This window comes from Strix uralensis, chromosome 1, assembly GCF_047716275.1.
Source record: "Strix uralensis isolate ZFMK-TIS-50842 chromosome 1, bStrUra1, whole genome shotgun sequence".
NCBI classification, from domain to species: Eukaryota; Metazoa; Chordata; class Aves; order Strigiformes; family Strigidae; genus Strix; species Strix uralensis.
Window position 1 is genome coordinate 10,876,728 of NC_133972.1, and position 244,935 is coordinate 11,121,662.

The following is a 244,935-nucleotide window of genomic DNA, read 5'->3' on the forward strand; positions in this document are numbered from 1 at the left end:
ATATAAATCCTTGCAGAAAAAATACACGAAGCTGAATAATTTGACTTTCATCCAAATTCATACAGTCTGAAACAGAACTTAAGTTATAGGGGTTTACACTCATCACAGAGCAGTATCACCACTACGCGGGGGTTTATTGGATGTTGATAGAGCAATACTGTTGAAATATAAATAATTCCCACTGCTATTATTTTATTTCCATGGTTTTACAATATTGTAGTCAAATTAGTTATACTCTTAGTCTTCAAATCTTGATTTTATAGAAGTCACGAAACTACAATAAAATATGTCCATTATCCACATGCTGATAAATACATGCACATACCATTTAATTCAAACATACATGAGAAAATGTCTCACCCAATAAATGGAAAAATACTCCAGCTGGACAAGGGCAATAAGTGACAAAAGGATAGTATTAGGATAATTTTGCAGCCACTTTTTATTCCAAAAAGTTGTATTTTTGTAAACCTGACATTTCCAAAACAGTGCAAGTGAATTAGAATACAGGTGAACACGAGCTTCTAAATACAGGTGACATCATAAGTGTGAACACATTCTTCCAACCACAAGTTCACAAAAAGAAACATACAATTTTACAATACATAAGGAGTGACATTCTAAGAAAAAGGAGTGACAATGGTGCGAGTACCCTACTGCATATGCAAACCACGCTTCAAAAGCAATTATAGTCTTCATGCCAGTTTAATCAACATACACTGAATGAACCAAATCCTACTTTCATTTATATCCAAGAAACCCTAGCAAGTGGATGAACTTGCACAAAGGTAGAAATTAGTTGCATGACTCCCTTAATCCTTCAGTGAAAGCAATATTATACATTCCCACGCCACATGGATACTGTGCTTGAAACTCCAAATGTGCCCATAAACAGAAGACGTTCAAGAAAGTTAACACTAAATATTGCCAAACACAATCTTGGTGCAACTGTTGCTCTCAGCAAGCCGAGTTACCTGCACATCACTGACTTGTATGTAGGGTCCTTCCCATCTGCGCATCAAGGCAGAGGGGTTTGTCCTCACTGGCTCGACACTGCAAAAGCCTGTGCCACTTGGAGATGAAAGGATTGCTTAAGTGGTTCGCAGGCTTGGGGTTCACATCAAGCACAATTTCTCTCTCAGATATTCCAAGTGATTTGTGAGGTGACTTCAATTCAGAGGCTGCTCCAGTATTTTCTAGTTTGTTGACTTCCTCATTGTAACTGAGCAAATTAAAAACTAGCTTTATTTAGAAAAACATAGCTAGAATTTTTGTTAGCTACAATGGCCAAGTAGCAGAGCATACCAGTGACAGCCTCAGAGTACACTAGCCCTGCTGTTGCTTGGGGTGAACTGATGGAAATTCACCTCCAAAAGCAAAACATGCTTCTTATGGTCATAAAACATGCTGTGAAAGATGGCAAATGCTTTCAGCTCTTAGGAGGTGAAACTCATCCCTGTGCTGTGGGCCACCAAAACTCTGAAATGACTGTGATGCTCTTGATGTCAAGATGGAAATTAAATGGGATTTCAATGGCATGGGCTCTGCATTAAGTGACCTTTCTCTAATTTTTCTTCCCCTTTCTTCCTGATTGTATTTTTCTGAGATTGCTTTCTTCCTACCCTAGAAGCAACTTCAAGGGTACTATCTGTAAGAAGACACCCTGCACAGCACAAGCCTCAGGGCTTGAACAAAAGATCTCTCAGGCACCAGATGATGCATTTGAAAATGTTACTGCCCCACTTCTAAGCCTTCACCTGCACACCTCAGAGCCAGTGCAAAATGAGCCCGCTGCAAAAAAAATGTAATGCCAATGCAGCAAACCCTTCAATGAAGTTGTCATGAAGTTGTCCAAGATAACTGATGACTTTGTCCTGAAATGCATTAACCGGAGAGAACTAGTACAATGACTTCCCCCAGCTCTGCTGCACAAGTGGTACAACACAATGGAACTAAGAAGCAGAAGACAGATGGGAACTTCCACAGCCCTAGAAGCAATTTCCAAAGTAACCATGTCTCTAGATTTTGATAGAATTACATTTATTAGGATTTCTTTTTTTTTTTTTTAAAAAAAGCACCCAACAAAACCAAACAGCAGATCTATAGCACAGCTATTTTCTACACATTCTTGAAGTATACTAAGTTTTCACAAGATTTTTGGGTTAGAAACTGATTGCAGCCAACTGATATTAGTGGGGTTTTTTTTTTGTTTGGCTTGTTTGGTTGTTTTTTAAGGAGTGGAAAGGTGCATCTCCAGGATTTTAATACTAAGTACTGGTATGTTTCATTGTCAAATATGACTATTTTAACTGGAACCAAGCAAGAAGCCACAATGGAATTTGACAAAAAAAAATTATGAAGAGAATACATATAAAAACAAATAATCTGTGACAACAGAACTACTGAGTACCTAACAGTGATGATACTAAGAATTTATAGATTATTTCAAGAATATGTCACTAATCTGGCCAACAACTAGATTTTCACTGAGTGACGACTTGTGCTGGATCAACAGTAGAAAATTCAAGTCAGAGATCAAAAAAGTCCAGTGTGGGCTCAATTAAATGGGATTTACTTTTAATTGTTTTTTCACTTTAATCAAATAAGAAAAACATTTTTTCCTTGAGCAAAGAAAAAATAAATAATTGTCCAACACAATCTGAAATGCTAAATGGGTATTTTACCTTAACTCTTTTTTTCATATACTTTAAAAAGATATTTCAAAGGAATAACTAATCTTGATTTAAAAATTCTGTAAAGAAGCATTTTTGGCAGATCTGAAAGTAAATTTTTCTTTAAAAAGTGGAAATGAGGCATTTCTACTTTTCAAAGGGAATTTCCTCCTTTTTTTTGGATGGAAACTTTCAAATTCAGTTAAATTCACAAATAGTTTCACTTCTCCGCTGAAATACTTTTTCAGCAAATTTACTTTTTAATAACTTTTTGAAGGCTCAGTTTTAGAGAGGGGAGATACTGAAAATTCTTCCAGCTAAATAGATGGATTTTTTTTTTCAGCAAGAATTTTAAGCAATTTCTTATTCAATTCATAGTCGTGAATCAACCTCATGTCCAACTTCTGTCAGTCTTAGGTATTTTTCAACAACAGTAAAAATAGATATATCAGGTTTAAATACTAGCAGAACTAACTGACGTCAGAAATATAGTGTGAGGAATTCAACAGCCTCCACACAACAGTGCAGTCAAAGGCCACGAGCCTTTGTTATTACACTCTGATGAAAATTCTGCAGTCCACTACATATGGTTATAACAGGATTTTTGCCTCAGCAGTTTTTGTCAGATACTGGCTTAAATGATCATTTGTTATACGAAATCTGCCAAATCACCAATGATTGTTTTAAGAAAGATAACTTAATAGACTAATAGTTTTTCTTGTCAAACGTTGAATCAATACTCTTCATTCACTTAAAAACCATCTTCTGCCTAATGGGTGCAGATAGTTAAGTTAATAAATATTGATCCCTACTGCAGTAATAGCAGGCACTTAATGCCAGTGGGGGGAAAAAGCAAACAGCAACATGGACGTGGTTAATTTTTAAAAATTGGAAGCTATAATGAATTTGGCAAGGAAGAGCAAGAATAAGACCTGTTCTCAAGCAGATTTCTTGCGTGTTCTCTGCATTCAAGTTTCCAAACTTCCAGCAGTTCTTTTACCTTACCCTTATGGAAGGAGACACCCTGCAACCATTCATTCCTGTTTCTCCTTCACCTTCTACCACAGAGCTCAACCCATCTTTCCCTTACCTGGATTTTATACCAACATGACATTTACTTCTTATTTACACAAGGTGCAAAGTACAAGTAGATTCTAAACCCAAGTCTTACAGAGTTCCACTATATCAATCCAGAAATCCAAGAGCTTTTCAAAGAAACATGGTTGAATTAATTACAACTAAGTTTCTTCTAACCCAACAAATGATACCAGCGAACAAAGTGGCAATCTGAGATCCAGTAACATTTGCACCTTGACTAAACTTCCTTCTTAATGCTTGAGGAAGGATGACATTCAGTACTTGGAACACCCACATAGGGAGTCTCAAGATCCAAAGATCCAAACATTTTAACCGTTGCATCTACTAATCTCTCTTAAAATTATCATATAAACAAACTCATGTATAAAACTCACAAGGCAGGCATAATGCTCATACCTTGTAGCAATTTTCCACTTGCTCTGATAGCAACAGATCACCATCATTAACAGTAGCTTAAAACCCATCCTTCTTAACATAATCATTAATATGGATCTATTTATTTTAACTCCAAGGAATTTGTCAGTGCCATAGTGGTTGGCCTAATTATATCCTTCTGGTATCTCAGTTGTACAGTCCTAGACCATTACCAAAGTACTAGAGACTGCAAAGGAAAACACTCTGTGATGCTTTCTTCAGTGAGCCAAAGCAAGCTACAAGTCTTGCTACACATTACCGAGGAAGCATTTTCATCCTTTCCCATTCAGGCCAGTAGAGGATAGACCCAGATACAGAACATCACATCTGTGTAATACTTTAGGTTCTTTAGTTTATAAATCAAACACCAGATTCAACTCAGAAAAAGAGAGAGTGAAAAGACTTTGGCTTATTGCCATTAAATGCTCTATATACAACATTACCAAGCCTTGTGAATTAAGCATATGAGGATTTCAGCTACTTTTATCTGCAAATCTCTCTTTTTCTCTCTTGCATTGAAGTTTAAAAGTACAATAGGATTTATATATACATATATGTATTTCCAAGGATTTAGCCAGATATCAGTGCTTGAGTGAACTATATAGCTATTCAATAGAAACTATAAAACATTGATACAAATATAAAGACATAATCAATATAAAAAGCTTATATTTATAAAAAATATTTTTAGGTAACAGTCTTCCCCTGAGGGTATACCACATAGTTGGATTCATAAATATTGCTCTGCACTGCAGCTTGGTTACCAAAGTTCAAAGTTCAGCTCTTAAATGAAGTGGAAATTGCTCCAGTCACCTGACATGGCTGCAGTGGTTGCCTCAGGATATGTTCCCTAGCTTGTTGGAGTGATAAAGACACAGCATCAATGGGGTCTCCGAAAAATCTGGAGAAGATTCCTTCTTCCACATATGGAAGATACGAGAGCAGGACCTATAGGCTAGCAAGCGCGTGTCACATGACTGGGCTTTAGTTTTCACAGGCAGTTCACTGATTTTTCTGGACCCAGTCCCAACTATCTTCATTCTCCTTTCTGCTCTTTTCGGCCTCAATAATTTCTTTGTACCTCCGGCGGAAGAAGCCCATCTGCAAATCAAGAAGAGATGACAGTGGTGAGTAACAGTGTCATTAAATTGAAACTTACTTTGTCAGAAAACGGTGTGCAGAAAAAAAAAAATAGCACAGGTGTTAATATCTAATTTCTCCTAGTGCCAATCTGGAATCATAGCTCCCTGTTTACATCAATATAAATGAGATCAAACCAGGTCCCAAATCTTCACAAGTGCTCTGCTCCTTACTGATGAACTACTCTGAGGGAAGAGTCTTCTTATACAAAACATGATTTAAAAAAAAAAAAATGCACATAAAGTATTTCTAATAGACACAGACCAGAAGAGGCAGATACAGGTTTATTGGTTTCAAATAAAGACTAATGCAAAATTTGGATCTGTCCCTAAAGCCAGGCTAACAATTGGGTCCTGAGTAGATGCTGCCAGTTTTATGAACTATGCTCTCAGTGTCCACAACTGCACAAAGCAACAGAGATCAGAGGAATAAAGTACACCCACCTCCCAGCATTCCAATTCCAACTATCAGCCTTTTCTGTAAGAAACCCTCTTCCAGAAAAGCCAGCACGCCCTATGGTCTATCACAGGTGTTCCATCACCGTTCTGAAGAGCTCTGCTGCCATTTTGGCGTAGCTGTCTCCAAGAACTATCAGCCCACTGCTGCGCAGCCACAGGTACTCCTCTTCTGCCACTAATCACTCTAAGTTCAGGTCTCAAATTTTCTATTTACAGATCGTTTACGTTAAGATGCTTTGGAGGAAACCAATACCTACAGACTCTTCTTTTTGCTAAATGACTTCCCTTGTCCCATTGCTATCAGTTGTGTAATCTGCAGCCCAGGAAGGCAAAATACAAGCCTAATCCTACAAAACACAGAGCATCAACAATAACTTCTCCACAAGCTTTCAAGATGCTGCAGGGTTGATAATCACTTTTGCATATTTTCTTGTTTCCTAAACCCTTGTACTTAGTTAAAGAAATGCAAGTGGGTTTCATTTCAGTTTAGATAAAAACCTCTCATATCTCTGTTTTTTTAAGTCTTTCAAATAAACAAAAATGATTTTAATAACAGACTTTGGTAAGCATTCAAGAATAACTCCTCAAACTTAGTAGGGCACTATTGAGACCATTGAATCAATATTTTGTTCATCATAATTAAACATTTATGTAACTCCTACCACTCTAAACCTGTTTTCTTACTCCTGCTGGGTAAAACATGATGCTTTAGTCTTCCTTTATCAACCAGTTATTGCCATCCTTTATTCCCAAATTGGCTATACATAGGAATATTTTGTGCTGTTTTGTCACTGCTAAGTTTCTGTTAAATCGGGCTTTTTAGTTTCAGTTCTTTAGCAACTTTAATTTTCTTCAAGTATATTTTAACTCGCGGGGGTCTGAAAGGCAGCTTGTTCAAACTGCCAACAGTGCTTCTCCAGCAGAGCTTCCTAAAGCCCAGGTCCTCGCCAGTGCCCCCACCAACATCCTGAATTCACAGCAACATTAGACCAGACACACACCGTCCTCTCAACCACCTCTTCCCCGCGCCACTTGGATTTTGTGCAAAGAACACAGAAGCTGCAGCGTGGTCCGTCTCTCTTTTGCCTAACTGTGGACCACAGCGCCAGGGCGTGCTATTTATCTAGAGATAGGTGTCCCCTGCTGAGTGCATAGATATACATTACATACACACCTGCAACCCCTTTATAAATACATAATAGGTAGGCATACACAAAAATGCCCATGATCTCTATTTTGCAGAGGTCCCATGACCTTCTGGACGTCCCCATGAATAACTGGCATTAGACCTTAAATGTCATTTGTTCATAGTCTTGTGCACAGACCATGGACATAGTCTTTTTCCCATCTAAAATAAGTAAAGCTTTATCTGCTGCTCAATACATGCAAACGCAGAACAGTGGTTCTGTTCTGAAAAAACACCTCGCAAAAGGGACACTGTTGAATCTTGGAGGGCCATGTCTCTCTCACCTCCTGCCATCTTTCAGAATTGTGTACGCAAGGATTCAGAAAAAGAGAATCTAAGAAGAGTTTCTCTAGTTCACTATTCTTCAAACTTGCTCTAGTAGTCAGAACAAGTTTTTTCTTTAGAAGAATATCATTACTAGTAATTTTCATACTTGTACCTATGAGCTATACCAGTGCAAAGGATGCATTTTGAGAAGACATCCTCAAGATAGCACCACCATAAAATCCCAGTGAAATTTCACCATTGATGTCGACATACTTCAGCTCAATGAAGACTTGAAGCCAATAGCAAAAGTTTCCCTAGACTTTCATGGTCTAAAATAGAGGTGAATTATTTTATTGATAATGAAAAAAAAAAAAAAAGTGTAAGGACCTACTACTCTTCCGTTGTTCTGCCCCAGTGGGATTAATCACAGGTACTTGTAGTCACAGGAATCTGCAGATACTCCTTATATATGGCCAGAGAGCAGATGTGTTGAAGAAGTGGGTGCCATTTTTGTATTATCAATTTTTATAACAGACCTACATATTCTGCACATTAGTAAAGAAAATAGCCACAGGACTTTGTTTCCTAAGATTAACAAGAGAAATTCAATTTGTAGCTTTTAAAAACAGGTTTTAAACCCTTAAGGTTTCCATCTTTCATGCAACCACATCCTTGGTACAATAAAATCCTCTCTTGAAGTTATAATCAAAATTATAGAAAGGCTTTTTATTTCCTCGAGGGCCAAACAAACAAAAGCAAACTCCTTCCCACTGTTATTTTAATAAAAATTGTCTCTTTGTGAACATCTGCTTCAAGAATTATCTTAAAAAGTTGGTTATGATAGTTCTGGTATTTTACTATTTTGTTACTGGATAGAGAATGTTTTTGTGTAACTTTCCGGTACAGCAAAAAGTGAGCTGAAGACTGTAATAAATATTAATGAAGCATGAAATCCTACATCTAGAGGTGATTCCACTACAAAGCTATATACGTTTACTTGCTGTAAATGATGTGGATAATCTAAAATTACATAGAGGACTTAATTTAAGTGCAAGCAAAGAGAGAAACTGGACCTTAAGGCTTTTTTTCTTTTTACATTTTTTAAAATAGTGGTCAGGAATTAGATGTATTTCCCATCCTTGAAAGGCAAGGATGTACTTTAGAGTACTGTTCCGTAGTGTTAACACCACATATTTCCACTTAACGTCATAGAGTCCCTATCATCACCAGAAAGGGATTTTTTTTGGTAATGTCCATGAAGAAATCACAACATAGTAGTTGTCTCACAAGAGACCATACAACCCACATATCCATTTCCTTACAATAAACTGATTTCATTGAAAATGACAGCAATACTAACCCATATGGTGAGGGCTGATAAGTGCCTGTGGCAAGCTGGAGAGAACAAGTGAATTTAACATACAATGAGGAGATGCAGGGCTAATAAGGAGAAGGACACTTGGACCAAAGCAGGAGAATTGATGCAACATGGGGCTGAGCACATACTGGCTGTCTTGTCACCAGGGTGACACCAGAAGATCTCTTTTCTGTGGCTATTGCAAAGTCCTTAAGGGAACTCAGAAAACTGGTCCTGGATTTCAAGCAGGGAGAGAAGGAATGGATCCTCAGCTTTAATAGGAATATTGCTGCATTCTCATTTGTGGAATAGGTGTTTACAGCGGGTCAATGGTGTCCAACCCATGTTTCATGGGCAATGAGTCTCTGACACTGCTGAATTCTCCCAAACTTTGCTTTCCATATATACAGACATATATGTGTGTGTGTGTACACATACAGATGTATGTATATGGGAAAGGAATATCCAAGTCCAGAGCTGTGACCCCATCATGCAACCTGTGAGTTCCCACCACCACATCCAAGGAAAGGAGTGATGACAGTATTTTGATCAGTAAACCTCTGCCTAGGGAAGTCACTCATGACAGGAAGAGCAACATCAGAACATATTTACAGGAGACAAGGAGAAAGTACCATGGGAAGCTGAAGGGTTATAATGGAAAAAGAGGCATCAGCCACCAAAGACAATGCAGGAAATGAGAAAAGCAAACTACAGTCAGCATTTCAGAGTTGGGTGAAAATTATTTAGGAAGGCTGAAGAGCCCCTCTTGAGTTACGGGCCTTTTGGGTCTGTGTGGCTGAAAGAAAGGTCTCAGGATGCTTTACTCTTAACCCTGTCAGACATCACCAGAGACGAACTGCTACGCCAAGGGCACCATGTCCTACCTTGCTGCTTCTGTGTGCAAACATGGAGGAGAAAGAGGGCCACTGAAGACTTCAGGAATACAGGGAGAGTCCCAAAATCCTGGGGCTATCAGTGTCCGTCACAATGGATTCATGCCCCACACCACAGAAAGAAGAGAGCGTCTGAATTGTCTGTGATTCCACAAACTGTCATGTTTCACATCTGCCATGATAAACTGATGTCTGCTTGCTTTTAAACAAATCCAAACAAATTCAGGCAGAACCAAACAAAATGGAAAGAAAAAGCTGGCCTGGTCTTTACCAGAAGTGACAAACAATAACCAGTCCTTTCTGGAGGTGCTTCAAGTAAGTATTAAAGCTGCTACAAATAGGTAGCTTAGATTCAAAACCTGAAACCATCTATAGGTTGTACACACATCCTTTAATTCAGTTATTCCAGCCCACGTACCCTTTTCTAGCATAACCTTACTGCCATCTACAGTATACGTGGAGCAGAAAGCATGTTCCGGGCAAAACCGAACAACAAAGGAATAGAAACTCTGTGTTACTTGTAGGCTGGGGAATTACACCTGCTACTGTGAAGTTATTTCTTGCCATGTGACAGCACTGTTAAGTCCTCTATTCAATCCTGAGTTTTTAAAGCCTTTCACTAGCACACACAACTCCCTCTAGCTGTCGCGACAGGTTTAAATCCCTTAAAAATCATAGATAAGTCATGTCTAACAACACTCACATAAAATGGTACTCTTCAAGCACTCACAAAAATGGAAAACTTCAGTCAAAGTGATTTCAAAGTGTTGGATTAACATCACAATAAACTATTGTCTTTTTCAGCTGCTGTTTTCTGCACATCCAAGGCTGACCGCTGAATTACTGGACTTTATATTTTTCTGAACTCCAAAAGTATAAACATTTAGTCAGCACTTCCTGCATTACCGTCCTGTGGCTATCTCTCTAGGGTGCCAATTATAAGTAGGTTTGAAGAGTGACAATATTACAAAATAAAATTTAATCAGCAGTTGGGAACAAAACAAAGTTGATCAGAGGAAAAGCAGTATCACTGCCTTTGTTATATTCGTTGTTGGGTAAATGTCTAAAGCATTTTTGTCATGCCCAGTGAGGCTTATTCTCTCAATCAAATAAAAATAGTTTGAAATGTGGATTGTAGAAGAATGGTTACATTATGTATCTTTTTAAAAGTCTTTTTCCCATTAACATCACCTATTAAGAAATAAGAAACAATTGATAAGAACAGGTAGACACTGCTGTTAAAAAAAAAAATTGTCTCGATTTACAGTTTCGAGACTATAACTGAGCTATGAATACAGGTTTGTGAACGACAATGTTCAAACAGAATCCAAAACTATATCAGAGACTTTTGCCACTTTTTGTTCATTTTTTAAATTAAGTTTCTCTAGTGTATACTGAGGTACTAAGCTGCACACAAAAAGTATTGATTTCTATCACTATGGCTCTGCTGACAAATGTCTTCTAAAGGAGGTTACTGACCACAGTACAAACCACCAAGTAAAAAGAAAAGAGAGCGAAGTAAATACTGACATGGTGCAACTAGAAATAAAACAAAATTTAAGAACCACTAAAGAAATCTTCCATTAAACAAGGCTTTGACAAGATACTTTGGGTTCAGTGCCTTAATCACAAGCTTATGTCTTACCTCTATTATACAGTTTCTTCATCTACTGTAAGCACTATCCAGCTATACCTGATGAACAGTCTGGACTTACATCATGAATCTTTTACTGCCACATCTCTTTAATGTAGGTAGAGGTCCCAAACCATCGACCTCATGGCCCTTCAGAAAGAATTCACTTACTCCTCTCCTCACCTCTTTTGGGTGCGTGCCCCTTGGCCAATTCTGCCTTCTCATAAACAGCACCACAGCTAGAAAATACGCAGCTAATCATGGTTCAAAGTGGGGCCAGGAACGTCACCCCAACAAAGATGACACCAGTCGGCAAAGCAGCAACACCCCCAATCTCTGCAAAGCAGGGCTGCTGAGATTGGAAGCGTGTTTCCCCATGCAGAGATCAATCACTGGTTATTAGGTGCATCTCACTTTACTACTGCCAAGAAGGCAAGAAAAAATTCTTTGCTCTTGGCTTCACAGGGCCCTGGATAATTCTGGCAAGCCACCAGCTCCAAGAGGATGCACCACTTCCTTTGTCCCAATTAAAGGACCCTTGCCATAGTACAGAGGGGTCATGAACAGATACTGCATATCAGCTTTTCCATAAAGGACTGACGAACTGCCACTGCCTGGCTCCCCATGAGGAAAAGGCATGTCTGGAAAGCAGCTATGTGTCTTGCCTGTAGTTAAAAGAGAACTGTATATTTAGGAGGAATCATAGAATGGTTTGGGTTGGAAGGGACCTTAAAGACCATCTAGTCCCAACCCCCTGCCATGGGCAGGGACACCTTCCACTAGCCCAGGTTGCCCAAAGCCCCGTCCAACCTGGCCTTGAACACTTCTAGGGAGGGGGCAGCCACAGCTTCTCTGGGCAACCTGTGACAGTGTCTCACACCCTCACAGGGAAAAACTTCTTCCTTAGATCTAATGTAAACCTACCCTCTTTCAGTTTAAAGCCATTACTCCTTGGCCTATCACTACATGCCCTTGTAAAAAGTCCCTCCCCATCTGTAGTCCCTTTCAGTCCTGGAAGGCTGCTCTAAGGTCTCCCCAGAGCCTTCTCTTCTCCAGCTGAACACCCCCAACTCTCTCAGCCTGCCCTCACAGAGGAGGTGCTCCAGCCCCCCGAGCATCTTTGTGGATCTCCTCTGGACTAGATCCAACAGATCCATGTCCTTCTTACGTTGGGGGCCCCAGATCTGGACACAGTACTCCAGGTAGGGGTCTAAAGAGCAGAGCAGAAGCAGAGAATCACCTCTCTAAACCTGCTGGTCATGTTCCTTTTGATGCAGCCCAGGGTATGGTTGGCTTTCTGGGCTGTGAGCGCAAATTGCTGGGTCACGTTGAGCTTCTCATCAACCAACACCCCCAAGTCCTTTTCCTCAGGGATGCTCTCAATCCACTCTTTGCCCAAGTCTGTATTTGTGCTTGGCATTGCGCTGACCCACGTGCAGGACCTTGCACTTGGCCTTGTTGAACTCCATGAGGTTTGCACAGGCCCACCTCTCCAGTCTGCTCTCCTGAAGTCCAGGGTAGTGAGTTTGCTGTGCGCCCTCCTCGCTGCCCTAAGGATCTTGAACTCCACCATTTCACGGCTACTGCAGCCAAGGCTGTCCTTGAGCTTCACATTCCTCACGAGCCCCTCCTTGTTGGTGACAACAAGGTCCAGCATAGCACCTCTCCTCGTTGGCTCCTCTATCACTTGGAGAAGGAAGTTATCATCACCGCATTCCAGGAACCTCCTGGATTGCTTATGTCCTGCTCTGTTGTCCCTCCAACAGGTATTGGGGTGTTAAAGTCCCCCACATGAGGACCAGTGCTTGTGAATGTGAGACTGCTCCCATCTGTCTATGGAGGGCCTCATCCACTCGGTCTTCCTGGTCAGGTGGCCTGTAGCAGACCCCCACTATAGACCCCCACTATAACGTCACCTGTCCCTACCCTCCCTTTAATCCTGACCCATAAACTCTCGGTTGGCTCCTCACCCATCCCCAGGTGGAGCTCCATGCACCCCAGCTGGTCAGTGACATAGAGGGTGACCCTCTCCTCATCTCCCCTGCCTGTCCTTCCTAAAGAGCCTGTATCCTTCCATTCCAACACTGCAGTCATAGGAGCCATTCCACCATGTCTCTGTGATGCCAATAAGATGGTAGCCCTGCAGGCATGTGCACGTCTCTAGCTCCTCTTGTTTATTCCCCATGCTATGTGCATTTGCACAGAGGCATTTAAGTTGGGCCCCTGATGAAGCTGACTAGGACGATAGTGTGACTAAGGTAAGCTAATGAGGACTTGAGTGGTCTGGCTATGATTATTCAGTGTCTTTGACTTTTTGAGCATCAAATCCCTTAATCTTCCTGTGATGTAGGTCCTCATTTGCTTAATATACACAATGCTATATATACTTATACAGCTGGGAAATTGAGGCAAAGAGAAGTTCAGCAGCTTGTTCAGAGGTAAGTTCTCCTGTCCAAACACCTGGTCTACTACTATGGAAGAATTTGATACCTAGCATCTGTATCTGATCTCAACATATTGCAACAGATAGACATTGCTATGGCAGAAAAGAACTAGCAATGTACACAGTATTGCACTTAACTTTTAAGCTGTTTTCACATAGCCTGGCTAACTGACTTAAGATAGTATTGTTCGTACCTAGGGTGAAGATCTGTAATCCTCCACAGATTTTAGAAGGAAGTTCATTTTACATGCTGTAGTAGTAAAACAAGCATAGTTTTTAAACACGTATTTTCTTAGGCAGTTACTTTGTAATGTTGAAATAATAAGAAAAACTTTAAGTGCTCTTTTTGTTTTGCTAAGAACAGTCAGTCAATTCATAAACTTAGCTCAAACAGTCATTAAATAAACTATTAATTTAATGAAAGGCTTTATGTCTATCTCAAAGGCCAGATTTTCAAAAAACACTCACTAATGCTGAGTACCTCAAAGTAGATATACACAATTCAGAGTAGCAGCATGCATGGAAAAGATGCATTTATGTGTGTGAAAGAGATAACTGCACACAGAGATGGACACCACGGCAGGCAATCTAATTTAGAACTCTGTTTTTTTTAATGTAACATGCCTTGCTGTTGTCACTGATGCTACAGTGTCACCCCACTCTAAACACGAGGCCCAGTCATCAATAATTTGTTCCTCTAACCACTTCTCATGCAACTTTTCTTCCAGGAGTTGTTCAGTGGGCTTCAACGGACCTACTTGCTAATGTAGTGAATAAAGCTGGTAGTTCTGGTGTCTACCCTTGGAATATCTTTCCCATGTAGGTAAGATCTACTCTGCCTCAGACAAGACTCATCCATCTAGCATTTGAATCATTTGTGCATACATAATACATTTTGTTAAGGACTTAGTACTTACAGTAATTTAGAAATGAAGAGAACTCCAGTGACTGGACTTTTAAAGATCTTTCAGTAATGAGTTCTGGTAAGTTTTGTTTAATGAAAGCATGAACTTCTTGCTGGATGGTAACTGTGCACAGTAACTTGCATGACAGATGTTACCAGTATATTTACAAGTGTAATCAAAAAGCGAATTAGCCAACAGTAAAACTTATAAACACTTCCAAACAGTGTAAAGATTTCTTCCTATTGCAAAATTTTACTAAGTAGTTTGTTTTTTTAAAAGTCATAGAATGAACACAGCCATCATCCAAAGCTCATCACTGATTATCAGTCTCAAAAATTAGAAAGAACACAATGTCTACTGCAGACATGTCTGGACAAATTACTATATACTGATTTCTTAAATCTCAGCAGGGAATAGGACAGTAATTAAATATATCATTCCTGTAAGTGCTATTAATTTAAGATGTATCTCAATCCTTATTTCCTATTTCCTCTCCAAAGAAAAAAAGAAAAACTACTGAAATATTTCTGGCTTTGTTTGAAAACCAGAGACTAAACATTAAAGACTATTTCTGGAATCAATAAAAAGTAGCTTTACAATCATATTTTGATACATTCCACTTGCCAAAAATATTTGAATGAAAGTTGTACTATGTCCATAATTATCAGAATAACTTATTACATGGGTTTAGCTGAACCAGGAGGAAACGGCAACGGCTGTTTTAAGTCACAATACAGCATTTCCCACTGTGACACCAAGCCTAAAGAGAGAATTCAGACTATGCAAGTCACATTTTCTCTGTTATTGGCATTTGGGTCCGAGGGATGCTAACGACTTCCAATACATACACATGTTGTGTTCCGGCCGTGGGGAACCTTGGAACCTTAGGTACTTATTTGCAATTTTTCAGTCTACACACGTATTCTTTTTCTGGTTTGGGCTCCTGAAAATGATGGCTATCTTTCTTCTTTTCAGAAAGATGTTCTGAACCACAATTCTATCTCTCTCTTGCCAGCAGATTCAATTTGTTCACACAGTGCCAGGATGAGAGCGACGCAGTTGCAATGGCTGTGATGTTCTGAAAGTGCCCTGGCATGCACAGCTCCCATTTGGAGGACACCGAGACCAGAGAGAACGCTCAGCCACAACATTATTGTTGTACATTTACATAGCTCATTTTATCCGGAAAGATAACAAAGGCATTTCACAAGTACTGGACACACACCACCACTGAAATGTTGCCAACCTTGTTCTTGAGGGTGGTGAACAAATATTACATGGCAGCCAGCAAACTCACTGGGGAAGACAGTGTTTTGGCTACAACAGCAGCATTAACCACTTACTTGTGTAAAAACAAATAAAAGATGCCAAGCTCAATCTTCCTGTAACATTCAGGCTGAATTCAAAAAGTACAGCAAAGACCCCAAATAATCTACTGTAGAAAAGCCAACATTTGAGTCACTGTTGCAGGAACACAAACCTTTTTGGTCTCGGGAAGTCGAGGGTCTACAAACATTTTGTGATGCTCACTTTGGTCCAGGAAAAGGAAACATAATAAAACACAGTTTTGACTGTTCTTTAAGAAAATAAGCAGATTTCAAATGATCCACCTAACTTCTGCCTGGTGAAAATGTCATTATTTATACAGACAATCAACAACTTCCACCGCCCCATTCCCTTCTCAAGTTTTCCCAGCTGATACACATAATGAAGATGTATCCATGTTTGGGAGTTAATATGGGTTTGGTTTTCAATCACTGAAGTTAATTATCGTCTGACTGGAAAATATTGAAAAAGCCTCATTCTAGGACTACTGAACCTAGAATTTGTGTCAAAAAAGTAGTACTCCTTAGAAGCCTACATACGGGATAGCAAGTAACTTACTTGAAACAACTAGATCAATGGGTAACAAAAGCCACAAAATTAAAAGTTTATCAGAAAAACTCTACAGAATGCAATGATTTGAGGACTACAGAAAGAGGACGTTCAGGGAACACAAATGAAATCACAGTTTTTGCAGGTCTGATGGACAGACAGGACAGATAAAGGCTATGTAGTTCCTACAGGTAGGGATCATACTTTTGTAAGTGAGAAAAGCTGAAAAATGAGCAAAGCTGGGCAGGAACTTGTAAGAAAGTGTGAGAAACTAGCATCGCCATGGTTTTACACTGAGGAGAGACAGTGGAGAAGAAAAAAAAAAAGGAAGAAAAAGGAGAATTATAGACTTAATGAGTTCTGAGGCAGCTGGTGCATCCATCTACATCTCTACAGGGAAGACCTTTGTGAGCTGTGAATTCCACCCCATCACTAGCCCCTAGCAAAGAGTCGGCTCCCTTGTTTATCTGAACATCAATTATGATTCTTAATTTTAAAGCATCACCTTAGTAAATAATGGCTTATTCTTGGAATTGTATGTACAGAAAGGAAGAAGCATGTGAACTCTGAATAGGCACCACTTTCATCAAAGGTACAAAATGCCACTCAGTTTCAACAGGTTTCTCTGTCCCCACCTCTAAAACCAACATTTGAGGTTACAGATCTGTGACTGGGTGGGTTACAACCATCTGGGAGATTTTTTTAATTGAAAAGTATTCTTCCTGCAAAGAGTATATAAATAGATTATAGACAGATATATACAGACTATAGATATACAGATAGGAAATATATAGAGAGAGAGAGACAGAGAAGCCAGACTTCTCCCCTGCACTGAAATCCAAAGAGGTTTTGTGCCATAACTGTATTTGCATGTGCACCTCTGGGGAAGTAAAAGAAAAAGTTTTATTTCATTGCAGATCTACTGCTCCAAAACCTGGCCACCAGGAAAGGGGGTCAGTACAAGGACTGGCCAGGAAATGGTAGCTAGCCTCTGCCACCTGAGCTATAGATAAAAGGGAGAGAAAATACTTTTGGGCTTGTAACGCAGGATACAGAGCAACCACTGGCAAAGAATAAGTGCAGAGGGTTGGGTTGGTTTTTTTTTCCTCTGCTGGAAAATGGTGAGCTGTATGTTTTGGCCCATTGTAAAAAGACTTAATGTTTGAGGCCCTAAGTAAGGGAAAGTGTCTCCTTCCAAAAAGGGGGAAACAGTGGTTTTTGCTACATAGGTGAATTTCAAGTTCGCTTTAGCCTTGGTTAGCTTCAGATATTTTCTGAACACTGAAACGATATGAGAGGCAATGGCAACTATTGCATGTAGGGCAATACAAGTGTTCTTTCAAAGACACTTGTGCAGGCACAGGAAAAAGTCATAAGGCTTCTCCAAGCGAGAAGCCCAAAAGCACCTCTGAAAAGCCTGCTAGGGTTTGTCTGGCTTTTTTTAAAGGACTTCATATTTCATAAAGAAAGATTCGGATTTCAAAGTTTGTCCCTTAAAGCAGTGCAAGCAAACAGCTGCATCCACGCATACAGCCTCTGTTTAAACGAGGATTTTGCAAGTCCAGCACTTGGTAGGACTCACGCTCCCCACTGGAAAAAGCCAGTTCAAAGAGTGCAGTAACTCAGCTCAGTATACAGAAGTGTCTTCACAATATTTCTCCTAAAAACTAAAAAAAAAAAAAAAAAAGTCTTAAAACTTTCAATTTAAGACAAAGGGAAAAAAAGTTCTGCCTAGCACGTACGGAAGAGCAGCAACCCTCTGGCTAATCAAAAAACAACACATGTGGGTGCTATCCTGCTTGTCCTTCTCTCTGCAACCCTGTCAAAAATCCACGGTTTGAAGCAGAGGAGTGTCATATTACATAAGGGACACCCACAGATCAATTATTTGCCCCAGGAATCCAAAAGCTATGAAACACTGTTAGAAACCTCATTTTAGACAAGTCAGAGCATGGCTACCACAGGGATAGGCTCAGTTTAGAAAGAAGATTAATGTCTAGATAAATAAGTTTAGATAAAAGTCCAGCTCCTGCGTTATACATGCCACAAATACTACTATGAATATAAAATCTTTGTTTTGCAGGTCACTTCCACAACTGGCTCCACAGATCACTCAGCTGCCCAAATGTCCAGTCTGGTACTCACTTACATAACCCCTCTTTGATATCCTCTGGGCACAAAATATTGTTTTCTTTCTGTGCACTTTATCTAAAATGATATGGATTGAATAATTCACTCCCACAACTCAAGCCAGTTCAAATGTAGAAACTTCAATCCAAAGCATTGTAAAGCACTACTACTATTAATAGAATATTGTGTTATAATATATCATGCTTCAGTTTTGCATTTGCATGGCGTATGCTATTTCTCCACTGGTTTATGTGTGGATAAATCCACAATGCCTGAAGGGGACCTTGTCCCCGCGCATGGCTGCAGTCCTGACAGCTGAGGGAAGCATGTGTGGGACAGCACTCTCCAAAACAATCCAGCCATGACTGCCTTTCCTTCCTGAACTGTTGCCAGGGCTTGTGAAACCACCAGCTCGTCTAGCACGTGGGTAGTTGGCCTGAAGCAAAGCGACCTCCTCCCCTGCTCCACTCTCCACAAGCATCTGGAGGCCACCGAAGAGGTACAGGCCAATCTCCGCAGTAAAAAGCAAGAATCTCTGCAGTAAAAAGCAAGATGTATTGCTGTGGGCAACAGCATGAGAGCCCCTCCCGCTCCACTTCCACATGGGAGACCACAGGCGAGGCACAAGTAGGGAGAGCAAGCCACGCTGCAGAGGAACTGGCAAGTGGGAGCACGTCCCCACGGATGCCTGCACAAAGGCATCCAGAGGGGATGAACAAGATACAAATAGCCAAAAGTGTCAGTGTAAAACTGGGCTATCCAACGAAATAGGCAAAAAAGGGGCAACTCTTGCCTCTCTGCCTTATGCACAGCATCTCATGGAAGTCAGAGAAATGCTGCTCACCCCCTCTGATTCTGCATGCACTTAAACCAGAGGAAACACTGTGTCTACACCAAATACTAATATAAACAGAGAAGCAAAGCCAGTCAAAAACTGATCAAGCTCACGCCCTCATAACAAGATTTTGAGCATAAACATGGCTGTGGTCTTGCATGTAAACAAATAAGCTTTTATTTGAAGTGAAACAACCCAGCATTTAACATCACTTCCATTGACATGGACCCCCTCAACTGTGCAGTTTTAGATTTACAAATAATGAAATAATTACCGTCTTCATCTTACTGTATGCACAGTAACCTTATTCTGATTCAAAATAGGATTTGGGGCTGGAATGTCCCTGAGATCTCACTCCTGCTAATGCCATTAATTCTAGCAGTGCGTTATGTGAAATATTTACAAGTATTCTAATATTTTTCTGCGACTTTAAGGAGCTGCTTACTCCATCTGCAAAACACTGGCATGCTCGAGGATTTGTCCATTGTGTTGCACCACTCCCGGCGCAGTTGTGCGCACAGTAAGTGTGTACCTTCCACACCGGGCTGAGACACAGTCGCTGCCAGCAAGTCCTGCACGGCTGCCAGCGCTCAGTTCCCTTATAATGAGTTTGCTCCAGCTCCTGCTCTGTTTTGTGTAAACAGCTGCGTTCCAGGACCACAGTTTAGCTCTAATTTCTTAATAAAAATATAATTTAGTTTATACTCTAGTCCTAAAATTTGAGTCATTTCTAGTTCTCACTAGTGGTTCTAAGATGCCCAAACTCTAATTCAAATCTGTTCTTTCGTTCCACAGTTAAAGACTATAACATTTCTAATACAAGGATTTTTTTGATGACTTCACACACAAAATTTAGGAATGACTGTAGGATATACTTGGCCAATTTTAGTATCAGACAATTAAGATTCCTCTGTAGGACTGCAACTTTCCCATGTCAGTTTTATCTCAGACAACTTTAATATTGCCAGTAACTAATAAATATAGCAACTAGTGAGTGCAAAGTATTACTTAGGTATATTTATGTTCCAAACTAAGACTTAAATGAAAATACTGGCTGATTCTAGCAGCTACACACTTTTAATCACTTTTCTCTAAAACAAAACCTGAAGTTATTGGTTCCTTTAGTAATCATGCGACGCTGTGGATAAGCACTGGACTGCAGCTGACAAAGCCTGGCTGTTACTGCCATCTCTGCCACAGGGCCTCGGGCAAGGCATCTCACCTTGCCTTGCCTCAGCACATCTGCATGTAGAAAGGGCTATATAAGCCTCGTGTTCGTTATAATTATTTATTACTGTCACTTGGATTTTCCCTCAAGGCTTTCATGCAACAAAATGGCAGCTTCTTCATGTGTACCTGAACGATCCCTATAAAATTTAAAAGAGCTCAAGTCTCAAGCTTAAGCCAGGAAGCAAAGGACTGTAATTAATTCTAGTAGAGACCAAGAATTGAACTTGTGTCAGATTCTGATGGAGACTCACAGTGAAAGGTGCTGTTCCTCTTATCTTGTACATTTTCAAACAGCTCATCTAGTTCGTTTTTACCTTCAGGAAACGAGCCATATAAAATCAGTCATATAGGTATCAGCAGCAGTAACTCCTTTTTCAAAACTGTGTGTCATTGAGACATAAACCCTGGGCCTCTTCCAATCTCACATTTTTCCATTCTCATGGTTATTTTGCCATCTAAATTGCCCCCCCCTTTTTTTTTTTTTTTTTTTTTTTTTTTTTAAATTTTCACTCTTTCTGCCATGGAAAGCAAAAGCATTTCCTGCATGCCAAAAAAAACAGAAGTTACAAGATATTCTAGACTATGGTCAAATCTTGTTTTCCAAATTGAAAACACACTCAATTTTGACCTGGCCAGTATGTGTTTAAAAATCTTCAAAAGTGACTATAAAAATACGTTAAGTCTATAACCCATATAAAATGCATATAATCTATGAAGTAGTTGTATAATCTACAACACAGCTACATCTGTATAATCTACAATAAGAACTGCACGGCCAGGTTTTGGCCCAGGTTTGTAAATCCATTTTACAGCCTCGCGACCTGCAGCAATATGTCCTTTAGCAGCACACTGGGGCTGTGACCTCCAGTCCCGGCACAGTCAGCGAGCAGAGCCTGCAGCACACATGCTGCTAAACAGTGCGAATCAGGCTGCTGGACCTCCGCCACGGGAAGCAAAATAAGGTTGGACTTGTTCCCATGTGTGTATTTGAGATTTACTTCTCTCAAAGACAGTCCCTGACCTTGACCATGGCCTTTTAAATTTATGGATTGGTAACAGGGAACTGAGGAATGAAAACACTTGAAGCTCCTTACCCTTCATATTTACCACACCAGATGGTTGCTGCTAAGTGTCAGCATCAGCCCAGTTTTACCATGTAACAGTGCCTGGGTACAAGAATTCTGTCTTGTCAGAGATGGTGTGAAGGCTGGCTTTTAACAGGTCCCAGTGCTTCTTGCTCTGATAATACATTTTACTCATCCAGAACTCTCTCTTTGAGGGATCTGAAGAATTTATTGCTGGATACTCCTCTCCCCCAGGTGCTTAACTCTTGAAAACAGTAGTTAGACTGGTTTTTGCTAGGCATATATACAATCTTTTGGCTGGTCAAGCAAAGTTGACCTGATTTTCAGGAAACCCTGTTGAAATCAGCGAGCCTCAGTCATCAGAAAAACATAGAGATGAACCAAATATCTAAGTGTGAGATAACAGCAGGTTTTTAAGAGGGATCCTCCTTTGTCCTGAAATGGCATCAGAGGTTTCAACTTTTAATAACCAGACCCTAAAAAAAATAAAATAAAATCCACTTTTCCACTTCTGCTCTACATCACGAGTCTCTCCCTGTTCCTCACAAAAGCCTGGATATGAAAATATTTTCACTGGCTGATGGCTTTTGTAATGGAGTGGACAATCATTCAGTTCCTAAAGCAAATGGATGTTAAATGCAAGGATAAATTTAAGCTTTTTTTCCTGGGAATAGCCTTGGTGTTTTTGTTGCATCTGTTACCTTACCTTCCATAAGAGCACAGCCAGCAACAGGAAGATGAGAATTCCCACCAGCAAACTGATGGCAATGATCCATCCGACAACATACCCACGAGGCTCCAGATTGTGCAAAGCCTCGAAGACCACCTACAAAGCAATTAGAAAAAGATCTTTTTATGATTGGAAGTTGTATTGTTTTCTCTTGTACTCATCTTATTAAACACATTGCATGGTGGCCTCGCTGATCGTATTTCAACTGTCAAACAAATACGGAATGCGTCCTTCATTTCGTGCTTTCCATCTATTTTTCGCAAGGGATTTAAAGCTTTCAAGTGGAATTTGAGTAGCCACGCATTGGATCCAAAGGATATCAGCTTCCACCCTGAAATAATTCCTACCCTGCCAACCCCCACTCCAGACAGTGAGCTTGTTCTGTACTGGGCCACCAAAGGTGCACAAAGGTTTGCACAGAGTCCATCCCTTGGATTGGCAGGGATTGCCGTGACATCTCACGTGGTTTGTCTCACTCATCATGTTCCTGGCACTGCCAAACGCCCCAACGCTTCACATGAAACACTCACGTATGCTGAGCTTGTTAACGTTTTTCCACAAAAAATGGGACAACTCGCATACATCCCTATCGAATACATTGTCCCTGCTGCTTCACAAGGCACATTGTGTGAAAGAGGGAAGGGCGTGTGCAGTCATGGGTTCTTCTGGGAATGCAGAAAGCAGACCCCTGCTGTTATTGTCTCTCTTTTTGTACAGCATGTATGGCAGGGAAATACATCCTACAAAGTGCTTTCCTTAACCGTCTGTCTTAAGACGAAAATGGGAGCAAATTATACTGCTTGTATACACCATGTGAATTTTCAGTCTCTTATTTCAATCAAAACCAGTTCCTCAGTGGAAAACTCAAAAACAGTTCACCTCAGTGAGGGCTATTTCATGTTAAATTTTGCAATTTAATATCCAGCAAATGCAGAGAGGCAGCAGGGATTTTTTTTAAATGTAATACGTTTGCTTTGTCTGGCTTTGCTTTGATAGGCAAAGTACTGAGTCTTCCTCCCTCCTTCACAAACCACTTTCATCATCTTTGCTTAAAAATGTCAAAACCCTTTAGTACATATGAACTGTTAAATCAACTTTTTAAACAAAACAAAAAAAATTGGTAGTTAAAAGTGGGTGAAAATCTGGGAGTTAAGAGTCAGATACAATTACGCAACCCCCAAGATACTCATCTTTAAGAGGCCCATGGAGGATCCACCTTCACTCACCGGTGACAGCGTGCAAACAGTGTCATTCATGAGACAGCAAAGGGAACACGATAGCATTCAACCCATGCGGATGTTGAAGGTGGGCATTCAGGAAAAGGCTGCAACAGGGAAGTGATGGCAGCACTGGAACAAGGGCCAAAGAGGATCTGGCTTCTCCATCCTTGCAGGCTTCCAGGCCTCAGACAAAGCCATGGAGATCCCGAGTCAGTGTGGGCAACAGCCCTACTCTGAGTGGGAAACGGGACAGGACAGCCTCCCAAGATACCACTAAAGAACATTCTTCTGTTTCAGTTAAGCATACACAGCCTCAGCAAACACCCACAAAAATTACAGGCACAGATGAGAGAAAGCAGGTGAGTAGGGCTATATTTTGTCATGGTGTTCCCATAAAGAAGTACTCAAAGATCCTTTGCTCAGTTTAACAGGCTAATGCTGACTAAGACCACAGCTCTTCTGGAGGAGGAATTTGAACACAGTTGATTTACACACACTGTTTTTTTCTATTGATGAGATATTATCAGGCATTTGATGATGATGAGACATGAAAACATAACCAATGGACAGGAATGAAACTATACATAGAGAGCATTACCCAAACATATTCCCATAACTACTATCATAATGCTCAAAATAGCTCTCAAACATGGATCAGTTCTTCACCTGAGAAAAAGAATAATTTTAATGTTTCAGACATTAGTGCAAAGTCTTTGCAAGACCTTTTAAGACATCTTGCTGAAGAGAGAAAGTTTCCTAAGTAGCAGAGTTTCCCTCATAGCCAAGATGAGTGTAAGGGAAATACCAGAGAGATCAAACACAAATTTTGTGCCTTACTCGTATTTCTGAGCCAGCTTGGAAAGATGATCTGGTGTGGCAGTCCATTTCTCATGGAGGCTATGGCTAGTATCCATCTTGTGGACACAAGTTAGATAACTATTTCTTAGATGATAAGTCATTAGTGTTATTTTCCTTTCTGACTCTAAAAGAAAAAAACTCTGAACATTTTAAGTACTGCCAACTTCAGTGAAGAGACCTTTCAAGCAGTCCCTGAATGCTAAATGACACGGTGCCTTCTCTCCACTACTCAGAGAGTAAATGTTAACATAACACAACCTCTAGCACAATAGACCTGTATGTCCTTCATGCTGCCAAAAGACAGAGCCAGGAATAGCTGCAGAGATCAAATCATACATCATCTGTAGAGCAAGAGCCCCACATTTCAGGTTTGAAGTACAGTGGCTGTAGCTTTTGCAGTCACAGCTCAAGCTGTAAGGGTAAAGAGCAACAACAGCTTCTTATCTATCCTGTTTCTTCTATCTGTCTGCAATCAACATACAAGCATAAAACCCACCGTGTTTATGGCTTTGTGGTTTGGAGAGGAGCAGGGATGTTGCATATGTTAATGTCCTTATCCCTCTCAAGCCCTCAAAATCTGCCTGCACTAATACACAGCTACTGCAGGGAGTTTTGGTGAAGAAGCAACCAACAACAAAAAACCCAAGCCAAACCCCAACCAAACCAGACTGAGCAGACCGTGTCGATCACACGTTAGGAGTATCAGCAAGAAGCCAGTACAGTAAGTGGTGGGAGGACAGGGAAGCAAGTCATCCCGGGGAGGGAGGTTGGAGGCAGAGGGTGACATTACCAAAGAGAAGCATGCCATCCACCACCTGCCGCTTGACCCCCTGGCCATCAGGCTGTCTCTGAAAACCAATCTCAAGTGAACCTTGAGCTCCTTGTCCTGTCCACCCCAGCAGCACAGCCCCTACAGGGCAGCCAGCACGTTGGGGAACATAGGGCAGTCCCCAGCCCGGCGCACTTCCCACAGCCCCGACCGATAGAGAAGACAGGATTGATAAGAGTGACTGATGCAGAAGATAAGGGGTGGTGACGTTGGGAAAGCATCCCAGAGCGGGCAGCAGCCGTCTGGTTCAGAGAAAGCACATGCAGCAGTCATAAAATATGGAGCAGATTATAGGCTTGTTTTCAGAGTCTGACGAAACACCAGGGAAAGGCCGTGAAAAACACAGTTGTCTTGATAATGTATACGGAGTTTTAGTTTCATATTTATCTTTTGCACTTCACACTGTACTTGCAGGATCTGAAAGCCCAGGAGGCAGCGTGGTTTGCTGTTTAGCTGTACCTAGCTCACATGTCAACCAGGTTTTACCCAATGTAACTGACCTTCTGTAAAATAACAGAGATTTGCACCCTACTACTGATTTCTTAAATGTTGAACCCTCATGGACAAGGGCATCTACCAGGGCATCTTCTACCTGTGCCAAACATTTGCTATATTCTGATAGTCTTAGTGAACAAATTGAAATAAATCAGATTTTTTTTTTTTTTTTTTTTTAGTGCTTTTAAAATACCCTATTTCAGAAAAGTGTGTAGGCAAGAAGTTAACTGAGTAGGAACTTTGCAAATACCTCAAGTTCATACTGTGTTGAAGCCCTTTGCAGAATACGCACACACTGCTGCACTGGAACGCAGACAAGAAACATACTTCAGCAAAATCTGGTTAGAAATACATAATTGCAAAGTTTTCATTTCTTTTTGCTTATGCACACTAAATGAGTTTTATGCACTTGTATCATGACCCACTGCCCATGGAAGACAAAGGCTGATAAAACAATGCTATTTGATTTCTGTATTATCACCCAGAAGATTTCTGGTGTTTCAAACCACGCTGCACTGCTGGCTGACTTGTCCATCCAAGTGCTGTTATACTCGTGGGGACTTGCAGTAAAGACACCATTCTCCTATACATCTGCACACCTATGCATACGCATCCCTTTTTATATATTTATTTATTTACATATACTAAGAAAAACCTTAGAAGTTCTTGAAAAATACAAACCTGAGGTATCCTTGCTATCTGCTTGTCTCTATCCCTGGGAAATGAACTGCATTTTATTGCTATTGTGTAGTGTTCTGTTCCTTTACCCAAGTTTGTGTTTCTACCTGCCAGACTGCACTGTAAAGGCAAGAAAATCTATAAAGGGATTGTTACAGTAACAGATGCAAAGGTAAAACGATGAAATGAGAAACAAAACATGGGGAAAACAATAAGGCAGCAAATAACCCACTGGAAAGGAAGCTGCAAAGCTGCATGTATCTGGCTCCAGCCAGGCTAGGATGTTCCGCCCATCTCAAAGGTAAGCTGGAGAGAACAGGCAGGAGGGGGTGGTGGTCCGGAGTCTGGAGCATGTGTCGTACGAGGAGCGGCTGAGGGAGCTGGGGGGGTTTAGTCTGGAGAAGAGGAGGCTGAGGGGAGACCTCATCGCCCTCTACAACTCCCTGAAAGGAGGGTGCAGAGAGCTGGGGATGAGTCTCTTTAACCAAGTAATAAGTGATAGGACAAGAGATAATGGCCTCAAGTTGCGCCAGGGAAGGTTTAGACTAGATATTAGGAAGTATTTCTTTACAGAACGGGTAGTTGGGCGTTGGAATGGGCTGCCCAGGGCAGGGGGGGGAGTCCCCATCCCTGGAGGTGTTCAAGAGTCGGGTTGACATAGCACTTAGGGATATGGTGTAGTTGGGATCTGTCAGTGCTGGGTTAACGGTTGGACTAGATGATCTTCAAGGTCCTTTCCAACCTAGATGATTCTGTGCTTCTATGGGTTGCTGAGTGGAAGAGCTATTCCCATGTGCATTAAAAAAAGGCTGGGACACCATGAGCACTGTCTAGTACCACAGGCTGCTCCTTCCAATGCAGACATGGAGAACAGGCCGAAGTCAGGAGTCCTCTGCACCACAGGCAGACAGCTAAAGCTTAGGCACCTGAACAGGCATTTAAATGTCTCTGCATATAAACATGCATATAAAGACCCCTCAAAAACACCTTGTAGGTCTTCACAACCATAAACTTTATTTTTTAAGTTTTCTTTTTTTTGTTGTTCTTTTCCCTGAAATACATTTGTTTATGACTGCAAACAAACATACCTAAATCTTGGGAAAAAAAAAAAAAAAATCCATGTAGGGCAGCCACTTGCCTGTGTTGAATTAAACCTGGGGCGACTGGGCTGAAAATGGAAGAGTGAACTCTATCCAGGAGGAGGGAAAGGTTCAAAGGCTTGATGAAGCGTACCAGTGCTGAGCTGACAGCACCAGAGAGCTATACAGTAGCCTTCAGCTCTACAGGGCACTTTGTTGCAGGAGCTGCGTGCATTTTATCTGGGGTTCCCCTTTCATCTATTCAGCTTTGCATTCTCTCAAGACAGGGAAGACTCTGAGACATTTGGCTGGTTTTGACATAGTGAAATCTAGCCTATTTTTCCCTCCACACTGGCACCCACAGAGGGAAGTCCTTTTGCTCCATAAGAGCACTCCTCCTCCAGCACATGAGCAGAGAGCACGGGATGCGAATCCTTGGATCTGGTATTTGACCACTGTGGTCTCAAGGAGCTTATTGTTGGTTTTGCCTCACATGCAGAGAAGGGAGCCAAACCTGCATGGAAACTCATATGCTCAAGAAAATAAATTATGCCTCCTGAAAATACCACGTCATCATTCTAGCCAATATATACTCATGTTAATACAACTGTCATCACAGAGCCAAATCCAAACTCTGCTCACCTTCTTCATGTGATTTGTCTAAGAGTTCAAACAGCCTATTATAACCAGAGACAGAAAATATATCATTCCAAATCACATAAAACCATATCCAAATCCAGAGAAATGGTTTCTGAAAATTGCATAAATGCATCTTTTTAAAAAATGGGTTAATTTCAAAGACAGCCTGCTACCCATCTTACAGATATTTACGTAAGCTTTTGCTTCTCCCTTACAAATCGTCTGCTACAGTTTCTGACAAAGCTGATATTTATATGTGTGGTCCTGCCCCTACGGGTACTTCTTACACTAGCATCACAAATATCAGTCTTCTTTTTACTTCTGCCTTCTTTACAGGTAGTTTGCACTGTGATATTGTAACATTGTCTTGTAAAAGTGCCCAGTGAAGTAAGAGCACATGGTTCTAAAGAACCATTTAAATGTGGTAATAAGTCTACATCAAGCTGCAGAAAGCAAAAAGGCCTTTTCAAATTTACCACAAAAAAGTGTTTAAGAAAATGTTTTTCATTGTTAGGGAATATTTTCCTAAACAGAGGAAGTCCACGCACAACTGTTCAGAAGGAGCTGCTATCCAAACGGATATGGTAAAGCTGTCCACGGTCAATGAAAATAATACAGGATGAGCTTTAAAAAGGAAGGGAGGAGTATGAACAAAGATATTTTTTCTCTCCTGCCTCTACTTCTAGATGAATAGCTGTGGCTTGCAACAAGTACTATTCCCTTCTGCATTCCACAAGAAAAGAGTAGGGGAAAAAATGAATACCTTGAGCCAAACCACATGTCTTAAATTTTTCCCTGAACATGACCCTGTGCAAAACATACAGCAATGGTGAAGCCAACAGACATATGGAAATAGCATAAAAGAGAGAGCAAATGGCACTCACATTAGAAAAGACTTGAAATTACAAATTGATGTTACACGGCTACAATGTGTCAAGCATGCTCCTCTACAGCTAGGGCTTCCCAGGAACTAGGACCAAGCTCTTGTTTGAAGATTAATAGAGCTTCCCAGCACACACAGTGCACTTTATAATCATTGCAACTCAAGGCTTGATGAAAGGCTTTCCGGGAACAGGAAAAGGGCAATGGGGTTTTTTTGTTGTTTTCTTTTTTCTCCAAGCATTAGATAATAATGAAATACAGCAGAGCTTGCATTCCTAGATAAAAGCATTTCTAAATTTTGAACATTAAATAGTAATCCCACACATTTTACATTATGCCTATCACTCTGAGGGATTCTAAAACCCTTTACAGAACAAAATATTTAGTAGAGATCCAGGCTTCTTCCATTTCACTTGGGGCATGCGTATCGCAGTCAGGTGTTACTTCAGTCATTAATGAAATTTTGCCATAAAAATTGCAAGATTTGCTCTGTGCAAGCACCAGAACCAAAAAAAGATAAAGCAATGTATTAAAATCAGGGCTGCAGGTCACTTATAAGGCACATTCCCAGGGAAGGCTAGCTATGTTTTTCATTTCTGCTGCCAAGACTATTTTTTAATGCTCCTCAATGGTCCAGAAACCTGACAAAGAAAATAAAACAGAAGGGAAAAAATGGGGTCTTGTCATATAAAAGAATTTCTTTTTCTGACAGGTCTAATAAAATAGAAAGTTAAGTCTAGGGTTGCAGACATGATGATGGAGAAATGGTCACCATAGCGGTGTCCTCTACTTTCAAACTGAAGGTAGTAAGTAGATGCCAGTTCAATTCTTCCTTTGCCTGTAGGGTTTTAAATCCAGTATCTCTGAGATAAGGGCTTTAACTCGGGACATCAGTGTCTTTGAAAAGCGTGTTGAACTCAATGCTCTCATGCTCAAACCTCAATGGTACTCACTGAAATGGAGCCAATGACAGAATGGTTGCATGGGCTGGTGGTGATGACAATCATTGGGGATAAAAGGATAACTGAGAGATGGGATCTAGATCATGTTTTAAAATACACAGCAATAGGAAAAATTGAAAGTAGTCCACATTCCCTCTGATCCTCACGTGAGAGAGAAATAAGAAACGAAACTTTAAAATTTCACCAAGCAAAAAGAAAGCTGAATTTGGGTGTGGCCCCCTATTCAATTTTCATGTGTAAGTATAAGGCGACTTGGTAGTAGGAAACCAAAGCCATTACCTCCTCCAGTAGATTGTAAACATGGCCCTATATAGTTTTACTTACAGCCAAAACTATACAGTGAATTCACCTTAAGCTTAATAGTTCCCCTTCAATTTTCAATCCAGACTCACGCAGATCAACACAAAATGCAGTATCAGGTCACACATGAATTCCACCATCTCAGCACAATAGAACAGTTAAATGAATCTCTGAAAGTTTAGACTTCCTTGCCCATTTTCACAGCTCCCAAAATATCATTAAGACTTCTAAATATTTCATACTGGCACTTCTGAAAAGACTTTGCTGGGGTTTCAAGTCTCTGCTAGGTTTTCAAGGAAAATCTGCCTTAGATTAAAGCAGATGCTAACCCTAGAACAGGAAGCTAAACGTAACTTTGGCATGAATACCTCAAGGGTATTACAATTTTGGCTAGTACAACACAGATCCTACTGCTCCACATAACATCATTCACTGTGATGGCATGGTTATCACAGAGAGCAAAACCACAGAAGCACAGTTCACAGCACTGCTAGTCTAGCCAGACAAAGTCTGGGCACTCTTATGGGCTAGCCCAGCCCAAGCCCAGTCACAAATTCCATTTTGTGTCGAGCTCTCAATGATCTCCAGCCCACTGGGATCAGGAAACCTTTCTCTTCAGGTTTATTTACTCACTGGTTTTTCTTCTGGGCTTCCATTGGGCACCTCCACAACTCTGAGGTCAGGGTCCACCCTCATCCTCGCCCTTGTGACAAACTGGATGACTGATGAACTGTCCTGAAAAGTACAAAGACGAAGAATTAGATTTGAGGGTACAATAAAAAAAGGACCAAAAACCCCCCAAACAAAACATCAAACATTTGCCAGTGTAATAAACACATCTAGACAATGCTTAGTGGGGGTTGGGTTGTGAGCTAACCTTGTGAGGTTAAAACCCTGCTTTGAAAAAAAATATATCTTACGCTCATAATAGACAGACAAAACTGAGCACATTATCCTAGATTAAAACAAAATCAGGTATGCTGGACTTTAAACACATCATTTGTATTTGGCCTGTTAATGTTACCCACATTTACCGCAAAAGCAAAAGACAGAACATTGCCAATCAACACAGGCAGGCTCAATACTAACCATCAAAGAAAAGTTCCTATTTGTTTGTCAAGTGAACAGAAGATATACAAAACCTGGGATAAACTCAAGTATATCCCATTAATCACTCAAACCTGGCACTGCAGATATCTTAAAAATTCAGTGTACACCTCTCCCCTTATTAATATATATTTCTTCTGTATTTTACACAGTGCCTTTTAACAGGCATATTCCAATAAGCTGCCATTTCAACTCACAGGTTAGTCATTTGTGTGCTGTTCACCTTGGGGAGGGTAGGTGATAAGTAGAAAATGGCATGTATTGGTGATACTGACCCAAAGACGCGTGTAAGCACTATATGTCTTTTAAAGGAGCGTTGCCAATGGTTATCTTGGAAAGGAGCTGGAAGATGGGATGAATCCTAGTTATTCCCAGCACTGAATTTCCCAGAAGCACATTTTGTGTGCACTCAGTTACTTGCTTACATATTTCAGCATTTCTTCTAAGTATGTAACAAATACCTGAAACTTCTGGCCTTGACTATGTTTTCCGTTTCCAAATAGGAACAAACATTAGCAGACTGGTTGGTTTCAGCTGGAAAGGCTGAGAGCTATCAACTGCTTTAGGAACTGCTTTGTCATAAGGGCTCTCTCCAATGCTTTTAATCTAGCAGCCATCAAAGACAGGTTTATTTTAGTAGGCTCACGTTATCAGCTTTCTCCTCAGATTATCTTATACCTTCATAATCTTACAGCATCATGCCACAATTACACAGTCAGCATTTTTGTAAGTAAAGGAAAAAGGCCAAAATGCAGTAAATCACTAGAAATTTAAAAGATTTGCTGTCTCATTCAGTGGCTTCAGAGAAGACAAGAATTAACTTGCAACCATTTGTTTCTTGTCAAAAATGTCAAGTTCAGCATTAATATGGTCATGATGTATCTTCTTTGAATAATAATCATTTGAAGTAAAAAATTACAAAAAACTGCCACGTCTCTGTTTACATGGAAGGAATGATAGATAGTTGGTCACAGTTTACATGCACTTACTCTACTTCTAATTTTTCAGAATGAAAACTTTCAGAAATCAATTCAACTTTCAGAAGTCTCTAGCCTTAACACCATGCATACAATTAGGGGCCTCATTTGTTGTTTCTCAATGTATAAATTTCTGAACTTAATTTATTTCTATCTTAATGAGAAATGGGTAAGAACTAGGATTAACACCTCCATATATGCTGTTGATAAATAGATCTGTTTTCTTTGACACCATAATTTTTTTTAACACGCTAGTAAAGAGAGGAAAGAATGCAAGTTTTGAGTCCACTGGTATGCATAAGCATTCTGAAATTGGTATTTAAGACAAACTACAAAGGAAGCACATACCTTCTTCAGTATCTCAGTATTCAGCAGCGTATAGATACTTATATCACAGGACTCTGCTTTGGCTAGTGAGCTTAAGTTGCAGCGTATAATTAAGCAGGACCTGCCTGGTCTTTCACAGTCCTACAGGAAATATGGAAAAAGCTGTTAGGCAAAGGAGGAAAAAATTCACACAAATTGTGTGACAGCAAACACACCAGCTGACTAAGCTACATAGCAAACTGCTAAAATACAGCACTCCTGAATTGAAATAAGAGCAACTTGCAAGACTTGAAGACAGCTAGATACAGACCCCTGCATGAAAGCAAGCCAGGTAAAATTCAGCCCTCTACAGAGCTGCTGAGCCAGGCAAGTGCCCGGGGCTGGGAGGAGAGGAGCCACTGCTGCACATCAGCCCTCCGTGTGGGTCAGGCACCAAGCACGTGCCTTTGACAAAACACGGGAGCGAGGGCTCTGGTCACCCAGTGCACACTGCCATGCCAGGTAACTCCCCACTGCACTTCCTGAAACTTCCTATTTCTGTTTAAAAATCAGATAATCAAAATCACTAAATATTCCCACAGCACAACATCAGTATTAGGACACATGCACCGAACAGCTGCTCTGTAATGAACTATCTGCTTGAGTTCTTCATGCTAAGCCTTGCAAAATCTTTTGTAAGATACACTGTATGTTCAAGTTTGCCATAAGCAGACTTTCTTACCAATACTTTTCTGCCAGACTTTGTGAAAAAAGCAAATATTGTGTGGAAAATATTTTCATTCTCTTGAGGAACAACGCATGGGCTGGGGTTTCTGTGAAAAGAACAGCTTCCTTTGTCGTGACCAACCTGCAAGCACAGTTATAAATCACAATTATTATTCTGAATTAAACACAAGAAGCTGGGATTACCCTCTCTATAAAAATACACCTATATCTGAGCTGGATGTCTGGACTCCCATTAATAGTCAAAAGAGAAATAAGCGCTTCAGGAGTTAAATAAACCCAAAGAAAATATCTGCAGTAAGCCAGACGAACTACACTTTGGAAATGCTTGTCTCTCTTGACTGGATAGGATATGAATGGATCCGACCTAGCTCACGTGTAGGTGTCTGTGTTCTACATGTCTGGAGATAGAGACAGAAGAGAAAAATCTCAGCAAAAGTTATATATCACCACATAGCATTTTGAGTTAATGGTGTTACCCTGTGTATTACCTTTTTCGTAACCGTATTATTTGGTGCTTTGGCCATCTTGGCTGTTTCACAGTTTATACCAGAACTAATGAGAAAAATGAAATCTCTGTGTAAGTGCACAAGCCCAGACACTAAACCTGTTCTTTTACCTTCAGCACAAATAGTATAAAAATAAACTTTTAGTATCATTAGTTATTCACTTGTCCAGGAAAGAAGATGCTTGAAGCAAGTGAAATGTACCAAGCTTTGATAAAATGATCTTCAGTCAAGATAACCTTGCACTAGAAAACCCTTCTCACTTTTTGCAGCTTATGAATATTCCAAATCTATTGGAATTTAATACAAACTATGACAACAAAGTATCAGCAAATTCCTCCTGCTGCCATCCTTAAAACCTGTAAGAGTGAGAGGGAGATTTTCCCACAAACCACCAAGTGACATTATTACACATCCCGCTGTTGACCTCCCCACATCCTCTATATTCTGAGAGGATGAAAACTTGTACCTTATTCAAATCACAAATCCTTGAAAGAGGGAGAAAAAAAGTTATAGATATGAAATTACTGCGTGCTCTGAGTCTGATTCTGCATTAAAGAGTTTATAGCTGAGTTAGATGAAGTATTGCCAAAAAAGAAGCAAAACCCAAAGGTCTAGATAAATCTGAAATGGTATTTCCCAGACAAGTGATATCTATGTCTCTTGGTAAGATATACCTTTTGTGCTTCACTGGCCCACAAGCTCTTCATAATCTGTTCTTTGAAGTATGTATTCATAACCTGTCTTTACATAATCTGTCCTTACTTCCCCAACAGATACAGGCACAGGTAGCTACCCACATTTTACAGTCTCCCTGGGATCAGCTGAAAATTAAGACTATGATGTTCTCCATTTGTCCAGATCACCTGGAATGAGTTTTCTTATTTATTGTAGGTAAGAGATTCACAAAGCCCACTGACATCTATTTTCTTTGAACTTTTACATGGGAATTAGATCCAGATCAACCAGAAGGTTTTTGTTAAATCAAGAACAGCAAAGAGTCAAGACCTACTCAGTACTTGCTTTTTCTTCCTGAAAGTTTGAATTACCAAACACTTGGACAGATGTCATTAGATTCATGCAAGAGATACAGAAAGGACAGGATGAGCTTCTGCACTATCCCAGCTTTTGGCGTATTCTCCAAACAGTCCTGCTTTACATCCTGTACAAATACGGTGTAAGAACAAACCAAAGCAGAAATATCTCACAAGACTAAAAGGAATTACCTGGCATGAAGCAACATAAATCTGGTCCTTCCTTCTCTAAATGATTATCTTTTCTTAAACTGAAGTTTGGCTACATCTCGTCCTTCTTAAAACACTTCAGCTGAAACAGAGAAAGGCACCTCCAGAGGACTAAGTCTGAACTTGGAAATACCCTTCCTCTCGGCCAACCATGCAGCAATCTTACATGAGGTAGCTACTAAATCCAGTCTCAGCCCATGTTAGGAGGGACACGTGCAAGCACTGAGCACGTCCTGTCACCTGTGCTGCTCTGGAACAGACCAGCAGGTCACCTATAGCCTGTTTTAGTAGCCAAGGTAGATGCCAGTTCCTGTGAGGGGGCAGACACTACTGCTTGGCCTGCGGAACTGGGGGGAATTCAACCAGGCAGAAATTAGGTCATATTCATCTGTGTATCTCTGAACAATCAGCATATGCTGACAGCAGGTAGGCAGGAAAGGATGCAAGGCAGCTGAGAATCACTCAGCTTCTTTTAGCACTCTTAGAAACAGCAGAGACACAGAACTAGGAAAAAAAGTAACAAAAAACTTTGAAATGGGTGGATCATGCTGAGGTAGAAGGAAATCCAGCCTTTCCAAAGGACTGGCCACAGTTAGGGTTTTTGTTTTGTGGTGGTGGTTTGGTTTTTTTTTCGGGGGGGGGGGGGGGGGGGGGGGGGCTGTGGGTTTATTTGTTTGTTTGTTTTGTTAGGGTCACTGTCAAACACTTATATTTCACACCATCTCTTATTTTCCTCAGTTTTTACATGCATAAAGGGAAGGTTCAGTCAACCGGTCAGACAATACTATGGTAACTTTTCATCAAACTTCGTTTTCCATGAAAAATTCAGCTCTAGGAAATCAACCTGGTAAATAAAATTTTAGCACAAAGCTCTTGCCTGCATTATGCTGACACTGAACTGCATCTCTGACATACAAATCAGGATTTGGCCTCACGTGTGTGAACAAGCCTCTCCTCGTTCCTACATGGTGCTATCCCAGTCACCTGTTTTTCTCATTGTGACCAACCTCAATCTGGTACACAGAGAAGAAAATTTCTGGCAAAGTTTAAGGGCTTTGCATGAGCAAACGCTTACAATTTATAGATGCAAGAACTGTGCAAGGCTTTGAAATGGAGTAGGTAGACAGGCTCTTTGACAACATCTTGGGAGTTTCAGGGTACATGACCTACTAGAGCTTTTCGGAAATTTCCACGTGGTCTCAGCAGCCTATAAACAGCAAAGGACTACCCCCAAAGTGATCTTCCCAGGACCTGGGATCTAACATCTCACAGAAATAGCATCGGGGGTTTTCAGAGCAGCACAGAGGATGTGGAAAGAGATGTGCGTTGCCTTTGTACTCAGTACGAGGACTACACAGAAGCCACAGAGAAAGATCAACATCCAACTCCTAACTTAAACAACAACAAAACTGGGGCAGGGGGAATGGGGACAGAAGGGAGGCTCTCTTAAATCCTACATTAAGACTGCAGCTTGGGAAATAAAAACCCTGTCCCGAGTGAGGTACCAAGCAGAAGCAGCCCTACAGCCTCCCAAGGCAGGACTTCCAAGAAGCTGTGTTGGAGCTGTCTCTGCAAGAGGTTTTTCATTCTGTTTTCCAGAAGGTACTTAACCACTTTAAGTCCTGCATGAAATGATTTGTGGTCTGGTGCAATGGCAACATAGTTAAATCTCCTGTACTGGAAGCGTACCTACAACCTGTACCCAGACGGGTGTAGGGAAAGTCTACATCAGCACATAATGTAGGCCAAACAAAAAGGTGAACCAGGCTAACTGCATGGCATCCTCAACACCTGATGTCCATATTACATACTCTTCTAACACGCTCCGAGTCCGATTCTGTAGCCTGAATGTGCCGCAGCCACAAATGTGTGTTAAGCTCACTCTCCAAGTGCTCCTTTGCGTTTCTTCTGACCCAAAAGGAATCCAGTCTGTGCACTCTGCAATGTGAACCACAGGTTCCTGCGTGGGGAGGGCTGGCAATTTTGCGGTAAAAGCTCACTTCTGGGCTGAACTAAGATGCTAGTAAAGAAGCACTTTAAGGAACACTTTGGTCTTCAGTTCAGCAGAGCTTCTGCAGAGGGTGATGACTCTGAAAGTGCACGAAATATACATTATGCATGCTTGCTAAGAAGTTTTCAGTTCTTTCACCCATGAGTGTGGATATTACATTAACTTCTATAAGCAGGACTCCTTGAATTCATATTGTTTCTTATGTACTAGCATGGTTACACTTCTATATAAGCAAACCCTTCTGGAATAAAAAAGCTACAATCAGTCTTGACCATACAAAATTCCTCCATAACTAGAAGCAAGATAGATATATATATATATATATATATATATATATATATATATATATATATATATATATCTTTTTAATCTGATCTAGCAGATTTTATTGAACCAGCTTTACATTGCAGAAAAAAAAGGCATAAAAATAATTTCAAAGGTCTTAAGTTATTTTCTACTTTTTCTCTACATATAGTCTCGACTACCACATATATAATGAGTTTTTTCAGGGTAACTGTGTAAAATTTTTGTAACACAGAACTAAATATTACCAACTACTGATCCTAGCCTTCAACTCCTGGAAAACCTAACCAATTAAAAAAAATAGAGTATTTTTTCAAAGAAATCAGATTTTCAGATTTTTGATTCTAAACTGAAAAAGTTCATAAGGGGGTGGGACTTTCTGATGGAAAACGAAACATTTTTGAAAAAGTTTTCCACGAAGAATTTATAACTTGATATATTTATTATGATTTGTCATTGCTCTAATCAGAATGAGGCACGTTTTGGCCATCTTTAATAATGTCTTCAACTTTCACGTGAGGTAAACCAACATCAAGAACGAAAGTAAAATTTTCCCACACATTTTTACTGACAATGGTTTCTTTTTACCAGGCTCTTTGTGTGCAGGGATGTTCCCATTCTCTAGGAACACCTTGTCATAGACTGCAAAACACCTAACATCAGCAGAACGTGTATTATTTTTTTCTAGTTTTTATCTCAAGTTCAAAAGCACTTTTGTTGAACTTCTCAGCCCCAAGGTGAAGGAAGGTAAAAAAAAAACCAACAAAAAAAACATCACTCTGATATTCCCACTGTGGAAACACTTCTCACATTCCCACTAATGAAACACTTCTCACATTTCCAATTCAGGTCAGCCATGGGTTTAGGGGGCTTGGAGTTTCTAGGTGAAATAATGCACCTGCTGCCTCAGCACAGTCCCCTACTATCAGCTCTGTCCCCCACCTTCATGGTACTCGTAACATCATTTTTGCTCATCCGTAGCTACTCTCAGAACATGGCAATGTCTAGCAAGCCTTTGGGGCCTTTAAGAATATCCACTGTGGAATATCAGAGCGATTAAAGCCAGCACAGCCTGCATTCAGATCTCACCTGCATTCTTGAACATGGTTGGATGCCAGAATAGCCATCGACAATTTTCAATAGCAAGACATTATTGTTGGGCGCCTCACTTAAGACACCTAACAGGCCTGCTTCCAGAAGATGGACACGTGACACTTAAAAATCACCATCTTCCAGAGACTTTTAGATGTACATCCAAAATCTAAGGGACTGAAAATCACTACTCACTCATGAACACATATGTGTGTATTCTTCTACTGTATTCAACACTCGTGCATACACATGCAACATGCATAAACACAAAGAGATATAAGCCAGAACATTTGTACTACACAGACCGTAAATGGCACCTTGCGTAACAGCCCTCTAAAGGTCACCATAAGTCTGCAAAAGCTAATAGTATTACTAATCTATCATCATGCAGAAAACCAGAACATCCCTTATGCTGCCTACCCTACCCATAAATGGCCACATGTTCAGAGACAAGTTAGTCTCTAGCTTTGTTAATTTACTGGAAGTTGTTGTCTCCTTAAAGAGCCCATAACCACACTTGAGAGACAATGTTTAAATAGGACAGCCTATACAGTGGAATACCTTGCCAACTTTTTGTTGTCAGCACTAACCACTAACCTTCTTAGAGACAAGACGTAATCACTGGAGAAAGCATGTGCATTACTTCATGCTTTAGAAATGCTGTATCTGCAACAAGAAATTCCCACAGGATGACTTTAATGGACTCTGAATATTTGAAAAGTCTTACGGAGCAGGGGCAAACCCATGAAGTAGCAATGATTTTTAATCATATCAGATTATACCACCCTTAAGAAAAAGTGGCAGGAGGACATTTCAGAGTGAAATAGTTGTATGTAAAACATACAATAGGCACACCACATCCTAAAAAAAATGCAGGATATTTAATAGGGCTGTATGGGAATAGCATTTTGGATTTATTATGTACACAGGGATCATCCTCTCTGACTTTCTCTGCACGTGTAGGTATTTACAAGAATACTTGGGCTGGGCTTGTCACTCCAGCAAGGTGGTACCAGTGCAAGGGGGACAATCACCACACGTTCCCCTGGGAACCCAGGGCTACTAATGAAACACTTCTCACATTTCCAATTCAGGTCAGCCATGGGTCTAGGGGGCTTGGAGTTTCTAGGTGAAATAATGCACCTGCTGCCTCAGCACAGTCCCCTACTATCAGCTCTGTCCCCCACCTTCATGGTACTCGTAACATAATTTTTGCTCATCCGTAGCTACTCTCAGAACATGGCAATGTCTAGCAAGCCTTTGGGGCCTTTAAGAAATTATTGGGGTTTGTTAACAAACATTTTAAGGGTTCAGGCCATGCTGCCTGTAACATAAACTTCACAGGTGGACTGAACCTCAACTTGTTTAACATGCATCAAAGGCAAGACCCTCCACTTTTTCAGAGCTCTGTATCCTGCATAAGATGTCAACCTGGGAGATGGAAATGAAATTCAATTTCCAAACAGTGGGCTAGGAAGGTCAGCTGAGGACCAAGCACAGAGAAGTGGAAATTAACATTTGGCATGGGGTTAAGTATGTGCATGTGATAGGAGTATCTTAGCAGAATGAGACTGAAACTAGCTGTTGCTTCCAATGAAGCATTAAGCACAACCTCCCTGCTACACTGCTGCACATTAGAAGCCGAGGGCTAATCCCATATTTAATGACTGGCATTTTACAAGATAAACAGGCGAGCAAATGCATGTCTCCAGCTCATTCCATATAGACAACACTAGACACCCATTAATGCAAAAGAATTCATTATGGTATCAAAACTTAAACGTTTCCAGGCTCTTCCAGTAAGCCTGATTCCTCTCTTGAGCTAAATCATCACCAGTTATTAGTGGGCGCCTGGAAGCCAGAAGAATTAAGCTAACACAAAGCAAGCATGAAGAAAGTGGAATCCAACCGTGAGTGCATGTGACAGAACTAAATGCATGTCTGATCGTGGCAAAAGGACAGGGGCAAGCTCAGGGAAAACATCATAAGACACAAGATGTTTGGAACAGCAATTTTAGCTGCAGGAAACATGCTCAAGGTCTGAACACAGGTCGGTCATCTCACAGATTTGTTAACATTGTCCAACTCCAAAATGGATGCCTTTCTCATCAGCCCTGGGGTATGCTGGCTCCAAAGGACAGTTTGGCCATAGTCTTCTTGAAATTGCTGCCAGATAGTTTTTAGATATTTCTCCTTTCTTATTAGTTTTTTTTTACTGTTTTATTTATGTACGCATGCCTCATCAGTGGTTCAAGTTTGCAAGCTGGATAATAAATAACAGATCCACTTTTGTTTGTCTTTGTTGTTAACCATAGCACATTCATCCTAATATGAGGGAAAAAATGTATACATGTGTCCTGATTCAAAGATACTGATTCACCCTTTAGTAGGGGAACAGAGATGAATTGATAGGCATGGTTAATCTGACATGTCACACTGAGAAAAAAAGGGTACTGACAAGAAATTCCAGACAAGGTCAGACTTTCAACAGTAGACAAATAAGTTATGTAAATATGTTATCTGAGTACTTGCTCCATATGCCAAAAATGTTTAATATTCACAGATAATGAAACATGCTTGAATCAGTGCAGTTTTGTTGATTCTGGCAATAAATTTAAGAGCCACTGAAACAACAGAAAAGAATTTAAAAAATTAACCCATTTTACACAACCCTTGAAAGATTTCGACTAAAAATAGCAATGCTGGTAAGGAAAACTAGTACTCCGCAGATCCAATAGGTAAACTTACATGGTCATAAGGAGCAACAAGATTTAAACAGCAAAGTGGAGATGCTAAAGCATTAAATCAGCATAGAGGAGTTCTGGCTTCTGCTTCTCCAGCCAAAAAGCAGAACACCAGATGCACGTTTGGCATAAATCTGTGCTAACCCAATTGCAACGCCTATAGATGTTTTTCTGATGCACTTAACCCTGCAGCTTAATTAAATAACCTGTTAACCTTGCTTGATCAGCATAATCCTGCAACATTTGCCTGGTTTTGGCCCTGCAACCACTTTGCACATACCTAGCAGCAATGCCCAGAAGTACTGCTCTCAAGAACTAGTGCTGCCCAGCCAGCTTAGTAAGAAAAGCAAAGATGTCCTGATTTAGAGTTCCTGACTTACAAGAAGGTGGCTTCTTTCCTAGACAGAGGGTACTGCCATATGTACACAGAGAGAAGAAAGACCAACCACTCGTATGATTTAACCGCGAGGTCCATAGAAGGTTGGTGAGGTCGCCCCTCAATGAGTGGGTTCAGTTTTGGGCCCCTCACTCCAAAAAGGCCACTGAATGACTCGAGCGTGTCCAGAGAAGGGCAACGGAGCTGGTGCAGGGTCTGGAGCACAGGTCTGATGGGGAGCAGCTGAGGGAACTGGGGGGGTTTAGTCTGGAGAAGAGGAGGCTGAGGGGAGACCTCATGGCCCTCTCCAACTCCCTGAAAGGAGGGTGCAGAGAGCTGGGGATGAGTGCTCCTTCAGCTAGGTTCTACCTGTCTCCAGCACATCCCTTTCTACAGCATTTCCTATGGTGCATAAAACACATATAAACCCATGGTTTTTCTTTATCTAATTGTTCAACTTTCCTCATGGGCTGTGTTGATGTTCGGATGAAAAGTTCTGAAGACCATGCAGGTAAATATATTCCCTGCAGGGCTCAAACAGCTCCGGTGGGATGTTTCACTAAAGCAGATATTTGAATGTATTGAAAAGGTATCTAAGATCAGCTCTAAGATCTAAGCTCTCTTTAGAGGCAGTGGAGAGAAGGTAGGACCTCCAGGAGGATGATTATGATGATCTGTTGTAGACATTGAAGACTAAATGAGTCATGCTCATTAAAATAACCCTCCTGGGGGGTGAAGTGGGGGTGAGGTATTTTAAGTTAGGCAGATATCCTTTTTTTCCAGAACATCTCAGAGTTCTCTTTCCCCCAGGGAATGGCTTACTGATACTTTTGATACTATCTGGTACCTTGCACAAGACTGGAATGATGTACTTTCAAAGACAGGAAAAAAATCCAACAAAAGACACTTATTTCCACTCTGATACATGAACATGGCAGTACACCCTTCTTCCATCAAATGAGCTAAAGTTTATACACACAGATACCATTGTTCTTAACTCTTCCTTTCTGGTTTCCAAATTTACATTTAAAACACAATCTTGTATATTATTTACAGAAGGAAAAGGCTAGTTTATGAATCAGAATTTAAAAGAGGCAGGTATGTTAAAAGCTCTTTTCTGAATTTCCTCCTTCATTGTTTTTTGGCAGGAACAGCTTCACCAATGGGAAAGTTGTGAAAGGATGCAATTCCCACACTCCTTCAAAAAGAAATAAAATAAAAAATAATTTTAAAAAATAATTTGTGAACTCCTCTTTTCTCATTCAGCAGTTCCTTCACCAGGAGGAGCTTCCTTCTCTGGCTGGGAAGCTTACAAAAAGTCTACTGTATATTTTTTTCCATACCTCAGCAAAACTTCTGATTACTGTGGTATCTACCAAACCTCCTGCTTCCTTCATGAAGCTGGTAAGAGCTAAGGTATATATCCAATTCACTTCGTAAGACTTCTTTCTTTATCTGAAATTCACTTTTATAAAAAGGCAAATCAGCCATCTTTTTCAAAATTTGGATTTCACATATTCAGTCAAGAAAATAGGAGCTATGGGAAGTTCACAAAGTAGCAACACTTTCAGTTAACCCCATACATTAATCAGACTGCCACATCATATTGACAGGTCATGAGTTTTGAGGGGAGAGAGTGTTGGAAAACTTCAATAACTAAGAAATTTGACAAGCTTCTGTAGTTTAGAAGTTAATTGTGAGCAGGCCACAAGTGCACACATCGTGTTGCCATGGTTTGATTTAATACATAGATCACTGCATTTTTTCCACATTTTGATGGCCTTGATTTTTATAGTACTAGTCTTTCTTGAAAGTTAAAATTGTTTTTCTACGTTCAAAATGTGTTTTACATGAACATTCTCTTTAGCATTTTCAAAAAAAATTCATTACTTATGCAAATACTATAGCACTCTCGTTGCTAGAAGATTTGGTCAAAACAAATAGAAAACATCAGAAAATTTGTTGAAATCAGGTTTCACCTAAAAATCCAAACTAGGAAGTCACAGAAAACTTTCTGCCATGTTAAGTAGCTCTGCTGTATCCTCAAGGCAATATCCAGCAATGCATGAAGAGATTATTTTGAAACACTGAAAATGCAGTGAACTCTAACCAAGGCACAGCTCTTGTATAGTGATTCAGATGGCTCCTGTAAAGCAAAAATGTCACGATTTTTTTTACACTTTGGATTTATTTTAAGGTTCCAACTCAGGAAAGAACTTAATTTTACGGCCAGGCACCCTTTCCTGAATAACAATGAAAACTTAAATGAGAGCTAAGTTCCTCTTCACTGAAAGAGCTTCAGTTTATCACGTTGACATTAGGAAGATGTTTATGAGAGCTCTTTCTGAGCTGCTTTGGGTCCTGCTTCCCATGTCTAGAGGTGACTGTGCCATGCTGCACCATGGCGTATGCTCCTGCCTCCCCTCGTGGCCATCCCAGGATGGGGTAGATACACCAGTTTCTCCTGCAAGTGACGGAGCTCCCAGGCAAAGCCAGATTCCATTGCTATCACAGAGATGCTCTAGACTGGGGGTGGGGGAACACCTCCAACTGCCTAAGCAAAACATTTTGGAAAAGTCATTTAAAGAAGCAATTAAAGTGAAGGAGGCAGGAAGGTCAGCAAGTTTCTGTACAATACACTCCCTGGAATGAATAATTTCCTCCAGCAATCTAGTTATGCCTTTAAATATAGTGCCAAAGTACGTGTATGTCAGTGTGCATATAACAATCACTGCAAAGAAGAGACTACGGGGGGGGATGACTAATACAAAGAGCTAAAACAAATCTTGCTCTAAGTCCAAAATGTTCCTATACATTCTTGTATCAATGGTGGCAACCAGCGGCAGCTTAAATCGCTGCTGGAAAAAAATTTTGCTACATCAAGTACTATTAGCAAATATTTATATCTTCCATGCTGGGACTGTTTATATGTTTTCAGAGCCGAGACCTGAAACTTCAAAAGACAAAAACTAAACAATTTTAAATTGGCTGCCAACAAACAAGGGGTTTTCTACATAATGATAACAATATACAGGTTTGCCTCTATAGATGGAGCATGCAATAGTAAGTCTGACGATCTCAACATATGCCTCAAGTAGTATTCATGCACTATCAACACAGTGAGCTTTGGCAGTCCTCCTTTGCTTATGGTTTTAAACATCAGCAGTGCAGTAGCCAACACATCTTATTCTTATGTTGGAGGATAACAACCTACAGATAATAAGCAGAAATTACATTTAAAGTTTTAAAATTGCAAACATTTCTTTTTCATTATACAAGTGAAGAAAAACCTCAAGCAGCCCGGGACCTTTCATGGATTGAGACAGCAAGCTTTAACTCTTCCTCTTAACATCTTCCCACTTCTTACAGACATTACTGTGCAAATGTCATGAAGAAAAATGATATGAGTGCTACACAAAACTAGCCTTAAAAATGTCACCTGTCATCAGCCAGGAAAGACTTGTGGCTCTGGAACTGACTCCATTTTACTTTTTCTATTTCAGCATTCAAAGGAAGAGAATAATGTTTATTTCAACAGCTTTCCTTACTGAACATGACAAGCTTTTCTACAGTCTCATGCTCAGGCAGCCATTAACTTAAAAGGCAGCTTGGAAAAGGAATTCTCTTCAAGTCCTCCATGCTGCTAATCCATTTCCAATTCAGGTTTTCTTTATTTTTTAAATCTTACTGATACCCAGCTTTCATAAAGGCACAATCCAGGTCTCACCCACCCAGACAGAACAAAGGAAAAGTGTAAAGTGAATATGCCAAGCATAGTAAGGACAACTGGAGGTCTTCTGTTTGTCCTTCCAACAGAAGGACTTTTTATTTTGCTCCCTAACCAAAAAGTGAATGGGAATGCTGGACCAGGAACTAGGGGCTTGAGCTAACTGGCACATTCAAGGTTAATGGGAGCAGGATTCAGAAGACTGAGGTTTAACCCATTTTTCACGCTCTGGAGATAATTCTCAAAGTCTAAGCTTAGATGCCTAGGGAAACTCAGGGAGACTAGATGGCTTTTGCACTGTCAGTGGAGACTGGCAAGTGCTTCTCCAGAGTTGCTTCTGTGACCCTCTCTCTCCATTAATTACTAGAGTGAAAGAATATAGTAATTTCAAAATATTCTATTACCAGCAATTACTAAAACAGTAATTACCATACTTAGATATCAAAGGTTAGATGCAGGGAGGGAGTTTCTCATCAGAAAATTGAGGACAGTGTTTCTTTCCTTCTCCCTCCCTCCGAATTCCCTTTTATTTCATTGCCTAGACTGCAAACTCTCTGAAGAGGTTGTCTTTCAACACATACATCTCACTTTCCAACCAGACTCTTATCTCAGCAACGATAACAACACGGTTCTTTACACTGATTCACGTAAACAGGCTCTTAAAAAACCAAAAAATATATATATATCAGTGCTTGCTGGCCTGCATGATGCACGCAATAGAAGCAGCAATACCTCCTTCCAAAAACCCACAAGCACACACAGCACTTGCTCTGGGTTAACACTGTGCATCTTTGGTTCTGGTGACAATTGTATGACTGGAGTCTAAACAACCTGGCAGCCTTGCAGAGCCTGGTCCCTCCAGAGGAAGGGTGAGGATCATCTGCTTGCGCTGCAGTTGGCTTCCAGTTCAAACAGACAAACTCGGTTTCCAACTGCTACTCCCTCGTTCCTCATAATTGTGTTTACCTTCACTGGAAATAAAATAAATAGGAAGGCAACAATCTGATCCAATTCCATAAAGCCAGCATCAGAGTAATCCCGGACACATTGCTAATTTATCAACAGCTTCAGGAAATACCCTGGTTAATTGGTAGGAACTCCCATTGTGAAAATCTTTTTGGATGCCCCTGAAAGCAGCTCCTTGGCTGGCAAGTCAAGTAGCGCTTCCCTTGCCCTCCAAATTAGCTGGATACCCAAAGGAAATTACTAATCTTTCAGTTCAAAACCAACACACGCACAAGTATAATGAGCACTGTTTTCCTTTGTGGAAGAATAGATCATCAATGGCTTGAAGAGTGGAGAACATACATTTCTGTTAACACTACCTCTACTGTACTGTTTGGGCGAAGCTCTTCCGTGTCATCACCTGTACTGTTCTTATCACACCACTTTTACCAACAAGATGAGCTATTTCATTTATTATGTTTTTAACCTGGCTTGAAGCCTCTGCCAGAAAGCAAATACAAAAATGCATAAAGCCAAACAAGTACTAATTTGTCTTATCTGCTTCCAAAATATCATTTACCACTGCAGAATTTGAACATCTACTAGGTAAAACCAATGCCAATAGTGAAATTCCCTAGTTAAAATGACTTGTAAAATTTTTTGAATTTCCTTTTGGTTTAAAATTTCTGATAGGGAGGATGTTCACTTAGGGTTTTTTCTAGTTTTCTTTCAATTATCCATTTTCTTTTACTTCTGGCTTTTACTGTTGGCTTGTTTCCTTTACATATTAGGGGCTTTGTTGGGGGAAGTGCTGCAGAAACTCCCAAGACCCCTTGAAGAGCATCTGAACATCTCTAAGGCAGAACTCCAAATGTCAAAATACCTTTGTGACCTGAATTTCTCTGAAAGAAAATCTTAAAGCAGTTTCTGCAATAAAGCCAAAAGCTTAGAGCAACAGGAACAGAGGAAGCATGAGGACTGTCATTTCCTCTAAGAGCAGCAAGATAATAATTCCTATTAACACCTCCCAGAGATACAGACCGTTCCAGTGGGCCACATGTGACTCTATTTTATTGTTTTTTGTACCTGTAAGACTAGATCAGTCCACACAATATGAAGGAATTAACTCCTGGCACTATCTTGTGTGGTATATGTGCATCTGAGACACAAACTCTAGTGCTTTTACTATGCATTTTCAGCCATAAATTTCATTGCTGTACTGTATATCAGAGAAGTGGCAAAAGTATTACTAGCTTTAAAAAACCCAAACCATGATGTAATCAAATCTGAAATGCTGTATCAACAGTTTCAGTTACAGATAATTGACAGTTCCTAGTCCTCTGTATTAATGACAGCTATTCTGAAAGGTCCGGCAATGCTGACACCTAGAACGGCTGGATTATAGGTATAAAGGTATAATTACAGAAACACCTGCACTGCCTGAAAGGATACTATCACCTTTACTGCAGGCTAGATTCTGGGAAGTTCAAAATAAGCAAAAGCTTGAAATATTTAATGACTATGCTTACAAAAATGCTCTTGAAAAACAGCTGTTCTAACCCATTTTCCAAAGGTCATTCCAATCTGCTTTTAGGGTTTTTTTGTTTGTTTGTTTAAGTATATTTGGTCTGTGAAAAGATGAAAAACTCCATGATTTTGGTTCCCTTTTCTGTCAATAAAAACTCAGTGGGAGAGAAGCAGGAGGAAAGGCAGTAGGATGCTTTTCCTGTTACAACAGTAAGACTTGGGAGACATGGGTTCAGTGCCTGGCTCTGACACAAATTTCCTGTGTGACCTCAGGCAAACCATTTGGTGTTTCAATTATTTATCTGTAAAGCAGGGATAACCACTATCCCAGACAGGATTTGCTTGGATAACATTTATTAACATGTCAGAGGTGCTCAAAAAGTCATGTATTAGACTCCTACTGACCATATACCCAAAATCAGTGGTTGAAATGACCCAGGGTATGCCAGTGTATCATGCAGACATCTCTCATAAAACCATACTGGCCTACTACCACTCTTCAGCCTTCAATGAAAATAAGTCTCACAACAGCAGTTTGAAATTTCTATAAAGACAAGAAGAAAGAAGTCAAATAATGTGGGGGGAAATGCAACTTGTTCTTGGAGAAAAGGGATACAAACCCTGCAAGTATTTATTAGCACAGTGCCCAGGACCACAGCACCCAGCTGGATATCCTTTAAATAAGCCACCAGAGGTACAACAGCAATGAAAAACAAGTTAAGAGCAAGATTTTGCCTTGTTTTTCTAACAGCTATTCAAAACCACATAGTCCATTCCATTCTTGCCAGTTTAACTTAGGGTCTTATGTAGAAATGATGGCAAACTATGCCTGGAAATTAGCCCTTGCCCACTTGGTGGGTAGTGTACACCTCAGCTAATTCAAATGTGCAAAATAGGTGTCTTGTCTAAGACAATTTCCCCAGACTTCTGGAAGAGTCAAGACAGAGAAACAAGCAATGCCCAGAATGAATTCTTCACACCCTAAGTTGGATGGGGCTGAGTTCCTTTCTCTTGCTATATAGGAACATGTAGAATGACTGACTTTAGAGGAGACACCAACATTTGAGCAGGCAAAAATCTGTTAAGGACACCACCTCTCTGCTGCTGCTGCGAATGCTCTCTCCCACAGCACACAGAGACCAGGGAAGGGACAAGGAAATGGGTCACGATCCTTTGAGAGACAACGTGTTGAAGGGAAGGTGATCTTCCGCCTATAAGGCTGGACTAAATAAAACATTAAAATGCAGTGCCATGGAAAATGAGACATAGGCTGGAGAATTAATTCAGTCTACTTGGAGAATTGACTCAAGTATATACAATACTGGTGCCTCATACAATACCCCAAATCTGTTTCTCAGTGATTCTGTCTTTCGTGCCCATCTGTAGGCCATATATATAGATTTATCTCATACCTTTCAACAGCACAAATCTTGTAAATCTGCTTAGAAAGGTCTTATTGGAGCTATATTTACACAGATCCAGCAACACAGTTACCTGCATATGAGGGATGATAATACTTTTCAGCCAGAAGGCTAGAGAAGTAGCTAGCAACAAAGAAACTATAATACTTCTTTTCAAGTAGCCCAAAGAGCTGGTTCCATCTCACAAAGACAGATTACTCTGAATTTCAACAATAAATTTATCTCAGTAGTGAGGTTTCCCTCTCTTGGCCACCACAGTATAAATGATGGTATTTTAGTGATTTAACAAAAGCTTTGAAATTAATAAATAAATATTAGAAATTAAATCTACAAATGTGTCTAATTTACCACAATTTATTTTGATTTTCTTTGTAGTTGACACAAAATCGTATTTTGAAAAACATTGTGTTGAAAGAATTAATTTCTCTGTTCCTTACATTTGTTAACACTCAAAAAGAGCAAATTATAACATGGACTATAGAAAAAATAGATATTGAGAATGTATTCAGACCTCGCTGGTGTTTTTGCAGAAAACCACAGAAAAAAAACAGGGAAGGTGAGTCAGCTTGGTAACACATCCTGCTGATATTACATACACCATTTAATCAGGGAGGACTGATTAAGACTCAATCCTCTCTGGAGGTGCGACTCAGGGAGTGTCTACACATTTCCTTCAGGATTATTAGCCTGACCTAGTTTTACACTGCATTGTAGGAAACCAGGAACACGCAACTGGCTGCTTGCCCTAGGTGAGGGGCAGCAGTCAACAGCTGGAGGGGCTCAGCTGCTTATGATGATCTGGATGCAGATACAAGGAACCTCTTATTGTCTTAAAAAGCCACTGACCCATCTAGTTCTGCTGGAACTTTTCTTGTTTCAGTCATCAATAGCTCTCAGTGCTTCTCTGGGCTCAGAACACATCATAACATACTCACCATCATCTGCTGAACATGAAATATTTCGGCTCCAGTGGCAGAGAGGCGGTTTGGAAATGAAATGTCGAGAAAAGCTCCAGGGAGAGTGCTTGGTCCAGCATTGTAAACCTGTAAGACAAAGATGCATATAAATGTATAAAAAAAATAAATAAAGTTACATACATGATTGCTCATTAATGGGGAGCTACTGTAGAACCACAGCTGGCAATATAGATAAATTTGAAAAAAATTCAAATACTATGCAAGTTTTAAAATGCCTTCAGACTAAGACTTCTTTTTTAAGTGTCAGGATTTAGCTTACCTAACAGTCTTTAGGCACAGTTCACATATCAAGAAGCAGTTTTGCAAGATAATGACCAGTCCTCAATACAAATAGCATGAGACTCCCACCTTACATACAGAGACACTGCTAGTACTCTTTGAGTGTTTTGGTAATACCATCCGGAAGACTAAGAAATATTGCTGTCTCAGTTAACATTCTCATTTCCATCTGGTAACCACTGCATTATATTCTGCATGTGTTTTCCTTACGGAGCAGAAGCCAAAGTAATGATGATTGTGACTACCGGACTGCGGGTTTGCTGAGTGAGTTGCCAGGAAATGCATGTGAACAACTTCCATTCAAGTTCTGGGGTTTCCAATTAAATGAAACTCTTAGTGGAAAACATTGGCTTTCTATCAAACCTCCCATAAATTTTCAACAAAAGCTCAAGGAATTTCCAGTCCACCACTGAAACGTATTCAGTGAAAATTCTAAAATCTGTGGGTTTTTTCTGAAAAGAAACAATCCATGGAAAAATTTCAATGAAAATAAGTTTTCATGTCTATCTACATTTTTTCATTAGGAAAAATATTTCCTGGTTGTTTCTAACAACACATATAAGTGCATACAGTAAAAACATTAAGCCCAGTAGAATATTTATCTGCACTGAGGCAGTACTGTCAAAAGATGTATCAATCAGTCGTTAATTGTGTAAAGTACAAATATTAAAACCAACAGGTTTTCATTCTTCAAACACTGTTTATATCTGAAGAAATGTCTGACTGATAAAAAGAATCATTTCACAATGCCAAATCGTTTCAAAAACCCTGAGGCTTCAGGCAGGGAGAGAAATCCCACTACAATGGAGCATGATAAATGCTGCATGAAATACAAACATAATGTTTCATGTTAGACATTTAAAAAAACTTGATTATCTCACTGAGATCAGATATAAGAGTTAATGCAGAAAAGACATTTTCATTGCACGTGTTGTTACACCCCCCCCCCCCCCCCCCCCAAAAAAAAAGCTGCACAGATCTGTTTCCGTACCAACACTGGACATAGTATAGATTCCCACATATAAAAACTGCTATAAAGTCCTGTATTTTTGTAAATCATCTCCTTTTCTTGGTTAAGAAACTATTCTCTCCATCTGGAGAAGTTTAATAAATTGCAGGCAAACCATTAAAAACAATTAAGCAAACAGTGATACAAACCATGCTTTGCCCATTATGAAACTCTACCCTTTCTCTCTGACACACACAGTTATGAGGTTTACCATGTTACTGGGCAGCAGATCTGTGACTTGTTACAGGATAATTTTCTACTTCTATATGGGAAAAAAATTATTAATATTGCACTTGTAAGCACGTGCATGAGAGACAAGATGGGGCAGGACAAATGGTGGCTCTGCCAATACATAGATTGTCTCTCCCTTACCTGTTATCACTTTGTTTTATTGAAAATATTCATCTAGTTAAAGCATCAGGACATCTGTTCTTTATCTGTTTTTAACCAATAACTGGCTTGGGGGGGGGGGGGGAGGGAGGGGGGAAGACCTATAAACCCTCAAGAATGAAATCAGAATCACAAGAATTAATAGCCTGGTTCACAAAAGCTTTAATGTCCTGAAATCCTGTTTTCACTCCTTTTCAGTAAATAGCTAAGGGCACTGCATGACAGTGGGGGCTTAATTGCTCTGGACCACAGTCTGTCCACGGAGGCAGACATGTGTTATTCATTATGAGCTGAGTGGCAGTCATGCCTAGGAGAACAGAAAGGGGAAAAAAGGCGAAAGACTATTTTTCACAATAAATGATTCCCCCACCTCCATATGATTTATCATTCCTTAGTTCCATCTAGTGGTCAAAAAGGATGTGAAGTGCTTGTAATAGATACAGTCATGGCAGCCAAACAAGTTCATTTTGGCCGCATCGCAAGAGTTTGTTGTAATAAATCATCCAAATATTTTACCCATCTAACTGCCATGTGAAGCGTAATCTATAAATAATTCTTGAATAACACTGAGATGCAGGAGATGTTTAATGAAACCTTCTCACACCTGTCCTTTTAGTGGCACAGTCTCTTCCCTGTACAGTATTCCTGTCAGGAGTGCTATAAACATTTTCATACCGGGGTCATTTAGAAAGTCTGAATCCCTTGCACAGGTATGTGTTTGTTCTCATGGACAAAGGCTGCCCACTCCTCTGCTCGATGACCATGCCACTAAAAAGAATTACTCCTCCCTTTTGAACCTGTGACTGCATCCAAGATGTGGCACTTGAGTAACCAGAGCTCTTTACTCAGCACGTGATGAAAAGTAAAAGAGAAACAAATGGTAGCAGCTTCATTCCCGTGGAAGTGAGATGCCCTATTTGCAATTCTTGTTATAATATATTCAGATGAGGAAATATACCATCCCTGCACGTTGTAAATATGGCATCCAGTCAAGAATGCATTCCACAGCATACTGTGATTTAGAAACATGCACCAAAGCCCACACCACACTCAGAATAAGAGAGATACAAACCCAGAATGTGCTGTCAAGCACGAAAGCAGTCAAAATAAGGATCAGTTTTACCTGCAGTGTGAAGTTGAGAGACTGGAAAAGGCATTCGTGGTTTTCCAACCGAACAAAGTTGGATACTTCCACAGAATCACCGTAGAAAAATGAAGTAGGGAAGACTTCTCTGAAAGATCAAGACACAGATTTAGTAAGCTGTGCTTGTCACCAAAACTAAATATATTTGTGGCAAGCTGAACTGCACCCCCTTGCTTTCTAGTAATTTGAAATTCTATGGGACCATTTTACATTAATCTATTATTTGTGATTCGATTTCCTCTTGACAACACTAGACTACACAAGCAGCATCTCAACCGACCTGGGTTAACATCCCATCATGTTAATCCCATCCCATCAAGCAGACTTCATTTGATTACTTCTCTTTTTTTTTTTTTTCTCCTTTCCTATCACAAAACCTCTTCTCCAGGGCCCCCTTGCCACAGATGATTTGTGCAAGTCCTATAGTTTGTGTAACACAGGAAATCACTGCACTACCAAGTTAATCTGAAGAAACAGTTACTAATAGGAATACTTTCAGTTACATCTTCACCAAAGTAACATTTCAGTTTTATCTACCATTTACATAGCATTGCAGGAATAAACACTTCATTAATTATCTGAGCTTCACTACCTTTATGATTACCAGATGGTTAAAGGGAGGAATAGAGGAGGATATGATTTGCTTTCAACTACAGTGGCACAGGCCAAGTCTCCTCAATTATTCTTAGCATCTTATCACAAAGTAAAACGCAGAAGGGTTTTATCAGAAAAGGCTTGGAAGCACAACACAGTACCTGGAAATCCTGTAGAAGAGGACTAGGAGTGCTTTAAGCATCCTTTGTGCCCCCTTCTAATCTCAGGCTGCTCCACTGGCTGGAAAGGGTCCTGGTGTAATTTCAGACAAACCTTGGTGAGGGATTGCCTAAAACTCAGCTTCCTTCTCAGGCTGTCCTTTTGGGTCAGAGTTTTTTGAGACAGGATTTTAAGCCTGTTTAGGTACATTTCTTTTTTTCCTGCCTGCCTCCTATGCCAGAGATTGCTAGGGGAAACAGTAAGAGACAGACGTATTCCTCCCATTTACAGCGTTGTGCCAAAAGGCTACTCCCAAACATGGTACAAGCCCTTCCGGGCTATTTATGACTAGGGATAAAGTTTGCTCTCGTAGACTCAAATGCAGGCTAGCTAGTAAAAATAAGCTTTAAAAAAGCACTGTCCAAAAAAGAGTATTACTAATATTACCATGCCTGGGAATGTTGTGCCCTCCAATAAACCCAACCTTTCTGTAGTAGTTGGACACTTCTGTGAGCTTGAATTAACTAAGCCTTGTCTATGAAAAATAAAAAAATAATCCACACAGCTGGGTGGGGCTTATAAATTCAGAAACCTTGTTCTTTAAAAAGTACATTCTGAAAAAAGCCACATTTTTATCAGTTGCTTTGGCATGCATTATTCTGTAGGTGACAAACAGAGATCTAAAGACACAGATGAAAGCATTTGTATCTGTACAGCTGTATAAAATCCATCTGTATCAAAGAATTAAGAAGCTACGGATACAGAGTTAAATTTCTACACAATCTGTAACAATGAAAGCATTCAAAAACTTCCAGAACATGCTGCTGAGACTGTACTCTCAATATAGAGGGATTTTTGTCCTTGCTAGTCATCTTGTGAGGTCTGACAGCGCTCCTCACTTCCCTGAGCAGGCTCAAGCATATCTTCTATCCATTCTGACTATTGTGGCAGTAATTAAGGGATTTTATTTCTATGCAACAAGAGGGGAAATCAACTTTATGTGGCAAAATCCAGACTAGGCAATGACTCTGAGTTTACCCAGATTTTTAGCCAAATCACATGTCAGTGCAGGTAACTTTGCTCCTACCCATGTAGCATGCTGGTCACGGGAATCTTTGACTTCTGCTGATGCCAACCTGCACTGGTCATTTAGACAACACACATTCCCTGGGGTTGCCATAAACAGTGGCTAAGAGACACTGACCTCTTGGGGACACTACTGACGAGCTTTTGCTTCCCCAGTTTAGGAACGAACATCAGCTTCCTCAGTCTACGTGGATGCTAATTCACCTCCAGTGAGCAGGTCCCCCAGTTCCAGCTCAAGAACTGTCTACGCTAGAGGACAGTCTGTATGTTGGGACTGACCACAAATCTTTCATTTTAGACTTAAGATTGTAATGCAGAAGTGGAAAGGAAGACCCCTGAGTCCAAAGGCAGGAGCTCACACATGTTCAGCCCCGGGGAGAGGACGATGGCTATGTGCTATACAAGTATTTCAGTCAGAGGGTGAGTGATGTTCCTCAGCTGGTATTCAGATGCCTCGCAGACTAGGAAGCAGAAGCGAATACTGATTGTGAAATTAAACAGAAACGCAAACAGCTAGGCTCCACCAAGCTCCTTAAAATCCCAGAACATTTGACCCTAACCTTTGGCCTGGTGATTCTCAACCATATCCTTAAAGATGGGCCCTAAGGAACAAGATGTGATTTACTTGTTCTCTTTTGATTTTATTTTAAGGTCCATCATATCTACAGAATCACATGAATTCAAATATGATCACTACAATACCTACTATAAATGTGATGGTAACTAATTAGCATTAGCTAAAAAGGAGTGAGAAAGAGGTACACGTTGGAATGAAAGGCATGACAAATAAAATTTCCAGATAATGAATGAGGTTGTCTGTATTTCCAGGGTCTGGGAAACAAGAAAAAAAACAACAGTCTGGCTACATGTAAACAAAGAGAAGAATTCAGTTTTTCACTGGAAGAGACTCAGATGTTATTGTTAGGATTATTATTATTTTTGTTGTTTTCATTTGGTGACTGGTACTTACCCATTGATAGATGAGTCCACTTCATGCATCAGTGGCACCGACAGGGTTAGAGTATTATCATGCAAAGATTCAGTGCGTTCTAGGTTTCCACTGTGCCAGAAAGGAAAAATAAACATGCTGTAAATCGACAGCCTTTGCAATATCTCACACAGTTTCACAGCTACCGTCTCTCTGCCTTGTACTTCGAGCCTCTCTATTTGAGTGATGTCAGCTCTCCTTAAGAAGCCTCTTAAAGATTAAGAGTTACATTTGTTCACTCACCTTGGAGAGGGCGCACACATAAAGCATGTGTTTTGCAGCTGCTCCTCTGTGTCTGTGATGTGATCAGGCTCACACCAAGAAAACCTATCTTGGAGCAAGGTGTGAACTCAAACGGCAGTGCAAAACTACAGCAGCCATCACACACACTGGAGAGAAACAAGGACATTTACACTCCAAAGAAAGAGTTCATCTTCTCCCAGCCTGACTGTACATCAGTTTAAGGGGGATACACACACCCCACAGAGGGTCTCGACTCAGTAAATGAAACGGTGCTTTCACTGTATCTGCGCTGTACCACAGAACCAACGTGGTGCCACTACAAGCAGCTTTTTGGGCGAGACCCTCGTGCTGAACTGGCTGTAACCTCTCAGCAGTTCCACCTCCTCTTCTTGTACTTAGTTGCCAAAATGAAAGCACTACTGTTTTACATTTTCAAAGGCATTTGCCTCAACTGGTCAAAAGCAGGAGGAGGAAAGAGAAAAGTGAGCAATCATCTCTCATTTGAGTCAGTTTATTTCAGTGTGAACACTTATGTATGAAGTCTGGGATAGGTTCCTAAAATGCATGTCCAACACGTAGACTTGTGATTACTCTAATTCTGATGGTGAGTCTGCTTGGCAGGTGACAGCTCAGAAGAACAATCTTGAAAGACATGTTACATATGTTTCCAACACAGCAGTGACTCTGAAATCACTTTGCCTTGCAGTTCATTGGATTTACTCAAAAATCAAGCTGGCAAAACAAAAGATATGATCCTATTTATTTGAAGACAGTGTCACTGAGGCAACAGCAGGCAGTAACACCCGAAGTGATACCATGTAGATGATGAGTTGCTCAGATTACAAAAACAGAACCTGCTGGCTACATACATGCACAGATACAGCTCAGCTTTCTGCAGCTGACACACTGGCCATGTCTGCTAATAAAACTATGGCCCAGATGGAAAAACCCACAAACTTTCAGTCCCAGGAAAAAAACACTTAATAAAAGCTTTTCCTCTGAATAGGCTCAAAGAAGAGTCCAAAATGGAGACATTTCGCATCCAACACAAATACCGAGATACCATGGTGGCAAGCAGAATAAGCAAGTAGAATTCCATACAGGGTTCATGGGTATGTGCTTATCTGTTTCAAATGGAGCAAAGGTACTGTCACAAAAGGACAATATAGCTCAGTGAATCTAGCTCTAGAAAATAGTTCATGCCAGGAAGCACAGAAGAAGATTTGGAGGTTTTTTAAACAAAAAGAATAACTGTAATGTAATGTTTAGTTCTTTCTCCAATTGATCTCTCCCACTACTGAACCAGTCTCTTGTTACAGATGCTACTGCCAAATTTGCAGCTTCAAGGGACAGGCTTAAGTGGCCACTTGAAGGGCAATAGTTACTTTCCCATGACAGTGTGGCATAGCTTCTCTGCATCGAGCCATTTCTGCCAGGCTAGCTCCAGTTTTGTGTGGAAACAATGTCCCCACTCATTGAAGTCTGGCCACAACACAGACACTTCCTCTCCATTTCCTTATCACTGACTTTACCCCAGGGCTCCCTGCAACTCTTGTGGTAGAAAGATTTTATTACACTTATTTGACAGCGAGGGAATTGAGCAATTGTCCAAAGACACAGAGAAAATGAGCGTAATCAGCAGTGGGGCTTGCACTGTTGTCTTTGGAGGTTCAGCTGAATCCTTCAGAACACAACTGTCCTCCCACCCATCCTTTTGAAATGAGAAACTTTCTCTTAACCCCTCTTAGCATTTCTGCTATGTGTACAAACTACTATTTATTTCGTTGGTCCATCTAAAGGCACTGACTAACCCTTCTCACTGGTAGCGCTCAGAAATCTGAGGAGTGAGGTTACAGAGGAAAGTCCTGTGCTATCCAAGGCAGGGAAATGGGCGGTACCATCTGGAAAACACTGGCTGGGCAAATTTAAAGCAGGGCTGACCCATCTTTGCACCAGCTGGCATTCACCTAGCAGATATGGATGCATCTCCCTGACCTAGAAGCATCATGGGGTCATCTGAACACACAATGAACTTCTCCTCACAGAGAATAAAACTTCTCTAATGTGTAAAACATGGCCTTGTCTCTCTGATGCGAGGTCTCACTTTCAGCGTTTCATACCAGCCCTGTATGCTGCAGGATCTTGTTCCCACCTACAGCTGTTACTGCTGGGGAGGACTATGCCTTATGAGAGCAGTCACTCAGCAACTGCTACATCTCATCTCTCATCTCCAGCCCATCAGTGAGGTGTCATCAAATTGGTGAGAAGAATTAAGGCTGGAGATCCTGATTTTGACATGGGAGGGTATGAAGTTGGCTCACTTACACAGTAAGTGGCAGCAGGAACCAGTCACACACCCGGCACATCAGAGCAGCAGTTCGTGGCCCATACACACGCCAACAGTGCCTGTGACTGAATCAGCCATGGAGTCTCCTTCTTTGTGGCATATCATCTTAGAAGGCACAGAGTATGTGTCACACCTTTATTCTGCTCCAGATAAAATCCCTATGCACACATACTTGGCATCACCCTACTTCAATGCCTGCTTTAAGCACCCTTGGGGAAATACCCTATTCAGCTGTTTCATGCGGTCTGTCATAGCTCACTGAAGATCCAGAGGAAAAAATAGACATGCAACTTTGGAAACTGTCAGTGAGATCCCTGACCATCTGATGAAAGCATTTATCTTTTTTGGTTTGCATCCAAGCATGCTTATTTCATTCAAATGCTGGAACAAATGGGTCTGCCTGGTGCTGATCGTCAACCACAGCTGAGCTGAGCTTGATACAGGGCCCAAAGGGATGGGCACAGAAACACAAGGGCCTTCCAGCTGAGAGAACACGAAATGCTCATTCAGAATTGAAACTGCCTGGCAAAGAAAGCCTAAGTATGGTCCTACCTCATTTTTCAGGAAGCTGCATCACGTGGTTCCTCTATATTATCAAAATACATGCATTTAGCCCCAGTAATTTAACCTAATTTATTACACATACACATGTCTACAACTAATATCACACAGCTGTCAAGCATATGCAACGCACACTTCATGCAACAAAGAATATCCAAGTCATCAAGATGTACAAAGGTTCCCTTACCTTTGGGCAGTGACAAGGAATGTAAGCGTTTCTTCCTGCCCAGACAAGTGGCTTGTGTCAAAGATCACGCTGAACTCATACTGCACAAAGAAAAAGTGGTATTTAGAGACACTGTATATTGTTTCAAAATACATTTATTCTGAAACTGCATATACATTTTACTAGCCTAGCTGTACAAAAGTAGTGTATTTTGATACATGTAAGAAAGCTTTCTCTACTGCAGCTTTTATACCGCAGCAACCGTGTCTCTGTTCAAATACGAGAGTTCAATTTTTCCCTCATTGTGAAAAGGCCTTTACTAGAATTACCATTCAAAGATATTTCTTGAGGACAACATCTGCCAGGGAAAGAGTCTTCCAGTATAAGGGGATCACTACCTGAAACTACCTCAACACCAATCTATGTTTTACTTGCTGGTGAAGAGATCTTTTGGATGAATAAAGATCACACCATAGCCCTGCACAGAGACTTGACAAGCTAAAGCAGCATCCAGGCCACCCGTCGTAAAGGATAAAATGAAGTGCCAGTTTTGAAAAGAGGATCTACTTTGATGACCACTGCAGCACTGTATTAGTTTCTCCGTGCAGTAACTTTTCTACCTAACTCCAAAACAGTTTTTGGCCAAGTGAAACAGTTTCCAAATTCATACTAATTTCAATGGCCTGTTGAAAAAAACACAAAGATAACCAAACTATGTCATTTTGAAGCAAAACACTGAAATTCTTACATTCCAGATAATATTCTGCATTTATTTTTTTCCATTCCATTTAAAATCTTTTTAAATGTTTCAAAAGAGCATGTTACGGTCAATAAAACACATAAAAGAAAACATTTAATGATGGGCCAAAGGATACATCGGTTCAAATGGAAAAGATCAGTTTTTGAAATTGAAATTTTCTGAAAAATTTCACTCATTTTGTTCAGGTCATCCTAAAGTTATTCCTCATCATCTCACCTTTCTGGGTTGGTCATTTGTACAGTTCGGTTTAGTGACAGAAAGAACCCAGCTGGATTTCTAAATATTATGAGAGAGTTCATCTTCTGTTACTGAACAAAATCCTCTTTAAAAGCTATGAGGAGACCATAATATGAAAAAGTGATTAAGACATTTTCATTGTAATTCGTACAAATTCAGTCGCACTTTAATGTGAGAGGAGACAAAAATAAAAATGGAATAAGGCAACATAAATAAGTCAGACAGTCCTTCTCTAATTTTCTGCAGAGGAAATATATAAGTTTTTCATAGCTGCAACTCTTGCCTCATTTTACAAGAGCATTGTATTGCGGGGCACAGGGTACTGTCATTGGCTCTATCTGGTGGGAAAGAGGACAGCTACCCTCCATAACTGTGAAAGGCTTGGATAAGGGGGTTAGAAAGCTACAGAAAGTATCAGTCACAGACGTTTAACAGAGCAGTTGCCTTTCCACCCACTTCTTGGAGACAAAGAAGTGAAGGGACCATCACTCTGCAAATATCACAACATTACCCTAGATTTTGATCTCATGAAAGGAAATCCCACGCTGCACTTGAGGAAGTCTGACTCCAGCAACTCACAAGCAATGCCCAGCTCCTCCTGTAAGAAAATAAAAAAAGACCATGAGATGATAGATTTGGGGAGAAAAAGAGGATTACTAAGAAATACCATTGTGATGAAGTATTGTAGAAAACTAAACATTTCCCACCATAGCAGTGTTATTCCCAGAAAACTAATACTCATTGAATAAGTGAAGTGTTGCACTTCCTCACTCTGCCTCACTCAGACCAGCACTGGGACGAAGTCAACCATCAGAACATTGCTCTGAGAGGCAGACCACATGGAAATACTGCAGGACTAAACACATTAGAGTCAGGGCATCAGTCCAAGTTCTTGGATAACTCAGACCATCAGTTGTTCCCTCCGTTTATTAAAAGATAGCTTTCAAATGGCCCAGAATACAGGTTCCCTGAGGTAGTGTTTGCAGGTAACAGTATCATAAAGAAAGAAGTGCGTTGGGCAACAGTGACCAAACCATGCCACGCAGAGATGCTGGAGAAAACGTTAATCTGGTCCTAGTGTCATTCACTGCCTTGGTCTCTTTCTCTGGTCTTCAGGATGAGCCACATTTGTATGGATACCAACTTTCTTTAGTGATACAATGGTGGTATAGATGAAGTAGAGAGATGAGCCTCTCCTCACGCTGAACATTGACAGACTATGGCCACTGTCAATCATACAAATGATAAAGGTTAGAGCAGCCCTATCCAGCTTGACTAGTGACTCCTCTACAACAACAGAAATACTTCTCTTGAATGGAGGGTGTTTCATTGCTCCATAAAATAAGTGTCTGGCTCCAGGTCAGCATGTTCTCATCTCCAGATTATCAGGGAATATTTTTTTATTCAACCTATGAATTCTCCTTTTTTTTTTTGTCCCTCCCCTATTTCACCGGGAAGGGGGGAAGAAAGTAAGTGACTGGCTGCATGGTGACTGGCTACTGGCTGAGTTCAAACCACGACAGTGTCACTTCTCCCATCGTAGTCAATGGATGTAGAAAATGGTTCAGCAGACCAAATGCAAGATGTTTGCTGAATACCTCTCCAGGGCCTAGTATTGACTGGATCATCACTGGAGCTATGGCATTGATGTTATGCAGCTACAATATGAATGCCTAAATTTAGGTATCTGAATCCAGAAATTAACTCTATTCTAGACATGCAGCTAAGAATCTCTTAGCTACAGGACTTATGATTTATTTGACCTATTTTTGGTATCTACAGCAGTTTGTGAAGCCCAGGCTCTGTCTCCTTATGCACATTTCCCAAATAACTTCAAATATGAGTTCTACTTTAAATATGCACTTAAAATTTATATGAGTACCATTCTCTGATGGAACAAGCACATGTGGAAGTAGCTTCCTCTACCATGGACTCTGGCCATAAGCAGCTCCAGGAAATGCCTCTCTGCCTTTCACGTTCTGACCCAAGCACAACATTAGCACTCTACAAATGTTACTATTATCCTAATTAGGAGTCTGACAGCATTCGGATTCTTGATCTTTTAACTGGTTCCTGTGATATCTGAAAGACAAGGTCTCCTTTGTCTTCAAAATCATCGTTCAAATCAGAGCACACATTTATAGAAAATTATAGACCTAACGCTACCTTTCTTATCTGACTCGGTATTTCACTGGTTTCATATGAAAAGAAAATAATGTAAGCAGAAAATCAATGCAGGCTTGGAGATACCTGATGGCATGATACTACTCCAGTACTACTCAAGCAGTGGCCTCCACATTCAGCTTCTTTATGGATTTGTTTCCTTGCAATCTTCAGTAGGCTTTTGTTTCCAGAAATACAGAAGATGGCACTGCCCAGCAAATCAAATATCTAGTTTCAGTTGTACAAAGCTGCCGTCCTCATACGCTGTGTTAGATTTAACACAAAACAGCAGAGCAAGTGCTTCATGCGAGAAGCATCCCCTTCACTTGCCTTTTCCTCTCAGCAATCTGGGAGATTCTCTAGTTTTATGCCAGTGATCAAGTGAACACAAACTCTGAGCAGCTGCGTAGCCAAATGAAAAATTTCACAGCTGTTTCCTCTGGGAACATTCTTGGTTCTGTGTTGTTCAAATGTCCCTTGCTGTCTAACTGTGGCAACCTATGAACTCTCTTTCATGAACTCCCCGCCTCTGTTCATTCAAGAGGGGTTTCTATTTACATAGCTGTCTGGTGGTGACAGTGACCAGACAGACCCAAGAGGCTCCCTCCTCTCCTCAAGACCATATCCCTTCAGAGATGTCAAAAACCAGGACAACAGAAAGAACTCTCATCTTGATAATGGAAGTAGTGCAGTACTTCATTTTGCATGTTGGTGGCTGCCTGCCTTTGCAGCCCTGACAGCAGGCAGGCAGATGCCAGTTGTTGGCCTGTTAAGGAAATGACAGATAACATTGCACTGGCTGGTTTTGCTGTTGTTGCTTGCAACATCTTATTGAACAACCTTCTGGCTTCATTAACATACCATTCAATTGAATGATTAATATTAATACAATATTACTGAAGTTCAGATTAGCCATTAGGAAAAGGCTCTCAAGGTGGTCGGTCACTGGAAGAGGCTGCCCAGGGAAGTGGTCATGGCACCAAACCTGTCAGAGTTCAAGGAGTGTCTGGATGATGCTCTTAGTCATATGATTTAGTTTTAGGTAGTTCTGCAAAGAGCAGCGAGTTGGATTTGATGGTCCTTATGGGTCCCTTCCAACTGGAGATATTCTAGGATTCCATTAATGCTGCAAAGGCAAATTGTTCAATGCTAGGAAATAGCAGAAATAAGTTTGCCTGTACCACACTGGTTCAGCCTTCCACACATTTCTAAATTACACAGGCTACCCAGAAAACTTCTTCCATGGACCCCTTGCCTAGCTCTGTGATTAGAATGAAGAAGTTCAGCTAACAAGTAAATATTTTGTTTTTCCTTCACTGCTCACTGTCTGACTTCAGGCTTTATTTGCAGTGCACTGTTTTGGAGAGAGAGAAAATTATTTCTTCATGTGGTTTCCTATGGTGTTCAGCTCTGTAACAGGTGAGCACTCTGTAAGCACTACATAAATTCAATTTTCACACTATTCCAGCAGGCTGAAGGGTTGCTGCTGTCTTATCTAACAAATAGGGAACAGAAACAGCCCGACTCACGGCTTACAGAAGTTTTGGATGCCGCTCCTTGCTGATGTTAGGTAACACTTTCAGTGCGCAATGCTTTTCTCTATGACAATATAACCCAGCTGAGAAGTCAGCTTATTGCATGAGTTTCCATAGCAGTTTCTAGTTTGCTTAGAAAACATAGCCAAAGGGCTTGGAAGTTTCCCTTCCAACGAGACAGTGTGAAGCTTTATCTGGAAAACTGTTTTCTTTCTGAAACATTTCACTGCCTTTCATATTCTTATGAGAGTCAATCAGATAAATAGACAGCTAGCCAGCCAAATGAATAGCTGTACCATTACTGCATAACAAATGCAGACCTGGCTATGAGAAACATGAAGCTCAGGCTGGCTCACAGTCTGTTTCTCAAAGTCCTTTATCACAGAAAGAAAAGTTCCTGGTAATTATAACATGAGCAATGAAACAATCCAGTTCTAACCCCATTATAAGGGGCACATGGGGAAAAAACAAGGCAACCTAAATTCTGCAGCATAATGCTGTCAAACAATCCCTGCAGTATGTGATTGGGGGTATATGCAGAGATCTAACAAAATGGCCTTACTTCTGGACATAAGTGTTTTGAAGCATAAATATTATGTGTGATTTCAACTAAGTGCAGGAAGTTGGTAACGATCATATTAATATAGTGCTTAGAAGCAGCGACCTGGAATGTTGCTATTTGCTAAATTTAAGACTTGAGAGAGGAGAAATTTCAGCAGTGCTCATGTTCTCCCCCAGTTCTTCCTCCCCTTCTGCTGTTTCAGATATTCACCTGGTGCACCACACAGTCTGCACTGGGGTACACCCGCTGTCTCCTCCACGGGCATCTTTGGCCAGTACCTGTCTCAGCAGAAGTGGGCAGTTGCTGAACATGGGAGCTCTAAGTTCATCTGACTACAGGCTGACAACATGGGATGTGCCTAGGCGCAATGTCTCCTCATATTCTTGTCCCCAAAACACACACTACATGTGCTCAAATCCTCACTGCCCAAACCAACTCAGATACCTGCCAGAGGAAAGTAAGGTGCTCATGGAGTAATTTTTTTTTAAGACAGGTGAACAAGTTAGATCAAGCTGAATGCTTAAAACAATGCATTTAGCTTGGTCTAGAAAATATTTCAACGTGAGTAAAGCATTTTAACCACATAGATGGGATGCTAGATTATGGGATCATTATCTTACCCTGGAATAACTCACAGGCAGTATCCTTTTGCTGGCTTCACCTAGCTGATTATCTGTGGATATAAAACATTGCACTAGTCCAGATTTTGCTCTTTTCCTAACACAGAGATCATGACTGGGCTGCAAGAGAACCACTCCTTTTCCAGGCCACATTAAGGTAGGTTATCACTAAGAAAATAGCTTGTCAACACAAGAACAGGTCATATCAAATAAGCCTTTCACTGCATGTATTTTGGCATTTTAAAAGCCTGTCTTCCCTTAATAGTACCTTATGGGCCCAATGTTCTCATGGTACAAAAGGTGGGACTGGTGCCAGCTGGAGAGCAAGACCAGATTACTTTAGGTATGATCCTGCAAAAGGCCCCTTATTAGAACCAAATCCTGCTCGAAGACAGCTGCCATTTGTCCCCCCTCCTCCCGAAACAAATATTTTTAGAAGATTTCTCAAATATTGTTTACTTTGACCTTGAAGGGTCCTTTTCAATTTGGTTAACTGCCAAATCTAAGGCTTGAGAAAGCAAAACAGAATGCCTTAAGAGAACAGTAAGAGAGAACTGCCGGTGGAGGAAAGGTTGCTTGGCCCTGGATAAAACACAGCCACAGGTCAGAGACTCTGCTTCTGGGAAGAGTCCATGCTGACATACCAACACAACACGTTGCTCCTAATCGAGCTCCCTCTTCCTGAATGCAGATGACCAAAACCAGCCACCATACGTGAAATGGCACAGCCCAACGGATATTGAAACTTCCTCAGCTTCACCTTGACTAACCGTTTTCAGATCAGATCACATTTTTTCTTCCCAGGGGAGTCTCACATAGCTTGGATGTGATGACTTACTGATCAGTCGATACACCCTGATCTTTCTCTGCCTCACTTATGTCCAATCAAAACCCTCCAACCTTTCTGAGTCTGATCTGGCAGCTCATATAATCATATTCTGGTTTAATTTTTCCCATCCTTGGGGTCATTAATTTCTTCACAAAGGTAAAACAATTTCTCTGAACTGATGTTGGTCCCAACTCAGAATCATCAGCACCCTTTTTCAACTTGCTCCCAACCCCTCATCCCTGCCCATGACTGGTTGCAAGCTCCTTGCCTCAAACATCTTCTTCTCCCCTAGCCTGTTAATTCCCCTTCAACAATCTCCAGTACCAGCCTTTTATCTATCTGCCAACTCTTCTACCAAATTATGACTAGCAGCAAAAGCAAGCAAATATAAAAGTATAGGTCCCGTGTATTATTTCACACTCACCAGTGCTCTCACAGAGAAGGTGTGACTTCAACTATCCTAACACTCATTTATGGCCTGCTAGCTCTCTGCTTTTCTAAGCACACAAGCTACTAGTAGATACTACATCTGAAATGTCAACAGGGACATGCAACAGAGCAATACTAAATTTGCAAAAGGATGTGCCAGATATGGCTCTAACCAATTTTTTTAATAAAATCATACCAAGATAGCCAGAAAGTTATATTAATTTATTAACTTAGGATAAGTTCAGTACGGCTCTGAATACTGTTGATCATCTGTGCCAGAGTTGACTTCACCCTTTTAAATACTCTTCTGATTAGCTGTTCTTTATAAATGGATTAAAACCACTAATGAAAGGCACTGAAAATATCTTCATTGCAGAATTAAGATAATCTGTGTATTTTTTTAGAAGGAAGAAGACCCCAACTTGTTAGAAAATATATTTACCAACCGCTTATATTTCTCTTTCCTTAGCTATACTCTAATTAAAGTTTTTTTGTCGTTGTTTAGATGGAAGTTTCCCCTGCAAATCCTGGCTACTAGCACATATACTCTGGAACAGAGGAGAAAATGTCCTGGAAGCCTTGATAATATATTGGCAGAACACTCCTGTTTTGAAGATGCTGAGAATTTATTTAGCTTGTTAGTTTTTTTTATGCTGCTGCATGTTTTCCAAAGGGTACAAAAGAAGAATGACAAGAGTGAATACTGAGGAACCTGCACTTGTTGCCAGAGCACACACTCCTGTTATTGCTTTTCTTGTTCTATAATGCCTGTCTGTGAACCATCACACTTGACACCACGGGGGACCATGAACAGTATCTTCATTCGAGAAGTCCTAAAACAAATACGCTAAGAAAATATCACAAAGGAGGGCTACTTGCATTGTCCACTTCATGCTATGCTAAGTCTCAAAAGTTAGATACTATCCATTTACCTACTATATACTCTCCAGTATACAGACTTTACAACTAACTCTCCCCACTAGTTATCTGGAAATGTGGGTTCTCTGACAGCACCAAAGGTAGAGGCTTACATCAGGCACTAGGAAAAATACAGTTTTGCTAAATTTGTACAGTTTTTTATTCTCCTCATGGACCCGGACTTAAAGCATATACTTATACCTCAGTAATTCCAATTTGTACTTTTGGTGAAGAGGGACACTTTCCCAAATGAGAGTTTAGATGAACATCTGGATGTTTTGTTCAACCCAACAGGACAATTATATAGACCTGACCTGCATTTTAAGAGCTTCTTACTTTTGGGAGATATCACTGAACATATGTCTGTTCACAGCTGGTAATCTGCTTCCTGTGCACTTAGCTAGCAAAGTCGGGTAGCACAAACACCCCCCAAGTCAGGAACATAAAATAAAGGCTCACCTCTCTGATGATGTTTGAGGTGGCTTCTTCAAATCACTCTTCTTAATCCTGGTCTAAGCCCAACAACTTGTGGGTTTCCCTAGGGTTTTGAGAGTGTATTTTTTATTTTGCTCCCACCCTTATCTCTCTCTGCCTCACAATCCTCTTAATGCCTTCACTGAGGCTTCAAGGATATGAAGATTTGTCAACTCATTTAACAGCCAGCCCCTAAGCATACTGATGTACTTACTTTCCACAGCAACTGAAGTCACCAAAGAATGTGGGTCACAGTTACCCACATGTACAGAACAATTAGGGATGCCTGAGCTCATGAAAGCTTGGGGATTTTTTCCAAATAAAAAGACTGGCTCAGGCTGAGTTTCCCTATGGCTGAGAGCAAGTGCAGCTCAGTAATTTAATCTTGGAGACCCCTTCTTGTGCATACAACAGCTTATTTTTTCCAACACAAAATTCCACAGATACCATGCTTTCCTCCAACACTGGGCTTCACTGGGCATTTTAAAACTGCAAGAACACAAAGGAAATCAGTGGCATTACTGACTGGGAACTCTTCCTGGCGCTGTACAATAATTCAAGTAAAAATCATCTGAAATGACTGAAATGGTGGGTCTGATCTATCTCAGATAAAAGTTGCTTTGATCATCATTCCTGAAAGCCCTTTGGGCCTCTGTTTTCATCATATAACTAGCTGTCTGATGTCTGCTTTGCCTCTTTGTTAGCAGTACTCTGTTAGCTGCACAGACATTTCCTCTGTGTTTGCCACAGACCTTCCCCAACTCCTTCAGCCCACAGCTAATGTCAAAGGCATCAGCAACTCACTCATGTTTGGAAATCTCAGTATCTCACAAACTGAGCCAGCAGGTTTGGTTTTCCTTTTTTTATTCGTCTGTTTCAGGAGTTACAAATGCACAAAGCATTCAAACACCCATTGCCATCAACACCCTGCTCCCAACACTGCACAAACCAGGGGTTAGACAGAGAAAGGAAGGCACAGGAAAAGCTGCGTGTGGTGATGAGATGCACTGTTTCCCTGAGGCCAGCCTCCCAGGTGGTGGCACTGGCACGTGGTGGTGGCACCGGGCCACCTGGTAAGGCCACGAGGCCTCTCGTGAGCTGCAAGTGTGCAACAGAACCTGGGGGAAAATAAAATCCTAATACTGATAGTAGCTTTGAAGATGGACTGCAGTGGTCCAAGCAGAGGTGGCCATGACTTTAAAAGCAATCAAAGGTCCAGAAAAAATTCTCACGTGCATTTCAGGGAGTTTTTGCTCTCAGACTGCAAGTCTCATGAGTTTTATTCCAGTTTTTTGAAACTGAGTTTTTACTTGGCAACTTCAAGTAAACACCTTGTGTTCAGAAACTCTTCTGCATGCACTTCTCCACTTGCCAAAGCAAAGTGTGTGACAGAATCACACATAGGGAAGAAAAAGATGTTCATGATGAAAAAAATTAAGATGGTTTTACTCTTTTAACATAACAACTCTTGTTATCCGAGCTTCACAGGTTTCTTCTGTTGTAAATAATTTCCAAACACAGGTGGAATGTGAGTAACATGAAGGACAAGTCAAAGATAAATCATCAGCAATAGCAACTATAGCGTGAAAAATTATTGTTAATCATTACCTGCTAGGATAAATATTACGGAGAGGGAGATATAGCCTTAGTACGGACTTGCTCAGCTAGAGACTGTCATGAAACCTCTTGAATGCAATGATTAAAGAATATTGGATATCCAATCAAATTATACAATGAAGTAAAAAGATTTTTGTGTGCGCATTGCAAAAGTCTGTTTTAAAGGTGTGACAGGGACTGAAAGTCATCCTTTACTTTTCAACACACAGATATTCCCCTAACAAACCAAATCAGCTAATGCAAATGCCACACATCACAAATTCTGCAGCTCCACAAACTGCTGTTTCATCAGCAAAGACCCTCACCATCCCAGCACTTACACGAGCAAGCAAAACAGCATACCTGAGTACGCTGACATGCATGCAGCCAACTGTGCATATAAAGATCTGGTGGAGCAGGGCATCTGGACCTGTATTCTGATAATTAATCCTTTGATTCATTATCAGAAAATAAGCTTGAAAGGGGGTTAGGGAACCTCAACAGTTGTTTCATAAAAAGAACTGGGGGGGGGGGGGGGGGGAGTTTTCTTTGGCATTATGGAGAGATTTCCTGTCCTATTCCATGATCTCACTAGTAAATGCTGTAGGCACACCCCACCCCCAAGCCCAGTGAGCCTGGCTTCAAACATCTTGGATTTGCTGCTTATTTTGTGAAAACAACTATTTCTATATAATTAATTAGAGCCTCCTGCCTCTCCCCTCTCCTCCCTGGATGGAACCTATTTATAGATCATGAGCTCACTGATCCCAGCCAACACTGCAAATCTCTGAGTAAAAAGGGAGAGAAAGACAAAAACTTTTCTATTTACTGGTATTCCAACATTCTTTTTTTTTTGCTCTTTTTCTCATAAATGTTTATCTTAATTGGTGAAAAGCTAGTGCAGCAGATTTTTAAAGCACACCATCTCAGAAACTGAAGAAGCAGCAGAAATTGTTTGCTCAGGTCATGTCAGTGATTAAAACCCAAGACAAGTTTCAGAACCAGACAACAAAATCGATTGTGTTTTTGCTTCTCCCATCTTTTAAGGGACCTGCAGGGAAAGCTGTAAGGAGAAAGGGGGATTTGGTGCCACCCTGAGAAGTTTAATCTTCTTTGCTGCCACACTAACTCCCATTTTTAACAGACCAATTAGACTTGCATCAGCTTTTACTGTATTATACAAGCTAAATCTTTCTTTTCCCCAGTTGCTGAGATCTGCTGAACTTAATTTCTTCAAGATATAGGAAATAATCCAGGGAACATCACCAAGATCCACCGTCCCCATAGAGCTGTTAGGTCAGCTGTCCCTCGTTCACTGTGTGGTTGGCCACATTTCAGCTACGCTGTTTGGTTGGGCCTGACTATATGATCCTTTTCCATGTCTTAATGTACTCTGCCAGCAGAGCATCTTAAAGGTCAGACTTCCACCTGCCCACACAACAATGCTCATCCACTGGAGCACCTTCAGGCATGACCAGGGTGTTATTAATAACATAAGGAATGCTCTTTAATTTGGGCAGAGTGGGCCATATGACTAAGTCGCATAGAGCTTGTTATTTAGGTAGAATGTCCCCCAGGTACAGGACAGTAGCCTATTTTACGGTGGTGGATGACCAGTGTCCCCAGTGGAGTTGTCCAGGCGAGTAACAGCTGGAGACACCAGACTTGCCCTGTGATGTCTTTACTATGTCTCATAAAAGTTTGGAACAGAGATGAGAGCCTTATTCTTCCTTTTATATCCTTTCCACAGACAGTGGTACAAAAGCAGTCACAGAGGAAAATAGTTCTCAGCAGAGCAAATATGTATTTTTTTGGAATCCGGCTCTTAACGACAAGTCACATTTCTGAGGCCACCCCTCCCCCCCGCAGCAGCAATTAACATCTGAGAAGTGACATCATTGCTGACACCATCGGTCTGGGAACTCACGCTGGGGCTCTGGCGCCTGCAGCTACCTCCATGCCCCAGGGAAGATGTGTTAGCTCAGACTTGGCACTTGCACCTCTCTTCTCAGCACAGGGGGCTGCTGGTCCAGTCAGGATAACTTCAGGCTCCTGAAGGCCTCTCTTACTCCCAAAGACAACCCAAACCAAACGTTTTCTCAGGGCCAGAAGTCTCAAGCTGCCTTTTCCCTCCTATCCCCACGAGTCTCTAATGCTTCCCAGATCCCATCGGGGAGGAACCACCTGAGCTGAAAGGCTGCAAGGAGGCCAGCAGCTACCTTGACTGCAGGCACTGGAAACTTCCCAAGGAAGCCTCTTGTCATGCCATTTTCTGGGTGGTTTGCTGTCTGAGGCTTTGGAGGAGCACACAGGGCCTTGAGAGCTTCCCCCAAACACTTTCTGCCAATGCTCCTCTTTGTTTTTAAACACTTGTCTCAGGCTGGGGGCGGCTTTGGGACGAGATTTGCCTGCTTCCACGGAAGAATGATCCAGGAAATGTTGGAGGAAGATCAGTACAAGCCCCAAAGTCAGTTCATTCGTTTTCTACCAAAAAAGGAAGAGCGTTCTTTTCGCGGGAAGGATTCACATGGAACCCTCTGTCCCTTGCAGTATTTAAGGAAAACCAGTCTTGAGCAGGTCGTGGCAGGGAGCCCCACTTGCACTTGGATCCCTTTCTGGTTTCTCCTACTTGCAAATTGACCTTCTCTATCCTTCTTTCCTCTAAATGATGCTAAGCAATGGCAAGGTACTTCTAACAAGACAACTTCATTTAAGACTGTATTACGATCAGCTGTCTCTTGCAAGTGGCCCTTCTTGTCTCCCCTCTTTAGAGAACAAAGAAAAGAGAGGACAAAAGGGCTGCCTGCTTGTAGGATGGGGCAGTTACCGTCACTCCACAATTAAAAAACTACTAAAAATGCAACATAGTGAAGTATCAAGCATGGAATACAAGACAGTTTTGCAAGATTTATTTACCTACTGAGTAGTTTAATGTACTTCATGTCTATCATTAACCAAGAAATTACTACCTTTCTAAGCCTGTATGAATGCATGTTTAATAAAAGCAAACAAAAATCATTCCAGTGATCCAGTTTTTGTTGGTCCTTTGTAATCCTCACTAAAGAATCAGGCCCATAACTTCTATTAAGATACAAGCGCCTTTCACATAACAAGTACTTTCTATAGTGGAAAAATGTAATTATTGCTTGGAATAGAAAGAGAAAGAATTCTTTGCTTGGAACTCTCTGGCTAAAACAATAAACAGGCCCCTTTGCTCCTGCTCTTCTTTGCATGCAGCATTTCAAAACTATGTACAGTCACTGGGGAAAAAAGAGAAACAAGGAGAAAAAAGCCAACATCAAACTTCATTTGAGGTCCACTGCTCATACTATTTTCCAGTTGAGGCAGACAGATAAAAGTATATTGGTTTCAAACTAGGATTAACCCATTGGCTCCACTCATGACCATAACCTAATCATTTTTATTTTCTCCTCCATAGGCAGTTCAGATGAGAAATGGGAGAAAGGACGTCATGACTGTACCAGAGCTGGTAAGATATCATGCTATGTCAGGTACCTTCACAGATAGCTGACCTTGCAGGTGTTTCCAAAATATATGTTGCTCCTACTGCTATGCTCCTTGCCCTATAAATACACATGGATAGATTCATGACTGCTGCATTAAAAACAAAACCAAACCACACTCACAAAATAACCCCCAAAAAAAGACAAAAATTAAAGGGGGTAGGTAATAATAAAGCTAAGACATTTTTTTCCTCTTGGATCAAAGAGCCAACACAACTGGAAATGCCAATCATTCAACTTTCAGAAGTTCTGACTATTCCATCAATTCCACCAAAAGTTTATTTTTGATTAAAGAGAAAATAAAACAGACTGCTCTGTTTTAGTTGGAGAAGGATTAGGGACATACAGGATCCCTGAGTTGACTCAATGGCATCATAAATATTTATAGTTTTGGTCTATTCGTATTGTACCATTTTTTGAACAAATTCAGCTGCTTTCTTCCATACACACACACCACCCCATTTATTAGTAAGTCACAAGGCAAAAATAAAAAGGTAACTCTGTACTTGCAGCCAAGCAAAAGAAAATATTTCCTAGATTCAAAATCAGTAACACACACACACTGCAAATGACCCAAACACAGCCACTTTACAGCAGGTCTTTTGTACCCCACAGGTTATTACCATCAGTAGATATTATAGTTGAGGAGCCAAGCACATGCAGGTTACACTTACATTTGCAGGGTCTTTTCAGTAGATTTTTATACACACCATTTACTTTTGTGTGAGTTTCCCAGCTTGATATTGGAAAGGATGGCAACCATCACTTCTAACGGGAATTCTAACCACACAGATCATTTCATATTCTTATTTTTCAGGACCAGTGTCACAGGTTGCACAGGCCAGACACGGTGTGAAGCATCCCTTTCTTTTGTTTGCTTCCTACCACAGACAGCAGGATAGCAGAAAAAATTAATTGCCCCTCTTAAGTCTACTCAGCTGATTTACTAACTACCTTCTGCAGCTACTGTCTTAGGTAGCCTCCTTGGAAAACAGATCTCTTGTTGCCATCACTTGAAAAACTTTTTTTCATTTATTCCAAGAGATGTAGAGCTCTCCCTTCTAAAAGCACACAGCATCACTTCCTGACACGATGTGGGCAACAGTCTTTTGCATCCACAACAGGACAAGTAAACAGGAACAAAATCACTGGGAAGTGAGCTGGCCAGCTGAACTCCCACCATCCACAAGGCAAATGGAAAATGGACTCAGAAGGCTCCTCTCCATTTGGAACACTGGTCTGGACACTCCTCTCCAGTGGGATCACAGTGCTGGCTGCAAGTGCCACAGCATCAGGAACAGTCCCTGAGATCTTAACACAGCCAAACACAAAGCTGGAAACTTGGACTACATCTACTCCAAACTCCATCTTCCCCATATACTTGCACCTTATTTTAGAATTTGTACCTTTACTGGTCTGGTCCAACGATTCTGCCAAGCAGCCAGAGGCCCATGTGTAGATGACCACTGGACAGCGAGCCAACTGAGAGAGGAAATTCAACACAGACTACCCCTTGCAAAAGGGATGCTTAAAAACAGTTGAACACAACATGCATTTGTTCCCTCTCTGCATGCCTTGAACACAAGTTTCATCTTAAAAAAAGAAACCTGCAAAAGGTAACCCCGTGCACAACTGCCAGTCCTACAAATCATTCATTGCCACAATATTTTTCAAGTTAGACTGAAGATTTCATGAGAAATCAAGACTTAGGTGCAGAATGGGAAAAATCCACGATGCACAAGTACCAAAGCATTACAAAATGGTGCCTGCTTAGTAACGCACTATTAGCTTGCCAACCAAGCTAAAACCTTTGCTCATAAAAGTGTGGACACACCTTTTGAAAGCACTACACTGGCTAGTACATACACTAATATACTACTACACCTAAGGCAACTTCTACATACTCGCCATGTCCTTAAGTTCCACACACAAAAACATACTAAAACCCTGAGGAAAATAAAAAACAAGGGAAAATCAGGTTTCTGACTCCACAGTGATATATTTAAAAAGCAACCATGAGAACTATTACACAAAGTATCTGGTACACATTCAGCTAAGTTAAGCAGTAATTTAGATTGTGCTCTTCCCCAAAAAAAGCTTTTCTCTATAAAACTGCAGAAACTTTGTTGGATTAAATGCCTGTCCAGACATAATGGAAGTATCCAGAAGAGAAAACTCAGTCTTGAGAGTAAAAAAAAAAAATGTCCAGAATTATACACTTCCTATACTCTTCATACCACTACGTGTAGATCCAAACTACATATGCTGTTGTAATCTGTCAGCAGTGCATTGCATTTACACCTTTATTTCAAAAATATTGTGCATGAACACGTATTTTTATCTTTATTATTCCCTCATGATATGTGCATAGGAATATTATGATAAGCTTCATAATAGCAGTGCATTCTTGTGTGTATGAGTCCATGCTCTCCAATAACCCAAGGAAAACTCACAGAGAGGGAAGCCGTTGGGAGGAGAAAGGGCTCTGGGATAAGCCTTCCTTCATCTCCCTTCACATGTAGATGTATGTATATATGTGCTCACACACATGTGTCTCACTAGTAAATCATGGTTGCATGGCAACATTAACAGGGGAACTGGTTTTTAATTATTACAGATAACCCATGGGTTATACACATTCTACAATAAACAAAAACATATCTTCAAAACATGCTCCTCTTAAATTAAAAGCAGAAAAAAAAGCAGCAGAAATCAAAAAAATTAACTAACATTTATTTCCTAGTGGTATTTCTGAAAGCATGGATAATATATCCCTACATACACTGTAAGACAACCTTCTGTAAGGCGTCGATGATACTGAATATTGGTGTACTCAACTGCAACACAGCTATTCGCTCTTAGTCTTATAATGAAATACTTAAATTCATAACAAGGCCAGCAAATAAATTCAAATGTCATAAACTACATATAGTTCAATGAAAAAGCAAACGGAAAACCTCACAATTAAAGAAAAATATTAAAACCAAACTGGGTGAGGAAATAAAAATCAATAAAGTCAATCCTTACACCCCCACCCCCCCCTTCTTTGCTGGTAGTAATTTTCAAGTGGAAAGAATAATATTAACGTAATAACAATAATGAGTTTGGCACTGGGTGTTTTCCTGGAATTAATAAACTTTAGCTCAACCTATAATCCCCAACAACCAAAGCCAAATCTGAAACCCCAGGAAATGCTTTTTACGAACACACACAGGTCTGGGGCTTTTGTCTTTCAGAAACTCAAATCCAAGACGCATCAGGACTTCCTCACAGAAAAGCCTGATGACAGGATAACTACAATATAACCTAGGGAACTGCTGAAATGCAGAGGTATAATCCATTACCTACTGCACCAGGATAGCGAAACAGGGTTTTTTTATATATGTATTTTCTTTTTTTAAAACAAAAGCTTAGCAGTTCACTTGTAAGGCTTTACTTTAAGAGGTGCCGCTCTACTTTATAGAGCGGCTTTTTAGTGCGTTCCTCCTTTTTTCCCTTGCTAAGTGGAAATCACTGCGTTACTCTTGCGCAGCTGGTTACAGCCAAAAGTCAGTCGCAGGTTTTCTGGCTTCCTCCCAACGGCAGGCTGCGAAAGCACTGCCGGCGGGAACACGCCTGGCTCGGTGTCCCCTGCAGCCTGCCTGGGCGGGGGGTCCGCTGAGACAGCCCAGAGAGGGGTCCCCCGCTCACCCCCCGAGCCTGCAACGGAGCCAGCTGAAACGCTTCTCGCTCTTCTTTCCTGCCTCGCTCAATGCCTCTGGGTTTTTGACTCTCCCTCTGCGAAATAAAACAGATTTGGGGCCCAAAGGACTCCTCTGCAGTGGCGGGGGTTAACATGCCTGCTCCTGCTAGTAGGAATGTAGACTGATGCCAGCTGAACCCAGGGTTGAGTCTCTGACTGTCAGCTGCTCCAAGCCTGCCTCACCTAGTCCCCTAGAAGAAACCAAGGCTCTCCTGAGAGCTTTTCCACCATGTATTTGGAGGAAGGGAAAGAGCAAAGGATGAGCAAAAAGGAGGGAGAGGTAACAGAAAGGGGAAAAAAAAGGCAGGGACTTTCCTTTCACACCAGAAACCAGGGAGTTCGCAACAGTCAGAAAATCCGAGGGTCCTGGTGTCAAACCCAAAGAAAGGAAAGCTTGTGATTTCTTAAAGAGTGCTGGCCCCTCCTTGGATTTTCAGCTAAGAACTCTTCACATCCTTACTCATCTTTTTGACTGTGAAGCTGGGTTTTTTTTAATTCTTTCTACAGACAAATCTGTTGACTTCAGAGAGGCTACACCTGAAGTATGACTGCAGGATCATGCCTTGTGGTTAATAAGATTAATTAAAGAGGGGTTTGTTTTTATTTATAGATCCTATCAGCATCACAGGAGAAATCTGAACTATTAGGTGAAAGAGCAATTGCCACCACTTCCCACCACACAGCACCGTGACTACAACATCCCACAGGACAAAGCAACATAAACACATATATAGGTATACATGTGTATTATACATACAGTGTAATATATATAATTTGTTTATATATAGTGTAAGCATATATCTGTATTTGTTTACAATTCCATTGGATTTTCCACTTGGGGGTATCATTTATCTTCTGGCACCTTCTTGAGTCACCTGTCTTAAAAGTGACCAAAAGAAACTCCTGCAAGAACAGAATTGACCTTTCATACCAGAAACTTGATCAACTTTATGCTTCAAGTTACAACAAAAACAACCCCCCATTTCTTGCTGTAATGAAAGCTACTGAAAGCCACGCAAATCAATTCTTAAGTCTTTTGCAGAGGATGTCAAAGTTCAGACAATTTTAAGCCTCATCCTAAGTACACAGTAGACAAACCCTGCCCAAAGATTTCTCACCTCAAGCGTTCGTAAGTCTCTCTCCACTGAGTTTAAAAGCAAAATATGATAATGAAGAGAGACGCTGGCACACAGGAAAGTCACTGGTGATCTTTCTGTAGGGACAGCATAGCCCTTAAATAAGGACATCCAAGACCAAGTGTGTTGAGCTCGCTGTATACTGGGCTCTACCCGCTGTGAAGGGTTTTCCCCTTCCTCCTAGCAATGCAGTTTATCAAGATAATGGTCTAGATTGGGGTGGCTGGATCTCAGCAACCAAGGCAGCCAAACCCCTTTTCCAAAGCCCTTTCCCATGGCCAGCACCGATGAACTGATTTGCTGTACGCAGGCTTTGCTATAGCACCGGCTGCCTTCTAGCCTCTACAAAAAGTAGATCTCACATGACTGTATTCATCCACACAGCTGTTCTTCCTTTAGAAAACCATTCCCCTCTCAGACCCAAGGGAAGAGCAGAGCTAGGCAGTCAAACAAAACCTCCCTTAATAATCTGAGCCACAAAAAGCATCCCAGGCTACTCCTCAAAACCACTATGCATATATACGTAAACAGTCAGACAGAGTCATGACGAGCTACTTCCAGGACAAACACTTTCCACATCACGTAACCCAGAGCACAGCCCCACCTGATCAGGATACAACTTCTCAATGTATCTGGTCACATATGTTATTCCAGGACCATCATGTACTTAAAAACAGAGGTGTTTAGTAATAGCTTACTAATTGCAACCTGTTTAAAAACAACCAACCAACTTGCCCCTTCCCAAATCCACACAAAAATTGATACCACCTTTTTGTACCGCAAAATAAATTTTTAGTCTGCCTAACTTCACTCAAAAGAAACAGGCATATCATCAAAAGTCCTGTCTTTTTGAATCTGAAGTTTCTGTTGCTTTCTGTGGAAATGCTTGGGGTGATTCCCCCCTGCATCTCATTGTTTCCCTGCAAGTAGCGTAAGATTGCAAAAACTTGGATTTTTAAAGCTAGTTGGAGTTAGCTGCATTTGGTTTTGCAAGGCCAGAGTCATTTAGGCTTTTGGAATCTTACATGCCATCAACATTCAGTGAGATTTCTAAGTGTTAAGCTGCTCCTGAAAATGTGATTTCACAAACTTACAAAGGCTCCTCCAACACTAAGCAGAACAAGACCTATAGTCCTGCAAAACCATGGCTTCTGAATCATTTATTCCAGTCAGGATTTTGCCAAAAGACTTTAGGGATTTTTCATTCTATTCATTAAGTTAATTTGTTGGGAAAAATAACAAAGATTTCTTTCAGATATACATGATAAATCAGAGTATAGGAGAAAAATTTACAAGACTCTGATCAGCAATAATTACACAGCTAAACCCAGTCTCCAATGCCTATTGCCTGAACGTGGGAGTGATACATGAATCCCAAGTGGAAAGTTTGGATCAGAAGTCCAGCCTTCAATTCCCACCTGCTAAGAGCAGGGGGATATTAGATGGCTCTAACAGCCCCTGGCCTGAAAAAGGTGCTGCTCTTTACTTATCCCTAGGGAAGCATAAAAGTTGAGGTTTTCATTGAGCATTCACAGAAAAAGAAAATTAAAATAAACAATGAAGTCAGATAGCTTGAACTGCACGTATTTCTTCTTCCCAATTAAGAAATTGGACAATTTTGCTCCAGGCATGCAAAACATTTTGGTGCACTCTGAAGCAAAAGTTAAGCATTAGATTTCCAAAAACAGCGAGGCAGCATGTGGTGTGGTTACCTCCATGCTACTGATATACCCAAGCCCTGGCTATAAAAGCTCTCCCGGCAAAAGGGTTCAAATCCCCTCATGCAAGTGATATATGGCTTGGGCAATCTTGCAGATGCACTTGTATCAGTGCAAGGGGTCACAGCTTCCACACTGCTTGGCATCACTCCCCTCTGACCTTCTGGCAGAGTGGTTTACAGGAGCAAGTCCAACTCACTCCATGCAAAATCAGCTGCATTAAATCAAACCACTAATTTAAAAGGTTTCTGCTAACCAGCTGGATGTGAATTGAGACTGATCACATTAGCCTGTCTGCCAGTGGATCCAAAGGGGCAGTAAATGCTGGAAACAGAGACATAATGAATACCCAGGACCTAAATTGTCTTCCAGTGGCACAGCTGGATGCAAAAGAGGGCACGTGTCTTCTGCTTTGGTGCCCTATCAGTATCCTGTCCCTGTCAGCCTTAAGACTCTTAGAAAGTATGAGCAGCATGGGAAACTAGTGTAAGAGAATTTCCAGTTTGGAAAAAATTAAACTCTGCCTGCGTCTGCAGCTCTTCTGGGCAATCCTAGTCAAGAGATGTCAGCAAGCACTCTAGGAGCAAGGAAGAAAGAGTTCATATCCAAATTGCATGAACTCCCTGCTAACCCGGAAAGAGACATATCGCAATACTCATCAGAAGAAAAACCCCAGAGCCCGTGAGCAGCATGACTCTGGTTGTCGGCAATATTCATACTCAACACCGGTTTCAGGTACATGCTCACGACAGAATCATGAGATATTACTACATCTGAAGAAATTGTATCCTCACTATTCACCCTGCCCTGGCCTGGCCCCACTAACTCCACTCAGCTGTTGCTTGCAAAAGCTGCAGGAATGTTACACACAGCTGGCTTTGGATGCTGGGAGCCTGTCTGAAATTTAGGAACAATCCATGGCTGGAAATGACAGTCAGCAATGGGATTTCCTGACCTACTCTCTCCGTAACCAGCCCTGAAATGGGGTTAGCTGATAGATTCCTGACAGCCCTTGCAGAGCAGCGAGAGATTAATGCTATACATATTGGGTTACTGCTGTTGTTTTTACTATTATTATGTTATATATGCTATTTTTATACTATTGTATAAAATCCCATGCCATAGCTGAGCTGATTTAATAAAGGTATGGGTCTGCCCTACACCACATTAACTGCCACTGCCAGTAAGGTGGCAGTGCTTTTTCTGCAACCGTACTGAAAATACCCCTCTGCGCTGAACAGCCCCTAACAAACAGTTAGCAAAGTGCCTATTGCTGACAAGCATTTTCCACAAAACATCACAAGCCAGGAGGCAATTCCAATAGATGTGAAATGGTGTCGAAATTAGTAGCAATGGCTTTTTATTCTTTTTCCAGACTCAGCACACAGCAGCACTCTGCATTCTTGTATAGGAAAGTGGTATCACCTGTGTTAAGTGGGTTTTTCAGACTCTGAAATAGGATGCTTTCCTGAAACTGAATTAGGATTATGGGACAATAAACTTTAAGATTAAATAAATAAATAAATAAATCTACTCTACACAGAGGAAGGGACCAAGATTTCTTTGTCAACATATTAAAAAAAAAAAATCAAAGCGGACAGGTGAAGTGTCTTTCTCCCTCTCTCTTTTTTCTTTTTTAAAGAGAAAATGATTAGATCTTTCTGTATTTCAAAAGCAACATTTTTCTTAGTGTACACATTTTGAAATTCAGTGCAGTACAGTAATGCCATGCATCTGTAAAACAATCCGCTCTCACAGAGTGAGAGCTGGAAACTTTGCACAGGAGTTGTATCAGTGTCCAATCTTCACCAGTCAAAAACATACCCAAGCCTCAGTCCAGCCCTGAAAGGACTTTGTCATTTTAGCTGAATGTTTCTTTTTTAAATATGCAACGTGAGTTGCAATTGGCTTCTAAAAATCTCATCTCAGTTTAACTCCACCAAATTTAGGAGTTGAAAAATAAGGCTCATAACAAAAGTGTTGTCATGCCCAGTAAGAGGTGCAATAACTGTAGGGCAGTAAATGTAAATGTAAAGTAAAAGCACAGGCACACTAAGTTACTGGAGATGAAACCCATGGCTATATCCTAAGTCTTCGGGAACTCCACCAGTTAACAAATTTGGTATTTTACAGTTACTGCTCACTTCCCCAGAAAAGCCCCCCTGTATTTAAAAAAGGTGAAGGGATGTGCTGAGTGAAGAAGGACAGTGACACCTCGGTGAAGACAGCCCCTTCAAAGGGCAGTAGTGGTGAGAGAGTTAAAATGCTACAGAGAGCACGGCAGGAATGAGAAGTCAGCCCCTGCCACATACTCTGCCTCTCAAGAGAAGGACTGACTGTATGTTAGGAGCTACGGAAAGAAAATGCTGGGCGTTGTCCATGGAGACAGGGAGGACTGGCTGCAGCACAACAGGAAAATTAGACAGTGGAATAGGCGGAGTCTCCTAAGTACCAGTCAGTGAATGAATGCTTTTTCACCTCGCAGAGATGCGGCAAAGGCTTGCCACATATCACAGAATCACAGAACACCAAGTGGGAAGGTACCTCAAGGATCATTTGGTCCAATCTTCCTTGAAAAAAGCACGGTCTAGATAAGATGGCCCAGCACCCTGTCCAGACGAATCTTAAAAGTGTCCAGTGTTGGGGAATCCACCACTTCCCTGGGGAGATTATTCCAAAGGCTGATTGTTGTCTAAGTAGTGTATCTATCCACCACATCTCACGAAATCTCAGTCTCCAGGAAGGAAAGAGGAGCTAGCTCCACTCAGAGCCTTCAGGGAATGCTACTGTCATCATCCCTGAGCTAGGCCACCCCATTTCTTTTCAAACGCAAGATGTGGCATTTTGTCTCGATAAATCCATTGGAAAAAAACAGCATTAAACTTCTGCACTGTCAGGTCTCCTTGTAACCACTCCATAGAAAGGAACAAACTGCACTGAATGTGCTAGAAACGTTCCCAGTGGGGATACAGGGAAAACACACAGGGAACTCACAGCATCTTGAAAGGACTCCAGAGGCAGGTTACGAAACCCAACCTCAAGATCATCATTCTGAGTCTCCTTGCAGAAAAAGGATCAGGCAACCACACAGAAGAGACCACTCTCTTCCACTTCAACATTATTCATTAAAAGGCAATTGCTGCTGAAAGTTTCCCACAACAAGAAGCTCTTCTGATTCCAAAATTGCTCCACTAAGGGAAATCTTAGCAGTTGTCATTTTTATTCTGGCTTTACCTTCTGGATATTTGCCTGGGCAATGCTCAACCAGGAACAAAACCTATTTAAAGTGCATGCACAGTACATATTATACATAGATGTCAAGGGATGGGAGTAGGTTATGAAACATGGAGGCTGTAATGGTTTTTTTTAAAAAAAAATCATTGTTCAAAGATCTTAGGGAAAATGTAAGACTGTAATTGAGGCTATGAGGTCATAATCCAGTTTCCCAACTGGACAAATGGTGAGGCCAAAGCAGAAGCTTGCTAAAGCAGAAGCTGACTGAGAGGAAGTAAGACAGCCCAACACAACCCTGTGACTTGGTTTTTCAAAACTGTTACTAAAATAACCGAAACCCTATAAAATCAATCACAAGAACAGTGGAGCAGAAGGAATAATAGCAGACTATACCCTGATCCTGTTTGTAAGACCCGAGGAAGAAGGAAGCCTACATGCTTCCTTGATGTATGCTGTGGTGTTGGGGTTTTAAGAAATGCTAGCTTCTATTAGCAGAAGACCCACTAAGTAGTGAGATAACAGCACAACAATGTTATCTGCTTCCAGAAACTACTTCTTCTAGGCAACATTGAGCACAGATGTTTCAAGTCTGCTATAGACCCGGGCTCAAGGTAAAATACCAAGGAAAACAGTACATCATCTTCAGCTTGTTCCCTCACAGCATTGGCCAAGAAGAACGAAGGCAACTGGTGTTAGTCCATGTGTGTAAAATATCCAGCATGTAAGCACAGAAGAAAAAAAAGCCACCACCACCACCAACCTTTTAAAAGAACATGCATCAAGCTTTGTTTCTTTTCCAGTGCAGAGGATTGGAAAACCTCCCATTGACTTCAGCGGGATCTGGGCCAGACCCTGAAAATCTTCACATAAAACTGCCATTAAGGCTAAGCTGCATATTGGTGTAAGGCATTTCTGTTTTATCCCCTGTTTTTTTCCCCTCTCGATAAACTGCACACTTGCAGCACACACTGTCCGAAAAGAAAGCTTATAAATACAAAGACAACTTTCTGAGGCTTGCAACTGTATTAAACATAATAGTCAAAATTGAACACTAAAAGAATTAACATGTATAAGGAATTACCGTATTTTGTTTTATTATGTAATGAGTTAATTTGAGAGGTTTATAATAACGAAAATCTTGTCATAAACCATGACAAACAATGGCAAAACGTCACTGGTTCAATGGACCGAGTTAATCCCATACTTCACAACAGTTGTACTACTGTTTTTAACACTGCTCTTACGGCTTGCAAAGCAAAGCAAAGCTCCAGCAGACAGAAACAACTGTGAAAGGCAGGAATAAACAGAGAGAATGTTGTTACAACGGTACAGCTCTCATTTTGCACAATCATTTTCACATTACTCACACTCAAGACAGCTTTCACAGCCATCAGTTTGCAAAAAGCTCAGTTACGTGTTTGCATTTCAACAGCTTTATCTCTAAATGAACTCATACTAACCAAAACATCCGAGTATTTCAACCTAAATGTAAAGAGATTAAAACTTAAAATATTCACTTGACTCCGTACGGGTGAAATTAAAAGCACTTTTGAGCTCTTTGATCTAGTGACGTGCCCTGGCCACAACCCAACCTTGCACCAGGGCGTGAGCAAAGAACAGCCTTGTATCTTTGTTTCAATGAGGAAAAAACCTAGGAGCCCAGGTCAGGAGATGAGCAGGACTGCTGAGTGCAGTGTGGCACCACTCAAACTAGAGGCATCCTTCATATTTCAGCACCATTTGGTACCCTACTGGTTTCCAAACCAGTCTCCCTCTACCTTTCTTTTCAGTCTTTTTCGTTAGTGCGCCCCAAGTAACAGTGCTGTGTCTTCTACAGTAACACAAAGAGTGCAATTTACACAGAAAGAAAAGAACTCACTAAAGAGCCTGGAAGAAATTCAAGTCCAGCATAAACAGAAATAACTTCCAAAGGTCTCAACAGTGTGGACCAAACCACCCCCTGTCCCTACATCTTGCAATTACATTGGTTTAAAGTTAAGAGACTTGCTCACAGAGAGATTGGCCTTTCTTACCTTTTGCCACATTTTGATGAAGAACAGCTCCCCAGAAAAATTGAAGAAAACATTGGTGTCGTAGGCATCATCCCCAATGTTAGAGATGGAAATGTTAAGTGAGATGTTCCTCACCGCTCCCAGGGCCAGGTAGGCAGTTCTGTCATCAACACTGTAGGCAGAAACAGTTACACTGGTTTAACTCCGAACAACTTTCATACTCTGGTCCTTCCTTCTTCCTGCTACGGAAGTGTCACAACTCAAATGCTTAAAAGCTCAGCAGTCAGCAGTTCAGGAATGTGCTGTATGACCAATGCATGGTGTGGGTACAGGGAATGAGAAGCTCCCGAATCCTGGTTCTGCCACTGCCTTTTGTGACTGTGAGGAAACCCCATGATCCTCATGTAGAACTACTTCATGTGACTTATTGTTAATACAATTTTAGTGAGAATAAAATAGTTGAAGACTGTAAAGTATCTGGAAAGGGGAAGTGCAACAAGTGCAAAATATTATGCTCACATTCAAATACACAAGCTACTTCAGTTTGTCTCTCAGCAATTCAAACTTTTTCTAACATTCTAGTAATTTCTGAAAAATCTTCTTAGAGTTATGCTACAGATAGAAAAAATGGAAAAGAGGGTCAAATAAAATCCAGGAACTGGTGTAAGTAGAAAAGCATATGGATATTACAATAAATATCCACTGAATGTGACTAATCTTTCTTCAGGTGTTTATGCTGGACCTAACATGATGAAGTCATCTTCTGTAAGTGGAATACCGAGGGAATAGCTTTATTAAAATAACAGCTATATATCATGAATCAACACACTATTGTAATATGGCATCACAGATTATGAACACAGACAGGCATGCACACATAGGGGCAAATATACATATTCATACACACACATTTATTATTTGATATTTAATCATAGTAGTCTGTCCAGAAGATGAGATAACAAGTAGGAATAAAGGCTAAGGATAAATCACAAGAAAATACAGTATCAGCACACAGATCTTCAGGTCTAGGAGCTAAAAGTACAGTAAAAGATAATATGAAATATGCAAGGTGCAAATGTAATCATAAGTAAAAATAGGCAAAATATCAGGTTGGCTACAGTTATCATAACTGGAATCTAAGACCATTCATACATCCTGGAGAAACAGTGTCACAGAGAAAACACGAAGTAGCTGGTCAGAAAAGGACAGAGACCTCCAGCCTCACAGCAGGGAGATATTCTCATTTTCCCTAGGGGACAGCCACACCAAAAGAAAAAAGGAACCACCTCTGAAAAAAAGTACCCTTGCACCACCCACCCTGCCAGATGCTGTCGCACAACACACATGCACACAGTGGCACAGAGAAATCCTTAACTGACCAAGCCACCAATTTCCATGAAGGAATGGCTGTGCCAGGGACGTACACGTTGGCACATGCTGCTCCTCTGCATACCCGCAACTCTCTGAAAACGGCTGGGGTGCAGGATGTGAGCTGTCCCTCCATTGCCACGAGCCCTCCTCTGCCAGCCTTGCTCTTGGCACTGCAGTCAGAGCACCTGCATAAAAGCAGGGTTCCTCAGAACATGGTGCTTATAAACCCTGCAGTGTCTTCTGCCAACCACCGCCATACCAGACCTCCAAAGGCAGAGCTTGCTGGACTTCATCTCCCCATGTTTGCCAAGAAGTTTCTAGACGTGGGTTTCTGAAGGTGTGTACCAAATCAGCCAGGGGCACTGGTGAGTGCAGACTTCAGAGGAAGGTGATCTAGACTCAGGCTTTATAGCTGATGGCTGTGGATCGTGAGCGTAACTTTTCCACGTAACACAGACAATATTTATAGCATATTTGTTTCCTGTACTTACTTCATTTATGATGATCTTCATTTATTAAGCACAAAGTTATGGCTTACAGTTCAATGACAGCTTCTTAGGAGGCAGATATCAGTCTCCAGGAAATGTGCCTGCTTTCTCATGCTTACAATCAACTGCAGACACCAACTAATCCTACTGATAATTGGCCACTTTGCTTTTTAAACATTATAGTTTATTCTCATAGTCAACTATCAGTGCAAATAAACATTTGCAAAAGTGTACGCAGAGCAGGATCGACTGCAAAACTAGTTTGAGAGGTCCCAATCATTTGAGATGTTGCTCCTCATATACCAAATTAATGGCACAACTATAGGAGAGTACTTGGAAGCATTTAACCTTTTGGCCCCGACCTCAACATTTACTGTTGAAAAGCAGACAAATTATGAAGATGCTAAACAATCTGCTGGGATTTTCTAATAATCAAAAGCACATATTTGGAAGCAAAGAAATAGGACAACCATTTATTACTGTGGATTATTTCTCATCAACTTTATAATCTCACTTCTTGCGATCACTCCAAAATTTAATCAGCATCTATCAAAGCCATTAGGAAAATCTGGAAGTATCACTTCAGTAAGCAAAGGAACATTACAAGATATTTATCACGCAGGGTTGATACTAATGCAATGCACACTACAGACTCCTCTCTGAACTGGTAGATTTAACATAAAGACAATCAAGAATGCTTGCCTTACTAGTGAATAATAAAAAATACTCAAAATGAAATCCTATTCGAACCTAAACCAACAAAAAATGTCAAAATCAACACCATTGGGTTGTGTTATTCCTTTCTAAAGCTATCACTCTCTTAAAAGTTCATCATACCAAAATGATATTTATAACAACATTTTCCTCAGCAGAGAAAACAACCACTTTCTAACAGCACACTGTGGCTGCTGCTACACAAAATTCACACACTAAAAAATGTTGAAAAACCTCACTGATTTTAGGCTGGCAGAGGAGTTCAGTTCTTCCTCTGAAAGGCTATATGACATTGTGCTGTAAGTCCCATTTTAAGAGAGCGGCTTTCTGAGTCATTAAATCTGTGTACATCTGGAATGAATCAGGTTCACTTGCAGTGAGAAGAGGATTAGGAATCTCCCCCTTCACAGGGGAGCTCCCAGGCCCCGTTTGGTGCTTGAGAGAGTAACGTCACGGGGCGCGGACAGCCTGTTGTGGTGCTGGAGCAGCTCTGCAGCCAAGCCGGTGCCATCCTCCTCCAGCGCCTGCTGCATATCGAGCAGCCCAGCTGCCAAGTCAAAATATATCCACTAAAGAACTGTTGTCACCCGCCAGAAACAAGAAAACAAACTAAAGGCACCCCTTCATCTCGACAAGGTATGTCAAACAATTTAAGAAACATAATCAAGCAATGGCTTTCAGTTTATGTTTTGTTGGATGAGAACTATAAAGCCGCCAACGTCCTCACCATGACCCTTGTAATCTTGCTCACATCAAGGAAGAGAAGCTAAAAAGACTCAAAAAAGGAAAAAGAAAGAAGAAGAAAAGATATCAAGATATAATCACTTAATTGGACAGAACACCACCATCTCATTACATCAGGTAATACACACAAACAATGAACTGAGTAGAAGTTCTGGGTAGACTGCAGACATGTATTATATATAGGCAACCACATTTGCACACACACACACGTACAGGTACACGAAGGGTGTCAAGCTATCAATGTTTGCACGGGAAAGAAGTTTGACATTCAGTACTAAATACCTGCAGCTTTCATTCACATGCCCCAGACTTGCAGGTAACAAGCAGTTGTGAAAATCAGGCTCCAAATATCTGCCACGGTTTTGAATTCACTGGCTGTGGTACTACACATCAAATGTAAACAGAAATATTTAATGTTTTTCTCTTAAGTGATTAAGAATAGGAAACTAAATTCCAGGATAAAACAAGTATCAATTTTTTTGCATGCTTTACCATTCTTTGTTAATGCTTGCACCACATCATTGCACTATGGTCAGTGAGGGAAGAAAGACCAGCTGGGAAACGCAAACTGAAAAGATCTGCAGTTTTCATTTCCCCACCCCCCCAAGATGCTGGTGTTTTTATTAACGTGGGTCAGGGGAGACATAATCTGCATTCCAAAAGGTACGCAGGGACATATTTCTCTATTTCCTGCGCTAGAGAGAATTTTTTTAAAAATTGAAAAAGCATTTAGCACTTCCTCTCAGCCTGCGCACATCATACATAGGGCAAGGAATGTGACAGGGTTGCACTTACCCTGTTAGTCTGGGTCACCGACTTTCCCTTTTGAATTAGGAGCCTTTCTTTCCTTACAGCAAATCAGCACCTACATGGATAAATCACCACTGCTCGATGGAGAGTGGAAGTTACAGCTGGGGTCAGTTAGACTGCAAGTGGGTAAAAATGCTTCAAACAACTAAAGTCCAATCTGTCCGCCATCCCCATCAGATGAAATTAGAGTCCCACCTTTTGCTTTTAAATCAGTAAAAGGTGTGAGTCAACAACACTGGTCCTGTGACAGATCCAAACAGATTTCTACTTTCCCCAACCAGCATCACAGTTGGTCTTTGCAGTTACTATGACACTTGAATATTAATCTTGTCTCCACAGACTCTTTACATCAATCCTGAAAACCTTTCTCCTGATGGGTTTTTATTACAGGCTCCATGGTTCATTGAACTTTGGGAGGAGTTTTGCAAATACTTAAACCTCAAGGGCCAATGAAAAGCTGAAACCTGCAGCTGATCTTCTGGGAATTCATTTGATGTCTCCGAGCAAAACTGAGAAGTAGCAGCTCCATAAAGAAATCCAACCCAAGTAAAAATTTTAAACAACCCCCCAGGGAACAAAGCTATTGGATTTTACCCTGCTTGGTTACACTGTCTTGCCATCACATGTGTGTTCGAGGTCAATTCTCTCCACAAAGTTCACAGCCAATCTAGACTAAGGACTCAGCCAAACACTCAAGGTATCGTGGCTTATTCTGCATTAGCTGAGCTGCTGCCTTCTCCCTCTCACACGGAATCCTACGCTAGCAGAGGCATTAAGAGACCTCATGCAGTGGATGACTGGAACCTATCTGAGGTGCACTAAGCCAGCTATGATAAACTAGCTCTGAGCCCATCAGATCATTTCATTAGTGATCTTTTCTATTTCTGTTTCTCAAGTGGAAACTTTCCAGTGTGCTCTAAGCAGCAGATAACATGAGGTGATGGGAAAAACATAATAGAGAGTTTGAGTAGTCAACCAAGCCTCTGTGTCAGCAGGGCAAAGCCTGGGAGTAATCTCATACCAATATTGCTCCCTATAAAAACTGATTAACAACGTACCAATGTTTCCCCACAGGAAGGGGCCAGAAGTCCCCTATGAAAAAAGAGCTTACTGCGGTGAGCCCAGGGCCAAGGGGGTGGAACTGCTCATGCTGACACCCTTCTGGAGCAGAGCTGCCACCTCTAGCGCTTTGGTTCCCATATATATTGCAATTCAAGAATATGGTACAGTGTTACCTTTTCCATCTTTCCTACACTTAAATTATAAAAATGAATGCATCTGAGAAGTAAACAATGGGGGTGGGGGGTGGGGGGTAAAACTCTAGGAAATTCTTTTTGCTCTTTATTATGGTATTGAAACAGAGTGATTTCTAGTTACAACTAGTTACCATATATTCAAAGCTTCTCTGGAAATTGTCTTTTCCCCAAATGTAGTTTCTCCACATAAATCCCCCATAACTACATAACAGATATAACTCCCAGCCACTTATGTTTTCAAACTTTTAAGCAAAAAGGACAGAGCAGGGCACAACATCCACATAAAAATACCCCTTATCACCCTACAGAAGTCTGGTGCCTTTTATTACTATCAGTAATTTCAATTATACCCAGATGTTCACAACTTTTATAAACAGAACTGAAGAAGCAACGGGGAAAGAGTCGCCTCAGTTTCCACACAGTGTTTACTCCAGGGAGCAGCTTTTGGTTTGAATGGAGCTACCCTGGTTTATGAAACTGTCACATGAAAGCAAGATGAGGCACAACATCTACCGAAGCTCTAGTCTAATCTCTCACCCTTGCAGACACACATACAAACCAACACCTTTTGTATAACCACAAGCAGCATCCTTGAAATCAATGGTATGTGCCCCGGGACAAAGCTATCCCTGCACGTGCATGTAAAACAGCATCCTAAGGTTGGCACACAAACAAAACCAAGTTACGAGTGGCAGAAAGAAATTCAAAAGATAAATGGTACCAGGCACGTAGCTGAAAGTTGCACTCATCAGCCTGACATGAAAGAAAAAAACCCTCTACGTTTTCCCTTTTTGTTAAAATACTTGGACGAGCTCTGTTAAAATAGGTGACTGTTGACAATAGATCTGGCCCTGAAATTTGAGAACGAAACAGTAGCACCTTCTAGGAATTAGCTCATTAACAAAGTCACCATGCAAACCACGCATTTACCATAGAAATTATGCCTTCAGAAATAGATCTCCTACTATTAGATAGCTTCAATTGCTTGTCCTATTCCTGGGATGCTGGGGTGCAATATGTAATTTTAAAAGCATACTCAGCTGAGCGTCGATGAGGGAGAAAAAGACTAGTGCCCTACACAGCAATCACTTTCAGAGGTCAATAAAAGGCAGTTAATCAAAGATGAAACGTTAGAAACAGTACAGGTTTGTTACTTCAGGAAATCTGTTTTGCAGTAGCAGGTGTTACACATCAAGAGAAAGTTATGTCTACATGTCAAACATGATAAGCAACATATACCCGTATCAGCACATCTCCTTTATAGCTCATGCAAAACCAGCAAGACGATTTACCTGGTGACCTGTGAAGAACCTCAGCTTTACCAGATTTTGTAACTGCATCACGGAAGAGTATGTGTGTATCTATGTATACATACATTGACATGCATGTATACATCAGCCAAGATGTATTCTGCAAGTACAAAACAACGGTGCATCTGCTTCTCATTGTGGTCTGCACAGCATCAAGAACTTCTACCTCTGGAGGCAGCTAATGTATGACAGTGCTGCCTGAGGTTAAGCTTTTGTTAGCTTTATATTTCAGTTGCTAGAGGAAGATACAATATAGTGACCTGAACTATCTTAGGTCCATAAAATACTGATGATGAGATGTTCACAACGAGGGCCAGGTTATACATTACTCCAGCAATTAATTAAAGTTATATGAAAGAACATCTCTTCAGGGTCTAGTTTAAAAAACAAACAGCAAAATCCTACTCCAGTAGATACAGTCAAGTGATTCTTACAAAACAAAACCAGTACTTATGAAGTGACAAGACTGGCTTGTATAGTAGCCCTGATCATCAGTGGCCTGTTCTTAGAAAATAGAGATGGGGAATCTGTATTCTTGTATGAGATGTGGACGACTGGGGTTTGTTACCACTCATCACTTGATGGCTCTATTACCATCCATATGGGTTCAATCACCGTATGTTCAAAAGGAGCAGGACTGCCCACTGCTATCAAACTGGACTTATTTATTTTAGGAGAGATTTATGAAGCTCTGAGCACAACTAACCAGATGGAAACCAAGAAACCATTCCCTCATCCCCATTCACCCTCAACAAGGGAAAACATTCACTCGTTCCTGAGATGATGCTCCCACTGCAACTTGTACAACATCCTGAATAACTGCGGGCCCTGCTAGGCAGCCCTTCCAGAAGACTGCAAATCTGATCCTGGATGAGCTACAACAAAGTTTTCCATGTGCCTCACAAAGACAGCATTCAATACACTAACAACTGTCTGTAGGTAACAAATCAATAAAAATAAATATAAATTAGAAATCAGAATTCTGCTTCCTGGATTCACCAAAAAGACTAAATTTCAAACAGAATTACAAATGTAGTAATATACATGAAACTGTATATGCATTTTTTTCATAGCACCCTTTACAATGCAGCAAATTACTTTTAAATAACATTAAACTACACTATAATTCATGAAATCACTTAAATCACAACGTGAAACTTGGTCTGACTTCTTGAGAAAGCAGAAAGCAACTTACTCATATGGATTTTCCCAATGCTTTGTCATTCTTTTCTCCCTGGAAATAACTCTTTTGGTAGTTTAAAAGAGTGCCAGTTAGGACAGCACTGGGATATGACCAAGTAACCAGTGGGCAGCACATGACTGCAGTGGGATCAGTCATGGCCCCGTATGTGTGGTGTGGGGGTTGGGAATATCCATGTTGGTACACACAGATTTATACACATGAGGTCTTGACGGAAAGCTCAAGACCACTTTCCTAGCACTAGAAATGTTAAACCATAGCATTTGCTCATTTTTCTTTGGTTGTTTTTTGTAAAGCAGAAAATTAGCTCCATCTGAGAAGCTCGGCTATTCAGGGTAGCCTGTCTAGGGTAAACAGAATGTCAAAAATATTTTTGAAAGAAGTGTTTGTTCAATGAAAGATAAAATAAGTGAAAACAAATTCTTCATCTGCTATGAATGAAGAGGAAGGGAAAACCCGATATTATCAGAGCGTGTAATTAAGCTCCAAATGAAAGGATATTGTTTTTCCCCATCACAACTGTTTTGTTAAGATGCACTTCAGGGGCATAAAACCACAACAGGCATGCCATGAAACGTGAGGCCTCTCTGGAAACAAATCCCCGTTGTGTGATCAAAGAAAGATAAGTGCTGGGGTGTGAGCCTGCTCAAATTTATGAAACAGCTTTGCTTCCCACATTAAACCACAGGCTTGCAGCTTCCCTCAATAGATTTGCAAAAGCCTCTGATCGGTGAAAATCTTTATTAACTTTTTTTATAAAATACTACTATATTTATGAGACACACTTGAAGATTTTTCAACTTTCTGATCAAAATTTGATGTTGTTTCTCCTTCCTTCAGAAGACACTGACTTTCTGCACTGTTACCGCACTAACCTATGTTCTGTGCCATTAACATTTTATGCTGGTGAAAAGCAAGTTTGACAAAGTTGTCATAACACATGTTTTTATCTACAATTTCTGGATTCCTTCAGCTCGGGTTCTGTGATAATTTGACAAGTCAATATGAAACTGCTGAGGTTCATTTTTTCCAATCCAGGTGCCCAATGTCTGATGGTGCACCCAGGGAACCAGAGGGAGTCCTTCCACTGATTTTAATAGGTCCATCAGCATATTCATCCTTCACTTACACACAGCATTTACAAAACAACCAGTTTTGCAGTTGCATAGCTAGTCACCTATGTGAAATTATTCATTCTTCACTAGTACAAATAATATGCTTACAGACTCTTACAAACTTCAGAGTTGTAAGCTCAAGGGCTGGGGACGGGGGGGTACAGGGTGGTGGTGCACACTCTTGCTTGTCTTTTCAGTGAGGCCTGGCTTAGGTACTTCGAGATTACATCCCAAAACATCAAATCATTTACCTGCCTATCAAATAAAGAGCCATGCCTAAGACAAAAGAGATCATAGAAACAAAAGGAGTGTTGGCAGAAAACATGTTAATCCTTTAGTAAGTCACAGAAGGAATTTATTTGGGAAAAAACTAACAAAGCACCTTCTGTGGAGCTGACCAGGAGATACTGGAAAATACTTTTTTTTTCATAAATTACCATTACATTAAAATGGAAACACTTCAAACTCAAGGAAATTTTTGACAGACTTGGATTATGTCCCTTCTCTCGCAAATTCCAGAGGGATCAACAGAAGCAGAAACGGCTCAAGTCACAAACTTGACCTTTCACCTGGAAAAGGGCATTTCCCAAAAATCCCATTTCACAAGAGAACTTTTGAAAGCATTGACTCCAACTCAGAAAACTCTGCAATTCGAAAAACCTTGAAAATTTCTACAGAGTGCACCTGTCACCCCTTTGGCTTTCTGTGACTTTTGCTTCCAATTTCACATTTCCAAAATAAACAATTTACAGCAGTATATATGGGAACTCCAGCCAGTCTGTAGGGGAAGAACATAAATTTGAGTCTAACGAATGGTGGCTCTTAAGGATGGCCTAAACCAACACATAAAAGCAAGCTGCTTATTCCAAACAGCCAAACATACACTCAGAAGCACTCCAATGGGTGAGTAATTCTGTTTCTAATGATGGATGAAGGGTAACCTCATGTCACATAAATGTATGGAAGACAGACTTCCTCCTGGAACCTTCTCAGGAATAGCAATATTTATTGCAGCATTTTTTGTTGCTATAGTATTTATTATAGCAGTATTTATTACAGCATTTTCTATCCAAGGGGGCTCATAGTCCTGAGCTTACAACCTGATTTACACAGGTTGTAAGGGAACGCAGCAGCTACATGACATGCTGCATCATCATCTTCTTGTACTGTTTGTTTTTGGTAACACTGCTTTATTCATTGCAACACATGGGCTGTCAGTATATTTACACAGCCATACAGGATTTCCTTCCTAGCTGCATCTCGCAGGGAAGCCACCACCCATTCTGCTCTGGTCTTTTTAGCTGGTTTGTTTATTATAGCTGGAAGAAACTCTGTTTTTCTCAAACGCTCTCGCTGTTACTCAAATGTCTTCTCCACGGTTTTCACTTTGTTACCATTACAGCCTAAAGAGAGCTTGATAACTACTGATTCCTTCACAGAGTGCCAATCAGATGGATAGGCGTCAGCTCAGGACCTGAAACTACCCTGGTATGTCAGACAAGATGTGTGTTCCTGTCAGCCCTGCTCCCTCAGCATTTCAGGTTCTTCTTAAAAGACCAGAGTGCTTTTCGCCCATATAAAGTACCAGAAGAATGGATTAACAGATTTTAAAGGCTAGGGAGGTCTAATCTTCTACAGAACACCTACTTCAGAGTCTCCCCCAGCACATCTTGAGGAAACAGATGCAGTTCAGCTTCTAAATAAGTAGCTATGGAGAGGTTCAATAAAAATGTGCTATTTGCTACAGAAGCCTGATGGAAAAGACATTTGCTGTGCTGAGAAAACAGAGTGAGGCATTGAAGTCAAGCATACTACGTAATAAATATATTTTTAATATTAAACACTATTTGAAAATAATAGCTAACAGAAACAAAAAATTGCATTTTGCTTTTCAGTACTGGATTGCTGGAAAGGAGGTTTCCTATTGCTGACCCAAAGCTATAGCTATAAAGTTTATTGCAAAATATTCTATTCCTATTTCTCTTATGGTTTCAGGTTGTGTCATTAAAGTTAGCCATTTGCAATACATAAATACCTTCTTTACACTAAGATACATTTAAGTCTCTTCCTTTAGAAATCCCCGTGCCCTCAGTCCCAACACAGGGCGTTACTGCACAGATAGGGCCAGATTTTGCTATCTCTTATGACAGCTGCAAGATTTAACACTGGAGACTCTTTGAAGGGGATGCGATGAGTAGTCTCTCTGCTCTGTGCTGCCAAAATCTCACGTTTATTCTTTAAGAAAAATGGATTTGAAGACAGTCACGACTGGAAAGATGAAACACCTCTCTTCTGCTCCTTCAGTTTCTCCCAACACTGCCTTTGCCAAGTCCCCAGCACACTCTGTGGCTCCTTCTTCCTTACTCTTAAGTTGCCATCTGTAGTTTCAGCCTAGCAACACTCACACTTCTATGAGTAAGTCCAGGCCAACCACTAAAAGACCATTTGTAGTAATACTAGCACACACCACTGCAGCTGTTTCCACATACTATCTCGTAATGTCTGTCTGCCATAGAAAGTTAAATCCCCACAGTTTGCTTTGCCAGGTCCAGCCTTCAATATTACTGTCGTCTCTTGTGATGTTCCATGTTCTCGCTGGCAGAGGTGGCATCAGGGAGAGGCGAGGAGTTCCACAGGCAGGTTTCCAGCCAGAGTGATGGAACACACTCACAACCATCCTAGACAGGTGTTTCCATGTTGGCGTACAGCTAGTGGTCGTTGAGGCAATTTTGCTCAGGTTACAGAGAGGATTTAACCTTGAGATGAGTCAGAAAACTGCAGAAAAGTTGGTTGGAAGGGATTTCTAGAGGTCATACAATCCATCCTCAACCTCCTCCAACAGATGAGGTCAGCAGGGACCTTATCTAGCCAAGTCCAGAAACCCAGGATGGCAGAGCACATCCTTCCTGCATACTTCATTCTCGTGCAGCACAAACTGCCTACACAAGAAGGTTTTTCCAAATCCCTGGTCTGAACCTGCCAAACCACAGTCCATGACTGTAGCCCCTCTTGCAGTCTGCCACAAGCAGGAAGAGTTCGGCTCCTTCATTCCAGAATCCCTTCAGGAAGTTGGGATGGGTTTACATGCAAGCTGATGCTAATGAAGGTGGACAAGCCTTAAAGAGATTCGTCTGTTAACTGAAAACAAACCTTTTTTTCCCCAGAATAATGTTCTAACTCTTCTTCACTCCAGTAAGGCATGATCTTCAGCACAAGTCTCCAATGACACCTTTCACTATAACAGAAGTATTCAAAAAAGCAGAATACAGGAATCACTACCACATCCCACCCTCACCCTCCCAAGTCTTTGCAAAAGCTTCCACGCAGAGTTAGAGGCTTTAAGGGTTTTTATCATGGCCCACTTTCACCTCTTCTCGAGCTTCACAGTGGAGGGTTTCAGCTTGCCCAGCAGCACTGTTTCCACATGCAGCAGCACCTCAATAACAGGAAATAACGAGGCAAACCCAATCCCACCTGGTCAGAACAGCACTGAAGTTTCTAGCTTACACATACAGATTTGCTTGGTTTGAGCTCTTTGGATACATATTAGGTCATTACCTAGACCGAGTGTTAACATCCTGGGCTATTTGTTATTTACCAAAGTGCAGTGCTCCCAATTTGAGGAGCCATGAGTAACTTTTTAGAAGAGGAGGAGAATCGCAGGAAAAGCAAAATCGGAGCAGACCTGGTTAGCTCTTGCCAGCACAGGCTGGTTTTCCTATCAGCCATTTGGTATGTGTGTTTGGCATCTTCAAAGCTGGGTGTAATCTTTTAACTGGGTAATTCTAGTCATCCAAACGCATCCCAGGTGAACTCTAAATCCGAGTAGCTTGTGCAGTTCCTGAACTCATAAGAGTGACCTCAGCAAGAAATTCTCTTGATGATAATGTAATCTGAGCTAACTTCTTACGCACACATACGCTCTAACCAGCACACATTTGAAAGCATATTGTATATAGTGATGGACAAAACTATACCTTACAATATATAGCGCTCTGCACAGCTTTTGGCTCTACCATGTTACAAATTCATGAAAAGTGTGTAAGAACAGCCAGACCAAGTTGGTTCATCTATCAGAGTGCCCTGTATCTAACCATGTCTAAAAGCAAGAGGCCTATGGAAGAACAAGGCAAGCACAGAGTGTTATTTTGCTGATATATTTCTGCAGCTTCCAGCATTCATATTTGCTGTTTCTCTACCACGTAAACACTTAGCATTTACAACATCCCCAGCATTACAATCCACAGATTAATCACACGCTTCATGAAAACATACCTCCTTGGTTGTTCTTTTCATTTCTCTGAATAGTTTAGCATGATTAGCAAACTTCATCACCTTGCAATTAATTTTTAGCATATTATTTCCCTGATCATTTATGAATATGCTGAATACCACTGGCCCCAGCAGAAGCACTTGTAGAATTTTTTCCACCAGGAAAACAAACTATTTACTCCTCTCTGTTGACTACTTTTTAATTAGGTAGCAATGCTCAGGCACCATTCCTCTCAGACCTGGGCAACGTTCTTTGTGAACCTTTGATGAGAAATCTTAATAAAAGCCTTCTGCAAGCTCAGGTAGATGATCTTAACTGGATCACCCTAACCACATGTCCAGTGACATCTTCAAACAACTGCAGCCGGTCTGAGAGATGGCACTTACTGCTGCCTTCCCATAAACATGCTGTTTATTTCAATCCAATGTATCTGTGTCTCATTAATTGCATTCTTTCAAACAGTAAGTCCACCAAATGTAGTCAGACGTGATTATTTAGACAAAGACATTGCCATAACCTTGCTAACATTGAAGTCAATCGTTTAGTGCAGATAGTAATAAATGAGTCACCTTTTTTGCTCTTTCTACCAAAAAAGCTTCGTACACAGACTTAGCATAAATAGGAATAATGTGGGAAAATGCTGATAGGATTCTTTAGCATGAAACACATGGGGCTGGAAAAATTACCATATTCTTCAAGAGAGGCACTTCTCTAAAATCAGAATCCATAGCATGTTTTGTAGTTTTACACACAATAATAATAATAAAAAATATCTGTTCTCTTTAGAGATACCCATTGTGTTATGTTTCTTAACTGAATCTTACAGCGCCCTTTAGCTAAAGAAAACCCATTCTGTGAAGACTTGATGTATTTGACGACATCCTGTTTACTTCAAACAGGAGTTCAGTGTCACTGGATAAAGGAGATTTGAGGGCATTTGTTCAACATTTTGCTCTATAAACATAGAAACTGTATTTGAATATCCTAAGCTTTTTTGACAGTTGTGGCTTTTAAATTGCCAAGATAACATAAATAACAGCCATAAAAACAAACAGTCTAATGCTCCAATTGCAAATACAGTTCTTTCTGCTGTGATTACTATACGCTAACAAGTTTTTAGGACCCGTTCTCTGCTTTTTACTGATTATTCCTCAACTGCAAGTCAAAATCCCTCACTGGCTTCCTTAGTCCACACAGACACGTCTCCAGCTCTCAACAGATTTTGCTCACCATGAAGATCGAGCGAAAGGTCAAAAATCCAGCCTAATCACAGTCAAAGCTCGGACTCTGCAACCTGAGACCTAACCCTGCTCCCAACCAATCCCCCAAAACATTCCTGTGGACTTCAGTCGTGTCTGGAGAAGTCAGTAACTTCTCAGACTTGACTCTGGTTCAGTTTTGTCTCCAAGTACAGTTACAGCATGCTGTAGACTTATATAAACCGAGTATCTCCTGATTATTACCTCTTCCCGCCCCCCCCCCCTCCCTTTTTCCTAAAGCAGGGGAGTCTCTTCCCCTCTCTTTCCTGACCTGAAAGCAAAGCACTTCCACAGAAAGCATCTCCATCAAACAGCAAACCCCCTGGCATACAATTAAATAACTCGCATCAGCACTTCCATCTCTAAAAATGCTGAAAAAAAGGAAATAGAAGTGATGTGTAAAGGTCACCTTTAGCCTGATTAATCCCAAAATTGAGTAACTACATCCTGGCAAAACAATAGTCATTTTTCTAGGATCACCAGTCACAAGGGACAGAACATAAACCACCTCTGATCTATTTGATGAGGTTTATTATCCCGGAAGAAAGTGAAATTAGACATCCCTCCCCAAGTTACTAACAAAAATAATCTGACAAAGGAGAGTAGTATTTCAGAAGAGTTAGCAAAACTACAAGTTCAGAAACAGAGAAAGATAATTTGAAGAAGATAATTTGCCATGCTCTGAGGGTTTTTTTTAACCTTCCATGTGACTTTTTTTCTGAACAAAACTGCTTTTCTGCAGGCAGTTTTACTCCTACCACATCATAAAGACTATTTTATGATCTCCGAAAAATTACATGGTTGACATTGGTACTTGATTTGGGCATGCATATTTACTTTCCTTGCCCCTCTCTGCTACGCTATTTTTTTTCCTCCAGTTTTCTCTGTTGTGATTGGGAAGGTGAAGGTGTCTTGCCCTGTATGTGCACAGGGCCCACCACCACAGGAGATTTCAGATTCTGTGTACCTCTCAAAACCTTTCTGCACTAATGGTATCGCTGTCGTCATACATCCATCATATAAAATGTCTGTGTTTGTATTTTGATTTTTCAATGCCATCTTACATAAAATGAATGGCATACTAGTGTGTAAGAAAGAAAGAAAACCAAAAAACAAGTTCACCTACTCACCTAGACAGCAATAATTTACCCTGAAGTTTCAAATCAGCAGCACAGTCATCAGATTGACAGTTCCTCTCAAAAACAGTCTGTGAAAAACAGGGAGAAGAACTGTTACAGCATGAAAAGAGTAAGATCAAAATTCAAAGACGGAACATTCTTGGATGAAGTAAAACCCCACCAAAATCTGTGATACAGGAATATATGCTGTGAGTGTTAAAGAAACTCAAGGGCAGGCAAATCTCTTCTTTATCAGAATAATTTTTATTCTCTTCTAACTGAACAAGAAGTTTCACCAAAACTAGACTCTCTCAGATGTTTTCCTCAATTCATTCCCACTTCTCATCTGACAAGAATTACTGCTCACACAATATTTCTGGCACTCTTATTTCTCCTCCCAATGCAGGTGCATGAAAACAAAACAGAATATAAACTATTTATGAAACTATTTTCAGTCCTAATAATTGCAAGTAAGGAAATCGTGCAAACATATTCACTAGCCTGTATTAAAGATAAGGAATTAAACTTTTTTTTATATATATATTTTATGTATGGTAGGAAGCATTTCTGCAATCCTGCAAGCAACAGAAAATTACAAAAACTGTTACATACCCTCAAATAATGGAACCATTGTCAATCTTGTGAACTCTGGTAAAGACTATAATTTAGAAAATTTAACAGATTGATAAAGCTAGGAACTGTGAAAGGACAACATACCACTAGACACGGGCATGCTATTTAAGCAGCAAAAAGAAGGGGAATATGTGAAAAGTCTATGACCCTGTGCAAATCTCTATTACAGTTTGCCATGGCTACATGAGGCAGCCGCCAGTGGGTGAAAGATGAGGACAGGAACATGTCCCTGGCGTCCAAGAAACTCAGATGCTGTCAAGATCATGGTTATTTTCCCCTGCTGTTGAGAACAGAGACCAATACCGTTCTGAACATATGACTAGACTTTTCAGGCTGGAGGATTCATTCTTTCAGAGTTGTAATGCTCTTCAGCTTACCAAGTATTCAAAGGACAAACACCCAAAATGAGGGTTGCCAACACTGTTTAGCTAGCAAACCTGACAATCCACCCATCTCTTCCTTTCATATGAAAGTTCCTTTCTACGGTCTTGGCTTTGTGACTTTTTTTACCAAAGTAAATATCAAATATATTTCAATCATAAGTGCAAAGACAGATCAAATCCGTGCAAGACACACGTAACGGTCAGGTAGGATTGGAGACACTCAGGGGGGAAAAAACAAAAAAAGAAGATAGTTAATAAAGTTTTTAAGAGTTCTGCCCAACTCTATCAGGACTGGAGAATGACTTTGAATCTTGATCCCAGAGGGCATACAGACTTCTAGTCCTTGTCTCTCCAGGAAGATTCTTGGCTAAGGAGACAGCTTGCCCTCCTTTTTCTATATTGTCAGAGCTCTCAGAAAAGGAGTAGATCTTTATGAAGATTAATTGGTGCTGGACTAGCCAATATCAAACTATGCTGTAGGTTGCACTGAGTTGCAGAGAAAAGAAAGGTGGGAGGTGACCAGTGCATATGGGGTTATTTAGTTTGTCCTTTCACTTTCCTCTCCCACCTTTTGCTTTCTCAGAATCTCAGAAGTGGAAATTGTTGATGATTTAAACACAAGGGCTGAACTTATCCTTCCTCCTTAATAAAGGCTACCACACCAAAGGACAAGAATAGCCCTGAGAGGGCAACCGGCACAAGGTATCCCTCTGAAAACATGGCACGTTTCAGAGGTAGAGTCTCAAAAGCCCTCAGAATTAATCCTCAACCACCATAGTAGCTATATATGGGAAAGACCATTTGACTTTCAGAGGAGAAAGAAAAATAAACTGTAAAAATATTCTTGCCTGACAGTTTCCCTATTTGCATTGCAGAAACCTTGGCAAACCAAACAGAGCGATCAAAGATACGACCTGCACATTTCAAAGATTGAAGTACTGTAAGTACATTTAAGTAACCACCTAATAATCCTGGAATTTTGTTACTAAATCTATAGTTGTGGTTCTTTAAAAAAAATGAAAAAATACCTCGTTTTCTGAAACTACTGAGCATGTAACTCTTCCAACATACCATGCACTAGACAGCAAGCTACTTTGAAATACAGTGGGAGCATTTGATTGCGTCACAGAAACTCAAGTTCCTACACAGTACCGGGATAGGAGAAGGAAATAAGGATGGAGTCCCCAGATCCATAACTGCAGGAGGAGTGAACCCTTTGCTTCTGTGGAGGATCTTGAAACCATTCAAGGTTTGAGGGGAGAAAGGATTTCCAGTCCAGCCAGCTGCTAGGACCTATCAATGCAGCCACAGCTAGTTCAGCAGTGCACTTCCATTGCATGCTAATGACATCTATGGACTATTTAGCTATTTTCTGCTGTTGCCCTGGTCTGGATAGATCTTACCATGACTCTACGCCACCTCCCCCTTTTGGTATGCCTGCCAGAGCCTCAACCCTGTAGCTTCTCACAGTCAATCTACTTCTTCCATTTTCTCCTATCTTGAGCTTCCCCTTCCCCAGCTTGTTGCTGCTTCTGCCTTTCCCGTTGACTAATCCCTGCCTGTTCAAATCCCTCCTAAAGAACTAAGAAGTAAACACACTTTAAGTCGTCATAACATTTGTGAACGCTGCTTATATATTCTGTTACTGTGCCCTTACTTGGGCTGTTATTTCTTTGGGCCAGAAACTGTACCTAACGCAACACTGCATGTTGTTAGAGCAGGAGTCCATTCCTGGGATACGCACCGGCCCTTCTAGAATATAATCACTAACTTTAACTCTAAGCAATCTTTAAAGTAGTTTCAGCTACCATTGTACAGTACCAGTTTTAGGCATTTATAGAGCCCTTTACATATTAAAAGTGTTGAACAAGTTAACCAACGGGCTGTATGTATTATCTAGAACTGGAAAAAGGGAAGTAGGACAAAACAAATTCATTGCACTGTGGAAACACTTCATAACTTTTGCTGTTACTGTTACCCAAAGTGAAGAGGAGCAATCCTGAACAGTGGTTTTAATGAAGTCGAATTGATTCCTACTGGATTCCACTTATATTGTACCAAGTACCTCACAGCTTTGAATATGTGTATCAGGGATGGTCAGGAAGCTTCTTTACCTAAGAAATACTTACAAGAAAAATTGTAAGGGGGGTGGGGGTGGAGAAGGGGCAAAAAATTGTCCTGAATGAGAAACACAGTTGCATCTCTTATTTCAAGGCCACTGTGCTTTTGTCTGGCATTTCCAGGAGGGAAATAGGTGTTTGTGTGTTCAGTAGCAGAGACAGAATAACCTCAGTGTTTCTAGGACACATCTTTACTGTACAAACACAAAGCTAACGTAAAGCGCATGCACAGCGAGTCTGTCGGACTTCCTGCAATCACCAGATCTACAGCAATGCACAGAGCAAATCCAGTATTTCCAAGGTCCACGATTTCCCTCTGCACTCTCCCCTGCTGCACTGAATACAGCAGCTACGGGGAATTGCTCCACAGAGGTTCCCACCAGGTCACCAAACTTCCCAGAAAAACATGGTTTTCTCAAAAGTGTGGCAACTTTTCCAGGTAGAAAATATGATGCTTTTTGAGAGGTCAAGGAATGTGGCAGATATATCCTGAAGGGTTAGCAGAAATGGGTGTTGTTCATGTCCTCCAGAGGGTAAGTCAAAAAGCCTACAGTAAGATACACTCATTATAAAGAGTGAATGTACACATCTGTACACGATTAAATGTACAGTAGGTAAGGAGACACCTAGAGCCAGCTGATAAGGAAGGGAGTATGTCTAAACAGGCACTGAGATCAGGGCCCCCAGGCAAGTACCTTTGTGTCCACTCTGCCTCTTGAAGAGATGTAGTGGCTTAAATTCCACATTTTCTGGTAAAGGCCAGGGTAAATGTACAGTCCTCTGCCCGAAGGATGAATCCCTAGTTCCAGTATCCTAAGCACAAAGCTGCTGGGTACTGGGTGTGAAGGTATTTCTCCTTCCTGCTGATTGTGGACTGTTAAGGAATGCTGCTGGGAGGTAAAACAAGCTACAAGGAGCCTGGCTTCTCAGAGCTCTCTTCTCAGAGGAGGGTAATCTGGGATTTCAAACCTGGCTCACTAAATTGCTTCACTTTCTTTCAATGGCTATCTAAGATTAAAACACATCTATGTTTCTGGGAGTAGGGAAGAGAACAGGAAACAGAAAACTAAGAAAACCTGTGTTTATGGCACTTCTACCCACAGAGAATACTGGAAATCATCCAATAAACAAAGAAAAAAAAAAAGTATTTCAAGACGTTCAACCTCCCAAAATTCAGGGAAGCACATGGAAATTTCAGGTTGCAGCCAAAAAGTGCAATCAAGACTTTGAGAGGTTGCCAGTACTGGTTCCAGGAAGAGCTGTGCCTATCCTTTCACAGAAAAGGGGAAGTGACAGCTGAAGGACAATGCTTGAAGAAAAGAGGGAGAAACAGGATTCTCAAATGAACCCTTGAAAACATGTTGGTTTATGGTCTGGATAAGAGAATAGTGATTCACTCTGATCAGGCCTTAACTGCTTCCTCACACATCAGTCTACAAAAGGTTCAGAGAGCAGGTCTCAAAAGGTGGCAGAGCTGGCCTTGGGTAACTGAGGATCCATTCCTTTAACTTTATAAACTGTGCCACATACTTCAGTAGGATAATTTAGGTTATGCTAGGTAATCTGCGTTAAGAATACAGTATTCCGATCTCTACATTGATTTCTTGTAAATTGTCACCATACCCTACGGTATGTGAAGGGATGACTTAACAATTAGATCATGCTAGTAACACAAAAGCAATTCTATTTAAAGGATGCAGGATAAGGAGGCTTGTTAGTCTAATAATTCTTTACTTTTTAGATCTTGATGCAATATGGCTATTACCATGTTATCTGGTGAAGTTGGGTTCCTGGGTCCTTATTTAGGGACCAGGATATGTGATCCAACTTTCAAAAGTACTGAGCTGTAAGCAAACTTCACTGCCTTTTCCAGGAACTATCTCCTGTTATATAGCTTTAAAAATCAGTCAGAGAGGGACCTGGGGGTGTTGATTGACAGCTGGCTGAACAGGAGCCAGCAGTGTGCCCAGGTGGCCAAGAAGGCCAATGGCATCCTGGCTTGTATCAGAAATAGCGTGGCCAGCAGGGACAGGGAAGGGATCTTGCCCCTGTACTCGGCACTGGTGAGGCCGCACCTCGATGACTGTGTTCAGTTTTGGGCCCCTCACTACAAAAAGGCCATTGAATGACTCGAGCGTGTCCAGAGAAGGGCAACGGAGCTGGTGCAGGGTCTGGAGCACAGGTCTGATGGGGAGCGGCTGAGGGAACTGGGGGTGTTTAGTCTGGAGAAGAGGAGGCTGAGGGGAGACCTCATCGCCCTCTACAGCTACCTGAAAGGAGGGTGCAGAGAGGGGGGATGAGTCTCTTGAACCAAGGAACAAGCAATAGGACAAGAAGGAATGGCCTCAAGCTGTGCCAGGGAAGGTTTAGACTGGATATTAGGAAGCATTTCTTTGCAGAAGGGGTTGTTGGAATGGGCTGCCCAGGGCAGGGGGGGAGTCCCCATCCCTGGAGGGGTTGAAGAGTCGGGTTGACCCAGCGCTGAGGGATCTGGTGGAGTTGAGAACGGTCAGTGTGAGGTTAATGGTTGGACTAGATGATCTACAAGGTCTTTTCCAACCTAGATGATTCTGTGGAATCAATCACTTTGATATTAATGTGCCTAAGTATAGATTTTAGACCTTTATTTACTGTGTCTTCAAATTTTCAAGTTGCCTGCAAAATAAAGCTATTATCTACAGATCTATTGACCACAGAAAAAGAGTGACTGACTCTCCCCAGACATCCTATGCTTCACTGTACTACTCATGAAAACCGTGCATTCATATATCCTGCTGAGCCAACTGCAAAATGGCCGATTTAAATTCCCACTAGAAAAGCAATTAATATTGTGAAAAACCTTCCAGGATTTCATCAGATGTGCTGGCTAAAATGAGAACGCACGATTTCCACAATACCCCTACTGAGTGGTGGAGCAAACGTGTGATGAAGGCAAGAATACCAGGGGAGCGATAAGCGTTCGATAGAATCCTACTACAAAACCAGAGAGCCGTGATGGTACTGCATGATGCAGGGGACCAAGATTAGCTAGCAAGCTCCCTCAGCTCCACGTAGATTTCATCAGAGCATGTCTTCATACAAAGAAAACAGATGCTCATTTATAGTGCATTAGCGTAAGAAAACAGAAACTGGCCAGTAATCATTATTTTACTACACAAGTAAGGTTGCAACCATGTTAAGTTGAACTTCTCCAGCTGGAGAAAGCTACAGGGGAATTCATCCACTTTATTGAGAGGAAGACTCTGGGCCTATGGCTCATGACTAGCACATTGCCACTTGTCAAGCCATCGAAGACCAAATGCAACCATTTCTCCCCTACTTCAGCCGCATCCTGCTTTCAGTAAGTTTTTAGAAGCTGGGCTGGAGCACCAAGCTAAAAAGGAGAGAGGACACTCAAATATTAGATGAGCAGCAACTCCCAAATGAAATCAGCTGTTCAGAAAAGATCAGGCATGAAACCTGTTAGCTATTGACAGCAAGCATAAATTAATGAACATATGTATTAGTTATTCCTCACAGCAGTGAATGAATTTAACAATGCTTTTGTCCTCATATTCTCCTGGGGTGAAGAATTACAATTGGTGGCAATAGAAATACGCCCCCAGCCTTTCAGAGCTTTATTAGAGCTCTTGTCTGACTCACTCATTTTTCAGGCTGAGGCGATTTTTTTTTTTTTTAAATCATTAGTAGTTCAAATCATCCAAATAATGTTCTCATTTTACAAGACTTCAGACCTTATAAATTCATAGAACAATAGATGGGAAAGACCTATTGGGTTAATTGTCCCATCTCCCCATACCATTATAGAATGGATTTCTGCAGCACATTTCTCAATATATTTTCCTGTCTTGTCTTAAATGGTCTTCCATTTGTTTTAGATGACTACAGAATAATTCAATTATATCATCTCAGGAGGGTTCTTTAATGATATTTGAGCACATTTTCTACTCCAAACCTCCTTTCTAAAAGTGGAACCATGCAAGATGAATCTTTTTCACTTAGGATGCCTTCATACTTAAACATTTTAACATAAGAGCCAAAACCTTTGTTACTTATCACACAAGTCTGTAATTAAAAATATAAAAGCATAACAACAACAATAAATGAAAGACAGATGTGGCATCTGTTTTGTCAGCTGGAAATGCAAAAGAAGACTTCAAATCATCGGATACACAATTTATGTCTACCTTTAGCTCATTTAGAACCCCAAGGATATGTGAAAGTTCTATCCTATAATCCACCTGCACTTCAGTGGCTTTGTATTTATGAATGCTACCCTGAACCAACAAGGATTTTGTGGCACTGAGGTACTCTGAACTGAATGAACTAATACTATCATATTATCTCCTCTCAAAATGTTAGGTAATCCAATTAAGCTCTACTGATCCTTCATATAACTGCTGAAAAGATTTGAACAGAGCTAATGGAGCTTGGCTTCCGGAAGTCTGTCACCAGTCTCTGTGGCTTTTTAAGAATATTACAATTTTCTTTTATAGCTCCACGCATAAGCAGGAACTCCCCCTTTCTTACAATTACAATTCTCCATCCACAGAGTAGTTTGGAAATGAAATGCATGTTGTTACGCTCAACTGCAGAAATTATGCAGTAGGATTTTAAGTTAGGGTTCAGTTTGCAAATGCTTACATGATCATCTCTCTTTTCTCTACTTATTTATATGAAGAACCTGTAAACTAAATCAAGTAATTCACATCCTGCCACCTAAGACAGGATAGTCTGACCCTCCCCTAGCACATATGCCAAGATATGAAGGTCTATATATCTGTGTGTGCATTTGTGTGTATATTAGCATGTGATATTGGCTAGTGTTCTTTAGGCAGCCCATGAGATCTAAACCTGGGGATTAAACCATGTTTTACACATTCTCAGTTATGTTGTTTTTCCTCTACTATTAAACAGGAATATGAACAAGTTGGACAATTACTGGCCAAGCCTGTCATTACTTAAGAACGAGCATATAGAAACCTGCATACTGTCAGAGGCACTGATTTCCACTCATTCTTACTTCAGCAAGTTTGCTAATTATAAACATTTCAGAGGTACAATACATCTGGACACCTGCTGTTCTTGTTCAGTTCTGAATCTCTTCCAGATTTGCAGATCTTTCCTCTTTACTGCCATTCAAGAACAGCAAAAAAAAAAAAAAAAAAAAGAGAAAGCAGGCAAATGTAATACTCAGCCTAATCCAGTACATGCTCAGGGTGGGTCCTTTCCAGATTTCCTGGCATGAACAGCACCCAGTACCTGCCAGTTCAGCACCAACTCTGACCAAATTTGTCTAGAGCAAAAGACAGACACCACTAAAGGGATGGAAGAGGGAGGCGTGGAAATCATTACTTTCAGCTACCCCACTCCAGCCAAAGGGAAAATCATGGCAACTAAGCAGGAAGGGTGGCACATGGTGGATCTTTGCAAGAATAAATGCCGAAGATAACTTGGGAGCTCACTCTGCCCAAAGGGGAAAGAGTTTAGTGGCAAGACGTTTCATCTGGAACATGGCAACTGGGCTGACTCTTGCAGTCTCCTGAAGACTTCCTATGTGCCTAGGTATAAGTCAGTTAATCTTCAAACTTTCCACCTACCCAGCTACTGACAGGTATACTAAGGTACTGAGGCTTCGGCTGTACCAGTAAATTAAACTGTCCTGTCCTCCAAGATAGGAGCATCCTAACTCCTGACTCATGCCTGGGAATGGTTTGCAGTAGTTGGCACAGGCTAAAGTCATGCCAAGAGCCACTTCAGCAGCTTACCAGGATAAAGATGTTTTTCCAATGCCTAGAAATGCTCCAGCCACAGCTCAGTTTGCTGGCAGAGACATGACCTGAGTCAAGCAGGCACACAGGGATGTCTGCTCTGGAGAAGGCACCCCTGACAAACCTGGGCCACGCTGTGTGTATGGACGCTACATTTCAGCCCGTCCAGATCTGTCATTGCTTTGTTCTCAGTATGAGATCAGGGGGGTGCATGCATGTTTTAAAATAGAGGATGGAATTATTTGTGCCGGAAACCAAAAATTACTAAAGGTGTTCATAATTCAGCTCCATAAATATCCTCCTGTACCTTCTCATACCTGCCAACTAAGCTAATTTACATGCAAATACTTAGCCAGCTTTTCAAACACAAGTATTTCCAAAAAATAGTCCTCTGCTTTAAAAAGGTGAAGTTTATGCCAGAGATGTGCAGCCTCAGCCACCTGGAGGTGTAGCACCGTACCCAAATTCTCACTGCAAGTCAGTGACACAGTTGGGAACAGAACGCCCTAAAACATTTTCTGTCTCTTCTTATAACTTACAAGGAGTTTTATGGCAGACCATTCACAAAGTCCTGAAGACACTGACGCAATTAAATCTACGGATAATATTTTCCTATAACAAAATGGTGTCTCCATCCACATAACAGCAGGTGATTTTATTACAGTATTTAGAACAGGCAGAATTCTAGCATACCACATTTTGAACTCTAAAATACATTACTGCATACTACTAGGAACAAATCCCCACTGTATTTGGCTGGAGATCTTTCTCCTTCTTGGTTGACATGTATTTATACAGTGGGTATACAAAAATAAATGTTATAGTACAAACCACTTACAACGAACTAAGCCAAACCAAGTTCTAAATACACATTCGTTTCCCTGAAGTAAGAAGACTTATTAGTTTTTTCCAGTGGATGGAAGTAGCAACTGGATTTGGGAGGCAACAAAGAAGCTCATGGAAAGTCATCCTCAGGGTGGGAAATTTTAAAGTTCATAATACACACTCAAAAAGTAGAATCTTTTTTTTCCCCCACCCAGTCTTGACCCACCAGAGATTTTCTGTTTGAGCAAAACTGAGCTGGCTAGCCACTTACAACTTAGAAAGCTGTAATCTTCTCCATGCAACCAGTCTCCACCCAACAATTGTATAAGTTGCCAAGGTATCTATCAATAGACATGTACACATAACCCTTAAGTATTTGCCTTTGCTACCACAAAAAATTACACCAAGCTACAGAAACCATTGTTTCCGGTAAGCTTATACAAGAACCAAGAAAATAATTAAGTCTATGAAAAAATCAACCATTACTGTATCTTGGACCAAAGAGTCCCTCAGACCAGTTTAATTACATTATTACTTCATTTTGAAGTATCAGAGCCTCTTTGCTTACAAAAAAAATGGCCAATATATGAAGTCCCAAAATTGCATGCTTTTTCATTAGGAAATTTCAGTTAAGATTCTTTTCTTCAAATCAATCAGACATTCAAATTATTTATCATAATTTGATTGTTTCAAGCACAGTTCATTTAGGAATAGAAGCAGGCTCCTTCACTTAACCAAGGTTTGGTTTTGTTTTGTTTTATTTTTAAATACAAGCATTTTGCACTGCCTTACAGTAAAAACTGCATTATTTTAACATAAAGGTGACCAATAAATAAAAGCATTTTGACTGATATCCCACATCCATGCACTCCTTTACTACTATAGCTCTGCTTTGGTCGAAGTGATAACGTACAAGACCAGACTGCTCTCTCACATACAGTGTAATACTGATTTAAAGGATGAATATCCAACAAAATCCTTTTCTGTGGTTATGTTATTAGGGAGATGTCACTTCTGGTGGTGGGTGTCCAAGATGACTCCTTAATGCATAAGAGCAAAGCACCATGAAGAACTTTATATGTTCAATATAATCTTCAATTCTCATGTCAAGAGGCCTCTTGATGGCTTTCCTATCTCCTTGCTTGTGAGCCATAGGTCTGCACACTCTTTTTGGGAAGTCAGGCATGCATGCAGGGAACATCTGGTTCATGAAAAACAAAACTGAAATCCCAGTGCAAGGGATCACTTCAGCTTCAACACCACTTTAGTTTAAATAAAATCATATCTAGGTAACTATAAAGCCCACATGTCTGCAAGATGAGTGGCTTTTCAAGTAGGTCTAGCAGACCTGCAGTAGGATCTTGAAAGACAGAAGTCTCCCCCTTTCCTGCCCAGTCTCAGCTCCCTCCCATTTCTTCAGCTGTTCACTACTTCCAGCTGCTTCTCCTGCATTCATTCACAAAAACCAGTCACCTGGGCTTTTTAGAAAAGTGTCAACCTCTTAACAGTATCTTAATGGTGCCTCAAAGCAACAGATGCAACATTTCTGATTTCAAAATGCCAAATCTTATTGGATCAATAGGATCTAGGGCTTTTGAAAACCACACACAACTAGCTATATTTAAAGACTTCAGTACTAGCACCAACACTAAGTTTGTCCACCTGCCCTCACTCGTGCTGTATCTTCTGAAAACAGAGTCCACCAGATCTGTCTTAAATTAGACTTCCAAAATATAAGGACCCTCCATAATCATTATTTGAAAATGTAAATCCTTTATTATATAAACTTTGGTTCCCAGTATCCCTCTTGGCTTTTTAAACCAATTTCTACTCATGAGATAACACGAATCCTGAAAGAGAACGCTATGACCTGATTTCCCCATGAAATCGGTTTTTGAGGACCCCACCACCATGCCTCGAGGCTACTCCGTCAGGGCTTTGTCACCATGACTGCCACACTAACTCTGAAGCTCTTCCCACTTCCTTAGCTGAAAGCACGCTTGCAGGCACACCCCATGTCAAAACCCTATTCTTACTAAGCTAAGTGAACAACATCTGGAAAGCAAATGGAAAGGGATTGTTAAACAGGCTCCCTCTCATCCAAATTACACAAAAAAACAAGTCAGGAAAATTCCCAACATATTTTTGTTTCTGCTCTATAATCTCAGCATTTAGGTATTTTAATATTGATCCAAGACTATGCCTGCAGGGCGAGATGTGACCTTTTGAGTTCAAACCCAGTGGTAAAGCATCCAAGCAGTTTCGTTCACGTAACACTTAGATTTTCAGCACGCTGCTCAAGTTCCAAAGTTCTCCACAAATTCCCATCATATCGTTGTAACAATACGACATTCAGATATGCAATAGCCACACAATCCCTTTTCATAAAACTAAGTAATTCTTAGATGCATCTTTCATTCATATATTTACAAAAATAAAGCATGCTTGAATAAATATGTGTCTAGAACAAGGATTATAGCCAAATACATTTCAAAACACTTGTGTATATGACAAAGCAAATCTCTTCAAGCCTTTTACTTTTTTTTTTTTTTTTTAAGTAGTATGCAGGGACCTGGAATTTCAACGCAGTAACATATCCTGATGAGCAGCACCAGAAAGTAATGTTATAGATGATGACGCAAACATCACTTAATAGACATGAACTTCCCAGGGTTAAAAACCAGATCTAAGAATTCACTGCTAAAAGCCTCAGACTCCAGACAGACTTTTCACAGCTTTTAAAAGACAAAAAAGAGTGAAGTTTCCTATTCACAAGCAATTCCAGCTCATAACTCTGTAAGCATGCTTTGGAAAACAAACTTGACTGGCTGCAAACCTGAGCAACTTGATCACTTTTAAGTTGGCTCTGCTTTGAGCAAGGAACTGGATTACAAAGGTCCCTTCTAGCCCAAATTATCCTGCAATGCTGACACACAAGAAGTTTTACAAGCCACAGAAGTAGTTTGATTTCCCTGTGGAGCCTCGAGCTTCACGGCTGAATGCTCCAGTGCCGACACGGTGGGAGGTTGAATTGTCCTGCAGGCTCCTTCCTGGCAGACTGTCCTGCACCTACAAGGACCGAGCTTGAACTGGAGTCTTTCAAAAGCTCACTAACATGGTCTCTCTCCTTGACATGACTATCTGCTTCATAAACCCTGAAGGTGTTTAATACCTTCATAAGCACTGTCTTGATCACTCCTGTCAAAACCTGCCAGAATTGGGCAGCATTTTCTGAAGATGCTAGTGAGGTCAAGACAGACAAATAAGAGAGGTGGGATAATCATGTACGCTTCAGTTCCTTAGGGAACAATTTGGGAGAAAAAGAAAAATAAATCTCTACTCTCTAAATGAGAAGTGTTTCAAAATTAAGGGAATTCTATTGCTCTCACCAAAATTAAAGACAAAAGGGTTTTCCACACTGCAGTGGAGCAAAATAGGACACTAATAAGTACACAGCTGCACCTACACTTCACTTTCTCTGAAACAAAACCATCCTATTTTAGCATGGCATGTCCTGCAATAACAGCAGGAGTGGATTTCCCTTGCCACATGACTGGATGTGAGGAGCCCTCAAGAAGAGAGAGCAGTTGGGCCAGACAAGTTTTTTTATTCCGTCTGTCGTTCTCCCCTCGCACAGAGGGGCAAGTTCCCGTGACCCCTCCTGGAGCCAGCCCTGTCCCTCTGGCACTAGCAAAGGCTCAACCTGGAAAGAAAGCCAGGGCCAAGCCTTTCACAAGAACCTCCTACAGAAAGGGAAGAATCAGAAGGAGCGGGACCTTTCTCATCCTTTCTCCTCTTCAGTCTCCTCCTTCCCAGCACAAACACCCCGAAACAAGAAAGTGACCTCACGTTGCGCTGCCCAATATCGTGGCAGCACAAGTCTTTACCACCTCGTGGAAAAGCACTGATGTCAACAACAGGAGGGATTGTACAAAAAGGCTACAGTGTGCAAACAACCCAGAGCTTGGCAATCCTCTTTTATATCCACTTCCACTGGCACAGGCCTTCTAGGGAAATAACATAGCCCAAATCTAACCTGATTCCTTTGTGCTATCTTTTGTCCTTTCTTCCAGCGGAGAATGGGCTTGAGAGCAGGTAGTTCCTTGTTCTCTTTTCCTCTTTCTATGGCATGTTCCCCAAGGCTGTATGCAGCTTCAAATACAATTGGAGATATGACGTCTTTAACTCTTTTCTGTAAAAGAAAACAGGCAATTCACCTAAGCATACAGTCAAGAACACTTTTATATATAACAATTATGCATACAATTAAAGCAGATTTTTCTATTCAACACTGCAGACAGGAAGCAGACTCCTCTACTTCCTTTAGTCTTCTCCATGTCAAACAAGAATAAGCACATTATATCAAAACAAGTCAGAATATTAAGAAAGTCAACAAGAAAAAATAGTTCTTCATTTGGAACCTACTCTTGGTTCCACAGAAGCAGTAGCATATTTGGCACACCTATAAATCAAGTTTTTTTCCATAAAACCAAGACATCATCTTAAAAAAATAAAATAAATTAGGAAGTGTTTCCATTAGTCCTGCACAATGCAGAAGCAAAGAGCAAATCATCTTCATCACTAGGGTTTCTAAATCCTAGACTGTGAGTGTGGTCACCTCCAGTGTGCTCTGCTCATTAAAAGAAAATAAAATTCCATCTTGCCTTGTTGGTTTGCAATTATCAGTGAAATGAATGGATGGGTAAAGATACCCATGTGGCTATAAAACAAGATTACAGACATGCAGGAGCAGGAGAACCCATCTTCCAGCATGGTTCGGAAAGCAAAACTCACAACTCCCCCCACCCTCAGCACAGCAACACTTTTTAGTACGTACAAGAAGAAAGTTTTTCAGTGTCTTTATTTGCTATATTCTAGGCCTCACACCAGATGTATCAAATTGTGCCACATTATTCCTCTGATGGGACGAAAGGATTGCCTTTTCTTGTTGTTGGAGCCCAAGCCACAAAACTCATGCCATTTGTCACAACATGTGACACCTAAATCCAGTTTGCTGTGCGAGGACAAAATACTCATTGTGCTCTGTTCAGTCCTGACTTCCAAAATCCAGACAACCAGAAGTGGCAAGTGCTCTACCTTTTCATGGGCAAACATTCCTCTTAAATTTTAACTACTTAAAAACTTAGCGTGAATTCAGCGCAGACAAAATTGAGGCAATAAATAAATACCATAAGTACAACAAATCTTCAAATGGGCCAACTCTCAACTTGGCCTTGCATCAGTTACCAGGCTTCTCTGAACACAGCCTGCCAACCACAAGTAATTGAGATGCAATGCAATTTACATTGCGTCTTCCAGATGTGGGAAACCTGGGAACTAACTGGCTTTCTGACCACCCTGTTTGTCCTGTTTCAAGGCAACCATTTTCTCTCTCCAATACGTCAGCTGATCACAGACCTCTGAAGTCAGATGAAGATTAGTGGCTAACCAAATTCCCAAATCATCGGTTAGCTGGGTGAATGATAGCAGAGACCAGGTTGGATGACATTTACCCTGCTGCACCTTGAAGCCTCCAGCCAGGCCCTGAATTCCCTCGCACTACCAACGTCTGCCAGCGCCCTGTGCCCAGAAGCAGCAGCACAGAGCACCTGAAGTTTAGACCATGCATTGCTTGGAGTGGCTTGTGCCTTCTTGGTAATGGACATCAATCGACAACTCATATACTGGCAGTAGTGATGGCAGCTCTGTGACCTCTTCCCCATCCCATAAAAAGGACCATGCATACTCTGGAGCACTGCTAATCCCCTCGGCAGAAGAGACGCCGACACCTTCAGCCCCTTCCACAGTCCCACCCCTGGGGTGGGAGTTGTCCAGTTCTGAGATTACCAAGTACCAATATTACAACTCACAGAAGCTACTAGCATTGCTCTCAGAAAATCCCATGTATTAACTTAAGCGAGGATTGAATCAGCATACAAGAAGACTATGTATACAGAGAAACAAGACTATAAAAGAGCATGCCATGCATCAACAGTCAAACACAATCAATCATCAGGCAGATCACCACCTAATCCAACTGTATGCAACCAACTGTGTAAACACAGAACAATTAAAAATGTAGGGAGTGGGTTAAATTAAAATCCACCTATAGTTTTTCTAGCTCTATTACTGCAGCATGGCAAGAATAAGTACTTAATGACTTCTAAGTGTTTTAACGTGATCTTGCAGGCTTCAGTCCAATACCCTTTGAAGTCAAAAGACAAGTTTCCCATTGACTTCAATGAATGTTGGAGTGTGCCCATATTGTTCGCTGGTGTCTCTTTCTGCTTCATTTTAGTGGTGAAATTGTGACTTCCAGCAGCTAGATTAATTACATGTGTGGATATTCCCTCACCACAGCCCTGGGGAAATATATTTCACATACCCACTTGTCTTTAATTAAGGATGAAAGTATGAATGCTACACAGTTATTAATTTTGCCACATGTTCAGTCCCTTCTGCTCACAATCTTACAAACATGAAGGCGACAGTCTGTGGGATTTGTCCTCAGTAAGACAGAGACAAGACAGTTCTGCCTCGCAGGTACACCACAGACTGTCTGGGATGTGAGCATGTAAAGAGAATAATGAATATTTGCCCAAACACAATCTGGAGAAGTACTATTTTTGGTTGAAAATACACCCAATTTTGTTCTCTTTCAGTCTACCCAAACGTACTGCTTCCAGTAGTTAAATCACATACTGACGACACAGCACACGGATTGCTTTTAAGTATTCCTGATTTCTAAAAGGCAGTCAAAAGATGCAATAACAATCAGGTTTGAGATAGACTGAAAAATCCTTCAAGTCAAGGAAACTATGTGTGTTGCTTTTCGTATCAGTTACACAGCCCTAATGAAGTGGATTTGCCAAGGGAAATAATTACCACAAGCAGCTTTTATACATATTCACCATTTTTCACCACGACACTGCTATGCTGAGGAAGTGTCGAAGGTTAAAGACATTTCTGCATCATGAAAAAGCATCCCTGGCAAGTCATAGCACACAGACAACACAGCTTCATTAATGGAAAAAATGTCTGGAGGACATTAAAACCAGTGTAATATCCAAGGAGCTCACATTATCAACAGCAACAACTGCATAACAAGGGTTCAGTGAGTAATAGCAATAAATATCCAGTCTGTACAGACTGGATGTCACTAAACTGCTGCAAGTTTTCACTGTGCCTGAATTAGATTGGGGACCTGAAGCTGGGTTTCCCACCAGCCGTCAGCTATCCTATGTAGCTTTCTTATTCTTACAAGCAATTTCTCTAGAGTGATGGGTTTTTTCTTTCTCTCTCTGTCGGACCAGATTTTATTCTGGACATAATAAACTTTTGCAACAAGGCTTTTGCTGAAATCAGTGTGCTTCAGTCCCAGTAAGTTACCCTTCTGCCAGTATCCCCTCCTGCAATGGAAACAGCCCTAGCCAACTGTAGCCTTTCATAGGGATCTTTTATCTTTTCCTGTGAAGCACATTGCATGACATCACTCAGAGTTGAAGAAAAAGGTGTTTTGTATGAACAAACTGGGTTTTTAATCAAGGGTACTACAGGATGATCCCTCGCTAGTATCTAGCAAAGACAAAGAACTCCAAGTCCAAAAAGAGCACACTTTTAAATGCATTTAAGAAAGCAATAAGGCGCTTAGAGATGTTTCAAAAGATACCAGAGTCCTGAAAGCTCACGCTAACAAAGACCAAGCTTGCCATCTCCTCTCCCAGACCAATCACCTCGAAGAAATAGGCGTTTTTTATTTCAGTGCTGTGGTAGAAGCTGGGCATGACCACATATTTCTTCCTTTTTGTTTTCTGGCTTAGCAGGGGAGTAGAAGGCAAGCAAGCAAAGCCTCTGCCAGATTTATGACTGCATTTCTGCTTGGCTTTAGTACCAAAAAGTCCTAAAAATCTGAAAAGTAATCACAGAGCAATGATCAAACATCAGAGCTGTGATTCTGAACACCATTTCCAATTCCCTCTCGAAGATGGAGTGTGATGACTGTAAGAAATCGTTTTCTGCGCTTTTCACAGACACAGCTTAAGGCACATAGTGACAACACAAACAGCCACAGATTCCAACATCCTAAAGGCACACTGCCTTGGCGGGCAGCCACTGCCTTCTCCTACCATAACTTTGTGCTACCAAGAGCCCCCACACATCAGGAACTCAGGCAAATTTGGATGGAACAAGACAGGGTTTTAGTCAAGGGATAGGATTTACTCTGCTCATGATGCAAGTGGTTGCCAGAGAGGACTGGATATCATTTCAGCTTTCTGTTGGCTCACTGCCACAGTACCATCAGGGGACTGTACATGAGCCCAATAAATCATCACATCTAATCCCCTTTCTTCTACAAGGTGAAAGTCTCCAGCAGGGGCTCTGGAGAGTGCCAAATTCCATTTTTAATTACGGCCAATGGGCTGAGAAATAAATTGAGATGTAAGTAATCCTCACAATCTACAGCAAGAGTCCTGCAGGAATGACGGATGAAACGTGGTCCTTTAAAGCAATGAATATGAAGTCATTTTCAACAGCATCGAGTGAGGAAATACACGTAACTGTCAGGGTGACTTCTACAGTTGCCCCTTGCTTTTGTCCTTGTTTATGTCCTTCTGGAGCTTCCTCTTTCTCTTTGGTAAAGTCCTCTGAACTGTTGGGCCTTTTTTCTACTCCCTGACTTGAATCTTGAGGACATCAACCCATGCATAGATTCCAGAGCTTTTACTGAATTCAGCACAGCTTTTCAGTACTACTGAGAATCAAGCTCTCTTTAGTTTGATGACTAAGAATGAATTCAAGAACCTGGCTTTTAAAACACTCAACTTGAATCTTTTAGTCTAAACATATTTATTTCGTTTTAAACAAGCACTAATAATAGACTACAGGAATTTTTACAGCCTTAAAAAACACAAAGTAAATTTGACAATCCAAATTTAACAACATATTAATGCTGTAAAATGTATAAAAGCCATTGTGCTAATGCTAATCCAGCATAACACTTTAATCAACTCACAGGTCACTACCACATAAGTCCTCAATTCAGTGCCATGAGATAAATAGTTCCCTGTTCAGTGACATCAACAATGACTCAAACGTCCCCCAGCCTTCAGAGCCAAAGGCCACTACTTCCACAATTTACCAAATGAAGTATCAGCTGTAGGTCTTAATAAACATACATTATGGCTTATGAATCAATAAGATGACAGTGCTTGACTTTAAAATGAATTACCTTCTCCTATTATCTCAGACTCCCTCTCTAAACCATGAGTCATTCAGGATGCAAGGCTTAAGTGTGATGCAAATCAATGAAAATATCAGTTAGACAAATTTGCTTTAAACTAGAAGACAGATTTCCATTCAATTTCAGACAAATGAATGTGTACATGTCATTCTTGTACCTGAAAACAAGTAAGGAGTAACTTCCTTGCAACCTTTGAGTCGACGTTTAGATCCCTTGGTGTCAGTTCCCAGTGCAAGTTAATACTTTCAATCTTTTACTAATTCTGTGCAAAAGAATAACCACCTCTGTCCTCACGAGAGCTTTCCTCTGTCCTGTGTTTCCTTTCATAAAGATATCCTAGGACTTGCAATAATTTATTTCAGATTGGTGCAATTTTAGCATTGGTGTCTCCCAACTGCAAAGGCAGCAAATCATCATCATGCCAAAAACTTCTAGAAAAGATCTAGTTTCCCTTCCACAAACAAGTTGATTTTAATATATATTTTTTTTAATTATTATTTAAGATGTTACTGTACTTAAAGTGGGAAAAAACCCAACTGCAAACTCTTTTCCAGAGAAGAGGCAGAACTAGAAGTTTACTTGGTTGGTAAAAGCTCATTTACAAGATTATTGGTGAATTTTTTGTCAAATTAATAACATATGAAGGCAATCAGAGGCCTGATGTTTCAATAATGCATGCTTCTGTTTTCTTTTAAGATCTTGTGACAGCTACAATTCAACAAGTAGGCCAATAGTCTTTGTTGCTAAACTTCAAACATTACAAGGCTTCTGAAGAATCCCAAAGTTTAGAGCAGGGGGGAAAAAAAAGAAAAAGAGCAAAGGATTTGGAGGGTGTCACACCCTTGAGTGTTATTTAGGGTTAGCATTTGAAAGAATAGGAGTGCTTCCTTTGTCCTCTTCCTAAATGCATGACTCCAGCACACAACTGTTTCCATCAGGTCAGCAACCCCTCTTCGCAAACACTGATAACTGGAAAGATGTTGTGGGAGAGAAAAAAAAGCAAATCCTGGGGAAATCTGGTGTTAAATAAACACCAGGCGTCCAGGAGCCTGTGTGCATTGAGAGGACACCCTGAGAAAGCAAGGGAAGAGCTGCGAGTCCAAACCCCAGCTGGGTACAGTCACACTCTGGGTTTAAATAAGTGCTCACCATCCCCGCGCATCTGGCTTCTCGCTATCAGCTGGGGAGTGATAAAGGTATTACTGACGTCGGCATGGGAGAGATTGCGATCAATAGTGTAAATATTTTCCATGTCAAAGGTTACAAAAGCTTAGCAATAATATATTACTGATAATCCTTTCATGGTCATCAGTAAGTCTCTACATGCCACCCAGATACAATATTGTGTATTAGTGAGTTCAGACCTTAACTTTCCAGCTCAGTACTAAAATACATTCTGACAATATAGTTTCACACCCTATCTATATATTCAACTGTTGGGTCCTTTATTGGACCTAATGTTTTCAGTTATGTTTTTATCACCCATTCCCCTTCTCTCTTTTATAGTTCCCTTTCAAGTCTTTCATTGGGTTTTTTTAGATGAAAAATAAGGAAAATTCCTCAACTATCTAAAATCGTGTTACTTCCCTCTGAAGAGAATAGCCCTGCTGGGATCAGATGCCCAGCTTTTTCCTGGTACCAGGCCAGACACAACCAATCTCCATAACATATGACTGGATACCTGCAATACCAACCGTACAGAAATACAAATAATTACAAAGTTCAGGAGTTGATGGGTATTTGTGAAATGAAGTCCTGAACTTAGCTGAGCAAAGAAAACCCAAGAAGGAAGAACAGGGGTAACAATTCAAACATTCATTTACTTTACTCACTTTCTGAAAATATGATCCATTTCAGCAGGGAATTATATGCAGAGTAGAGACAGTAATTAAATCCAGACTCTTCCTGCACATATGTAACCCTATCATATACTTGTCTTTTCTGCTGGAGTTACCACATTTCATATTCTGCTGATACAAGATTTTATCAAAACCAAGCTTTACAGAGATTTCCTCTAATAGTGTCTTAAAATGCACTGGGTCCAAAATATGAGTTAATTCAACTACCTGTTTCCTTTTATACAGCATTTCCCTCCAACCCTGATGCAGAAGCTGAACACAGGGGTGTCTGTGTACGAAGCTGTTAGAGGAGAAGGAGTTTAAGACCCTTGGCTCCTGGGTCATTGTGTATGATAACAAGTCTGCTAAAAGTTTGACATGTTCATGGAGCTGGGGGAGCAGTGTTTGGTCAAAACATCATGGTTAACATCAGCGTTCATATATGCATTTGCTTGCTCACTCTCTTGCTTTCTTCCTGTATACATCTAACTAGGGATAAAGACAGCTGTGCGACTGTGTCATCCAACAAACTTCCAGTGCAAAATCTCACACACAAGCTGTCCTCAGAGCCAAGGACTGGGGTTGAGGACTGACCCTCCCAGCCTCTTCCCAAAGTCACGGTCCACAGGGGTTGTCAGGAGCCCTCCTTGCTGGCCCTATAGCCTTTTTGCTGTGCATGGCAGATGGGACTGGGGTGCGGTGCAGCCCTGCAGCTGATGGCTGCTGCTCAGGGGATGCTCCAAGGCACTGTGGCCCTCAGTCTTTGCCTGAGCTCAGCCTGCTTCCTACGCAGCTGTGAGTAAACTTCTGAGCTGCTCTATAAGCCATTCCTCCCTCATTCCCTTGCTCTCCAGATGGATTTTCTTCCTCCTTTTGAAAAAAAAAAACAAACCACCAAACAACACAAATAGCAGAAGCACCTTTCCAAACACATCTCGAGAGGCAACGGTGAAGTAATCAAAAGGCTTCTCCCAATATCTCTCTAGAGGACACAGGAGCCACAGGGTGGGCTAAGATACAGGACACACTCTTCTCCTCAGCATTTCCCACTGACCATCCCACAAAGCGGCTGACTAAATGCCTGCTCCCATTTGGAGGTGCCTGTCACTTGTCAAGGAGGAGTAAGCAGCTAACACACGTTTATATGAATTGAGACAGGATCCACACCCTTTCTTGCATCTGGATCCTAGGGCACATTTTATCTCACACTATCATAAAGTATGTCTATCTCATATCTAGCAGGTCACCTTATTATCAGTAGGTCAGACATCTATGGGCTGAATGAGACTATCCTGCTGCATTCCCTAGATTTGCAGTGGTTTTGTTTGAGAAAAACATCGGTCTGTACCAACTGGCATGTCTCCTCAGTTCTAACCCTAGAATCTCAAATGGTCAAGGTGGCTGAATATCTGCTAGAAGAGTCAGGGCAGAAGACAGAAAGCCTGCATGGCTATGAAACATCACAATAGCAGTGGAAAAAAATAATTTTGATAGATACTTCATTTTAAGGTGACTAGAATTGAAGGCCTGACAATACACTGTTATGGTCCTTTCAACGCCACTGTGACAAAAAGCATTTCATCAATACAGCTTTATAAGAAACACATGTATGGAACAAAGAAATGCTCTATTTAAGCCCAGTATCCTACAAAAAGAGAGCTAAAGGAAAAAAAAAGTAGCATTGTGTCAGGATTGAAAGTAAGCAGAACCATCCTCAGTAGAAGAGGATAGAGAGAGATGAAAGAAGGTTATCATTGACATTTTTAGTGACAGCATTTTAATTCAGTTGAGTAGAGCCAACAGAAATGGTCCTTAGAAGCGTTGCAAAGAAAGCAACACACTACTCAGCCTGCCTGCCTGCATCTGAGAGAGAAAGGCTGAGTGCATGAGAAGAATGGTGTTCATATGCTTCCACTGACATACTATGGAGATGAGAACAGTTTACTTAAGAACTCTGGAGGTATTTACACACAAAAATATAAATTCTTCTTTCAGTCACAGGAGAATGGATAGGTCCACAATGGGGGCCTGAGAGGAGTGTTGCAATAATGTGACCCAAGTCTATTCTTCCACTATTAAGTGGAGGAGGTAGTATTTGTTAGTCTAATTCTCTTGAGAGCAGGATTTAAAATCAATACGGGTAAAAGGAAGAAGTGTTATGATTGTCTACTTTGCCACATGAATTTAAAAATGTGAACAGAGCTCCTCTGTGACGTCTATTTGTATGTTTAATATCAGTTCACATTTCACATGCTATATACCTGCTAGAAACCTGAAACCAGGACCCACAGTTGTAGCTCTTTATTCCCGTGTGCTATGGCTTCTGTACACACATGAGCTGTGATATCTGAAGAGGGTGAGGGAACTCTATTGTCCTGGAAACAATGAAATCTCCAAGGATGACAAGTTCTCATTCACTACTCTGTAACAACCTAATTAATAGGACTTAATATTATTTTTAACCTTGTAATGTCGAGGAGAATACTTGATGGAAATTTATCCATCACATAGCACAAGCACTATGGATGACTTCAAGGACATTTCATTAGCCTCTAGGTCTCCCATCCTGCACATACCTACGTATCAGCACGCTGACGACACCTCAGTAACACCCTGCCTCCGTGTCATTTCCCTCCCCACCACTTTTCTCCTTTTCTCCCATTCTCCTCTGATCATCCAGACACCACTTCGCTAACACCCTCCTCTTCAGGCTCCCAGCCTCTGCTCACAACCAACACAAAACCAAAAGGAAGAAGAGGAAGGAATCAGAACATACTTCACAAACCTCACAGTCATTTTAGTCCATTTACATCTGAAATCATGACTGAGTGGAAAGCTCGACATTCATTTCAGCAAGGATAAGGCTTTTGCCCTTGTTTCGCAGATCATTCACAAAGAGGCAGAGCGGATACGGCTGCCCAGCTCTCAGAGATGGCTGGGCTGGAGGATATTGTACGACGACAAAGAGCGATTGTTTAAACCCACGGACGGGAGCAGTATGAACGACCGTTTCTCAGGGGAACCAAGGAAAACGAAAACTTTCCCTCGAGTTCCACAGGCTTTAAAAACAAACTGGGCAAATGTTTCCACAAATAAGTGCAAACCATACAGTTCCCCAGATCAAAGCTGAAAGATCTACTCTGAAGCTAGAGGTGCATTCATGGGGAATGGAAAAAATGGCCCTTTACGACAGCAATACTGCATTTACCGTAATAAGGTTTTAACCCAATATGACTAAGTGCAGATATTGCCACTTTACATATCTGCAGCCTGCAGCTGACTACTTCTGATCATTTCAGACATTATTCACCAGGATGAGAGTGCTCATCCTAACAGCAGCACTTCCTCAAAGCCCTGTCTCTCACTTCCACCACAGGTAACGTTTCAGTGGCAACAGAAATTTATGGCCTAGGCACAAGACTACTCTAGATGATATGCAGTGACTCTAAATGGATAACTGATATACGCTGTGGTTTGGGTCGAGGGAAGAGATGCCAGCAAAGCTGGGAAAGGGCAGAGTTAGCCCCTACCCAGCTGCAGGCCCTGCCAGCTAAATACACACAATCCTTGGGAAAACGTCTGAAAGAGATTATAACCAGTGGGAGTATCAGAAGAAGGGAGGGGTTGGGGATTGGCTTTTTTTTTTTCCCCTAAATTCTGTTTTTAGGAAGACATAATATAACAAAAATTCATAAAAAGACAAGTTTATCTGCACTAGATATTATCTTATATTGTAGAGCTGCAAAATAATCTTGATCTGTCAGATTATTCTCTTGCAGCACTTCCTCTTACCTAATAGAGTCAAAGCCAACCGGACTCAGCCCGAGAGTTAGGTTTTTTTGTGTGTGTTCAGCACATCAGGCTGAGATACAAAGCTACACAAATGCCAGAATGGAGAGATGCTGAAATGTTGTCTTTATCAGGCAATGAAAGATGCCTTTCATTCCAAAGACAGAAACTGTCTGACTTCCCAACCACTTCATCTGTGAACAGCTCACAGTATACCTGAAAGTGCGTGCAGGTAATAGCCACCAGTACCCGAGGAGCAGAAAGAGCTTGTGCTATATTTCAGCAACATTCCAACTGTTGGAGGCTCAGTGGTTTCACCTGTTAATTCTGCTTTTTCACTGTAGAAAGTAACTTCACATTAATCTCAACAAGACATGACAGCACACTGAGCACTATGTAACATTATCAGGAAACTCATCTCTTCTGCAATTCCTCTTTTTACCCAGCTGCTCTCCTTGGGTGTCCCAGAGATAACCACTACTTTCCTCCTTATCATCATTTGCGTGGTACCCCGAGCACACTGTAGGCTTTTTGTAAAGGGCTGTGATCCAAATCTACCTCCTCTGCAAACAGCAACCCCTTAAAAACCAAGAGCCAATACTGTGGAGAAAGGCATCTTTCCAGGTCTCAGGCATAAGCCAACTGGAACCGGTTGCATGGTGGGGGCCACTAACACCTCTGACACTGACCGTGGCAGATCCCTGCCAGGAGGCGGCTTTCAACATCACCAGCCAGAGAGGTACCGCTTTGACCTTCATTTCCAACTCCAGAGGGAATGAGAGCTCTTCACTGCCCCTCACTTTGGGAGTACGCAGCACGGCATCTCTGCCCTCGGGTAAGTCAGCTTTCAAAGGCTGCGAGCTCGGCGGCACCAGGCTTGGAAGCAGCTTTGTTACAGCATGCAGCACCAACAGCAATAAATATGCTCGCCCTAGCTATGAAACTAGGTCAAAGCTGAGGTTATTTCATTTTAAGGGGTGAAGCCTTTCTTTAATTTTCTTACTTCATGAACTTTTGGAACGTAATTTTCCAGGGTCTGTCTAATTCCAAGTTGGCTGGGATGCAACGCTGAAGTAAGAGCAGATCAGAGAACAGTAAGCACGTTGGAGGAAAAACATCAGACAGTGCAAGGAGCAACTGTGGAGGCCAGGGAGTACTTGGAGAGAGCTGCAAGTGCATCAGAAGCATGGCACTGAGCTTGGGAAAGACAAAACGAGGGGGAGATGGATCAGAAAAGGAAGCCAAAGCCACAGGCCAGGATGGCAAAGCTCTGACTATACAAGCAGTGCATATCAAATCCTGAAAATCACCACCAGCCACCTCTAAATGCTTTGCGATAGCTAAACAAAACAGAAGAAAAATAGCTGTGTAGGAAGCTTCAGTGGTCAGATTCAAGACACAAAGAGAGTCTTTCAAAAAACAGTCACAGGTCAGAAGCGTGCATCAGGCTCCCAGCCCAGCCTGCTGTTGCATGGCCTTGCCTAGACTTGGACATTTGCCAGCAGCACGTTATATTCACAGAACTATGCTGTGAACATATTAAATACATACCCACTGGCAAGCTGTAATATTTTTACCTTTATCTTAATTTCTCTATTACTTGTTCAGAAATTATATCTTCAATCCCAGACACAAACTACATCCTGCTCTTTTTTATCCCACTGGCTGTGGGATTTTGTCCTATCTCTCTGCTTTGGTACTGCTTCAATAATCCAGTACAGAGAAACTGTTATTGCTTTGTTGTAATTTGTCCCTATTTTATCAACAGGAAACTCTTAGAAACAAACACTGGGATACTAATGATGCTCCTTGAAATTCTCCTTTGTGTAAAAATCCTAAGAGGCAGTAATAGACTGTATCATTTAGTCTGCCTACTTGTAATATCCCAGACATTACATTTCATTTGTTAACCTTCCACTATATGAAATCATTTGTTTAGTTACAGCATATTTTCCAGAAATGCATATAATTAGATCCTATAGTAATCCTTCTTGAACTTGAGAAGCCCTGGGTCTGGCTTCTTTAAATGCATGTGGCACCAACTTTCAGACACAGGTTTTTGTCACGCCTTTCTCTGCTAGATTACAAATATCTTCTTAGCTGCCTCTTGGCCTTAAAATAAATGCTGTGACTAGTTCAGATTTCTAAGTGAGGCCTTCCCAAGGACACTTGAACAGGTTTAATAATTGTTTACATCATCTAAACAGAAAGCATCTCATCAGTGAACACACAACTCCTGCCCTGGCCAAAGCAGTGATCTATACAGAAGAAGAATCCCTCCAAGGTACCATTCTCCCTGTTTATATAGTCAAAGAACTCATTACTCCTTTTTGCCAACCATAATGCTGGGAAGTCATGTTAAATTGTTGGTCTGCTGTGACCCTGAAATCTTTCTCAAGGCCCCTGCTTTCCAGGAGACAAGCCCCTTCCCCCTTTGTAGGGCCTGCGTTCTTCATTCCTGGATGTATGACCTCACACTTAACCAGATTAAAATAAACTTTTCTTGAGTGGCTCAGCTTAGTAGCTGCTCCAAAGCACTTCATAAAAAATTCCCTGTCCTCCCCTTTTAACCAGGTATTTTTGTATTACCTGCAAAACGTAGAAGTAATTTTTTATTTATTTTCAGAAAGCTTAAAATGAGTATTAAAGATCCACTGATCCTGGAAGAATGTCACTGGAAGTAATCCCACTTAATAACCCTACACTGACATCTCCTTTTTAGATCAGCCTGCTGTCCAAATATTAACTTTTATGTGCACAGATTTTGTACAATCGTTTAAAAAAAAAAAAATCATTGTGCCTAAAATGCTAAGTAAAATTGCAAGCCCTAAACCTCTATTACATCTTCACAGCTACCTTCACTGAGCAAACTCATCATTTCATTACTCAGGGTTTTTTTTTTTCCTTGGTTTGTTGGTTTTTTTTGTTTTGTTTTGTTTTTTTTTTAAATCAAACTGCATTTGTTCCTTTATTTTCTTGAGTAATCACATGACATATTTGCATTTCCATTATACTACTTGTACGATGATGTCAACAGATCTGCTCTTCAGATCAGCTCTCCTACCCTTTTTTGGTATATTGACACTTTAAAACCCTTAATGCTTGCTGGAATTTCCCTTGCATTGCAAGAATTAGGAAAAGTTAACAATATGGAGCCAGAGTGCTCTTCAGCTGGTCTTTGGGACTCAAGTTTTCAGACCATTTAAATGTGTTTATTTCTGGTAAACAGTATTTGACATCGTCCATATTTACAAACGCATTAGAAGCACAGCATAAACTTCATGAAAGATGAGTGCATTCTTCTCCTCCTTTACAAAATGCCTAAGTATTCAATGAAGCACTTTTGCCTTTGTGTAGGAACAGCTTTATTGCCATCACCAAATGACAGGCCAAATATTATTGCTAGGATTTATTTCATTAATGCCTCACAACTTTATTCTGAAGAGGCTATAATCACAGAGGAAAAGACACCCACATAAATTCTGAGGGGACAAAGTACAGCTGCTGTACCACAAATACTGATGGTCCCATTACAGATGCCATAGAGTAGCTAGGCAAGAGGTCAGAAATGTTTTATCATCTTAGAGAACAACGTAAGAAGAGACATGAGTTGAGAAACCTCTCTAAAAAAATGCACTGCACATCTTCCTTTTCTCCATAAAGATAAATGAATGTGTCCAAACAACTACTCTCAGCTTTCTCACCATCCAGGCTGATTTCAAGTGTGACAGCTTGAAATCTCTGTAAACTGAAATCATGAAAACCCCCACAAACAACAACATGAAGGCAAATTTATACCCTAGACTTACTGGTATAGTGTGGCTCAATAGACACAAAGCTTTTTACTAAGAATGGAAAAATGTCCTGTAAAAAGCTCCATGCAACACAGTAGGTGTTTAAACCTAGATGGCAGAAATGATTTATGGCCGCCCACAGGTGATCTGATTCCTTTGAAAAGGACCTCAGTCAGGCAAGTAAGAATAAAATGAGACATCACAAGTGACAGGATGAAAAGAAAAGGCTTACTTAGCTCTATTTTGTTAAAAATACAGAACGATTTTTAGGTTTTCTTTTTATTTAAAGTGGGTGGAATTCTCTTTCCACAGAAACCTGTTTTTACCACTACTCATCAGTAAAGAGGAGGCTTCTCTCAGCATGTGACATTTAAAAAGGAAAAAAAAGGGAAAAATAAAGATCATGTTACGGTAGTAGGTATCCACCTCCAGCAAGTTTTTCCAAGGCCTCTGAGAGGAAAACCCTTTCCGTTATGTAGAAATAGCCTCAATTGACTTTTCCACTCCTTTAACTGCCAGTCTGCAGCACATATAATCTCAAAGGTCTACCTTTAGAGCTGACCAAATTAACAACCACATCTTTTCCTTGGAAAGGGCATTTAAAAAAATAAACAAAAAGCCCAAAACAACATAAAAATATATTACAAATCCTCTTGAGGATCCTAAAGTAACAAGTGTTCATTGCCAGCAATTCCCCAGCTTGTTGTAGATGGATGAAACATATTACTAAAACTTCAAATCCTTGGGCAAGACAGATACACACAGTGCTGTTAAACCTTAATGTTTTAGGAAATAATAATTGAGATATTTGTGGTACTCTCGGTATACTACATAAACCACAATTATCTGCTTTGCAAAGATGGAATTATATAAAGACCAAAGGTTTGCCAGTTTACTTTCTTGGCTAATATAAATGGAATTTAAAATGAAAATTGGCTACCCGGGAGAAGCCTACCCTAGGATTCAGAATAACAGTTATGAAGGTTTGTTAATCTTCTTCCCTAGAAACCCAGAGAGAGGAAAATTGTCCTTTTCAAACAAGGTCTGGGTTACTTGATGCAAAAAAATCCAGAAATCATTTCTGCTAGAAAAAAGGCAAAGAAAGAAGTGCACCTAATTGATGAAACCATTGCCTCAGAGGTGAAGTGCGGGTGAACACCACTGTCCCACTGCAGCTGTGCAGTCCTGAAACACACTTGTGACACGCCACAACCAAAAACTTACACACTTTGAAAGTGGTATTTTACACATCCTTCACTCCCTTTCACGTTTAATACTTTTTTTTAAAGCACTTGATCAAAGAAAACATTTCCATACTTTCCAACTTGATGGGTAGAAATTTACTGAACTCTTCAAATAATGACTCCTGCAACCAAGAGTTCTCATATTGATGTCTTGGATGACAACCTTCAAAGCAGTACTGTCACACTCAAACACTGAGCCGAACCACTAGTCAAAATCAGTTTTCTCTGAAAATCCCTGCCTTAATTACATCTGCCCATTTGCATTCTCTTTGGACCTCTGGGTACATGAGCATGCAGCTTGACACGTAAATCAAATTATTACCCTTCTAACCGACCATACACATAGCTATTATTTTGTTCTTACTTGAATGCAGATGCAGTTTGCATCCATGGTTTTCAAAAATCTGCCCTTGGTCGGACCATTTCTCCACACTGAAAGTATCCTGAGCTCCCACCCAGCCTTGAGCCAACAGAACAAGCTATAGAAAGTGTAACAGTTCAAAACAGGCCCCTGTTTTTCTTCCCATTTAGTAGAACTGTAACATATTCTGCTTCTCTTCACTGTGTTTTACACCATACTGTAACACACTAACCATTTATTACCAAAACATGACAACTGAAAGTTTCTGGAAGACCTCTACTCAATTATCAATCATGTTCAAACTTCAAGCTTAGCCCCATTAGGCTTGCTTTAAAACTGCTTCTTAAACACACAAACACAAATCCCACATACAATTAAAAGTGGCTTTCTATCAAGACAGACATATATGGTTTGGATGTAAGGTTTTACTTAGGAAACGATTTGGGCAATCCTCACAGAGAGTAAACAGTACGTTAACAAACAGACTCCCAAACACATGACAACCTAAAAATACAGACCGTTTGAAAAGGATGGGATGGGAAGGGATAATACTTCAGTCTGTGACAGTGAAGACTGGATACTTTTCTAACTAATACTCCTAAAACAAACTATCCATTCCACGTCTGTTAGGAGCTGAGACTGAAGATGCAGTCAGGAACTGTTTTCACATGAAGAGTATATGCAAAGTCCCACTTTTCTGAATACAGCAGTAACATACAGCAAGAAACCATTATCAAACTCCTCTCCACAGCACTGCTTGCCCCCAAGCTTTCAGCTTATTCTTAAACTTCTGTCCTTTCAGTGGTCTATGGTGCTTCCCTACCACGGCTGCTGTGAGCCCATCACCAGACCCTCCAGACTACCCTGCTCAGGTTCGTGTATAGCCTAGACCTGTAACGGAGACTCACCTTTATGTCCATCGCTGCCACTTCAATAAAATGCAGCCACAATATCCAATGATTTTAAGAAGGCAAAATGATATCCCTACCCTCATATACTTTTGGGGAGTAAGAATATACGCATACTTTTAAGAGCAGAGCGAGGGCCAGACTGGTCCATCCCATAGTTCCTCAACCCACTCTTTGTTCGTCAGCCCAGGTCTTGCAAATCTCGCCAGAGGTAAGTCAGTCAGGATGCCTTGACAACATGTGCCATGGAAGGGAAAGAGGCACAGAGACAGCTGTGGGAAAGGCAGACAAATGCCACTGTTGCTTTATAAAGCTTCTGTGGCACTTCTTGCTTAATGAAAGCACTTGGCCTTTGGTCAGCCTGAAGAACACCTCCACAGTCATTTACAACAATGCTGTCAGGATTCGTTTATATACCAAGCACTCAGACATACACTGCATATCTTTTAAACCAAAAAAGGGAGACACTATGCATTCTCACTTTGGAAGTTATTCTTCAAAACTCCTGGTGCTGTTTTTAACTCTCCTTATTTTCTACCCATCTGCTTGCTGGAAAATTCATATATTCAGCCTCTTTTTTTTTGTTGTTTCCCAGAAGGAGGACATAAAGCGATTTAAAACTAGATCACCAGTCTCTGAACTGAAGTAAGTGTAAAGTATACCCTTGCTTTCCTAAAACCACTTCTTTCTATTAATACAATACAAATATCTGGCTAGCCAGATAGCAAGCAAATACAAAGTGCAATGCAGGAAGGAAATGTTTTTGGAGAGAGGATAAGCGGAGGCAGCGTGCGTGAAAAACCCAGCACAAAAAACAAAGCCAGTTTTCTCAACAAACTGGAAGAGCAGCCCCAGAGCCCCCCAAGTGGAGCCCTGCCGCAGGCCATCCGGGCCCCATGCAGGCCAATCGCACCCCTCTGATCGCAGCAGCTGTATTTCCACCTACACAACATCTGGCTGTAACATCGGGCTACCTCTTACATCCGCAGGACCACTGCCCTGACAGTGCTGGCACAGCTCTTAGCACAGCCAGGCTTTAGAGTGGGCTCAGCTGCCTTCTCATTAAGAAGTCTTTTCAGAGGCAGTTGATTCTGATGATCTAGTGCAGAGACCTGCATAACAGAGGGCACAGCATGCAATGGTGCAAGGGTAGAAAGAGGGCTACAGCCCAGGTACCTGGTCTGAGAATCGAACAAAAATTATGCCAACTAATTCCAGCTGCGTGAATAATCAATCAAATCCTTTTCATCTAGCCATAGGTTTCCTGAAGCTTTTGCCTCACCTTCACCACATGGGTAACTGCATGTGAGGGAAAAAGCAAATACACAAATGGGATTCTGCTTCTAAGAAGAAACACTCTTGATAATTGCCTCGTTCTACTTTTGTTGTAGTTATAAAGTATATCTGCTCCACCATCCTTCCCTGGTAGTACCTGAAGGCACCAGCTTGGGCAAAAAAAAGCTCAGATTAACATTTTGGTAGGCTTTCCAAGCTGTAAGCAGTTGGAAAGAGTATGTTCACCAGGTAATGCTTTTAGGAAGGCAACGTGTCCACATTCAGACTGTTTTCTGTGAGCAATACAGTATGCACTGGGAGTCACGACATTGTCAAGCCTCTCTGAAGGACGACAGGTTTGTATCTGCAGATTCAGCTTTTAGTCCAAGCTGTATGTGTACTCCTTTTCATTAATCTCCCAGTCAATTCCCAATCTTATTGGCAGTCAGTTTCAAGACCTCAGACTCTTCAAAAACTAGCTATTTGCAGTTCACAATCTTAGTTGGGCAATAAGGATTTTAAAAGAAAACAAACAAAAATCAAACAAATGGATCCCTAAAAAAAAAAGCCACCCACCAAAACATACCAGAGGCCCAGCAAAAGCTCATGCACATCACCGTATGCTGCATCTACTTCCCAGTCAGATCCCCTGAAGTAGTGCTGGGTCTTTGGCTCTCAGCTTCATTCTCAAGTTAGGACAGTGTGCTTGGCCTTGGGCTCCACCCAACTTTGGGGAGGGATTTCCAAAGAGTACATTCCCTGGGTGTGCTGCCATGCAAAGCTGCGATGCACCCCTCAACACCAGGGCAGTGGGAGCTCCACATGCCAGGGTAAATCCCTGTTCTGAGGACAGCCTGCCATCAGGGGCAGAGGGACAGCTTACCTGGGAGTTAAGCATTGAAATGTCAACTCTTGCTTTCTTCTCAGACACTCTTACTTCCAAAATACGTTTTTTATGATCTAGTGTTCACCACCACCACCACTCCTCCCCCCTGACAGAACGGGTGCTTATTGCAGCTGCTATTCAAAGATTGAAGGATTTTACTCCACTCTGGTACCTTCATCTCTCACAGATATTCCCCAAATCCCAACAGGATGGCAGCTCTCTGCCACTTTTAGAAGATACACGCTGTCTCTTCCCGCCACGCTGTCCCTGGATTGTCCTCATCATGTGGTGTCAGCCCCTAACTACAGTCATCACAAAACCAACATTTTCCAGGCTCTGATTGTAAAAGCCCTCCCCTTGACAGGGCTCAAAGACCTTTTAGACCTTTATTTTATTACTATGAGCTTACTAGCAAGCATTTTTATTTTTCAAACTTTTAAAATATACTCCTTGAGAAAGACTAGTTTTGTCTTCAGCAGTTGCATCTACACATCATGTCAAATGCAAGCTGTCTGTGTAGACATTAAAAAAGATGAAAAAATAAAACGGCTCAAGTGTGTATTTTTCCAACCTTGCCCAAACCCAAGGACAAGTAGAGAAAGTCCCATTTCTTCTACTTTGCACAGTCACGCCACACGGAAAATTTCATTCCCCAAAAAGCAGTGTACCGAAAAGGTATGATAGTGTGAAAAAAGGGTGCTAAAATTGAAATCCTTTTGCAGTTGTAATTATAGCAGTTGCTACGAAGCCAAGGCTGTAATTTTTGCAAGCCAAACTAAAGCAAAAGGAACAAAAGTACTGCAATTGTTTTGGAAAGCTATGAGGGAGGTTTTCTTTCCTTTCCTGCTGTCTAATCAAAGTAGCAAAGGGTGGGGTCATGAAGACACATGAAAGTTGTATTAATGTTCTCGGCTGGGATCCAGTCTTCTCAGTATTTTTGCAACATAATGCCATTAGAGGATATTCGTAAATCATGTAGAACATTACCCAAATTGAATCCTCCTTCTTACTAGTTAAATTAATCGCTGATCTTAAAAAAAAAAAAAAAAAAGGCAAGTCCCAATCCTGCAATAGGCTCCATAATGGCTTATATTCCTGTGGCCACAGGGAAGCTATTATTTTACATAGAGTATATCAGAAGAGTGTCTCAAGCTAATGAGAAAGAGAAGAAGCAGGCACAAGAACTCCATCCAAGTCAGTCAGGCCAACCACAGTTGCAAGGGGACGTCCTCACTGAAAAATGTAGGCTGAAGGATGCACACAACCAACCTGACCTCACAGACCTCCACCATGGTCTAGAGAAACCCAGCAACCCAGCTAAAAATCAAATCTTTGGAGAGGACAACAGTTTTAACTTTATTTGGCTACCAAATTTACATTGACCTGCTTTTTTCCTAAGATTCCATTGTTGATTCTCAGCACAATAAATAGAGCCCAAAGAAAATTCCTGAGAATAACCTGACATGGTTCCAGTCCTCCTTATGGTGAGGGGATACACTAGCAATCCAAAAATCTCCCCTTTAAACATTTTATACACACCTGTACTTACCAGTTTCAAAACCACTTCAGCTCCCATATTAGGCACTGAGAGAGATCAGAGGGTATGGGATATTCTCAGCTCAAGCAGAAGCAGACAGTTCAGGGAAGGGCTTGGTCTTGTGTTTCTGCTCGCAGCTAAAGTGAGCAGGATCGACTATGTGCCTAGAATTCAGCACTGCTGCCAGACCAGGTAGTATTTTAAATCTGAATTGCATTGGTTCAGCTTAGGAGCTCTGAGGATTCCCAGTTGTCAAAATGGCAATCATACGGAAACATTAAACGTGCTCATACTGACTTAACCACATTTTTTATATGTACCACCTTAGTTGTTCTTCATGTATCTTCTGCAGCTGTGTAGAGGGTTTGTGTTTTGGGTTCTTTTCAAACTATAAAAATTCTATAAAAAGAGAATGTCTTTTATTTTTCCTACACTTGAGATAAATTGCTGGTTTAGCCAATAAAAAACCTTTGTAAAAACATCCATATATCACTTTGTACCACAGCCAAGCATCCATTTCAAAAAAGCAGCAAAGTACAAGTTATCATTTTGTCCACGTTTACAAGAGAATAAACAGTGCTATTTTTGGTCACTTGAACTTTAAAATATTACTGCAAAGAACTGGTTGACCTCTTCCAAGCCACTTAATTATCAGGCAGCTACTTAAATACAAAGTCTATATTCCTTGCTTCCATAGCTTCTCATTTCCCTTTTTAAACCAATTTTCTCTGAGATAAAAGGTTACTGCAGATTAGGGCTGTAATTACAGCTAAGCAGGACTCTGGAGACTGCTTCTCTTTCTCTCGTGATGGAAAGATACAAGTTGTTATATTCAAGGTTCAGAAAATCTGCTAAACGGAAGGAGAAAAATTTTGAGTTCTTTTGGTGACAAAAAAAAAAATCTCAAACTCCTTGTGACTGAAGAAAAGTTTGAAAGGACTTACAAAATTAAAAAAAAATAATTAACTCTATTTAGAAATAATTCTGAATTTGAGGGGAAAAAAGGTGGAAACAAAAATGAGGGGACAATTCACGACCATTTCCCATGGAAATTACTATCCCAAACAAAAAATACTTTGAGCATAAGGTGATGAAAAACCCCCACCAACCACAGTTGGAGGACCAAAAAAACCACCCTTTTGTTGTAGACTGTCTCTTCCCACATAAGCATAAACTCAAAAAATATGCTTTCTAATGTTGTAGCATGAAATGTCCAAAGCTTGCAAAACTGAAGTATTCTGATCTAACTTTATAACTAAGTTTTCTGATGTAACTTTATAAAAAGCCTATCTTTCCCACTTCTACATAGTATCTTTCCTCAAGGCCACGTCAATGTCTGCATATAACTTGTTCTTTCCTGGAAACCCCAGTCACTCTTTATTCCCTGTACCTTTTAAGGCATAATGTCTCAACTTTCCTACATTACAATTTTCCTCTCACTTGCAAACACCATTCACCGCACGGAGTATTGACTCAGCTTCCATTTCTGATAAACATAGAAAAAATTCTAACCCAAAGACAAATGTTACGATGGATAAACATTTCTAAAGTGTATTTCAGGAGTTGTAGAAATTCACAGCAGAATTTCATATGGAAAAGCATTGGTGCTTATTGGCAGTACAACTGACTGCTTACTTGCAGTCATTCAGAGTTTACATAGCTTTACTAGACTGTGAAATTCCTCATTCCAGGGGTCTGAAAGATGAGAAAATCCCTATTTCAATTACAGCAACTTGTTCTCCTATCAAAACAAGCCCATTTTTACACAAACTAAGTCTCTATAGAAAAAAAAGCTCTTTACAGAAAGTAGTAGAGTTTCTTTACAACTCTTCCTCCATCAAGTCCATTTACACAGAATTATCCGACTATTACCAGAAAGTTCCTGCTATTTTAAGCCATATGAACGTCTGCCTCACACATTTGACTATTATTGTCCCAAGAGCAACAGCTGCCATGCAATGCATCTTACACAGCACAGTAAGAAAAAACGCGTTTTCTTTTTTGTTTGTGCCAAGCTGACCATGATGGGACGCCAATTTAATTTTTTGTAAGCCACCATGCTTGCCACCAAAGCTTGTGTTTAAAGCACAATGTTATCCCACCAGAAAGTTGCCCAACACTGATTGATCCAAATGACAAAGACGGCTCCCAAAGTCATCAGATGGACAGGACACACAAAGGGCTTGGGTTTGGGACAGTTTCTGGATTCTTCTAAAGTTGTCACAGAAAGATTGCTTTAGTTTTGGGTACTCAGAGTTTAATGGGGCAGGGTCAGATGTTGCTCTGATATATGTATCTCACTGTTTGTGTTACAGAAAATGCCCTGTGACAAAGTACAAACTACAGCCTGTGAAGTTTCCTTCAACCTGATAATATGAAACCCTCAAGAGCAACATAATAATGAAGAAACATTTCCCTCCTTGGCATGGTATTCATAAGAAGTGGTCTCTTCTTTATACTTTAAAGACAACACAGTCTTTCAAAGCCTTCCAAGTAATGCCTTTCAGAAGAATTGCATTTCATATGAAGAAAAACCACAGGAGGGAAACAACACAAAAAGAGATTTAAACCTCTTGATCTGTTCATTTTCTTAAACCACCTTAAAAAAAGGTAATTTATTTGCAAATTGAAGGTATAGACAACTTGCAATAAAAAATGTGAACATGAAAAGACATTTTTAAAGTAAGAATATAGAGTTCCTTAAACATGCAGATAAAGCAAAGAACATTCAGAATAAAATGAATGGGAATAATCAGTGGGATTTGGAAAAGATCATTGTCTAATTATCTATGTCACAACTCAAGAGTATAAGTGTGTAGGGGTAGCTGAACTAGCTTTAAACTGAGTTACTGGTAACTATGTAACTGCAATTTTGCAATTTGAGGGACTTCCGGATGTCTGAGTGGAAAAGAACTGCCTGCAAAGCTGGCGGAGGGATTTATATGTTTATCTTTCTCCAATTTATTTTTTTTAATTCTCCAAGCACATTCCTGGGTACAGTCTTGGCCACTGCCAGCTTCTAGAAGGGATGCAAAAATCTTGATTTATTGACCAAAAGAATCATATATTCTCTCATTAAACCCGTCCCAACAACGAAGGACACACTGTGCTGCAGGGACATGCTCGTACCAGCGCGCTCTCTGCTACTGTCCTTCCCCTCTAAAATTATCAAAGGGTCATTGCACTTTTTCACCCTGAAAGCCTCAAAGCGCACAGACCCAAAACTTCCCAGGGACTCATTTCCTGCCCAAGGATAAATGGTGGTATCTGTACTTTATTAATCCCTAATCTTCGCCAGGTCTCTGGGGACTGGCCACTATCTATATGTCCCCTGAGGATTATTAAACCAGCTGGAGGTTTAAATTGACTCCAAGTGCAGCCCCACAGACAGGGGTGGCTTTCAGAAAACGTGCAGCATAGGGGCTTCACATGCCGCACTGACACATGCGGGGGACCCTGTTGCTTGATGCCACCAGGGCTCTGTTGGGGACAATGCAGTGCCTGCCTTCTGGGCACAGCTCCACGCTGGGACAAGAGCCGGGTGGAACTGCTTGTGGAAAAATGGGTTCACTGAAATGGAAAAAACACAGCTCAGGAAAACACTGCTGCTTTAGTGACCAGCCTCACCTACAGTACTACAAAGAACCCAAACGCAACAGACATGGAAAAAAAGAGTTCCTCCAAGAGGGATGGAGGATTTCCCTGCACTGGAGGAAGAGGGGACAGACAGGAAAATCAATGTGGGATGCCACGGGCCTTCAGGTCCCCTCATGGATGTAGACAGGCACTCTCACAAACCACTCCGGCTGCGTTACCTGCCTTCACAGCCCTAACAAATCCAAACCAAAGCCCTCCACTGATAAATGCGTCTCTAAATTCTCCACGCCTGAGGCCAGCGCACACCCTGCCCCAGGAGGAGCAAGCTGCAGTGTCAGTGCAGCCTCAGGGCTTGGCTGCAGGGAGCACAACCCTCTTCTGCTTTCCCCCCTCCTCTTTCCTTTTAACTGCAAGGGCACGCTAACAAAAATCGGTCCCCTGGGGCTCCCGTAGCTGTCTCAGCTGCCACTGGGGAACCATGGTATGGTTTGGGGGGAGTTTAACAGAGAAAAGGAGATGGCAGAGTGCCTGCTGATGCTGTTCCCCATGTGAAATGCCCCAAGGCTGACACAGCAGCTCCTCCGGGGCTAAGTCACCAGCAGAGATAGTATAATGACTTGTTTCTAACTTGATGCCTAATTTAATGAGCCTGGATCTGTGAAAGAGCTATTTTAAAGAAAAATCAGTAACAGAAGAAGAGCTTTTAATCCTTCAAAAATCCTTAATAGGCCAAATTCATCCTGCTCTAACTTTGGAGGCTGACCAGCCCCCGCCCTGTAAGGAGTCAGATAAGACCACAAGCAAACACATCTGGCAACTCTCTTCCCCTCCCAGCCTCATGCACACAACCAACTGGGAGCCATGTGCAGCACTCACCAGCTCCAAAATTCTGCTCAGGAGTCATTGGAGAAGGCTAGTTTGGTCCAAAACTGTGCCAGGAGCTATGCTATAATGTGTTGCCATGTGTGACTGAACCACAGCTGCCAGCAGAGCTTCCCAGTGATGCTTAATTCAGTAGTACAGGTACCACCATAAAAACTAAGTCCTGTGCTTAAATTCATAAATATTTATACACCAATCTCCAGCTTCACAAACCACCTCAAGGCTGGGAACCTTGAGCTGCAAGACAGCCAATGTTGAGAAGAGGATGATACACCTTTGTAGTCACCATCTCTCTCCAGCCACACTTGACATTTTCATTCCAAACCAGAACAAAAACAAGTTTCAAAATATCAAAGCTATTGCTTATGAAGTAGAAATACCTTCCTCTACCAAAATCTACTGACTGGAGACAGCCCACATCAGCAGAAATGCAGCCACATGAAGCTTTCAAGTCCGCATGAAATATTTCACTGTGTTCTCTCCTTGCATGGTTTTGCTTTCAAACCTAGACTCCAATTTCTTCTGCTCTCTAGTAAAGAATGAGAAAACTGAGAAGAAAGGTCAAAAATTACTTCCCTCAAGAGATCTACACAGTTCTGGAGGTTACACTGCCTCTTCACCCCATTTAAACAGCTCAGACAAATGCTAAACAGAAAACTCCTGCAACAAAGAAATTCCACTACATTCAACTAACAAACTTTTCAAGTAAATAAATGTAACTGATTCTCACACAAATTACCTCCAGTGAACCCACCACTGGGGACCTCAGTGCTCAGGCGCAGCTTGCACAAGGCGTGACATGGCCAAGGTCCCCCCATTCACTGCCTGACCTGGACCTACTGTCCTGTTGGACCTTACCTGAAATGGAGACAAAGCTACAAAGTTTTAATCCCAGAATTTTGACACTTACTTCCTTAGCGGTTTTGAGCAAATTATTTTGTCTCACTACCTCACCTTTCCAACTGTGAAACAGAGATAATGCTATTCACCTATCTTAAAGGAACTTTCTTGAGACTGATTGTGTCTGCAAGGTACCCTAAAGAAAAACACTTTACAAATGCAAAGCAAAATGTTTTTCAACCAAAATTCCTCTGGCCATCCTGTTTATTAACAAGAGGAAAACATCTGAGCTAAAAACAAGGCATGAGGCTATTGTTTCCCATGAGGCTCACAGAAATACTAAGTTGTCCCCAGGGTAATTGCACATCATTTAACTCGTATCACCAAAAAAAACCCCACTGAAAAAAAAAAAAAAACTACGCTCAGAGCAAACCGTACTAATAGAAACATGGCATTCAGGTGAATAACACACAATCCCACTGTGTATTCAGCACTGCACGCTTCAGAGGCAACATCTGACCAGTAGAAAAATGGTCTTGCTCTTGGGCTGAAGCCAAGTCCCTGTGTACCAACGGCACAGCCACCGGTGCAGCTGACTTACTGAAACCCAGGTGCAGGCTGTTTCAGGAGGTGGGAAATAGGATATGTTGGGGGTGTTTTTCCCCCCTGGGCAATGTGTTGTCATTTCATAGCAACTCTGCTGAGAAGGGGAGGAGGTTAATTAGGACTTACTCCTGATTTCCAGCTGTTGGGGGTTCAAGGCATGAATCTTAAATGTAGTTACCACAGTAGCTGCAGACAGGGTGTGCAAGGAGCAGGGCACTGAAGGACACCGTGCACTTCCAGAGCTTGTGCTGTACTGGAGAATTTCATCTTGCAAGATTTCCCAGACCAAGAGTTTTCAGAATCACTGCAGCTCCCATGAAAAAGGAACCAAAAAGTCTGATGATGCTACCTTCTGCTTCAGCTGCATAATGGATGATGCAACGCTGGCACAAGATTTGAGTGCTGCTATAGAGTGCAGGAAAATCACCGAGATAAAAAGCAGCAAGAAAACTAGAATGGTTACTAAATAAGGCAAACAATTCAAAACTAGAGTTGCAATGGGACATTAGAACAGAAAGAAACATGGGACTTTCACCAGATGATCAGCACTGTTGCTAACATGACTGGAAACAGCGTATCTCCAGGAGGGGTTGTGGTGGGATTTTTTTAATGCAAAAAAACCAGAACACATTTCAGACGAAAAAAAACATAATTAGGAAGGATTACAGGTTTCATGAGAAACTCATCACTGATATTTTTGCCTTTGAGACTAATTTCTGTCTCCAGAATCTGGTCAACATCAAGGTTTAAGAAATACAATAGCTACTAACATCCTTTTTTGTCAAAAAGACAGAATTATTTTACTTGTAATAAATATTTGACATTCTACGTCACCCGTCTCCCACTGACTTCTCCAGCTTATTTCATCTAAACAAGAAGGAAGTTGAATGGTTAAAAGCACAGTAGCAGATTTGTCCCAGTGCAGCCTAAAGTCACACGAAAATCAATGAGCTCCAGTATACTCTGTGAACTTTCAGTAATCAGAGAAATGACTGCATGTAGCAAACTCTGGTTGATATGACTGGGGACTATGAACTATTCAGTTTTGTAATCCTCAACTCTTGCTGCAGTGCTTTAATTTGTTAATTCACAGTGTCTTGTGAGTTATAAAACTTGTGCCTGAACTGAACTTCAGGTGAGAAAGGGGCTTCATGTTGCATCTGCATCCTGCAGAGAGTTGGCTTCTGACCTTAGACTCAGGTAAAAAAGTGTACAAATACACAAGTTCAGTAACTGAATGTTGTGATAGGACTGCATAGTCTTTGTAGTATTGTTTAAATTAAAAGTAAAAAAGGGAGAGAAAGAAAAGAAAGTAAGTATATTAACTCCAGAATTAGGAGATCAAAACCCACTTGTTTCATTTCAGAATGCATCCAGAAGCCTGTTCCATCACTCCCTCATCTTGAGATTAGGTCTTTTAACCAAAAATTTGACATTTTTAAATTCCTGGCATAAAGAAAACACTACCTCCCCATTATCTCCAGCTTCCAGTAAATCAAGTATTATTAGCTAGATGTTATTTGCTTTGGACTGCAAACAGCAACTTCTATCCCAAATGTCAGAGGAAGCGTAGGGGTGGCAATATAGAAGTGACTGCTCTTTTTGCTCAGTAGCCTTGCAATTTCTCAGCATCACCTTGTTTGGTAGCTGGCCAAATCAGTACTAAGTACCTTCATCTAAAGATCATGTTGACGCTTCATTTATCAAAGCAAATGAATAAAAATGCATCATGTAACACAGTAGGTGAAATCCTGGGACAGTAGCAAGGAGACTGGCCACCTATAGTGTCAGTTTAAATGCAAAACTGAAGTTAAATGGAGCACGTTCTCTTGACTACATTTACAGCATCTTTCTCTCCCAGTGGACTTACTGCATTTCATCAGAAGCAGGGGATGTTAACCAGTAGCAGCCTCAAACCAACCCGGTGCATCCTCACATCAGACCGGGACTTTTTTAGTAGCAAAAGTCATTAAGGGAGTGTATCTTTGTCCTTCTTTTGTTTGTGCCCACTGAAAAGAACCAAAGCACCAAGACCACCATAGGACTTCATTAGCGAATCAAAACATATAGCTGTGAAATCCCAGGGGCAAGATCCATTTCGATTGAAAAGTTTTCCCACTTGACAATTTTTGGAAGGCTTTAACCAACCGTGTTCTTTTGTGTAAAAGCGGGGCTGAGTCATTCCGTGTAGGAGTAACTATAAATACCTAATGCCAAGACTTCTGCGCAAAAGCTGCAGCACTTGATATACAGCATTTTGGAGACACCAGAACACTGGAGAAAGAGTACAGCATGTCCTTTTTAGGAAGGAACATCTGTTGCACTCACTGAGGAGCAGCTGGCGTGACCTCCCGTCCCCTAAATAATGTCAACTTACCGGTGTTACTTTTTACAAGTAGCATCGCAAGATTTCCTCACAGTTTGGGGGGGGGGGGGGGAAGTATTTGGAATGGAAAAAGAAGCTGCCGCCAGAGGATTTGTTCAGCCACTAAAACTTTGTTCCTTTCAGTAAAACATAGTCATTACATTATCTCATAATGATGCAAATATCTGGTTCTCTTTATTCTGTCATTGTCTTCTGCAGTTCATCTTGATGTAGAAGTCAAACAGTCAAAGTCTGTTTGCAACCTAGCCATCACCGTGCTGCATTCCCACTCTCCCAGAGGTTTCTTCCTGAATTCAATGCCTCTAGAGATTAGAAAATACCTAGGCAACTATTCTGATACACAGCAGTGAAAACCCTCATATGTGAGTTTAACTCAACGTTAAGATTATTTTTTCCTGCCATGATCAGATGTAGGAGTGCAATCTAACAAGACAGGCCTGAATCAAAGCATGAGACCAAACCAGCACCCAGCCCTGGAAGTCTCATTTGCTTTGCAATTGATACCACAGATAAGTAACAAAGTCTTCAGGCTCCATCTTTTTCCTTTCTTCTATAGACAGCTCTGCCAGTTCCTAAATACGTGTGTATCAGTGAGTTCTGCTGTCTGGCTCTACAGCTTTCTGTAGAGTTTCAACACTGGTTTTATAAAGTTAATATTTATAGCTACCTCAAGGAAGGGTCTGAGCACTTCCTACCCCCTGCGGATAAAAGCAAAGAATCTACCCTGAAATCCCCTGCCAAATACTATAAACCACCATATTTCATGCCTGCAATGTCAACAGACTGTTGGAATAGGGCTTGGGTCTTCACTCACATACCCACTTTTCCCTTTCACATGCACACTGGGGGGTTTTTTATAAACAAAACATGGCTTTATGCTAGTTTATTTTGCTGTTTCATTTTGAATCCATAATTAAGATCTTTAAAAACATGTTACCAAGCTTTCCCCCCCCCTTTTTTTTTTTGTTTCCCCGTCTTCTTTAAAAGACCATAAACAAACCTGAGTTCCTTAGCGTGTTCTACCAGCACTGTGACAGGCATCACAAAAGAAGACCAGATGAACAAACAAGTATGAAAACCTCTGAGAAGCAATGAAGTCTTAATTACAAAGTAGGAACTCTTTCTTTCCTGTGACCAAAAGTGGTAGCTGATTACCCTCCAACACACAGAAATTAGATAGGACACTCACGAATATTTGCACTGATTTTTTGTTCCTACCCATCAGATTTATAAAGCAATCAATGCTACAGTGCTCTGTAGCCATCTGGGGATCAGCTGGTCCTGAGGCATGATTTCTTAAACCTTTCTTGTGACGGTGCTCTGCTTGCACAAAATACATGGGCCCTCCTAACTGCTTATGAGGGGGTCTGACAGTGACTACAGGCCCACTGGCTCAAGCTGGGATGTGCCAAGGAGCTCAAAGACCCTACTGTAAAAAGGGTGAAAAAGAAAAAGGCTCTCACCATCTTGCTCTGAATGCAACAGGAATACTTTTTTTCAGCCAAAATTACTAAGGGAAAATCTCAAACTACTTCCCCATCCTCCTCTCCCACAAAGTACCCCTATTTCTGACACAGGACAAGAGCGACTTGAGTCAAGTTTGCACCCACTCTCAGCCTGATTCAGGCCACACCACCAAGTTCATGATTTAACTATCAGGTTTTGGTCAAAAGCTTACTCTTTTGCCCAAAGATTACTCGACTGCAAAGCTCAGACCAGAGCAGCACAGAGCCAGCCTTGTGATGAGGATCCTCCCATGGCCAGTGAGAAATGCAGCTTCAACTAGGATATTAGGAATCTAATTAAATATCTAGATATTAGGAAGTATTTCTTTACAGAACAGGTAGTCAGGTGTTGGAATGGGCTGCCCAGGGAGGTGGTGGAGTCCCCATCCCTGGAGGCGTTCAAGAGGCAGGTTGACATAGCACTTAGGGATCTGGTGTAGTTGGGATCTGTCAGTGCTAGGTTAACGGTTGGACTAGATGATCTTCAAGGTCCTTTCCAACTTAGATGATTCTGTGATAGGAGCCCAGAGCAGCCATACGGGATCAAATCAACCAGTAAGTATGGCATATACAGGAGACAGACAATAAAGGACGTTAAGGAGGAGACTACAAGAGCGGGGAGAAGACACACCACCACTATTCCTGCTATATACTCCCAAGTTCAGACACTAATTTTTACCTAATTTTTTTTTTATTAACCCTTCATGACTTTTCTTGCTTGAATTTGCCCAATCACCTTCTGAAGTCATCTCACTCCTCTAACTATCCTTATTTCTCTGTACCCCTCCTAACTTTGTCATACCCTTTTCTGAAAGCAGATGACGATGACAGTGCCCAGGATATGCACGCACCACAAAGATATCCTGATCACAAATGAATTTCAGTTTGGCTCTCTACTTCTCTCCTAATTAGTTCTGATCAAAAATTGACTTTTTGGCTGCCACCTGAGCTGATGTTTTCAAACAGCTAGCCATAATGATTTCAACATTTCTATACTGAATTGTAATAACCAGTTTAAACCCTATAATTGTGTGTATATATTTACAGCTGGCTTATGCCATGTACATTAGTGGGAATTTAATCTACTATTTTATTACCCACTCACTGCGAAAACCTTCTGCAAACCTGGAATAACATCTTTTGGTTTTTTTCTACCCAGAATTCTACCATACCATTGGCAGTTTTTTCCTACCCTGAATACCACTGTAGCATCAGCACACTTTGTCATCTCACCATTCATCCTTTTTCTGTATCACTTATGAAGCACAGGCCCAACAGCTCTCTGTGACAACCTGGTAATCTTCTTCAACTACAAGACAAGACTATTTACTCCCACTCTTCAATCAACCCCTAATTCACAGCAGTACCTTTCCTCTTGAGGGCTTCATTTCTACAAGGCTACCTAATGAAATAGCTTGTAAAAACCCTTTTAGAAATTCATTTAGACAATATCCAGAATAGTATCTTCATTGACTCTTTCTAATGAACACAAACAGATTTCTGAGAAATGGATATCCCCCTAAGAAAATCATACTGATTTTTCCTCATTCTATCATATAATTCATGGACATAATAATTCTATTCTTTGTATACTTTCTTTCAGTTTCTCTGGTATCTAAGGAAGACAAACAGTATTTAGTCTCCCTGAAGTCTGTTAAATTTGTATCAGATTTGTCATTGTTCTGATACCAAAAAGCAAATTCAGTGGCAGCTTGTGAACTGGACCTGATAGTTTGTTATTTCCTATTTGAGTTCCCTCAGAACTTTTGGGTGAAAACCAGCTGGTCCTGGAAATGCAAAACACAATTATTCATTGCATCAGTTTGTCACACAACCTCTTTCACTGCCATTTTGGCTTGTGACAACTCACCTCATTTGTCTCCCATAATGAAAGGGTCATGTAGGAAGCCTTCTACGCATTTTGAGAAGGAACTTAAAAAGGAAGGAATTAACTGAGATTTTTCTGCCGTGGCTTTGCTATCTGTGCATCCTCATTTCAGGACCTGATCTTCGACAAATCTTTTGGTTTCTCACCTAGGCTTCTTCCTCTCCTCGGGCAGAGGGTAGCTAGTATTCCTTTCATATCCAGGATGAATATCCTACTCATTGTCTTGGTTAGCAGCTGTTACCACCAGCCCACCACCTACCTCTGTTTTCACTGGTTTTGTAAATGCTTTTGAAGTTTAATTCTTTGTTTCTACTACTTCCCTTCTGTAAAAACCCTTTCTAAAATGGAAAATAAACAACCACTGCTTTCACCAGAATGAGTTAACTTGAAAAATGTCTGAGGAGGTGTGGTTTTTTTTTCCAATGGAAAGTTTTGTTGAAACACTTCTGTTCAATCCAAGCTTTGTTGTCCCTTTTAGTTTTCTTTCTCCTTTACCTCCCACTTTTTCCAGTGTAGGGCTGAGCCAAAACTCATTTAGCATTCACATAGCCTCTAATTAACCAATGCTCATGAGATAAGGAAATGACATACTGCTATAAGTATTGTTTTACAAATGAATCAGAAAACCAAAGTCTTCATTAAAGCCATAGGGCGCTTCCTCTCTGCTCCTGAATCAGTCCAAATGGGCTGTCCAAACCCTAGTCAGTCTCCATCTCTGCCTATTCATGTTGCTCTGGCATCCTTTCTGCTCCCAGCCACCGCTCTTCAAGCATGCTAAATGTTAGCTGCCCCTTTTCAGAGCACCCCCTTGTTTCAGCCCCTATACTTTGTATATGGCTACAAAGAATCAGTTTACAGACCCTTGAGACTCAAACCCTGTGCAGCATTCAAAAATGGTAGATACCATCATTGTGTAGGACACTTCTTTATTTTGGAAGGTGCAATTTCTGGGATGTGGAAGGATACAACAATGATTCTAGGGTACAAAACTACTAAGATCTCATGATCTTCCTCCCTTTTGGCACTACGCTTCTTGAAATAATCTCTGAAAGATTCACCACTCCTCTTTGCTCATTCACCCCGCCTCTTCAAAATGACCACACAAAATCAAACTAGTATTCTTCACCTGCTGTCAGAAACACTTGTCCCTGAGTTGATGGGAAATGCCCCCCCTGATTTACACCAAGATAGACTTACAAAATTTCAGATTAACAGATTGCGAGTTACACAGGCCAAAGAGCCTGCACAGAAGCTCTTGGGGCTCCACAGATTAAAACAATTAAAGCAGTCTGAATCCCTAAGACACTGTCATCAGTGTTTCTGTGTATACCAGGAAAGATGAACATTAATAATTTTAGCGTAATCCAAGAGAGGATCAAACGCTCTCAGATGTTTGAGCATTGCCAAATGTCACTGTGTTTCTTCCCTTCTGAGAATTAGAGGAACATAGCCATCAGTGGTAGCTGCTCTTTGCTATTCCATATGAAATCAGATTTTCTAGAGCACTTCTCATCTGCCTGACCCATCACATAATGCATCTGCCAGGGCTTAATGATATCATCTGAAATCATACAATCTTCCCCAGCCCAGTCATTCCCTCTGGAGTTCAGGTTTTCCCCTTATTTTTAAAATTCTAAATACTAAACCACAAAAGGTTTCCAAAATTACTTCAATCTCTCTTTCGGAGCCTTTCTTTCCCCTTTTATTAAATCACAGGACTGCTTTTAGATCCAGCAACAGAAAGGAATTTGTTTGGCATGTCAAGGAACCTGTTGACCAGACACAAACACAGTCACTATTTTTAAAACCAAAAATAAAATCAGAGAACAGCTTACATATTTTTTTCATTCTTTTGACAATTGCCAAGATATTCATCCCGGGCCTCTGCAACAATAACTTAGAGAAGAAAAAAAATGTTAAACAAGAGGTGGCAGAGGAAGAACGGTTTTCAAGCCAGCTTCACTTTCGTGTCACTTGCAACCTAACGAAATACTTGCTTCCTACTCAGTTAATAAGAGCACTTCCAGCTGATTATGGAAACAGGAAACAGTGCAAAAAGCTGATTTCTTAAAAGCAAACAGTGATAAAAACTAGGATTGTTTAATAACAATATGGTCAATTTAGAACCTTTCCCTCCTCCCTCACAGTCTCTGGAAACAAATACACACCTGCAAAGGAACACTGCAGAACTGTTTGCCACCATCTTATTTTTATTAAATGAGACATTTATAGAAAACCAGGAAGGACAACTACAGTAGAAGGAAATGTCCTTTCAAGCAGCCCTCTGGCTTTAACTCATTCATCTTACAGTCTCACATCCCATTGACAACTACTTCCCCAGGCTGTAAAACTCTTCTGTTCCTTCCTCAGGTTACTCCACAGACTTGATCTCTGTCTCTCCTCACAGCTAAGCCCCTGTCCCTCCTGATGCCAGAGATTACCTGTTTGCAGGTTACCCTGCCTGTAATGTGTCTACAGGCACAGCCTGTCTGTATCTTTCTACCTGTCACTGTAAAATGCTTTGGGTGCAGCCTTCAATGAAGACACTACTTGTGCAACCAGTTACTGAAAAACAGCTGTCAGCCAACTGAAGCACCAGCAGAGGTGCTGAATTCATTAAAACTGTTTAAGGCTCTCCTATAACGCTGGTATTTCAATTATAATTAACTTAAAATATTCACAAGGATGACAATATGGGTAAGAGTATGAGGTAAGACCAGGGGACTGTCTCAGCCTGTGCCTATTCCCAAGCACAGCCAATGGCAAAACCTATCAGAGAAGAATAAGCAAAGGCCAAGCACACAGTGATAACCCCCTGACACACTGTCCCAGCTTCCAGCAATATGTAAAGGCTCCCTGAGTCCAAGGCTGCATCTTTGTGTTTATCTTTGAATTATTATGCCATGGACTCATGTGATCACTTTTGGAACCCAGGTAAATTTTTGGCATCCACAGTTTCAACCACCTGCCTTCTGCCATACCTAGTTAGGAGCTCTGATCTTCCCAAAACACATTCCCCAGGTTACTGAGAGTCATTCAGAGGAAAAGCTGTGATATACACACCTCCCAGACTCATCTTTTAACCAAAACCTCATCTCTGCCTCCCCTGGTTGTTTTCTGAGGCTAAACTGGCATCAGCTGCTGGAAGCAAGGAAGAGCAAATGAAATATTGCCTCCACCAACATCTGCGATACTGATATCTCCTGAAAAGTAGGCTTGAGATATCTCAAGGTCAACACCTTCAGTTAAGATTCACAACTGGATGCTTAAGTGTTTTCTTTCCTTCACACTCCCTCTGGTCACCAAGAGAGAGTCACCTGCCTCCTGGAAGTATCTGCCTCTGTTGTTTAGTAACACAGCCAGACTGCAGCAATAAGGCCTTCACTTTACAACAGTTAACTGCCCTAAGTCAGTAGGGATACCTAAGCCTAACGTTTTTTGGTGCATTGAAATAAAAGCACCTACAACAGCAGAGCATTGTCATGCTGGGCAACTGGCTCATCACTAAGTCAGCAGAAGGAAGGCCAAAACCCAAAGCCCCACACCCACTTTGCTACAGCTTTTTCAGTCTTCCAAGTTTTCCCACATTGTTTCCCAGCTTGCTAGGCCTTGGTTTTCTTAGGACATCTAACAAGGTCACAGCTGGAGGTGTTACAGCTTGAGGCCCTCAGTGCAATTCATTGTTATCAACAGGTCAAATCACAGCTTATTCTGCTTTTGTTGAAAAACATCATCAGATATTTGTAACAGGGCATACAAGGTTTATGCTGTGGCTGTAGAAAGCACTAAAATAGATTTGAGTGGAACAGCCTAACAGAAGGTCCCAAATAGAGAACACGATTGAAAGTATTGTAAAAAATATATTTACAGAATGAGACTGATGTAGCCCAGCTGGCAGATATGCACACACACACAAAATGCGTGGAAGATGAGAAGAATTTTAAAGCAAACAATCAATGCCTTCAACTTAAAAGCATCTCTGTGATCTATTGCCTTGGCCCCTGACCCTGGAGTGCTCTGTCTCTTACAACACCGTTGGCAGTTATGAGTAACCAATCTGCACACTTTCACCCAAGCTTTCCACACCACAGTGTATGGCAGTGAGATTTGGCAGCGTCTGCCTCTGCCAAAACACCCAAAGGGAGGGGAAAAAGCAGAGAGCAAAGCAAAAAGAAAAAACTAAAATGCAAATTAATTTGTCTGGCAGAACTGCACTGAATTCTGAGCTGGATTCAGAGAATTAGTGTTCCAGTAATACACAAATACATAAAACAAATGATCACCATAGGAACTGCAAGTTACAGACTGTCTTCAAAGTGTGAAAAGCCTTGGAGCAAACAGGCGTGACGACTCGAGGGCAAGAGAGAAGGGCAATACAAAGATCAGAAACCGAAAGAAAAATTCTAAGTGAGTGCCTTCCCAGCTTCACACCAGATTACTGCTTTACAGCTGAGAATTCAACGCAGATTTCTGAATTCCCAGCCCAGGACTTCAAACATACAACAATATTTCCTCTTAGGGAAACAACGACGGCTCCAAACAAAGCTCCCTAGGACATGCCAAGTTTGGTGGTTTTGGTGGTGGTGCAAAGGCCTGCTTTTTTTTTTTTTTTTTTTTAAACTCTCTGGATTATTTAAACAACAAACTGGGTGGTCAGGAGTGCTTGTCATACACAGGATGGTGGATGGTCTAGTTGCTGGCTGGTTCACAAAGGAGATGGTGACTGCTAATGGTGGCAGCTAATGAAGTGATCCCTTCAGTTCAAGTGGTAGGGATGCGTGCCTTGGAGATCAAACGTTAGTATTTCTTTGCTGGAGATGGTAACTACCCAGGCATGTTTAGTATTGCATTTGTCAGGGGACACTTGGAATGTTACTGTCTCATCGGGGGCCCATGGAGGGACCACTGAACACTTTGAGGTCTATTTTTATGCTGAGGGAGGCCAGGCAAAGAGCCAGACCAGACCTGAATTCACCCAAAGCATGGAGACAAGCAGGCTCTTCCTACCTTTGGATGTTCAGTGACAACATTTCAGTGCTTCCAAAGTCATTTATAAAGCACAGAATATGTTCAAAAGGAGAAAACAGTGATTATTTCACCATTTCCTTTAAGAAAGTAACTTCTTTGTAAAAAAAAAAAAAAGTTAAAAAAATCCCGTAACACTTAAGCCTTTACCTGCACTTCTTGCCTTTTGATTGTCTTGCTTTTGGTTTTGGTGAGGCTCTGGGGAAGGGGGTGGGGGTAAGAGGGCAAATTCCTAGTGATGTGATGCTGTTTCTAAAAGCTTTACATTTCTATGAACAGTGCTCCAAGCGTTGTCTTTCGCATGAACATTTTCCTTCCCTGGATGATTCATGTCAGAATTTTTATCATGTTAAACCATTAATAGAAGAAATGCAGAAAGAGGTTAAGAGTGCAGTCTGACATTCAAAGAGTGAGGACCACTGTTTAATGTAATTTTAAATGATTGGGAAAAATAAGCAATCACTGAAGTGGCAAGTGATGCCAAATTATTAAGTTTAGCCAAAACTAGAAAAGGCCATGATGAAATTCAGAAACATATAGAAAATGGAAAAGATAACCAGTGCACACAAAATCTAATTTTGATAAAGCCAAGGTAATAGCCACTTTAGAGAAATAATTTAATTTATATTGTTGGGTACCATTCAAGAGAGAGGTGGGTAGTGCTATGGACAGTTCAGGCAGACCCACTTCCCACAGTGTGCAAGATAGTAGCCTGAAAAAAGACACTTGAATTAAATGTTGAGATTCTGTTAGATATGAAAAGCACAGATGCTTTTATCTAATGAACCAGTTTGTTCTGCTGTGTGTAATGAATCTCTTATTGAGTCCATACTTTCATTCTAGAAACTGGCTAATACAGTCTTCTAGCTGAAGAGCTGGCCAAGGCTTTACCAGTGAGCGTATTATGGGTCTGGCTCTGGAACAGAGAGAAGGTAGTCTTGCCTCAAACGTCCATGCTAGGGGAAGTTTTGGCTCAGACCTCATTTCATGTAATTCTTACACGGTTTCCTGCACTACTTAGTAAATTATTTTTATATAGGAGAGAGCTTATGACCTTCCCAATAATCCTTAGCTTCACAGTCTCTGCCACAGAAGGATTAATTTTTAGGGCTGTGGATCACATCGCTCAAGGAAAGCACTAGAAACCCTAGTAAAAATAAATCCATACAACAACATGGCTACGAGGTCTGAATATACTGACTCGGGACTTGAAAACTGCAGTAAACGTCCACTGTAGCTCAATGTAATGAAAGATTTATGAAAAGCAAGAGCAGCTTCTTTGTGTTAGATGAAGCATGAATTCAAGTTTGGGTATTTCATCCAGAAGGTCTTTTTTCTCCTCCATACTTCGAGGCACAAGCAGGAGTTATTTAATATGTTCTGGAGAGCTTTTCTTTTCAGTGTATTTCTTATTTGGTAAACAACCAACCCACCCAGGAGTTCCACACATCCTAAAGCTCACATTCCCGAAATGGCAAAATTCGTTTCCTTGATAAATAGGCATTTTCAATGAAAGAATAGAGCGCCATTTTCAGAAATTGTTTCAGACACATCATCTGTGCTGTTTCTGATCAAAACTATACTAACACTGAGCAAACACCATTGCCACATTTCTTTGCCCACAATCCACAACTCTGAAGCCTTTGAAAAATTCCACGCCTTAAAAATAAGGCAATGGATGGGTGAGCTCCTCAGAGAGCCCACTAAACAGCCCAGGAAAAGCAAAGAGCTCTTTTGGAACACAAAAAGAAAAGTAAGGACCAAGAGTGGTTTCTAGAGAACAGAGCGCTCTGGGGTCTTCAACACACTACCTGCACAAATATACAACCAAGACTCCTGCAGAAAGATAAATGTTTCATTTACAGACCACCACTATAGATGTGAAAAACACTCAAAGGATTCATCCACATGGTACCACTAGCACATACAAAAATTACAGTGAAGTGTAGATGGACTCGCCTAAGTTTGACCTGATCACACTGAAAACCACCCACAGAAACCAACCCTGGAATAAGTCCCTAACAGAAACACAACCTTGTCCATTGATTTTCATGTAAAATTCCCCATATAAGCTCAATTTTGACTCTTCTATTGTAGCCTAAATCTGTAAGTGGAAGCAGCAGGCTGACTACTTTCCTGAAATTTTCGTGGAACTTGACTTTCTACCTAAAGCAAAGTTCAGGTTCCCACAAAAATCCTTGGGGGGAAGGATCAGAACACATCACTGACATCTGGAAGTGGGTCTGCTCTGCTGAAAAGATGCAGGCTGATCCACACTGAGCAACACGGTGCTGCCTGCACTTACATCGTCTCCTGTGAACTGTGCATGCTAACGCTGCTCTGACCTGACTGAGCAGCCCCCTCAGCTTTTAAGCATCCAGCTCACTGCTTCTCCCACACATCTCAGCATCCAAATCTCCTGCACGTCTCCCCCTTTCAGAAATTCATCCAAGTTAAACCTTTCTTTCAACCCACATACATGGCAGCATGACCGAAATCTTTCTTAACCAAGTAGGACAATTAATTTCTTCAGAATGGATTCTGCGTCCATCATTTATTTTTAAATTACAAGAAGCTGAAGCTATAGCTGTGCTGCTGCTATGCAGTTAGAGCATCCTCGTGTGTCCCCTTATCTTCTGATTCAGAAACTCCCCTCTTTTCAGAATGTCTAGAACGCATCCCCAAATTGACATCTGTAAGTCTAAAGCCAACGTTAAGCATAACAAGAACCTGTGCCTACAGCTCAAAACTAAAATCAGACACCTGCCTCATAAGAGGAATGACCTGCAGAGGCTTCAAAAAAAAGGTGAATTTTTTTTGCTGCAAAAGTTCTGTTAGCGAAAGACTGGCTGAAAAGGTGCCCAACCAGTGCTCACAGTTACTTCATGTCCTGACTCATACTGTTTACACTGTGTTGGGAGTATGGTGGCATAGAACTCTATGTGCAGTATGCCCATGGGTTCCTCAGGAAAACACACTGTGTAATTAAAACCCCAGAATACTTTTGACCCTGACAAAGTGAACTCTGATGAAAATGAAGAATTGAGAAAGCAACTGCATTCTCTGCCACTAATCCTGCATGGGCAGGATTAGATCATTAAGCAAAATTTCACCTCTGACTATCCAAATGTGATGGATAGGGTTTTTTATGACCGTGGCATTTTTCTTTGCTATGTATTAACACAAATAGGGAATTTTGAGAAAGTTTTCATCTTTGGCTGGAGCACTGACTAAAAATTATCTCTGCTAGTCTTATGTGGGAAAATGGCAAACTGTCATTACTATAACTGAAATGCAACAGATGAGAGAAGCAGTGGAACAAAAGGAGACAGATCTACTTTCTGATCTTGCATTTCTCATTATTTCTTTTTAATTCAGTACCCTAGGCCCTTAGGAATTCTCCTAGGAAAAAAAAAATTTAAAAAAAGTAAACATTTCACTGTTTCCAAATATGTCAAAAAAAAAAAAAAAGTATTTAATTCTTTTTTCTGGGCAATGCAGAAACTGGGCATCACCACAGGATACAGAACCTCATCTATAGTAGAAGACAATGATGTCCTAACACAAACAAGCAAGCCAGCCTCTGGCTACATTTAGTTAAATTTAACTAAAGAAAAAAAAAGTAGATGAGGGTAGTACTTGGAAATAGCAGAACACAGTATTGTGCTCATCTCTAAGGAAGGTGCTGAAGTAATTTGTAAAGCCTCCTGAGTTGACCTGCTAACTAAATCTATGAGAGTGGAAGAAGACTTCACATAGCTTTATATTTATATATATATATATATATATATATATATATCATATATATATATCATTGCACAACAGCAGTCCATGATTTCAAGAGAGCCATGTAAAGCAAAGCTCAGACTTAAGGAAAAGTCCTTCTGATTACACTGATGTCTTTGTTAAATAATACTATCATGATTGTGCTCCTAGATAATGGGACACAAAACTATTGTTCTGCAATATTACACATGGTGGCATAAAATGCTTAATAAATGTCAGGGAAATCATAGGACACCGTGTGAGTTCGTTCAGTCATTAAACAAGGCATTTTCTAAGCTGCTGCCTAGGAGGACTGGTGACAGACCAGACACAGCAGCCACATACTGTGGGAAAGCAGCAATGCCATAAAAACATCAAAGACCGGACACTCTCTGGCTCTCGTGGAGAAAAATGGGAACAAAAAGAAGGGCTGTGAGAAAGCAGCAGACAGACAAACAGTTCTTCAATAGAAAGCAGAGGAAGATGAAGCCTGGGGCGAGGAGAGCAGAATCTAACACATGTAGGGATTCCCAAACTGAGAGCTTCTATCCTACCTCATAAGAGTCAAACACAATCTTACACAGTATATTTGTGCGTCTTAGAGAGGTCAGACTCCCTAAATGTCCTTTCCATACCCTGGGTGATACTGGGAGGTAGAATTAGCTGGGTACAGGCAATGCAACCCACCACATTGCTGTAGGAACAAATGTGAAAATGGCCTGTTTTCTTCCCCCCAGGAGCCAGGGAAATGGCAGTCCTGCCATCAGAAACCTTCAGGAACAAATTTTGCCTTATGCCATGGGTACTGCTGAACAAAGCTGTGCAACTGTAGAGTGCTATGGTAGCAGGCATCCAAGTTTATCGCTCAGCTTCCTGCTCTGTCAAGGTTTCCTTCACACACTGATTGATGCAACTCGGATACCTAAAATATCATCGTGCTAATCTGGAGGAATGTTTATTACACAGCTATAAATCTTCACACAAAAACATGAACTCCTTGGTTAGAAGCCATGGGAGGAGGTTTCCTTGCCTTTCTTGCACGTACAGCTGCGCTCCCTTCAGCAAGGTTATATGCAAAAGTAGCAGAGAGCAGACCTCACATCATTTTAGTAAACCATATCGTAGCAATAGCACTCCAGTGCCTGAAGGTAATTTGTTTAAAATAACAAATTCCCTGTCACATTTTGATCCAAAACTAGAATGCTTGGATTATTCTTATGGTTTGGGGGACTGTTGGGGGTTTTTTGACTGTCACTTGGACACTGCTCCCTAAACTTCCCTTCACAGAATCACCTGGGGTGGAAAAGACCTTGAAGCTCCTCCAGTCCAACCATGAACCTCACGCTGACCATTCCCAACTCCACCAGATCCCTCAGCGCTGGGTCAACCCGACTCTTCAACCCCTCCAGGGATGGGGACTCCCCCCCTGCCCTGGGCAGCCCATTCCAACGCCCAACAAACCCTTCTGCAAAGAAATACTTCCTAAGAGCCAGTCTGACCCTGCCCTGGCGCAGCTTGAGGCCATTCCCTCTTGTCCTGGCGCTGGCTCCTTGGCTCAAGAGACTCATCCCCAGCTCTCTGCACCCTCCTTTCAGGTAGCTATAGAGGGCGATGAGGTCTCCCCTCAGCCTCCTCTTCTCCAGACTCAACCCCCCCAGTTCCCTCAGCCGCTCCCCATCAGACCTGTGCTCCAGACCCTTCACCAGCTCCGTTGCCCTTCTCTGGACACGCTCAAGTCATTCAATGTCCTTTTTGTAGTGAGGGGCCCAAAACTGAACACAGTAATCGAGGTGCGGCCTCACCAGTGTCGAGTACAGGGGTAAGATCCCTTCCCTGTCCCTGCTGGCCACGCTAGTGCTGATACAAGCCAGGATGCCATTGGCCTTCTTGGCCACCTGGGCACACTGCTGGCTCCTGTTCAGCCAGCTGTCAATCAACACCCCCAGGTCCCTCTCTGACTGACAGCTCTCCAGCCACCCCTCCCCAAGCCTTCCTGCAAGTACTAGCCTAGAAATCGATGGCTGTGCTTTCTCATCACCACTTTTCGCACACATAGGTCTTAACTGCCTGTGGGAACCTGCCCCACTGAGTCTGCTACCGCCAGCCCACCCTCCCCTCCCCTTTCCTATCAGGTTACATGGCAGCATGAGAATCCCAGACCCCGTAGCAGTAGGGTGTCCTTGGACTGGAAGGAGAGGAGGGGGGAGAAGGTGGGAGAGCCACAGCTGCGTGAGCCCTTTGGCAACCTCCTGGGACACGCTACAGCAGCGGCACCATGCAACGAGGCACAGGCCAGACACATTTGGGTGAGCAGAAGCACAGGTCTTACAGGACAGTTGCTGAGCCACCTCACTGGCGTGAACCTGAGGGCGACCAGGGATGAACAGTGTGGTAAGGGCCAGCCCATGACAGCCAGCCCAGGAAAAAGGGGGGGCATCCCTGCAACAGATCTTGGAGAAGAATGTAGGCATGAGTAGTGTCTTCAGTAATGTCCCTTCTCTCCTACAAGTCCTACTCAGCAGCCCCAAGGCAGCTTTCTGCAGCAGTATCATTTGCCAGCCCTGGTTTACAGATCAGATGACGGGTACCAGATTTTACCAGCAGGGAAACATCAGCCACTTGCTTACCCTATAAAGCTTTATTTAGTTTGTGCTTGGTTTTGTGTTGGTGTTTTTTGTTTGTTTTGGGTTTTTTTTTTTTTTTTAAAAAAAGAGTAAAGTTCCCACTATTTTCTTTTTATTTCCTAAGAAAACTGTTAAAACCCACCATTCATTCACATGGCAACATGCCACGGCCCACGTACTATTTTATTCTATCTTATTCTGAGATGCACTGGTAAGTTTAACAAAGGGGAAAAAAAAAACCAAACCAATACCATCTCCAAGGTTTGAGTTGAAACCCCAGAATAAAGCCAAAGCCCAGAGGCAGGAGAGGAGTCTGCTGTCATGATTAGGACATGTGTTAGTGTTAGCATCACTAACATGCTGAAACGCTTCTCTGGGGGAGAACTACTTGCCTTAAACTTCAGAAAGTAATTCAGAAAGTTTTGAGTTTACTAACATTGATGTGCTGATCTGAAGTTCATCCCACCAGTAACTACAAGTATTTATTCCAGGTTTAGAGGAAATAATCACTATGACCTGAACTAGCTCTCCCTTGTGAAGTATATTACAGGAACAGCATTCCAAGAAGCAGCAGTTAATTAAGAAATTAATCTCCTCTTTGCAATGCAGCCAGAGATCAAGATCCTACAACTTAACCATGCTGATGAGTTAAAATGAAGCAAAGAGATTGCTAAAAGGAAAAGCTCAAAAGAGTGTTTCAGTGCTAAGAAAGGAGAAGGAATTGCTCTTACATTAAAAGAAGCAGTGTTTGTTATAGAAAAGAAACAGTGAAAATAAACTGAAAGTTTTTGCGCTACACATAAATTTAGACTTTTTAACCTAGCATACTGTGAGGCCAACTCTGCCTCTCCTTCATTTTACTTTTTTGTAGACTAACTAAAAATAAACCACCTTACCGAGATTAACTTTTCTATTCACAAAGGTGGCAAATTAGATCTGTCACGCATGTGGTGGTGGCCATATAAACAAAGAGTATGCCTTGCTTAAACACAAGCTGCTACTGGGAGGAATGGGCAGGTTCCCCTACCAGCTCTGCTTCGTTCTCAGTCACTGCTACTAATCCTGCAGTGGAGGCCCTGCTGATTAAAATGTCCTTTCACTAGCAGGAAAACTGCTTGACTTTTTTTGACTGCTGACACCGTCCTCCCCTGTCCACTTGTTTCCTTTGAAGTTTTCCTCACTGTTCGTTTAAGGCAGGAAATGCAATACTAATTCAACAAAATCAGCAGCCAAAGACATGGAGAAAGTTTTAAGTTTTGGTACAAAAGCCGAAGGGTTATAGAAATAAAAATTGAAAATGCCATCAATTTCCCACCGAAAGCAGCGCCTGACTGCCAGAAAGCTATTTATTTTTATCATGGCAGCCTAGCCTTGAAAGAAGCTGGCACAGAACAAGAGGAACTCCGTCTCTGCCTCTCTGCACTTCTAAAGCTTTTAAGATGAACACGGTTGGGAAGGAAAGAAACGGAGAGTGTGTTTTAACAACTTCCTTACCGTGCATTTAGGAAGTTAAGCAAACAGGACAGACTGAAGTCAGCCAAAGTCAAGTGAACCTTTCCAGGAGTCATTTTCACATCTGCTACCCAGCGACGAAAATGCCAGGTCCGTGACCCATGGGGACTGCGTGACCCCTCTGCTAGGGGCCCCACAGGCAGGGAATGCTCTTTCCTGAGAAGGGGAGAAGAGATTGAGAGTGCACAAGCTGTGCCGTGCTGCAAATGCATGGGTCCTCAGAGATGGTGGGCAGGGATGATGCTCATCACTGGCAGACTGGTAACCACTAAGGCAACAGATTGGTCCCTCCTTACATTGCTGATAACCTAAAATCTCAGCAGTTGCAGCTCTGTAGTTTGGACCAGGACTTGTGGGATGGTAGCCATAGTTGTAGGAACATACTTGCCTACCCCAGAAGTCACTGCTGCAGTTTATTCTTTTGCTCGCCCACTGACAGCAAGAACAACTCCTCTCCAGGCCTCTCCTCCAGCTCTCTTCCTTCCTCTTCCCACAGTGAAGGCAACCCAGTCCTTCATTTATGGGGCAACAAAACTTGAGAAAGACACTGAAGTACATCTGCTGCAGCAAAAGTGTAATTTCTCAGCAAAACTTTTGTTTGCTATAGAAAGTTGATGATTTCCCATCACTGTCCATAACGCTTTCCTCCCCACCACCAAGTACCACCACTTTGTCGCAGCACCCAGCAAAAGCCCTTTCAGATTAGTGTTACTCTTTCCACTGACTTCAGTAATCTCTGGATCAACCTCAACACAGCAGCTTTTAAGGGGCAAGACCCTCGTGTTCTTTTGCCTTCACATGTACTACCAATATTACTTCAGTTTTAGGTAAATGTTTCAACAGTTACTCATTTCAGCTCAACAAAGGAGGTGACAACGATTCAACAAGAGGGTAAGTAAAACTTTATAAGGAAAAACAATGGACCTTTTGCAAAAACGTTTACTTTTCATGGAAAACTGAAGATTTTCATGAAGAAAAATAACAAACTGACTGCTAAACTTTCTACAAAGAACTCATATTTTTTCATTAACATTATTTATTTTAATCTACATGGCAGGTCAGCTAGGCACCCTCCAAGCCCCTGCTGCATGCTTTTGTACAGACAGTCATTTCCTACTATAGTAGAGAAAGGTCGTATCACTGTTTCTCCCACTCCAGAAACCTCTCTCTGAAACTAGAGTTCAGCCTGCCAGTGGGACAATGCTGTTCTCTCTGTTCCAATCTCTTTCTAACAGCAGATCTAAATTAGATGGCAAACTGTTCAGGGATGGATTAAGTGGGTTTTACGATTTATTTTGTCATAAATCGAGTCAATTATCAGGCAGTACAAATAACCTAAAACAATTAGATCCAAGCAGAACTTTTAAAAAAATCAAAAAAAGGGGGTGAGAAGAATTTTCTTACAGCTTTACTTAATAACACTCATTCTCATGTTTTAGCTGTTTTCCCATGACTGGAGACAGATTTAAAAGATCTTAGTGGTAAATCCTATAAAGTAAATCAGCAAAATCTTGACACAAAATCTCAACTTAAATGTTTAACACTGGAACATGGGAACAGATGTTTCATCAACACCTTATTTCTTGAGGGGCCAAGAAAGCGTAATGCAACTTTCTGAAGGTATGGCTAATCACATTGCAATGGAGACACAAGAATAAATCTATTCATGATCATCTCAAAGATGTATCAGTTATTAAAATCCCAAACACCTTATGCATGTTTTCACCTCTTGGTTAAGCCTTACGTTACGCACACCAAAAAAAAACCACCCCAAAAAACAAATCCCCAAAACAAAACACAAAAGGTTTTATCTGGGAGGCACAAGGGTTTTCACAGAAGAAAAAAAGAAATGTATTCCTCTTCATACCAAGCTGGAAGCATCTCTGAATGCTTACAGCATAAGTAATGCCTGAATTTATTGTGCCTGCACTCCTACAGGTTTGTTTGCAAAAGTGTTTAACAGAGCTGTGGACATTGCTAAGAAGGAAAAGCTGATGACACTTGATCCTGGCAGAGTCCAAACACAAGCCTCATCTAGCCCCTTGTGTTAACATCCCCATGCCACACCATCTGCCTTCTACACTCCACAATTGGCTCTCCAAACTCTGAAGTGATGACAAAAATTCTAAGAGAACTGTACTACTGAATTCACTTGCATCTCGTTTCCAGCAAAGCAGATTTTACCCTTATGCCCACTCAATTTTCAAAAGATGAGGTGTAAAATATGACTGGCTTCAAACACAAGGTAACTTTACAGGCGTTTCAAACATGAAGTAGTAGTAGACCATAACAATGCTACTACTAAGATCTTCAGTGAGAGTAATATAAACTATTTAAAACCATTTAGCTAACATCTTTCACAGCTGTTGGGTTGTTTGCCGGGGCTCTGATCCAACTACTACTGCAACTACCAATAGAAAGGCTGTGACGAGCTCCCACATGCATTGGTTGCCATTTTAAAAACAAGGTGGGCTACCCATCTGTAATACAGGAATATGAATTTGCTGACCATGGATAGCCATCACATCACATTTCAGTGAAGCTGAAGAAAATCAGTAGGATTTGGATGTATGAAAGACTCCTATATCTTTTACCCCATGACCATCAGGCAGAAAAGACAGGAACATAGGACAGCAGTTGTGCTCTGCTCACTTGCACTCCTTTTCACTCCACTAGACCTTGCATGTCCCATGTTGAGATCAGATTTATAGCTGAAAAGCCCGATTTTTTTGCTCGTTATTTGACTGCGGGGGGGTGGGGTGTGGTGTCGGATGGAAAGTGAGTTTTTGACTGTACCACTTCTCTATTCCAGTCCTTTGGCTAAAATTCAGTTTGATTCACTTAAATAGAACGTTGTAAACAGATCAGTGCATCGTTACCAACTGAGCATTTTTCCTTCTTAACTTGCAAATAATGTCAGACAACACTGGACTGGATTGAGTGGGATTCATTTGGCTAACTGTAGACATCTGGAAAACAGATGTCTACCTCCAACAAGTTGCCTTTGGCTTTCTTGTGAGTCAGTGGAGACCTAGTCAATGGAGTCTGACTTGTCACACCCTAACACACACACGTGGAGTGGGCCAAGTGAATCGTGCCTTAAAAATGCTTATTTCCTACCATTAATTGTAAGGGCAACCAAAGGTGAATAGCTACAGACATGGAAAGTGTGATGAGTATCACCCAGTCATGCACATCAGCCTCATTTATGCCAGTGCTGCTGTCACTTTTCCTCTCAGATGACAACTGTTAGCATCTTGTTCTAGAGAAACTCCTTGAAAGCGTCTTAAGTCATGCTACCTTCTGCTGCAAGTAGAATCATTTAGTTCTTCCAGGAGGCCTAAAGTGCTATGAGGTAACAAGCTTTAATGACTGAGCTGGAATTAAATATGCTCAGCATCATAGCTTAGTCCCTTTGTACATTTCAGAAAAATATTACATGGAAAATAAAACCCCACATTCTTGTATGCAAAAAAGGAAAATTGCACCTCTTTTCAGTGCTTCAACAAAAACCTGAAGATTGTCAACTGAAAAGATCCATTTGCAAATGCAACATTAAAATATCAATACACCTTTTACGTCATGAATTGTGTTCATAAAACGCAGGCTTGAAAGAGATCTAGCTGAGGCAAGTATGGAAATAACACACTGTATGCAAAGAGCTGCAGCCATCTCTCATTCCCTTCAGTGATTTCTCCTTCCTTGGATTACTCAGCAGCAATTCTCAAGCAAAGCAGGCAAAAGCAGTCCTGACAGACTATTGCATCTGAAGGTTCCTAAACATGCTTTTGTTTATGACTAGCACAGTAAAAGTTCATGTCTTCTTGGGAATTTTTAGATACTACTATAATATATTCTTACTGTTTTTCTTTTCCTAGAGAAGATGGCCCTTTAAACTTCTTTCTAAACAGGCTTTCTTTTCCAAACAAATTTTGATTAGGGGTGGCTTCTGTAAATATAATTAACATAAAAAGCAGCATCACTCCCTCTCCCTGAATATGAACAGGACTGCTCCAAAGTAAGAGAAAAGGGGAATAGCAGAAGGTTTAGTTATACAAATGTCTGGAGTTTATTCCAGCTCATTACTCAGAAATGTATGCTTTGTGTAAAATGAAGGCTAAGCTGAAAACGCATACTAAAAGTTGTAAATATTAGTCAAAATATTAGTAAATTAGTGGTAAAAACAGTAAAGTAAAAATAAGACACTTCATGACCCAAAGGCCTTTCCTGAGGGAATGAAATTAACTTGCATATTTTTAGTTACTTTCATCCATCTGTCTAGTGAAGCAATCTTGTGGGTCAAGACTTTCATCGTCTGTGTTTACTGTATACATAAGATAATAATTTGCAGCCCACAGCTTAATGTAGTCCTGTCTTTCATACCCAGATTCAGTAGTACGCGTCCACAAAAATAACTTCTTGCAACACCTCAAAAGGAAAAATGTTTCTGAGGGTGGAGCACAGATCAAATGGTGAGGACAAAGCTCATATATATAAGAATATTCCATCTGTCCAAAATTGCAAGTGGTACCCAAATGAGCAAAACCTGACCATGCCTCTCTTTAACTATGTTATTTCTAACTAAATACCCACTAAGGAAATTAGCAGAGTCATCTGAAACACTGCAACCTGTAGTTACTGATGCACAGTTTTGACAGTTGTCAGCTGACAAAAAGGTTTTAAAAGAGACTAAACAGTTTGCAATAGAGGTACGCTAAATTCCTCTGCCAAAGCCTAGAGTCAGCTGCAGGTCCAGCATAGACCAATGAGCTCCTAGGTGGAGTGTAAGTTTGGCAGTGTGCTTCTTGGCAATCTAAGCTAACCTACATGCCATGCTCCCCAGGGATCATAAATCAAGCTCTTTTTGGATAATACTGAGCTGTTGGCAAACTGCTACACAACTTTTGTCTCATGGCCTACACTTATCATCCAGCCTGGCACTGGAGGAATGCTTTCAGCAGAACAAGAAAAGATTTAGTAGTAGGAAAACCAACACACTAAACAACGTTTTGTTGTGAAGAAGATTCCCATGTATCAATCTACTGTATTTAGTAATGAGTCCTTTGCAAAATACATCACAAAGCATAAGCATTTATCTGGCTGACTAGACTTCCCTCTACCTCACATGTAACACAGATCTCTAAGAAGTTCTCCAAACCAATACACAGAGAATTTGGGAAGAAAAAAATTTAAACTGAAGACGAAGATGAGATTATTAAGCAGCATTTTACCTTTATTGCCTTTGCAACATTTTCAAGGCTGACAATATAAGAACCACTGCATTAAAGAATTAGGGACAGACATAACGTAAATGCTTACAAGAGTAAGAGATTAATAGTAATAATAGATAAGTATTAAATGTTAAGCTGGCTGCCCACCACACTGCTCTTCAGAGTCACACTCAAGAGTATTCTTTTCAAGATGACAAAGACAGCATTTACACCAAAAGTAAGATAAATACAGATAACGCAGTCAGAAATGTTAGATTTTTTGATAGCTGCTTCATGGGTAGGAGGGGGACACAGCAGAAGCCCTGTAAATACATTCTGCTCATTCCCTGAAGCAAGCAGCCTTGTGCTGAACCCACCAGCCTTCAGTCAGCAGAGGACATTAGATCATTTTGTTACCAAAGCAGAGAGGGAGAGAACTAATGTCAAAAAAGACCAACAGAAACAACACGGGGCAAAATTAAGACTGTTCCTAAAATAGTAAGGAAAGAAGAATGAGCCATCACAAATATTTAAGTTGCTTATATAAAGTTTAAAAATAAATTTCGGCATTTGTCCAAGTTCTTAGAAGGGACAAATAAAAACCAGCACTTTGGATAATATTTATTGCTTGCAATGGCTACAATGTCACAGCACGGTTTCACACAGCATTTCCATTTCAAGGATGCATTTTGCCACAATTGACTACATATGTATTGGTCAAGCAGAGATACGGGCACTACAACCTGCCCCCGTGTATTCAGCAGGAGTGGAAATACCAGAGGTAGAAGCACCATCCCAACCGGCTTAAACACTCACCCATTCACAGAATCACCTCGGTTGGAAAAGACCTTGAAGATCCTCCAGTCCAACCATGAACCTCACACTGACTGTTCTCAACTCCACCAGATCCCTCAGCGCTGGGTCAACCCGACTCTTCAACCCCTCCAGGGATGGGGACTCCCCCCCTGCCCTGGGCAGCCCATTCCAACGCCCAACAAACCCTTCTGCAAAGAAATACTTCCTAAGAGCCAGTCTGACCCTGCCCTGGCGCAGCTTGAGGCCATTCCCTCTTGTCCTGGCGCTGGTTCCTTGGCTCAAGAGACTCATCCCCCCTCTCTGCACCCTCCTTTCAGGGAGTTGTAGAGGGCGATGAGGTCTCCCCTCAGCCTCCTCTTCTCCAGACTCAACCCCCCCAGTTCCCTCAGCCGCTCCCCATCAGACCTGTGCTCCAGACCCTGCACCAGCTCCGTTGCCCTTCTCTGGACACGCTCGAGTCATTCAATGGCCTTTTTGGAGTAAGGGGCCCAAAACTGAACCCACTCATCAAGGTGCAGCCTCACCAGTGTCGAGTACAGGGGTAAGATCCCTTCCCTGTACATTCCCCCATGCCAGAAAGATTTAGTGGGTTCAGGAAAGGCTTTTAAAATGCTGTCTCATGTGAGTAGGGTCTGCTCGGTCTCCAGGTGAGATCCTCAGCCATTGCTGAAGCCTGGATAGCTCTGCCATTGATTTCTACTGCCAGGTTTGCAGTGTTTGTGTTGCGTCGGCACAAACAGCAGACTGGGCTCCCAAACCTGGCTGCGCTGCAGGGCTCAGCCTCTCAAAGCCAGCTCATGAATTTTGCTGCTGCAGTTCAAGAGCGGACAGGGGCAGCTTTCATGGAAACGATCACACGGGTAACACAAGAAAATGGAAACCACCTCCTCCAGCCCCCTTCCTGCAGTCGAGCAGTGGATGGGTGGAACACTCGCATGTTCCAAGGCCCCCACCGACATCTCCAAATCACAGGGAGCTCATAGGTTGCCAATTACAGCTGGAGGCCTCAAGCCTCTTCTTCACCGTGAACTGCAGAGCTCACTGAATGGGGGCAAACCAGCAGCCTTTCCTGGGCAAGCTGCTTCTGGGGTGGGGGAAGTCACGTACCACAAATGGGAACTGCACTCGCTCCCTTTCACAGGGCTAATACTTTTTCATACAAAATTGGGTTTGTTACCATGTGAATTTGTCAGGCTTTTATACTTTACCAAGACATGAAGCAACTGTTTCCCCCAGTGGCACAGAACCAAAAGAGTGATTCAGAACCACTCAGTGATCTGCTCAATGATTTAAAAGGAGTAGTTTATAGCTATTGTTGTTGCATGAAACCACCTGTTTTCTCTGAATAAAGAAAATCCTTATTAGAAAACAATAACAAAAAAGGTTCTGCTCTACAATTTTTCCCTCTGGTCTCAAAGACTTTGTACCTGAAAGACAGAGCAGAAAATCAAAAGTTTACAGGTTGTACCACTCCAACACTGTTGCTGCTTCTGCACTTGCAGAAACACTTGCCACATTTTTTATTATTTAAGGACTGAAAACCTCAATGCTTACAAAAAACATTCAAGATATCTTACAGACAGCCTCAGCTATCCAGTCTGTTCTCAAAGCATCCATGACCCACTGCCTGTCCCCAGTGAAAGGGGTAAGATGCAAGAGGATAAAAACTTTATACATATTTCAACATGGTTTTGGGTGGTTTTTTTTTTAACTTCTTGGAGCATGATGAAGTTTCGGGCTTTTCAGTTTTCACATTCTTTCTAGCTCCCAGAACAAGAGCACACGAGACAAATTTGCATGCGGAGTGATAAAGTTTAGTCTCTTACACGAACGGTTGAAAGCCTTTCCATCAAGACTACTGTCCCTATAACCTTGGACTTCACCAAAACCACTTTTTCATGGCTAATGGTATGTTTCACTTGGTGCTTTCTATATCCTAGCAGGACAAAAATATGTAAAAGAATGTATAAATTTATATGAGACATACCCTGTTTTAACTTACATTCTTTGTTAGTTGTTTCTATTTTTAGACACACTTTCCTTCTCACCACAGTTACATTAATGTCAGTTCCCTTATAGTCCATCTTGCCAAATGAGAAGCTGTGTGTCTGCTAATAGGATGAATATTACTAAGTCATGACAAGTTTAACCAGTTGTATTTTTAACTTATTTTGTCATCTAAGGAAGTCTTAAGTGATGCAGTGTGTTTGCCAAAAGGAGGAAGTAGTAAATTTACCCTCACATTAGATTTCCTTAGATTTACAGCTAACTCTTCACATTTCAGTCTAGAATTTAATACCAGGCCTGGGTCTTCTCCCAGGACTTAAAAAAAAAAAAAAAAGGCAATATAAACTACTGCAGGACTCTCTTCCTTTTCATTATTATCATTATTTATTACAGTCAGGCTATCACCCAGTCCTAGCCTTATGGTATTAGGTACATTCACATATCACACAGTAAAACATATTCAGTGCCTTAAAACCCACGCATAAATGAAGATTAAAACCAGCTAGAACAAGATGGCAACAAAATAATTCAACTTGATACTGGATTAAAAGCATGCAAAAGCCATTCATTATTAAGTATTTTTCAGGTTTTCATGGAGAAGATAAGTTTTCACAATTAGTTTCAAGGAGGACTTTATTTACAAGAAATTGGTCACGTTACATGTGAGAAATCATGAACACCAATATGTGCTACTTAAGGAGAAAAAGTGGTCAATCACTTGACAATAAAGGTAGACTAGAAGATCCTCTGGGGAAGTTTTCTGTGAAACACTGAAGTTGCTGGGGGAAATTTGATCAGAGAAAACTCTCTGGTGCAGTTTTTGCTTAAGAATCAACCAGTTAATTACATTCTATGCAGCTTTTATAATACCCTGAAAATTGTTCTTTTAAAGCTATGTAATGCACATGCAGCAATAAAAATTTTAACACCAGATGAAAACGAATGGCACATTACACTGAGCTGCCAGAGGACACCAATGGAAAAAAATGAACCCTCAAAATTAGACTGCACATATTCTTAAACTTTGATTACTTCACTCCTTTGAGGATTGCTTTCAAAAGTATGCTTATTTTCAATGATGATCTTTTTTTCAAAGCAAAATGACCACTGAAAGCAAGCACAGTGGCCACAAACATTTGATGGGAGAAAAGGCCATTGTAAAATCATTACACACCAAAGTGGAAAAGCACAAGCTAACTTGCCTAATACACCCAATCCATAAGAATATCTTGTATATAAAGTCAGGAAACAAGCTTAAGCATACGCCATTCAGTCAAAGACATTGTGGGCAAGTGGAAAACAACTTGAACTCCCAGATAACTACCTTTTTCAAACCACTGGAGAAACACAACTAGCGTAGCACAACATGCAGGTTCCAGGTACAGAATACTAAATATTCCCTACAATAACTGGGACTCCAGGAGAGGTCACAGAGCTCTACAAGGGGAATCAATAATTAAAACGACCCACCAAACTGAAAGCCTGTCACTAGGGATGTAACTTTTCATCACCAGCACAACGATACCATCTGTAACTACCCCACTGCATACGGAAATGTCGGCGGGCATGTGGGCATGAGGGTAACAGCACAGGGTATGCGCCTTTCCTCAACTGTTTCTGGACCTCAGGAGTTCAAGATGAATTCAGTTCCACAACTTAAGTTATACTGTGGGCGAGAAAGGGAGAAAAGGCATTTTCTGCCAAAAAAGCTCTATGCCTGCAACCTATTACTCCCACATTTCTTCAAACATGCTGTCAGGCACTTTCAGTATGAATTAGGGCGCTGGATTAGCATTATGCATCGCCACCCAAACCAAACGCAGCATCTGTAAGAGTCTACCAGGAGACTCAAGTCTGTTCTGACTACATGGAGGTTATATGGTTTGGAACATACCCAGAAGCCACAGCTAGCAAAATTCATTGTTTTCTTTTTAGCTTAGAGAGGAGTTTTCTGTTGGAAGTTGCCTCCAGTGTTTCCTGATGAAGTGCCCTGCTCATTCCTTCCTCAGGGTAGCAAAATGAAAGGGTGACAATTTCAGGCCCTCCCCAGTTTGGACAGGATCAGCAGAGCATGTACATGTCTGTGTCCGAGATTACCACACAGACTGATATTCCTCCATGTGTTATAAACAGGAAAACCACTAAGACAAACAAGCTGTTCCCTATTGTAATTTTCTGCAGCAATACTCTAGCATTAAGCGTATTCCCCCTAAGTGTAAATTTGTCCCAAAGAAGTACTAATAAACTTTTACAGCACAATTTGCCATCATATGTTTAGTTTATATCACTCTGTACAAAAAACAAGCTTAGAAAGTTTCTAAAACAGTGGTGTTGCCTTCTTCGCTGCTTCTTTCCACCTGAGAAAACAAGCTCTTTGGTTAACCAGGAGTGCCAGAGAAAGCAAAAATATTCCTATCCATCATTACCTGCCTTCTGAAATGACTTTTCCTAGCACGAAGTGCAGCACCTCTTTTATCTGTTTGGCCATTCACTTCCTAAAAGTGCCATCACCAGGAAATGCAATGACTCCTCTCAGACAAAAGCCCCATAGACAGCATCTCCAAACTGGTATCCTCCTCCCTAAAAGAGCCATGCTAAATCTGCCTGTTCTGAGTCTCCAAAAGGTTTAATCTGCAAATGAAATCTCTTTCTGAGGAACTACAGTATCAGACAGAAACACCTCAGTGGGCAGACAGTAAAGCCAGGCATATGCCTGCTAACGAATGTCTAAGAGCAGCAGTGAAGTGTCATGCTTCATTAAGCATGCAATAAAAGTAATTCTCAATTCTGTTAAAACTTAAAAAATATGTATTTGAGAGACTACTTGAAAAATAAGTCATATTTATTTCCCATTATAGAATATATCGAAGGGACAAATTTATCAGATAGCTCAAGATTTAGATCCCTTTAGGCTTTAACAGGGAACACTACAGTTTAAAAACGACAGGTAAAAAGAAATACAAGGCAGGCAAAGCAGAATTTCAGCAGTCACTGTGCTGTAAGTCTACTGACTGAGCCTCATTCAGGATGATATTTATTTCATTTGGGGAGCATGAAGTCTCTCTACTTGGATTCATGAATGTGATTGACCAGACACTTTGTCTGACAGCAGCTCTACCAGAGCAACCAAGTTTCTGCCTGGGCCACAAACACCATACCTGGCTTTTTTCATACATGCCAGCAAAAGTCCAAGAGCAACAGTGAACTAAAGTAAAATTAGTTACCTTGCTAAAACTTGAAACGGGATGGGGCTTTTTTGTTTCATTGCTTTTATAATGGACAAGCTTCGTACAGAGCAGAAAATACTCAAAGACACTCTCCAACTGGAAAGGAGGAGACATTTGCCACCCAGCTATATCATCTGTCAGTGTGAGGAGGAAAAAAAAAAAAGAAGTGATTTCTTTAAAAACCTGGGAAGATGGGCAGAGGAAGGCATGTGGACAAAACCTCTGTCTTCAGCTCACAGCTGAAAACCTCCCGCTGGTCTCCGGACACAAGACCCTTTGGGCTACTGAACAGCCCTACTAGCTACACTGCACAGTAAAAAGCCCCCAAACAGTTAATAGCACAGTATCTGCTACAATTTCCTCTCCCATGCACCTGCACTACCAGCCCTAACAGATCGTACAGCACTTAACTACTTGCAGCATGGGTCCCCCCGAAAGGATGCTCGTGTCAGGCATATTTGGCAATTTCATTTTGGCCACCTTGTGCAGGACAGTTTCAAACCTGAGTATAAGCACACCCTCGAAAAATAATCTTGCTCTCCATGAGCCTTGCAAAAACCTTTGGAAAAGTCAAAGACAACTCCATGGTCGTTAACAGTATCTAAATCTTGACACAGATAATGCTCAGCTCAGAGATGTCAGTCTTCCCACCAACTCCTAATACTCTTTCTGGTACGTCTAAATCCCTGTACTTAAGAGGCAATGAAAAGGAACCCAGAGTCATGCAGCTAACAACTGTTCTTCCCTTGCCCATATGAACTACTCAGGAAAAAATGCAGCTTCTCCTCTCCCTGGCTTATTTTTCAAGGTGAGACATTGGCTCTACGCAGTGCTGGCCAGAGCATATCCAAAAAGAGAGGGTTGATCAGTTTGCAGAGTAAGGCAACAGAAAACACTATATTTATTTTGCCAGGTTTATATTTATGTTGCTCTGCTGGAGGGGAGACAGGCTTTGCTAATAGATTACTAGCACACTTTGCGCAGTTTTGGAAAACAGAATTGTTCCGAAAGCATGCTTCTGTAAATAAACCCCTGTGCTTCATGATCACCCCACCTATCCCACAGCCCTTTAACGCTGAACATATGCTATGACTGCATCTGGCTCAGCCTGACAGTTTCTCCAGTTGGCTCAGCAAAAGGGCAAAAAAAAAAGTTATAGAAAACAAAAAGGAACAAACCCAAAGATATCAACTCTGCTCTTGGTCTTAGCGCTGAATCTCACTGCAGTCATCATTCCTGGCAAAACTACACAGCAGCTTTCATCTCGCAGCGATGATAAACTTCCTGCTGCAGGCTGGAACAGGTCAGCGCTCCCTTTGTCTGCCCAGCGGTCCCAGCCCTGTGAAATCCTAGATAATCATGACTAAACTTTCATAGCTGTTGCTGCTGTGAAAGCAGTCTCTGCTTCAAGTGTTATCCCTTGACTTACTCCGACTTCTCTCCTTTCTCAGGGAGAGGTGTGCAGGACCAGCTGGGTCGCTACCGAGGGGAGTTGCACTTGCTAAGGGTCTGGGTTTCACTTCTTCCTCCACAAAGCAGTGGTTATCATTACATCCAACACACCATCCATCGCTCAGACCACCAGTGTCCCAGAAAAGGCCTCGCTAAAAGTGAACAACCAAGCTCTGCTGAACCTACCCTCCCCTCTAAAAGGCTCCGTGTTGACAGTATGGGAGAAACCAATCCCATTTAAAAAAAAAAAAAAATCCAAAACCAAACAAAAACCAAAAAACCAACCTTCAAAATAAGCTCTGAAGTGTCTCTGGCTGTATGTCTCTATCCTGTAACACCACCAGCCAAACCTCAACATAGAGATACTAATTCACAGGCAGAAAACTTTCAGAAGAAAGTACATCTTGCAAATGATCAAGGTGATAACATCGCTACATCACACGACTGAGACTAAATGCTTTGCTACCCACACTCTAGAAAAAAGCCAGATTACTGTGAATTAAGAATAAAAGATTTTAATACAGGCACCCCCCTCAGATGAGATCAAACAGCTACAGAGGGAGAAACAATCACAACCACAAAGAGTGACTAAAACTGGCGAGCACTAGAGATGAAGCTGTGTGAAATCAGCAGGCAGAGTATCTTTAGAGACCTGAGGTAACAGTGATGCATGGCAGACAAAGGCCAGAAACATACTTACGAAGAGGCAAGTTTTTGGCTACAGAATTCAGCAGTGAACAAAACACAGCTGTGCAATTTCTGTTGAAAAGGTAGCATTTTATTCCAAACCTGCCTGCACACAGCACGAGCTCCTCACCTACATGCCATTATGAAAAGCCTTTGGTATCACCACTCCTCTGTTGATTCTCAGCCCCATCCTCCCCATGAGCTACAGCCGGATCCATTAAGAGTTAATACGATGAGCAACATGAGACTGCTTAAAACAACCAGACAGTCACCAAGATAAAGATCTCTGGAAAATATAAATGCTGCGTCTGGTTTAATCATGTGCCAGGACTGCTGATGGTGTTTGAAGCTATTACAACGTTCACTCTGCACACAGGCAGCAGTGACTGGTAGCAACAGGCAGCCCAGCTGGCTGGCCCATGGTGGGGTGAGAAACCAGACAGTGCTTCTTTAATAAATGCAGGAATCGTACAAGGGGCTTTCACCATCATCACCATTACACCTTTGTGATAAATCAAGGAAGATGAGATCTGACCCCACATAAATCTGCAGGCACAGTGTGTTTTGCTGTCTACATCAAATTCTCTCGTCCTACCCACAGGTAGGTAAGTCTGTGGTAAATATTGGGGAGCCCACATAAACAGGGAACAACCAGTGCAGTTACTGGAAAGGGAAAACAGTGTTTCCTCAGAGTCCATACCCTGATCACAGCACATCTTAAACACACAGCTCAAGCATTCTGAGCACTATCAAATGAGTGCCGTTCCCAAGAAAAAAACTCTACGTTCCAGCCGCAGGCCCATATATTAAGGAGACACGTGTAAAGCCTTCAAACCCATCTATTTTTCTTCATCTTTTCTGTTTCTAGCCCCTTCTGCAACCTCCGCTTCTTCTCCTCTTAGTACATTACATCTTCTCACATATGTTTGCCATTCCTTCTCCCAAAACCCAAATCCCTTTTCTTAAACAACAACAAAAAAAAGCTCATCAGATTTAAACTTTTCCTTCATTTTCCCCCAGCAAAATTGACTGACAGTTACCATGAAATATATTTATCTGCTGTTAGTAGTCTTCTCACCACTGAAGGAGACAAGGTCTGTAGTGGCAGCACCACCATCTCCAGCCGGCCGGAGGAGGAACTGTCCAGCAGCGAAGCACCTCCTGAGAGACGGCGGGGATCAGCCACGCACTGACACAAGAAAACCAGCGATGCTCCTGAACGTCTCAATTAATAGTCACTTATACCAGCTGCCCATTTTCTACTGAATGTATCAGTCAAACCTCCAAAGGTTGTTTAAATTAAAACAAATACAGCTTTTGCAGATAAAACCTGAGGCACTGTATTGGAATTACTGTCCATGTATACTAAAAAATTACAGTTTCTTCACTAGAAATCATCAAACAGGTTCCAATGAAGAGGGGGGGAAAAAAAAGTCAGAAAACTGCATCTCTCCTCTACTTCACCATGCCCACTACAAAACCAAACTTGGATCATGCTGAAGTCCCAAAGCATTTCCAGTTCATTCTCTGTTCTCAACCAGAAAAACACGTTTCCTCATGAACTACCATAATTCCAGCAATGTAAGAGGTAGGTTACCAAATTACAGCTTAAAAGATCAAGTTCCAAGCTACATCTATCCTACAAGCCTTCTGAGATCCACTTATCTCAGTCACACAGTTATAAGGAAAGACAGACTTTAATACCCAAATTCAGTAGCAGCAATAAGAACAGTAGCTCCTGTCCTGAGAGGGAGCCACATATAGGAAAGGAGTCATGCTCAAAATGTTGACACATCAGTTGCAGAATGATTTAATGAGTCTCCCTGTCAGTTCATTTGCAGACTGCAACTTAGGGCTCAGTTTCACTGGGGTCTCTTGAGATTAAAATCTGTCAAAAGAAATTGCAGCAAGCTTGTATAGGTCTATTTTTTTCCACGACATTTCTCAGTCCTTCCATTTTATGCCTCCAGCATACTAGAACTACATGTTGGTAAGACAATGTCATCCAGCAAGGCCTGGCACAGGCTTTTGTTGAACTAAGGGAGCTCTGCTGTGTGCCATTTGGACTGGACACCTTGTTTACCTGGTAGGGTTTGTCAAGCTAGCACACGAAGTCACACACAAGTCCAAACAGTTTCTCTATCCTTGATCACAGGCAGCCCAGAACCGACATCCTCATATTGCCGTATAAACCTATTTGTCACCGGGGATTCAAACAAACAACAATAAAGTGACCAGATTAAGGATGCAACTGCAAACAATTCTATTATTTGCCATGAAGGAGAATTCATCAGGCATACAGTAAATAAAAGGAAAGAGGAAAGCCTAAGTGAAATACCCCATATATTTTAAGCCCACATCTTTTATCACCCATTCCATCACAAAACTATGCAATCAAGGAGATTTCCGGTTGGAGTTGGGGAAGTTTTTTTGTTTTTTAGGGGTTTTGTTTTTGTTTTACTAGCTGTTACTTAAGGATAGCCGTGAAAGATCATGACCCCACTTCCACTCCTCCAGAGTCTGCAGGACTCTTTGATGTTTTTAATGTCATGTAGCCTCGTGGATCATATCACCTCTCCCATGAAAGCTCAGGGATTATCTTTCCCCACTACTTTGCATTCTCCCTTACATGAACAAACGACACTTCCTGCTTTTCTTCCAACTGTGAAAAACAGCTGCTTATATCATACAGAAAGCCAGTAGCCTTGCTTGTTAACCAGCTGTTTTGCTTTAAGTTGTTGGTATTTTAAAACATGCTTAAACATTTCTCTTGCCTATAAAAATCAAATTTCCCAGGAATTTTCCAGAAAAATAGTTCTTACCTTGCATTCCCAACATCAGCTAGAAATACTACAATAAATTAAATAGTTTCCTAGGCATATGTAGCTCTTTAATGAATTCTGCATGATACCCAACTACAACAGGGCTAGTGTGAAAGAAATCATTATTGGGTTAAGATAGAAAGGCATATGGCTCCTTTTCATCCAAACTCAATACATGAAAGCCTAACCAGATGTGCTTATTTGAGAAAAAAACAGAATGAGTAAACTCACAGCCATATTTTCTAAGTAATGGTAATCTCATACGTCTGCATTTGCTTTAACGAGCTTTTCCACAACAGAGAGCAAAGGTTGTTTGAGAAACAAAAAACCATGGAAGATACCTAGTCTCTTCTCAGAGATCCACACAACAGCACAGCATTTCCTCCTTGGTGGTCCCCTTATTTATTTTATTTTCTCTCAACAGCCATGCACAAAATGTTGATAAAGTCAAAGGATGAATTTTATCTCCCGTTCTCACAGTTTTTAGGCATGAAGAAGCTTCCTGGAAAAGTTTATACATTGAGGGATGTCTGGACCTGCTGGATTCTCAAAACAAGACAGTGCCAAGTGATATCCATTGAATTTAGGTCATACTCATCTATGGGGACACGTCCTTCAGTAAGGAGGATATGCAGCTCACCACACAACCATACTTCCCACTAGACTGGTGATACAGATTAGTGCTTCTAAGACATAGGTGGTTTAAAAGATAAATCTCCTTCCTGTATAATTTTTAAATCCATTCTATAAATTTTTTCGCTGAGAAGAAGACTATTGCGCTTACTTTGCAAACAGAATGGCACCTGGTGACATTTCTTCAACAACAGCTGCCAAGCAAAGATAACTATAGTTCCAGCAGACCCTGGATAAAGATTATGTCACAGGAAGCCCAGACCCTTTCTATGTCACAGGATGTCTGGAAAGCACTCTCTGTATCCCTATGACCATGACATGTGTGAAATTAAGTTATCCCACTGCTATTTGGAAGCCCAGATGAAATCCAGGGTGCTCTTCAAACCCAATAGCCCAACTGCTTCAGGACAGACCCCATGTTATCCTGCCATTCCCATGCAGATTGCATCACCAGCCTCTTGTTCAGTCAGACCTTATATAAAACTAAAGCTGTTCCTCCAGCCAAAACAAAACTTTGCCTCCTTATTTTGAGTATAACAAGTGTAGCAACAAACCAAGCCAAAAGAAGAAAGAAATTCCCTGCAAATGCGCCTGATCAAAAGTAAATAAATACATATTCCAGGCACCAGGTCTTGAAGACCTGATGGTGCTCAGACTGACAAATCATGCCAAACAAGGAGTTCTGGGCTTCCACCAAAAAAAACCCTTCATCCACCCATCAGGAAAACAAAGAACATCTGAAGCCAAGCAGCACCACTTTAATTGGCTGGATATTAAAAAAAAAAACCACAGTGGAATTGCAGTGAGGCCAATGTAAGTAAGGACAAGAATGAACCGACCTTGACATACGCTAGGTAATGATCACACTTTTCCTGCATGTATGACAGCTGTAACTTCTCTGCAATCTGCCCCGCTGTCTCTCCAGAAGTCACAAAGTAAACTCTGGGTTGCTGGCTCTTTTCCTTCTTTGCCACATCAGCAGTCAAGTTATAATTCAAACCTGTTTTAAAAAGGAAGAAGGAAACAAAGGATGTCAGTGAACAATAGTTATTTTCTAGACACCTATCAATGGATTCTGTTGCCCCGGGGCACGTGTGCTTGAAGAAAGGTCAACCCTTGCAGGCTCTCAATCAATCACTGAGTTTCCTGTGGCTGCACAAAACCAAATCCAATTACTAATGTACTCCCAGGTTTCATGTTGCTACGTTCCCCAGCCCATCCTTTCCCATAGGAAATGATGTGTAAAAATACATCTAGACACGCACGCTTAAGAAAAAAGAAACAAGAGATGTTTAAACTATGTTGCTAACAGAAAAAGCACAAACACAACACGACAACAGCAGCAGCGTCAAACTTTGTTTTTCTTCTAGAACAGCACAAACCATGCAAATGTCAACCAGGATGTGGCACTTCCTAACAATCACTTCTGTTTTTTGCAGTCATCCTAGCATTTAGGCCTTAACTAGAGGTCGCTGCCTTGCACTCAGTATCCTCCCCTTTTAGATGTTAGACATCCCTGGCAGTTTATAGAAGACAAACCCAGGGACTCATGAGCTGTATCTCTGAATCCTGTTTCCTGCTGTTTTACAGAATAGGTAGTTTAACAAAATCTGTTGGTTCGTGACTGGATGTATCTGTGTCCAAAAGAAAACTTATTTGTTACCTGAAGTAGTTGCACAGTGATTGAACAAGCCAAGCTGACTATCCCTTTCCTTTCGGTAAATGCAAGAACAGGAGTAATAAAACTGCACAGAAGCACAAATCCTTGTTCTGCTGCTTTCTACAGACAAGGGTAACACAAGCTGTGAGGTCCTTTCACTCACCACAGACCACTGCCTGTATTGATTTCAGCTGTTATCAAGGCAATAACAGGACTACCATGAGATTGGCTCACTATAAATGGCTTAATTAGTTGATAATCTTTGTAAACAACAGCCAGCACCAGCTCTTGTGTTGATTACTTACATATCTAGAGTGCTTGCCAAATTAGTATTTTCATAGACTTTTTATAGACTTTTATTTATGTTTTCAGTACGAAATGATTGATGTCAGATAATATGCTCCCTATAAATGTAAACTATTTTTAAAGCCAGAATTTTATAAATAATCAATGTAAATGTAACACATTCCTGGACTGAGGTCTTCTATACCAAATTTCAGCAAGGGGCCTTTGCTGAGTTTTGGTGTGGTTTTATTTGGTTTTGTAGTGGTGGTTTTTTTTTTTTTTAATCAATGAAAATCCTAATCTCTTTAAATTAACACTGCTGCCAATGCTATCACTCCAATCCTTTCTCCACCAAAATTCCACTACTTTGAAGAATTTATTTAATGATATTGTAAAATTTGGTGCAAAAGTCTTTGTGAACATTTGTAATTCACGTAACTCAAACCGACCTCGCTTCCATGTGCGCTGTGTTGCATTCTGATGAAAAGCTCACTCACAAGTTCACTCAAAGCAACCAGAGACATACCCTAGACAGTAAGAAAAGCCACAGCTGAGGGACCAGCCTAACTACCATCACAGGGCTCCACCTGAATTTTTTTTGCTTGTTTTTGGCAGAATAACTTGCTTAGAAGGATAATGCCTTGAAAGTGCTTCAAACTCTGGTAAGTGCAGCACCAAAAACTCTTCACTGGAGTGGTGTTTGCTCAGTCCCGCTAAAGAACACCACCTAAACAGAAACACAGGGTTTAGCCTTTTTAAAATCCCAGGAGTCTCTTTCTGAACATGTTTTTATTTTTTAAAGTGTGTACATCCCACACCCATCCCCAGTTGTCTCCCTTCCGCTTCCAAGACCTCGCACGCACAAACGCATGCTGAGATCTGCACCGGCATCGCAAGAATAAAGACAAGAAAAGCCATTAGCAAACCCAGGCCCTGCGTAGGCAGAGGCAAAAAGCCTCACGGGGAGCCACAGCCCTCTTCAAAGGAGGATCACCAAAGGAAGGCAGGGCTGCAGAGCTTGCAGGGGCTCCTGGGGAGGCTCAGAGGCTCCCCGAAGGAAGCACGACACGGTCCTGACACTGAACAATTCCTCACTGCAGGCGTGGAGACGCATCCCAACGCGAGCCCTGTCCCAGGCCTCCAAGCAAAGCGATCCCAGCTACCGTCTCTCTGAAACGGCAGTGGATGTTTTCAATCAAGCAGCACAGTTCCCGTCCTCCCCCCTGCCTCCCCTTTATTTTGACAACTTGTTTCTATGTTATATCCAATGATGTCACATCAGTGGAAAAACTGAAATATCATGAGTAAGGTTTTTTTTTTTTTCCCCTCCCCAGCTTCACTGCTTCCAAAAAGCAACCAGAGTGTGGAGATAACTGGCCAAACTTAGCACTGCTGGTGGTGTAAATTCCTCCTGCTCACTCCAGTAGGAGATCAGGAAGAAAGTTTTCGCTAGCAAATTAACTCTTCCAGGCAATGCCTTCAATTATTTGTCCAGCAGCTTTAAGCACGTCTGGTTAGAAATGTCTCTCTGGGGATCTGCCCACCCAGCTTCACACAATCCAGATAAAACTCTGGTATGGCTTTGATAAGCTCAGATGAAAGGCTTGATTCTTCTAATGACTATTCCTTTTCCATAACTAAAGTTAAATGCTTAAAAGCTTTGATAAGCTCCCTCTGAGAAGTTTTGGTCATACTTGCAAGAGGACCATCAGCCAGCAGACCAGGCAAGTGACTCCAGCCAGTAACAGATGCACCAAGTAAAAGGTAGCAGGCATTTTATAATGGATTTTCATCCTAAGTGGCACATATGTACTCATGATGCAAGTTACCCCCTCACAGGGCTGAAGGCAGCTGTGAAGCAGAGAAGAGTGAGGAGGGATTGAAATCGGGCAGTGGTATCCCGTAAGCTAAAATGGGAACCACAGCTGGCTGTGCTAATTGGAGGGGTTACACACCCCAAGCTACCCAGCAAATCCCTTTGTCACCCACTCAGATGATGCTACAGCACACAAAAAGCTCAGCAGGAATAAGCACATCCGTAAGTGCTTGTTAAACTACTAGCTATAGTACTGATTCACAGCGGGGTAGGGGAGGCACCACATGGAGAAAATAAAGAACATACTAATAACAAAAAGCCATTGGAAGAGGAATGTGTTTCTTCATAATCTCTACCAGTAATTACAAGGAGAAAATGATTCATGAACTTTGTTTGCAGAGAAAATTTTTAAGTAACAAAAGTATTAAAAAAATTTGCCCTAGCAAATGACAACGTACATGGGATATTCCCGCCATCCTCTTCCAAAAAGCTTTCCTCTTCCTCTCACTTCAAATCCTGTCTCACAATTTTGTCCCTAGCTTCTAAGTAGGGAGCCATCCTCGCTGCTCCATACACTGAACAACACCACGTCCCTACAGCATCCCTGCTTCTGAGGCATTCAGAGGGTAGCACTGACTCCAGCCTGCATCCACACAGACTGGAAAAAGGAGAGACAGACAGAAACAATACTCCTGCACCAAACTACAGCAGGATACAGGTATGAAGAGGAGTGTCTACTTCCATCAGGTTTTGGATCAGGCATGTTTCTTCAGTCCTAGAAACACATTCAGAGTGAAATTATCAAAGAACCTGTTATCCCACACCAAATCTCACACCAGTATTTGGGACATGAGGACTACACTGGAAATGGATCAACACACAAGTGATGCACATCTGAAGTGAAGAGTACAGGAGAAACTCTGAAGCAGTTTCTAATGCATCTGCCTAACTCTAGTCAAATGCCCCAAACCCTTCATTTTCATAGCCACTAAAATTCACCTAATTCTCACGCTGGTACTATGATTATTGTAGAGGAAATTATCCAGACTGTAGGCACAAGTTTACTTCCACTCTCCTGCAGGGATGAATGCAGAAGCAGCGCCTGATGCACACAGATGCCAGCAGCCTGTTTTCTTGTCCTGGCCACCCAGAGGCACATGGTCTGAACAGGCTGAAGCCTGCTTCTCCAGGCTGGGAAGGGCCTTTCTCTCATCCCTGCCTTTCCTGCCGATACAGACCCCAGGGAAGACAAAGCAATGGCCCTTCAAGTGAGGGAGGAACAGCCTGAGTGAGATTCCGAGGTGAAAGAGTGAAAACTTAAAATGCCGTGTTTCTCACACATCCAAGACGCAGCAGAGGCTGTCTCTGTCGGTGGGCGTGCGACCAGACGCTCAGCGCTGCGGCAGAGCGAAGGGTCAGACAATGGCTGGCACACGGCGCAGAGCACATGCTTCACTTGGGCACTGCACTTTTTTCAGACAAAAACATTTCAGCAATAAATTCATACTTCTGAAGACTGTAGTCTGCAAACAGTATCCACAAAATGGATGGGAATTATACTGTCATTGGCAGTTATCAATAAACACAGATCCTCAGATAGCTGTTACATGGCCAGTAGTATTGCAACTACCACTAGAAGACAAAAAAAAAAAAAAAAAAGAGGAGGGTCGGGAAGGTTTCTATGCAAGTGTGAGATGAAGACAATTTTCCTTCACATGCCAGTTCACAAAATAACCACACTTTCAAATCAACACTGAAGACATACATTTGCCACAGAAGAATGCTGCCTGCACGTTCAGCTTGACTTTCTAAACATTGTGTAGCAGGTGACCAACTTCAGCTGCTCAAAAGCAAGAGCAACACCCAGTTTTTCACCAGTAAGCAGCAGCCTTGAGCGTCCACAGTGACAAGCCTGAGGGGAGCAGCATTTCTGGTGAGCGCTGTGTTCTGGCTGCCTGACTTAACAGACCACCACCAAAGATGAGACGATCCCAACACTTTTAGCCACAAAACTTTGACATGGCATTTTAACACCTCCATATGCCTTTCAGAGTCCAACCTGGACAACGACGTACTTACAGGGCTATTCTATTTTTTTCCCCACATTTAACCATGCAGGAGAGGAACCGTTGCAATATTTCCACGAATTGTTCCACCCTTTTTTTAGTTGATATTCTTCAACTGCAACATAATTAAAATGGCCCAACTGTTAGATTACAAACTGAAAGCTTATTTGAGCTATTTTATCCAAATCATATCCCCAAGGGGTTTTATACAGTCAGATAGTTCTGGCTGCAGTGATTTTAAGACAAATCACTTTGCTAGAAGCATTGTATAAAAGGACAATGGTTGGAAGTTTTATAATCATCTACTTAATAGTAAAAAAATTCCTTGTAATGAGATGGATGTTACTCGCCAAAGAAGATGCACATATGCTTTCACCACAATAAATCATCAGGAGTACAGTTCGTATGACAACACAGGGGAATTCAACTGGCTCTTGCAATACACGATGAACAGGAAGACATGTCTTTTGCAAAGAAGGGGAACAGATATTTAGATTGGGAAAAAAGGCAGCTCATTTAGCCACGGGTCTAGAGGTATGAAATCAAAGCAAAAGAAACATTTTAAACAGCACCCCCAGGAACATAAGAAAACCTAGATATTCAGAAAATCTATTCAGTGATTTTTCAGAAAGGAATTAACACCCCTGGAGCATTCAGAGATAAGCATTTTCTTAACTGATAGAGTAGCAGACAGTACAAAAAATACTTTATCTAAGCATGTATTTGTCTGCTGAGAGTCATCATTTACAGGGAAGGAAAAAGTGTAAAAATAGAAACTGAAGTCTCAGTTGCACCAATATGTTAGAATACAGAGGAATCTTAAATTTAGTAATCCTACTTTTTTGAGCTGTTTAGGTGACAAAGTGACAAGCTGCAGAGAGCAACTTCAACAAGCAGCTTGTAGTTCTCACTCCACGTGACTGGCAGGAGAAGTAGCAAGAAGCCTTTTACTTCTCTGACTCATTTAAAATCCAAATACTGTGGCAGGCTCTGCATACTGGGATGCACAGATGCAACTCCCACCCTTCTTGATTAGCAACTGAGAAAGGCTAGGGCACAGAGCAGAAGGCACCGCTTCCCCCAGCTCCTCACCAGACCCACTGCAGAGATGCAGCACGCTGTGAGGCTGGGGTATCTTCCCTGAGCAGCACACTGGAAGTCCTCTGCTATTCCTAAAGTATGGCAAAGGTAAAACATCGTGGCTGAACTAAATAAACCCAGACCTTACAATATTTAGAAACGTCGTATCTATCCCATGGCACTTCAAACAATATCTAAGACTTGTAAGCACTGGGATGTAAAAGGCGTAATATTTCAATGCAGCCAAGATGTAAAGGCTTCCACAATTACACACCTTAGACAATTCCACTCACCCAAGAAACTCCATGTGTTTTACAGAGACTAACTAACCTGGTAGATAGTCTTGCCATCAGTAAAATACAGGTCTATTTATAATCATTTTACAGATAGGCAGACTGATGCACAGAAAAGGATTTGCTCATGTCTGGTAGGAATTCAGATTTCTAGTCCTCTGTTTCAAGAGCTCCTTGTAAACTTCCAAAAACTTAAGCTGGAGTAAATCACACCTGCTTTCTGATAACACCGATAGAGGATATGGATACAGAAACGTGTTCTCAAGAGGTAAACAGGGAATATGAACTTACAAAGCATCGATTGCTTCTGTGTTCTTTGTCCCTGCAGTAAGCCCAAGGACACATTTCCCTCCTTTCAGTGGGGAGGAAACTGTGCCAGTATTACATCAGCCTCATCAGAAGGTAAAACATGCCCAAGAAGCTTCTCAGGGAGCCTTCAACTTTCTGAAACTGTATAGCCCAGCTCACCTTGAAACAACTTATTTCACAGAGAAGCTCTGTTACTGACTCCAAATGGAGCCCTCGACCCCAGGCTGACCTGCTAGCGTGCCCCTGCCCAGCGCTGGCACAGGTCCCTTACCTATTTCTCCAGGAACACGCCTGCCCCTGAAGCGAAAGCATGCTGTGACATTGAGGCAGTTCACCGGCTGCAAGCCATCGTGGCACTGAGGAGCTGTGATATTGATGGAGGAGGGCAGGAAAATGGAGATGTCCATGGTAATGACAGGCCTGGATCTGGAGATCAACAGAGAAGTGGAACTGAGTGAGGGAAATTCTCAAAGGACAAAAGAGTAAATTTGGTAAATTGCACAATTTTAAGCAGACATGAAAAATAAGAGAGTGTATTTGAACTGTAAGATATATTAGCACTTGACCCAGCTGGCAAGGACTACCAATGACTGAATGAAAACCATAACGTCAGCTTGAAGTTCACTTCTCGGATACAGGCTGCAGCAGGCAGCTGGGGAAACTGATAATACATAATAAAAATCATCTCCAGCAAAAGTTGCATAAAGCCTTCCTGATGACTGAAGAGGATAACAAAATTAGCACAACGGCAACAAAGAACAACAAGCTGATGCAAGTGAGACTGTTTGCTAAGCAGCCTGGTTGGTCAGGAACAGGTAGGCAGAGACCTTAGGTTTCCAGAGGATGGTCTACAGTCAAATCTGTGACCTGAAAGTCAAGGAGGGAGCACAGGGGTAGGAGATGGATTCACCCATAATTTTTCTGACAGTATAAGAGGGGCAACAGACACCACATTCACGTTTTCTGGAGGAGGAAATGTTTGGCTAATTCCCTCCCAGCGAGTGGTAAGGATTGAATACTCTTTCCACGCTGCTGAACTCTGTATCACTGCACTGTAAGCTTTCTACCCTTGCAACTCCAGCACTGGGTTATTGCTACGACTACTGTCGGTTGAAGAAGACCTCAGCCAGAATTGCAGAGCAAGCCGAGTGCCATTTGGGGCCCAGGTGGGTCTCCTCTCTCACACAACACAGAAGCCCTGCCAGCTTGGTTGGGAAAAGCAGCCCAGAAACCCAGCCTCTCCTGAGCCATTCCCAGTGCAGGACTTCAGCCTAAAAATTCACCGAGTGTTATTCTTTGTGGTTTCAATTCTGTACATGTTCAACATGAACATGTTCTTCCAAAACCAACCCCAGTAGTAAAAAATACGTGCAGCAACCAGCAGAATCACTTCTAAGGTAGTCCCAGCACCTGTGCAAGGCCAGACCATGCAAGTAAACTACTTCAGGACTCTCACTCCAGAAGTCACTTAATTTAGAGGCAGGAGAAAGGGGGGAGAAGGGAGTGGGGACTGTGGTTACACCTAATTCATATCAACTGGAACAAGACACATCAATCTCTGAAACAGCTGCTCAGACTCTTTACCACAGCCTGAAATAACAGTTCAAGTTTGCATTCTGAGATGGAGGAGGAAGATAAATGATAAACCTAGAAATAAATATAATGGGGGGGGGGGGGTTGGGCAGAAAGGATGAAAAAGAGTGAGCTTCCTAGGATCATTTCACACCTTTGAAAAAAACTCTTTCCAAATGCTTGGGGAAACATAAAAGTATAAATGCTATAACTGATCTAGAAAAATATTTCTCCTAGAAAAAATTAAAATTCTCCAGCCATGATGCACTGTGTGATTTTTCCTTAACATTAGCTCACTTGGTTATTCACTGGGAAAAAAAAACAATGCATCTGTCAAATGGCCATACACACACGCGAGCAATACAACAACAAGATCCGCCCCAAGTCACTGCGGCTTCCACCAAAGCCTTTAATATCACTTGGCAAAACATTTGTTGGTTTTGGCCAAAGGACTTCACAAAGGCTTCTGGAGGGGTGAGGGGGGAAAAAAAGAAAGAGCTGATTTCTTTATCATAATCTGAATCTAAACAGCAAGAGGGACACGCTGTAAATTGGCAGGAGCAGCAATTAATTGGGCTGCCCACAAAGTCAGTTGGTAATGTGCTAATTTCCTCCGAAACACAGAAGCATGACTGAACGTGTGGACAGAGGTCACCACGCTGTTGCGATGCATGTTCTTTTAAACATCACAGCAAGCCTTCCAGATTGCCTTCCCCCCCCGCAAGTAACAACGCAGGAGAAAAATGCAGTTTTCTTTCTAGCAGTTTCGAAGATGTGGGGCTGCAAGATCCCATCTGGGGCCCAGCACACCTTTTCACAGAAGCAATCAGCTTCCTCTGCGTGCATGTTGAAGGAACAGAAAACTCTTCAGAAGGATTGACCACCTGCCACGCTAATCATCAGGAGCATTTCTTTCCCCTCTCCTTTTTCTTTTTGGTTTTGTTTAACTGATTCAAATGGAAACAGAGCCAGGTTTTTCCTGCCTTGAACAGGAAGCAGGCTGGCATCTCCGTTCTGCAGCTCCAGCATTTGTCTTGCCAGTCTCACCACATCCCTGCATCTTCCATTAAGATGCAGGAGTCTCTAGTGACTTCTACTTCTAATGACATCTAGGTATTGACAGGAGTTTTCTATTAAATATTAACAAGTGTAACAATGGAGCTACTGGCAAAATTCAAGCTTCCCGTTCTCTTCCCCAGGTCTGTGCATCTAAAGCCCCACTCCTCCTCTAACTCTCCACCTGCATAATTTGGTGAACCAAGCTGTCACACCTCTCTCCATCAGATGAAACAAGCAATTGCACTTAACTCTTAACTACACTTGAAACAGCAGCCCAAATCCTGCGTGCATTGAAAATGTCTCCTTATTTCATTTCCCTGAAGACTCCTATTTCATTCTGCGTCCCATTATAACTTGCAAAATTAGATCCTGGCAACCGTACACAGCTGGCTTTTTGCTCAACTGCATTCCCTCAAATCATAATTTATTTACTTTATGCAAATATAAGAATAATAGAAAAGCAACCTTTCTAAAGAGGCCCTGAGATGCAACACATTTCCTTCTGTTTTCTTCATAGCCTTAGGAGTCCTACTTATTGTCATCCCTCGCTATGCTGCTTAAATTAGATAGTGCATTCTTTGACACCATTCATGTCTAAGGTTCTGCTTAAAAAGTAATCCAGCTTGCTTCTTCTGACCACAATAAACTAGGGAGAAAATTGGAGTGGTGGAGGACTTAGACCACACAGGATATAAACAGAAAACAGACAAAAAGAAAACAGCGGATGAAAAAGACATTCATCTCACCTCAGAAGTACCACATTGTCTGACAAGAAGGCTCCAACAGTCATATCTGAAATTTTTGTAACATTGAGACAGTTACAAAGGAGGCACAGACTTCAGTTCTCTCAAGTCAGTTGTTAAATTACAGAGCATATATCTAAAAAAAGCATTTTTCTGACTTAAATCAGCCAGTTGGTCCCTTCAAATATCATTATGTCATAAGTATTGTAACTGGAGGATTAAGTCTGTGATGTTACGTTACTTCTACTTCATTGTTTGATTTTTATTATTACTATTATATTATTGACTTTTTTTTTTTTTTTTTAGACTGTCATCATGACTGAGCAGCTTCCAAGAAACTTACAACCTTGGCCAGATACTGAAATCCTCTGCTTTAATATCTCAAGCCTTCGTCACGACTGCCGAAACACCCGAATTAAGCAATCGGCTCAAATTCTTATCAGGAGCTTCAAATAACAGAGGGGAAAGGGAAGAAACTGCTCAGCTTCATCAGCCTCCTGTGATGGCAGGAACCTGGAAATTACCAGCTCCGCTGTTTTCTGAGCCTGCTGCTGCGTTTCCCCGGTGCTCTCAGTGCCAAGTAGCGGACATACCTGGGTAACCATTGCCATCCATATCGACTCCCCCTGATAGGGACTGGCCGAACATCCGCAGCATCGGGTTTACTGTTTGCCCCGACAGCTTCTGCAGCAGAAAACACAAAGGGAAATCAGTCAGTAACACAAAGAATCCTCTAAAAAAACAAAAAACAACAAACCCAAAAAACCCTTCAAGTCTGATTTTCACAGCCACCGGGCTCTTTTCTAGGGGCTGGAAGTGCCACACATCTGCAGGCTTGCACTTCACCCACGCGGCCCTGAGCAGGAAGGCTGTTGACTGCAGGAAGCCCTTCTGCTCTGGGCTAGGAAGAGGCCAGTGTTGACTTGGATTAAAAAACACACCTGCATTACAACCCTCATGCAGACCCAAGCAAAATAAAGAACACATCAAACAGATTTCTTGGGGCGGAGGGAGGAAATTTAACTGCACCCTAGAGAATTTTTTTTTTTTTTTGCACTACCTTCATTTCTGTACACAAAAGTTTTAAGCGGCATCTTAACAAAATTAATGATCAATTGAAACAGAAAATCCTGGACAACCATTTCTCTTCACAAAGTTTGCCAGCATACTCAAAGTCAAAATGATTAATTTTCATCCCACTCGGAAATTCTGGTTTCCATCAGCTATTATGCAGTATTTTGTGTCAGTTTGGAAGCTGTATCTCATTTCTGCCTCCCCAATGCAAAGATTAATTAGCTTCTAACATAGTTTTTTCTTTTTTAATTAGTAACACAAAAGCTTTCTCTAAACGTTTTGAATTGTAAATGCCTTTGTCTGAAGTAAATTAATATATCAAAACTCCCTTTTTTCTAAGAAGGCAATCAGATGTCTCCCAGCTCTCATTCATTATGCTGGGCCACCAATGCAAGACCTGAACTCAAACCAACATCTAACTGCAGAAGTTACAGACACACAAAACCTATCCCACAAAGTCATTTTGAGGCTGTTGGCGGTGCTTCACAGGTTGTGACATACAACAAGCTCTTCCTGGCCCTCCCATAAAAGGACATAATATTGGACAAAAGGTCAGACAGGAAATTCATGGAAAAAAAGACAAGTTGAGGGGAAGAAAGATATCCTGCAGTCCTGACAGCCAGTTTAACGGGATAACAGTGCTCCGCTGCATACAGATCTCCTTTTCCTACTCGTGGGCAGATAAGATTAAGGCAACTGGAAGTAACTTCCTCCCCACATTACATATGCATCACATTTTTGGGGGGTCCCGGTTAGGGTGGTAAATCCCTCCTGCAAACATCCCAGTGGACATCTGCAGGCTATTACAGCCCAGAGGCAAGAGGTATAACGCTGCTCTGCTTTTAAGTGCCATGAATGAAAACAGCAGGCCACAAAGCCAATTAAGCTGCTTCTGCTCATGGCCACCACTAAAGCTGCTGAAGGGACGTGAGGGAACAACATTGATCAGCAATTTAAATGAAGAAAAGAAAAGGGTGAAAACATATACCCTGCAGGCCCCCCCTCCACCTCTCTCAGTTTATTGAAAAAAGGAAATCCAGGGTGTTAAGATGGCTCAGGGGTATAGTAATAAGATACAAAAAGTCTTTCACCTCTGGGTTCAAATCCAGGGCAGGTAGGTAAAGAGCTGAAGTTGTTACACTGCTTTTTTTGGTTGAACATAGGAGATGAACCCGTGGTGTGTCTGGTGCCCTGCAGCAGGCACTGGGAAACAGCACAGAGACACTGCCCATAAGTGGTGCCCACTTGGCTGCCTCAGGACACCAGACAATGACAGGAACAGTATTGAGAGTCAGTGATCACGGTACCCTGCCACCCTCTTGAGCTGGGCTTTGTCCCACTGACCAAGCGGAGAGGCATGCGCCATGTCTGCTGGCCTTGCTCCAGTGGGAAAGGAGAGATCGTAAAGCAGGATGTTTCATTTCCCACCCTGCTGATCTGGCCTCCTTCAAAAGTGGAAAATTTTCTCATGAATGACCAAAAAAAAACCCCTGATCCTTTTCAGCAAGAGCTGGAAAGCTCTAGCCTTTTCAACAGACAGAGAAGAACCTCCCAACCAGTGGGTCTCAGCAAGAAATGGGCAGAATCCTCCACATGCCACACATTAGTGCATTTTAGAAGTATCCATAAAGAGACATTTAACTTCCTTTTTTCTAAAAAGCAGCACATGGCATATACATGGTAAAAGGAAGGACTAAACTTCTATGGTCTGTCAGAAGAGTCTCCAATACAACCACGAAGCTCTTTAATTCTGCTTAAACTGATTTACTGTGAAGGATCCCACCCAGCAACAAAACAAAACAACCAGAACTTCAAACACACAGAGGGAGGGAAGATTCAGGCTCTCTGAAAAAAGAAATGTGCTAGACAGAGACTAGGGGACACATGTTGGACAGCATAAGCAGAAATTTATCTTCTCTACTGCCTGGCTACAGTAACTAAATTGCACTGTGTCCTATCTGCACAAGATGCTGTAGTATATACCAGCTGAGCTTTTACTTCACAACAATGGTCAGGGGAATAGCACCCAAGAACGGCCTTGTGATATAATGTCACATTGCAAGAAAAGGGCCAACAGGATGGGTAAAGAGGCTTCTGCAGGGCACAAAAGAAAACTCAGTACCTCTTCCTTGTCACTAAGCCTGCTTCTGCAGGAAGAAAGTGCAACTCCAGGGTTTTCATTTCTCCTCTGCAGCAGTACTATCTCTAAGAACTGACATGCAAACACCAAGACATCGTTTGCCTCAAGAAGGAAGCTACAGCTGGTAACTGTGACAAAAGACAGTGAAAAATATCTCCTAACTAACATAATTTTACCCTACATCATAGATCCGGACAAACTTTGGGAGAAGCAATCTTCAAACCAGGACTGAGAAAAGGATGTAGAGCTACGACGAGGCTACCTATAATGGGACCCCTAAGTATGGTTTATATCTACAGGCCCTGGGAAAGTGACTTCAGGCAGGTATCGTAAACAACGGTGTCACATACCATTGAGTACTGTGGTACAATACCATTGGCATCCCCATGGTAAATGTACACTGCTCCTATGTAGTTATCCTCCTTAGGCGCTCCAATGGCAACATCTGTAAAATGGTACAGATTATAAACATTTCACAATCCATCCCATTAATCCAACTTTTTCTCAGTTTTAGAAGCCAGCTATCCATAGGAAAATAGTTCCCCAGGACGAAGATGATCAGCAGCTCATGGGAATCTGGCTAGAAGGAACTTGTCTGATTTAATGAAGAGCTCATGTTAAGATAAACTTTAAAAAATACACAAATGTATATGAATTTGTACATGCATGTGGCTATGTTGCGCCTAATTCAAAACATGTGCTTGTTATGAAAATGTGTGTTTATTAACCAGCAACTATGCTCAAAAAGTTAATTTAGAATCCTCTCACATCAAAATCTCCAACCCGGGGAATATCCTTTGTGAACCAAGACATCATCAGCAAAACATGTATTGTAGCATTACGTTAAGTTTGCTTGAAAATCCAAGGCTCCAATTGAGGCTGGGTATATTAAATAGATAGACAGGAAGAAAAAAAGGCTGCTGAGGGTGCACTTTCAAATTATATTTGATCCCATTTAACTGCAAACTCCTACAGAAAGAGTGATGCCACCTCCCATTTTTCTCTCCTAGTTCGATCTAGTGACTACACAGGTCCTAAAATTAAACTCCTCCCGACGGCTTCATACCCACGGACTGATCCAACTCACTCTGCAGTCTCTCCAACACCACAACTGACCCACAAAAGCAGCATCAAGAACACACAAACGCATGTCCAAGTGCAAATGAAGAGCATGCCCACCATCTGTGAGGGCAACCTGCAATGAGGTTGGGTTAGCTTAATGGGATAGTGCGCCCTGAGTGGCCTGGAAGAAATAAATTCAGGCACACACATCGGCCTTTGTTTGGAAGTCCTTGATCTGCACTGCCAGAAATCAGGGCAGAAAAGGTGCCAGCATCAACACTTTGCTCTCACCTATTGCTATCACAGCATGGGGCCTCACACCAAGTGGCCTGCGAAAGGAGCAGGGGTAGAATAAAGCAAAGGAGATAAATTAACAGAGTACATGCTATCAGGAGTGAGAAGCTACTTCTTAATTACACTTCATGATAAGAAACGTGATTATGTCAACAAAACTGGAAAGGCTTGAAGACATAAGGAAATGGGGAAGAAGAAAGAAGTCAGACGTAGGTTCCTGTTTTGTTCAGGGCATGGGTATCTAAAGCCTTTTATAAACTGTACAGGGAAGAAGAAAATGCAACAGCAAGGAAAGCAAAGCAATGTTAATGAGAGTGGGGTGCGAGCTGCACGGACATGGACTAAACCCACATCAAGGACAATCAGCTACAAAAGGCTTTAGCAGACAAATCCTACCCCAGCACATTTATCCTTAGCGTGAGCCCAGGTGCTGGTTGGGTCCTGAGGAGCAACGGATGCCACACAGCACCCAGCCATGCAGAGAGACCGACCGTGCCACCAGCCCCGCTTGCATTTCCAGGGAAATGGCCCAGGAGGAAATCACACCGACCTGGGAAGCCATCGTCATCAATGTCGCCAAGATCAGCCATGCTCTCCCCAAAGTGTGCGTTGTAAGCGCTGTCACCGTCCAGGACGAGCTGCTCTTCCAGCACTCCCTAGCAAGTACGAAGTAAAACAGGGTCAGGGAAGTGGTGAGAAGCCTGGATGAGGTGAGCCCTGCCCGCAGAAGCTGCCCATGTGCTGCACGGAAGCACCTGGGACAAGGCTGGAGTCTTTTAGTTTTAAGAGGGGGAAAAAAAGAAGTGCATGAGTCATATAACTAAAATGCTAAATTAACTAAATGATAACTCAGTGATGTAACTAACGCACTCACAGGGCTTGGTGACCTCATGAAGGTTTCCAAACGCCCAGAGCTTGTTCTGCTGACAGATTACATCCGAGGAGTGAAACCCTCAGCCCAAGCCTATTCAGCTAAACCCCAGCGAGTTAAGGAGAATTTTCCCCTAAGCAAAGAACATTTGGGAAATTGGATTTGAAAACTTTTTAAGTATTGGATAGAAGGATTAAGACAAAGTCCCCAAAAAGCCTCCTGAAATGAAGAATAAGGAAAGGGACTTAATGCAATAAAGAGACAGAGGAAAGTTCAGAATAAAGTAGCTTTGTACTCCTATGCCATGAGAAGCCTTATATGGATCTGGTATTTCTTGCCCACCCACTTTCTGGTCAGATACATAAGCTTTAGCTTCTTGCAGTCTTCCCTCAAGGGGAAAGGAACATTTCCACAAGAAAACAAAATTTAGTTACGCAATCCAACTCTGTACCCACCTCAAGGGTTGTTTTGTTTTGGTTTTGCTTCCTTTGTGAATGAGAGTAAACTGCCCTCTGGAACATGTAATAAAATCTTTTTCTTGGCTGTGGGATGTTGCTGACTTCAAGAAAATCCCACATAATGAAATTGAAACACAACAGAGAGGAGACAGGCAGGCCTGTATGTGCGACTCATTTCTCTGCAGTCCTCACAAGAAAGGGCAAAACACAATCCTACTAAATGTAGCATCACTATGCATGCTTGTGTTATAATGCAGTTTTCTCTGATCCGCTGCAACCACCTCTTAAGCAATGGTGCTTGCAGAATGAAACAGAGTTTAAAATGTCTAAACCCCAAAATAAACCCCACAATCCTGCAAGTCATTGTTCCTGCAAGTAATTATTGCTGCAGGAGTGTAAGAAACTCCTACTAGTTTCCTGATTGTTTTATAAAACATAAAAACTAACTCATGCATGCTCTCACTGTGAGCAGGAAATGTTGGCTATTATCTGCTTGGCATTCTGGGCCCTATCCTGAGGACCCAGCAGCAACACTGCAATATAAGAACTGGGACAGCCTGTGGATCAAATTGAAAAAGTAAGGCTCATTTAAAGGAGTGATAATAGAAAACAAAATTACACCAAAAGCAATTCTGAAGTCTCCCAAATGCTGCCTATAGGACTTGTGGTGAATGTTAAGCCTAGCACAAACAAACTCTATACATTAAAGTTCACAAAATACTGATGAAGCAAACCAATTTCATTTTAGTCCATAACAACTCCTCCTTAGAGACAGCAGGTTTGGGACTTGAATATTAAATATTTAATAATACCTAAACAGCCATTGTTTTCCTATAAATACTACATAAAAATGATCTTCTTTTGCTGATGCAACAAAGTTCAGACTTTTCCAAGACTGTTGCTGGGTCATGTGAAATCCAACAGTACCAGCTGATAAGAACTTCCCCTGAAGTCTATATATGGGACATAACGTAAAGACAACAAGAATTCATTCTCTGGTTTCTCTTCACAAGGTCTCCTAAATCCCCAGCCATCTGTGTTCTAATTTGTAGGTCCTAGTGACCACCCAAAACACAAAGAAAACTCTGTCAAAGCTGCTGACTCTTATTTGGTTTTGGCATGAAATTCATGTAAAGCCACAAATACCACCAAGTTTCAACATAAAACCAGAAACTTTCCCAGACCTCCTCGAAAGATTCACAGCTCTGTGATGAATGTGGGCTGGTGTCTGGGAAGCCATGATACCAGATGAGAGTTTTCCATGACTTCATGCTCTGCTAGAGACATCCAGAGCCCCACTATTTGAGACATCAAGTTTCATCCATGTAGTGCTGGAAGGACATTAGTGTTACCCTGCCCAAACCCACACCCTCGTCCCTTACCAAGTCACCTCCTGTACATACTCACGTTTCCTCTGTTGATATAGACTGTGACTTGACCCTCATCTCTGATCTCAGAAAACATAGGTGCTCCGACCAGCAGGTCTGACAACCCGTCAGAGTTCAGATCAACTGCACATAAGGAGGAGCCAAAGTAAGAGCCCATCTGTAACCAAGTCGAGTCACAACAAAGCATTCAGTATCTGCCCACACACAGGAGGAAGTCATTTAGGCGTTTGTTGTTTTTTTTTTTTTTTTAATTTCAAATGGTGACTTGATGCTTTATCACTCACAAGCACTCCTACAGAGAGAGCTTAGGGGATAATTCTGGCAGGAATTAAACACTTTACTGTAACAGTGCATCAGCTTGGATGTTTTACCAACAGAATAAAATTTATATCCCGGGACACGCTTAAGTGAGGCACTTAAAGAGCTTTTTTAGACTAGCTTTCACTTGTCAAATGCTTAAACCCAGAAAGGCGTGAAATAAGTTTCCCAAACCAAGACCTGGCTAGTGATTATTCACGCCCAGTGCCAGACTTCCTAAAGAGACGTGAGGTTGGGTACCACATATCTTCTGGGGATACCTTAAAAAATAAAGAAAAAAGAAAAATAGGCAAGGGGTAGGGTAACCATGAAAAGAGGCATCTAAAATTACTTCTTGATTGTGGACTATCTTCCCCAGCTCTATTTGTATCTATCTGTATCAATCACCTTCAAAGAGCAGTACTGGTTGTGGGTTTTGATCATAGCCTTTCCTCTCGTCTACTGGCAGGTGAGTTGACACCGAAAAAAGACTTTCAATAAAAGCTTTTCAGTTGATACACAGAAAACCTAAGCCACTCTCAATCTCCAGTTAATACTGCTTGATAAAACTCAATTGCTTAACTTTAAGAAATATATTAATTTCATTACATAATTTTTGATACGAGTTAACATTAAATGCTAATCAGCACTCACATTATGAATTTCAAAACCCATTTAAACACAAAAAGGAAACCGAAAGCAAGAATGCTATTCCACCCTTATTTCATCCGCTTCTGCTAAGGTACCACAAGGCTTACTCTTTGAGACCAACTACAAACCATAGGCTCAAAATTAAAAGCAACTTCCAAAGGAAAAAGTAAAAGATACCATTTCTTATTTGAAATTGAGAGCTGTTTACATAGTAGGAAAAATTGAGGCTACAGAAATAATTATTTAGGTTAAAAAGAATGAATCACATTTCTTGCATGCTTTTGCATTCCTCATTGAGGATTTCTGACCCACAGCCTTCCATGCCTCTTACATTTAGATGCACGAGCCTGAGCTACTGGGCAGGGTAGGAGATGGGCAGCAGCAATTCTATTCTCTGCAGTCCATAAGATTTAAAAGTTGCTAAATATATATAGTGGGGTGAGTTAAGGATAGAGTTTCAGTTTGTAATTCAGATTTTTGTGTTTGTGTGGGTTTAAGGTCAGACCTCAAACATCATTTGATTCCAGTTATTTTGTAGCTTAAGTTCCCTTGTGGATTTTTTATTTGTTTATTTTTTTTAATCCACTAAGGTTTTAAAACAAATTTCTCATGGGTAAGGAGCGAAAGTTATGAAAAGCATTTCACTATGTATTCAGGCAGTTTTCAGGGAAAGACTCTTATTTACTTAACTGCCACATGGTACGTCTGTAGCGTGGGTGAGTTCACAGTGCTGTGAGAACCTGAAGATTGTGCACTTAACATTTGTCACAAGGCACTGCACTTTCTTTTTTCTTGTCTGCATTTGATTTCTTAGTTCAGCCTCCAGCAATAAAAAAGGGAAGGAAGAAACTAGCCTGCTTTTAACATCTGTCTAAGAAGAATGTCAGAGCAATGAACTTTCACACCACTGGGAAGGACGCAGCATTTTGTGAGAGCTCATTTCCAGGCAGTGCTTACTGCTGAGCATGTCTGGTTATATTTCAATCACAAAACAAAGAAAGGGGGATTTAGCACAGCCTTCTCTTTAAAATAAAATTCTCATTTGGATTTTAGAGAATTTGTAGAAGACAGATGTTAATGGGGAAGGAGGAGATGACAGCCCAGAAGTACCTGAAGGATGCAAATACTTCATTAGTTAAGTTACATATAAGAATAACACAATTAAATTGAAAAACTAAAGTTTTTGGCTGAGACCTGGAAACTTCCCGATAGCTCTGTTTATGAGGCTGAGGAATAGTTCTCCAGGAGCACATCCTTAGGGATATTTAAAAGTCAACAAGGAAAGAAATGAACAGGAAGCAATCAAACACAGGAGATGCCCTGGATGAACTGGGAGGTCTTTTCCTTTCAAGATGTCTGCACTCCTGCTAGTGCACTCCTGCTAGTGCCTCTCCCCTGGAGAGGCCCTAAAATACAAGTCACACCATCCACCCACACACCCTTGCAGTTTTCCCCTATTCCAGGCGTGTTTTTAAAGACTGCAACTGTGTTTTTTCGGGAAAAAATAACAAAACATGCTAACACTCCCAACTTGATGATATAGCCAAACACTTTAGATCCTTCTGAGGGTGGCAAGTCTTCCTAAAGCCAGAAGTCACCTTTTTCTTCTGCATTTCCTCTCCTTGCAGAAGAACACAGGCAACCCCAGGTAAGGAGCATTGGTTCCTCACTGCATTATTCCCAAATAAGACATCTTTTTGTTGTTACCTATAGTTAGACATACTGTCCACTTTGTTTCCCCTGCAACACATCTCCAGCAATCCTCCAGTGAAGAACACAAACTTTTCCCCACTCAAACACAACAGTGGACAGGGGGAGCTGGATCTCACTAGTATTCACTAAATTTCAAGGCGGGGGTGGAGGGGGGAGGAGCACGGTTCAGTTCTAAGACATCAGACCCAGAGCAAAATGCAGGACTGATTCATGGTGGGAAGAGGGAAATCATCGTATCCTGAGGCAATGAAGCTGCTCCTCCACAAAACAGCGTAACTCTAATACCCCCTCTGTCACAGCAGGACACAGAAAAACAGGCTGGGGCTTTGTGTACTAAACTAAGCTCCAGGCCACCCACATCTCCCAGTAACATCTACTAAGAAGAAATCTCTGCATCTAGGCTCACCTGGAGACCCACATCCCATGTCTCAGAAGGCACTGCTACAGTTGCATAAAGCTAAAGAGAACCACTAGTAAAATTTTCAGCACGATCTTTAATTTCAGTCACGTGGACATTGAGCAGATGTTGCAGTCATGACTGCTACAGAAGAAAGGGTATAGAGCTAGTCTGTACCATAGCTTTAGCTCTTCTGGGAGGATAAGGAGAGACAGAATTTGCTTCACAACTCATGAAGCAGCGGAATGTAAATGATGCTCTGAGATGATCCTCCCTCTATTTCCCCCTTCTCTACCCTGCAAAAGAAAACACACATACATAAAAGCTCACCTTTTTTCCTGAAGCCTGAAAAATCTTTATTAGAGAGCCTGATCGTCTGTCTGTTCTGAAAATATAAACCTGAAAAGCAAAAAAAGAAAAAAAGTTAACCAATACTAACTATGAAGTACATAATGTTACAGCATTGGTGCTTTCTAAATAATATCTAAATCATGATCATGGCCATGGCTATCACCAAGATCCAATTTCATGACCACTTTATTGCTCAGTCTTCTTTTAAAGACAAACATAGAGTTCCGCATTTTCCTGATGAATCACAGGCCTCTTATCATGAGAAATGCTTGAATAGTATCTTGTCGCCTACATTTTTGGTTCACATGTGTGTATGTGCACATGTCAATATTTAAAAGTATCTAGTAAAGGAACTTTGCAACTCTCAAACAAGTGGCATCTGGAGACTGCCTGGAAACGAGCAGAGCAAAAGGCTGAGAAGGCATAACCCCACTCCCCTTCCCTTCACAGAATCACAGAATTGTCTAGGTTGGAAAAGACCTTGAAGATCATCCAGTCCAACCATCAACCCCACATTAACAGTTCCCAACTACACCATATCCCTCAGCGCTAAGTTGACCCTACTCTTAAACACCTCCAGGGATGGGGACTCCACCACCTCTCTGGGCAGCCCATTCAAACGCCTAACAACCCATAATAAACCCTTATCCAGCCTTCCCTTCTCAAGGACACGTGCCTGCACGTACTGCACTGCAAACTTCACAATGCTTTAGCAAAGGTCAGAGTAGAGATCCCAATCGGACCACCCAAGGCATCTACACTGCTTCTGTCTGAAACAATCTGTAAATCAGAAAACTATTCAAACACGGTCCACTCATTGCTCTTTTCCACAGGAGAAACTGTTTAACCAGAAACTCTTGGGGAAAAAGGTATTGATACAAATTCAATAACAGATCTTGTGTCAAAATTAAAGACCTAAAATGTATGGCTTGTAGAAAGGGACTCCCTTTGGCAAAAAGGCTGGCTCGGTCAGCCTTGGAGACTCCTCCAGCGTTTGACAGGCTCCCTCCTAGCAGGTGCTCAGTCAGTTTGCAGGACAGAGGATCCCTTACTTCCAAGGCCACGTGGCGGAGCCAAGCACTTGACATAGTTGAATATGTGGAGAGTTATTAATAGGTGGCGAGACAGAGTTCAAAGCTGTTTTCAGCCAAGAACACAGCACAGATTTACTGCGGACAATTGCTCTAGATATAAAGGACTCCCTAGGTTTTGCAGTCGAATGTTTAGCAGCGAGAGCACGTTGCCAGGTGTCACAACTCCAAACCCAGTCTTAACTAATGACACTCTCAGTGACTTTGGAGAAATGACTCAGTTTCATTAAGTATCTTGGATTTACCTTCAGTGAAAAGGGTGTGGCAATGCTAATCACTTTCTATCAGGGAAGTGGAAAGGATTAGCTTATTGGAGAGTGTGGAAAGCAGGACAGGACTGCTCAGTGTAATGTCCTGTACTCAACACCTCTTATGGCCCCTTTGCCACATGTTCCTGCTACCCACATTCCATGCCAAGAGAGAATAACAGGAGCTTTTGCAACCAGAGCAGCAGTCTTTAAACTACAGGGCCAGCTGCTTTCTCATGGATCTTATGTTAGCAGCTGTTTTTTTCCCCCTCCTTGTACAGAAGTTGTATCTGTTCCACAGAGAAAACAGGTTGGAAGGAAGGTGCATTGCAGCGGCTGTAACAGCACCTGAGACAAATAAATTATGTCTCTCCCATGCACGTGTCCTCTCAGTAGCAACCGCACTGCTACTATATTCCGTATGTCCTAGTCACGCCAGATCAGGTGTATGTACCATGTTCATCCTCTGGTTTTATACCATTTTCCCCACTTGCGCTGCTACCCTCTGGGACACGGCTACTGCCAAAAATAATCTTCCTAAACCAAAGGCCATCATTCCTCATAGTGGAGACCTCTCACTCCTTATCGTTATGACTCAGCTACAACTGATGTCCCTATAGAGCAGGAGAGCCAGGGGGACAAAGATGGAAGGGGGCTGCAGGACATCCTTGTTCAAGCACATGGTGGCAGCAGGTCTTGAAAGGATTGAATTTTGAAGAAAGTGGGACAAAAACACATCCTTTACATCCCTTCCCTCCCTCTCCCCACTCCCACTCTCTACCTTTGTTTCAGAAGTGTGTAAGAGTCAACTGGCTCCCCCGATAGCAGCTGGGTACTTGGCACAGACACGGCAGGCACAGCTAACTCACCAGCCATTTCCATCTAGCCATTCACTTGCTTACATCTTTGGGACATCAAACTTACGTATGCCTATTTTTTTTTCCTTCTCAAGAGATTATCACCAAGATTTCTAAGTACAGCTGGCAGAAACCCAGAGTCTAATCCACTAAACATGAAGGTATTATGAAGTTTTAAGAGGGATATCAAATCACCTAGTAAATGGCTTTTCATGCTATTAGGGGTGGTACTGAAACATAAATGCTGAAACAGTCAAATGTATGAAGAAAACAATCAGAAGACAAACTCTCTTTATCAATATTTTAATTTCCAGGCAAGGTTTAAGTGATACCTGTATGTTACAAATCCTAAACAAAAGCTGTGTGAAAGAAATGTTGCCTGTGTCTCATTAAAATAACTACTGTAAGGATTGGGTGAGAGAGAGAGGAAAGAGATGGATGAGGGATGTAAGGCACCAGGAGGGACAGGTAAAGAAAACTGATGACTTCATCAAACTACCTCACCTCTCCCCTGCTCAGTGCTCCAAAACTACCCCGCAGACAAAAACCTCTTGGCTTCTCAAACATGTGGGAACTGCATCAGTATTACTTTTTTTGCCCTGTTGCATCTGACCACATTATTGTTTGACAAAAAGCCGCACCTTTCCGATGCCTCCATCCTGGGGAGCTCCTCCTACAACGTCCGTGGTAGTTGGCTGAGAGAAATGACCTGCTGTCACCGCATATCCTGAGCGGGAGATGGGGTGGAGTGGGAGAGGAGAGAGGAAATAAATAAATAAATAAATAATCATGAAAAGGAAGAGCCTGAGAAACAGGTCAGCCAGCTGGATCACACTCGTCAGGTTTCACTGCTCCTCCCGGGCTGCACATTGTTTGCATCCAACAGTCATTCTGCTCAGGATGTGCCAATATTCCACTCAAAAGCTCACTGCAGTGGGAAGCCACAGTACGCCCTCCAGTACTCTTCCAAAAGCTGAGAGAAAAAAGGTGTGTGTGGAGCTGGGTGAGGGACACACAAAGCAGGTACTTGGTAAGCACGAGTGCAGAAAGGGAAGCGGTAAAACAGGAACAGGCACACACAGACAAAGAAACTACATCACTGCAAAGAAAGTATCACGTCAAAAAGCAACAGTCCCACATTGACCAGACAGCAGTGTCCTCCTTTGGCTAAAATCACTGCCCAGGAAGGCTTGGAAAATTACGTGCCTTTTTGGTTGGGGGATGGGGTGGGGGGAGAGCAGAGGACAGTAGGCAAAGAGGTCAAAGAAGTTAATGGCTTAAAAAGATTTTTGTTTAGGCAAGAAGAAAAATGGGAAGATAGATCAAAGAAAGAAGGAGTGTATTTGAAAGAAGGAGATCAAAGATTCAGTCTTATTTGATATATTAAAATGATACATAATGAAAGAAGAGTAGAGTGCTTTCCTTCTAAGGCTATCTTGTATTTGCCTTGCTCTTCTGCTGTAAATTATGAGGCTCTCGTCTACATGGTAAACACTATAATTCAGGTCTATCAGTGACAAAATCTATTTATGTCCTTAAATATGTATATATACACTCCTCGATTAGCTATCATCAAGCAGCATATTCCAAGTGGTATTTTTTTAAAGACTAAAGGTTAAGGGGAAAAAGAGAGGTCAGTGTGAGTCTTTAGTCAAACAGTATCAAACTACTGACTGAAATGCCTTCTAGGTCTCAACAGTCTTAGGCACCGGAAATTAGGTGGAAACCTTTAAGTATTTTGGGGACATTAACTGGTTTTAGAGCAAGTAAAATCAACTGAGTTAAAGATGTACCCAAACCTATAGCCAATCCTTTCACAACCTCCTTCTGTTCCCAATGACTCACTTACATGGTGCTATTTTTGTTGAAACAAATTTGTATCTGCAATATACATTCTGTAACTATGTGTTGTACCCATTTTAAAGGCAGGTGTAAGCAGACACGCAGCCTAACCAATGACAAATAATTTGTCCGTCACAAGGCAAAAGCAGGAATGTAGGAGGCCCACTACCATCCAACCTGCTTTTCAGTTGAAATGCATTTTCTATATTAGTCAAAAAAATTATAACAAAGTTTTTTTTAAACAAGCAAACAAAAATTGAATATTCTGGCTACTTCTTTGCTTATATTTCTTTCCACATAGGTAACCTTTTAATTCAGATATTATTCCTTTCACACTTCTCATAAAAACACTCTACACCACCAAAAAAAACCCAGAATCAACTTTACAGCATTAAAGCCTTGAAATATGTTCTTGGACCGATCCATTCTCACAGTGAGCACCAGACAGCTGCTTACCAAGGTATGTGTATCGCCTGGCTATCACAGCATCATCGTTGAGCTTGTAATATGTGTTGTCAGTAAGATTCAGTACTTTGACAGTTCCTGTCCAATAATAAGATCCTGGTGCCCCCATGATGACCAGCTCCTACAACAGGAAAAACAGAAGGGCGTGGGGGAAAGGATGGGGAAAAAAATAAGTCACAATCAAAACTGGACAAAAGTTCATGCTTTACACAGTAATGGAGAAGGGACATGATATTAACTTAAAACACCAACAATCTCCATTCTGTGTGCATGTAGAGAGTATCCTTCTTCCCAAACATGGAGGTCACTGCACACACCCTAGAGACACACAGTCTCCTCTTTTATGGCACACGTCTGCTCAGCTGTTCTGCCACTTCGACGGAAGACCTCCCTCAGCCTTATGAACCATCAAACTTATCCCTGCTAACACAGTCCTCCCAAAAATCTCTCTCCACCTGCTGCCTTGCCCAACCATCCTCCAGAAGACCTGAAGACCTTCACCAAGTGTCAGAAGCACCCTAGCCCACCCAGACCCAACACTCAGCTACAGACCATGCCCCAATGCTGGCTGACACATTACACCAACCTGCATCATGAAGGATACAGCACACAGGGTTTGGATTTTACTGCTCTGAAGCTCAAGAGCTGCTATGCACTCAACAAGCAGGGTGTGCATTATGTCATGGTTGGAATATTTTGCCTTGCTCTGTCCTCAGATACGCTCTGCTCTTTGAGAGACAATCTGGTTATATTTCATTACAGACACCCAGCATGATTCAGGATTTTAAAAGGCCAGAAATGAGGCAAAGTTTGATCCAGCATCCAAAGGTAGATGCCCATGGATAATGCTTTTGAATCAAAATCCAAGGTACATCTGCATGCAAGAAAGAGTGGGAAAATGTTGCCTCAAAGCATCCAGCATTCTTGCAGGGAAACCTTACTCCTGGATGTGGTTTTAAATATCTCCAGCAAGGGATCAAATCAAGCCTGGGGAGCATTAAGCCTAGGTAAGTTCTCCATCCCTGGAGGAGACATGAGACAGCTGCTTTGCCTCACATATTCGTTCAGTGCAAGGCCACGGGTGGACTCCATCCTTGTGGGAAAATGCTCCCACACCCAGGATCCCTTTGGCTGACCAGTTCCAGTCAGAAGGATATGTTAAACAAGAGATTTTTCTAATAAGACTATGGGGACAGGGCTGCAAACCCAACCAGAGAGCAGAATGTGCTTGGCAACAGCTTTTTTCCTTGGGAGGGGCCATGCCCTTGAGGTCAAGGGATCATTTACCAGCAGGAACGACTACCATCAGCAGCGCTGAATATACGGTAGGGGCTTGCCTGTTTGACCTAAAAAGCCATTTATCTGCGTTTCCTGCTCAGTGAGATGCCATCGGGCTGAAGCAATGAAAGTTCAAAGATATCTTTTGAACTAGGGTAGCAAAGGAGGATTTAAAGCATGGGAACAGAAACAGGCTGGAGAGAGCAGACAAGCCAGGAAACAGCTGCTGCTGGCTGAACATCCAGTTATCGGACAGTGCCACTGTGGCAACATCACCTGCCATCCCAGTTTACTCAGAAATCACCCTCTGCCATTTCAGAGAGGACACCTTTATTCTGCTGATATCAGCCTAGACAATAAATTCTGCAGACCAGTGCATATATAATTAGGAGTTGGTTTATTATATATAATTTAGTTGTTGGAATGGGCTGCCCAGGGCAGGGGTGGAGTCCCCATCCCTGGAGGGGTTGAAGAGTCGGGCTGACCCAGCGCTGAGGGATCTGGTGGAGTTGGGAATGGTCAGCGTGAGGTTCATGGTTGGACTGGAGGAGCTTCAAGGGCTTTTCCAACCAAGATGATTCTGTGATTCTGTGAGTGACTATACACTCGACATGACAGTAACAAGGAGTCTGACACTGAAACAGCTTTTTTTTTTTCCTTAAAAAAACAAAACAAAATTTAAAAAAAAGAACAAAAACAAACCCAAAAAACCCTAACCCTGAAACATTACAAAAAAAATCAATACATACATATAGGAACAAATTCATCCTTAACATAATTAAAACATGGCTGATAAACTTCAGTCCAGTATTCAGAACAGCTCTGAAGCATATATTTTACCATGCTATTTTTTCTCTATATTTTTGTAATAAAGAACTGAAGCAGAACTGAAAAAAAAAGTGTTTATCTTACGTACGTATATGCATGTGCATATGTATATTCACACAGATACATATACCTGCATACAGACATACATAAACAAAATGGTTCAGGGAGGACTGTTTTACATCATCATTTAAAGTAAAGAGTTGATGTTAGACACAGAAATGCCTCTATGCAAGTTTTGGGGTGTACAGAATAAAAATATTCCCTGAGGATGCTTCCCAGGATCAATTCATTCATTCTTGTCCACAGACCTTGAGACACACACCCCTCCCCCTACATATGAACCCCTGGGCAGGCGTTGTTCAAGATGCAGGCACCCAGGAGGCTGGACAAGGCAGGAGGGTGTTTGCTGGCAGGAAGGGACCATGCTCAGCACTCAGCCACCTCTCCAAGCCATGCTCGGGGCTCCCCTCCTGGGGCATGTGGCAGGAGAGATGCTCACCAACCCCGTCCCTGCCCCTGCTCACCTCTGTGAAGAAGCCCGCGATCCCTGCCTGGCATGAGCCGTGCTCCTCCCCATACTTCTTCTTGTACTCTGGATGGGAGAAGGAAAGAAAACAAACTGTGATCATCCCTGGCATGGCACATGCTCTCCACCTGAGCTGACTGCAGTACCACACGCACAGCCTGGAGAGACTCCAGCATGCAGGGCTCCTGGGTTTTATCAATGGCTCTGCCACCAGTGAGCACCATGGCAGCACCCTCACACACATCGGGGGGTAATGCAAGGGGCCTGAAACTGGGGGGACAGCCAGCGTGCTGCTAAATAAGCAGTATTACAGTAACATGATAACAGCAGCAGCATCACCCCAGTAAAGGTGCATCAGAAGAGGCTTCCACCTCCGGAAGCCAGATCAGCACAGCTAGAAAGGGGGGATCAAAAGGTGATGCAGATGCCTGTGTGCCACCAACCCTGCACTAGCAGGTTTAATCCTCAGGTCCATCACTACCTCAGAGAAATAAAGTGATTTTCCCCTACAGTGACAGTCACAAAAGTCCCCATAAACATTTCTTGTGGAGGGATGCTTCAGGACACCAGCCCCAGAGTGAGGCAGTGAGTGAGGAGAGGGCGCTGTGCTTCTGAGTGATCAAACAGGCTCATTTGAGGGATGCTCAGGTCTGCTGCTTGTCATGGCCCCCTGCTCCAAGCTCCAGTTCACAGGGGACCCAACCAGCATCACTATAGTTTTTGTTTCTGTGTTTTATGTAGCAATTGTTTCTCCTATCAAACCTGAGGAATTTTTATTTTATCTTTTTACAGAAGAGGAAAAAAATATTTTTAGAAATACATTAAATTTGGGGTGGGAGGGGAAGGAACTAAAAAAACCAAAAAATAAATCATTTTCTACCCTGCCTTAACCCAAACATTTTCGGTTTAGGAGTGTTTGAAACTTAAGAGCTGGATCAGAACCTTCGCTGTTTTTTTCCAGAGCATTATTTTCAAATATTTACCATACTAATGAGTGCCCAGCTTCAGCATATTGCCACTTCTTGCATATTACAGTAATTTAGGCTCCAAAAACATTCACCATATAGCCTGGTAATTGTGAATTTTTTTAATGTTTATTTAAGTAAGCACCATTAACTCATTGCTAAATTATAAAAATTTTAATGAAATCAATGAGCAGATTGCCTCTTTGGAACCAAGCAACTTCCTTTTTGTTGCACTTTATCTTATTGAAAATCAAAAGGAATTAATTATAAACTGCCTTCTCACAGATGTTTTTCAAAATAGTGTATGTTTAGAGATATATATACACACAGACACACTCACCATTCCCCCTTGATATATTATATATAGTCTCTTCCTAACATCGTAAAGATGCTCAGATTTTAAAGAATTTGATGAGGTCCTATCAGTTGCACAGGGAGAGGTTGAATTGGAAAGACCATGCAGAACAGTGACTTGATCCACAAATTACAGCCCAAATGCCTAATGCAAGGCAGGGTCCTGCCAAAGCAGATGTGTGTCCCAGCAGACCAGGAGGGCCAGAAGCACGCTTGGGTTTCCTAGTAGGAATGCACGACTACAATTTCAGAGAAATGATGCCCATACTTGCTCACGGCTATTCAGAAAGTGCTGGGGCTCTGAATTGCTACCTCTTCTATATAGTCTCTCACAGAGCCAGGCACTCCTTTCCTGGGAAAAAAATATTTGTTCATTGATATGAACATTTTTTTATTCAGAGAGCCGAGGAGATGAGGTTTCTCCCTCTGGCATTTCCTGAAAAATAATGCTGTGCATGTCCTAAAGGCCCTGCCTTTGCTATGGCTGGATTCCCACCCTTGCATAGGATGAAATGCAGCAAGTTCCACGTCTGTCCCACTCGGATGTTTTCACTTCCAGCCAAGTTTTTCCCTTTACATGATGTACTGAAGTGTGAGCAGACCTTGCCTCTTCCCAGTTTTCCACTCAACTTACTGTAATTCGAAACAAAAGGCCGCTAGCCACGGTGGCCCCGGAGGTCTGGAAGTATCCTTCTGCCTCACCTGCTAACCTTGGCAGGAGGCTTCTGTCACGCCAGAGCTCAAGGCTTTAGAGACTGCCTTCTTAAATCCCACTTTACAGGTTATATATATTTTTGATGGAGGACTAGAGGGGCTCAGGCTGATGCTCAGGCAGTGTAAGCGAGCACCACGCTCTGCCTCCAAAGCCCCCCCTGGGCTGCAGTGATGGCCGACCCAGCCTGCCAGCCCACCACCAGACCACAGCACCCAGAGGCCGTGGTCCCTGCTAGATCGTACCCAGGCCAGGGCCCGGCCTCTTCAAAGCCAAATGAGCCCATCATCTGCGACATGAGGAGAGGGGATTTCTTAACGCATATACTTCTTTTGAGAGCATCAGTGGTTCTGTGTGTCAGGCCCATAACCAACTGCTGCAAGAGGGCCCCGCTGACAATCTGATGGATTTTAAATCTTGTATTTCCCTATAAAATTGTATGACGTTTGGCCCATGGTTTCTTTAAGCGTCTCCTTCAAGAAACACACAGCTCAATTTGCTTTAAAATAAAAGAGGAAAATTGCCATAAAATATTTAACTTGCGCAGTGATTTAGGTCAGGTGAATAACGACATAACCACTGGGAATGCCTCACTGGGGGTTGGGAGGCAAATAAAACTTGTTTCTTATTTTGGATTTTCAAATTTTTCCTTCTCTTCTTTTATAAACAAGCTTTCTAGAACTTTTTTCACAGTTCAGCAACGCGTAAAAGCCTCAAACATGATGGCAGCTTCCCCAGCCATCAGAGCTTTGCCATAGACTTGGGTGAGGCCTGAACATCTCCAAACCATCGCCCGCCCATAACTCCAGCCACCTGAAAGGCCCCGTCCACATGTGCCTGCAGGCACGAGTGATCCAGCTTGCACAAGCTGTCCCCTGAATTCGGCTGCAAAGAAAATCCATGGGCATGTAAAACCATCGGAGGACAGCAGAAGGAACAGTAGCAGCTTTAGCAATGGAACAAGGCAGCTATTCAAGGGTGGTAGGTAGATCCGTAGCTTCATGCAGCAGTGTTTAACAAACATGCAAAATCACTTTGTTTCTTAGGACAAGCAGAGGATTTTCTTCTGATAAAACATTATATGTACAAAATTTGAACCATTTCTCCAATCAGGACAAAAACCTTGTTGAATTCACAGCATTGTTTTATTAGAATATAATTTTGCCCACTTAAAAAAAAAACAAGACACCAAATTCAGATCTAGGAGTAACCTGAAACAAAAGTCCCAACATCAGAGGACACAGCACAGCTGATTTTCATCAGCAATACATGTACTAGAAACGGAACAGAAACACACACATTATTGTTTTCATTGTCAGGCAATGAAGAAACACTTACTCTTTAAATGAACCAAATTATTATTATTAACTGCAATGCATAAGGAATGGGAAAGATTTGGTGGTTTAAATGGTTGTACAATAAATTGAGTTGGTATGTCCACTGAAGCTCATACTTCCACAGTGTTCATGGCTTTATGTGATGTTCGGTGGTTTTTAAGCCACTTACACTGCCATTACTATCTGCTTGAACTAATGGCCCAGCATCACAGACTTCTGCCTCCTCCCTAGAGCCACTCTGCCTCTCCTAAGCAGCAGATGAGCCCAAAAGGCATGAAAACCAAGACTGCTTCTACCTCCCCTCCACTTCGGCGTGCTGTAGTGACACCTGTCACTCGAACGACAGTGCCATCCATCCATCAATGCAGTGAAATGATCAACCAGCAGGAAATTGTGCAGTTACTGTGTCAGCTCACAGCTTTTGCACACCTGAATAGCAACATTTGCATGAGGTTTAGATATTGCATACAGTGGATTCGGTAGTTTCCGCATAGCTCCAGGCAGTAACTGCTGTCATGAATAGATCCTCTGTTTTTACACTTCTTTATTGTTCTTTCCCATCGCCTGCAGACTTCTGTGCACCCCTGATTACACAGACCGCAAGCCACTAAAGTTAACTGCTGCAGCAACAGCTGATAGCAAAGCAGTAAGATGAAGCTGAGTCTGGAAGAGGTGGCTGCCTCTGTGACTTTGAAGATGTGCCATGAATAAATACATAAAGCAAAAAAGAGGAGAAGATGGTAGTGGTTTGTAGCCATGATGCTCTCAGGTTATAAGAGAAGTAAGGCTGAGGAAGAAGTAATTGGATAAAACAATATAAAAACAAAAAGGAGAAGCTGTGATGTGTGAAGATTCTGAAGGCAAATGCTCCTCAACCTCTTCTCTGAGGAAACCTCTCTAAAAGTCTCTACGCAATCTTCAATGCCATAACCTAGAATAAGCTCCAGACTGCAATAAAATCCTGTATCTTCATAGATGGAAGCAAAGTGGACAGTTACAGGAAACCACCATTTGCACTGGAAGCCTCTTCCTTTCTATCTTACAGTGTTTCGCTACACTAGGAAGAAACAGTAGTAATCTTTCTGACCTAGAATTGTGGTATTGGGTTTCCACCACAAAGCAGGGATGTTCCGATGGCTCCCAGAAAACCAAATGTGGTCTGAACCCTGTGGGAAAACTTGCTTATCCCTTTGGAGGCGAGGCATGTGAGCATGTGCTGTTCCCCTTATTTACTAACCAAAGGGTCCATCAGTCTTTCCCACCTCCACCACCAACTGCTACCGCAGAGGAGTAGGAAACCACCCCAGCATTCCCCATCAGCTGGGCTGCTTCTCACAGTAGACGCAGCCACCCTTCTTCTTTGCAAACTGAATGCATCAGGGGAATGCAGAGGCAGCTCCATTTTTCTGGAAGGCCATTAAAACTACGAGAAAAATAACCAAGTGAAAGCACTGCCTGGAAGACCGTGGCTCCATACACCAGCTATACCACGAAGGACATGCAGCTCATATAAACCAGATTAGTTCCTACACAGGGATTGCATTTAACTATTAGGCTTGCTGCTGTTCTCATTAGCTCTCAATCGCTTCCAGACTTCTGTCAGCCCGTTCAGGGAAGCCGGACAAGAATAAGATGGATTGAGACTACTATGTTGTACCACTACCATCCAGTCAGGAAATTTCCATTTCCTCCTTTGTCTTTAATTATTAAGCCTGCTTTATGCGGAGAGAGAAAACATACCATATGCATTAAGTATGTCTGTCCCAAGGTCAGACTCCTCTCCTTTTCTGGCACAAGACTTTTGTTCTACAAGTGAATAATCCCTATCAAGGTGCAGACACACAGATGGATGGAGACTGATATGCACTCAGCTGGCCTACACCCTTCACCAGGTAGGCGAGAGCCAGCTCTGGTTGTGGACCATGCAGCCACACCAGCCTCTCAGCAGGCTTACTGCCCTGCCTGTGCTAACCACGGGGCTTCTGGAAACGAGCATGTGACTGCGGGCACCCGTTCGTGCGTCGCAAGTCCCCAAGAAGGCTGAGACACTGGGACCTCAGCAGGCCAAGGCGTGCTCCCCGGTGCAGGGTTGGCAGCCGCGGGTCCGGCAGCCTCCCAGCGACGGCTGCAGGGGCTCTCGGTGTCGCAGCACTTCAGCTGCATTACGCACTGTGTTTATTATCCCTATCAGACTCGCTGCTTCCCCGCTTTGGGCTGTTCCTCAGTGTCAGTGGAGGAGAATTTCTTCTTCTTCTTCCAGAAAGTGAAAGAAAAAAAAGTTACAAGGATGACTGCAATCTGATTTCACAGCAAACCTCAAACAACAAATCTCTCTGCGTGACATACCACGGCTATCTCTCTCTTTGAGCTTGTTTTATTGAAACCTAAAAGATCCAGGAGTAAACAAATGCAGCCACCCCTCGTGATACTTTGTGATTTCATGTCTGATGGGGGAGGAGAAAATCAGTCCCAAACCTCCAATTTTCACTCTAGCATGGAGTGAAATTAAGCCAACATCGTACTGCACCAGCCCTGCCAACTTTCCACTGGCTGCTCTGTGTGCACTAGGCCCACACATTTCTATTTTCTAGCAATTCCTGGCAAATATCCTGTCAGATTAGCAGCAGTTTTACTCCGAAGACATGACGCACAGAAAAACACAGGCAGTTCGTCTCTTCCAGAAACCACCTCCCTGCCACAGCTTCAGGCAAGCCGCTTTTAAGGCAGCGCAGGAGCAGTGACACAGGCTCAGAGGGAGCCCCGGCAGCGTCCCTGCGTGCGCGCGTTGACCATAAAGTTAGCATCAGATGATTTGCAGTTTGCAGATTGCATTACCTCAGTGTGAGGCCTTATCCTGATTTTGCTGACAGAACAAGGGAAGGGGAAAAAAAAAAAAAAAAAGACAAGTATAGTAGGACAGTGCTCACAACAGGAAGGCTTACATAGTTGACTTGTATTCTGCTACGGAGCGGCTGGCATGGCTGGGTCAAGAGACTCAAAACCCCTCCCATTTCAAATGACTGATTTCAGGGCTGGGAAATACTCAACACACAAGTGTGAGCAATCTCCAGAAGGTGCACAGGTTTGTGGTGGCAGCTCCCTGAGCAAAGCCTAGAGGGAGGGGAGGAGCTGCCTCAGGAGGAAGAGTGGGCATGGAGGACTGTGAGCCAGGTCTGCCCCAGAGCTGGCTTCATGGGCTGCTGAGCTGCAACACGGCCACTCACCAGCAGCAGAGAAACTTGCCAGGACGTCTAGCACCTTATCCCTCTCCCACTTACTAATGTCAGCAGCAAGCCTGCTGCTAACCTTGGAGAGGGGGGGGAAATGAATAAAAGCAAATAAATACATGAAATCAGAGGTCTTGCCCACAACAAACCCTGCTGTGTCTTGGCCTCCAAACACCCACACTTCCTCAGGCTCCTACAGGCGAGAGGGGAAATACGATGCCCAGGACAGACAGGAGAAACCGAGAAGGTGCTTTCCCCCAAATGTTTCTCCAAAGACCAAGAAATCTTAGGAGATATGCTATCTTCTTCCTAACACACTCATGTCTCTGGTTTAGTTAATTGCTCTTGGCTGAGGAGACACTGTCTTCAGAAGTCTTTAGGAAAGGAAACACGATACAAGAGTCTCACATGCACCAGAGAGCTGGAAAATTAAAACGCTGACACTTGAGATTTGGAGCAAAACCAAAAGGCACAGCCCCCCCCACCCCCCCCCGCTCAGAGCTGGAGCCCTCCCTCTCCATGGACCCCAAACCCAGACCTTCAGAGGTTCCAGACAAGGACCAGGACACCTTACAGCACCCAAAACACAGCAGCAGTTTAACATAAAATGCTGCAGAAGTTCCCCAAAGTGAGCAAGGTGTTAAGCAGCCCTTTCTCCCCCCTCTAGTGCTCTGATAAATCACACCACAAAAACGAAAGTGTTTCCATAAAATGGGCAAATTGGTTCCTGATTGCACGTAATTCAGGATTTTTACTCTGTGCCACAGCAAAGCATGAGAGGCCAAGCTCAGATCACTATCTACTGATCATTCACATAAGAGAAGAGAGAGCTGCTGTCTCACAAATGCAATGCAGGAATGTATTATTCCTCTAAGAAATTGTGACCATGCAGAGTAAGTCACAGGACCTGTTCAGTCATTGTTCTACTCTCCCAGCTTCACCCAAAACCCGACCACTGCAGCTGTGCCACAAGGCAGGCATATGTTTTCAAAAAAAAAAAAAAAGAAAAGAAAAATATCACTAGTGAGGGTTACTGTGGATGATTTTGCAAATAAAGGGAAAACACAGCAGCTGTAAAATGAGAGCGCAGCAAGGGAGGTGAGCCCTGCTCCCAGCACCCACTCCTTACCTTCGTAGCAGGGCAAGAGCTTCCTCCCGTGGGGCTGCAGGTTGGGGGGAATGATGTTGCAGAAGCCGTGGGGCAGGATGTACTCCGTCTCGTAGTAAATGTTTTTCCAGCGGTGCGCACATGCCTAAACAGATCACATCACATGCGTTACTGACCCAGAGTCATAGGAGAGCCCTCCAACCAAAGCAGAGCACGCATGAACAGGACCTCTCAGCATTGCCTTGCCCCCATGACTCCACTGTCCTCTCCTTACTTCCTACTCTTTCTAGATAAAGTATCTTCTCACCGTTATCTTCTGCAGCTCATGACACTGCCTGACCTGGCAGCTCAGACCTCAGCCTTCACATGCATGACCAGGAAAAACAGCAGCTCTCAGAGCAAGACAGAGCCCATGCTGGAGATTTCAAAATCTCTCACTGTGTATGAATCCTCATGGCCAGTGAAGCTTTTGTAACTAAAGATGCACTAACAGAATCCACCCAAACCAGAAAAGGGGGAAACCCAGGAATAAAGACATTGAGAATACACACAAGAGGATCAGAATGGATGCTCAGACTCAGAAAGTTACTAAGACCTTATCAGAAGGTTATCCCACCAGCGGATGCATGTGTGAGTCAAAGGCATGTCTTGCTGGGAAAGGCAGCTTTGTTTCTGGTGACAGAAGAGCTGGGCCTTGCTTACTGGTAATTAATTTAAGTAAAAACACCAGAGATTTTGTGGCAACAAGAGTGGCAACATCAGTCAAGGTGCAGATGAGCTGCAGAGATCAGGGTGCCTTTCCCTTTGTAGTGAAGAATAAGACCACCCTGCAAAACCAGAGCTAAACCAGTCTCACCAGGACACTTGCTCAGTACAACTGCCACACACAGGCACATGTACAAGCAACGTGGAGCCTGGTTCACGCCTTCCCAGAACCCATTTACTCCAAAGATTAATACTGCATTGCTGCCAGACAAACCACAAGTTGCCTGATGCTCAGGGGTTACTTGGAATAAAAGGAAATGAAGTGTGAAACAGCAAGGGCTTTGAACTTGAGCACATGCCGGGCCATATCTCCAGCTGGTCTAAGTCACTGAAGTCAGTATAGATGTGTCAATTTATATCATTTAAGGCTTGGTCCCATGCAAACAGAGCAGCCTCTATGCTACAAATCGTCTCCTCCATGTACTTTCAACTTTTCCTGGAAACTGTGTCAGCCCCCTTCACAATCCCCACATTTGACCCTATCCTCCCCAGACAAGACATCCTCTGTCTTCCTTCCCTTTGTGCTACCCCACTTTCCTGCCTCAGTACCTCAAAGCTGCCCACTGGAGCATCTCAACATCGTTAAAAAATATAGCCTTAAGAGAGGCAGAGTTGTGTCATCTATCCAGTAAAGGACCTGGAAAGTGTATCAACCACTGGGAAGCTCAAAACTCAATCCAGCAGTCACCACAGGCCCCTTCCCATCTACTTAACCCAAGAAAAGACATAAAAGGCTAATACTACTCTCATTTTTTTAACTGAAACAGAGCAAAGCCAGTTGTGCAAAAGCGTGCTCTGCTGTTAGCAGCACTGCATTTGGAGTTTGATATTTATTGCTTTCCTAACTTCCAGTACTCAAGGAGAAGCACGTATCTCCTGAAGATGGCTATTGCAGAGGAATAACGAGGGACTCCAGGGGCCATGGAAAGCTCTGCACTGCATGGCACAGGCTGCCACCCGTGACACGAAGGATGCTTCTGATAGTACTCTGCTTGACAGCCAAATGCACATGCCAAGCCCTGCAAAGAGCAGCTTTGGGGATTCCCTGATGGGCTTTAAGGAAGCCCAGTTATGATTTTAATCCCCATGTATCACTCATTCAAGATTCAACAGCAACAAAAAAACAGCACATGAAACGCTCGTTTTCAGAGTAACCAGGAAATAGTTTCTCTCCTGACAGATCTGTGCTGCGAGCACAAATACACACATGCACAGCCCTTTTAAAGACAGTACCATAAAGACACATACCATTAAAGCAACAGTCAAGTCACCCCCAACTCCAGCTGTAAACTCAAACGGAAACAGACTGAGAATATTTTTTAAAATTATGGACAGATAAATAAAGGATTGTGATATTGTAAATTCCTTGACATTTTATATCTCGGAAACTGCAAGGGACTCACATAAATTAACCTACTAATCTCTCCCAGAGGAGCACAAACAAGAGTTGGGGAGAGCAGCAGCATTTCATCACAAGCAGGAGGCTTTGCTCAGGAGTGAAGTGCAGAGGTCAAGAAACATAGAACAATATAAGGAGAAAAAAAAAAAAGGAGCTGCTGCATAAGAAGTACGTTCAAAATCAGATGGAGGCTATGGGCTCAGTTTAGCCTCTTTTTCTGGGCACACTTACCTAATCTGTTGGGGTTTGGGGTTTGTTTGGGTTGGTTAATTTTTTTAATGATCACTTTTCTGCACCTTTAGCATGCTGTGTATTCAGGCACACTACAGTTTCCCACTGACTGCCTGAGTCTGCGGACAGCTCATAACCATAGCTATCTCAGCAGGGGCTTCCCCAGACTCCCCCAGGCCACAACTGCAACATCTGACACTTCCCCAACGGACAGGAGAGCAGCAGCTCCTCTTCCTCCCAGAAACTCATTCCTCTGCAGCCAGGCAGCCAGCACATTTGTCTCCATGCCACAGCAAAGCTCATCCACAGTTGCTTTTGGTTCTCCTGCCTTCCCAAAAACGTTTAGTTGGATTACAGTATGCGATCCCTTATTCAACGTTGCTGAGGCAAGGTGATGTGCCACCAAAGGTGGCTGCAACCCTCCTTCTTCGATGGCACGTGTCTGAAGAGGTCTTGGGAAGAGAGATGAGTCACCTGAATTTGATGCTGTGGGGAGGGTTTTTCTGTGTTGTTGGCTTTTTTTTTCCCCCAGGTGACTGCAAACAACGGACAGCTTACACACCCTTTGTAAGATGCAAGCCATAGGTGGGCCTGTGCAATGAGGAAGCCATCAGCACGCTTGGTGCTCAGCAGCTGCTGCCGGGGCACGTGCTCTGCCTCTGCCATGGAACAGGGGAGGAAGGATGCAAAGGCAAAGCCTGCGGCGGGCTCTATTGATGGCAGACACCGCATTACCACGATAAAATGTATAGGCCATTTCAGAACCACAGCCACTTCGCTCTTTTGCATATTTAACACCAGCCATGGGCTTTGCACCTCAGGAGAAGCAACACAAGAGACCCAGGCGTCAGTCCAGAGGCCGAGTGCCCCACCTGAATGCACCATCCTTACAGAGCCCTCTGCTGACTCCTAAAGACAGAAACCAAACAAGGGACTTTTTGAATGTGCCACTGTCAGACTACTGCTGGTTTGCTCTTCCCTAGGAGGACGTCGGCTTTGCTCGCAGTGATGGGTTTTTTTACAGACACGCACACAACCACTAGATGTGTCAGTAAGTCTTAGAGTAATGACGGATGTGGCAGGTATTTAGGAAGAGCAAGGCTGAAGGATGTGGCTTATCTCCAAATCATAACGCACTGCCCCAGTTCCTCCCCCAACAAAAGTAAAAGGAGGACTTTTGCCATTCCGGTTTGGAAAGAGCTGGCAATCTCAGCTGTATTATTGCAGCACTTCGATTAATGCAAATATTGACTGATAGCACACCCGAGGACAAGAAGCCATAGAACTGCAGACTCAGAGCTTTTTTAGCTACTCTTACTTCTTCACTTGTTTAAATCCTCATTGCTTGATGCTTTTCATTTAGTTCACCACACAAACATAAAACTCTGGTTCAGTAACATCCTGGCATAATATGGGCTCAAACACAATCCACTTTTTACCAAACACCAGCTATAGCGCCCCTGCACGCTCCTCGCCTTCCCTACCGCCCTTTCCACTGAAGCTGGTACTCTTATTGGGCAGTTGGGGAAGGCTGATAAGACAGAAATTTAAGCCACTAAGCAGTTTCAAAGCAAAAGAAACAACTTCTTTGTACAACCCACAGGTAAACCGTGGGACTAATTTCTCTAACACAGGGCGTCAAGAGCATGACTTATCCACAGGGGTTTAAAAAGCTACCTGTATTTATGCAAAAAAACCCCAGCCAGGGCTATTGACCACAGAGATACCACTTTGACTTAAAGGAATCCCTGAAGAGATGCAATAAATAGAGTTGTAATGCCTGACAATACAGACTGCACACACTCCTAACTACAGGGAATTGCTCTGGAGTTAGCTAGTAATTTTGTCAAAAAGCTAAAAATTGGCAGAACACACATTGAGAAACATCTTCTCAGAACATCACCATCTCGTAGGGGCTTCAAAGAAGAGCCATATTTTAAAGAAATCCTGATCTTCAAAATTAGAATAACACATGTATTAAAACCCATCTGCTTATGGGAAAGTCACAAATCTTTTTCATTAAAAAGTTATCTCAAAACAGAGAGTAACAATGCCCTGAAACAGCCAGGTATTCTCCATCCACAAAGGAATTCATATGCCTTCATCCCAGGTTCTGTCTACACACAGATGTATAATTAGTAGTTTAAGACTGAGCACTTTGGTGATAAATATCAATGAGAATTAGAGATTTAAACATCCTTGAGCATCCGAACATGATCTCCTTGGCGAGAGCAGTACAATCTTGTCAGAGGGCTGATTTAGGACTGCCTTAAATCAGCATAACTTATGGTGACATTTTACCAGCTTAAGCTGCACCAGAACAAGCACACCACCAGCTGCACATTTTACTTGAGCTTTTAATCTGCTTTATGTCTGAAATTTCTACCCCCTCAGCCCCACTCTGAACCCTGACAGCCTGCCCATGTCTCTCACCCCTGCAGCCTCCCCTCAGCCAGCGAGCAGCCAGCCACAGCCTTGGTAGCTGCCCTGCTTCTTTCCCCAGCAGCTTTTCCCTTCCTTTGCTGCTTCTGTCTAGGGAGATGACACCTAAGCATCGGCTGCAACCGGTTCCCCTTTGACCCAAAACACGCAAAACCATTATTCTTAAGTAACATTTTGACAAAAATGTCTCAGCATTGCCTAAAAAAAAAGTGTATGTGCTAGCTTCTGAAAATGGGACAAGAATTTGTCTAGTTCAGCCCAATGACTGGAAAATGGAGAGGATGCTGTGTCTTGAGGTAGTGTTATCCTGATCAGTGCAAGTTACTCCCCAGTGGTCACACAGGACTCTGAGCACACATATAGATCAGGATATCCCTTGAAGACATGAATTGCTTACACTAGCATGAATGCTTCAATTTTGTGCTCTGCTGTACATGTTTACAGTGTATTTTATTTATGTCCCTCTTTTTCCCCTCCTCCTCTAGTGGTGAACAGATTTAAAACATTCAAGACAATTAAAGCATCAGTCAGTCCCTATAGCACTGGTAAGCTGAACACCAAAAGAAATGATCAGATAAAATACCACAGTATTGTCGCAGCAAGGTATCCAAACCACCTGCTCCTCCATGGGGAAGCTGGTGTGCAAGGACTTGGGGTGTAAGCATTTGGATTCTAAGCACATATTAAGAAAAACATCTTTGCACGAAGCAGTTTTGTCCACTTGCCTTACCCAGGTGGCTGGCACAGTAATCAAGGTACAAGATCCTTCTCACTAGCAGCTTTGTGACAGTTTGATGCCATGTACCAGGGCAATCAATCCCCTAGTTCATTGGAAAGATGGGATCATACTACGAGCTTCCGACTCCCAAATAGCAGTGTTTAGAATTAGATTGTCGTCAGGGTTACCCTGATACAAGCTTGAAATTTGCCTGCCACGTATACTGTGCACAACATTTTGTTGCAATGTTTTTTTTTTATTTCAGTTTGACAGTGCTGCAGACAAACTCACTTGGGCAGACAGACAGAACCCAACCGTGGATGTAAGCACAGACAACTATTGATCATAATATACCCATGTATTTTAGAAAGGGTTTTGCCCAGCTCTCTTTACGATTATTTTTTTTCCAGCACAGGAGATGTTATTTTGCAAAGATAAATTCCACATCCTAAGGATAACATCTGCTCTCCTTGACCAGCCTATTTGCATGGCAACCATATCAAAGACAACAAGGCCACCCACGCTCAATGAAGTCATCTCTACTCTCCACTCTTCTGTCTTGTTAATGGAAAATTAATATACATAAAGAAAAAACACTGCCACGAAGACTCGTCTTACATTTTTCATGGTAAGTTCTGACACGCAATACATACACTCAGGGAAAATAGATGCATAAACACAGACGAATGACAAAAAGAACAAACTATCAGGTACCTCCCAGACAAAGTTCTATTTATTCTGTTCAAAAATTTAATCCCTCAGATTTAGGAGGAAGCCCTTGGGTGACACAAGTCAGGTGTGACGGCTTTGAAGTCCTCCCTCTATAAATAAAAGTTTCTGGCTGGGGCTCACTTTTCCTTCCGCTTGAAGGAAGGGACTATAGAATTTGCTGCCCGTAAAGCTGGACTCCGTCAGTCACTGCCGAACACATTAATCCTGACGTGTTTAGCATTAAAGTCAGACAGCAACAACGGTTTTAATGAGATCAAAGAAAAGAGTGGACTTACCAGCACACTTCCACCAGCCTTCGGCTGTCTAGCCAGGCTCACACCCATCCATTCATCATCTCTGTCTTCTTTGCAGGTCTTTCCACAGAGCATGCCCCGAGAATTGCCTAGAGGAAGACAGGAAAGGCAGCAAGGCAAGGAGACACGAGTTTTAAATACCCACTAAAGAATCCCTACGTGAAAACAGACAACCCATCAAACATCTGCCTGACAGTGCTTTTCTTTTCCCTTTCATCCTGATTATTAGTTCTTGTATGCAATAATCAGGGCGATGCTCTCACTCTCACTAGGCATCATACAAATACATGGTAGAGGACAGACCCTGTCCCAAACAGCCAGCAGCTATTACAGCATGTCCACAGCTCTGCTTCAATAAACCACCCCAGTGAAGTCAATGGGAGAGATGTGAGATTTGCCTGCACAATTCAATCAAAGCAAAAATCACTCTTGAAAATGAGATCTGGGGCACTAAAAAAAAAATAAATTGCAGCCTAAATCCTTAGTCGTGTCAGGCGGTATTCACGAATCCATGAGAGATAGTTTACATTACAGTAGCAGTACAAATCAAACTTTGCAAAACCATTCTTTTAACACTTGTAAGCTTCATAAAAATAAATTCTACTTGACTCAGTCATGAAAAGATGAACAATACTAACATGTCTTTTTTTATAGGCAGAGGAAGCAGTAACATGCATGTGACCAAGCCAAAACATTAACAGGCTTCAATTTTCTTCATCAGAATCCAGCACGAGATTTTAGATCAAAGCCTCACTTTAGGATGCCACTGTCCCCTGCCACCATCAGACAGTACATCAGAGAAACCAAACTTGACCCTGATCATGTGCAATAGCATACAAGCACGGCTTTGAGAAACTCATTTCCTTTCACACAAGAAGCAAACCCAAGGAATGATTTGTCACATTACAAGGGAACCCACAGATCGCCACGCTGCTAAGAAGGACGCACATCACGGGCCCCCCACAGCACCGTGCAGGTCATCCCACCCACCCTTATTTCAGCACCACCTGGAGTAGGCAGCAGTGCTCCCAACCACCCACATACCCACCAACACGCTGCAAAGTCACACTGAAGCAGGTGGAGAAAAGACAGCAGGGTACGCAGGGAGAAACCCACCTTTGCTTGGGTACTCGCTGGAGAGAGCAAGCAGGGCCACGGGGAGGACACCAGCACCATTTGGTGGGATGCCATTTCATAATGCTGAAGAGAATAAAACACCTTGGCTACCAGTGCTCAAAATCCATCAGGAGAGGCTGATGAATCCCTCTCAGTGTCTTGGGGCCTCTCTGAAGCTGTCAGGAGGATTGCTAGCCATTTGGGGTATGGGCTTTGTTTTGGTTCCTGTCCTTATCACCCCCTCAAGCATCATAACTACCTACCTCGACCCATATCCAGTTCTGTGCATCTTCTGTCAGGATTGGTATGGACTCGACATTTAAACACTGCTCCTGGGGACTGAACAGAGGTGCTGTATTTAGATTCTGCCTTGGGAGCACCAACCAAGACCCTGGAAACCAAAAGCAAAGTAACAAGTGATTAATTTCAGGAGAAAATAATAATTAAAAAAAAAAAAAACAACACAACAAAAAAACGACAGCAAGGTTCGCATCGCCAGAGCTCCCTTAGCAAAAGGACTTTCTCTGGCAGCCTTATAAAATGGTGACATTGACTCCCAAACTGAAAACACCACACACAATAAAGGCATTTTTCCCCAGTGAAGCCAGAAATACTTGAACAAGTCAAACTTCCATTAGGACTGTAACACATTTAAAGCAGGACCCCATCCCCACCCCTACCCCGAAAGCACTTAGGAAAGTATTAGGACCAGACAACAGCAGCTGCATCCATTTTTCCTCAGTGTTAACTACATCCCTATCAATCCAAGAACTCATAAGAGCTAATACACACACCCACGAGAGGATGAAATCTGAACCTGCACGCTTGCCAGTCAGTCAAAGATTAATAAACTTGTTTAGAAAGTTGAGGCACCCCATTCTCAGAACACTTTATGTAACTACAGCTTTAAAAAACAACAAAAACACCCAACCAACAACACAGGAGCAAATCTCTTCCACAATGCATTGCTATTGACCCACATTTACCACTAAGGCTGTGAAGACTATACCTGGGCTATTTATCCCACATGAGAGCTCACGCCTCTGGGAAGCACCAATGCACAAGCTCTGACCATAGGGTTCCTTAAAATACCCTTGAAAGATGACGAGCATTTTTTAATCATTGTGTTACAATCCAGTTAACTGTTTAACAAGCTGGCAGCTGCTCGTGCCCTAGGAGATGCTTTTTGCAAAGGACTACAAGTGAAGCACAAATATCCACCTCCTCATTGAAGGGAAAATCTTTCTCACCTGGTTGTGAGCCCAGATCTGGGCACAAGAGGGTGAGGAGGGAGATTAAGCAGGAGGAAGGCAGCTCCAGGGAGGGTGGTGGGGAGCAGCAGGTAGTTTAGTATCAGTTCTGTTGACACCCTTGCACTGGGAGGCAGGGCAGAGCTTCTGCATGTAACAAAGTCCTCGCTGAAGTTAAGCCCAGGGCTGGAACTAAGGACAACCGTCTCCAAAAGACTGAGCCTCCAGCACTCACATGTGTGGATCGAGCCTCCTACTTGGGAGGCAGCAGCTGACCAAGGAGTTGCTGTTCTTGGTTTACCCACTAAAGGGATAAAGAGCTACTAGTACAAAGTCAATCCGCATACACAGCCCACCCACAGCACAGATGGACAGCCCAGCACAAGCCCCAGAATGGAAGGTTTCCCTATTTTAAACAACTTCTCCTTCATCTTCTAAAGTTCCACCCCCAATCATCACCAGGGAGACCCAAGGCACAAGGACACGTGTGTCCAGGGTCAGCCTGAGCCACCTGGAAGAGCTGCTCCTGCATCAGAGTCTGGTCTGTATCAGACAGCAGCACGTCACCGCTCCTGCTGCTTCCCTGGATGCGACAAAACCACCCCACTGCATTTGGAAATATGTTTACAAAACGATGAAAATCCCCTACGTTAAGCAACTGTTTCCTCCCAAGTTTCATGAGCTAAGCTGTACCATTTGGAAAAGTTTGATGGGGCTGCACTCTACAACGCACATCATGTTTTCACAAGTGAGAAGAATTAATATTCGAAATACTTCAGTTGCGAAAACCTACAAAGCCTGCACACATTGAGGAGAGAGCGTAAAGGAACCTGAAATAATAGCTCCAAATGGAAATCCCACCAGGCGGGCGGCAGGCAGAAAATCAAATGCCAATCATTTACACAGACGATGAATGTGTGTCATTCACTTATTGACATTCATGAGGTCTAACAAAAATAAATAAGGGGGGATATTACTAGCTTAAAGAGTTATGGATTCAAGTTGCAAATGACAAGAAACTGTTTCTATGACCTGTTACAACAATAAGATAACATAGGTCACATAGATCTGCAGTTTAAAAGACGCTTTGCTCTAACCTAAGAAAAGTAAATACAATTCAGCAATTAGTGCACAAGGTACTTTGGGTTGCAGAATGCAAGATGGAGATAAAGGGCCTAAATCACAATGACTCTTCAGCTCTCTTTAAAAAGCTGAATGGTAAAAATTGATAATTAATGATATGAGTAGGCTACTGGCACAGATAATATTGCTGTCTTGAGCAAATACACCTTTCAAAAAGAAAAAGTCTGTTGCCGTTTCCTCATGTGGACCGAGCAGAAAGAAGCAGGCAGTAAAGGCAACTGGTGACACGTGCCAAAAGCAAATCTATTTTGGATTGTCCTAAATGTCCATACATTCAGATTTGGTATTTCACCTACATCACTCACTGTGTCATCTCAGGCTCTTGTCTCATTCTGTCATTCTTGCATCTGGACCCCAGCAGGTGAAACCTTTGCAGATCTCCTGTTCTGTCTGGCATGACCCATGCTCACCCATGCCCCGAGACAGCTACCTTTAGGGACAGGGGAGGTTTTCTGCTCGTTCACATGCTTTTTGGTTGGTCAAGTTGGTATTTGTCACATACCACTTACTTCGGTTTTATTCAAAGGTTTGAGATTGGAATAGTTCCTTTGTCAAGAAAAAAGTCCTTTACTCTCTCATTAGTTTCTCTATGCAATAGCTTAACTGTCGGAAGAAAGTCACCTATTTAACTGTCATGAGACGTTTCAGCAGACCTGTATAGAAGACTCATTTGCATCTAGGTATTTTGGGACTCATCGAGCAAAAGAAACACCTGTTTTGTATCTCCCCTACATATTAAAACACCTTTGAAATCTTTTGCAATTTCTATGAAACAACGCTGCAACCAGAGAAGATGTTTTTCTCTGGTACCATATCGAAACAGAAATACATTTCAAAACAAAGCCTTAGAGTCCAACACAGTCTTCTTGCATTTCAGTGCTGTGGAGTCTTGCCTGGCATAAGCACAGAAGATACTTGAACAGTCAGCAGCAGTACAACCCTGTCCTCTTGCTATTATCAGGCAACCTTCCAACATATTCCAACTAGCTTAACCAGCTCTTATTTAGAATAGCCTAATTTTGTGGTACAGTTTCCCAGCGCTGCTATAGGACTATCTGGGTTGTCGGCAAGCAAGCAGCAGCAGTTCTCCAGCCTTTTGCCAAAAGGCTTATGATGTGGCCAGTACTCTGCAGAGAGTATTGATGAGTGCAGGTTCTCACCACAACAGTAATGCAAGGAAGCCCATAGGATATTTGTGAGTAGCTACCCAAAGTCACCTTGAAGGGGAAACCCCATCAAGAGAACGAGATTACTTTCTATGGAGGAGAACCAGGGGCAGTAGGAGTGGGCTTTGGGGTCATTTTAGGGTCACTTTTGCTTGACGCACACAGAAATCTGTAAGAATCGGCCACATCCCACTGGCTCTGTGAATGAAGTACTGGGGTCTAAACCAACATGAGGAGCAGTAAGCAGAGAGGCCCTTTAACCTTCTCTTCTTGCATTCATACAATCAAGGACAAACGCCCTCATCTGTATGGAGACAACTATGCAGCCACAGCCAGGAACCACCACACAGCAGGAGCTGCAGCAGCCAACATTAATGGATGACAAGAAGCTTTCTTGGCCACAGGGAAATCCACACCTCCTTAAAATTACTTCCTGCAAAGCAGTAACTATCACTTCGCTGGTGATTGACCCTCGGGACATACAGATTTGGAAATTAAGTGCTGCATTTAGCAGAAGGAACAGTGAACGAAAGTGTCGAGCTGACCGATGGCATGGAGAGATGCCAAGTGCATTAAGCATCAGCCTCTGGCGTGCCAGCAGCAATTAGGCAATCACGGCTCAAGGACTGGGGAGTGTAGGTACCTCACCTCACTGCAATGTTAAGTAGCAGAGAAAAAAGTCTTTAAATATCCTCACATACCACAGCTGATTTCAAAAGCAGCACCAGAGGAGGGTGCACCACCAGCATATCCCAGCTGAGTTAATTCTCATCAGAAAGGTCTCTGCCACTTGCCAAGCCCTCGAAATAAAACCAAACAGTGGTTCATCCATTACGTGCAGAGCGAGAAGCAGGAGGGCTGTTATTTGGGTGGTAGATGGATGACCTGTGACCAACAACAGCAAGCCCAGGTTCCCCGAAACGCCACGGCAGCACCTACAGCATCACTACATCCTTCATGCAACACAACATCGTTACCACAACACGCAGCCTCCTGCTCCTGCGTCCTCCTTCTGGTGGCACACAAGCACATCACGCACTAACGACATGTATCCGTCAGCCTGAGAGGCAGAACAGTCTTCACGGTTCAGGGGCAGCACAATCCAGTGAAGAGCAGGGCCGAAGGAATGAGGTAACAGCACAAAAACCAGACTCGTTCCTTATTGTAAAACTCACAGCAGGACACCGTGCAACTACACTGACTCCACACTACTTTTTTGTGCCAGATCGTGTTGCCAGAAAGGATAAAGTTGTTACCCTGGACTTGCTGAGGGATTTGGGGGTGTCAGCAAGAAGGAGGCATAGGGAGGGGAAAGGAGAGGGATAAAGTAACATCTTTTTAAAAAACAAAACAAGTGGACATGCCACATTATTAACATTTTTTTATTGGGGCAAAACTGACATTTGTTTCTTCTTAAACTGTCTGAAGGAAAGCAGAGAAAGCAACATTCTTGGTCGCTTTGTAGGGTCTTTACTCCAAGCTTCAAAATTATATCCAGAGAACAGAAGCACTTCAGCTTGTCTCTGCTCCAAATGCAAGCAGCCACCTGGTTCCTTACTCGACTGAAAATGGCAATGATGGGGAACCGGATAAATCTGTCAAGATTTACAGTCCTAAAACCCGCTTAAGGAAGGAAAAGGGGACATGGTCAGAAATACAATAACTCCAGCACATCTGTGATAACAAACTTTTCTTGAGTCTAAAACTGTGCAAAACCAACTCCAAAACAGAAGCATCGTTGCAATTAACTATTTCAGCCAGGTCAAAGGCACTGACTTACTCCACTGTTGTAACGGAGGCTGAATACCCATATTCCACTATAATTTCTGTGTCAAGGACTATGTAGCAGCCTGACTATTCACATTTATCTGATGTAATACTGCAAAGCAAACATCCCCCCTTTCTTTCCTCCTGCAAGAATATTTGGCTTGTATAAATCCCCAAGAATCAGTAAACCCTGAATCAGTTTACTGGAAACTGCAGGCCTATGGTAGATAACATAGATGGGTGCCTTTGTGGTGTTGGAAAATGAACAGCTGAAACACTGAAGACCTGGCCATTACAGACACCATTTTAATATAAATCAATGACCATATACATACACACCAGCACACAGACAGACTACTGAGAGTAACACACTTCATCTCAGAAGCTCTCAAGATCAGAAGTACATTAGCTGAATATCAGGCTCTCAGGCAATAAAGAGCAAGAAGCCCTGAACTATCATGACAACACTCTCAAATGCTTGAGAGCATATTAACACATTAAATAATTTCAGATAGGCAGGAGCCCTATCAGCCTCAGATATGATCAATCACATTTTTTCAGGCTCACATAGTGCACAGCTCCCCAGGCGAGCCATGAATGCCCAAAATATTACTGACTAAACTTAGCTTAACTACTGCCCGCTGTAGTGGATAGGCAAAACAGACACGAGAAAACTGAAATCATAACTCTTCTTTGGGCATAAAAGAGCTACAAAGGTAAGAAGAAAACTGACGCACAAAACCAAACAATAACCCTATGACTATTAGGGGGAGCTATATGCTACAATGGGACGGACAGAAAACATTTTTACTAACATATTCCCTGTAACAGACTTCAGCCTTTCCCCAGAACAACACATTTGAAAGAGAAGGGGGGGAAATAAAAAAAATCATCCAGTATCTCTACAAGCCAGTTAAGGAAATAGCTCTGTAGATTTGCACAGAAAAACCTGACAAATCTGAAAAACGGCATGAGTTCTCCTAAGCATTTCCCTCTGCACTCAACCACCAAACTGGGATTGCATCTTGTATTTCAATAGCCTGAAACTGCTAATCAGTTTAAACTTGAAAACAGACACTTTATGCTCCGAAGGGATGTATAAGATTCTGTACAATATAAATATGGTTTAAAAATAGTACTATATAATACTGGAAGCCTTCATGCCTAGTTGAAGTGGGCATAGCTAAAGGCACTGACAAGGGTTCAACCCTTTGATGGTCTGAACGCCAAGGAGTATTGGCCAGATCTTCTAAGCTTTCCAGAAGACGTATGTTAAATGCTTCAAATTGATATTACGTTGCAGTCTGCAAAATAACCCATCCAGTACAGGGGATGGCATCTTCAGAAAACTGGAAGAGGCTGCATATACATTTAAGAGCAGAGAAATTCATTGCTGTCCCTTGACCTTTAGGCTGCATGCACACGTAAGAGCACCACTGCACACTAGAGTCAAGGAGACTGTAAAAAATGTATCTCCCAAACTTGTTACCCCAGCCTGCTGGGCGCAGCATTTTGAAGCACCCGTGAAAACAAACTCCTCGAAGTTCCCATGAGTGGTGGCAATCCCACCCTCATGATTTTTGACAGCCCGGTGCTGATGCTGAGCATACTGAGCTGCTGTTAACCCTTCCAGGTGTTAGGGCTAGCAATTTATTTATTTAAAAACACTTCGTGATCTTAGATTTTTTTTCTTTTTTCTGGTTGCCATAGCCAAGGCTCCATGAAGAAGCTCCACTGACAGAAATCTGGAGTTCTTACTTCCGAGCACCAGATTTTTACAGACACCTACCACTGCTAGCCCAACATTGTTTCCCAACAAAGTGGGATATCTGGGAGACACCCCTCCCCTCTCCACCAACCCTTCAAAAAAAGGAAATTAAAAAAAAAAAGTAAACCACACCTGCAGGTGCTATCTGAAGATAATTCATTTTATTGATCAGAATGATAGATGCCTACACAAGGAGCAACGAATGACATGATTTTCATGCCCCCATACCCCAGTAGATCAGCACTTCATTCACCCCACTGCGAATCCCCAGCAATCTGTGTGGAACACAGGTCGCTTTCAGCCCCTGCATCCTTTGTCAGTTCCTGCCCCAAGTTCAGCATTGCTTTAAACTGAGAGCTTTTCTTCTCCCAGAGCGCTTTTCCTCTATGAAGTCTTCTGATAAATCCTTAAAAATGAATGCTCCATGAAAGCCACTATGGAGAAAGGCAGAGCACACAACTACTCGTGAAGTAAAGGGTGTGAAAGAAATTCATTTTTAAAGAACTGGACGCCAGCATGAATACATTTATTTATATCACAGAGCACCACAGTTCCAACATCAACAGCTGAGTAATTGGGCCATATCTAAGTGTAAAAGATAAAGACAAGCTTTGTGGACATTTATTGGCAGCAGTGGCTCCTACTCCCGTTAGAAGGGCACCAGATGACATCGACTAAGTCCAGTTAAGAGAAATCAGTTTTAATTCTAACAAAGAGTCTCTGACCCAGACAAGAGAGAGACAGACTATGCTCCAAGACTCTTTTCACTCAATGGGAAAAACAAGAAGCTTGCCCGTTTGCATAATCTTTTGAGATGTAGACAAACTTTCCACCATCCTTCATTTATTTAAAAATGAAAAAAGTTACAGAGACATTTCCTCTGCGGCCCCTCACGCCCAGAGCGGCCACGCCGGGGGGACACCCGCACCTCCCGCCCTGGGGACACCCGCACCTCCCGCCGGGGGGGACATCCGCATCTCCCGCCGGGGGGGACACCTCCCCGGCCACCGGGGGCCTTTCTCCGCCGCCGGGCGCAGCGCGGAGAGCGCAGCGCTGTCCGTTCGGCCCGAGGTGCCCCCCCGCCACCAACACCCCTCCCGGCCAGCACGGCCTGACCGCTGCCCCCCACCCCGCAGCCCGGGGGCGAGGAGCCCGCAAGGCGATGAGCTGCTCCCGCCGGGGCGCGGGGCCGCAGCCCGGGGGCACCCCCGGGGTAAAACACCGCCCGGCGAGGGGTGCGCGGGTTTACCGCAGGGGAACACACGCACCGCCGCCGCACACGACGGGCGCGGAGCCGCCGCGCTGCCTCCGCCGCGGCCGCACGACGGGGCGGCCGGAGCCCCCGCAGCCGGGGCAACCGGAGCCCTTCCGAGGGGCTGCGGCCCGGGTCCCGCTGCCCCGCCGCGGCTGCGTCGCCCCCCCGCGCCCCGGGCGCGCAGGGCCCGCGGTACTCACCACCGCGTGCTGTCGTGGTAGTGCTGCAGCACCGAGTACCCGAAGAAGGAGCCGTTGGGACCCTGGAAAACCAAGGGGCGACCCACGTCCACGTTGTAGCAGCGCGCCAGGGCCACCCACAGCAGCGCGCACAGCACCCGCGCTCCGCGCCGCCGCGCCGCCGGCATCCTGCGCGCCTCGGGGCGGCAACCGCCCGCCCGCCCGTCCCGGCGCCGCTGAGCCCCGCGCCCGCCGAGCCCGCGCTGCCCCCGCCGCCGACTCCCAGGCGGGGCGGCCGGGCGCGGCGCTTTTGTGCCCGCCCCGGGGCTCGGCTCGGCTCGGCCCGGCCCGGCCCCGCCGCGGCTCCGCTGCGCCCCCCGCCACGCCGCTGCGCGGGGACTGCGCGCTCCGCTCCGCGGCGACGGCGCCCCCTGGCGGCCGCGGGCGGCACCCGCCGGTCCCTCCGCTGGGGGGTCCCCGCTGCTGCCGACCCCCCCCCGCCCCGGCCGCCTCTCCGCCTGCCGCCGCGCCCGGGGGGTCCGGCGAGGCCCCGCTACCGCCCCTCGCACCCCGCTCCGCCACGGAACGGTCCGTGGGCGCGGGGGCTCCGCCCGGCTCCCCCCGGCCCCCGTTCCCGGGGCGGTGACCGTCGGGCGGCGACGCGCGGAGGGAGGAGAGGGGAGCGGCAAAGCCCAGGGCCACAAAGAGACGTCGGGGGGGTCTGTCCTGGCTCCCGACGTTCGCTTGGGGCCACCAGCCCCGCAGGTGGAGAGGAACGCTTCGTGGCCGGGGGGACTGCAGAAGGGCCTGGCTGGCCTCCCGCTGAAAGGAGCCGGAGATTTTCCCGGGAAAAGGGGAAAGTGGGAGGAGAGGCGGTGTCTTTGATCAGGGCATCAGGAGTGAAAATACTTTGGGGAAAAAAATGAGACCCGTGTTTCCCAGCAAAAGTCCTTCGGGTCTGAAAAGGAAGTGGCAACGTGCACAGCTAAGTAAAAGCTGAAAATAATTGCTCTAATATTTTAATAGACCATCTGAGACCAAAAGCAATCAGTCAAACACTCAATAAAAGATGAGCAACGGCAAAGGCAAGAAGATAGTCTTCTCCAGCGGATAAGACAAGGGTGACGTCCCACCCTGCAGGAGAAGGGGAGGGGAGTTATGTGCTTGAAAGCCCTTGGCCCACAGAGCCCATCCTTTTATTATTCTGTAAAAAGCAATAAATTTCAGTGCTGAGGATTCCTGAGAAATTGCATTTAGATCCCTCTTGAGGATCAAGACCAGGATCTCAGAGAAGAAATGCTCCCTCAGAGGTAGCAGTTTAAACTGCAACACGGGAGGTTTAGAATGGACATTAGGAAAAATTTTTTCCCAGAAAAAGTGGTCAGAGAGTGGAATAGGCTGCCCAGGGAGGGGGTGGAGTCACCATCCCTGGATGTGTTTAAGGGTCGTTTGGATGAGAGGTTGGGGGATGTGGTGTAGGGGAGAACTTTGTAGAGTAGGGCTGATGGTTGGACTCGATGACCCCGAGGGTCTTTTCCAACCTGAATGATTCTGTGATTCTGTAATTGGGAGTTCCATTTGTTGTTGTTAGACTTGGCTTTGGCTATTTAATTCCATGTGCTCCCCTTGTCCACAAGAGGTGTGCAGGGAGCAGCAGAGCAGGTCCTGGGAAACGCAGGAGTGGAGGAGCCAGGATGTTGGTACGATGGGAACCTCTTCTTCGTGCAGGCAGCTGGAGAGGGGCGACCAGGGCCAGCACGTCCTGCGTAGGCAGACGATGGTTTGTGGGGAGTTGCTTCTGACACCGACCGTGATCTGCAGGGAAGTGCTGGATGTTGGGGCAGTTTGAAATCTGGCGTGGGAAAATGCTGGTGCAGGAAGCACTTGGTGAAAGTTTAATCCCTTTCTGCCAGAGGGTTTGCAGCGGGATGCGTGTTTGGCGAGGAGGGAATTGTGTGGTGAGCTGTTTCGGGATATCCCCGCGATTCTTTCAAAAGTAGAACCTGTTTCTGCAGGGGATCGTCCTCGTCAGGAAAAAGATTGTTCATAGGCATCAGCCTTGAGCATCACCCTCAGGGCAAGCACCTTGGTGCCATATGTGTGTGTTGCTGTTTAGAAAATGCCATTTTGTGATGGTGATGCCAGAAAGTGGACATCAGGGTAAGAATATTCCAGGTACCAGTTTAATAGAGAAGTAGTAACTACAGAATTTTGTAGTGGAAAAAAAAAAATAATCAAGGGAGATTTCCAGTCATCAAGGTATTTTATATTTGCTATGTAAAGACTAGTGGTATAATTATTAAAAGCTCTTGTTCAAGGTGGCTTGGGGTGCAAGTCTTGTCTTCTCCGTGTCCAGAGTTATGGAGAAGTGAACATATTCCACTCTTAAATCTAAGTGACACAGAACTCCATATCAAATAAAAAGGAAAAGTCACCTATCAGTAACTCCAGCCTTTAGTGTATGATCAAACTGAAAGAATGGATTTGCTCATTAGAGCACCAAGTGAAAACAGTGGGGCATTTACATCGTATTAGCAGGGAGATTTATAACATTTAATGAAAAGATTTTCACGGGGGGTTTTATAACTGTGCAATCAATATGGATAAAAGTAATCTGATTTAGGCAGAATGTCAATATGCCATGATGAAGCAAATTCCACAAATGACACACAATCCCATTAGCACTACCAAGCCAAATCCTCTGCCTTTGGAAGCAAAAAAGTGATGGGGCTTTTCAATTCATTATCAGGGCACTGAATGGTGCTCAGACAGCTCTCCAACAAAGTTAAAGGGAGCCAGTCTGCGGGAGGGAAGAATGGGTTTGTCCATCACCAGAGGGAGGAGGGAAGCAAAGCAGCTAGATGAGGTGAATGAAGCACTTGTCGCTCACGTTGTAGAGCGCTCTGGGGAGGCCTGATTTCAGCTAGAAGTAATACAATACGTAACTGTGTCAGTACAGAAAAAATTTTAGCTCGCCATTCTTGGCAAGGAAGACTATCCAGAGAAAGGCCAGGAACACTGCGCGTCCATCCATTTCTTTCTTTTACTGCATATCCAAATATTGAAGTCATCTCACAACATTTAATCCAACGGGAATTTTGTCAGTCCAAGCAGACACAGAAACTGTCTCGATGGTTTAGGTTTAGCTGATAAAATCCTGGCACACCATTTATGAAAGCAATGGGGAAGCATCCAACTGCAGCGACAAGCGTAATAATAATGTACTGTTAAATGAATATGATGGCTAAAATAAGGACTGAGAACAAGGAGTAATACATTAAATCATATGCTAACCCTTTGGGAAGGAACCATTCAAACTAGCAAGAGCTGTAGCTCTATTTCTAGATCCCTGTTCTCACTGCTTGAACCTTGAGGTTTGCACCATAAAGGGAGGCTCCATACCTGCACCTTAGGGCTAGTTTGTAGCTTACTACCATCTATATTAATTAAGCACTTAGGTGAAATTTAAAATGCTGTATTTTGCCAGGGCTCAGTCTCCAGATTAGTTTTTAAATTAGAAAAGTTTTCTGTAAATTGAGGAGGATCAGTGAAACAGCACCCTTGACAATACTTTTTAATTAATAACTTGAATTGTAGAGCTCAGGGAAAAAAAAAAACAACCAACAAAACAACACAATAATGTTCTGACTGTGGAAAGAGAAAGAAAACAAATGCCCCACATCTGCATTGCTTACAGAGTCAGCTGTGTACAGACCTGGTTCATCAAGACTGAGTGTTAACAAATAGTTTCTCTCCTGGAGGCTTCTCCTTCCAAAATGCCACTTCACACGTGATCATATTTTTTTTTAAGATATATGTAATTTTGCTTCTCTGCTGCACATATTGAACTCAGTATCATTTTCCTTATACCCTAGTTAATTTTAGGACACCGGTTTTTGGTATGCTGTGTTCCCTTGCATTTGTATGGAAGTGGCTCTGGGGCATTCCCGTGGGATTATTGTGGCTGAGGTTTCACCGTCTGTTTTAAGCCAGTCTATATCCACAAGTAATTGCACTTTCACTGCCTTCCCCTGAGCACCCACGACGTATGTGTACAGTTGCTGTCAGCTTATCTGGCCATCTTTTTTGAGCCCCAACTCTTCAGGTGTGGATTTCTCTAACCCATCCCCAGCTCCCTGCTGCTCACCCCCAGCCCCAGCTGGGAAGAGGCTGCGTGCCCACCTGGGGACATGCTGACAAGGGGAAGGCATCCCATAAGCTCATTAATAGAAAAACTGCTGCCTCTCCCACTCGTTATTTGTACATTTATGTCAGAACATGCTTAGCGAGGAGGTTTTAAAGTGAACTTGTGTTAAAGCCTTCCCATTGCAGCTGTGAGCCTTGTTGGTTCTTTGCTTGCATTCTCCGTATTTCTCTCACAAGTGCTCAGTACAAGGAGAATGGGAACTATGTTTGTAAATCAGGTCTTCATGATAATAGTACAGCTTATTTTAAGTCAGTTCCCAGAGCTGTGTAAATCTAATCCACCTTTAGACTCAGCTGTAGAGAGCTCAGGAGACAGAACCTCTTCAGTCTTTCAGTGGATGAGATGCTTTCCAGACGTTTTTTGTAGCTCTTCTTGCCTACCAAGTAAAGAGCACCTTCTTCGATTCCTCTTCCACTGCAGATTCATGCAAAAGAGTGATTGTGGTTGCCTCCCCCACTGAAGGAGAGAGCGCGGCACTGCCCCCTTTTATTGCACTGTAAGGAGAATGGAAGAGACTTCTCCTCTTCCCTCCTTTCTTTTTCAAGTCCTCATCACTGCTGAAGCTGTCAGGGTGTTGCTTTGTAACAAACACATAAAAGGAGTAACTACAAAACACCAAAGTATTAATATATATACATGGAATATGATAAATATCACATATTTTGGATAAAGAGGGAACTCCCCACATTCACTTGCCTACCAGAGAATGAAGTAGGAAACAGTTGGACTGTTTCCAGAATGACTAGGGTCACACCGAGAGGAGCTGCCTACATTTCAACTCACACCATTTCAGCCTGTCAGACATCAAATCACATGCAGCATCCAGACTTACTGGCAAACCCAGACTGCGATTGTCATGGTACAAATTATACCTTCCTACATTATTCCCATTCAATTAAGGAGATGTCACCCTCAATTTTTGCATCAGATGCAAGAGGAATTACTTTTGCTAGGTAACATGTTCAGGTTGAGTTCCCACTGGAAAACTGAACGAGATGCCTACACTGATCTCCTCACCTATAAACACACTTAATTCCTGCTGGTCTGTTCTTCCATTTGGCTGTAACTAGTTCTCCAGCTGGACTAAATCAGGAAAAAATAAAATTATTCTCTTGCTGGTACTGTCACTTGCTGCTGTTAGCTCTTCAACCTCTCTTACCCTTCTCGTAGAGTTCTACTAGAGTTTTCCAAACAGATTGAGAATCAAAAAACTTCTATCTGGGTGGAAGACAGAGCCAGCGCAAACCTTAGGTGATACAGAAGCTGATGATTTAATCAAAAATCATCTTCTCGTAATAATAGCTAAAAGAATAGAGTGGAAAGCCAAAATTTTCAAAGCCTCATATGCAAAAATCAATTGTTCCATTTTAGGTATTTTAGGGATTTCTTTTCTTAAACTGTACTGTTTCAGCAGCAATCCAGTTTATTTAGCAATCCAGGCTCACCATTTTTCTATCCCCTTGAAAAATATGCATTAACGTTGCACTTAAATGCTTGCCCTGGCTTTCAGTATTGGGGTATATTTCAGCCTGATTTATGATCAATTTGTGCCCAAATGCAAATGCATCATATAATGTAAGACATATTTCTAAAATATTTATCATATGCTGTATACCAGCAACTGAAGGAATTTATCTGAGCCAAGTAAAAGAAAAACGATCCATCAGGTACACTTTTCCCATTTGATAAAGGAGTTTTTTGTCTTTCTTTAGTACATCCAGATCTCTGCATTTCCATACTGGTGTAACAGACCTCTACTCAGCAGTCTCCGTTCAGCTACGCTATGTGCTTCACTCAGTACATGCTTAAATAGGACTGCCTGCTTGTGCTTTACTGGCCCAAGGGGAACTGGATGGCAGACCTGGAGCCAAGCGTGTGCGTAGGGTGCACCGGGACTCAGGCTACCTTTTGGATACACTGCCAACAGCAAGTAGTCATCACATTTTGTACCTCTCACGTTTTCTGATGGCCATCATATCACAGAATCCCAGAATCATTCAGGTTGGAAAAGACCCTTGGGATCATCAAGTCCAACCCTCAGCCCTACTCTACAAAGTTCTCCCCTACACCACATCCCCCAACATCTCATCCAAACGACCCTTAAACACATCCAAGGATGGTGACTCCACCCCCTCCCTGGGCAGCCTATTCCACTGTCTGACCACTCTTTCTGGGAAAAATTTTCTCTTAATGTCCAGTCTGAACCTCCCCTGTTGCAGTTTAAAGCCATTCCCTCTTGTTCTGTCACTAATGACCTGTGAGAAGAGACCAGCACCAACCTCTCTACAATGTCCTTTCAGGGAGCTGTAGAGAGTGATGAGGTCTCCCCTCAGCTTTCTCTTCCTCAAGCTAAACACTCTCAGCTCCTTCAATCTCTCCTCACAGGATTTGTTCTCCAGGCCCTTCACCAGCTTCCTTGCCCTCCTGTTTGCAGGAGGTTAGAATATGTTTGCACGTGGTTAGAATTACAACCTTGCTATACGTATTCGTATCCTATATATTTAAAAATGCACACACACACACGTTACAAACCAAATACACGCAGGCTTCTTTTGAATTGCTTTTTGTTCATTAGCATTGGCCTTGCTAGTAGGCCTGTCACTGTGCGTTCTTATTTCATGCTGGCAGTGAGATCACGTGCTCAGTCACTCAGAGTTGACTGAACCTCATTACCACAGCCCAGGAATCAATGGACCAAAAAGCTTTTATCACCATAACAAGAGGAGACACACTTTTATTTGGCAATATACTGTAATCAAATCCTCTGTGTGATATTTCTTTTGATGTATATATAAGGAAGACCAGTGGATAAAAATGTTTAAATCCCAAAATAAGCCATGTAGCAATATATTCCATAAGCACATGCAATGTGACCTACGTAGTTACCCCTAAAAATAGCTGCGCCAGCCCCACGAGGCCTCTCTTCAACAAAATGATGAAGAACTTGTTTCCTTCGTCTCCACTGACAGACGCCCATTAAGACCACTGTGAGGAAGGGGACAAGTTATCAGGGTACAAGAGCTATGGTTAACGAAAAGTGAAGCTTCACCAGCAGACAATTCAGAGCACCTGAAGATGGGCTTTCAAAAAAGGTCAGGAGATAAAATCCCTCTCTCATCCGTGACTACAGAGAAGCTCCAGAAATCCTAAACTCACTACACCAAAACCAGCCTTTTTCAGTACCTCCTAAATAATCGCTGAAACACAACCAAAAATGTGACAGCCCTAAAACATAACTCATGGGTATGCCCATACTTAAGAAGGTTATGATCTTAATCGAACCCACTTGCTAGCACTGTCTCAGACTCATCTAAACAATGTTTCTTGGCTAACTAACGAGCTCTCACCCATGGCTAATTCTAAACTCAGATTAGATGAGGCTGTTGAATGTATCATACGAGTTGGAGAAAAACGTGTCGCTAGATTGCAAAAGGCATTGCCCCAGCCTATAGCTTTTCTTCATAAACTTCTTAATAACCTCATGGGGACTACAGGTAAAGGAGGTGAATGCTGAAATTGTGACTTTTCATAAAAGAGCTCTTCTTTCCAGAAGACTACCTCTTTACTGCTAACCCTGGGACTTCTTGGAAAAGCGCTCAGCTACCTGGAGAGATACATCAAAGAGAAATGATAAATCAAATCTCCCTACTGATTACTGTTCTTTGTCCAGCATCAGGAGAGGATCAGACCTGCCACAAACCCTGCAGTTTCTACATCAACCTCAGGCTGACAAGAATTTGGGTATCTGAGACAGAGACACAATGGATCCTTATCACAGCTTTCTCAAGCAGCTTAGCCCTACCCCCAGTTGGTATCTGAGTTGCAAACCACCGACAGCTCTTCCCCCTTCTCCTGGAGGAACCCCAGGACAATGGAGCAATCTCATAAGGAGAACCAACATGCTGCAACGTTGCAGTGAAAAGGATAAATTGTAAATGAAATTCTGCAAGCATCAGCTCCCATGCAAAAATCCCACTGATTTCAGCCTGCAGATTTCCAGTGCTAAGCACAGCTGGAGCCTACTGTTCCCCAAGGTGGGGCGAGCCTCGCTGCAGTCTGTATTTCAGCAGTGCTATCGCAGCAGCTTATGGAACTGCTGCTTTATGGACAGCTAACCCTTCCTACGAGCTGCGCTGGGGCCATAACTCAAAGGACTGGCTGACGGTGAAACCGTCAAAACAAATACAGTACTATAAACCAGAACCTATCCTATTTTCAGAAATAGTTTTAAATCTAAGTGGAATTAACTAGACTTAGAGATTATATCAACTTCCATGCCGGTAAATTTATGTGTCTTATTTTTCTATAAAATCACAGCTTAAGACAAAGATATTAGGTATATAATTATAAAGACTGTAGATTGTCTCCTTCATTTGATTCCCGCTTTTTTGGTGGACCTCCAGTGGTAGAGGTCCTTTTCAACAGCCTGGACCTAACCCACAGAAATCCAGGAAAGACCTCCCAGAAGCTTTAATGAAGCTAGATTGTTCAGAATTTTTTAAGCCCAATACAAGTGGATTTTGTCTCCTCGCATTTCACTACATCAAAACAAAAACCACAAGTTGGAAACGTGTACTAAATATGAAAAAGTCACAACATACTGGCCACAGGGTGGATCCTGTGATCCACCGTTTTTCTACAGGATACTAAATCTCACGGATTTCTACATTGAAGTGGTGTCTTTCCTTTTTAGTCTCCATTTCTGAATCTGTTAGTCTGAGACCCTGGAGGTCACACGAGCTTTGGCCACTTGTCGAAAGGTCCAGTTTACACCGCAGCTTTCAAACGTTTTGCTTGGCATTCTTGACACATCTGCCTTCCATTAGCTGGCCACTCAATGTTTATTATTCCACATGTTAACTATCATACACTCCTTGTGTGAAAAGTTCAGGTGAACAATAACCTATTTATCATCCTTGAGAGATCCAAACTTGATCCCCACACAGAAAAGACACTTTTTGCAGTTATGTGCGTGGGCACTCAAAGCTTGAGCCCTTAACCAAATAATTTGGGACGTACAGGACCCTTCTGTGACCCAGTTATTCCTAAATTGTCTACTATGCTATGGCTTAATTTGGTGTGTGCTGCACATACAGAGTAGTTCAGAAAAGTAAACTATGAGACTCCACAGGACTTATTGGCATATGCCAGAAGTGGTGAAGTTATCCAGCTTAATAATGTGAAAAACACTGAATTTGAGCACCCAGATGGCAAGAAGAATGCTGTGAGTATGCCACTGATTTTAAATAACAAACAACAAAGAAGAAAAAAAAAAACCCTTCACCCCCCACCCCCCCCCCCAACCCTCTAGGACAAAATTTTGCAGGTAGAATTCAATTTAAATCAGTGGAATTAAGGCAAGGAATTCGTAATCCCACAGTGATATTCACTACAAATAATGGGAAGAGAGAAGCACGGCAGTTGTGATTACACAGCAGGCTCTCTTGTTCATGAGCGACATTATTCACACACCTCAGTGACTGGCCCCGGTATAAGAGAGGTTCTGGGAGGAATTTGGCAGTAACAACCCTGTCATCCCGTAGACCAGCCAGAAAATAAGACAAATTTGGAGGTCGATGTGACAGTTTCGTGGTTCACCTGCTGATTTCTACCGAGTCACTTCTAGCATCATTCTATTAAAACAAAGTTGCACACTCCAAGCCCTCTCACTCAGTTGATGAGGACTGACCAGGTGGCACTTAGAAATGTTAGAAAAGGCCTGGGATGTCTTCCAAAAAACAGCGACTGTTGTGCCCAAGCTGTGAGACAGGGGTTTGGGTAGAGGCTGCTCCATAAGAAATAAACAGTCCAAGCTCACTCAGCCTCATCCCAGATTTCAGAGAAAAGCAGAACCTTTGGAAAAAATTAAGAGTACATGATGCTTCTCTGCCATCCTTGTGAGTGCTCACAGCCTGGCATGTCCCAGGTGAAAGCAAGCCATGCTTCTGTCCTCAGCAACACCACCAACACAACTGGGACCAGCCCGGTTGGGCTGCTCAACAGCAAGCATGAAAGCAGGTGAGATGTTTGATCACCTTGCCTTCCCTGGCACATGATAAACTAGTCCAGGCATCCCACTGTGATACATTAAACAAACTATACTCACAATTAGTTGACAGCAGCAGTGACATGAGATATAAGCAAAGTTTAATTGTCACCTTGTCAAAAGGGCATGAACTGAAGTTATTTTTACCTCCTCTTGTCCACCGCGTTGATTGGATTCCCTAACTATAGTATGCCATTACTGCAGCCACAAAGGGCTTTCTGAAAACCATCAGGATCCTGCCGAAGGATGTCTATAACAATACATAAATTGACTTCTATTTTTAGTCAATATGAAGAGTTTATCTAAAGTAAACATTAATTCCAGCTTCCCTATAGTCAGCATCTCTCCCAGAAATACACACTCTTATTCTCAACCTAAAAATAAGCCGGTGACTTCATGCATTTGCCTCTTAGGCTCAGTCTCCCCACGCTATATAAAACAAGCAGCAGACCCATGCTGTCTAGCAGCTCACCGAAAGTCACCCTCACCTTCTGCCTGCTTAAAATCTTATTTCCAAGAAGACACTGGTGCACAAGCCCTGGAAAAGGTCGGTGAAGACAAATGAAATAAAATGTTTCATGGAAAGCGTTTGATGAATAATTGAGTGTAACCAGCCCATAGAAGAGGAGCTGAAGGGACCACCTGTACAACGCAACGCTGGCTCTCGCCCAGCAGCTCTCTGGCCTGCACTGCTCTTGCCCAGAGGAAGCCACCGGCTCTGCCAAAACTTCTGTCTTGCCCTGCCGGTTTATCAGGTGTCCACACACGCCCATCCAGAAGGTGCAAGGTCAAGTCTAGCTCTCCAAGCAGAAAGGCTGTCTCTAATCACTAAACTTTTTTTGAAAAAAAGATTTCATACCACTACAAGTAACTAAGGCAGTATATCTGCCTATGCTTAAAAGCCTAAACATCACCAGTCCCAGGCACGGCACACTACAGAGCAACCACACGTCTCCTTCTGAGACCTTACTCATGCTGGCTGTTGCCACCAGTGCATTCTCCCCTCTTCCTCTATTATTGTATTGAGCAAGTCACATTAAAAAAACATTAAAAAACCCCTACAGATGTAGGTCAGACAGGTCCATAGATACAGGTGCAGCCCAATTCCCAGGGACTGGCACGGCAGTTTTGTATTTATTCGCTGGTTGAATAAGGAGAGAGCTGTAAGAGCAGCACAACTTCCATAGTATTTTTAGGTAGCATGGGGATAGCCTTGTCTCAAAGAAAAGTACAGGCAACCTGGATCTCTCCAGCTCACCCTGGATTGGTCCATGCTAGAAATGAGCTCCCACCATGGCAGAAAATGCATAAAACACACAGAACCTGTGCTTCATCTCAAAGAGTTTAATACCCTGAGAATCATCATGTCCTGAATGCGCTACCTCTAGAAGCTGAGGGGGAAAAGCCCTCCACACCCAACTAAGGTAGACACCTCCTGTACTGAATTTGTGGTTGGATCAGATTTTAATTCAGTGAGTAACAGCACTGGAATTTCGGGGCCGAAGCGTGCTGTGCTTTAAATAACGCACAGATAACACTCACTGCGGCTGCAGGGCTTCAAGGTGAGGGCAGTTTCTTTCTACGAGGAAACAATTTTCAGTGAAGTCAACGCTAGAATTCAGTGTGTGAAAGCAAAACATTCGCCCTCTGAAGATAGCTCAGCCTACTTATTATTTTCATTACCATAAAGGAAGACCGTAATCATTCATCTCATCCCTCCTCCCCCCCTTTTTTTTGCCACTTACAAAATCACCATTCTAAAACAGCAGCCTAGCTCTGGTCCTAGCCTAGGCTGAGGGGAAATAATCTCCATTACTTTTAAGGCATACTACTCTGTATATTATAAACCCTAGACAGCCATCACAAAAGAGTTATTAGGTTATCTGTGTCTCCTTTTTGTATAGTTTGCAATTCAGTTGTTTCAAGCTTATAAACTATCTCCAGGGGGCTTTTCCACTTCTAGGCATAGGGAAGTACTGCCCATTTTGTTAAGGGATAAAGGAAAGTCTATTATTTTCAATCCCACAGTTCATTTCCAGAATAATTTGCTGCATCAGCAAGGATGATAATTTGGTAGTATCCATAAAGGTACACAGATGTGTAAGTGAACCAGAAAATCCAGTTACATTAACACAAGATATTCCATTCCAGCAATTCTCGTGTCCTGGGACACAAAATCTCATGGGAAGTGGGGAGATCTACTTTTAGCCAGCTTGTGCCTGCTCATGACCGATTACTTCTCCCCCCTCCACAATGGCTGATCAGCTGCGAGAGAGCAGCTGGAGTGTTGGTCAGAGACACGGCAAACTCAAAACTTCTACACAAAACCAGCAATGTAGTTAGTATTTCTCATCTGATCTGCCACGATGAATCTTACATCTCAAGTAACTTTACTTTGTACCTACTTCTCTCTTCCTCATTCAGTTACTCATTCTCTTGGTTTTCCATTTCAGCTGCTTCTCCAGAGCTTGTGGCTTGAGTGAGAAAGACTGGCAGGACTCAGCAGAAGCAGCGGCTTAGTTAAGGAACCACAGAGCGTATGTCATGTTGGCTGCACAGAGATGCCTGTTCTAAATTTGTACGTACTGTTTGTTTGATCATTTTGATTCATTTGCAAAAGATGTACTACTGTCTCATCCAAGTAAGAAAACAAAATTTTAAGTGCTTCCCTTACTCCATCAAAACTGGACAACGCATAAGGCTGCTAAATGCGATGGCTATTTCTCTTGCAGACGTCAGCACTGCAGCAAGTTGGAATGATAGAGCTAAATAAGAAGGCTAAATACTTTCTTGGACCATTGAAGTTTCCAAAATATAAACAGTGGCAAAGATTACAGCAGACACTCTGCTATTCATCCGTTTTCCTTTCAGTGAAGTTAAATGCTTACAGAAATGCTGAGGATTCAAGTCATCCAGCCACAGAGAGGCTGGTACAGCTCAGCAGGCCAAGTGTCTGCCGCAGGCGTGCTGACCTGCTTGGCATCAGCCCCAGGGTGCCCTCCAGACCCTGAACCTGGTCAGCCCCCAGGGCCACACAGGCCCTGGTCTCCGTTTGGAAAACCCACCTGCCGAATCAAAATGGCTTTGGTTATGGCAACGCGCCTCATCAGAAAACAACCACCTCCTCTGCTTGCCCAATAGCCACCAGGTGATGGCGTGACCTGGGCTGCTCTACAAGCTTTGACCGAGAGGAGCGACTCATCTGTCACAGCAGATGTCTGCACCACACTCCACTCCATCATCATCCACAACTGTACCACAACCTGCTAGCACAGCCGCAATGTAACACGTAATTACCATGGGCTTAATTACCGCTTCTCTGAAACGTCACATGTATTATGTGGCAACTGTAGGAATTAATAGCTGTCACTGTTCTACGGTGAAAGAAATCTCTAGAGATGTGCTTACTGTGAGTCAGTGTGCCTTTAAAATTACTCTAATACATACGGGAAACTAACTCCATGTTAACAGAGGCAGACTAGAATCAGTGTAAAAGAGAACAGAAAATTGAAAGTGGCAACTCCTTGATCATAAAATGCAATGTAGAATAACATGCAACTTACTGCTTACTTCTGTTCTAGCATCTCTGATTTGCAACATTATGAATATACACAAGGAAATAGAATTTGAAAAGCCCATGCTAGCAATGGTTTTGAAGACCAGGGTCTAGGAAGAGCCACGAGGATTCATATATAGCTGCATCTGGATATCCCACACACATAGGGGAGAGGGGGCCACTTTCTGCTCATCTTCACTTCCATAATGAATCAGTAATGGCATTGTGAAAGAGCTGTCTTTTCTTGAAAAAGCAAATGAAAAATAACTTTCTCAACAAACTCCATAAAGAAAAAAAATATTGCACATGTGGACGGACAATAAGATTGTATGCGAGAAGTATGAATTACAATATTAAACCCATCTCCTCCAGATTCATCCTAGTTTTCAGAGAGTCTGGAATCCTCATTTGAGAGCAGAGAACGAGGTACCACGTACTATGTAGAAAAGAAAATAAATTTTAGTATAGATCACAGAAAGAGGGATTATAAATGGCAGAACTGGAAGTTAGATGGATTTATATATAATGTTTTATAAAAAGTTGGAAATTGTACATTGCCAATAAATATCAGCCTAGGCACTGAAGTAATACAGGAATAAAAAACCTGGTATTTTTCATCTAAATTAACAATGTTTAATCCTTCAGACACTAGAGGACACTCAATAAACATTTTAAGTCCCATCTTTATAAATAGATCTCCACATTTTTTTCTATAGACGTCCATGGGTCCATAAAATTATAAATACGATGTATATTGCATGTAAAACTGGGGACAGTTCAACATAAGACAATCCAAGTATGTTCTCTTGCAGCAGCATCTTTTACCAATCCAGTCTGAACAAGCTTGGGATCCTCTAACCTTCGCTAAAAAGACAGCCAAAACTTTGATACAGTCTTTGGCTTTGAGCTACGTGTGTCTAAACAAGGATTATTCTATAATCAGAAGTATTTGTGGCCTGGAGTATGTTAGTCTATAGTCACATTGGCACGACTAGCAGCATTTTATGACACTCCAACAACAAAAAAAACACTACTCAAGTGAAGCTCTTTTTCACGCTTTCACCCTAACTCATTTCCTTTATCTAAAGCAATGCCTTATTTACATATTCTCTTTAAAAAAAAAAAATCTAAAAGCAGTTAAAACTTCAGTCTGACAAAACTTTTGTACTTAACACACTGTGCCATTATGTTAAGGAGTAGTCGTGTGATTGCTTATGAGTTATATATAGAAGGGAAAAAAATCCCAAACATTTAACTTTTTCAAAGTGTGAATTTGGGGAGTGGTTATCTGATCTTAGTTTTTAAAAAAGAATCAAGGATAACTCTATAATCTCCTTGGTGTTCTTTAATTAGGTCACTTAAGGGAAAAAAAAACCCACCCTATTTACTCCATCCAATGGCGTATGAATATTATACAGATTATTTTAGTTTGCTCCACTGCACTTAGGTCATGCTTGACAAAGTACAGTCCATAACTAGTATCTTTCATGGAAAGGGAAAAGAACAAAACCAGAAAACGTGAAAAATAGCCTATTTGTGAGGACCAGAGAACTGTAAGTGATCACAGTGATACTCACTGTCAGAGTAACAGATCTCTGCACTTCATTCCCCAAAGCCTAAGACAATGTATACCTTACATGGAAACTTGAAACTCAAATCTACATTTTAGATTGCTGTAATGATAGCGATAGCAAAATCCCACAAATCCTCAGCCAGCTGTGAGAGGAACATGCATTTCTCAGAGCCAAACGAACCCATGTCAAGTCTGGTCCATGCTGCTGCCGTGCCAGGAAACACACTGGAGGAAGCTGTCCTGCTACGCAACAGAAGCAAAGAGAAGCTCTGATAACTGAAACCATTACAAAGAATATTGATTTTTAAAACCAACTCTGATAATTTGATGTTTGATAAAAGGAAAAAGCTCAGAAAAACTCCCCCAAAACTACAAATAATAAAGCAGCATAAAAATTTTTTGCCAGACA

The 244,935-nt window shown here is 42.0% G+C and overlaps 1 protein-coding gene across 2 annotated transcripts; it reads right to left on the minus strand.

The window, feature by feature from the left end:
• Positions 1 to 424: 424 nt before the first annotated feature.
• ITGA9 (integrin subunit alpha 9) lies at positions 425 to 229,369 on the minus strand. 2 transcript variants are annotated; one of them, XM_074881788.1, is made up of 28 exons: positions 229,166 to 229,369; positions 220,880 to 221,007; positions 219,483 to 219,589; positions 212,942 to 213,065; positions 205,216 to 205,283; positions 202,577 to 202,706; positions 200,920 to 201,005; positions 198,062 to 198,130; positions 194,693 to 194,830; positions 192,507 to 192,612; positions 190,951 to 191,045; positions 187,980 to 188,070; positions 187,390 to 187,435; positions 184,284 to 184,438; positions 177,343 to 177,503; positions 114,183 to 114,338; positions 100,427 to 100,503; positions 84,777 to 84,927; positions 60,775 to 60,861; positions 59,288 to 59,367; positions 55,932 to 56,021; positions 53,102 to 53,210; positions 50,259 to 50,366; positions 33,426 to 33,551; positions 32,726 to 32,845; positions 30,927 to 31,028; positions 22,328 to 22,447; positions 425 to 5,285 (listed from the first exon to the last, which is right to left on the minus strand). In XM_074881788.1, exons 1-28 carry the CDS (start codon positions 229,330 to 229,332, stop codon positions 5,187 to 5,189), a joined length of 3,096 nt encoding a protein of 1,031 aa, XP_074737889.1. In that variant the 5' UTR covers positions 229,333 to 229,369; the 3' UTR covers positions 425 to 5,186. The 2 variants fall into 2 exon arrangements, with proteins under 2 accessions (XP_074737889.1, XP_074737977.1); XM_074881876.1 differs by lacking the exon at positions 55,932 to 56,021.
• Positions 229,370 to 244,935: the final 15,566 nt, after the last annotated feature.

Bases quoted from the DNA above. Each gene is read 5' to 3' on its own strand.
- ITGA9 (XM_074881788.1), bottom strand. From the start codon at position 229,332: ATGCCGGCGGCGCGGCGGCGCGGAGCGCGGGTGCTGTGCGCGCTGCTG. The intron at 205,284-212,941 runs GTAAGGAGTGGG...TCTCCCATCCAG, and splicing joins GCTCTTGCCCTGCTACGAAG to AGTACAAGAAGAAGTATGGG. The intron at 202,707-205,215 runs GTGAGCAGGGGC...TTCCTGTTGTAG, and splicing joins TCGCGGGCTTCTTCACAGAG to GAGCTGGTCATCATGGGGGC.